General features: G+C 36.5%; 1 protein-coding gene and 1 pseudogene across 1 annotated transcript; both read left to right on the top strand.

Annotated features, from left to right (window-relative positions):
• Positions 1-70,054: 70,054 nt before the first annotated feature.
• MDFIC2 (MyoD family inhibitor domain containing 2) lies at positions 70,055-180,056 on the top strand. The gene is made up of 4 exons (XM_039477646.2): positions 70,055-70,142; positions 70,721-70,808; positions 167,602-167,823; positions 177,350-180,056. The coding sequence occupies exons 2-4, from the start codon at positions 70,721-70,723 to the stop codon at positions 177,607-177,609; spliced, it is 570 nt and encodes a 189-aa protein (XP_039333580.1). The 5' UTR covers positions 70,055-70,142; the 3' UTR covers positions 177,610-180,056.
• A 65,432-nt stretch (positions 180,057-245,488) lies between these two features.
• LOC101044458 (RNA-binding region-containing protein 3 pseudogene) lies at positions 245,489-247,042 on the top strand (annotated as a pseudogene).
• The last annotated feature ends 41,316 nt before the right edge of the window (positions 247,043-288,358 follow it).

The following is a 288,358-nucleotide window of genomic DNA, read 5'->3' as shown; positions in this document are numbered from 1 at the left end:
CCTACACATACACCCTCTCTCACTTTTTAACTTATATGTCCCTCCATGTTTTTGGAAAATTACAAGAGTAAATATTTGTTTTTAAATTTGATACCTTATTCTTTTTTGTGAAAAATAGTTTTCTTATTGACATAATTTGGATATATGTCCCTGCCAAGATCTCATGTTGAATCATAAGCCCTAATGGTTGAGGTGATGGAGGTGAGGCCTGGTGGGAGGCATATGGGTCCTGGGGATGAATCCCTCATGGCCTGGTGCTGCCTTTGTGATACTGAGTGAGTTCTCACAAGATCTGGTCATTTAAGTGTGTGGTATGTCCTCCCCCATCCTTTCTCTCTTGCTCCTGCTTTTGCCATGTGATGTGCCTGCTCTTCTTCTGCCTTTTGTCATGATTGGAAACTTTGTGGCAGCTTCATGACTGAGGCCTCCCCAGAAGCAGATGCTGCTATGCTTCCCGGACAGCCTGCATAACCATGAGCTCATTAAACCTCTTTTCTTATAAATTATGAAGTCTCAAGTATTTCTTTACAGCAATGCAAGAATGGCTAATACATTTATCAAAATCATTATTTCTCAGAATCAATTTTGATATTTTCTACCACGTTTCAAATGGAAGAATATGGAACAATAAGAACTATCAAACTAAAACCTTAAATTAAAAAATGGTTACCAGTCCAATTACTCTGTAAAGCTATTATTTTAATTCATATTACAAATGATGAAATTGAAGCACAAGGAAGATTATTTGCCAAGATATTATGTAGTGAGGATTAACCTTACTTTTAGAAATCCTGTTTTCACAACAAGTTTATACTATCTTTAATTTAAATTTTAAAGCTCAGAAGTATACTATAACATTTAGATAAGCTCATGTTGTTTCTACCATCTTGAAAAATTGCTCTTGACATTTGTTAGCACCCTCCTTCAGTCATTGCTCTGTTGTTCTTGGGTTTCTAGCAAGAGAAGAAAGTTATTTGTACTTATTGTCTCCAACTTTTTCTTCACATTTTTTTGTTAAATCTACTTCAACCAGGATTTTGTTCCAAATGTTCCACTCACACTGCTATCTATCAAATTGCAAATGACATCCACATTGCTATACCCAATGACCAGTTCCTGGTCCTCATCCTACTTGACCTGTCAGCAACATTTGATGCAGTTGATTACAACCTCCTTCTTGAATAACTTTCTTCTCTTACCATCCAGAAAAAAATACCAGCCTTTTTAAGGTGTTGACTTCAGATGTCTCAGATGTCACATCAGCTGCATTTAGTTGGTCAAAGCAAGTCCCAAAGGCCAGCCTGGATACAAGGGGATGGCAAATAGGCAGCACTCTCGAATAAACAGGGAGAGAAGAACTTGTTGGTAGCCATCTTTACAGACTGCATAGGCCTCAAAAATAAATAGGTGTTAAACAGGTTAATGAAGAAGAAGGGGTTAGGAGAATATCAAGAGAACTATGTCCCATTTAGGGAGAATAGTCATAATTTAGCACAACATGTTTATATAGAATATTCAGACCATCTATTTTTATTTTAAACTGAGTTTTTGGCAACTCTCCCTCCCCATCTTCTTCCTTGCCAAGAAAAATTTGAGATTTATAAGATTTCAAGTTACCATTTTATACTACACAGGCTTATGTTTTAGTCCATTTACTGTTGCTATAACAAAATACCTGAGACTGGGTAGTTTATAAAGAAAAGAGGTTTATTTTGCTAACAATTCTGGTGGCTGGAAAGTTCAAGGTTGAGCAGCTGCATCTAGTGAGGACCTCATGCTGCTTCAACTCATGGAAGAAACAGAAAGGGAATGGGTATGTGAAAAGAGATCACATGGCAGGAGAGGGAACAAGAGAGAAACTGAAGAAGCCAGATGTTTTCTAACAACCTGCTCTCTAAGGAACTATTTCATTTCCTTGAGAGTGAGAACTCACTCACCCCAAGGGAGGGCATTAATTTATTCATGAGAGATTTGCTCCCATTACCCAAACACCTCCCACTACATCCCACCTCTCAACACTGCCACATTAGGGATCAAATGTCAACATGTGTTTTCATGGGGACAAAGCCCCTTCTAAACCATAGAAACTTATTTGTGACTGAAAACAACAAAAATAAAACATATTAGAACTGGTATCTCTATTTCCTCAGGCATTTTTACATGATTCAAGGGAGCTGTCTCCCAACTAAAGGCATCATGTTCACATTCAAGGCAAGAAAATAATAATGGAATGCTGTTATCCTGGCTGTTTTCCATAGTTCTGCAGCCATCTATCATTCATACAGCAAAGGCTGAAACTGAGTCCTATGGATGCCCTTAACTAAAAAGGAAAGGAAATTGAGAAGTGAGCATGTAAATTTTTCCAGACTATATTGTAGAAATAGCAATGGGCAAGAGGTTTGGACTATCTTTTGGATTATAGTGAATCTATAGCATTTGTCACATTTTTTCTTAAAAGAGAAAATTCAAGAACAAAATGAAAAGAAACATGCAAAACTATTTTTTTAGAGAAGGACTGGAAAACTTTTCTATAAAAGACCAAATTATTTTTGGTTTAAATTTTTACATTGCTGTAAATATTTTAGGCTTCAAAGCCCAAATGATGTATGTGAAAATCATACAACTTTATTATTTTAGTGTAAAAGCAGATATAGATAATTCATAAACTAAGGAGCCTAAATATGCTCTAATCAAAACTTATTTACACAAACAAATGATGGGCTGGATTTGGGCTACAGGTTACAGTTTGCTCGCTCCTACTTTACTACAAAAATGTAGACAGATGTCTATATTATGCATCTCCACAGAGTCCTAACCTTCTCCTCAAATAGTATACACAACCACAAAGAGACATATTTCCTCTTTATTGACCAATGTTTCAAAAAAGTATTCATCACATCATTGCTTCAGCACTGCAGGGATGGGAGATTAACAAACAAAACAAATCAAAACAAGAAACAATAAAAAAATAGGTTCAAAAGTAGCAAATGTTAAGAAAGGATTTTATTATAGAAATAAAGTATGTTTTATAATCCATTTCAATCATGTTCTACAGCAAAATTTCAGTAGGCAATTCAAGTAACTCCTATTTGTGATGACATTAAGTCATTTGAGAGGCAGGTAGAAGCATTTAATACAGCCCCTGTAGGAGTGTTATGATGGAAATATCCATAAGAATATATCCATAAGAATTGTGTAATCAAAAACTTTTTCCTTGATAAAACAATTTCAATTGCTATTTTGAAGTTCTCTGTGTGACCTGATTGTTATATTTTTCCCCTTAGGTATTCAGAATATCTTAACTCAAATTCCACAGCATTTTCCCCAAGTATGGTATAATCATAATAGCTGAAAATGAAAACGATTCTAAAAATAATCTCAAGTTAATTGTGCAGGTGAGAAAATATATCCACCCACACATCAACCAGTGCCAAATTGTCTGAGTGAAAAAATAAAAATCTGGAAAGAGAGCAACTAAGCCTCAATTTCAAAAATATGCTTCAATATATTTAGAGAACTACTTACTATTACAAACACCATCAATGCATGCATTCTACAGGACAGAGTCCCCTTCACAAAAAAAAATGATATCAGAAAAGTTCTTTTATATAGTATACAAAGAACAAAATAATTTGTGTACTCTCTTCCATCCAATAGATTATTTCTAGGGTTTCCATATATGGTATGTGACATTGATGATTCTACCTTGTCTTATATCAACCGTCTACACTGTAACAATAACTGCTTAAATCCTTTTTAAAAGGAGTTTAAAACTTCTCATGCTAAAAGGTGTTCTTTTGGTGACATTATGAGACCAACTTCTGGCCAAGAGTTAGGTATAATCTCTAGTATTTCTTCTTGCCATGTCCCCCTACTTGTTTCCTGAAAATCTATAATATGTAATGATTTAGAATTAATACCTCAATTCCCTAGATCTTTTAATGAATTCACTTACACTTGGGGATCTGACCAAGGCATCTGTTCATGAATAGTGGAATGATTACCAAGTCCTGATGGGAAAGGCACACTGCCATCTTTTCCTGAAATACATCCCAACTGAGAAATCAACTGCCTCATGCCTGGATTTTCTTGTGTGTCATTTTTTTCATTAAATGCAAAAATCTTTTGGACATTTTCTTCCAAGCCACCTTCCTTTACCTTATTATATCTGTTAGAAGGTAAAGAAAAAGGTCTAACAAATAAAACTGCCCTCATGCACCTACCCTGGAACTTTATATGAGAAATTAGCGTTTGACTCAATTAATAACCATTACCGCTCCAAATTTCAGAAATTATTTTTTAATTACATTGGGCTTTACTGACACCTCCAAATCCTCCATCTGCCAAAACTTAACATGAGCTGTAGCACAGCCTAATCTCTGCAGTACCTCTAGTTAGAATTGTTGATAGCAGAGGGCAATATGTGATCTCTAATTCGTTGATTTCTTCCTCACTTAGCAAATATTCTATGCATTAAAGTTCAAGTGAATTTAATTTTTTTCATTTTTTATACCTAAAAACTAAGTTAAATCTCTTCATAAATGACTTACAATCTGGACAACACATTTCTGTCTCTAGTTATCTCAAATAAACCAGCTGGAAAATAATAGTTATTCCTAACCCAACTGCCCTCTTGAAATCAGAGAGCTAGGCAGAGCTGTTGACTTTGAGATGGACACTAGGGTGTGCCAGGGACCTTGATAATCAGTGGAGCTTCTGTCATTGTATGTCTGGCTTGGATTAAATGTGTTGACCTGAAAGCATAAGGCTACGATTTTCACTCATGTTTTCCAGAAGGCTTCAAAACTCTCTTGCCAATAGTATTATGCTATTCTGCTCCCAAAGCACGGAGGCGAGCAGCCAGTGTGATTCCCCACAGTGAAGAACTCGCCTAACTCTTGCAGATTTGTGATCCTGAGTTGGGATGTTTGTTCAAAAGCCTGCCTTATTTGTCCAGGGCAGTGCACTGCTAGTTCAAAACTCAGGATGGAAAAACACTGTTGGAAAGAGAATATTGATGGTGTTCTTCAAGCATTATCTGACACTTGTTAATCTTTACCACCATCCACAGGAATTTTTCAAAAATCATAACAACTTTCTACTGCTACATAAGTAAAGTTAAGATGACATATCTGTATTTTAAGAGCTTAAAATAAATAATGGACAAGATTGTAGAAAAAGGTGATACGGTGAGTTATTGCCACTAATCAGGTAATTATGAAGGGACTCTGACTCTGACATCCATCATCAAGTAGGTCATGCTATTAGTCAAAATCTTCAGTATTGACAGATTATTGCTGCAACCTCCTAACTCACCCAATCACAGACCGTCCTGGGCTACACACTATGACAACTCAAGAGTGAATAATATTCTTGGTGACTCCCAATGTCACCCCCACACAGCCTAGCAGAGTACTGTCTGCAACCTGGCATTTCAATTTATATCAAATGAATGAAAGGACTAAATCCAGCCTGTGAATAAGTTTCCACATTTTGGCTGGCTTCCCAGAAATCCACCCACACCCACAACAATGAAATCTTCTGAGGCTAATAGCTGTGCCTAATTTTGGCCTTGGTCTTCAACTTTTAACATATTTATAATGATTATGAGGAAATATTAATATCTGATGAGTACCTCTTACATGGTGGGCCTTATGATATATAAGAGCATTTTATCTGTTAATCTTCACAAAAATATAGCAAGGTAAGTATTATTGCCATTACTTTACAGAAAGAGAGAACTGGAGGATTGGAACCCAGATGCTGAAACTACAACACCACGCTCTTTCTTCTACACCACCTTGTCTATCAAAGTTCATGGGACTAGACATGCCTTAGAGAGGTGGACACATTCTGGCTTGCAGCTGGTTACCATTTTGGTTAATTCAGTCCCCCGTTGCCTAGATTATTCTATCCCGTATGTTAGCACTGGCGCACGTGGCTATTAAAATTAATTGAAATAAAATAAAATTAGAAAGTTTCTCAGTCACATTAACCACATCTCAAGTGCTAATAGCCACAGGTGGCTAGTGACTGCCTTACTGGACAGCACAGATATAGAACATTTCCATCATCATAGAACGCTCTATTGAATAACACTGGCATAGAAGAAAAAAATCCTTATTTTATAGAATTCTTATTAGAAAATCTGAGGTCTACCACATTTAGATGACAGTGAGAAGGTAATTTATAGTAAGCTTGTTATTTTTTCTGACAGGGAAAGGTATACTTTGCATCTGACCTATTGAGGAGCATATTGTGTTTTTGGTTTATAGATGTTGTGGGACTCCTGCTAGTCAGAGGTACAAGTGCTTCTACTTGCCAATGACAGTGGAAATTGATTTATAATAATTTGTGCCTCAAGCCTTTTTCTTTTCCCCTTATGTCCAAAGAAGTTTCATGTCCAGAGGAGAACAAAACTGTCTAACCCTCTTGAAGATAAAAATCAAAATACCTCAGCTAAAGACTGACTGGCCTCAAGTCATCAGACTGACTGTATTTACTTCTCTGATTCCAAGGAGGTAAGCACTAAAGTGTTCTATATTATAATAAATGTATAGGACTGCAAACACTTTTGATGCCTTCATACCATTTGATTTTCTTTTTTAGGAGTTTTTAAAAGGTGTGCTGGTTACCTTCAGATCATTTTCATTTCCCATTAAAAAAAATCCTGATGTGTTTTATTAAAATTTTTCATTAGGCACATTACACTCCAATTTCTATTTTTTAACTGAAAAGAATTGATTAAATCAGCAGGTAGCAACTGAATCATGTTTGAAACTCAGTGTGACTGGTGTAGATTATTTTTTCCAAATTTGTTTTCAGCCCCAGGCAATTTTTTTTAGCCCTTGAGCTCTGCTCCTGTATTTAGTGGCTCTCAAAGAGTGTGTCCTTAACCAATGGTTTTATTGGTCATTTCACTCCCCACCAAGGACGTCTAGAGTAGAAAAAAAACAATTCAAAATGCCTCAAGTTACTTTGCTTAATAAAAATTGACAGGTAGTGCTGATACAAGAGAAACAAATTGTTAGAGGTGAAAAACTCACAGCAGAAAGCATGTCTCGTTGCAATACTGTAGGGCAGATGTTACAGGCTCGTTGTAACTTGTAGCAAAGTTAAAATAATAATGCTTTAGTAGTAATAATACCTTACATATCTAGAGTGCTTTTCATCTACAGTTAGCCTAAGGCTTTTTACATACTATATTTAGATACTGCTTCAACCTCCACTGAAATCTAGCTAGCTTTGCAGTGGCACCAATCATCCTCTCTCTGCCAGCAATATTACACAACAGTTTTCTGGAGGGAAAATGAAGAATAATTTCTCCTGTTGAAACTCCAGGAGGAATTTCTGAGTGGGAAGAATGTAATTTCTAAGTTAGAATTGGCACTGACACTGGGACTTAAAACCCCAATTCATACAGAAAGTGGGCGTGGAAACTTCAAAGAACATGAGGGATCACGGCCATAGTTTTTGTCCTCAAATGACTAATTGTAGCATTTACGAAAATGAAAACTATTTGCTAATATGACTTCTTGCTTTTAGCTGTAGGTAAAAGGAGGACCGTAAGGTTTTTTTTTTTTTTTTTTTTTTTTTTTTTTTTTTTTTTTTTTTTTTTAAGAGAAAACAATTATAAAAATATACCTACACAATTATAAAAATATATAAACAATTATAAAGAAGAATGGTCAACAAATGTATATTAGCCCTGGTAGGAAGTGATATGTCTTTTTATATATAATTAATTATTTTACAAATTTAAATACTCTCAAAGTATAATCATTAAATGCAAAAAAATGTAGATGAAAAACTATTTTAAAACATAATAGAGATTTATACTTTGGGATGCCCCATCCAATCTCCTAGAGGAAGGAGTTATGAAGGGAAGTAACCTATGAGGGCATGAGCATGGGAAGGAGGGAGAGAGGATGAGTAGAATAAGAAAAGACAGGAAAAAAACACTTTCATTCACTCAGAGGTGAAAACAAACCAATATGCAAAACAACCTTTATCTTCCAAACTAGAGAATAATCTTTCCTCTCAAATTTTCCCTTGAACTAATCTTTCTCAAAGTCTGCAAAGGAAAAGGTTTCAATATCTATATAATATAGTCCAAGAGCTATGCGTATGAACTGTTTGAGTACCTGTTAAAAGAAATGTTAAGCCTGGTCCAAATACAAATTAAGAATAAAAATTAAAAATTTTACAGCTAAGAATCCCAGCATTTCAAACAACTTTTGACCTGTAATATAATTTTTACAACACAACACCCTTAACCTCTCAACCTCTCATTTTAAACTAAATTGCTAAACAAGTATCAGCTTACTAATGTACAGAATTGCCATCTGCTTGAAAAAAATTATAAAAATTTTTTTAAAGAGCCATTAAGGGAGAGCCATGATCCATTAAAGTTTTTCTGGTTCACTGAACCAAATTATTCTGGTTTTCATTCATTCATCCATTTATCTATTAATTCAACATTTACTAAATGCCAGTAGCATCTGCCAGTTGTGGCAACCAGAAATATCTCCAGATACTGCAAAATATCCCCTAAGAGGCAAAATTGCTCCCATTTGAGAACCACGGATATAACCTGAGTGCTTAAGAGATCAATTTTTTGATCTCTTAAAGGAAGGGGATATATGTTTGGGTAGAATTATAAAAAGAGCATCTCAAGAGAGACTACTAAGAATTAAGAGACAATATGCCAAAGTGAAAGAGAGAAGAAATATATGTATTCAAATGAAATCTCAGATAAATTTTGATTTTGATTATTTAAGTTTTACAAATACAAAACTGCTTAAATAAGAAACTGAACCTTTATATACCTATTATTAAAAATGAAGATTGCCTACATCTTCCATATATATTTCATGTATCACTTTTAAAATGACAAATCTTAAACATCATGCTATTTTACTGCTAAATATTCACTGTGTATTCCTAAAAAGTGAAGATATTTTCCCACATAATCACAATGTCAGTATTACACCTAACAAGATTAGCAATAGTTCCTAAACATCATTTCATATGGATCATGTCTATGTTTCCCCAATTGACCATAAAAAGTTCTTTTATAGTGGGTTCATGTAATTCAGGACCCAAACAATTTAAACAAATTGATTTAGTTGTTGATACCTTTTAAATCTCCTTTTTTCCTCTCTCTCTTTTCTCCCCCAAAGGTATTGACTTGAAGAAACTGTGTATAGTCTCTCCAATTTATCTTAGAATGTCCTCATTCTTGATTTGTCTGGTTTCTTCCTTGCAGTGCCATTTAACTTTTTTTTTTCTCCTCTTACTTTCTGCAATCTGATGATTACATCAATTTACTAGGTTTGACTCAGGTTTAGTTTGGTTCATGTGCAATATGTACTCTGTAGTGTCTCACATCAGGAAGCACATAAAATCTGGTTGTCTCCATGCACACGTATGTTCATTGCAGCCCTGTGTACAATAGCAAAGACCTGGAACTGACCCAAATGCTCATCAATGATAGACTGGACAAATAAATGTGGTATATATACACCATGGAATACTATGCAACCATAAAAAACGATGAGTTCGTGTCCTTTGTAGGGACTTGCATGAATCTGGAAACCATCATTCTCAGAAAACTGACAAGAACAGAAAGCCAAACACCATATGTTCTCACTCATAGATGAGTGTTGAACAACAAGAACACATGGACTCAAGGAGAGGAACATCACACACGGGGGGCATTTGGCAGGGTAGGGAAGAGACAGTGGGGGGTGGGGATGAAGGGGAGGGGTAAAATGGGGAGAAATGCCAGATAGAGTACGCACCTACAGTAAAATAAATAAATTTTTTAAAAATTTTGTTGTCTCTTTTAGTAACATGAAGATTCATCAGTAAGCACATGAGGATTCATGAAACAACAATCCAATATCGCTCTTGTAAAGTTACGGATTGCCTCTTAAATCTATCTACAGTTCTTTGGCAGCCAGCAAATACGCAGTTGTCCATTCGTCTTTCAACTCATCATTTTGGAATCTGTTGATAACCATTGCCTGGAATCAGTTCATTAAGATTGCAAAATGGCAATTTTTCTATCATTCATTCCACAATTATTAGCTGGAATTCTTTAAAAACTTTCCCTTATTAACCAGGCTTTATTTGGTTACCCTGAAATACAGCTCACTGGGCAAAGGCAGGAAATCTGCTTTGCTTCCCAACATTCAGAGTGAGGAATTGATTTCTACATCTTTTTAACACAACTACATTGGTCTATGAGAACTGCGTTGCTGTAACATACAACAAATTCTCGATAAAGCCTCAGGTACTGTTAGAAAATAATGATATTTAGAGACCACATTCTTAATACTTAGTGCACATGACAACTGTTTTGTAATTATTTCTGGGGCTTTTTTCTTGCACAAAACTAGAAAATAATTCTTTATTTAAAAAAATGAGTCATTTTGATATTTCCAATTCAAATATTATGTTATAGGATTTTTACTCAGATTCTTTGATTTTGTACCTGTATCTCTTTTTTCTTATGCTGAAATTCAGATTTTCACAATATTAAAAAATATTTTTATCCAAATATACACACTTTAATCTCAAAACAATAATATCAGTACTTGTTTCTCTTATGATTTTGTATTTGTTTTGCTTTTTCTTATGCTGAAAATTCAGATTTTTAATATTAAAACATATTTTTAGGCTACATGTACATACTTTAATCTCAAAACAATAATACCAGTAAGAACAAAATTTAAAGTGTTTTCAGGTTCTTAAATTTTTGACCTTAGAATAAATCCAGCTTAAGGTTCTACAGAGAAAATACTGTTCTAGAATGACTTGATGTAATTTTTTCTTTTAATTGTTTTGTCACCAACACTTTACGTAAATATATTTATTTTCATTTAAAGTTTTAGGGCTTCATTTTTCATTTTGGCTTTAATTTTTCTTTGGTTAACGTGAGAGTATTACACCTCAAATCAAAACTATTTAACAAAGAACATTGAGAGATGTTTTACTTCCATTGCCTTATTCCCTTTTTTAACACTGTTAATCATTTTTATTAACTTTAATATATTCTTAGTATTTATTATTTTTATAAACATAGGCAAGTGCACTGTACACTATATTTTACACCTTGAAAATCGAAGGTAGCATACATTATACCCTTTTATCGCACTTTGCTTTCTTCACTGTGAGGGACATGGAAATTCGTCACTCGGACTCCTCCTCAGTAAAGAATTTTTTTTCCAAGCTGCTGGGAAAGCCATAAGCAGATGGTCTTCAGCTGTCAGCCCCTTCAAGGGCATTGCAGCCACAGAGAGTTGCCTTGACCATATCCAATGACTGATTGAGTAGTGAAGAGGGAAGCTATCAAAGTCCAGTTATTTCAGCCCAATAGAGGAAGGACCCTCTGATAAATGAGTGTAGCTCCAGAACTCCTCATGGGTCATCTAAAGTTGTTGCTCAGGCTTTTATCACAGTGCGATTCTCCCTCTGCCCAGTCCTGCTTCCTTTTCCTGTCTTCACAGGTGTTGATAACAGGAGTGCTACTTTATCAACATTTTGCACATTAAACTCCATTTCAGAGTCTTCTACTCAAATACAAATGCAGGATACCTACTAATTCGGATTTTAGTTAAACAGCGTTTTTTAAAAAGATATAAGTATATCCCCTGCATGTTTGGGACATACTCATACTTATCCTAAAGAATATAACAACATTCACTTAATGGAATATCCTACAGATCACTCTGTGTTTATGTATGTATCATTCCTTCATTTCTCGTTGCTACTCATTATAAGAATCTACAGGTAGGTTATTTACAATTTTTGCCATTGTTTATCATATCACAATAAATAATCTTATGTGTGTGTCATTTCATACTTGTACCAACGTATTTTGAGGTAGATTCTTAGGAAAGACATGGCCGGACTAAAGTTAAATGCATAAGTAATTTTGATAGTTTATTGCCAATTTTTGTTTTCATTTATACCAAGAACCCTTCAATACTTCTGCATATATATACAACTTGTACTAAGTTATAACAAAATAGAATTAATAGTTTATATATTATGAAACATTATATCATCAAAATATTTCCATCTTGCTACTGTCTTGTTATTTATTACCTTCCTAGGTAAAGGAAAACAAAATAATCAGAAGACATGCTCTTAACGAATGGCTAATGGGGGTTTTATAAACAGAAAGGAAATGATAAGTGAAGAAATATTGGAATGTCAAGAAGTAAGAAAGACAAATGCAGTAAAACATGGGTAAAGACGATACATTTTCTCCTCTTGCATTTCTAAATTTGTTTGACAGTTGAAGTAAAAATTACAACACTTTTTGATGAAGTCCTAAATGTAGCGATAGGAAGGTTTGAAGACAATTATAAATGGATAACTATAATAGAACTTAAAAGGAGATAAGATACTTAAATTTCACTTGAACTCAAAAAAATGAGGTCAGTAGACTGAAAAGTTATGAACATAAAATACACAACTGGAGCAACTACTAGAAGACTTATACAAAGAATTATACTTAAAAATACTGCAGATAAGTCAAAGCAGATAAGTTAAAGTTCATGAAAATTTAAAACTTTTGATTTCCACAAGACCCTGATGAAGAACTAGAAAAGTTATAGGATGAGAGAAAATATTCATGAAACACTTATGCAAAAAGTACTAGCATCTAAAATATGTAAAGAGCTGTCAAAACTCAACATTAAAAAATTGGCTGGGCGTGGTGGCTCATGCCTATAATCCCAGCACTTTGGGAGGCTGGAGCTGGTGGATCCTCTGTGGTCAGGAGCTTGAGACCAGCCTGGACAACATGGTGAAACCCTGACTCTATTCATAATACAAAAATGAGCCAGGTGTCTGTAATCCCAGCTACTCAGGAGGTGGAGGCAGGAGAATCACTTGAACCTGTGAAGTGGAGGTTGCAATGAGCCAAGATTGCACCATTGCACTCCAGCCTGGGTGACAGATCAAGACTCTATCTCAAAATAATAATAATAATAATAAATTAAATAATTAAGTAATTAAATAAATACACAAAATAAAATAAAACAAATAAAGCCATTATAGTCCACTCATCAAGAGATTAAAGAATAAAAATTATGGAATCATATCAATTGATGCAGAAAAAACATTTGATAAAATTCAACACATTCATGATAAAAAAAAACTCAGCAAACTGGGAAACGAGAGAGATTCTCAAAATTTGATTTAAAAAATCAATATAATGAAGAAAAAAACTTCTGATTATCCCAATAGACACATAAAAAGAATTTTAAGAAATGCAACACTGTTTTATAATTAAAAAATAAAAAGAAACCTCTCAACAGGGTAGGCACAGAAGTAACATACCTCAACATAATAAAGGCTATAAATGAAAAACCCACAGGTAACATCATACAGAATAGGGAAAAGATGAAAGCCTTTCTTCAAAGAATTGGAACAAAACAAGAAGGCCCACTTTCACTACTCTGGAAGTCTTAGCCAGAGAAGTCAGGCAAGGAAGAGAAACAAAAGGCAACCAATATAGAAAAGAAGAAGAAGAAGTCAGATTGTCCCTCTTTGCAGATGACAACACTTATATGTAGAAAAACCAAAAGGCTCCACCAAGAAATTCATAGACTTGACATATGAATTTTTCAAATTTGCAGGATACAAATAAATATGAAAAAATCAACAACATTTCTAATCAACGGTTATTAGCTGAAAAAGAAATCAAGAAGGTAATGCATTTACAATAGCTATTAGAAAATAAAATACCTAGGAATAAATTTAACCAAGAAAGTGGAGGACCTCTACAAAAAAATAAAAAATAAAAAAGAAAGAAAGGAAGGAGAAAGAAAGAAAGAAAAAACTACAAAATACTGATAAAATAAATTGAAGAGGAAAGACATTTTGTGCTCATGGGCTGGAAGACTTACTATCAATAAAATGATCATACAACCCAAAGCAATCTGCAGATTCAAGGCAATCTCTGTCAAAATACCATTGTAATTTTTCACTGAAAAAGAAAAAAAAAATCCTAAAATTCATGTGAAACCAAAAAAGAACCTGAACAGCCAAAGCTGACAAGGACATGCATTGAGGAAAGGACATCCTCTTCAATAAATGGCTAGAAAAATTGCATAGCAACATGTAGAAAAGTAAAGTCAGAACTCACAATTTACAAAAATCAACTCTGAATGAATTAAGACTTAAGACCCAAAACTATAAGGATACTAGGAGAAAACCTAGGGAAAACTCTCCTGAGCATTGATTTAGGCAAAAAAAAAAAAAAAAAAAAAAAAAAAAAAAAAAAAAAAAAAAAAGACTAAGACCTCTAAATAATAGGCAACAGAAACAAAAATAGACAAATAGGACTATATTAAACTAAAAAGTTCCTGCACAGCAAAAGAAATTATTAATAGAGTGAAGACACAACCTGTTGAATGGAAGAAAATATTTGTAAACTATCTATTTGACAAAGGACTAATATCCAGAATATACAAGGAACTCAAACACCTCAACAAGAAAAAGCAAAACAAAAGAAATAACTTCATTAAAAAGTGGGCAAAGGACATGAATAGACATTTCTCAAAAGAAGATATACAAATGACCAACAGATATATGAAAGAATGCTCACCATCACTAATTATCAGGGAAATGCAAATCAAAATCACAATGAGATATAATCTTATCCTAGTCAGAATGGCTATTATTAAAATGACCAAAAATAACAGATGCTGGCAAGAATGTAGAGAAAAGAGTAGTCTTATATACTGTTGATGGGAATGAAAACTAGAACCCAGCATGGAAAAGCATATGGAGAGTTCTCAAAAAAACTAAAACTAGAACTACCATATGATTCAGCAAACCCACCACTGGCTATTCATCCAAAGGAAAGGAAATCAGTATATCAAAGGGATGCCTGCATCCACATGTTTATTGTAGTATTATTCACAATAGCAAAGATATGGAATCAACCTAAATGTCCATCATGGATGAATGGATAAAGAAAGTGTGCTGTATATACACAGTGGAATACTATTTGACCATGAGAAAGAATGAAATCATGTCATTAGCAGCAATATGGATGGAACTGGAGGCCATTATGTTAAGTAAAATATGTCAGGCACAGAAAGACATGTGTTCTCACTCACACATGGGGCTAAAAAAGTTTCTTTTTTGAAGGTAAAAAATAGAATGATAGATACCAGAGACTGGAAAGGTGTAGAAATGGGAGAGGAAGGATAAAGAGAGGTTGGCTAACAGGTACAAACTACAGTTCGATTGAAGAAATATGGTCTAATGTTCAAAGCAGAGTATTATAAATATAGTTTGTAAGAATGTATTATATTTTAAAATAGCTAGAAGACAGGACTTGAAATGTTCTCATCACATAGAAATGATAAATACTTGAGATGATGGGTACCCAAAACACTCTAACTGGTTTGTCATATACTCTAGTAATGTAAGAAAATATCACATGTACCCTATAAGTATGTACAAATATTATGTATCAGTTTTTTTGAATTTACAAATACTTGCAGCTGACACATACTTAATGGCAAAAAATTGAGCTCTTTTTTCCCTAGGATCAGGAACAGGGCAAAATCTCCCCTCTCATTACTCTTATTCAACATCATAGCTGATGTCCTAGATAGTGCAATATGGCAAAAAATATATATAAAAGAAATACAGATAGGGAAGGAATATTAAACTGGTTTTGTTAGCAGATGACATAATTGTCTTACAGAAAATTGCAAAGAATTATCATTAATAACAACAAGCATTTTCAGAGAATTTTAGAAGAATTATTTTTTCCTGTCATGCTTCAGAATTTTTTGGTTTTCTGACATTAAAAGTCATGAAGGGAAGAAATAAAATTGTCTTTATTCACAGATGACATGATTGCCTATCCAGAAAATCCCAAAGATTCCACTGAAATACTTCTGGAACTAAGTGAATATAGTGAAAATGTAGGATACAGCATTAATATACAAAAATCAATTGCTTTTCTATATAAAAGCAATGGCTTTTAAAATATTCAAATTAGAAATATTAAAAATTAGTTTATACTTAAAATAGACATTTATAATTGCACAAAAATATAAAATACTGAGATATAAATCTAACAAAATATGTACAAGTCTGTGTATAGAAAACTTGAATTAAAAAAAATCAAAGAAAATCTATATAAATGGAAATATGTGCTATCTTCATGGATTGGAAGATTCAATGTCAATTCTTCCCAGAAGAATCAATCTACAGTTTCAACACAATTCAATCAGAATTACATTAAGATATTTTGTAGATATTGGCACTAATTCTAAAGTTTATACTGAAATGCAAATGACCTGTGGTAGCCAATATAATATTGAAGAATAAAGTTAGAGGGCTCAAACTACCCAAATTTTGAACTTATAAAACTACAGTGATCAGGACAGTGAGGTGTTGTGAAAGAATAAACACATAAAACAACAGAACATAACAGAGAGCCCAGAATTAGACCCACACAAATACAGGCAAGCAATATTGACAAAGGCACAAAGGCAATTCGATAGACGGAGAATAATGTTTCAGCAAATGGTATTAGCAAATGGATGCCCATATGCAAAAAGAAAGTTAGATACAGACTGTAACTTTACACAAATATCAACTCGAAATATACCATACATCTAAATGCTCTGAGTTCATCTTGTCATTAAAAATTTGAAAGCTATGGAAAATTATAGATGCTAAATAAAGACCATCTATCAGTTTTTTTTTTTCACTCAGGCAAGTCACATTTTTAATGTTTTAGAATATTTCCTAACAGTCTTTCTTGGTGCATTTTAACTTAATTGGTATCATGCTGCCCATATAGTTTTATTTATTTACTATTATTTGGTTTAATATTAAATGTTTTTAATATCATTACAAACCTTCACAAGTATCCTTCTAATAACTGTATACTATTCTTGTTGGATCCTGTTGAAGTAAATAAGAAAACATTGGATGAAATCTATGTGCTTTGAATTTGATGATGAGTTTTCAGATATAATAACAAAAGCAGAATACATGAAGAAACCATTTTTAAAATAGAACTTACTATTATTGATTAAAAATTACTGCTCTGCAAAAGACACTTAAGAAAGTGAAAAGATAAATTATACACTGGGAAAAATATTTGCAGAAACCATATCTGATAGAAGACTTGTATTCAAAATATAAAAAACTCTTCAAACTCAACAATTAAAAAAAGACAATTTTAAAATGGGCAAAAATATCACCAAATAGACAAAAAAATGATACTTACAGATGGCAAGGATACAGAGAAAGGGGAACCCTAGTACACTGTTAGTGGGAATTATGAAAAACACTGAAAGCTCCTTAAATATCCAAAATTAAAACTATCAAATAAGCTAGCAATCTCACTGCAAGTTATATATCCAAAAGAAAGGAAATTGTAAGTAAAAGAAACATCTGCTCTCCCATGTTTAGCACAGCACTATCCACAATAGCCAAGCTATGGAATTCACCTACATGTTTATCAATAGATGAATGGATAAAGAAAATGTAGTATATATGCAAAATTTAATATAATTCAGCCATTTAAAAAAATGAAATCCTGTCATTTGCAGCAACATGCAAGAGCCTGGAGGACATTAGGTTGAGTGAAAAATGCCAGGAACAGAAAGACAAATATCACATGTTCTCACTCATATGTGGAAGCTAAAAATGTTGATATCTTTGTTTTAAGTTGGTGTTTTCAATTACAAATTTTTAAAAATTTTAAAAATTGATCTCATGAAGGTAGAGAGTAGAATGATAGTTGCCAGAGGCTAGAAAAGATGGGGGAAAGAATGGGTAAAAAGAGGTTTATTAATGGGCATAAAACATTCAATTAGATAGAAAGAATAAGTTCTAGTGTTGGACAGCACAGTAGGATGACTACAATTGTCAATAATTGAGTGTATATTTTAAAGTAGTTGAAAGAAAAGATTTGTGTTCTCATCACAAATAATAAATATTTGAGGTGATGAATGGATGTCTCAATTACCCTGATTTGATCATTACTTTGTATGCATATGCCAAAACACCATCAATGCTCCATAAATATATACAATTATTACATATTCATACAATTTTTTTGGAACTCAAAGGAAAAGTGAGCAAAGGACTGAACAGAAACCTCAGTAAAGAAAGTATACAGATGAAAAATAAGAATATAAAAATATGCTCAACTTCATTTGTCACTAAGAAAATACAAGTTAAAACAATGACAAGAAAACTATACATATATTAGAATGACTATAATTCAAAATATAATAAAAGCACAATTACTGAAAAGGATATGGATCAACAGAGCTCCCCTATATTACTCTCGGGAATGAAAAATGTTATAACCACTTTGAAAAACAGCTCAGCAGTTTCTTACAAAGCTAAAAACAGTCTTACCATATGATTCACCAATTGTGTTACCCAACTGATTTGAAAAGTTATGTCCATACAAAAACTTGCACATGAATTTTGATGACAGATTATTTATAATTGCTAAAATGTTGTAACTACCAAGATGTCCTTCATTGGACAATTAATAAACAAACTGTGGTGCATCAATACTGTGGGCCATTATTAAGTGATAAAAAGAAATGAGCTAGCAGGCAAACAACAACAACAAACATAAAAAAAAAAGCACAAAGTAACAAAACAAACAAAAATACCTGGCATGGAAGAATCACCAATATATGTTAATAAGTTTAATGAAGCCAATGCAAAAAGGCTACCCACCACATAATTGCAATTATATCACACTTCGGAAAAAACAAAATATAAGATCAGAGTTTGCCAGGTATTTGAAGAGAAAAGGGGATTGAAAAGGTGAAGCAAAAGGATTTTTAAGCTGGCAAAAATATTCTGTATGATACTGTAATAATCAATGTGTAAGAACCCATAGAACTTTACAGCACAAAGAAGAAACTTTAATATATGTAAATTTAAAAAAGTAGGTCAAGTAATCTCCCCCAAAATTGAAGAAAGTGACAAAACAATCAATGCATTACAAATGTATAAAACCACTTCACTGAAGAGAATGGGAGGAATGATATTGCTCAGAGTAACTTTAGAACTGAGTGGGCTCTGTAAGACCAGAGGCAAAAGAAATTGCACATAAGTGCTGCACTCTAGCTGATAAAGTTGTTTCCTGCAAGGGTACAAGTTAATGATTCTGAAACATAAATATTCATGGAATTAACAAGTAAATGGATTGCAAATAGGAGTAGTCAGGTTTCTCACTACTGGGAATAGGAATTTACAGATAAGAACTGGGGAGGCTCTGATAATATATGTGGTCATAAGAGTTGAGTACATTAAAATAAATTCATAATTCCTGTTGAGTCTAATATAAGTACAGATTGTGACATATAGAAATATTTATTGATATGTGTACATTTGAGGGGTATGTGTGTGTGTATACACACATATATATGTGTGTGCATATATATATATGTATATACACACTCCAATGGCAATGAGAAATATTAGTACTCAGATATTGGTTTTTAATACCATTTGCCAATAAAAGTATATATATATATATATATATATATATATATATATATACATATATATACATATATAAACATAAACTATACATGCTGTGCATTCTAGGAATTATAGAAATAGTATTAGCATGGAAAGGAGCAGGAAGGAATGAGAATGTCAACAAATAAGATCTCAAGAAAATTAAAAATGTATACATTTTTTAAAAGTATATAGCCAAACTAAATAGACAAAAAGCCTAGAGATGTATCTGCAGCTCATACTATATTAAATGCCCATTTAAAATAAAAAGAAAATAAATATGCAAAAGGATCATAAATAGATAATGCACACACTCATGCACACACACACGCACACAAACAAAGCAATAACACAATTGTAAAAAACAGCTTTAAAAAAGATAAATCACACATGCTAATGAGGGTTATGGAAATGGACATTCTCAAACAGTGCTAGTGACATTGCAAATTAAAATGACTCTGGAAAAGAACTGTATCAAATATCTAAGCTAACGTGTACTAAAACTTTAAAATGTTAACCCCCCAAAAATGTTCACACACACACATAGCCCTCTTCCATTTTAATAGTTATTGTAAATGGGATTGCCTCCTCAATTTCTTTTTGGTGTATAGAAATGCTACTAATTTTTGCCTGTTGATGTTGTACCCTAAAACGTAACTGAATTCATTTATCAGTTCTAAGAGGCTTTTTTTTTTTTTTTTTAGTTATGTGTGTAGTCTTTAGGATTTTCTAGGTATAAGATTATATTATCAGCAAAGGGGACCAATTTACTTTCTTTTCTTCAATTTGGATGCCTTTTCCTTCTTTCTCTTTCCTGATTCTAGGGCTAGAATTTCCAGTACTATGTTGAATAAGAGTGGTGAGAGTGGACATACTTGTATTGTTCCAGTACTTAGTGGAAAGGCTTTCAATTTTTCCCCATTCAGTATGATGTTGGCTGTGGGTTTGTTGTATACGGCCTTTGTTATTTTGAGTATACTTCTTCTCTGCCACTAGGCAATTTTTGTTGGCTTTCTGCAATTACCATATCCTTTTATTTCTCTGTTTTCTATTCTTCTTTTTCTTCCAATCTATTATTTTATTGTTTCATTCCCCTTTGTCTTCACTACGGTCTATAGGTTAGTCCAAGCCTCTTATTGACCCTTGCATCAGAGCTACCTGAAGTGCAATGTCAACCATAGAGATAGCTGGGCTCTATTCCGGATCCCATGCTATCAATATTGCTGAGATGGGCCTCGTGAACTCCATCTAACATGTCTTCTATACTCTGGGAATCACTGTTGAATCCCACTCATAACACTTGTTACTGAAGAAGTCACTGGAGGAAAGAGATCAAAGACAAACACAAAAACAAACACATGCAACAACAACAAAAAACAAACAGATATTTCCTGGGTCGCCAAAATTTTACAGATCAGAGTAAGCCTGTTGTGTTGGCCACAGTTATTTATATACAATATGTAGGTAAAAAGCAATTCAGGGACTTAGAAAAAAGATACACATTACATGCGCACATACACACTTTTTATCAAGTCCAGGGATTGTCAGAAAGTCCTATGTAGGTCTTGTTCCCCTTTATCCTATTCCTCACTTCTACCAGCCTCACTCTCTGCCTTTATCTGTTTCATACTTAGTAATCCATGAAATGTTACCTTTAATAAATTGTTCTGCTTCTCAAGAGAAAAAGTTTTAAAAACTATTGCTATGGTTCTATCATAAACCTATGAAACTGACTTGCTATACACGCAGAACACAGAAACATAAGGTCAAAGATGGACATGTTATGGGCTCTACAAGGGAAAGAAAGACAAATCATCTACTACTTCTAGTTTTCTCTAAGACTGTTGCCTGCAGAGAAATTCAAACATCTTTGACTTTATCTGTTAGATCAATTAATTTCTAATGTTTAATCTTGGACTTGATCTGTTAGGTCAACGTATTTCTGACTTTTTAAATGTCTGATACAAAAGAAAATCTAAACCACTACTTATCATCCAGGAGTCAATCCAAATGTTATTTCCCCAAGTGAAGACTTTGACTTCTTCATGTATTTTTAAATAATCCTTCCCTTTTTTCTACCATACTTTACAGGCATTTAACACAGAATTATAAATAATGGTTTGCATATCTTTATCCCCTGTATACAACAGCCAAGGTGTAAACATTCATCTCAGGAAATCCAGGCATAATATACATTCAAATAATTACATGGATCTATCTATTTATAGAGCAAAAGATTCAAAAAAGTCCTCTGCTCTAGGTAATCCTATAGTATTCTCAGAGCATCTCAGAAAAGTATTACCTATTTTAATTTTGTCTCCTATTTTTGGATTTATTTTCTTGCTCTTTGATCTTCATTTGTGGTGAAAATGTTAAAAGAATGATGTTGTCTGCAGCCGAGTTCATGTTGAAAGAGGCACTATATTGAGGTGCAGTATGAAACGTGACAGCATATGTAAATGTGTTGGTGACGCTAAAAATACATGGATAAATGATGCATGACATCCACAGAGTATGCACAACTTTGTATTTATATAGTACCTACATGTAGACATTAGGATTCTATTTATGCATTTGCCAAGAAAGGGAAAAGTGTCTACATATGTCTCGTAAATATGGATCCGGGCTCATGCCCAATGCAGATGCTGCAGCGAGATGAGAGTGGGGAAGGGGTTTGTTGCTCTGGGAGCAGGCTGTCTGTCAGATCATTTCCCCAGAATAGGTTTCTGGAAACATGAACAAAGATGATGGCCCAGAGACAACAGAAATTTATCCAAAGAGGATACAAATTCCTTTCCATAGTGGTTCAGTAGTATGTATAATTTTTTATAATTCTTTGAAAATTGGTAATCTAGAAATGTCAGATGTGATTGCTTTCAGTTAGCCAGTGTATGAAAAGAACCCAAGCCCTCCCAGTTACCAAGTACTTGAAGAGATCAGAGTTCTGCTTATGCCTTGTCTACAACCAGGATAGTGACTTATAGAGAGACTACAGCGGTTTTCAAAGAGAAAATGATGATATCATTGATGCAGTATGTCTTTAAGGGCTTTTCCCTTAAAGTCAGAAAACCTAGGATTACAGTTCCCGTTTTAGCACTTCGTGTCTCTCTGACCTTGGGCCTCTGAGGCTGAGTTTTCTTATCTGTGATATAAGGATGATTAAATACCTACCTCATATAGAGTTTTAAAAATTAAATGGTAGATAGAATGCTGGTAAAATAATCAGCACAGTGACAGGATAGCTCAAAATGCAAAACATGATAGCTATTCATTACATTTATGCTCTACTAATATTTCTCCTTTAATAAAATAGGGCTTCTTCATTAGACTAGATAATATTTTAATAATCTCACTCTGAAATTTAAATGCATAATTCCAAAAAAGCTTAGCACATACAAACTTTTCCAAAATATGATTTTTTCATTTATATTATGACATTTTATCATACCTTACTCTGAGAAGTGTTCAATTGTTATATCTCGTTCAAAACTTCAATGATGAAGCATTCATCTTATGACACTCACAATGTTAAAGCAAATTCTATGTCTACCCTCCTAGTCTGCCTTCAGATTTTCCTTTCAAATCAGTATGGGAAACACGCTAGCTGTAGGTTTGCTGGTCCGGGCCACAGTGCTGGAGTAGAGTGCATTTAGTCTGGTGAAGTAAGGAAGTTTCTACAATCTCGTTACTTTCCTCTGGTGCCCCAGTCTAAAATGTATAACTTTCATTTTTACATCAGGAAAAGTGACTTCCTTATATAGTTATCAGCTTTTACTACAAAAGAATTAATGTCCCTAACCACTTAATTAACATTGTTTCTAAGAAGGTCCTGTCCTTATTGTATACTTAAGTTGTAATGTTCGATGATGCTGAATCCGTGTCTTGAATTTGGAAAACTTGGCTTTTTACAAGTTTAACTTTACAGGTTTTAATCCATATGAGGCATAAAAATGAAACAAAATGGTGGGGCGAGATCTTTTGCTCTTCTCCTTTCTATTAAATCTTTGAGTTTTCTTTATCTTCCCCCTCCCTCCCTTCCTCTCTAATCCCCTTGTTCATTTCTTACACAGACAATGACATAAAAAGAAGATGGTGAATAAAATAAAGGTTTAGACTTTGAACAGCAAATGCACCAATGGAAGTCTGTTACATTTACTAGCTCAAATTCCTCAGATGAAGGATTTGATCTTTATAGTAAAAAATATTCCACTGTGATACTCTTCAAGTGTGAGTCTCACAGCATCAATTCGCCACCAACTCAACCTGCTTGACAATTGTTCTCTATTCTTCTAACTCCAGAGAGCCTTACAAGTATGGAGATAAGTATATGCTAACCTAGTACATTATGAAGATCTGAGATATTACAATCATTATTCCCTCTAAAATAATTTTATCTAAATAAAACAAGAAATATAATCTATTTAAGTAGGACAAAGCAGTATCTCTGTATCAGAATTGGCAAAAAATGACAAACCTAAATATTTTAAACAAGTAAATGAATAGTCTTAAATGTGATGGCTTAGCTACAGAGAAAAGGCTCACGATAGTTCAAAATAATAGTAATACAATTTTAATAAGGTTGCATTTTTTATTACGTACATTTAAGCACTATTTCTCATATTATACTCAGCAGTTAAGCAGCATTTCTGTGGAGCTTTTCTAACCACCTCATTTAACATTAGGTATAACTTTTAGTTTAATTAAAGCATTCTTCTCTTTCAGTAATAGTCAATTGTTTTCAGTTCAACCATTATGTATAATTGTTTTCTTTGATCCATTCAAAACCTGGCTATTTTTCATGGCTAATTAAATCAACACTTGACCACAGCATTTAATGCTTAACTCAGTTTTATTTCTATTCTTGAGTACCTGGGCTTCTGCACTTACTATGTCTTGAAAAGATTGCTCACATTAAGTTACATACCACCTACAACTTGTCCCTGGAAGTAGAGGCAAAGTGTATATTTCAGGAATTCCAGCAGAGGGCAGTCAAGCAAGAATAATCATTTTTGCAAGAGGAGAAATTGATGATGATGTTTTCTGATATTTTTTTTTTCAAATCAAATTAACATCAGAGTATGTGTGTGTGAGTGTATATGTGTGTTGGGGGCTGGGGGTGGGTGGAACAAATCTATCCTTGGCGAGCCAACTCATTTCTCACTTAACCTCTCTCTCAGCTGAATAAGAGCCACTGTGTGCACAAGATAAGAGACAAGATATTTGCAAAACACTCCTAGTATTAAAACCAAAGCCATAAATTCTGTTACGACAACTGACATTTTCATCACTCCCTACTTTGGCTTCTTTTACATTATATGGATTTTAAGAATAAGTTCACATCATTGAAGAAAGTAATCAAACTTTTGAAGAATAATACTTCTTGCCAGGAAAATACTGAAATAAACACATTTTAACTACAAAGCAACGCAATAAACAAAAGTAAGTTGGCTTCAGTTTTCACAAGAAAAAAACCAGAAGATGTATTTTCTATCCCCATTTAGGAGATGACAGGTGGAGTTTCTCATCCACAGAATGCTCATTTCTAACATGATTAACAACTCTTATATGCCACTTCTGGCCAATGAGCTCTCAATTACTTGCCATCTGTTTCTTTTCAGAGGCCTTCCATGAGCCGACAACTAGCGGCATTGCACTAAGGATCACCTGGCCAGAGACATGGACGCTGTGCTTCTGTAACTCTTATACCCAATCATATGCTGGTAAGTGTTCAACAGCCAGCTTTTCAGGAGGGAAAAGCACCAAATCACAGCTTTTGCCAATTTCTGTAGTGTAAATACTCATGCCATGGTAGATTTCAACTTAACAGCGTGAAGTCACTGAACATGGAGTTAGAAAGAGCTGCATGGTAGCACACCATTAGGTCATGTTCCCAACCTACAGATAGAGTAGATGTAGCCACAAAAGTTAAGATGATAGCAAAAAATGTAGTAAAATAATTAGAAAATGGTAAGTTTTGAATATGTATTACTTGCATTTTTAAGGTAATTTATGTATTATAAGTTGATATACTTCATTTTTTAAAATAATGGCTATGTTTAACAATTAGCTCACAATATCACTGTAAATTTAACAATCATTTCTTGGGAACTGTATGAACTGACTCCAGTACCCCACAAATACACCAGACCTTCTGGTGCTTGGTGCTAAGAGACATAGTACAACAAAACACATCAAGAGTCAAGATGGAGAAGGTGTCCACTGTGTTTAGAGCACTTCATCATCCTTCACACTCAGTTTTCTAGGCAGGAAAAATCATATCCCATTAATAGAAAATACCCTTTACTTTTAAAATAAAAGAAACATAATTTTGACACATTTTATCTTATTAATCATTTATGTGTCACTTTCATGCTTTTTTGCCCTATAAACATGTTGTTATTATTATTATTATTATTATTATTTTCATTCTTAAATTTTATTTTATTTTACTTTAAGCTCTAGGATACTTGTGCAGAATGTGCAGGTTTGTTCCACAGGTATACATGTGCCATGGTGGTTTGCTGCATCTATTGACTCATCTTCTAAGTTTCCCCCCCAAATCCCCCCACCCCCAACAGGCCCTGTTGTGTGTTGTTCCCCACCCTGTGTTCGTGTGTTCTCATTTGAACACGTTATTATTTAACCTTTTAAAAATCAACTCAACTTTTAAAATTTAAATAATTTTATTTAAAAACATCACATTCATAAAGGGAAGATCATTAACATATTTCATAACTAGGCATTAACCCTAAATACAAATGATAAAGCACTATGTTAGCAATTCTGTCTAGAAACCATTGCTTACTTAAAGCTTTGTATCTGAGGCCTGCTCTCTTTTTGCCAAAAAGATGCTTTCCTGAGTTTAATAAAATATTAAAAACACATTAGTACTCATTGAGACTTTTTCCTTTATGTAATCAGGAAAATGAAAGCTGAATTAAACAGAGACTCTCACTATGCGATTCAATGTTGTTTATCTTTATGTCCATGTCCTTGTACATAAAATCCATTAGAATGCATCCTAAAATCATCTTATCTACCATTGGGGGTGCATGTTCCATGTTTGTAAGAGCACCACTATCCCACCAGTTGGCTAAAACCTCCAGAATATAATTTTTCTTCTCTGGATTACAGGCTCTACCAATTCTACTTCAAAAGTAGGTGACTTACTGTGTGAATTGTGGCAAATTACTTAATCTCTGCTAATCCCGAGTTTCCTTCTCAGTTATTATGAAGAGTAAAAGTACTTATCACAGTAATTGCCTGGGATGAAGTCAGTGCTCAAAAAAAATGCCAACTACAAGTACTGCTCTGTGTGGAGTTATGGAATATCAATAAATGTAGCTATGTAGTTTCCCAGCCCATAGCAAATTAGAAACATTAAATTAGAAACAGAGACGATTTGGGATTGGTATTCTTGTGGCAGAAAGAAGCATGAGTTTAATTTCTGCTCATTCATGAAAACACAATGTACAAAAAACCGAAAGGGATTGATATTTTAAAAGTTTAAGAGTTTTCAGTACAAATGTTTTGTTTAAAAAAACAAAAGGACAAGTATTTTAAAAGTAAGACTAGTGAGAAACCATGGAAGACCAGAGCAAGGGGCTGACATCTCTCAGTAAATCTTGACAATGTCATTAAATGACTACTGGGACTTGTAACAAGGACTCAGGGTTATCAAGAAAAATTTAAAATATATTCAATTATCTGTTTGTTTATTTAGACAGGTTAGAGTATAGCACATTTTAAAAATATTTTTGTTAGTATACCTAAGTTTATTAAAGTTGGTTAAATTATATAATTTGGTGGTTTTGTTTTGTAGGCATAGAAAAATATATGCCAAATTATTAATGGTTGCCATTGCTGGATTTTGGGTAATAGGTGATTTTTATGTTATTTTGTGTGATAATTTCTAAGTTTCCTGAAAAGAATGTATATTATTTTATAATCTATAAAAAGCCAACGATTCTGTAAAAAGAAAAATTTCACTTTTCAGGAACTGAATAAAAATTAATACCTGCTTTTATGAATGTCATTGAGTCATTACCGTTAGATCTTCAGTCAAGTGTTGGGAATTCAGGATTCACATAAACGTAAGGAACAAATCATGTCAGAACTCATCCTATTGATGTACATTGCTTTAAACTTCTTTTTAATTATTATGACAAATGCATGTCTTTTTGTCTCTCCTAGTTTGCTAGGTTGTTTTCTGATAAGTTTTTTTTTTTAAGAATGTATGAAGAATCATAAATCACGTGTGATAAGAAAACCTGGATTACATGCTCAAAAGATTGTTGAAGGAACAAGTGAAATAGTTCCTTCATTTGGAATTTCACATCCATGGATGTGTCTGAGCGTGCCGTTTACCTCTCCACGTCTATCCTTATGCTGAGTGTTCAGGGGATACTTTTCATCTGTAGATTGTCTATAGGTTCTGAAAAATTATGCTTCATTATTTATTTAATAATTTCTTGTCCTCTGTTTTCTCTCTTCTCCTTTTTAAAGATAATTTTAGTGTAATTCAAAGTTTTTTTTTTCTCTCCTTTTTTCACTTCCTTCCCTTTTTTTTTGTTCCACTTTCTGGAAGGTATCCATGACTTCATCTTCCTATTTTAAAACTGATTTCTTTGTAAGCATTAAAAAAAAATTCTCTAGAGCTCTTAACACCCTGTTTTTGTTTTATGGAAGTAATGTTAGGTATGAATGAGGATTCCAATTGTTCTTTAAGGTGTTCTTTTTTTTTTTTCTCATCCTACTTTGTCTGTGTGTGTTTCAGTTGGCTCTTTGCATATATTCATTTCAATATCACTCTTCCTTGTTGGAAGATTTCTTCAACAGCTGGTGGTCCTTGATCCATTTGTATGTAAGAATGAGTGATGAGAAAACTGACTGGAAACAGTAGAGTTTGTTGATCGGTTGCATGGAATGCTGTATTCCTAACCAGATCTCCAGTGTCAGTATGTGGGGATGTTCTCTTAGCAGCTGTTCTGTTAATCCAGAGGAGACCTAAAGTCTCCTACCTGAGAGTTAGAAATCTGGTTGCTGGTGTTCTTTGCACTGGCCATGGGCAGGTGGCTTATTTTCAACTATTAAATTTCAATTTATACCTTCTTTTTAGTTTCTTATCTTTAGTGCACTGTTGTTGAGTCCTGGTAAATCTTTGAGTTAGTTTATGTTCTCCAAAAAGCAGAAATCAAAATGTGATTAAATGTCCAAGGATTGGCAAACCATGTTGGCTCACGCCTGTAATTACAGTACCTTGGGAGGCTGAGGAGGGTGGATAACGAGGTCAGGAGTTCAAGACCAGTCTGGCCAAGATGGTGAAACCCTGTCTCTACTGAAAATACAAAAATTAGCTGGGTGTCTTGGCGGGTGCCTCTGATCCCAGCTACTGGAGAGGCTGAGGCAGGAGAATTGCTTGACTTGGAAGGCAGAAGTGGCAGTAAGCTGGGATTGCATCACTGCACTTCAGCCTGGAAGACAGAGCAAGATTCCGTCTCAAAAAAAAAAAAAAAAAAAAAAGAAAGAAAAGAAAAAGAAAGAAAGTTCAAGGATTTTATTAAGAACAATACCCACGTGAGAGAAAAACAGAGAAGGACCTAGGTAAGGCTGGAAGAGCAATCAGACCACAATGCTTGTCTGACGCCCAGTGAAGGAAAGAGGGAAAGAACGCTGGGTGAAAGCATCCTAGAATGTATGCAGTCTAAAGAAGTTTGACAAAGCTGTGTTGTGGAGTCCTCAAGCCAAATTAAGAAGTCTGGACCTTCCTGCAATGCTCAGGCACTATCCAGCTAGAGGGAGCATATGGAAGCATACACTCACATAATGTAGCACTGAGTTTCCATCCCAGCAACTGAGGTTTTGGGTCAGTTACACAGTTACACTCCCTGCAGCCAGAAGTCTGAACCAGAACTCCTTGCAACTACCACCATTTTCATCGTGCTCCTCCTCATCCCTGGTTTTACTGACTAAAGTGTTGATTCCATTATTTATTGCTTCTGCTGATGATTTTAATTCTATAATCTCATTTTATTATCTTTAAACTATTTCCAGTCTTTGTGACTTGCTTCATCCAGTGTTCATTTTATTCTTCATTTGATCTCATCTTTCATTTTTTTTTCTAAAATAGCTGGTTTTCCTAAAATTTTGAGTATAGAGCCAATACTTGCTAAATTATACTTCTGTTAATGTCTAACCTTTTTGTTTTGAGGGAATTGTAGATTCACCTGCAGTTGTAAGACATACTGCAAAGATGGGTACTTTTAATGCAGCTTCCTCTAGTGATAACATCTTGCAAAACTGTAACACCATTATCAACCAGGATTTTTATATTGATACATTAAAGATGCAGAGCATTTTCAACATCACAGGGAGCCTCCACTTGGTCTTTTTACAGCTTCACTTACCTACCTACTTTCCCACTCTCTCCTTAATCCCTGGCAACCATAATCTGTTCTCCATTTGTATAATTTTGTCATTTTCAGAATCTCATATCCATGGAGTCACAGAGTAGATAACCTTCCAAATTGGCTTTTATCAGGTAGCATATATCCCTGGAAATTGATTAAGATTGTTACTTTTTATTGTTGAGTTATATTCCAGGGAATAGATGTACCACAGTTTGTTTAACCATTCACCCATTGAAGGACATCTGGGTTGTCTTCAGTTTTGGGGTTATTATGAATGAAGCTGCTATAAACATTTATGCACAGGTTTTTGTGTGAACATAAGTTTTTATTTCTCTGGGATAAATGCCCAAGAATTCCAGAGTTGTATGATAATTGCATATTTTGTGTTTAAGGAAACTACCAAACTGTTTTTCAGAGTGGCTGTACTATTTCACATTCTCATCAGCAACATATGGCTGATCTAGTTTTCCAGAACTTCTACATCATTTAGTGTTGTCACTATTTTTTTTATTTTAGCCATTCTCACACGTAGCATAGTAATATTTCATTGTGGTTTTAATTGCTATTTCACTAACTAAAGAATAAAGAACCTCTTTTCATATGATTATTTGCCATCTGTACATCCTTTTCAGTGAAATAACTTCTTTATTTCTTATACGCATTTTCTACTGAATTGTTTGTTTATTTAATGCAGAATTTTCTGAGTTCTTTATATATTCTAGTTGCTTTTCCTTTCTCAGATAAGTGATTTGCAAACATTCTCTCTTAGTAAGCAACTTGACTTTTTATTCTTTTACAGAGAAAAATTTTTTTTTCTTTTACAGAGAAAAGTTTTATTCTTCTACAGAGAAAAGTTTTTGGTTTTGATGAGGTCCAATGTATCAATTTTCTCTTTTATGAATCACGATTTTGATGTCAAGTCTAAGAATTTTTGCTCAGTTTAAAATGGGTGTTCATTTAAGTCCATTGATAAGATAAATTATAATATTAAGTGTGAAATTTAATTCTTTTGTTTGTTCCTTAACTTATGGATGTCCAGTTGCTTTAGTATCTTTTGTTGAAAGCTTATCTTTTTGTTTCATTGAATTATTTATTTATCTTTGTCCAAAGTCAGTTAAGTATATTATTGTGGATCTATTTTTGGTTTCTATTCTGTTTCATTAATCTATGTATTCCTCAACAAATACCACACAGTTTTGATTTCTATAGCTATAAAATACATCTTGAAATGGTATAAACTCATTCTTTTTCAAAATTGTCTTAGTTATCCTCCTTTTTTTCCTGTGGAAAATAATTAAAATATTCTAGTCTATTTCTACAAAATTGTGTTTATATATTTATTGAATATTTATTCTATATACATTTAAGATCAATTAGTGGTGAGATTTTTGCTCAATTCTAAAGTATAATTTTTTTTTTTTTTTTGAGACGGAGTTTCGCTCTTGTTACCCAGGCTGGAGTGCAATGGCATGATCTCGGCTCACTGCAACCTCTGCCTCCTGGGTTCAAGCAATTCTCCCGCCTCAGCCTCCTGAGTAGCTGGGATTACAGGCACGTGCCACCATGTCCAGCTAATTTTTTGTATTTTTAGTAGAGACGGGGTTTCGCCATGTTGACCAGGATGGTCTCGATCTCTCGACCTTGTGATCCACCTGCCTCAGCCTCCCAAAGTGCTGGGATTACAGGCTTGAGCCACCATGCCCGGCCTAAAGTATAATTTTTAAAACTTAAGAACAGATAAAAAGTCTATTGCATTTGCCTATATTGTTGCTTAGCATGCTTTTTCTTTCTTCCTAATGTTCCAAGGATGGAATTTTTATTGTTTTCTTTCTGTTTAGAGAACTCATTTTAGCCATTTTAGGATTAGCCTTCCTGTGCCAAATTATCTTAGTTTTCTTTCGGCTGATGATGTCATGATTTTTCCTTTGTTCCTGTAGGGTATATTGCTGGATATAAAATTCTGGGTTGCTAATTCTTTTCTTTCAGCATTGAAAAATGTTGTGTCATATCCTGCTGGCTTCCACACCTCTCTGATGAGAAATCTGCCAACATTTCAATTTTTCATTCCCCCATAAGTAAGGTTTCATTTGTTTTTCACTCCTTTCAAGGTATTTTTTCTTGCTCTGAGTTCTCAGAACACTAATCTTTTTGAAGGTTTGCTTAGCTTCTTGAATGTATATGTTCATCACATTTTTGCAAGATTGAGAAGTTGAGTCATTATTTGTTTGACTACTTTTTAAACCCTGTCGTCTTTCTTCTCTCCTTTTAGGACTCCAAACGCATGAATACTATATCCCTTTCATTATACCAAAAACCCTCAAGGACTTCTTACATTTTAAAAGCCTCTTTTTTTTCTGTTGTTCAGATGAAATCATTTCTATTGTCCTACAATTCAGTTGGGTGGCTTACTACAAGCCTAATCAGTGAGGAAGTCTGGAGCCCCCAGTGGGCCTTTGTCGGTATGGTGGAGTAGAGTCACAGGTGTCTATGCTGTTTGACTAGAGAAGAGTGATTACTGTCTAAAAGTTTTTGTCTTGCTAGGCTATCTCTTTCCTGGTTATTTGTTTAGAGAGAGGAGGCTTTCAGGGTTTTGCTGTTGTTTGTTTGTTTTCTCTGTGCTCATTAGCATTTCTGAGCAACCAACTTCTTCAGCTGTTAGTAAGGGACATATGAGGTAAAAAGAAATCCTAGGGAATTCACTACCATGTTGTTTCTCAAATCCCACAATTTCTAGCCCATCTGTCCTCTATTAGGTGTTTTAAATATATAATCTCTAGAGCATCTAGCTGTACTTAGCAGGAGAAATAGAGAAAATTACATCGACTCTATCTTCCTGGAAATGAAATTATTTTATTAATTTTAATGTATATTTTTGAAACATATTTTTATTCTCTGCCTCAAATACTATGTCCTTTATCTTTTCTGCAATAAAACCTTACAAAAATCCCATACTTCTCCCCTGCCAATTCTTATCATTAAAGAAAGCAGGCTCTAAACAGGTATTTTTTAATCCTCTAAGTATCAAATTACTTTTTCTTTGAATCCTTCTTTTTGTTTTTGAATTGGGGAACGTATAACATGAACTACACCTGACAGATTTTCCCATGCTTTTCACTTTTATATAGGGAATATTTCTTTATCTATGAAATTCAAATCTATCTCAATGATATGATTTTATAAGGTAGCCTAATGAAAAGGGACATCACAAATTACTCATAATACCTGAAATAGGATATATTTCAGGTACATGTTATGAGTACTATGGAACCATTGCTCAAGGCTTCTTTTCTACTATATAATACATTAAGTTCATTTCAAATTTAGAAGTTGTCTTAACTATTCCCTTTGTCTAAAGTGCTTTTTACCTAAATTTTGCAAGATTGGCTTTTGCTCATTATTTAAGTCTCAACTCAATATCACCAGCTTAGAAATGTTGTTTCCGACTTCCCAGTCTAAAATAAGTCATCCATAGTATGACATTTCTGATTCCATTATCTTAAATTATTTTCATCATAGCATGTCTTAATATTTGAATTTATCTTATTAACTTACTTGCATGCTTATATTCATTTTCTACCTTCTTCCTATAGAACATAAATTTAATAAGGAAGAAACTTTGAATTTGAATGAATGAATGAATGAATGGCTAGTATGACACATACTATAAAATAGTTTTATATTTATAATTTTGAAATTTTGAATATGGGTGAAGACATGATGAAAAATATTATATATGGAATTACCTTTATTGATAGTCCTTATCTAATTGTATCATCAAGGGTTCATGATGTTTCCAGAATGATAATTTATTAAATACACATCAAGAAACAAACTCAGATTTTAGATACCAATACTATACTTTAAAAAAAGGGAGTTCTGGCTGGGCACGGTGGCTCATGCCTGCATTCCCACCACTTTGAGAGACTGAGATGGGCAGATCATGAGGTCAAGAGAGCGAGACCATCCTGGTCAATATGGTGAAAACCTGTCTCTACTAAAAATACAAAAAATTCGCTGGGCATTGTGAAATGTGTCTGTCGTCCCGGCTTCTCAGGAGGCTGGGGCAGGAGAATTGCTTGAACCCAGTAGGTTGAGGTTGCAGTGAGCTGAGAGCGTGCCACTGCATTCCAGCTGGTGACAGAGCAAGACTGTCTCCAAAAAAAGGTATGTGGGGGGGGAGCTCTTGTATAATTTTAGCAGTAAATTTTAAGATAAATAATTTTACGTATTTTATTCAACATAGAAGATGCTTGTTCTTTGGAATTTCGGTGTACCTACATGGGGGAAAAAACGTTACTTTTTAACCCCAAAATGTAGCTTTGGTACAGAATATTTGGGAGATCAAAAAATGTTAGAGCAAGTCAACAGACTGTATTTTGAATCAATAATTTTGAGGAACACTTTTTGCATTCTAGAGATTTTAGTCACCCACAGAATTTCTTTCTAACTTAAAATAGATAACTTTGTTCAAGTGCCTCTGGTGTCTTTTTTAGAATTTGGACTATAGTGTGTCACCAGCATTCATGTTCAAGTGTCCAAAAGGAAGAGGTTTAAGTGGAAGTTTTTCTTCCTCTTTCATCAGTGTATCTATAGACTTTCTAATAGAGGACTGTTGTGCAAGAGCTCAGTGCAACAATCATGTTCATAAAAATAACGTATTTCACATTGACATTTATTCTCAATATCTTTCTCCTTTAGTGTTTGTTGGGGTGCATGAGTGATAGGAGGATGTGTTTGCTAAGGCAATTACCCATTATTGTTGAGTGGTCTACCAGTCTCCTGAGTATACTCATGCATAATCTGTTTGTGCATAATATACTGTCTACAGTGCTATACCTATCTCTGCTTGGGGGAGGAAACATTTGGGACTTCTTGCTCATACTGTTTCCTTCTACATTAAATGACCTGTCTTCCCAACGCTACTTTCATCTCCCTATAGCCAAATCCAAACTGTCTTTCAAGCTCAAGTGCTTTAATGACCACATAGAAAGTTATTTTTCCTCCTCTCCACAACCCCTGAGACTTTATCAACACCCCTCATTATAGTTACGTATAATACAGGTGAGAAAATATTTATGAACACCTTTTATCCTATTAGATTTTAACTGTAATGAGATGAACAACTAATGGGTTACTGGCCACCTATGTGCTCTGCCAACTGCTCTCCACATTCTGAAAGCTGTCCTTCTTTTTTTTTTTTTTTTTTTTTTTGAGACAGGGTCTCAATCTGTTGCCCACACTGGAGTACAGTGGCATGATCTTGACTCACTGCAACCTCTGCCTACTGGGTTCAAGCGATTTTCCTGCCTCAGCCTCCTGAATAGCTGGGATTACAGGAGCCTGCCACCATACCCAGAACATTTTTGTATTTTTAGTAGGGATGGGGTTTTGCTGCGTTAGCCAGGCTGGCTCAGATTTCTGACCTCAGGTGATCCACCGGTCTCAGCCTCCCAAAGTGCTGGGATTACAGGCATGAGCCACTGTGTCCAACCTATTCTTCCATTCCACTACCCCATTTCTCATGTACATGACCTGTGAAGAAGCAAGTGTGCTCCAGTAACCAGGATCACATACCAAGCCACAGCATCTTGGGAAACAATGATTGGTGCTGGGTGGATGCTTGACCTGCTTGCTCGTTAACAGGGCCTGAAAAGAAAAGGAGAGATTGATGTCTCTCTTCATATAGCTCAGACCATAAGATCTAGTGTTGAAAGTGAATCACATCGTTCATTTACTCAAAACCCTCTCAGAGCTCCCACATTCCTCAGGAAAAAAGCACAGCCTTCAAAGTCCTCTGGGACCTGTGTCCCTGTTACTTCTCACTTCTCACCTCTTGTCATATTCTCTGCTCCATGCATGCCAGCTTCCATGCTGTTCCAATACCCCTGGAATTGGAACCTGAGACCTACTATAGACTAAATGCTTGTGTCACCCTAAAAGTCATATGTTGAAACCTAGTCTCCAATGTGGTGGTAGGAGGTTGGGCCTTTGGGAAGTGATTAGGTTTTGTTAAGGCACTGCAGGTGGCGCCCCTACCATGGGATTAAGGGTCTTGTAAGGCGATGAAGAGACCAGAGCTTGCTCTCTCTCTGTCACATAAGGATGTGGTGAAGTCAGCCATCTGCAAATCAAAGAGCAGGTCTTTAGCAAGAACCCAACCATGCCGGCTCCTGGGCCTTGGAGATCCAGCCTCTGCAACTGTAAAAACTGTTGTTTAAGCTACCCAGTCTGTGTAGTTTGCTATAGCAGCCTGAATGGGCTAACACAGAACCTTTTCTCTGGTTATTCCATCTGTCCATGACCATCTTCCCCCATGCACTGGCATGATCAAATCTGACATTTATTCTTCAAGTCTTTCTGCAAGTGTTATCCTATCAATGAGGCCTGTTAAACATTCTGTTTAAAATTACAACCTTCTTCCTCTCCCCTCCCCTATTTATAGAATACTCAGTCCCCTTCAGTCTTTTCCAATCATTGATACCTTTAGCACTTACCACTTTTTAACATTTTGATTTTCTTTTTCCTTTTCAAGACAGAGTCTTGCTCTGCTGCCCAGGCTGGAGTGCAGTGGCATGATCTAGTCTCACTGCAACCTCCACCTCCTGAGTTCAATCAATTCTCATGCCTCAGTCTCCCAAGTAGCTGGGATTGTAGGCACACAACACCACGCCTGGCTAATTTTTGTATTTTGGGTAGAGATGGGGCTTTGCCATGTTGGGCAGGCCTGTCTCGATTTCCTGGCCTCAAGTGAAATGCCCGTTTGGCCTCCCAAAGTGCTGGGATAAGAGTGAGCCACTGCTCCCGGCCCTATTTTTCTTACATCTTATTTCTGAAGTCTATTGCTTGATTTCTGTTTGCACACACAAGGGTATAAGCTTGGTAAAGGCAGGTCTTTTGACTTGTCTTCACTGCTGTCTGTATTCAAGTACCTAGAACAATGTTTGGTACTATGAGCATTCATAAATATTTGTTGAATAAGTAAATATGCAGTCACATTCTAGTGTGTAATGAGAGGAGCAGAAAAAGTAGGTCTGAAACTAAAGAGAAGCATAAAGTATATGCACATATTTCCTGGGGCCCTTCTCCATCCCTACCGTGTTTGTAATATAAACTCCCTCCTCTACTTAGGCCAGCTCTGGAAAATTACTATGGCTTGAACTAAGACTCTAATACATTTATGAAGGCAAAAGCCAAGAGCCAACTTTGTTTATTTACATCTTTTAATTGCCCTCCCTTGATTTGTTGCAATGCCTTGCACACAATGCATATATTTAAGTTAAGCGAATGAACGTAGCTTTGCTTAAATAAAATCTAACTTACTAAGATATTTGCTCCACACTAAGGAATTTTTGTACTGCCACTGCTTATGGTCAGGAAATCACCCTGATGACGTATTTACTTGCCTGTGTTATCTTAGTCTGGTTTACTAATAAATTGATTTCTGTGCATTGCAGGTCAGTGTTTGTGGATCTTATTTTAGCATGTTGCAATCCACCTAATGACTCAATTCATGTGTTGGGTGGTGATCTCCATTTCTCTTCCGCTAAGATCTGTAATCTAATCAATATATCATCAGTGAGTAATCAGCACATGTTTTTGCATAATGGTTTAGAATCAGTTTCATTGCAAGATCTGCTTGTGCATTTCAGAAAAGAGTCAACAACTCAGCTAAATCATAACACATTGGAGATGGTGCTTCAATCTTGAATAAGAAATTTTCTAAGACTGGATTACAAATATACAAAACACTAACATTACATTTGTAATGCCCAGTTTTGTTCCTGAAAACAAAAACTGTAATACATCTTTTGTAAGGATTTTAGAATTAGAAATTGTATCATAAAATATAAATGTTAGTTAGTCTATCAAAGATGAGGATTTGGAAGAACCTAGACCAACTTAGAAAAAGTTAGAACATCTTCCTTAAGTTTTTATTTTCTCTTTAGGTATTTCTGTTTGAGAAGATTTTTTTCCCCTTAAATAAATATTTCAGACAAATTTTTCCTCTTCTTTCAAAGCATGTAGTATGGAGGAAAGTGTAAAAGTAGTTGTGCTGAAACAATTGGATATTTATATGCAGATAAGTAAACTTAAACCCAGACCTTAACTGCAATTAATGAAAATGGATCATACACCTAAATATAAAATGTAAAGTTGTAAAACTTCTAGGAAAGGATATAGGAGAAAATCTGTGTGACCCTGGGTTGGGTGATGGGTTTTTATATACAACACCAAAAGCAAAAAAACAATTAAAACAATAGGCAAAAGATCTGAATACATATTTCAGTATAGAAGATATACAGATGTCAAATAAACATATGAAAAGATGCGTATCACTTATCATTAGGGAAAGGAAAATTAAAACATTAATAAGGAATGACACACCTATCATAATGGCTGAAATCCATAAAAACTAAGAATATCAATTATTGGTGTTACTGAAGAGCACAAGGAACTTTTCTTCAGTCCTAGTGGGTACACATGGTGGTTCAATCACTTTTTCTTTTTTTTCAACCACTGTTTGAAACTTATTACAAAGCTAAATAATGTTTTGTCATATAATCCAGCAGTTGTGCTCCTTGGTATTTATCAAACTGATTTGAAAACACATGCCCATGTAGAAACTTGCACAGAAATATTTATTGCAACCTTATCCATAATCAACAAAACTTACATGCTCTTGAGTAGATGGATTTATAATCAAACTGTGCAACAAGCATATAATAGGCTATTATCCAGTAATAAAAAGGAATGAGCTATTAAGCCATGTGAAGATATAGATCGCCATTAAAATGCTATTATTAAATGAAAAAGAAAAACAGTCTGAAAAGGCTACATACTGTATGATTCCAATTGCATGATATTCTGGAATAGGCAAAACAATTGAAACAGTAAAGTGATTAGTGGTTACCAGGGGTTTCGGAGAGGACGGTCCTCCAAACCATGATAGTGACTATGTTACTATCTCCAAATTGTACTGTTCATGAGGGGAGGCTTCAATAACAAAACACAAAGGATTTTTTAGTGCAGTGAACCTATTCTGTATGATACTGTAATGGTGGATAGATGACACTATGCAGTAGTTAAAACCCAAAGAATTTTACAACACAAATAGTGAGCTTTAATGTAAGAAATTAAAAAAATAATTTAGGAGGTTAGAGAATCAAAGGATAAACGCAAAATGTGGCAAAACTGTCTGACTGAATTACGAATGCATGAAACAATCTCACTTAAAAGGGTTGGGAGAGAAAGATTCTGGTCTAAGTAACACTGAAAATAACTGGACTCTGTAAGACTAAGGGCAAAAGGAACTGTATGTAAGAAAAGAATCCACTTGAAAAAGTTAGTTCCTCTGGGAATATAGGCTAGCACTTCTGAAACCACTTGACATGCACACTGGAATGGAAAATGAAAATTGATGACAAATATTGGGAACCAGATTTCTCTGTTGGAGCGGGAGGTTAGAGATAAGCAAGGGAAGAAAATTAGTATGGTCTATGTAGTGATGGATTGGAGATGGACACATCAGTATAAAGTCATATTCAATTTAATATAGATGTAGATTACTACATGTAGAATGCTCATACATTTATGTTTACATGAGTTAGTATACATAATATATTTCTTTGCTCTGTCAAATAAGAAGGTCTAGAACCAATGTCATCCAAGTAATTGTGAATACAATTAACATTCAGATTTTTAAAATATTATTTTCTAATAAAAGGAAGCAGAATACAACCTTGGAGGAAGGGCTTATTTTAGGGCAGGGGCAGCAAATTTAGAAGATGAGCCTGGAGCATCTTGTAACAAAATGGGAGCGTTCTCTGGCTCTCCTTGCAGGATTTGCTACAGGGATGTGGCTCATCTGTTCACAGATGTGGCACACTCAAACCCCTTACTGGGTGGGGGGTAGCAAGCAGATGAGCAGGTGCAGGAGTTGGCCCCATGGCAACATCCAGGGGTGGGTGTCTGTGACTCCTGAAGCCCAAGTGGGCGTGTGTTAGAGTGTACTCTTTTAGACTTGTTGTCTGTTGTCTGCAGATGGCTTAAGTGTTAACCAGCTCAGTTCAGCTCAGTGCCCTCTTGGTACTCAGGTCCTTGTCCACTGTCCAGGAAGAATTAGGTTGCACACAGACTTGAAGGATGGAGAATGTGGGGGTTTTATTAAGTGGTGGAGGTGGCTGTCAGTGGGATGGATGGGGAACTGGAAGTAGGATGGTATGGGAAGATGATATTTCCCTAGAGTTTGACCATCCAGTGGCCAATCTCATCTATGACCATCCCAGGCCAAACTCCTCTTGGTGTTCAGACACTCCTTCACTTCTTCTCTGCCCTGCCATTCTTCTTTTCTTCTGTTTGTCTCTTCATGGGGCTGAGGGTTTTGGGTTTGTACAGGTACAGAATAGGGGGGCATGACAGGCCAAAAGATAACTTTGGGGTGAGAAAACAGGAATGGCTGTTCTCGTTTAGGGCCACAAGTTCCCAGGCTTGAGGTTGGGGTCTTTGCTGGGAGACCGCCGTCTTCTACTCAGTATTTTCCTGTCTCCTGTGCATATCAGTTGTGCCACAAAGCAGAGGCCATGCTCAAAACACCCCCAGTAATGGAGGTCTCTCAAAGGAACATGGGAGCCAACTGAATAAGCTCTCAATGATCAAAGACTGAATAATTTGAGCAACAAAATAAAATAGTATTGGATTATAACGTAAAATACAAAACAATATCCATGGTTTATAGGAATAAATAAATGAATACATACATATATGGGAAGAAGGAACAAATCCCATGTGCAGAAAAATTCCAAATAATTTATTTAAATACTCTACCCTCAAGGAGATAGAGTACAACTTGCCATCCCTCAATAGTAAGCTGGGCATAGTGACTTCCTTCCACAGAGTACAGTAAGAAAAGAAAGAAAATAATAATAATTTTACAGTGGAAACCTGACAAATCTCCTTTTTATCAAAGTGAATGAGGTTAACGTCAACAGTGAAATGCCGTACTACAAGTGTATACCCTTGATATAATGTGAGAAGAATCACACAGCACCTCTGTGGTCTTCCTCCCAAAACTCATAACTCCTCATGAGAAAAATTCCAGCCAAATCCCCATTGATGGATATTTTACAAAATACCTAACCAGAACTTTTTGAAATTGTCAAAGACATCAAAAGCAAGGAAAGTTTGGAAACAATCACAGTAAAGAGGAGCCAAAGGAGGCATAATTATTAACAGTAAAGGTAATGAGCTATCCTATATAAGATGCTGGAACAGAAAAAGGACATTTTGTTTGAAAACTAAAAAAATTAAATAAAGTATGAATTTTATTTAACAATACCAATATTGGTTCATTAGTTATGATAACTATACTATATTAATGTAAGAGTTTAGTTGTAGGAAAAATCGAGTGTGCGATATTTGGGAACTCTGTGCTGTCTTCCCAATTTTTCTGTAAATCTAATGCAATTCTAAAATAAAAAACTTATTTTAAAAATGTAATGAGGAATTGGCTTCAAATATAAAACTCTCTTCCTTAAAAGAGTAACGTCTCCAATTCTATCTTCCTTGGCACTTATAACTCTTCAGAGCATTTTACATCCACTACTAACTTTCAGTACCTACTACTCATGTTTGCCAATGCTGAATGACTTGAACTATAATATAGGAATGAGCCACTTCTTTACTCTTAACTTCCACAATATACAAATATTTGCCAAAGAAAAAGAGAAAGGGAGAGAAATTCAAAGATGAAAGAGATCTAAACCAAAAGAAACATAACCACATTTACATTGAAAATGCCAGAGTCCCCAATAATGACTTTATGCAATTCTGACTGGCCCTCAGCCATTGGTTGAATGTTTCTGCCTAAAGATGATGTTTCTGGAAATAAAGGGTGTATATCTTATAAACTCCCTGTTATACACTTCAGTAGAATTCCTAAAAGACACTTGGGAATCCTTTGGAAAATGTAGCTTACAGTTAGCCATTAATCAATCAATTTAGTGTTAAAAAAGAAAAGTGGCAACTAAGTTCTTCGGAAGTTAATCAGACACTAAGACAAATACTTTGAAATGAAGATAGTATTTGAAATGAAGTATTTGAAATAAGACAAATACTTTGAAATGAAGCCAACTATACTGGTGTGCACCATCAATATATCTCAATTCAAAGTTGTCATCAATTATTCATGAATTCTAAGCTAGCTAAGCAGTTATGCTAAGATACAGATACTTTCAAAATTTTCCACTTATTAACAAGCAATGTCAAATATGACAGCAGGTGTTTACTGCAGCTACTGAAGATACAAGTTTAAAGTGAGTCACCTAAAATTTCTTATTATAGACACCAGATGATGTCTCCTTAGTTTTTGCAAAGAAAAAAAACCGTGCATTCTGTCATCACTATTTAATTTCTGCCTCAAACAAAATGACCCCAAACACTCAATGGTAATAGTGTTTTACAACCAGAAATGTTATAAACAGAATAAGGCATTTCTATTAAAGGCTATATTCAGACTCTGCTTTGTTACTCTTGCTGTAAAAGGGCTCATTTTCCTTGCAGTAATCCAAGAGAATTTGAGGATTGAGAGTGCAAGGACGGTTTTACATCAAGGCTCCAATAACCATGTATGCAAATATTCACTTGGATTTTATAATTTCTTTGATTCCCAGGAATATCCATCAACAGGCTTTATATATTACTGATCTATTGTAAATATTATTGTATATATTCAGTATCGATAAACAATATTTTGAAAATTTATTTTTATTGGAGTGCCTGTCATGTGCTAGACACTGTATCTAAACAAGGAATGATTTGCTGCTTCATAATGCCATTAAGGGCAAAGTTCTTTCTGCCCTTCTGCTCTAATATCTTGTTGGCTTATGTCCTCATGGACAAAAAAATGGTCACTGCACCTCCAGGCATCACATTTATATTTTTGACAAGAGGGAGGGAATAAGCAAGTGGAAAAACGTCTTCACCTCTTGAGACTTTGTCTTCCTATATTAGAAGGAAAACACTCTCTATCAGTCTTAGTCTCCCATCTCACAAACCAAAACATTGTTACGTGCCCACTCTTAAATCATCAGTGGTCTAGGAGAATGAGATTATTTTATCATGATTTGTTTTGACCAACCAGGATTCATCCTGTGGCCTGGGGTAGTAACTTTTTCTTACTGAGGCTATGCAATCTTTCTCTCACCATGAAAAAAATCAGGGTTTTGATTGGTGGAAAAAAGAGAACTCTTGGTTGTCTTTAAAGCAGGCCAAAAAACAGGGTCTGCCTCACAGTCCTAGATGCTAATGGGAGAGAACTGGTCACTGTATGTGAAAATCCTTCTGGCTTCTTTGGTCTCTTGTGGGCCAATTACGGAACCATAGCAGAGCCAAGCTGAAGAAGGGGAGTGACTTGGATGCCTCTCCCATCCCCTTTTACTCCATCACGAAACTGTATCCCAAAGCACCACAATGGTGCAAATAGTAACAACAACAATAAACATAATGGCAATGAGTCACACTTTGCCTGATATAAAAAAAATCACATTTTATGTGATATATATGGCACTTTGCCTGATATACAAAATCACATTTTAATTTCACAGCCACCCCAAGAGACAAGTGTTTTCAGCATTATGCATATTTTACAGAAGAAGGAACAGACTCAGAAAGGCTTATTAACTCATTCAAGATCACTGTGTTGGGGTCCCCCATATGTCTCTAGCTTTGATGATTCACCAAGAGGGCTCACAGTATTCAACTATATGCTGATACAGTTGTACGCGTGGCTATGATTTTTTTTTATTGCATTTTAGGTTTTGGGGTACATGTGAAGAACGCGCAAGATTGTTGCATAGGTACACACATCTAGAGGCTATGATTTCTTATGATGAAAAGATACAAGCAAAATCAGCTAAGCAAAAGGTGCAGGGGGCAAAATGAGGAGAAGACCAGGTGCAAGCTTCCAAGAGTCCTCTACCAGTAGAATAATGCAGGATGTATTTAGTTCCCCCAATAATGAATTGTGACAACAGGTATGAAAAGTTGTCTTCCAGAGAACTCATTAGATATTCAATGTCCAGAGGTTTTATTGGGAGCTGTTTACATAAGCACCGGCTAACTAGCACACACCAAAATTCCATGTTCCCTGAAAGAAAGCAGGCATACAGCATAAATCATATTGACTGCCAAACGATTTAGGTGCAGTGAACTACTCTTATCAGTTAAGGTGGTAGGATCCCTCCAAAATTCCAAGTTCCCATATTCCAGCCAAAGGCCATCATTTCAAGCAGGGCTTTCTAAAGATAGCCTGCCGTTAGTTCTTCTGCACAATCATCTATCTAGAGCATATCAAAATTTGCACTTGAATCTGAGTCTTCTGATTCTATATTTCATTATCTCCCTGTTTGCTTTTGAATATAGTAAAGGGAATTTATAACATTAAAAAGAAAGAATAGCTATAAAGATATCTGTATCTAATTATGATTATGAGAAAATAGGGCATCAGACAGTTTACATATGTTGCCCCAAATCACAAGTAAACATTTTGAGAAAGAAAACTAGGATTCTAGCACAGGCTTGTTCAAATGCTAATGTCAAATTTCCCTCTTTTAAAACACACTGCTTTTAAAATCTATTATGTAATAAATATATTTGAAATGTATTATAAATTTTGTTCAACAAATAATAAAAACTTACGACTATAATCTTTACATATTGGAAAGTTTGCAATCAATAGAGTTTAATTCTTCAATGAGAATTTTGGTATCTGCAAATTCAAATATTTCAAATAAACTAGAGAAATAAAATGAAATATTAAATATTAATATAAAGTTTTTAAGTTTGAAACTATGGTATGCAATGTGATCAGTAGAGAAAATATAAAACCAAAAGTAATTTTTAGACAAAAGATGACTGACAAACATTATGGTATTTAATTTTATCTGCATTTTCTTTGAGTATATGAGTAGTGGATTTCATTTAGAGAATCATATTTTTATGATTAATTTATAAAATGCTCTATTATTATTTAAGTTAGCATATAAGTTCATACCCTAGGAGGATCAGAGAAAACTTCAACTATCAGTTATGGCATATGATTATGCCAAGTGATGCAAGATTTCCTTAAATAAAGCTTGAAAAATATCTATCATTGTCATTGCAAGAAATTATAATGAATCCTGGGCATGCAAGATGTTGAGCATTTATTTATTCATATTCTTTGCTTGCTGCTTTTCCCTAGAGAAAACTAACAGCTGAAATGTAGCCATTGAGTAGAATATACAACAGCGAAAACAAGCACTTAACAGGGTAGCTGTATTCCAATTTTGCCAGCCTACTCTTAAAGCAGGAAGCTTTGACTAGAATAGGAGCTGGTACTCTGTTTATGGTTCTAAATCTTGGAACACTAGAGAAATTATTTTAAAATTAACTACCTAAGAGCAAAAAAGACATAAAACTCCCTATTAAGTTAGATATTATTATTATATCATTCAAATTTTCTGCACCATGAGGGAGAGTATTTGATTCTCTGGTGGTAGTCCAGGAATAGATGAACTCCTGGTAGGAGCTCCATTCTGCCACGAAAATTTCTCCGTCTCTTTCCATACATAAAAAAATGCACATGTGCTTGCACGCATGCACACAAACACACACACACACACACACACACTTTCCATGATGTTTAACTCTTCTAACAAAAAGGAAAGATGACGATTCTCTCTAAAGAGAGGATACATTAATTATGGACATTGATGAAAATGAAATGTTGCTAGTAAACTCAACTACGGAATTCTTCTACCAAGGCCTATCTCAGGCATCAAACTACTGTGGTTTACTTATGTTTCACAAGACTAAAAGCAAAAGCTGCTCATAAGTAGGAGATGTCCTTACCAATCCAAAGAACAGAAAATGTTAGTTTCCTGACGCTTGACTTTTTCTGACTCCCACAAGTTTCTCCCACAAGCCTCCAAGATTGACAGATATGTCTTTGAGTGGGAAAGGGGAACTCTGTGTAACATGGAAATCTCAGGAAAGGAAGTAAATCTTTGTATAACTTTAGAGATACCCACCGTGACATTGATTACTCTTGTTCTACAATCACCAGTATAAAAGAGTACTTGTGAAACATACAATTTCCAAAGAAACTGTATTAAAATTGTATAATGCCCTCAAATTAGTCCTTGCCTCAAAACACCCAGGGTCTGCTTACTTGTTTTCTTTCATAGAACTTAACATGCAATTCTTAGAGATTCAAAGAAACTGCTCACAATTTTCAAGCGACAGCCATAATATGTATTACTGCATCAAAGTGGAAGTTTAAGAGATGTCCAAGCTCATAGATTTTTCTGGGTACTGAGTGCTATTTTTTACATTGATTCTTTAAAATATAAAATTGACCTTCAGTGGAAGTCTATTCATTTAGGATATGAGGTTCCTTTTTAGGAAAAGCTTTCAGTCTTGTTGCTAATGCCAATTCCTACCTTCAGCCTGAAATTGTTATATTAGCAGTGCCTGGATTGTGATTCCCTATAGTTACTGAATTATCTTTTGTTTTCCAAGATGAAGTCTCCTGGTTAGATACAGCTATATCAGCATAGTGGGAAATATTAATTTGAGATTAAGATCATATTTCAAGTCTATCCTTTGAAGAATTTGAAGACTGAGATCACTATTTTTAAATATCAGAATAAGTCGCTTTACCCTTTGTCAACGCCATAAAACTGTTTTGTTGTTGTTGGCAAATTGAATTTAACTTCTATACTTTACAGGCATGATATGAACCCAGGATATTGACTAAAAATTACTCAGACAGGAGTAGGCACAAGTTCAAGATACCTAGAGTATATAAATGCCACTAACAATTATAGCAGGACAATCACAGTGGCAAAGTAAGTAGGCTGTCTTTATTTCAAAGGCGCTACTTTAGTTATTCAGCCTCAGTGTTAAACCTCTTTCTCTCTTAGAAATGTTGTCTATGGTATTACAAAAAAAACTTAGATAAAATTTTTAAGAAAAATCTTGAAAACTATGATTGTGTGCAGATGCATTATAAAGCAACAAAACCTAAGCATATGTATTTTGTTCTGCTTAACAAAACAAACCCTCTAGCAAAACAAACCGATGGATATTTGAGGAATCTAAAAGCTAGTCATACAGTGCATGTGCTATGTACATAATATTGTGAAGAAAAGAAAATAGTAAAACATCCACACTTTGCTCTCAAGGAATTTGCAATGTGACTGAAGATGAAATATACCCACTAGATGAGAAAACAGCAATTCATTCACTGCTCACATGTTAAGCATTGTGCTACGTGTTTACTTATCTAAAGCATGTCTTTTGTACGCATTCTACATATAAAGGAACTATAAAGGTTTTTTTGTTGTTGTTTTGTTTTTTTGAGACAGAGTTTTGCTCTTGTTGCCTAGGCTGAATTTCAATGGCACGATCTCCACTCACCACAACCTCTGCCTCCCGGGTTCAAGTGATTCTCCTGCCTCAGCCTCCCAAGTAGAAGGTATTACAGGCATGCACCACCACTCCTGGCTCATTTTGTATTTTTAATAGAGACAGGGTTTCTCCATATTGGTGAGGCTGGTCTCAAACTCTCAACCTCAGGTGATCCACCCATCTTGGCTTCCCAAAGTGCTGGGATTACAGGTGTGAGCCACCATGCCCAGCATTTTTTTTTTTTAAAGTGGTAGGTTTATGGGTGAGGACCGCAATGAGATTCCAGGTCAACCTGGAACCAAATCAACTTTTTCCCATAACATTACACTGATTTTGATGAATAAAATCCGATATCCAGAAAAAAAAAGTCACCAGGAAGGATACAATTAAGCACCAAATAAAGAGTGGACATATTTATTTCTTTTGTTGGTCCATTTATTGTCAATCCTAGAGAAACGTGGGAATTGAGATGAGCTGAAAAGATAGTTCAGTATAGTAGTTAAGGTTTGAACATCACCTGAATCCCAGCTCTTTAACTCATTAGCATTGTAGCTCTGGGTAGATTTTTCAATTCTCAGATTCTTCATCTATAAAAATGGGAGAATCATATTTAGCTCACAGGGTTGTTGTGAGTATTGAACAAAATAAATGTTATCACGCACAGAGCCTAGCACAGTGTCAGGCATGCAGTTAAGCATTCAATAAAGGGAAGCACTTATTTATAATAATCATTATCATATTTAAAAAGGGGCAGAATTTCACTAGGTAGCAAGAAGGAAGATATTGTCCTATAGGTCACAGGTCTCTAATTTTCTCACTAAAATCCCTGCTAGTAAAATATAATTTTGAGCTTGCACCCCAAATATGAGTATATTTATTTATATAGCACATACATATATATATACATATATATTACATTTATATATCACATATACTTTTTATCTCAAGGAAGAAAGTGTAGGTAATGGCTATTTCTCAGTCAACATTGGAAATAAGAGGTTAAAGGATGATAACTACAGCAACAAGAGAAAAAAAAATCCTAAGAAGACAGAACATAAAGGAATGTGTGACCAAGTAAGAAAGGCTGAGTGAGACTGAGAGAAGAATAAAAATGGCTTTTTCAGGCTGAATGGCCAAGGAAATATAACAGCATTGATAAACTAGAGAATGCAGGAGACCCTATTACTTACAGTAACATCAACTAACATTTGTTAAGAACTTACCTGGTGCCAGACACTGCTAAGTGCCCCATTACCTCATTTAATTCTCACTCTAATGCTACTAATGAGCTATTTCAGGTTACTTCTTCTAATAGGTGAGCTCAGTTTCGGGCACTGGGTCTGAGATGACACCTGGACATCCACTGTAAGACTGGACAGAAAGTGCGGCTTGCAACCAGAACGAGAATGGAGGGAGGTGTCCTGGTCATTTACACGGGACTTAACCTAGAAATGACTTACTAGCTTGGAACACCAGGAGCAGGGGAGTCCTTTCAACATTGTAAATTAATTGCACCAGTCAGCCTATTTATGTGAGAGTTCTAACAAAGAAAAAACAAAACACAAATCTCAAGTTAGGTTCTGGTAATAGTCCTCATGTCCTCAAATGCATTTTTTTCTCTTTTGAATTCTGTGGGTTTGAGTTAAAGAAGAAAGTCATTCTAAAATATCTGCTTAGTTGTCTTACATTGCCATGTCTTTTGCTTTGAATATTTGTGCAATAAAAGAGAAAGCCACACTCAGAAATTCACGTTTATCTAAACAATGGCGGTTTCCATTCTTAGATCATTCGTCAGATCTATCAATTCTGAATTCACTAATGCCCTACTTCTCTTTGTCTGCACATACAGTAGTGACATAGTAATTTAATTGTGAAGTTACTGTACCAACTCTCATGAGGTTTCCCCAAAATCTTACACTAATGCCATTTTGTTCCATTAACTTTTATAATCTCCTGGCACTTGATAAATTCTGAATTGTGCCATTATCTGAATATGACAGTCTTCTGTGAATAGAATCAAATGGAACTTGATTTCTCTAATACCTCACTAATAGTCTAGATAAAGGGCAGGGGTGCAAATTACCTGACAATTTTTAGAAACAAAAACAGCTATGCTTTATTCTATCATTTATGTAAACATGCTGCTTAGAAAGGCTAAATAGATGAATTATACATTTTAACATGGTGAAAATGCACATCTCTGACAAGATTTTGTGTGTGCAGACTTTGTTGTTTTATTTTCATCAATAGTACCTTGAATTTTCTTCCTTATCTATCATAAAGTACAGTGAGATGTCAAGAGCTATGTGGAATTCTTAAGTCTAAAATAGATTGAATAAATTGGATTTGTGGGATTGGTAAAATCCAGGGTCTGATTATCAGGTGGCCCCAAGTCTTGTTCTGATAAGAAAGAAACAGAAAACACACATTTCTCCCCTTGAAGTCCCATGATGTGATAAGCTATACATAAGCCATAGTGGTACACCAGTATTAGCTCATCCACCAGTGCCAATTACTTTGCAGGATGAAGTTTTGACTGGGCCAGGTAGGTGGGTTGACATCAGCAGGAAATCATGCATTGGAGAGAAAAAATATAGAAGGAAGAGTGATGGAAATAAACATAATGTTACAGAAGCAATTTTTGAAAAATAAGATGAGATTCATGGGCACACTTAATCGTCAGAGCTCATGCTTTGAAGAATTCATGTTTTGTCTAAGAAGAGAAAAGCTTTAATTTGGGGATCTTAATCTTCTCAGGTTTCATATCACCATATGGTTGTTATACATATTGGTATCAACAGAAATAAAGTAAAATTATTGAAAAGGTGTAAAATGTTCACTTGCCCTACTTTAAAAGTAATTGCCTTCTCCTTTCACTTATAAGTATATAAAATTATATTTAATGAGTTACCTATAATTTATTTTCATTCACTTTAATCATTTATACTCTGTATAATAAATGTCTATATTATTTTGTATACAAATTTAAATGATTTGTTCAGATTCATTTGCAATGTTTTATTGAGAAGTGAGGTAATTATAACATTGAAATAACCACTCGCTATTATTTACTATTATTTTTGTATTTAATTAAAAACTAAAAACATCTTCTCCTTTGTACTTGACTTGGCTATCTTTAAATCAACAGCAATGACTCAAATAACATAATACTACAGGATATAATTATCAAGCATGGTATATAAACAACAATTTTTATGTTGGAAATATAAATGAAAGAATAGTTGAATTAATAGATAAGCAAATACTGGATTTTACTTCTCTTTCCATTATTTTCTGGTAATGTCTCTTACCTGTAAAAGACCTCAGGAAACCTAAAACCGTATTAACAGGTATTATATAAAGACAAATATAGATATACAATAAAGATAAAGATAGCTTGTCTGAATATGCCATTTAATATTAGTAGCTCATTTCACTTTTCATGTACATCAGATTACTGATATGTTCTCAAAGTTTTATAACTAATTATAGAAAAAGATATGTGGGTTTTGAAAGGTTTAGATTAACTATAAGTTCATCATTAAGATTTTAAAATATGACTTTAAAAATGAAAAAATATTTAGAGATATTAATATTACTGGCTATTTCTTTGTTCACTTTTGAAGTTTCTCTTAAAGTTTATATATTTTTTCTGAATTGGGTGTGTGATCCGTTAATATTAACTAGATAATTTATACACTTACTTAAAGATTATTTGTTCTTTTTTCTTGAGACAGAGTTAATAGTCCTTTTTTACATTGGAATCAAGTTTTCTGGCTGTCTTTTTAGACTTAGATTATTTTTCTTCCTGAATTGTTAACTCTTAACTATCTAGCAACTTTTTCTTGTAAATTATTTCAAATTCTGCCATACCAATACTTGGTGGGTATATGAAGTATATTCAGGTGTTTTTCTGATAATTTACAAAACAAAAAGATGAAAATCTTTAACCAAAATATTTCCACTTACCCAATTAGACACCTTTCATTTCAATAAAGTTTTGAAAAACATCAATTAAGCAAAACAGAGATAAAATGACTTTTTAATTCTCTAAAAATTTTAAAAAGTAAAATTTTTAAGATTTTATTATGTGATTTTTCTTTAGTCCCAGATAATATGTCTACAAGTGAATTTCATGAAATATGCCAGAATTCATATTCTCATTTTTCTCTGATAGTGTTTTCTAGTTTCTCCAGGATATTGTAATCACTTCAACATTTTCTGTTAAAACAGAAAAAGAAAAATTTCTGTGTGAAAGTTATATTTTCAGGAATTTACACCCCTGATTTTTTTCTATAATACAATATTTTTACAATAATCCTGCACAAATTCTTAGAGTTGATATACATGAGTGAGTTGCTACTAATTGATTAATGCAACCTGACATTAACTGAGCTCCAAACCTCTCTCACACTGCTCACCAATTCAAAAGTGTTTTGAAAAATGAAGTGAAATAGCAGCAAAACAGCATTGCCAATAATTGTCTCACAGATAGTATTTTAGAGTTTTTGGAATAAGAAAATTCATAAAGGCAAATGTTAATAGAGTTTTTAAAAACTAAGAAGTTATTAAAGATATGTGGTTAATCCTTCACTTTTATTCAGAAAGTTTCTCCTGTCACACTTGAGTTACAAGCTTTTTTTTTTTTTTTTCTTTTTTTTTTTTTGAGACGGAGTTTCGCTCTTGTTACCCAGGCTGGAGTGCAATGGCGCGATCTCGGCTCACCGCAACCTCTGCCTCCTGGATTCAGGCAATTCTCCTGCCTCAGCCTCCCGAGTAGCTGGGATTACAGGCACGCGCCACCATGCCCAGCTAATTTTTTGTATTTTTAGTAGAGACGGGGTTTCACCATGTTGACCAGGTTGGTCTCGATCTCTCGACCTTGTGATCCACCCGCCTCGGCCTCCCAAAGTACTGGGATTACAGGCTTGAGCCACTGCGCCCGGCCCATGCTTTTTTTTTTTTTTTTTTTTTAACCTTAATTCTAAATCCTTCAGAAAATTTACTGCTACTCTTATTTTCATATGATGAGTGACCATGATTAACTATATGATGTAATTGAATGGCTAAAATTTGGTACTGTATTGCTAGCCAGTTGATTTCTTTTCTTTCAATATTTAAAAGAGTTGCACCACTGGCTTCCAGCTTGCATGATTTCCGACGAGATGGCTACTGTGCATTGTCATTTATCTTTTTTATTCTATGTATAATGTGTCATTTTCTCTCAAGTTACTTTTAAGATTTTTCTCTTTAGTGTGAGTTTTAAGTAATTTGATATTTTGTGGTGTAGTTTTCTTTCTGCTTCTTGTGCTTGCATTTCATTGAGCTTCTTTAATCTCTGTGTTTATAATTTTCATCAAATGTGGAAAACAATTTAGCCATTATTTCTTCAAGTGGTTTTTTTCCCTGTCTGCTCACTCCATCTCTCTCTGGGCCCCAATGACTCATATGCTATACTGTTAAAAGTTGTTCACCAACTCACTGCTGCCCAATTCTTTTTTTCAGTCATTTTTAAAATTTGGATAATGTTTTATTTTGGATAATGTGTATTGCAAGGTTTTCAGGCGTTACTTATATTTTCTTCAGCCGCCCTTAATCTGTTATTTCTTAATCCAGTTCATTTTGGTTTTGCATCTCAGAAGTTGTTTGTCATCTCTACAAGTTCAAATTGGTGTTTTTATAGATCTCCCATGTTTCCCCTCATGTCCAGGCTTTCCTCTGCCTTTTGGGACGTACATAGCTCTATTTGCCGTCTTTCGATTCTTGTCTACTATCTACTAATTCTATCACCTATGTCATTTCTGTGTATGTTTCTAATCACTGATTTTTTTTTTGTCCCCTCACTTACTACAGATTGTGTTGTCTAACTTCTTTGGGTACCTGGCAATTTTTTATTGGATGTCCGACTGATATGGTTGGGCTGTGTACCCACCCAAAAAAACTTATCTTGAATTGTGGCTTCCATAATTCCCACGTGTTGTGGGAGGGTCACAGTGGGAGATATAAATCATGGGGGCAGGCCTTTCCCATGGTATTCTTGTGATAGTGAATAAGTCTCACAAGATTTGATGGTTTTATAAATGGGAGTTTCCCTGTACAAGCTGTATTCTCTTGTCTGCCACCATGTGAGACCTGCCTTTTACCTTCCACCATGATTGTGAGACCTCCCCAGCCATATGGAACTGTGAGTTTATTAAACCTCTTTCTTTTGTGAATTGCCCAGTCTCAGGTATGTCTTTATCAGCAGTATGAAAATCGACTAATGCATAGACATTGTCATTTTATATTGTCTTGTTCTGGAGGATTTTTTTATTTCTTTAAATATGTTCTACCTTTGTTCTGGGAAGTGTTATTTGGAATTTTTTTTCTCCTTTCATGGCTTGCTTCCAAACTTGGTTAGGCTGATTCAAAGGAGAATTTTCATCACATGTGGAAAACAATTCAGCCATTATTTCTTTAAGTGATTTTTTCCCTGTCTGCTCACTCCATCTCTCTACTAGAATGATACCTGAGGACTTACTCAATTCCCAGTGCATGAAGTCTTTTTATTCTGCCTGATGGGAACACAAGCTCTTCTCACCCTGTGTGAGCTCTGGCTTTGGTTCTTCCTGTTCCTTTCTGGTAGTCTTTCCAGGACTCTGAAGTTTCCTCAGTGAATGCACTGATTCATATTTAGCTGAAGACTTGATCATTTGCTCTCCTTGCAGCTTTCTCTTCAGTACACAGACATGTGAATTCTATCTGCTTCAGCTTCCCTGAATTCTGACTTCTCTCTCCTTGGCTCTGGCAAATTACCAGACTCTGTCTAGATTTCCCAATCCTGTAAAATCTCTCTGGGCAGCAAGATGGGCAATCACAGGGCTCCTCTTGCTTTTCTTCCTCAGAGATCACTGTCTTTCACAGCTTGTTGTCTAATGTCTGACTACTATGGATTAAATGTTTGTTTGTTTGTGTGTTTGTTTCCTTTGTTGATGGTGCAAAAGCAAATCTGGTTCTTCTTATTACATTGTGTCTAGAAGCAGAAGTTCCTCGTAACATATATGATAGATGTGAATGTTAGTATTAATTATCATCATCATCCAGCCAGACATGATGCCTCACTTCTGTAATCCCAGCACTCTGGGAGGCTGAGGTGGTTGGATCACTAACCTCATCTCTACTGAAATTACAAAGATTAGCTGGGTCTGGTGGCACACACCTGTAATCCCAGCTACTCAGGTGACTGAGGCCCGAGAATCACTCAAGTCCATGAGGCGGAGATTGCAGTGAACTGAGATCACACCACTGCACTCCAGCCTGATGACAAAGTGAGGCTCTGTCTAAAAAAAAAAAAGTTATCACTATCATCATCATCATCAAATATATATAATGATGCCTGAAAGGCATAAAACATTATCCATGGCAGCCTTGCTATCATGATGTAACCTATAAGTCCATAGAATATCCATTTATGGGATAATAAAATAACAAGAATAAAGGAAAGGTAATCATATATGAGAGAAAAATATATTCAAAATTTGGGAAAAGGGGAGGAAGAATGCATGGAAGAATTAAAAACTCCAGTAATACTCTTTAGCTCTTCCAAGTGTCTGCTCAGAGTATAAGAGATGGCCACTGGACTGAAATTCATGCCTAGGGCTATGGACCTCAGTGCTGTTAAGTCAAAATGAAAATTCACTTTGCCACAGATTGGGAAGGAAGGCTGCACAACAATAATAATCACCAACACTTAAAGTATTTACTTCGTCCTAGCAATTGTTCAAACAACTTAACATTTAGTACTCGTTCACTCCTACAATAATATATGAGATGGATATTATTATTAATTCCCACTTAATAGATTGGAACACTACAGCACAGAGTGGTTGAAGAACTTGACTCCAAAGTCAGACAACTAATAACTGGCATAACTGGAATGTCAAACCCATCATTTGCAGGCTGTATTAAGAATCTGAACCAATTTGCGAATGTTACACTCTTGAGAGTAAATAAGGAAGACAGAAAGAATGGCAGAAGGAAGGGAGGGAGGAAAGAAGAATGGAAGGAAGGAAGGAACTAAGAGAGCACATTAAAAACAGAATAGAAATCCTCCAAATTCAGAACTACTCTGCAGTTGTGCTGATCCCAAGATCAGGCTTTGGCTGAAATAAAATCAATTTTACTAGAGTTCTGAGAGTGGTTCTAGGAAAGAAAGAGTGAAAGATGAGATAAAACAAAGTGTAACAATCAACTGGATTGTAAATATGTGAATAAACACAGCTCAACAGAGAAAAGGTGTCTAGATCTAGAAGGGCTTTATCAGTTATGTTAGGGCTATCCAGGCTATGCTGGTGGTAGCAGTAACCTGGTAGTTCAGACAAGCCTTCCTTTATTTTAACAGAGACGTGATTTACAATCTGATATAACTACCAGTTTTCTTCAAGGACTAATCCTTTGTTTTTATAAACATCTATTTATGAGGGGTAAAGGTTGGTGTTATGCAGGTGCAGAAGCAGCCACACATATTTTATTTCTTTGAAAAAGGGTGTTGTAGGTGAGGGACAGATAGAGTAATAGTAGAATACGAAATGAGCAAATTGCAAAGGAAGTAAATGTCTCAAAATTTCTCACCATATAAGGGACTACGTTACTGTTCCAATAAAATATTTTAATATATTTTCCTCTCTCACAGCATCAATTAGAGATGCTTTTGAGTTTATTATTTCTTTTGAAATGTAAATGAACACTTGAAAGTTGAGCCTTATCCAATCGTTCTGCAGTAACTTTTGTCAGCTAATCAGATCCACACCTAGTTCAGACACACACAGCTCGCATGGGTGACTGGAACAGAAAATGAAATACAGGTACGTACTTACAGTGTGTCTCAACAGAGAAGCAACTCATTTGGCGTAAGTCAGTTCTTTATTGTGCAGGATGTTTCTTGCTTAACAGAATGGTTAATTCCCCAGGTTCCTGTCCCCAATATACCAATAATGTTTCCCAGTCACTATGCAACATAAAATACTCTTTCTGAGAATCACTGCCTGAATCACCAAGAGAAACAAAGAGCATCAAAAATCACCTTATTTTACAATTTTGCCAGAATTGGCCCTTCCACAACTAACACACCATGGAACTATCTCATCTGCAGATAAACTATCTCATCTCCAGAGCTAAGGACCATTCTAAGCCCAGTTTTCCCACATTTTACTCAAGGCGAATCTGGTTTCAGCTTTCAGTATCCAATGCCTTTTCTTCCTAATCTTATCTTTTTTTTTTTTGGCCATTCACATATTCACCTTCCAAATCATCTTGGAGAAGAAAGTAAAGGTATGGAGAGAGGAGGAGAGGAGAAATATTCCCTCTATCACCTGTTTATGTTATCATGGTGCATGACGCTGTGCTCTCCCCATGTCAGGACACAGTTTCTGCCACTGGCCTTTCTCTTGTTCAAGATCCTCTGAAAAGTACTGAAATGAATTACATTGCACAACAACAAGCATTGTTCTTTATCACATTCCTATTATCTCATCACAATAAAAGGGTTGCATTCAGTTTTGACTGGCTAAATGGGAAATTTAAGTTACATTAACTCTGTACTTTGACGGCACCTAGAAATAGTCAAACAAATTTGGAGAAAGCTGGATGGAACAGATTACTTTAATGCATAGCTTTTCAAAAGCCTTTACTATGTGAATAAGTATTAGGATCTCAGTGGAAGGGGAAGGGACAATTTCAGTGTTTCTCAAATATATTCGACCACCGAGTCAAACTTCTCATGTATGACTAGAACAACAAGAAGAAACTAAAGATTCTGGTGTTCAGGCTACTTAAGCAATGGTAATACAGACCTTCAGGGCTGCTGATCTGGTCCCCAGGCAGTGCATAACTTTTGAGAGTGGGTGGTGCCACTTGTATGAACTGCAATGTGAATGGGGCACTCTATCATACAACCACTAGGAGATATCTCTCTCCCTCTGGGTGTGTGTGTGTGTGTGTGTGTGTGTGTGTGTGTGTGTGTATAGATAGATGGATAGACAGACAGATAGATAGAGAGAGAGAGAGAGAGAGAGAGAGAGAGAGAGAGAGAGATGTGAAGGGATCTGTTACAGGGATTTGAACTTCCACAATTTGGGGAGCTGGTCAAACAGCCCCTGTGGGGCACTCATCTTTCTTTCTGACTCTGGAGCTTCAAGCTGGTAAGGAAGGGGGTGAGGAAGGGAAGAATGCATGTAAAGTGGAGGATGGCATGGACAGGCTGGAATCCATGAGCCTGAGCTAGAACCCATGAGTTTGGACTGAAGCTCTGTCAGTTCTCCTGCCTCCAGCTCTTATGAAGTGGACATCCTGCAGGAAGAGCTGGTGCCCTTCTTCCTGCAGATAAGCATATGGTGAGCTCAAGGGATGGAGAAGCTGAAGGAGGCTCCAGGAGGAAAATGGGCAAATGAACTGTGGCCTCACAATAAGATGAGCCAGCAGAAAAGGAACAAGGTGAAGGAGCTACAAAAAAGGGCTGCCCCAGTCTTCCTAGTGTAATAAAACAATACAGCAGCTACTACACTTGTCTTTCAAATGTCCCCCAGAAATCTATTTTGCAGCTCTCCCTAACTGGAAACATACAAGGAAAGATATTCTAGGAAACAGTGCAGCCCCACCAGGTTGCTTCATTTCAAAGCCATCTCACACACCTTGGAGTTCTGTAGCGCTTAGCCGGCATGACCACATGTACCAGCTTACGACATGAATCAGGCAACCACTGTGACATTCCCACTTAGGTAAGGTTTGCAAAGAGGAAGCACACAGTGATGTAAGAGAGCATCCTAGTGTCACCATGCTAATTCAGAGATGCTGACAATTCAGAGAAATGAGTTGGCAATGTAGAAAATTTTCCTTGTAATGGTATGAACTTAGGATCACTAAGGCCTGCCACTTAGTATGAAATGAACACATTAATTTTACCTTTCACAATGACAAAAAATCTTGGATTAATTTTATATTTTCCTTAACTTCAAACAAGATTAATGAGAGAAAAGACAGCTTTTCTTTTTCTTCTTCTTAGGTCCTATGCATTTTAGAGAAGATTCACAATTCAAGATACAGAGCTTTGTATTTTTTATTTATCAAAGAAGGCAAAGAAATGCCATTTTCAATTTAATTTGTGGAAGGGAAAGTTTCCTTTTATCATCTCCACTTACCTTTTCCCCATATTCAACCATCGTCTTCTTTTTCTTAATATTTGCTCCCTAAATTTTTCTCATGACTTCTCCGGAAATCTCATTTTTCCCCTTAGAGTTTGTATAATATTAACAACTGTGTATTCTTAGATTACTGTAGCATTACCTGTGTAGGTCCTATGTGGTTTTAACTTTATTAATTTTATAATTTAGGGACACACTGATATTCTTTTCTAATTAGTCTCTATGGCTCTTCAAAGAATTATTTTATCTCAGATAACATCAAATAAAACTGCTTACAATTTTTTATTTGCTTTATAGTTCTTTAAAGGATACAAAGACATCATTTGTGAATAGCTGATCAAATGTTAGAATTTCTTTTTGGATCCAAAAGTCCTGTTAAACTGAGATTATATTTGAAGTTCAATTTATTTAAATATCCTGCGTTAAGAGTGACCCACGAGAGATGGTCTAGAGAAAAGACTGATCAAGATAACATAGTTTTTTCTTTCCCTCCTGGGTTAAAAAATAAAATGTACTTTTCACTGATGTAGGTAGAAGATCAAGTACTATACGAAAGAAATCATAGTTGTCCGTCCTATCTGGTGAAGGAGATCTTGGAACTACAAAAGCAAAAACACAGTCAAGAAGATGACAAAGAACTCAACAATTAGGAAACTAAGAGGCAAATGACTACACATAGACAAACAGTGTCCCTCCCTTCAAAAGAAAAACATTTTCAAATGCTAACATGTAGGATAAATTTTACTGACATATGGTATTGATTAAAGAGCACTTTGCTTTAAGCATCATCATACCTCGATCAATAATATCTACCGGTTTACACAATTATTTCACATAATTAAAAATTTAGCAAAAGGTACTGTACTGTCAGGATCCAATAAATCAATATTTTCTTATTACTAAATAATTTTAAAGTAATTTCTAATACACACTTAGTGTAGCAAATTTTTGAAGGATAAACAATATTTTATATTGTTACAGTTACTATTATCCAAATATTCCAAAACACCTAGGTTTTTAATTAGAAAGCAATGCTTTTATTTCTGTAATTTGTTTGTAAAGTAAATTGAGCTTGCAAATGTACTAAAAGCTCAAAGTCTTTAAAAAAAATGATACTCCACATTTACAAGAAGATGATATACTCTTTCATCTCTACACTACAATTTTGAGACGGTAAGAAATAGTGTCTAGTCTACTGTCTCTAGCTTTATGAATTTTTTTCCCTTTAGAGAGTTTTCCAGCATATTTTAGTTATGCAAATGCCTTATAGTAATCAAATGCTAAGAAAAATCTATCTGGATGTCAACTAGTAGGTAAAGTTGATCCTCTGAGATAAAATTAACTTTTTAGGGTAATGAAGATTATTTTTTCTATTGCATTTTCTAATGATAGTTTTGTTTATTTTGGGAATTTTCTCAGTAAAAATTTTAATTTGAAAATACTAAAAACAAACTTATACACAAATTTGTATAACTTTATTTGTAATGGCCACAATGGGAAGCCACTCAAATATCCATTAAGAGAGGAATAGATGAAGAAATTGTGGTATATTAATACAATGGAATACAATAAAAATAAGGGGACTATTGATTCATACAACAGTGTGGTTGAATCTCCAGATCATTATGTTGAATAAAAAAAAAATAGGCAAAAAGAATACATACTGTATAATTCCATTTATATTCAATCTAAAAAATGCAAATGAATTCATAGGAAGAGACAAAAAGATTAGTGTTTGCCTGGGAATAGGGATGGAGGAAAGGATTATGAAGGGATGAGGAAACTTTAAAGTGATGCAGATGTTTATCTTGATTATAGTGATTGTTTTCTGGATGTATAGGTATGTCAAAACTAGGCACACGCCTTGTGTCATGTATTGGCCTGGATCCTGGGTTATTTCTACTTCAATTATACCTCAATAAAGTTGCAAACTCAAAACTCACTCATAATAAACATAATTACTAAGTCTTTACTGGGTGTTTCTGACTTGCCCAGGTAATTTTCCAAGCTCTTTACTTTCGTTAATTTATTTAACACTGTCTCCCTCCCCAGCAACTCTGAAGTTGATACCATTATTATCTCCAATTTACAGGTAAGGAAACGACACAATGAGGTTGCCTACTTTACTTTCTCCCACCTGCAAAATCTGTCTACTTTCTCACATCCCAAACAGGCCACCCTAGCTGACTTTAGACTCCACAGCCAGCCTAACTAGGTAAATGCTAACTGATTGCATCCTAATTCCAAATTTTGGGAAAGGATTGAATTGGCCAGCTTAAATGATCCATTTCTGACACTGTCTGTTGTTGGGAAGGAACTGGTGGCATGGTGGTGATGAATCATCTCTGTGAGTCATAATGGTTATCTTTTAAGAAGAATTCAATTCTAATTAGGATTATTTAGGTGCCGACTACATCGGCGAACTCATATTGCAGGTCTTGGAGAAAAGAGGGGACTTGAAATGAAAGTATAGAGTAAGGCTATGTGTTCAGATCAACAAAATATATGATGTTATTATTTTTCCATAACTGATTTTAATTTAGCATTTGAGCTCACATAACTGCTGATGGTAGAAAACACACTTGCAAATGCAATCTCTCAATCTCTTCTGGCTTAAAGAGAGGCTTTCGGGGCAATATAATTCCCCCTTGCTTTAATCCTGAGTAGCACACCTACTACATGGTAATCTACTGTCATTGCTGGTGGTCTTCACTTAAGTAGAGCACTTTCTGCTAGCCTTTGCGATGATCCCTTTCCTCACTGTTTCTTCTCCCAATGTCTAAAACCTTGCATTGCCTCTTGCTTATGCCATGTCTGTAGTAACCACTAATGGCATCTCTAATTATCATCAGGAGCCCTATTCCTGTTTGCTGGCCCTCAGCACTTCTCTCAAACTTGAAGGAATTTTGGGATTCTCTACATGTGTCCCTAAAATATATTGATATCAGATCTTTCCATCTAGATGCCTTCATCTGCCATTGATACTCAGACACCATGTTGGATGCAGAGATTTTCTGTATGTCTTGAAATTTACTAATGTATTTCTAGGAAACTAGACAACAGTCTATTCTGTTCTAGTATTTCCCCAGATTATCTGGGGCTTTTAATGTCCCATTTTTTTCCAGGATTATCTGAGCCAATAATACACCAAGTCTTTTTAAAAATAAACATCGAATATCTAAATGATAGTCACACATCTTTTTCAAATTTCCTTTCCACTGACTTGTAAAAATTTAATTTGGTGGGATGTTTAGCTCAAACAATACTTTTAAGCAAATTTGTATTCTTACTTATCATATGATTTATGGCTTAAATGGAATCTCAACTCTTTGGTAATTATCATAAAAAAGACCTACTTTCAAAACTACTGATCCTTCTAAAACTTAAAATACAGTGAAATTTGAATCTCAAAGCTTAGCCATTCTTTGTTCTAGGCTGTGTCTGCCTTTCACAGGAGGACAGAGAGAGAAGGCTATCTCTACTGTATGATTGATTGGAAAGATAGGGGTAAAAACATTTCAAAAATTCCTCTGCTTTTGGTCATGATGGAATAAACTGGACTTGCATTATTCATACATACTTATAAAACCAGACAAAATACATGAAGAAGCTGTTTCAAGCATAAGACTATAGGCAAAACAAGACCGTGTGATTAAGAGTAGGGAAACACAAAAGATAAGCTCCATGTTTGCTCCAATTCTTGATTTGGCTGTCCTTTTCCTAATATAGTACAGGAAGTTGGAACTCAAATTTAGTGGCATACTTGCTGAGCTAAGGCAGCAAAGACAGGAGTTTGGGTTGTTGAAGTGGCTGGAATTTGCAGTATAGGGTTATGAAGAGGAGGGAATTCTGCAAGGTGGAGAAGATGTGGAGCTCACCACAGATAGTCTTGGCTAAGGGATTAACTGTGCATACAAAGGATGAGACTTGAATAAATCTGGCAAGAAGGTAGCTTTTGTGAGACTTAGTACTGAACATAAGTATCACAGCTAATACGGTGCTAGGAGACATTCTGGCTCAACCAGAGAGGAGATATTTCCTTATGCACTTTAGGCATTTAGTTGAAACCTAAAAAAGAGCAGACTTTGGACATAATTACCAGGTTCTAAGCATGAACTAAATCCTAACACAAAAAGACTGAAAATGACCCACTATCAGAAAAAATAAAATCAAACCTGGGAGAATCAAAAACTTATACCAGTAATTTGACTACTTGCTATGACGAAATTCTATACACTCTGAAAAGAATACAGCATTGTCCAGATTCTCTACCATGTATCATTTACAATGTCTAGCATACAACTAAAAATATTAGATGTTTGAAGAATTAAGAAAATATAACCCACTACCAAGAAAATAAGCAGTCAATAGAAGACCCAGATGTTGGAATTGCCAGAAAGTGACTTTAAACTAGGTATAATAAATAAGACCAAGACATTAAAGGAAAACATAGTGATAATATATGGGAGATAGATAGTATCATCTAAGAAGTAAGAACTACACACAAATAACTGAATGTGAATTCTCACACTGAAAGTGTATTTAAAATGAAAAATATATCAGATGGCCTTAATAACAGATTGGCAACTGCAGAAGAAAGGATTAGTGATATTGAAGACAAATCTACAGAAATTATTCAGTCTGACGAACAGAGAAAAGCGACTGGGGGAAAAAATGAGCAGAGCCTCTGTGACCTGTGTGAAAATCTCACGTGCTCTAACATATATGTAATTGGAATCCTAGAGGCAGAAATACAGAGAATGGGAAAGAAAAGCAATATCTGAAGAAATGAAGGGCCAAATGTTCTAAAGTTGGTGAAAAACATTCACTTACTAAACCCAGAATTTCAGCAAAACCCAAGCAGACTAAAAATACAGAGAGAATTACATCTAAGTACATTGTAGTCACATTGCTGAAAGAAAGAAAAAGAAAAAACAGTTAAAGTGGCCAGAGAAGAAAAAAAGACACGTAAGATAGAGAGGAACAATGATAACAATGATGTTTTTTAAAAAGAGAAAGAAAGAGAGAGAGAGAGAAACCAGTCAATCAAGAATTCTATGTTCAGCATAAATATCTTTCACGAATGATAGTGAACTAAAGACGTTTTTAGACAAATAAAGGCTTAAAAGAGTTTGTCACCAGCATGCCAACATTACAAGAATTGCTGAAAAGATTATTTAGGCTAAAGAGGAATAATATCAGATGAAAGTTCAGTTCTACTAGATGTAATAAAGAAAACTAGAAATGGTAACTTTGAAGGTAACCATTGGCCTGGTGTGGTGGCTCATACCTGTAATCCCAGCACTTTGGAAGGTTGAGGCAGGTGGATTGCCTGAGGTCAAGAGTTTGAGATCACTCTGGCCAACATGGTGAAACCCAGTCTCTACTAAAAACACATAAAAATTAGCATGGTGTGGTGGCATGTGCTTGTAATCCCAGATACTCAGGAGGCTGAGCCAGTGGAATTGCTTGAACCAGGGAGCTGGAAGTTGCAGTGAGTCAAGATTGCATCACTACATTCCAGCCTGGTTGACAGAGAGAGACTCTGTCTCAAAAAAAAAAAAAAAAAAAAAAGAAAGTAAGTGTTAAACAATTTTTTTCCTCCTAATTTATTTTTTAAGATAGTTAACTGAACAGTGTGTTTGCATATGTGTGTATATATTCATATACAAACAGACAGACAGACATACCTTTAAGGTAGTGTAGGTTCAGTTCTAGACTGCTGTAATAGAGTGAATATCACAATAAAGCAAGCAAGTCACACCAATTTTTTGGTTTTTAAAAAAACCAATGTGTATAAAAGTTATGTTTACACTGTATTTTAGTCTACTAAATGTACAGTATCATTATGTCTAAAAATGTACTTGTCTTAATTAAAAATATTTTATTGGTATAAATTAGCTTGACACATGAAGTGAACACATTCTGTTGGAAAAAATGGTGCCAATAGAACTGACTAATTCAAGGTTGACACAAACCTTCAATTTGTAAAACAAACAAAAAATGCAGTGTCTGCAAAATATAATACAGCAAAATGCATTAAAAAAATTTATGCTTGTAAGCCTGTATATGTACACACACACATACAATGCTTGTGGGATTATAGCATGTGTAGATGTGAAATATATGAAAATAATAGTACAAAAAGGAGAGTATGTAAATGAAATTATATAGTTAAAAATCTGTTATCCATAATATGAAGTGGAGCAACATATATACTTTGTGAACTAGGTTAAGGATGCCTATTGTAATCCCCAGAGGAACCAAGAATATTCATAATACACCTACTAGCAAGTTTTATTCACATGTTTATCCTTAAACGATTTTCTCAATGCCAGCCAAGGTCTCAGATAAAAAAAAGCAGGTATAAAAATAATTTGGTCAAGATAAGCACTCTTTTTAATGACCTGGCATGAAACAAGGATAAAATTTAATGCATTTTATAACATTGAGTGTTATTTTTCATACCTAAACTTTTGGTGAGATCTAACATCTCATAAATCCTTGAACTGGCATGACTTGTGATGTTAGTTGTAACCTTCTCCTGGGAGAACCTATGTTACAAATATGGAATTTTCCTCTTGTTTTATTTACCATTACCTTTGATACCTTAGACCAGTGTTGATTTATACCATGTGTATTTTCATATCAACACCAAAAGTTCCAAAAAGAATTTTTTAAATGTAAAATATTTGATAGTGTATATTGGTCATTAAAATGGCTATTTAAATTTTTTAACTAAGTATAATAAGTAGTAGAGATTTTATTCTATAGCAGAAAACATACTTTTAAAGGGGTAGTACACCTTCTTATATCATTTGTATTGAATCTAATCCACAGATCTTTCAGAGAGCTCTACAAATTATAGTCCTCAAATACATTAATCTGAGTTGATGACATATCTACACATTAATTAATTTTATGTTCTTACATTATATATATATATAATTTTATTGTTTTAAAAACACTGAAAAGTAATAATATGATTTTTTAAGGCCAAAAAAACCTCATATGATAGCAACGGATTATTCGTTTGTTCAAAAGGCTTTAGATTCTGGCATTTAATTCTATTTTAACAAGAAAAACAACATGAAATGTGTGACGATCTTTCAGCTTTTCTGTTAGCAAATATTATCTTCTGCTGGATAGTTTGCCCTTAAAGATTCTATTTCTGGATCAGATTTTGATTCAGAATTAGAAATACTGAGGCTTGAGTCAAAATAAAAGAAAAAGAATTATAAAAAGAAGCGTACATTCACAGTATATCTATTTTTAAAAGAAAGCAGACCTTAAGAAGAAACCTTGAACCTTGAGAGCACATCCCTGTTTATAAATCGTTTAGTTCATTATTTTAAATGGGCACAATGAACACTCTTTGCACAGGAGATTATTTAAAGATGTATTTACTCTCCTTGGATTCTAATAAGATTTGCCTGATGTCTGAGGCTGGCCTGTCACTTTTAAGCTTTAGGTTGGACCTCTGTGGTTTCCCAGTCTGTGTTGCCTGAAGTCCCCCAGAGTTTGATTACTCTTTACTCCCAGCCATCAACTGTGGGTTCGCTTCATTCATTCCAAGGCCCAGACCAGCTCAAAAGACTCAATTTTTAGTCCAAACCAGACTCCATTACCCAGATGGGAATTCCGAGGGCCCAAGGATATCACTAGGTGGATGAATAAATGGGTTAAATATTGGTATCACTGTGGAATACCCTTAATGTCCAACAATGACAAGTGATGTAAAGTTGATCCAGGAAAAAGTACTTGCTGTCTGTTCTTACCATACTTCTAAAGAAGTGGATGACGAAAATGGAATATTATGCTAATTAATAGCTACAGCTCTCATAAGGAATGATTGCAGCAATAAAATTTAAAGTAAATTTGTCTAACTTTGAAAAATGGTGCTGTTCAGAATGAAAGAAAATTCTATATAGAAAACTTGAGAAATGTTATACTCTTTTAAGAACAAAAGCCAGTTCAAAGGGCAAAGGCAAAATCAAATGGCAGTCAGAGGCCAAACAGAGAAAAATAATAAAGAAAAACAACAGAAAGATTCCAAGAGTTAGGACCGACCACATAGTGAAAATACAACAGATATATTGGATATAATGTCCAAATTAGTCACCACACTGTCTTCATAAATCTTTCCTCCTCAGAACAAACCCTTGCACAGGGATTCTATTCTAGTACTTGAACTTAAATAATTAGATCATAGCCGGGCTCGGTGGCTCAAGCCTGTAATCCCAGCACTTTGGGAGGCCGAGGCGGGTGGATCACGAGGTCGAGAGATCGAGACCAACCTGGTCAACATGGTGAAACCCCGTCTCTACTAAAAATACAAAAAATTAGCTGGGCATGGTGGCGCGTGCCTATAATCCTAGCTACTCAGGAGGCTGAGGCAGGAGAATTGCCTGAACCCAGGAGGCGGAGGTTGCGGTGAGCCGAGATCGCGCCATTGCACTCCAGCCTGGGTAACAGGAGCGAAACTCCGTCTCAAAAAAAAAAAAAAAAAATTAGATCATAGTAATTGGAAAAGTCAGGCATGTGGAAAGCATTTATAAGTGAAGAATTATGAAAGGATAAACTGTAATCAAAGAATAATCCATAATCTTCAAAGTGAGAAATTCAGACAAGAATTTAAATAGTGGATTACTCTTGGGACAGAAAATTAAAAACTGTTTAGTTGGACATAAGTATACAAGTATATAAGAATGAATAAGAATCTTAGAAAGGCTTCAAAAGGAACCTAGAAGCATCACAGGTTTCTGGGTAGGAATGGGTCTCTGCCTTAGAAAGCACATGGAAAGAAGATATTTCATGACTTGTAACCTTTCAGAGATCCAAATCCATTTTGGAATTTTAAAATATATGTATTTCTGTTGAGAAATAATATTGATAATCATATGGTCAAATGTTAAAATAAATCTGAAAATAAATTAGGAGGGCTAGTATCTTCAGCTGAGTCCCCAGCCCTTTCTCTCCAAGTTCTTAACCGTCTTTTCTCATCTAGTTATTTTCACCTTTGGTTTTCTTTATCTCTTATGTTGTTTCTGCTCACTTAAAGATCACTGTGATTATTGTTTTTCTTTTTTTTTTTTTTTTTGAGACGGAGTTTCCCTCTTGTTACTCAGGCTGGAGTGCAATGGCACGGCCTCAGCTCACCGCAACCTTGCCTCCTGGGTTCAAGCAATTCTCTTGCCTCAGTCTCCCAAGTAGCTGGGACTACAGGCATGCGCCACTGTGCTCGGGTAATTTTTTTGTATGTTTAGTAGAGACGGGGTTACACCATGTTTTTCAAATGTCTTTCTGGCCCCACTAATATGTAAAGTTTAGATAATTTGTTTTTCCAAAGGACAGTGATTAAACTAGTAAGGGAATTAGGTTAGGTTTCCAAATGTATGAGAAAGTGACATAAAACACTATAACTATGCATGGAGAAGAGACAGATTAAGGGAATTTGGTAATTATATGTATTCTACAACTTTGAAACAAAGGAAAACACTGTGATCAGTTTTTGACTTGCTGTTTTAGTTTATTAATTATTATTAATTTGTGGGCTATCATGATAAACACTGAGACAAATACATAAAATACTGAGAGGCTGGGCCTTAGTTGGCAGGGGGTGTGGGGGGTAGTGGTGGTGGTTATAGTTTTGCCAGGAAGATAAGAAACGTTTACAGAGGATTAAAATGGAGACTGATCATATCAAAAGTCCCAAAAGTATCAGAGAAGGGCAAGATCAGCTCCAGATAAGAGAGATCAAGAAGCTTTCCATGTAGGAGTGAGATGGAAATATTTCTAGGAGTATTGATAACAGAGGCAAGACCCTTGAAGGAGCAGCCACAGTGCAATTAAGTTGAAGTAAAATGTTAGGAACCTCCAAGAAATCCTAAGTCTTTGTGAACCACAGTTTGAACATTGTGGTATAGAATCTGACCAGTTAAGGTCTGCCTTGGCCATCTAAGAAATCTGAAATTAATCTTACTGATAATGGGAGAAACAAAGTTATTTTAGTATGAGAACTGGCTGATGAAGGTAGTTTTAAAAGATTATATATAGCGGGAGCAAAATACAAAAAGAAATGAAGTTGGGGAAGGAGGTGAAATGGATACAAGGGAATCTGATAATGAACAATTGTCCGGGTAAAGACACTGGGGGACACAAGCCACCTTGGGAAAAGAAATAAATATTATTTTCCTTGATGAGAAAAACGCAACTTTTAGAAATGGTGGGCTATTTATCATCGTGTATACCCAACGGTTGTGCTTTCCATTTTTAATCTTCCATTGAAAACACTATTATCCTTGTTTCTTTTCCTTTTTTTTTTTTTTTTTCCTTTGAGACAGGGTCTTGCTCTGTTGCCCAGGCTGAAGTGCAGTAGCTCAATCATGGCTCCCTGCAGCCTCGACCTCCCAGGCTCAAGGGATTGTCCCACTTTAGCCTCTCAGGTAGCTAGGACTACAGACATACACACATGACCAGCTAATTTAAAACATTAAAAAAAAATCGTAGGCCGGGCACGGTGGCTCAAGCCTGTAATCCCAGCACTTTGGGAGGCCGAGGCGGGTAGATCACGAGGTCAAGAGATCGAGACCATCCTGGTCAACATGGTGAAATCCCGTCTCTACTAAAAATACAAAAAATTAGCTGGGCATGGTGGCGCGTGCCTGTAATCCCAGCTACTCAGGAGGCTGAGGCAGGAGAATTGCCTGAACCCAGGAGGCGGAGGTTGCGATGAGCTGAGATCGTGCCATTGCACTCCAGCCTGGGTAACAAGAGCGAAACTCCGTTTCAAAAAAAAAAAAATTGTAGAGCTGGGATCTCACTATGTTGCCCATGCTGGTCTGGAATTCATGGCCCCAAGCAATCCATTTCCTGCCTCAGCCTCCTCAATGTGCTGGGACTACAGGCGTAAGCCACAATGCCTGGCAAAATCAGTATAATCCTTACCTAAAAATTTAATGACATATTATCTCTGGAATGTTATTTCAAACTCTCTTTGGAATATCTGCAAATGATCAAAAAATTTGAAATGTTTTCTTGTTTTTTATAAACTATTAGGTGGAAAAAACACTCACTTTTCAAACTATCAACTACAGGCTGAATTTCCAGAGAGTATAGCTTTAAAGGTTTCCTTTTTTTCTCTTAACCCAAATAGCCTGTGTACACGTTTCAGTACATTTTTTTCTACATCTTTTAATATTAGCCTTAAGTAATGAATGGCGGGGATGGAAGAAACTTGGTCCAGTTGAAAAGAATTCATTATTTTTTTCCTATTTTGCAGAATATCATTTTAAATAAGTGTTAGCCTGGAGAAGGTTTTTATTGTTTTCAACCACAGGCTTTATATTACCTTAAAAAAAAAAAAAAAAAAAAAAACTCTCAGCCGCAAGTTGGATGCTTCTGGCAGCAATACAAATCTAGCACCACCCAGGGAGGGAGTGTGTTTGCTTCTTCGCTCACTTCTATCAGGATAGAGGAATGCTGGACATCCAGAGACAAGGGAGGCTGCAATTCGCTGCTCCCCAGCCCCACACCTTGGGCCTCCCTTTGGAACACACAGGTAAGTACCTTGTGGTGCTGATTCAAACAGAGTGTCCTACTTCATTTCGAGCAAGCCACGAAAGTCAAGTGCACTGTACTGAAGGTGCATAATAGGTCTCGTCAACACCTTCAGGGAGCTCAACTTGGCCTGGCTTATATCCTAAGGTTCTTCATTCCCACCCAATAAATTCCTGAAAAGATGCTTTTGTGTTTTATTGTTATTTGTCTCTTTGCATATCACTTTGCAGCAAGCTTTACTATAGGTATGCAAAATACTAAAACAGCCACTGAATGTTTGTTTGTTTGTTACAAATCCATGGCTAGTTGTTAATCTGTTATTCTTTCACTTTCAGAAACTGTAAGGTCTTACAACAATCTTTGTTGCTGGACAAGGAAACAAAGTTTAGTTTTCAATGTCAATGTTTTAAAATAACACAAATGAATAAAATGTTAAGACTTAACATTGGACAGTGAACTGAAAAACTACAGAGATAAAATTTTCCCATAATATGGCAGTAGTTTCTAAATATAAAACTCAATGTTATAAATTTGGGCTCTTAATGAATTTTTTATATCACAAATTCTGTTTCCACTTAGATGTCAGAAACTGAGCTGGAAAAGATAAAAGTAAGAACAGCTGAGCATTTTGAAAATGATAAAAATAACATTTCTTGGTTGAAAGAAGGTAAGTTTTCTTGCTCTTGATTTTCTTTTGGTGTGAAAATTTTGCTTTTGTTTTTAAGCAAGAAATAGAATGGGAGAAGGAGGAAACATGTCCTGGCAGTTCAAATAGTAGTACTTCTGATTGTCACTTTTTTTTTTTTTTTTTTTTTTTGTGAATACACACATGGGCTAAGTGGTTGTTTGAAGATCTTTATTATTAAAATGCTTCTTATGGTCCCTGTGTTGCGGGAAACATAGATTACTTTGTTAGTAAGACTTAATATGCATTTTCTACTCAGATTTATATTATCTTTGAGGTCTTTGCAGTGCTGTGGGTTTTTCTCCTTTATAGCCAAGAAAACTAAATAATTTAAGGACAAGTATTTTTAAATAATAATCACAGAAAGGAATGCTTGCTATAGGAAAATTTGTCTACAAATAGAATCGCCATTCACTGCAATTAGAGAAGCCACCTTCCCAGGGGAGAATGCTGTCGGCCATGGGTACTGCGTGGGTAAAATGGTTGCTTGAAATACACACAGAAATCAATATGTTCTCCTATGATGAGTACAGATTTGTGCACTTTTGAAAATACATCTAAACCTGTGATTATTTACTAGAAGGCATGGTTTTATAATTTTTTGATTTTTATGATCACTTTTAATGTCTCATAAAGGAAACATTTGATATTTTATCTAAATAGTTATGCTGTGTCTTTTTCGGCATTTAATGACTTTATTAAATTTTAAAGGGGCAATTCTTAAGTAGCTGACATTCTTAAAAATTGCTTTATAAGATCATAGGAAACTCTACTAAATATGCCAAGTAAATTAGACAATGTCAAAATAATGATAATAATAATATCAACATTGACAATGTTTATTGACATTTATTGATGATTTTGCTGAATCATTATGACAACCCTGTGAAGCGGCTATTATCCTTAATTTACCAATAAGAAAATAGAGCCTTAAAGAGTTCTAGTAACTTGCCTAAAATTACAAAATTAGGAAGTGCCAGAGCTGGATTCAATGCCAGGTTGTGTGATTCTACAGCATGTGAATTTAACCACCACTTCACTATGTTCCAAAGGAAAAAATGTTTAAGTTATTTGTCAGAACATGATCTGTGCTCAAAAATGTTTTCCTGCAGTGCTGAAATCAACACCTCCAACTCCATCAAACCCTCATATCCACTCTCGTCCTTAATCTCACCCTACCCCCACCCTTATTTAAAAATACACTCATGGCCAGGTGCAGTGGCTCACACCTCCAGAACTTTGGGAGGCTGAGACTGGTGGGTCACTTGAGGTCGGGGTTCGAGTCCAGCCTGGCCAACATGGTGAAGCTGTGGTCTCTACTAACAATACAAAAATCAGTCTGGTGTGGTGGCACATGCCTGTAGTCTCAGCTACTCAGGAAGCTGAGGTGGGAGAATCGCTTGAACTCCGGAGGTGAAGATTGCAGTAAGCTGAGATTGCACCACTGCCCTCCAGCCTGTGTGACAAAGCAAGCCTCTGTCTCAACAATATAATAGTAAATAAAATTTTAAAATGATAAAAATATACTTATTTAAAAGAAAAAAAAAGATAATTTTTTTTCTACCCAATTGCCCAGCAACCAATTTTAATAGTAGGACCTCATCTATTTAAGAGACTCTACTTTAGGACAAAAGTTGATACAGACATAAAGTGTTCTCAGATTCACTTCTGTTAAAGGCTTGAAAATTCTCTAACTTCTTATTTGAAAAGTTCTTATAAATAGAATCCTTTAAAAACCACGTGAAAGAAAAAAATAGAGCATGCATCAAAGATCCCCTGTGTTTTTCTTATGAATCCCAAATCTATGAAGATAGAGATGTTCCTTACTACTTATGGAGAAGTTCATATTATTTATTTTTACTTTAATTACTTCAGGCTATGGATGTCTCATACAGAAATAATAATGAAATTGATAGACCAATCAATTGTTTCCTGAAGAATTTTCCTTAAAAAAAGAATTGTGTCCATTAAGTACAACTTAGGTATTGAATTCTTATAATCTATAAAATCTAATTTCCCAGGTGACCTGTTTTATCTCATTTGGACACTTCATTTAAGCTATGCTCAAATTATATTTACTATATTTCATAAAAGGAAATTGAGCCAGATGTTAGATGACAACATCTTAATTGGGAATTATCAGGATGAGTTAGTTTTCCAACATAAATGTTGTTTTTTTTTTTTCAATGTTAAGAAAAAGTATATGGATTGGCTTATTTTTTAAAAAGGCCAAGTGGTGCAGTAAAAAGAGCATGGCATTTGGAGTCAAGCAGGCATGGTTTTTAAATCGCAGCTCAGCCATCTACTAGCTGTGTGATTGTGCCATGTTATTTACCTCCCTGAGCCTCGGTTTCCTAGCTGGTGACTGCAATACTTGCTTTATGAGATTATGAGGATGTGATTTCATTATTTCTCTCTTTTTTCCCCCTCTTAAAAGCATTACTCAGGATAATATAATTATATTTTTTGAGAGCTTAGTTCACACTTTGAACAATCAATAGCAACAACACTTTTTATAGTATTTATATAATTTTTTTCATTTAATCCCTATAACAAGGTGGTATGCAGTAGTACTGTCTCCATTTTACAAATTAAGGGATGTAGGCTAAGAAAGACTTTAGATCTTGCTCACATTTGCAGGTCTGTTAAGTGGCAAATTGAATCTCCAGCCTAGGTCTTTCAGGTCCAAATTTTGTTTTTTTCATTAAACCACTTTATTACAGTGACTTCCACAACAGTTATCAATCAGGATTTTAAATGTGTCAACCTCCACCCTCCCTCACTCCCCTTTAAAAAAATAATACAAATACTTTCAGTTGTTCAAAAAAGTGATTTTTTTTTTCATTAGTGACAAAGTGGTCACATCTCACATGACAGTGGCTCTGCTGCCTCCCTCTGGAATTCCAGCTGAATACACCTCACTGTTAAAATAAGAGTAATCACAGCAACGCCGTATTAGGGTTGGGGAAGCACTTCACTGGAGTCACTGACACAAAGCACGGAGTGCAGTGCTTGATTCCAGAGTGAACACGCAAGCAACAAGAGTTACCACCACCATCACCATTCTGAGCACTGCTATTTGTTTCTAACTTCTCAACTTCAGACATTCATGTCATTTATCCAATTCAATTCAATGTTGTCCACTGGAGTGACTAGAGACAAGGTATGAGTGTGGCAGAGAACAATACAAAAAAGAAACATGCTCCTGCACTTGAGGACCTTATTATTCCTTCATCTCATCCAATTGTCTTGCCTTTGCCAGGAAGGCAAAGAGACTCTTAATAATGCCTTTGACTCTCCCCCAGATGGGTGATGGGCCTGTTCACATCAGTGGTGGTTTCAAAGAGCTATTATCAAAAAATAGAGTAAATTTTGCTTGAGACATACCACTGACAGACCCCCCCAACACACACAAAAAAGCACTCATTTAAAACCATGCTTGGAGAAGCCCGGTTTTAAAATAATCAGAGAAACAAGGCATGATTTAAAAATATGCAGCATTGCTTGGCACAGTAACTCATGCCTATAATCCCAGCACTTTTGGAGGAGAAGATGAGTAGATCCCTTGAGCCCAGGAGTTTGAGACTAGCCTGGGCAACATGGTGAGATATTGTCTCTACAAAAAAATAAAAACGTAAAATAAAATTAGGTAGGTGTAATGGCATGCCCCTATAGTCCCAGCTACTAGACAGGCTAAGGCCATAGATTGCTTGAGCCTAGGAGGTTGAGGCTGCAGTGAGCTATGATCACACCACTGCACTACAGCCTAGGCAACAGAGCAAGACTCTGTCTCAAAAAAAAAAAAAAAAAAGAAAGAAAGAAATATAGGCACCACGCAAGATGAGTTACATCACACAAACTGTGGGCCAAACTGTTCTAGAAATTCCAGTCTTGAAGGCAATCACAGTCTCTTTGCATAGGTGGACAGAATGAGGTGATGCTGAGAGCAAAGGCATCAGAGACTGGAAGATGCCTGTTTCTGGGCTAGGGAAATGGGCATATTAGCTTATTATTCATGAATGGAATAATGCAAAATGAAGTGAGAAAACAATTGAGTGCTGAGTGTAGGTTAAGTAGTGGACATTTGTTCTGTGTTGTCACTGCAGGTCTGAGGACAACAACTAAGAAACTGGAGGAAGGCTCATGTGCTATGAGCCTGTAAATATGTAACTGGTGTGCAAAATGGGGTGGAGCTGGCAGAGGAAAGGTTAAAGGAAAGGGGTGGTGACGGCTAAGACAGACAGCTACAGTTAGCAGCCTTGAAGTGAGAAAAAATATGACCTGAATGAAAGTCATATCAAAGAGAAGGAGAAAATAGGCCCAAATGTGAAAAACTTTAAGGAGGAAAAATTGTTATAACATAAAAATTGGGGGAAAAAAATTACAGGTGGAATAGGATGTCATGTAATACCCCATTAAGCCAAGGAGCATTCTAGGTAAGCATTTCAGTGCTTGTAGCTTACACCATTTGATACGGAAGAGAAACATCAAGATGAAGGGATTGAAGGCCCTAAATTGTTGCCATTTGCAGTTTAAAATCACAGCATTGCCAGTATTTGAACAGATTCTTCAGATTTTTCAGGAAAAACTGGAAATCTGGGTTTCTTTGTGGAATCCCCTGATTGTTAAAGGTTAAGTAGTAATAACTACAACAATAAAATACCACCCAAATACCTGGGCAAATGCAACCAGACTCTTGGGTATATTTCAGCTCACAGACTGCCAATTTGCAACTTCTGTCCTAGGAGAGCGTATCTCTAAACAAAACCTAATATAATTTTCTGAAAACTGGTTTTTCACAAACATTGCTGCATTGGCACAGATCATCTCTGTATCTGTCTATCTTTCTATTTGTCTCTCTCTCTCTCTCTCTCTCTCTATATATATATATATATAAATATATACACACATACATATTTATACATATTTATTTGTATGAGCAAAGTCAAAGTCAATGTGTATATATGTACACATATATGCATATACATACATATTTATACATATGAGCAAAGTCAAGACACCAATAATATGACTAAAAATGTGAAGCTAAGAATATTGAAATAAATTTTTAGTCCTTCAGAAAACTAGCTACCTGTAATTATTTCAGAGGAGCATTCTTTTCACAGTTGTCACCAATAGGGGAAAAACAAATCATTCCAATTTCAAGTGCTCCTTTAATGCACCAAAGCAGTAGTTTTGCAAACTTCTAACCAGATGTTGGCTTTGTCCAATTACTGTTAAATTGTGTTGTACCCAAATGGGCAAATCCATGATAGAGAAAAAAAATAGGGGGTGACAAATGGGCAGTGAACAAGATTTCCTCTCTCCTTCCATACATGCCAGGAAGGAAAGTGTGGAAGATGAGAATTCTGTAGTGATTTTGAATTAAGTATAGCTTCTTATCTGTAAGCAGTCACACAATGACAGCAATCTTTGGTGATATAAAAACCATTTTTTAGGTGCATTTTGGAGGAAACACGTCTGAACTTATTTAGTGTTGACATAGAAAAGTTAAGTTACCAGTTTTGGCACCTTGAAGACACTGGTTATCACAGTTATCAGAATTAATGAATATTAGAGACTAATAATCCAAAATACTAGAAAAGAGACTAGAGGGCCAAAATATCCAGTTTCCAAAAATTCCCTTTTCAATATAGTGCAAAATCTCAAAGCCTAATAAAAAATCTCATCTCATTCCTAAACTTCCATGTTTGTTTTCAAATGAGATGAAGAAAGTGAGACTCTTTCTCACATTTATCGACATTCATAAATTCACTGGCCTTCCCTTTAATTCTAAGGGAAGACAACTTACTTCATTTGCTCAGATAATAATTTTGGATCATGAACATTAATATAATTCTGAAATATGCATTTTATTCAATTCAGCAACCATTTGATGTGGCTCCTCTTGAACTTGGAGAAACGTGTGAGACAAAGAAACAAAGATGCCAAAAAATGAAAATGTTACATTTCCTGCCCTCAAGGAACTCATGTACTTAAGTGCTTTATTATAATGACTAAATATTAATCCATGCTAATTCTCTCACTCAGATAACTCTCATTTCTAAGAGGGACATTTTTTGTGTCTAGCTTAAAAATTAAGCCATACCAATGCCTATTTAAATTGTTAATTTCCACAAATAGCATATCTTGAGACTCTTTTTACTATGTAAACACAGGAAATGGGATCATTAGCTCTTATTCCTGTAGTCTTCATTAACTTATTCAAGTGTGTTACCTAATAACCAAAATTGGAATGAAGAAAAGGTAAAAGCCAAACAGAATGTTGTTTTGTTTTTAAGCATAGCCGACAGAAAAAAATTAGATGTAAAAATAAAGGCTCAGGCCTGTAATTCTAGCACTTTGGGAAGCTGAGGCAGACGGATCACTTCAGGTCAGGAGTTTGAGACCAACCTGGCCAGCATGGTGAAACTCCACCTCTACTAAAAATACAAAAATTTAGTGGGGCATAACGGCACATGCCTGTAATTCCAGCTACTTGGGAGTCTGAGGCAAGAGAGTCTCTGAAACCTAGAAGGTGGAGGTTGCAGTGAGCCAGGATTGTATCAGTGCACTCCAGCCTGGGTGACAGAGTAAGATTCCATCTCAGAAAAATAAAATAAAATAGAACTATCAAAGGGTGGCACATTACTTTCAAAATTCAGCATTAGTAAAAGGAAGCTTTATCAGTTTTTGAGAGGAAAAAAAACCATACACTGATTCTGGCCACATTGATGAAAAAGGTAATTTACTGAAAGATGCAAGAGTAGCTCACAACCTAGAAGAAAAAAATCCATGTTCAGGAGAGTCAGGAACTAACCTAGCTCTGGTGAGCCTGGGAGCAAGATGTAATATATTCAGATCACCATTTCTGGAATAAATTATCTCTACCTAATTTTTTATTCCTCCTATTCCCCTCCCTAAGACTCCAAGTCCCAAGGAAAAGAGCTCAATTACTTTGGCCATCAGTCTAACTCCTGGGTTGGCAAGCCAAGAAACTTGACTGACAGTACCATATGGCTACACACAATGAGAGGTGGATATTTCTTCAGAGGAAATTAAGGGCTCGAGCATCAGAATAAAGGGAGAATAGTTGCTGTGTGGCCCCAACATAATGACTTCTCTACGAGCCAGTAGCAATGACCCATATGTTTCTCCACAAGGAATAATATTTTCTTAAGAACCTGATGTGTGCTGTTGATGAAGCACTGAACATTTCAGGAAGGAGAGTACTTACTTTAAATGTATTGGCCTTCTACTGAAGTTCAAATGTCAAAATCATTTTGATTCTCTGATAACTTTAATTTATATTTAGGAAGTTCAGTAAAAGATGAGATCTTCTGTGTTCTCATAGGCTAACAAATTAAATTCCAGTGTCACATCCTACTGCTGGTGGTTAAAATTTCTTTCCAACTAAGCCTATGAAGTAGTAAGTTCATTTCATATAAAATGATGATGTTGATCCCAATGGAATGGAAGGCCTACAAGATGCCATGTCAGCCTTCAGACTATGACCAGATGAATTAATCAGTGCAAAGTCCCAATAAGTTGTTAAACAGCAGATTTAAAGACTCTCGTTCAATGATGATAGGGCAGTACATCAAATCCAGAATGATCTTAGCTCACCATTATTAATTGCAGTTTTATGAACTAGGAGTGAAGCAGTCTGTAGAGACCAGGAACTAATCCCTCCTGTCTCAATAGGAAAAAGAAAATTGTAGATAACTAGAAATTTCAAAAAAGTTACACCTTTTAATAGAGATTTTCAGTAGAATCATTCATTTTCCTGTATGTCACAACAGCTATTGATGTGACACACTTAATCAACATTAGTATAAAGAGCAATCTTATATTGAGAGGAAAAAAGTCTCTTTTGTTCTATGCCTCAGGAATAAGGACATTCTATTTCTTGTAAATTCTACAAAGAGATACTTTACTTTTATATGATTATGGCCCATTTCTTTCAGCTTAGGAACCGCATTTAGAGGGAATATACTTGCTAATAAAATGCACCTACACTAGATGTTCACCAGACCATTAGTAAAAAAAAAAAGAAAAAAAAGGAATGTGAATAGAGCAAATGAAGACATCACTCTACAGGCATAAATCATTTCAACCATTTTTAGCCATTATTCAAGCCTGTGGAGAAGTAAATGTGCAGCAAAGATGAAAAGCAAGGGCAATGACAGTAGTTTTGCCAGTGTATAACTTCAAGAAAAAGTAAAGAGGACAACTCATAGAAGCGTAGTATTAAGTAAGACATCAGGCAATTCTTCTTCTTGAGCTAAATTTCCACACCAGTATGGATCTGAAATGAAATAGCTACCCTGCAGAAGGTAAAAAAAAGTGCTTCATGATTTCTAATCTCAAACAACAGACAACAGGAGAAGAAAACCTACATTTTTAACTCCTCTTTCATGTATCAGATATATTTTATTTTTTCTATTTAGAAAATGCAACATTATAGATAGAAAATTAAATTTTCCCTAGAGTTCCCAAAAGATAGATGCTAATATTTATATTCAATATATGGAATACAAATTCCATAAAAATATGAAAAGTTTGTATAAATAAATCTTCTTGAGAATTAAGAATGTATCAAAAGTCTATATTCAGGCCACAAATTAAGAAAAGATTCCACACTTTACATGTGTCTTAAAACTAATTTATTAGAACAATATGTACAAATGCAGATTGATAAGCCATTCCTACTGTAAAAAAAAAGCATTTGTTTTGCAAAATAATGTAAAATTAATTAAACCAAATCAGCAAATGTTTTTATTTCCTGCAAGAAACAGACTTACACAAGGGATACACAATGATTGTCATGCCCAATCAAGGAACTTATAACTGAGTTGGGAAAATAAAGTATCAGCAACACATCCTGTTTACCATAGGATTCAGATAAGCACAAGCTCTTCAGCTGTATTTGAAATATAATAGAACATACAGAAACAATTTGGATGGAATTTTGCAGTAAGAAATCTCATACACACCAAATCATATGAATATACCCAATTCCTTAGATGTAGATTTACCTTAAAATTAAGAGTGTTTTGGTTTGTTTTGTTTTTAATGGATTCTGTAGGTTTGGGCTAAAACAACTATGCTGAGGAGTCGCTTTAAACAACAGAATTAATTTTAAAATATTAACTTAATTTTTTTACAGCTCTGTCTCAGAAGAAAAGACCTTTTGTGTAAAAAATCTTTATCACTCAGCCTTTTTTCTTAAAGAAAGGAAAATAATTAATATCTTCTTTTTAAATGAGGAAAAACTATAACATAAAGAGACGGAGTACTTAATAGATAGTAATGAGTTCACTTTTCCAAAGGAACTTTCTAGATGAATCATTTATTTAGTAACAAAAGAAGAGGAGAAAATTGCACTAAGGGGTTTTTGACTTTTTAAAAATAGCAACGTAACTTGGAGACATAGTGCGTTTATAGGGCATGAATATGTTGGAGTATCCAAATTCAGTACATACTGTAGGCCAACATCCATTAATTAAAAAGCAACTCACTGGCCTCTGAACTCTAGGTCAAATAACCAAGTATGGGTTTTGTAATATAACTTGTTGTATGATAGAAGAAGGTATATTTTGCTTCTGTTTTACTTAAGAAATATCAGTCTCATCTTGGATTCCCCTAGATACAACTGGGAGAAATAACTAGTTCTTAGTATTTTAGAGATGAAGTAATAATGCTAATTAGGAATCAAATTTAATTTTTGAAAACACTCAACAGGGAAAAGTAACATGGTTAAAGGGATAGATAGATAGATAGATAGATAGATAAATAGATAGATATACACACACACATAAAACTACGTTGCTGGGAACAATACACATACTTTATCTGTCTCTATGGCCTTCTAACAATACATTTATCGAATATTTTCTATTTGTAGATAACATGGTAGTTTCTATGAGAGAATCAAACACAAATAGCACTCTATGTGCCTATAATCAATGTCTGTATAATGCTGTAAGACAAGGTGGTAGTTAAGGAAAGTTTACCCCCGTAAGTCAATAGACTTAAATAAAGGAGAAATGTTAAGTATTCAATTGTTGTTTACTCAAGGGCAGGGGTGTCTCTGGCTTGTTTACCTCTATATTTGAAGTACCATAGCCCCTGAGGTGAAGCAGATGCTCAAAAATGACATGATAAATGGAAGGATAAATTTCAAAGAAGATATGAGATTCAGAGGTAGGAAACAGAACATCTAGAATTCAGAAAAAAATGGGAATTTAGCTGGACTATAAATCATGAGTAGTGTTTCAATAGGCAGTAACAATACAAACTGATGGAATATGATGGCTTAATGTGTGGAGGTGGAAAAGTCTGGGGTATCTTCTCTTCAGAGAACTATAGCTATGTTTGACTGGAGAAAGAGCATGTGTGGGAGTGTAAAACAAATCTTAGCTATATTATAAAGGGCTTTTAACACTAGGATGAAGAGTGTAAACTGAAATTTATTAGATAAAGGGAAGCTGTAAGATATATGTGGGGTTGAGTTCAGGAAGGCAGAGAGGACTTAAAGATAACTGAATCAGCTCTGTGTTTTAGAAAACATTTGTGATTTGAGGATATTATAAAGATGGATTGGAAGGGTAAAGACTGAAACCAGAGTGACTAGTTAGAAGCTTGCTGTATCCACAAATGAGAAGGCATGATTTCTGAATTTGAGATACTCGTTTGGAGGGCAATTAAAACAAAGGGTTGGAACCCAAAAGAATGCTGACCCCAACGAGCCTTGGCCATGGACTAGATATTAAGGAATCAGAGGGACAGGAGTTGTCAGAGCTTATAGAAACCTCTGGATTCAATGAGAATTTTTAATATGTGTCTCTGTGGGTATGTGCTTGAGTGTGGCTTTAGGTAAGTTATCTATTTTTTAGAAAAATTAGAAAATGAAAGGGGCAAAAATTACTCTGAATCCGAACACCCACAGACAGCCACAGTACATCTTATATGCTTTATATTTGTGTATGTGTGTGTATACAAACACACACAAATTTATAATTTTAATAACATATGATTATGCAATATTTTAATAGCATGTTTTGATGATTCATGAATTAATGTGAACACCTTTCTAGAGCAATAAACATAGATTTATGGTATCATTTCAATGGCTATACATAATGTATTCTATGAAGTAACAAAATATTTGTAACCAATTACTCAAATTTGGATATTCAGGCTGTTTCAAGTTTTTCACTTTTAAATCTCAAAGGAATTCATTACAATGTGTTTTGGTATTTCTTTATAATCTGGCTAACCCAAAGCACCACGTGAGATCCTCACATCTTACTTTTGGCCTTTGGATGACACTTTACAATCTATTGCACATCAGTGCCTCAGCTTAGTTCCATAAAATATATGTGCAAAATGTTTACAAATAAGGAAAATAAAGGTCAGAGAAGTTTAAATAATTTGGTTCAAAGTCACCCGGGTAGTAGACAACAGGATCAGGTCCCAAGTCAGATATTCTCATCCTAAATCCAGTACATCTTCCATCATAGACTTTGCTTTGAAATATTGAAGATGGCTAACCAAGAGCCCCCATTTGCACTCATTTCAACAACTAAAATTAAAGGAGATTGGAAAAGTTTGGGGAAGTCCATATAGCTGGGGTATTTTTAAGTCTATTACTTATTCAGCTGGATTCCCTAAACACGTGGCCTCAGCACGGTCATGGTGATTTTAATGAGAAAGAGGACTCAGTAATGAAATTAGACAAAGATTCAGAAGCCCACTTACCTGTAGATCACATTGATTAAATAGTTCAAAATGAATTACAACTTAGTAATATTGCTGCATTCGTATTTACGAGATAAAAGTTGGAGTTCAGCTCCCATAATATCCAGTCATTTAAGACACAAAAGAATTATAATGATTAATCATTTTAATATCTTCCCATTGATGTTGGCTAACTAAACAAAAACATGGTTGATGGAGAAGAGAAGTGGAAATCTTATTTTGTTTGCTTATCTTTGTGAAAAAAGCACTTGAAAATAAAACATATCACATCAAAGTGTGGGGAAAAATAACTCCAGTGGCAGAATCAACTATGATCAGATTAAAAAACAACAATATATTTTTGCATGGTTAATAACCAGATCAAAAACCTGCAAACCTAAGGATATATCAATGCCAAATCTAACTTTAATTTTCAAATATCCTTATCTGGTCAAACCATCTTTTCAACAATAAAATTATAATGTACATAGTCTGTTTTTTCATATTTAGCAAATAGCACCCGATTGTCAACCTCAGATGTGACCTTGATTTTCCTTGTTATATTTAGAATTTTTAAAAATTTGTTCCCTAAATCTTTAAATAAGACGAATTAGCAAAGAACAAGAGATAACTCTGTAAAAACTTTCAACCATAAACAAACGTAACATTTTTCAGATAGCCTTTATGCATCAACTGTACTTTTCAATCATGAATTAAATTAAATTGTACTTTGATGGTCAGAAGTCTGTGAGTTTATGATAATAATACTTTCTAGTTTAAGTTTTTTCTTTAGATAATCAAATGATACTTTACAAATTACCTGACTTCTTAACACATGGCCTATGAAAGGAAAAAAATAATAATAACCAAATGCTCAAGGAAGGAAATATTTTAACTCCTTGTTTTACATAAGGGAAGAAACTAAGTCAAATATTTTTCCATCCTTGAAGAAAGAATTTAATGCATTTCAAAGAATTCTGATAACACAAATATACATATTACTCCATGGGGCGCCCAGACATATGCAATAATAATCCTTTATATTTCTGTCTAACCAATCGAAACTACAGAGATTATACAAATTTGTCACTAATAATCAGAGAAACTAAATAAACAACATTAGGGTTAAGCAGAAGCAGAGTCTAATTACAGCCTCTGAGTGGCTCAAATATCTAAACTCCTAATTTCCACCAAGATATCCAGTTCTTTTTGTGGTGTAGAGCAAGCATCTCACAACGTCTATCTGTTTGAACTTTCCCTAGCTTATTTAAGTAAACAGGCAGGCTCTTTGGTTCTTTTGCTTTATTTTTATAAGGACTCATTTTACAATAACTAATTACCAAGAGCTAGGCAAAATAATTTGTACATTTATTTAAATCATTCAATATTATATTTGGCAAGCAGAGTACTGTGCATAAACATAATTTTTTAAGCAAGCAAGGTTCAGAGAGAAATAGGTGTTTATCATTTCAAAAGAACATTTTGATAAGGAATAATATATTCCTTAATTCATCAATCAGCACATGTTGGTTAAGCCACTGTATGTGTGTGGGGTGCCTGGGGGGTGTAGGGATATTAGGTCAGATATTGGCAAAAAACTAGACCAGAGAGGCAGATCACACAGGGTTTATTAGCCATGTGAAAGTTTACCCTAGGGGCAATGGGAAAACATTAAATGGCACTAAGCACAGAGAGGCCATTATTAGATATGCCTTTTTAAAAGACCACTCTGAGGCCGGGCGCGGTGGCTCAAGCCTGTAATCCCAGCACTTTGAGAGGCCGAGGCGGGTGGATCACGAGGTCAAGAGATCGAGACCATCCTGGTCAACATGGTGAAACCCCGTCTCTACTAAAAATACAAAAAAATGGCTGGGCATGGTGGCACGTGCCTGTAATCCCAGCTACTCAGGAGGCTGAGGCAGGAGAATTGCCTGAACCCAGGAGGCGGAGGTTGCAGTGAGCCGAGATCGCGCCATTGCACTCCAGCCTGGGTAACAAGAGCGAAATTCCGTCTCAAAAATAAATAAATAAATAAATAAATAAATAAATAAATAAAAATAAAAAACCACTCTGGCTGCACTGTGAGCTGAAGAGTAGAAAAAGCAGATTGGTGGAAAGCTGGTAGGTAGGCTTACAGTAGCCCAAGCAGGAGTTAAACGAATGACATTGTAAATGAGGAAAAGAGAAATTTTAAGAACTTGTTGAAAGTTCAAATTGTGGACTTCTTGGTAACTGGTTGCGGGAACAGAGGAAAAGGAAGGATGAGGTCCAAGTTGCTGGCTAAATGATTATGCTTTTTATTCCACTGGAAACATGGGGAGAAATGCAGGGTAGATTCCACCTCATGTGAATTAAGGAACTAAATATTTTTTTTAGAAAATGTTTTCTTATTTGGAAAATTATGTTAAGCAATGCCATGGTGTGAGAGGTGATGGATTCTAGAAACTAGGGCTCAGTGTTTCTTGAACTTTGGTTATCTAAAATTAGGTCAGTTTTCTTGTAGGCTCTGGAAGCCATAGTTAATAGTAAGAAAGTATCCTGTTAAGAGTTTGGTTCAGTCTCTTACTTAGGGGGACAATAAACTGATTAGAAAGGGAAACAAAACATAGATAGGATTTAAATTAAATGTCACTGCATCTCATGTTTCAAACTACAACTTATTTGGGGGCTCATAGAAAAACAATGTCTATGGTTAGTGATACTGGTAAAAGACTCATTCAGCTTATTTTTGCCTTATTGAAAAGTAAAAAAAAAAATGTAGTGATAAAAAAGGCTTTCACCCTTTCCCTACCACTAAAACTGCTGCTTCTTTGAATGAAATGTAAGATACAAAACAGATTCAGAATCCTGTTGATGTCTTTAACAAGTTAAAACATGTTAGCCACAGTTTACCAAAAAAGCAGTAAGGTTAGCTAGTCATGGTTGGTTCTATTTTTACACATAATTTAGCTTTATTGTTTTCATGAAGGAATATAATGAGCAAGTATGGGAAACAAGGCAAAGATCAAGTGGGAGGCATATTTCCATTAAGCCACATTCAGTCTCATAAAAAATAAGGTATTATACTGATACCAAGATGCAACATCTTTGCCTAAGATATTCAACAGGAATCAAAAGATATAGCACTTTAAAATATTTGCATTGTAACATTTGTATATTTATTTATTATTATTTTTTGAGACAGGGTCTCATTCTGTCACCCAAGATGGAGGGCAGTGGCACAATCACAGCTCATCGCAGCCTCAACCTCTTGGGCTCAAGCCTCCCAAATACTTAGGACTAGGACTACAGGTGTGCACCATCAAGCCTGGCTAATTTTTAACTTTTTTGTAGAGATGGAGTCTCACCATGTTTCCTAAGCTGGTCTTGAACTCCTGATATCAAGTTATTCTACTACTTGGCCTCCCAAAGTGCTAGGATTACAGTAATAAGCCACCATGCCTGGGCTTCCATTATGGTAAGCCATTGGGAATAATGCAGTCAAAGGTTTGAGTCTTTGGAATCACACATACCTATATTTGAAATCTGGATCTACTACTCATTAGATATTGATCTTGGTCAATTGCTTAATACTACTGAAACTCAGTTTCCAAAGCTATAAATAAAAAATCATAATGGCTACTATGGTTGCCTCCCCATTATCCATTCCTCCATTCTTCTTAAGAAACCTCAACTTTGTTCAGGAATCCACATATCTCAGGACAGCCATGCATTTCCAGGTGGACTCCATCACCAATCTCAGAAGCTGGAAGAATTCTGACAGGTTTAACCCAATAATGGTGGTCACACTACCCTTGCCAATGATCATTTTAGGCAACAGATCATTAATGTTTTAGGCAATGAATAATTCTGGACAATGAGACATGAGAGCCCATCTGCTAGTAAAGGTTTACTAGTAAAGGGGCTTCTAGTAAAGGTTTTTGGGGTTTTTGTTTGTTTGCTTGGGGAGAGGTGAGTTGGTTGTTTTACTTTGCTTTGTTTTTGGATCATTGGCTCCTCTAAGATGGTTCACAAGCATGGTGGTGCATGCATGTAATGCCAGCTACTCAGGAGGCTGAGGCAGGAGAATTGCCTGAACCCAGGAGGCGGAGTTTGTGGTGAGCCGAGATCGCGCCATTGCACTCCAGCCTGGGTAACAAGAGCGAAACTCCGTCTCAAAAAAAAAAAAAAAAAAAAAAAAAAAAAAAGAAAGAAAGAAAAAGAAAAGAAAGAAAAGATAGTTTCGTATTTTGTATACTATCAAGTCGCTATGGAATGCGTGAAACTTGGAGAACCATCTAATAATCACAAGAGAAGCCAGACTGAGCAAGCCACATGACTAACCTAAAATGACGTGGAAAAAAGAATCTGGATTCTTAAAAGTGTTGTTGTGCCATTGATTTAGTCTATCCCGGAGCCGCTCTACCTTTAAAATTGATATGTGAGCCATAAATTACTTTGTTTTTTTAAGCCAGTTTGAGTTGAAATTTTCTGTTATTTGCAGCTGAAAGCATGCTAAGTGACCTGGCTTCCTTGCTGAATGAGCAAGAATGAATGATCACTTCACACCCAATAATGACTACTATTACTACTTTTCCTTTTTTTCTCAGTCATTTTTGGGATCTCTTTCTCCTTTTTTCTTAGTTTTGAAACTATAAGGGAATGTGTGGTTTCTCGTTCCTTCCTGTATTCTCCTACATACCTACAGCAGTGTCTGTCAGCAGTGAATGCTTATAAATATGTGTTAAATTGAAATAGAATAGAATCTAAGTATCATCTCTTCTTGTACTACAAGGTCTATTCATGACGTAGGGTGAAGAGGTTTCACTAGCAAAAAAATGGAAATATTTTATAAAGAACAGTATTTTAAAAATCAATTTAATTAATGTAATTTTTAATCTAAATGATATGTTTTTCATTTTACAGAAAACTATATATTTCTATACACTAGTTTTTAAATGCTAGGGCAGTATTATTTTGAACAACTGACATTTCTAAAACACCGAGAAAAGGAAACTTAGATGAGACAACTTAAAACATGCCAATGTCTTTATAAAGCCAAGTCATATCCTTAATAAAAATGGATGAACATTAAAAATGCACCCAGCTGTTGCCCAAAGTACACCCATACTCCTAAGTGATAGCTTGGGCTTCTGCTTGTATGCTCCCTCTGTCATCTGATAACTTTGCTCTTTTTTTCCTGGCTCCAAGAGTCTCTTTGGGCTTCAGCATGTCACACAAGCATAAACAAAGTGATGAAATTGAAAGGGGCATAGGTGATTCTACCAATTAATAAATATAACCAAGCCCCTAAGGTTTTTTTTTTTTTCCTTTCAGTAAGGTTCAGATACTCATTTTATTCCTTTTCTTAAGACTATCCAGAGGAATATTAATGTAATTTTAAAAATCCTGTTAGTTCTAGTGAAATGGAATACTTTTCTGGAAAGAGAAAATGGGAAGGAAAGGAACGGGCCTACAAAAACTGTCTTATTTGGTGACAAAAACCAAGCTAACACCATCTTATATCACTGTAGCACCCAACTAAAGCACAGATGTTTTGTTTTAACAACCTCTAACTAAAATTTAGAATTTCCTTCAATCAGAAATACAGGCAACATCACAATAGTCGGAATGGCATTGTCTGTGATTTTGTCACTAATAAAAATCAAAGATATTTTCATGTCAATTTCACATCTGTTGTTAATGATATTAAAAAGTAGCCTTGACTGTCATCCCCAAATTAGTCATTCAACTTCTGGGTCTTATTTAATGTATTGATAAGGATGCACATATACAACTATATTACAGTTTTCAAATATATTTTGATAATTGTATGTATTTTTTTCTTTGTAATACTATATACTTTACTTTATGCATTTAAGAATATTATCACAAAAGGAGTCTGTAGGCTTCACCAGACTTACAAAACAAAAAGTATTAAGAAATTGAACTGAAGGGAGCTGAATACTTCCAGAAATCTAAAAAGCTGGAGGAAGAGCAGCAGTTTAAGAACACTAAATTTTCTTTGTTCTCATCATGTAATATGCTACTTATTTTTTCTTTGTTTGTTTCAAACCATGGAAATCAAAGTACTGCATTGTACTACCTACAAATAGCTCTTATTTCTTTGGAAAAGATAAAACATTTAAATTGTTAGTAATTAATTGTATGTTTTTCTTGGTAGATAATTTTGAATCAGAAATAAATATTCTAAGGCTATTACTGAAACAATTCATTATATAGGAGTTCTATCAAGGTGATTCTACCTTCAAAGGACAATTTTTGAACAAAACTATAATTTTTTCTACAATTTCCTTGTGTAGCCATGAAAAGAAAATAATTCTTTTCTTTTTCTGTGAACCGTGTGTGTGAGTGCATGTGTGTGTGATCAAAGATACAGTTTTAAGTACGTGTACTTCATAAAAGAGAAAGCATTTGAAAATGATTTGTTTTTATCAATTATTAGAGAGTTGAAACAATTATATTTTATAGAGAAAAACTCATCCCAAAGTGAGATAGATAAAAAAATAGTTTGGCATAAAATATAATTACAAGTTTATAAACTTTCATTTTTTAATGTCTCTCAAACCAAGGCAGTCAGATCCACATGGCTTGAATTCAAGCTTCATTCAGCCTTGCCAGTATTACTAGTGATATCATGCTTAATAATAGTAAGTAACAATAATTGAGTTTACTATGTGTCAGGTGTAGTGATTTTAGCTGAAGATATCATGACCAGCAAGATATGTATAGTAATGGCTTTCAGAGGCTCCATTCTAATAGATAGATATATATTATAAATAATCAAATAAATATAATATTATCAATGAGTAAAAATCACAAGATGTATTACCTAATCAGTTAATCTGTACAACAACTCTATGAGATATTATTATCTCCAACTCATAAAAGGAAGCTTGAATTCAGAGATGGAGTAATTTGCCCAGTGCCCCACTACTATATGGGGGATGTAGAGCTACCAGTGTAACAGAAGTGACTGAAACACACAAACTATTCATAAAGCAGTAGCTTTATACAATGATCATGTTTACCTTCTTGAAGAAAGAGACTATTTATTCAGCTCTGAAACCATCATGTGTTATATATGATAAATAATGCTTAACAAATGAATGAATCTGAGAAATAAAGCAGAACCATTGTAAAATGTTGGATACAATTTAAGTAAGAGGCAAAGGATAAGAAAACAGAACATATTAGACTCCTACATTCTTCCAGGAAGCCAATGATAAGATCACCAGACAGCACATCTTGGAAGAAGAGGATTAAGAAGACAATGTATTATTCAAAATTTAGTGAGCATCTATTACATGAGGGGAAAAGACACGTCATCTTGAGCTGTCTGTTTCTAATCTGTTTCCAGTAACTCCCAGGAGTTCTGTGTTGAAGAGGATTCTGAGTGGGGAAAAAACTAGCAAATCTGTCATGAGTGAAGCCACAGGGGAAAGTGACAGCCAAGGATTTGTCGTTTGTGAATCTGATGTTCCCAGCATTGTGCTAAGCATTAATATATTGTCCCTTCTCCCGAGATCTCAGAATGTGATGAGAGATAAGGCCAAATAAACAGAAAGAGTACAGTACAATACAATGTAAGAAGTAGAAGAACAGAGCTATAAACAAAATATTAGGTCTGTCTGGAGAAGGTAGTTAGGAGTTCCACTTAGATGCATTAGTAATTCTATTTATTAGTAATAACCATAACAATAACAGTATATATATAACACTGTCCTAAGGAATTATGTGTATGCTTTCACTGAATTGTCTCAAAAAATGATATGAGTTGCCTGTTATCATTATTTCCATTTCACAGATGAGAAAATAGAGCTCTAAATAATGTAACTTGTCTGAGGTCAATACTTGGTAAATGGAGGAGCTGATTTCAAATCCCAGACAATTGGGTTCCAGGACCCTAAATGTTAAATATGCAAATATGTGAAAAATACTTTTTATGGTAAAACTGTTTTTAATGATATTCCTTTCCTTGGTAAAAAATAAAAATAAAAATAAGTAATTTGGAACTGCAGTGATTTAAGTTTAACCCACATAACATTGTCAATGAAACTTCAAAAGCACATGAATCAGCTACACCAATTCCATTTACTCTTTTTTGTTTAACTTTTATTTTAAGTTAAGTGATACATGTGCAGGTTTGTTACACAGGCAAACTTGTGTCATGGAGGTTTGTTATACAGAGTATTTCATGACCCACGTTTTAAGACTAGTATCCATTAGTTATCTTCCCTGATCCTCTGTCTCCTCCTACTCTCCACCCTCCAATAGACCCCAATGTGTGTTGTTCCCCTTCCTGAGTCCATGTGTTCTAATTATTTAGCTCCCACTTGCTAGTGAGAACATGCAGTGTTTGGTTTTCTGCTCCTGCATTGCTTTTCTAAGGAAGATGGCCTCTGGCTCCGTCCAGTCCCTGCAAAGGGCATGGTCTCATTCTTTTTTATGACTGCATAGTATTCCATGGTGTATATGTACCATATTTTCTTTATCCATTTATCATTGATGGGCATTTAGTTTGACTCCTTGTCTTTGCTATTGTGAGTAAATGGGTCCCAATCTCTTGTCATTCTTCAGAGTCAGAGGTTCTCTTTTTGTTTTTGCTTTTGTTTTTAGAAAGTTAATAGAGTCTTGCTGGAAACATATGAAAAGTCAAATACAAACTTTATTAATTTACAGTTTGGAACTAGGCTAACTTCACTCTATAAAATTGTAGAGCAGGTTATGGAAATACATTATAGGGATTAGCAAGTACATGTATCCTGGCCTTGTCCAAATTACTATTAACACATTTCTTGGTAGTTAATGTTCATTAAGTCTCTCTAATTATATAAAACCTATAAATGAAATACAACATAACCCTTGCTTTCATGTAACTTTAACTAGAATGAGGTAACAGTTTTAAAAGTTGCATTCATGAAAACCAGTCCAGCTGAGCTTTAAAAACAAGTTCATTCCAGGTTTTTATAAAGCCAATAGTCAATACTTCTCTGCTACCAGAAGGCATGGGAACTCCTTCTGTATGACAGTGGAGTGGTGGGAAAACTAGATATGAGGGATCAGAAGTAAAGCAGAGTTAATAATCTTAAGATTATTAATAGCACATATATTAACTACTTGATTCTTGACATTTTACACATTCTTTTAAAAATACATTATGTACTTACCATCCAGATTTAACAGATGTTAACATTTGGTCATATTTGCCTTCTTCTTTTCTCTCTCTCTCTTTTTTTTTTCTTTACCAAAAAAATAAGCATTGCATACCCTTTATTCTCTGTTACTCTGTGTGAAATCAGGATTCTATCTTGAAATCCTTTGAAATACAGATGTCCAAACCCAAAATATTATTGTAATAATAGTTCCAAAAGCCTGATCTCAGTATGAATCACTTTATTGTGTCCAAGAAGCAGGTAGGTGGTGGACCCACCAAGCTTATTGTATAGATGAGGTAACAGAGGCTAGGGGAGGCTGACATGTGTGATTTGAACCCAGCTCAGTCTAGTTCTGAGACTGACCTCCTCAAAGTAATGTGATGCTGCTATAAGTGGGATTCAAATCCTCTCTTCAAGGCCCTTGCTCTTTGAACCAGTCTACAGTATCCAGGAAGAATGATGGTATTCATCAGACTGAACAGTAACCATCCAGTCTCAGGTTCTGCAATGTCCATACCCTATTCATTCAGTCACTATTGGGCAGTTAATGTCTGCCAGGCACAGTGCATTGAAAAGACAGACCAAACAAAAAGCAATGAATCAGAGGACTGCATGAGTTTACAAGGCTCACAGAAATTTATTTCAATGTCTTCATTCCTGGTGAAGCTGGAATTCACAGACATCTCCTGCCACAGGACTGCTTTTGCTCCCAACCACCTAGTGCTTCTGTTGATGCCAAGATAAATGCATCTTAGTGCTTTATTATTAATATACCCAGCATCTACTGGTGGAGAGAATCATACTGAGGTTACTGGGTCACTAGCCCCAAGTCTTAATGATTGAGACACAGTCAACTGTTTTTTTCAGTCTCCTGCTCCATTTTTTTCTTATTCCAAGTGACAAGCCAGTCTGGACAGCCAATGATTTTAAGACTCATCTTTTATTCTGCCTTTTCCTATTTCATTCTGGTGAAGGAATGTTGGCAGATTCACGAATTCTACAAATATTTACAACTCTCTTTTGCAGGCACTGCTCTGGGCATCCTCTAAAAGAAATAAACAAAATAATCATAGATATTCATATTTTATCTGTCTAGTGAGGAACAGTAGGCAATAAGTAAACTAGTAAGTGCATAGTATGTCTGGTGACAAGTAAGCAGGAAGGGCATAAATAGGGTAGTTAAGGAAGGGCTCTTTAATTAGACAGCATCTTGGCAGAACCAGAATAAGATGAGGGTAAGAACCATGTTTAGATCTAGAAGGAAAGTATTTCCAGCTTAGAAAATAGCAAGTGCAAAGTCCCTGATTCTGGAGAATGCTTGATGTGTTCAAAGCCAACAAAAAGAATGAGCCAGGCTGAGTGATAAGAGCTAAGGCCAGAGGCTCAGGGCCCAATCATAGCAGGCCTTGCAGATCATGATATGACTTTAAATTTCAGTCTGAGAGATAGAGAAAATCATTAGCTTCTGTAAGTAACATCATCTGATTTACAAAATTTAAGTGGTAGGATTAAGACACAGTAGCATTTGGGAATTTGATAGGAGAACACATAAGATTCCATGTGGTGGGCGTATCTTCTTAAGTGGTGTGTCTGTTACTGAAACACCAGGGGTTTATTCTAGGTCCCATTGCTTACTGCACAGAAAGCCAATCCTTGAGACAGCAACACTGCCAGGAAAGAAAGCTCTTTTCGTTGCGGCAGCCCAGAAGATGGGAGCAATTTATTTGGTAACAGATTTTGGTTTCTGACCCATTTCCCCAGCTGAAACACCAAACTTTCTTCCATTGAAGTGCTTGTTGTCTCAGTGATTGGCTTTCTGTGCAGCAAGCAAAGGGACCTAGACAGAACCCCTGGTGTTCTGGTAACATGTCTGCCCAGGTGGGCTTCCATCCTAAGCCAGGACTGGCCTTGTGCAGTACACAGGGTGTTACTGTACAGTCAAAAACTACCCAAGATGCTTTTTTAAACTGAAGATTTCATGGGCCCCACTCAAGGTATGATGAATTAGAATTTCTGTGGCTGAGACTAAAGAATTTGCATTGTAAACAAGGTGCACTAGTGATTCATATGTGCAAGAATTTTGAACTACTGGAACAGGGAAAGCTTTGCGGAAGATGGGATTCTCTAACTGAGTTCCAAAGACAAGAAGGAGTTTACTTGAGGTGGGGCAAAAAGCATTGATGGTGAGGATTCCTCAGGGAGAAGAATCATCATGGATAAATACCAGGAAATATTAAATATCAAATATTTAGATTCCTGTGTATAATTTGACATAACTGGAGCAATTTGTTCATTGTTTTGAGCTTTCACCCTGTGGTAGACACTTACACAATCTAATTTTGTCACCTCCATTACTATTAAAGGGACTTTAAGGAAAATATAGGTCAGGGAACCAAAGAAACTAAGTGGCCTGTTCAACATTACTAGCCTAGAAAATGGTAAAGACATAAAAAACAGGGTTTAATTATGAAGCTTATGGTCTTACCCATTAGACAGAGGATAGTAAAATAATGAAGTTTGAGAGAGAATGAATTCGATCAGGAGGTTCTTGAATGACTTTCTGTAAGCCAAGAAGTTAGAGCATTGCCAAAAATCCGGGGACGTTACCTTGAATAACTTTATACAAAGGAGTAACATGATCAGACATGAACTTGAGTATGATCCTTCTGGCAACCTGACAACTACACCAAAATTGTAGGGGCCAAGGGAAAATTTCATCTTTACCCTCTGAAACGTCCTTGAAATACCAATTCACAAAAGGTTGACTAGTAGGAGAAAAGGCATACAAAATTTATTAACATGTACATGAGATCCTTCAGCATGAAAACCCAAAGATATAAAGGAAATAGTAATCTTTATACATAGGTTTAACAAATTACGTGCACTGTGTAAAAATATCACACAAAAAGCGCATAATCTGATGCTAATAGACTGAGTGGGGAAACTGAGTAAGGCCTGTCTTAGATTCTTCTTGGACTCTCTGTGCTGCATCCCTTCCTCCTGGGTGTAGAGTGGGACCTTCTCTTGGATAGGAGTTTCATGACCTACAGTCAAACAAGGTAGGTCAGATCATGTCTCTCTGGCTGGTTTTTACAGACAAAGGTGGAGGAAAAGTGAGAGCAATGTTTTTAGGTTTTATGGCTGGCTTTGGAAACATGCCTTAGGGAAGAGGGATTCCAGTTTCTATGGCTAGCCTCAGAGGCGAATGAGACTGAGAGACAGGAGGGCAGGGAAGAACCTTTGCTTCTGAGGCCTTTATTTTAGAATATCTTTTTCTGAGTCCCAACATGCACTATAGGCAAAAGTAGAGATAATGTTTCAGCTCAGCCCCTCTAGAAAGCAGGGCTTGAGACAGGGGTAAAAGTATTGATGCCTTATTTGAGAGGTACATGCCTAGGGTGGTAAGGGTGAAGAAATAAAGTAAATGTAGTAGGTTGAATAATGGCCACCCAAAATGTCAGGTCCTGATTCCTGGAACCTGTAAATATTACCTTGTAAGGAAAAAGGGTCTTTACAGATGTAATTGAGTTAAGGATCCTGACGTGGTGAGATTACATGAATCACGTGAGTGGCACCTAAATTGAATCACAAACATCTTTTTAAGGGAGAGGATGAGGGAGATTTGACACACAGTAGAGGAGATGATGATACAACCATGGGAACAGAGATTTGAGACCAGCAGTCACAAGTCAGGAAATGCTGGCAGCTCCCAGAAGCTGGAAGAGACAAAAAATGAATTCTCTGCTAGAGGCTCCAGAGGGAGTGCAGCCTTGCTGACACCTTGATTTTGTTCCAGTGAAACTGACTTCACACTTCTGGGCTTAAGACCTCGAAGAGTTTTAAGCCACTAAGGTTGTAATTTGTTACAGCAACCTTAAAAAACAAATACAGTAATGGAGCAAAGATAGGATGTCAAGCAATATGATGTCTTCCTATTCTGGTCACTGTTTGACAAAGAACCAGGACATGACACAGCAGGTGGGTTGGCAGGTGTAGTTGTGCAGCCCAGAAAACTTCTCCAGAAGATATGCAAGGAGAAGCCATTCCCCAGAACAGCCCTTGAAAGGAAAAGAGGGGAGGCATTTATGTCATCCAGCTCCTTGGCAACTACTCGGGAAGCCTGATTCCACACCTCAGGGTGTGTGTTTCATGTAAATGCAGAAATGGAGACGCTGCTTAATGCAAATAGGACTCAGTATGTGGTGCAAGAGAGCCATGCAAATCTGAGCCTTCAACCCAGATTTTGTCTGGACTGGGAGCTCACCAAGAGTGCCAGGAAAGGTGATGATGGGGTGACACATTTGGCAAAAAGAAAGTAGTCAAGGAAACCTGAGAAGGTGCACAAGATTTGTGTGCAGGACAGGGGATGAGGAGAAAATGACAATGTATTCAGAGATGTGAAGGAGATAAAGTCCAGAGATCTTTCTGACGAGTGTGATATACAGAATTGTAGTTAATCAAATGAGCACTGGAGTCGAACAGATTTGGTTTCAAATGTTAGTTGTACCACTCACTCCATATGTGATCAAGAATGATTTGTTTGATCTCTCAGAGTCTTGGTTTCCTCCCATCTGTAAAATGAAAATAATAACATGTACTTTGCAGGGTTCTTGTGAAACACTATGTGCAAAGCATTTATCACAGTGTTTGGCACATAGCACTTGCTAAATAAAAATATGGAATGGCACGTATTGTTGTCATGATTGCATGTAGTGAGTGAGATAGAGGAAAGAATCTATCTAGTATGACATTTGGAAGTCAGGCTTAGGCAAATGAGAGGATGTTAGGAAAGGGAGAAAGCTTTACCATAGAGAAAAGTAGGTACAAATAGGCATCTGTATTTAGATGGATTTTCTCAGAGCAACTTCACTTTTTTCCTTGACCACCCACACCACTATGAAGAGGTGAAAGGAACTACTCACTGAGCCCTAGATACATGTCAAACAGTAGCTCTCTATGCTAGAATCATTATTTCATTTGTTTTTACAACTACTCTTTGATTTGATTTGAGGTGGTTTGCCATCCTTTACAGAAGAATCTGAGGCATAGAAAACATAAGTGGCTTTATTAGGGCCTCCTACTTTTTACTTGGTAGAAATAGAGCACCAACCTACATGCCTCTGAGTTCAATACCTTGGTTCCCACCAGGTTGGATATGCCCCAGCATATCCATCATACAGGCTTAATTATACATAAAAAACCATATTCTAGAGCCAAGTATATTTTCTGTGAAATTAGTTTATAAAGGCATTCAAGTTTATTAAAACAACATTGCATCTGACAACACCAAATGCTGGCAACAGCACAGAGTGACTGGAACTCTCATACACTGCTGATGAATGTACAAATTGGAACCATTCTGAAAAACTGCTAGGCAGTATCCACCTAAAGCTAAAAATCTTCCCATTCTACAATCATTTCTACTTCTGAGCTTATTTCCCAGTGTTTATGTCCACCAAAAAATGTTCAGATTAGCTTTAGTCCTAATAGCCAATTGCTATGAACAGCCTAAATGTCCCTCAACAATAGGTTGGGTACATACACGTGTAGTCCTGCCATGGAGTATTACAAAGCAATTTTTAAAATGAACTACTGGCATATGCAAGAAATGTAAATGAATCTTACAGACACGATGTTGGACAAATAAAGTTGGATATAAAAGAATATGGCTGGGTGCAGTGGCTCACTCCTATAATCCCAACACTTTGGGAGGCCTAGGTGGGTGGATCACCAGGCCAAGAGATCGAGACCATCCTGGTCAGCACGGTGAAACCCTGTCTCTACTAAAAATACAAAATTTAGCTGGGCATGGTGGCGCATGCCTGTAGCCCAGCTACTCGGGAGGCTATGGCAGGAGAATTGATTGAATCCAGGAGGCGGAGGTTTCAGTGAGCCGAGATCGCACCGCTGCACTCCAGCCTGGGTAACGAGAGCGAAACTCCATCTAAAAAAAAAAAAAAAAGAAAGAAAAAAAGAATATATGCTATGATCCCATTTATAGTAAGAACAGCAAAATAATTAATAGTAATTGAAGTTAGAAGTTACTCTTGGGGCAAAAGTGCCCCTGAATGGGAGGGGGTGGGGAGCTGTCTATGGTGCTGAAATGTTTTTATTTTGATGGGTGGTGGTTAAAGAGGTGTACACACTTGTTAAAATTGATAGACGTATATACTTAAGATTTATGCACTTTATTCTATGTAAGTTGTATCTCAACACAAATTTAAAACATTGAGAGGGCTAATGAAATCTGGCCACTAGGCTCTCACTCATCCCCCTCAGATTAAGATTGAGCTCCATCTTAATCAGATTTGTCTTCCCATTTCGTCTCCTGTACCTGGCACATAGTAGATCTCAACAGGCATTCATATAACAAATGGGCACACACCTGTGACATTAGGCAAGTTACCACTCACCCTCAAGCATATTTCTCCCTGTTTTTAAAGTTAATCTTAGACTGTGATGGCATCATGCCCTGAAGCTCAGGAGGTGATGGGACCTTCCTTATACTTGGACATACTTTCATTAGAAGAAATAAACCTTAAAACCAAGTAACAGTTTTGCAGTATGACACAGCAGTATTGCTTACATTAGGCCAATTTTCCACTTATGACAGCAGTAATAGCACTAAAAGCCAATAAAAGCGGTCTGTTCGTTCAGAGATCAGCTTTTATGGCTTATTCTAAATATTATCAAGTGAATCAAGAGCCGTCATTATAGTGTCTAAAAAGCCTTCATACCTTGTAAGCAAACAGTGTGACTTTGACAAATAATCATCAGTGTGCCTGTGTGAGGCCAGTGCTGGGGGAAAAAAAGTCAAATAACAGATATTTCCATTTACGTAAGTCATTAAGGTATTGTTGGTTAGTTTCAAAATAAACAAAATGGATTTCATATGTAAAGTTATATATTATCACTTTCAACAATTCCAGCATTTTTTGTATTATATTTCCAGGCAGCTGGAGATAATGGGCTACCTTCATTTTTCCAGCCTTCTCAGTCCTTAGGAGCATATCAGGAAAGTTGACAAGAATCCTAAGGTCTCAGCTAATCACACAGACTCAACCAATGTTTCTCATGCCTCATTGAAAATAAATCTCAACAATTATGATTTCACTTATTTTAAATTTGGTAATTATCCATGCATGCCATGCTAAAAATGATGTTTGTATGAAGAGTTTCTTAAGAAATAATAAATAAATCCAGTGAAAAACCAAGACATATTTACCTTGTTATTGTGAGGAAATCTCATTGATTATGGTTGAGAACATAAATTTTCTGGAGTGTCATTTGGCAAAGCTACAAGCTAGTTTGAAGGATTTGTCCATTTTTTACTGTGTTGGGGCAGATAGTAAAATATCTTTGGCTTTGTGGGCCATGTAGTCTTTGTCACAACTACTCAATTCTGCCATTATAGTGTGATAACACAAATAATACATAAGTTAATGAGCATGGCTGTGTTCCAACAAAACTCGACTTATGGACACAAAAATGCAGTAGGCCATACTTGGACCATGGGTCACAGTTTATTAACCTCTGCATTAGATTATTAGGAGGTAAGCAAAGATAAATCCACCATGTTATACTCAAGTAGGTGTCTAACACAAAACACAGATTAGATATTTCATAAATATCTACTAAAAAGCACTGAGTGCATCATAATTCTAGAAAGTTCATATAATTCATTGGCCAGCCACTTCTAGGTATTATCCTAAAATAAAATGAGAGGCATATGCAAAAATTTGTTATAATGTTTATTCATAATCAGAAGACAATAGAATTAACATGCAATTCCAGAAGTAGGAAAGTGGATGAAGAAAAGCATATACATTCATGAGATGGAATAATATGCAGTCTTTTAAAATGACAGTATGTTAAATTGGAATAATAGTATTTAATGCTTTTAAAATAGCTTTAAATACACTGAGTAAAAAGTTTTATTAGAAGCAAGTATTTTTCACTGAACAAATATTTACTGAACATCTGCTATATACCAAGCATCATTCTAGACATTGGAATTCAGCAGGAAAAAAACTGGCCAAACTCCTGTCCACATAAGTTACATTATCATATTATCTTAATTATAATTTTATTTTTGTTTTTTAAAAAGAGTACATATACATGTCTTTTAAAAGTTTGAAATGTTCATCCTCAAAATATTTTTAAAATTTGTGGGTGAATAAATTCATGGGTAATTTTATTTATTTTAATTAAAAATATTAATCAAAGCTGATTAGTTACCATGATTTGCATCAACAACGAGCAGTCTGATTTTAGGTAATTATTGCCTAATTAGACACAGAGTAAGACATAGGTTTTAGCATATTTTAGCAGAAAAGTTCTTATTTTAAATGGAATTTATTTTATTTGCCAGGCCCTCATATAGCAATTATTATATGCTATATACTTCTCAAAGTACTTCATAATTTATTTAATTGTACTTCACAATTTATTTAATCCTTTCAACAACCCTATGAATAAGTATTACTATTGTCTCTGATGAACAGATGAGGAACCTGAGGCATGGGAGGAGTAACTGACTTGCCCAAGTCACAGAGCTGATGAGTGGCAAGGCCAGAATTTCAATCAGGCATCAGTGCAGTTCCAAAGACTGTAATCTTTTCCTTTTTTTTTTTTTTTTAAGACAGGGTCTTCTTCGTCACCTAGGGTCTGAAATGCAGTGGCATAATCACAGCTCAGTGCAGCCTTGACTGACCTCCTGGGCTCAAGTGATCCTCCTATCTCAGCCTCCCACATCGCTGGGATTGCAGGTGCATGCTACTACATCCAACTAGTTTTTTTATTTTTATTTTTTGTAGAGATGAGGTCTTACTATGCTGCCCAGGCTGGGCTCAAGTGATCCTCCTGCCTTGGCCGGATGAAGTGCTGAGGTTACAGGTTTAAGTCACTGCACCCAGCCCAAATCATGTATTCTTAATCATCGTGATTATTCAGAATCACAATATATAAAACAGGCAATAGTTTACTTTTTTATAAGCTAAAATTCTAATATTCAAATAATTATAAAGCCAGTGAGAATGATGACCACAAGAACTTCTGTTTGGAGGTTATAAATAACAGCTGCAGGCTTATATCTCCTGAAGAGGTAGTTTCCTTTGAGTTTCTATAGTTTCCTTTGAGAGACAAGGTACTGAGAATCTTCATTCTCATAGATAAATAGTTTTAAACAGTAATAAATTTTATTCCCCCTTTTAAATTACTTATTTTGCTAAACTGGTAAAGATCTTTAACAGAACAAATCCAGAGTTTACCTAAAGTATAGTAGGACATTTGGGTTTTAAAGTGACATTACTAGCAATATCCAGTAGTTTTAATAATAGTCCTTTAGATGTGTATTCAATTTGGAAGTTTCCTTTTTAAAACGTTTTTATATTTATTTTAAGTTTGAGGGTACATGTGCAGAATGTGCAGGTTATGTAGGTAAATGTGTGCCACGGTGGTTGGCTGCACCTAGGTATTGAGCCCCGCATGCATTAGTTATTTATGCTGTTGCTCTCTCCCCCACCACTTCATCACCATGAGGCTCCAGTTTGTGTTGTTTCCCTCCCTGTGTCCATGTGTTGTCATTGTTCAGCTCCCACTTATAAGTGAGAGCATGCAGTGTTTGATTTTCTGTTCATTTGGAAGTTTCTTACTAAGTTCTTCAGTCAACCTAACATTAATTATTTGGAGAAAAATACTTTTCAAATGTATCTTGTAACACTAAATTGGTGAACAATGTCATTAAAGCATTATATATCAGTTACATACTCATTCTATATTTCAAGATAATTAAGTTTATTTTGTTGAATATGATGATTCTCAACCTTGTTTCATTTCTGTAAGTGATCATTTATCTGCAGTCAAAAGCTCCAAAATATTGTAATCTGAGGTGCCTGGTTGAACTGAGATTATGGAAAAATATTAACTGCCTTTTTCTACACATACACAGACACTCACATCCCCCCTCACACACACGTATGAAAGTACAATTTCACTTTATTTTTTTAAAGGCATTTATTTAGCCCAGGCGTGCGCGAACACACACACACACACACACACACACACACACGCACAGAGGCTTAATTTATTACTTTCTTTTTTTTTTTTTGAGACGGAGCTTCGCTCTTGTTACCCAGGCTGGAGTGCAATGGCGCAATCTCGGCTCACCACAACCTCCACCTCCTGGGTTCAGGCAATTCTCCTGCCTCAGCCTCCTGAGTAGCTGGGATTACAGGCACGCGCCACCACGCCCAGCTAGTTTTTTGTATTTTAGTAGAGACGGGGTTTCACCATGTTGACCAGGATGGTCTCGATCTCTCGACCTCGTGATCCACCCGCCTCGGCCTCCCAAAGTGCTGGGATTACAGGCTTGAGCCACCGCGCCCGGCCTTAATTTATTACTTCCATTTATAATATTAATAATGACATCTTGGTTTTGAGGGGTCAGTGAATTTCATTGTCAGGAAGAAAATTCTGAGCCTGGTACTGCAGTGTGTGCCTGTGGCTGCTCTGAGGGCCAAAACAAGGGAGAATGACTTGAGCACAGGAGTATGAGGCTTCAGTAAGCTGTGATTATGCCACTGCACTCCAGCCTAGAAACCAGAGTGAGACTCTGCCTCAGGAAAAAAAAAAAAGGAAATTCTAGACCTCTTTCTACATTTGACTGCTAAACAAATCTGAAAAAGTTACTCTTTAAAAACTGTGATTGATTAGTAATGCCTACCATTGGCACAGGACCTGAGAAATGGCAGTATATGTATGCCAAGTCCATCTGTACCTTGCCTTTTTCTCCTTTGATACTGTCAAAATACTCTTTTAAACCAAACACAAGACCTGCATTTCTTTTTTTTTTTTAATGTCCTCTTAGCTCAAGTGTTTCACTAGGCTTGACCTTTTCCCAATTAGGTGATATAACTGTATTATCTGGAGTTTACTGTTTTAGGGAGGATTTTTCTGGATGATCTCCTGGGTAATGGCAATGATCCCGAAATACTGGAGAGAAACAATTCTGTGATCTCATCCTGAAGCTTTTAAGACTTCCCTTTGGATTAAAGGTCTTAGCATCTCATTTTTAAGAAGAAAAAAGAGGTGATAAGTACTATATAAACACATATTTTCTTTAGAGTAGTCTTCAGAGAAATTGTTGAGTCGACTAAGATTTACTGAACTCACTGGGCTTAGCACACTTGTTATTCCATCTCTGGGGACAAACATTCACATCTGCATGAAACCTCATGCATGCCTTTCAAGTTTCAGTGATCACTGAGGTGAATCTTAGATTTGGCAGTCCTTTTAGGATTGTATTCATCTTCCTGGTATGACCAGCCTTTCCCAGACCAAACCTGGGTCACTGGTTGAACTTCCCTTGTCAACAGGTAGGCAGGAGAGTGAGGGATATCTGGAGGTGGAGTGATATGAAAGGAAGCGATTTGACCCAGACTGAGACCGAAAGGATGCCAATTAGAATGCACAGGGCCATAAATGACTCCTCAGAGTTTTTTGCAGATTGTTAGTTGCTAGCTGTCTCCTTAGAGTTTTGTTTGAGTGATTTCTTCTGATCTCTTTTTTACTTTCTTTGCTTCCCAAAGTCTTGCCAAAAGAAAATTCTAACTTAGTGAAACAAGCAATGTTCATTTTTGCTTTCCAGTGGAACCTGGAAGAAAGCATGGGGAATTTAGAGGAATGGCACTAGGGTTTGTACATTCCAGCATTGCTATATATTCGATCTAAACTCAAAATTTAAAATGTGCTGAGCAGTTTTTTATAAAATTAAACATACACTTGCCATTCAACTGGGCAATTCTACTCCTAGATATTTACCCAAGAGAAATAAAGACATGTCCACATAAACACCCACATGGGAATGTTTATAACAGCTTTATTCATATTACCTAAAATCAGGAAACATCCAAACATCCATCACAGGAGAACAGATAAACAAATTGTGGTTTATTCATACAATGGATTATGCCCCAGCATTGCAAATGAATGAACTCAGCAACATGGATGAATCTCAAAAGCATTATGCTGAGTGAAAGAAGCCAGACACAGAGTACATAGCGTAGAAAAGGCAAATTTAATCTATAGTAGCAGAAAGTGGTTGCCTGGGGCTGGCTGGTAAGGGTGTGATGATTGCAAAGGAGCGTGAAGGAGCATCTTGGGGAGATAGAAATAATTTGCATTTTAATTGTGAGGGTGTGCACTTTTGTCAAACCCCCACTATGCATTTGGAATGGGCACATTTTATGGTATGTACATTACAAATACTTCAATGAGGTTGGACAAAATAAGTGTGCTGAGCAACTCTTGGCTTGTAATATTTAGGGATTGTTGTTATTTTCTTAAAAGTGTGTGAGCCATAGCTGGGCACCATGGCTCACACCTGTAATGCCAGCACTTCGGGAGGCCAGAGCAGGTGGATCACTTGAAGTCAGGAGTTCACAACCAGCCTGGTCAACATGGTAAAACCCGGTCTCTACAAAAATACAAAAATTAGCTGGGCATGATGGCAGATGCCTGTACTCGGGAGTTTGAGGCTGGAGAATTGCTTGAACCCTGAAGGTGGAGGTTGCAATGAGCTGAGATCGAGCTATTGCACTCTAGCCTGGGCTACAGAGCGAGAATCCGTCTCAAAAAATTGTGAGTCATAGCAATTTTGGCCACTGTGATTTAGGGCTACCTTTTCATTCTTTCAGATGCTCAGATTCAAGGCTCCACTGTGCCCCTAACTCCAGAGATCTCCTTAGATGAGTCAGTTACTTTCCTGGGTCTTGTTTTGGCTGTAAGATGAAAGTAATGGACCAATCAGAATTTGCCTACTGGCGGCCCATGAGTCAAACGTGGTCAACATTTGCAAGGTCAGGGTGATGTTTGTTAAGTAGTTAAGTAAATTAACATTTAAAGATCAGAAATTGATACAGAAATTCCAGACTTCTGATTTCTCTGGAAAAACAAATTTGATGATACTGAATCTGCATCCTAAATAGTTCCAGTGAGCTGGTGGTGTTCAGTCACAATACAGTTTATTTATGCATAATGCTCTCCAGTTTACTCTGCTTCCTTCCAGCTCCTTTTCATGATTTATATACCTGCCTAGTCCTGGTCATTTTGAGTTTGCAAATCCCAAAGTAGATCAATTATAAATTACTGAGATCCTCAAGATAATCAGGTTGGTGAAAAAGTCCTTATGTCTTCTGCCATTTAAAAGTATGGCAAAAACAGCAATGACTTTTGCATCAATTCAATACAAACAACTTCCCAGCTTTGATAAATGGCCTATGATTTAATGATTTTATTTTTAATATATATATTTTTTAATTTTACTTTAAGTTCTGGGATACATGTGCAGAATGTGCAGGTTTATTACATAGACATACAAGTGCCATGGTGGTTTGCTGCACCCATCAACCATCATTTACATTAGGTATTTCTCCTAATACTATCTCTCCCCTAGCTACCAACCTCCTGACAGGCCCTAGTATGTGATGTTTCTCCTTCCTGTGTCCATGTGTTCCCATTGTTCAACGCCTATTTATGAGTGACAACAGGCAGTGTTTGGTTTTCTGTTCCTGTGTTAGTTTGCAGAGAATGATGGTTTTCAGCTTCATCCATGTCCTTGCAAAGGACATGAACTTATCCTTTTTTATGGCTGCATAGTAATCCATGGTGTATTTTAAAAACAAAATTTTAGTATATCAAAAATCCATACCAGGAAGTCACTCACTCATGTGTATACATAGAGAAAACACTGCCCAGCTATGAAATTGCAGCCAACCTTCTGAAAACACTGAACTTAGACTAAAAAAGCAGCCATGTATATATGTACTTGAGAAAGTTTCAGTAATTAAAGTAGCCCAGTACTGACAATAATGAGAGGTAGTCATTACCAACAAATGAAAGAAATACAAAACTTAGTGCTTAAACAGATCTTGTATTTATATGTGTTTGGTCTGTACTTTTCCTTTTAAAAAATTTAATATTAGTTTAGGGATCAGGGTTATATTTTCTTTATATAACTGTTTTTGAAAACTGTTTTTATTTATTTTCTGTGCTTTGAAATATTTTATAATGTGCTGGGATTTGCTGTATCTTAGAAACTTGAAAGAACTCATTTGTAAAACCAGCTGGTCATTGAAATTTCCACAATTTTTTTCAAAGTTTTTAGTCTATTCTACTTGTCTACATAATCCAAATCTCATAATAATCAAACATTTAAATTTATGTACATAATTCTATGGCTGGCATCATTAGATTTCTAAGAACATTTTATTTTTGGTGTCCTTCACTACCTGAAGGAAAAATAAACTCATGGATTTATTTATCATTGTACTCTTGTCCAGTTCTTTGTTTTGATCTATTTTCCCTTCCTTCTCTTTATTTGATGATCATTTTCTTTTTCAAATTTCTTGAGGTAAATATTTATTTCAGTTATTGTCACTAAGAATAGTAATTTTTCTAAGTTATTATTTGACTCCTACCTTAAGTTTGGATATTTATTGTTATCACAGCCTTTGTTTTCTAAATGGGATGTGAGTTTGTTTAAATTTTGTCTTTGTCCTTTTAGAAATTTGGAGAATAATATTTAAACATTCAGTAGACTAGGCATTTTTTTAGACAGTGTTGTCATTATTTCCTAGGTTTTTTGCCACTATATTAAAATATAACTAGTACATTTTCTGCAGTAAAAATAAAAACCTTAGACAAATTAAATTCACAGAATTTAAGTGAAAAAGTCATGAATGGGGCAGCCCCTGAACCAGAATAGTTTCGGAGAGACTCCAGCCCTGCCACATGGTCAAAGAATATTTATGGACAGGAAAAAAAAGAAAGTGATATACAGATAATGGAATTGAGGTACAGAAACAGCCAGCTTGGTTACAGTTCAGCATTTACCTTATTTGAACATGGTTAGAACAGTTGACTGCTTTTGATTGGCCAAACCTTAGGGATTGGGGCAAAAGTAGGTTACAGGCTGTTTATGTATCCAGAGAAGTTACACTTCGGTGTATTCAGATGAACCTTTAGCTCTAATATAAAATATATGATGAGGTAACTTTAAGCAAAACTTAATTTAAGAATGCTTTTTGGAACTTACTGGTATATTTTTATGACATAGCCTGTAATTAATAATTAATTATTAATTTTTGTGATGATCAAATTTGGATATTCCAAATAAATATACTTCACAGATATTTAAAAATAACATGTATTTATCTGAAATGTCAACCTTGCAAATATTATTATTCCATTCTTTATTTTTATATACATATGCATATATATTTTAACTTTTAACCAGTTGATAAAGGGACAGTAATATTTCCTATTACAATAGAATTTTTCTCAATTTCTTTTTTTATTTAACGTTTGTAATATACAAGAAGGTTAAGATTTTTTCTTGTTCAAAGGAGAGCACTAAATTTTAATTACTTCCATTGTCAATTATTAATAGTGGACAATGATAGTAGAAGAATAATTGTAATCTGAGCACTTTGGGAGGCTGAGGCGGGTGGATCACGAGGTCAAGAGATTGAGACCATACTGCCAACATGGTGAAACCCCATCTCTACTAAAAATACAAAAATTAGCCAGGCGTTTGGCACGCGCCTGTAGTCCCAGCTACGTGGGAGGCTGAGGCAGAAGAATCACTTGAACCCAGGAGGCGGAGTTTGCAGTGAGCCGAGACTGTGCCACTGTGCTCCAGCCTGGCGACAGAGCAAGACTCTGTCTCAAAAAGGAAAAAAAAAATAGTAGAATAATAATATATGGTCCAGAAAAAATAATCCTCATAAACTGAGATTTTATAAATTTATTGATACAAGATATTTCGTAAGAATAGTTTGATTGTTTTGTAAATGAAGACAAAATTATGAAACTATAAATCAAATATAAAGTAGATACTTCATTGCAGTATTTATCTAAAGGAGTTGCCAAAATCAATAGATTTTAAAAAGAAGTTTTTAAAAATCAGCAGCAAAAACAAAAGAAGAGAGAATACTCAAAATTTAATGATTTGACAAAGAAATCTACATGTCAATATACATTTGTCCAAACCCATAGAAGGTACATCACCAGAGTGAACCCGAATGTGAACTACATGGCCTTGGGGTGATGATGTGTTGTCATAGGTCCATCAATTGTAACAAATGCAACATTCTGGTGGGGCAATGCTGATAATAAGGTTCTGTGTATGTGTGGGGACAGGAGTATATGGGATATCTCTGCACCTTCCATTCAGTTTTGCTGTGAACCTAAAAATGCTCTAAAAATAATGAAGCCAAGAAGAAAAAGAAGAAGAAGAAGAAGAAGAAGCAGAAGCAGAAGAAGAAGAAGAAGAAGAAGAAGAAGAAGAGGAGGAGAAAAGAAAGGAGAGGAGAAGAAAAGAGAAAGGAACGCAAGAGGAAGGGAAGAAAAGGAAAGGAAATTGGATCCTTGGCTCAAATTTTCAAATCCACTTTTCAAGAGGTAAACAAATTCTCTGGCTATCTTAGTACTCATAATAAATTCCCATTTTTTACTTAACAAAACTTGTTTCCTAAAAACAACTTAACTCTCATCCAGTGAAGATCCTTTGTCTTAAATTGCCTACTATGAAGCTGTCTTTAAAAATGCTATTTTTAAAAAATATATATATATATATATACCAGATAGTAGAGTTCATAATCCTGTAAATTTAGGTCCCATGGAAAACTTGATACCTAGATGACATTTTTTAAGAACATGATAGAAATACCTTCACAATGTTAAGATTTACCCATCAATTCTTATTTTGCATTCTGCCCTTTGTAAAAATGAGGCTTCTTTTATTGTCTAAAACATAAGGGGGAGTTAAGTATAAAATCACTGCATAATTAATCAGAGAAAATTTATAAAAATAGAAGCTTGGCACTCCCTACTCTCCTTCTGACCCCCCTCTCCAGCTCACAATTCTGGGGAGTGACCCAACTTCATTCATCAACACAACATTGCTAAGAAGGAAGCTGTGTCTGCTCATTCATGAGAACTTAACTAAGAAAACTATGACCAGAAAATATCGAGTCTCCATCCAAGCATGTCCATATGTAAAGCCTCCTCAGCCAACAAAGTTCCAGTAACCTAATCCTATTGCCAGGCCATGCCTCCTGTGGCAGGCATAGGATGTGTCAAACCAATGATTCCAAACTTCCACCTTAATGGTGTTCACTATGTCTGTGTATCTTCTTGACTGATATCTACTAATTTGCTATGAAGGTGATTCATGTTTCAAATATTTTAAGTATATATTTTAAAAGGACAGTATAGGCCAGGTGCAGTGGCCCACATCTGTAATCCCCACATTTTGGGAGGCAGAGGCAGAAGACTCTCTTGAGCCAAGGAGTTTGAGACCAGCCTGGGAAACATAGGGAGACCCTGTCTTCACTGAAAAAAAAAAATTACCCTTGTGTAGTAGTGTGTGCCTATAGTCCCAGCTACTCGGGAGGCTGAGGCAGAACTCTAGATCACTTGAGCCTAGGAGATCCAAGCTGCAGTGAGCCATGATTGTGTCACTGCTTTCCAGCCTGGTGACAGAATTGAGACCCTGTCTCTAAATAAATAAATGATAAAATAAAATAAAAATATATATCTCTATGATAAGTAGAGAAGCAAAGCAGTTACAGTTGCCCTAAAATGTTTACATTTAATAACGATTATAGCTTAATCAAAACAGTGTTCAACTATATAAATTAAAAGTTTGACCTTAGAAGTACATTATTAAATATGTCATAATAGATCAAATCAACTCACAAAAATGCATAACTAAAAATAAGTTCCTTCTTCAATAAAAAAACAGAAATGTTTGTCAATATTTTAATAAAGCAAGATTCTGCTTAAGGCTACTAAGCTGAAGATGAAGATATAGTAACCAAAATAGTATGAGAGACTGGCTCAATAAATTTTGTTCAAAAGTCAAAGAGATCTCACATTTTCTATTCTGAATAAGCAAACTTATTTGGTCATATGATTAAGCTCTGTGTCCCCACCTAAATCTCACTTTGAATTATAATCTTCACAATTTCCATGTGTCAAGGGAGAGACTAGGTGAAGGTAATTGGATCATGGGGGTGGCTAACCCCATGCTGTTCTCATGACAGTGAGTGAGTACTCACGAGATCTGATGGTTTTATAAGTGGCAGGCATTTCCCCTGCTGACATTCATTCTCTCTCTTGCCACCCTGTGAAGAGGTGCCTCCCATCATGATTGTAAGTTTCCTCAGGCTCCCCCAGCCATGCTGAACTGTGAGTCAGTTAAATCTCTTTTCTTTATATATTACCCAGTCTTGGACAGTTCTTTACAGCAGTGTGAGAACGGACTAATACATTTGGTAAGCAAAGCACATTTAGAAAATGTTCCTTATCTGCTTACCTTTGCCAGTCAGTTTGAAAAAATATTAGTGAAGCACCTTGATAACCCAACCTCACCCTAAAAGTCCTGAGATCTCTGGGTAGGTTAGTTCATGAACTCATGTGTTAGTTTATGTGTGCAGGGAGTATGGAGGTGGCTCAGAACAGAGTAAGGAGGGTTGGAGTGGTGGCCATCAAATCCCCAAATCAAGAGATGTCCTGCCTTCCCTGCAATCTCCACCTTACTTTACATTTGCTTCAAAACTGATGCCTTACCTGCATTTGCATTCCTTTAGTAGAAAGAATATTACACTTCGGAGAATATCTCACTAGCTTAGTTTTTCTCCCTTCTTCACCTGGATAATTCTTTTCAATCCCCTATATCTCAGCTTAAATATGATGTATCCAGAGAGCCTTATATGAATGCTAGCCTACTTTATATTCTCCCCATGACATGGTTTGGCTGTGTCTCTACCCAAATCCCATCTTGAATTGTAGCTCCCATAATTCCCACATGTCATGGGAGGGACCCAGTGAGAGGTAATTGAATTATGGGGGTGAGTCTTTCCTGTGCTGTTCTTGTTAGAGTGAATAAGTCTCATGAGCTCTGATGGTTTTATAAAGGGGAGTTCCCCTGCACATGCTCTCTTGCTGCCACCATGTAAGATGTGACTTTGCTCCTCATTCACCTTCCACCATGATTGTGAGGCCTCCCCAGCCATGTGAACTACGAGTTAATTAAACCTCTTTCCTTTATAAATTACTCAGTCTATGGTATATCTTTATACCCTAGACTGTGAGGTATGAGCAGTGTGAACACAGATTGATATACCCCTGATATCCCCCCACACCCAAGAGTTTCCATAGCTCCCTGTATTTTTCCTATCATGAGATTTATCACAGTGCTATTATTCCCTGTTTAATATTTGCCCAAGAATTCTGTTATGATGGGGCTGCATCTTCCATGTTCACTGTGTTTAGCAAAGTGAGTCTTTAGCAAAGTAAATGGCATGTTTTAAGTGCTTAGTAAATATTTGTTGATTAGATGAATGACTTAGCATATGGCCTGATGCCAGCAACTGTTTGATTTACCAAACTCACTTTGTTCAAAGTCCATGCTCACCAACAAGTCTTGTGGTTATTCCCTTACAGGGAGAGACTATGCTGGTCATGTGGACTCAGGCACTTTGATCCTTGTGATCTGTAAATTAACAAACTGATATTCAGTTCTTAGACATTCATTGGATGAGTGTTGTTGCTGTGTTTGCCCCCCAAAAATAAATCTACTCTTAGAAGACTAAACAAGAGCAGATTTCTAAACAGGTAAAGGTGATAAAGGCCTGCATTGTGGAAAATTGCAAAAGTGTACTTAACTAGGGAGATAGCAGACAACACCGAGGCCTTTTTAAGGTCAAGAGAGGTCAAGAGATGCTCAAGAGAATTGGCATTGCTATTGTTATTTACGCCATCTGTATATATTTTAAAATTAAGAAATGCATGCTACATTTTAAACACATATATATTTTTAGCCATTTAAAAAGTATTTTTTTCTGTAAAAGTATTAAATGCAAAGTGATTGTGGCAGCCACAAGATGATTAAAGAATTTATGAAATAGTAATAATTCATAGTAAACTTTACTGCTTCCAGCCATGACAGAGTAGGAGAGCCTGAATCATCCTTCTGCTGTTAACACCTAAAAACACTAGAAATAATGTATTCAATAACCATTTTAGATGCTGGACAACAGGAACTGCAGGATTGTGATCCCTGAAAGAAAGGAAACAAACAAAGTGAGTTCTCCCTTCTACCTCAGAGAAATTTCTGGACTGTGATATAGCAATGGGAACCCAGATGGGGCCAGGCAATGTTACTGCATTGAAAAAAAAGATAAATTGAAATTTGGGGAGGTCAGAGAGGATAGAAATTTTTAGGGCAGAGAACCCAGGAGAAAATGTAGATAAATATTTTATGAACATGTATAGGGGTCCCTTGAGTCTTTTGCTGAAGACTCTATATGTGTAGGGTGAACCCCTATGAGGCTAGGCATGACAAACTTTCTGGGAAAGAACAACTACTAGAGATCTGTCAGGAAAATGTTTTCCAGAGATCATTCAGGATTGAGAATTATTTGAATTCCTAACAGACCAAGAGGAGAAACCTCTGTGAATACGAGAGCGTTCAGGGTCACAACTTCAGAAGGATCACACCTTGGAAGGGCTAAATTAGCTCTAGAGTAAATATTGCTATAGACTTACCCTGAAAGAGGCTTTAAAATAAAATCGAAAAGAATTATATTGATCACAATTGTCCCAAGAACAAAGTCAAATACACTTAAAGGAATATTGTTTTTTAAAATCCAACACTCAATAACATAAAATTTACACTACCCAGCATACAATAAAAATTACTAAACAAAGAAAAAGCAGAAAATTGATTCATAAGCAGCAGAGAAATCAGTTGTTTAAAACAGAGCCATAAATATAGAATTTATAGGCAAGGATATCAAAACAACTACTATAAATCTGTTCTATATGCTCAAAGATGGAAGGGAAAAGACAAACATAAAGAGAGAGATTAATTACCTAGAAATAAATTAAATCACATTTTTAGAAAAATGCAATACCTAAAATTAAAAATTCTCTGGATAGTATTAACAGCAGATTAGACACTACAGATAGGAAGAGCAGTGAACATGAAAATGTAGCAACAAAAACTATCTAAAGAAAAACACAAATACATAAATACTGGGGGGAGAAAACCCAGCTTTATTGACCTTGTGGGACAATATCATGGCATCTAGCATAGCTATGAAGGAGAGGAGAGAGACGGAACATAGAAAAATATTTGAAGAAATAACAACTAAAGATTTTCCAAATTTCATGAGAACTATAAACTTACAGATCCTAGAATCTCTGATAACCCCAAGCAAGGCCTTGCAGCTCAACACACATAGAAGACAACACTATGGCACCAGCTTTTGAGAAAAGTAAAGGCTTTATTGTGAGGTTGACCAACAAGTACACAGGAGGGATGTCTCAAAACGGTCTCCTCTCTCTGGGGTTAGATCAAACTATTATGGGGAAGAAAGGACAGGCTAGTATGCAAAAGTGCTGGTGGGGCATGGTTCAAGGGCTTTAAACATGACCATTTATGGTAAGGTATGAAATGGTGGATTTCAGTCTTAGATCTTCTTGGTTAACAAAACACTTGTTTCTGAAAGGGTTCTGGCATTCAGGCTCTAGTCATGTCCTAGTCTTGGTTCCACAGGGAAGAAATCTTGGTTCCAAATGCTGCTTGAGGTTAAGGTTTTCCTCCTCTGCACATACCCAGGTTATTTGAATTGTAGTTTTGGCTTTGCTAACTTGACATTCTGCTATCAACAAAATAAGGCCAGTTTGGGCTGGTCCTAGGGATATAGTAGACATTGTTGTAAGTCAAGAAAGCCCATTCAGGGATATCAGGGAAACCACCAGGGGATAGCATGGAACCTTAGAACGAGCAATGATACAGAAGTAAATCATTACCACAGAAATTGAAATGTAATAATTAATCAGGATATAGAGAATGAAGCAAGGAAAGTGCAAACACCATCATGGAGGGAAGTTACGTCTGAAGTACTAGATGGCTGCAGCTAATATAGTGAGAGTGAAGCTGCTGAGGTTTCAGATTAAACATATGCATGTTCACATCAACTTTTTCTGAAGCATAGTTGTTAGAGTATGATGAAGGGACAAGCCAAGAGAGCAATAAGGAGAAAGCTACACAGCACTAAGTCTCTTAAAAGAAATAGCATGGCTTTGATTTCAAGAACTCAAATTGATTCTTGTGAATGATTCAAAGCTTTGACCACCAAATGTCTTTGAGTAAATTTCAAGCAATTCATAAGGGAACTAAACTGAAATACAATATTATCTGCTAATGGACATCTGATTTTTGTGCCTTTTTTTCTAAAATTAATGGAATTGAACTTTAAATAAACTTTGAAGTGCTTACATTCTTTCTGTTTGAATAATTTGTGCAAGTTCTATTTCACATCAAGGGAAATTTTTCAAGAGACCTAGGGCTCACAAGTTCTGCAAATATTATGAACTTGAGAAATCACTTCTCTTCCCTGCACGCAGTTTCTCTATCAACTAGAGGTATGTTGGTCAGGATCTCAACGGGAAAAGATGATACATTCTCTCACTGGAGGACAGTTTATACAGGCACTGCTTTTAAAAGGGTAGGCAGACATCTGGGAACCCACGAAGAGGGACAATAGTACCTTGGAACTAGCAGTAATTGAGAATTGAGTTCATTATCATCCCAAAATCTGAAAGTGAAAGGGGAGGGATAAATTATAGGTACCCCAGGTGCTGAATCTGGAGAAAACAGCTGTATAGAGAAGGTAGTCTGATAGAAGTTGTAATCTTTCAGGAAGTGATATAGCCACCAGGGAATCTGAAAGGAAAGATGAATAAATAAATACAATATGCAGACCTTCTCTTCCTTGCATCCTCTGATCTCATGATAGGGACTCCTTGCCCTTGACTTAATACAATCAGAAGATAATAGGGAATGGAGCTGTTATGAGTTGAACTGAGGTGATGCAAAAAAATGTTGAAGTCCTAACCCCTATTACCTCATAAAGAGACTTTATTTGAAAATAGGGTTATTGCAGATGTAATTAGCTAAGGTCATACTGGAGAAGAGTGGGCATGGAAATCCAATATGACAGGCATCTTTATGAGAAGTAGCAATGGGAAGACACAGACACACATGGTGGAAATGCCATACAGTAACAAAGGCAGAGACTGGAGTTAGGCAGCTGCAAACTAAGGTTAGGTTTGCTGGCAAACCACTAGAAGTTAGGAAAAGGCCAGGATGGATTTTCCTCTAGGTTTCAGAGGGAACATGCACCTGCTGATACCTTGATTTCCAGACTTTAGCCTTCAGAACTGTAAGACAATTGATATTGTTGGGCTTTGTATCCCCACCCAAATCTCATCTTGAATTATAACCTATTATCCCCATGTTGACACCTGTGGGTGGTTTACCCATGCTGTTCTCATGATAGTGAGTGAGTTCTCACGAGACCTGATGGTTTTATAAGGGCCTCTTCCCCCTTCACTTGGCACTTCTCCTTCCTATTGCCTTGTGAAGAACGTGTCTTGCTTACCCTCCATTTTCCACCATGATGTAAGTTTCCTGAGGCCTCCCCAGCCATACTGAAGTGTGAGTCAATTAAACCTCTTTCCTTTATAAATTACCTAGTCTCTGGCAGTTTTTATACCAGCATGAAAACAGACTAATACAACAATACATTTCTGTTATTTTATGCCGCCCAGTTGTGGCACTTTGTTACAGTAGCCATGGGAAACTAACATGGGATCCCATTGATGAAGTTCAGACACATCAGACTTTCAGGGTGCATAGGTGGTCAAAAGAATGTAGAAAGTGAATCTGGAGGAGTAAATTAAAAATATCCCACAGAGGGGTAATCCAGAAAGCCCTGCAAGGCTCTGATTTCTGTAACAGCCATGAATAGAGGAGACAGGCTCCCTGCTCAGCAAGTGCTTGCCTACTACTTCTAACACCTCTCAGACCTGAGTGTAAAGCTTAGTGTTTACCTTCTTTAAATGGATAAAGGTCAGTTTTCTTCCAAAGTAATGTGAAATTCCAACCCTTACCTCTTTCTTGCAGTTTTTTAGTCTAGATTATGTATAGAATGCAGTCTGGGAAATGGCTAAAGCTGAGGCCGAAACTGGAAAAAGAACCACATATGAAAAAGGGCCTTGTCTGCCATCCTGAGAAGTTCATAATATAAACTGAGAGCTGGCAGGAGCTACAGTGTAATTTTAAGTAGCAAACTGACCTAATAGGCACATCAAGTGTATCTTTTTCTAGTTAGCACTAACTTCAGTATTTTTATTAAATCTCTTGCACTCTTCTTTACCTTTTCAGCTGTTTTTCAAATCTATATTTAAATTTTAATGATAAAAATAAGATTCATTGTTAAAAAATTAAACATCTTAAAGAAAAAATTAATTTAAAACATTAAAAAAAATTCAATCGCAGGATCATCACCTGCCATCAGCATTTTTGTGTGCTTCCTTCTAGCATTATATTTTCTTGGCTAAATAGTATTTTTTGTAACGTTCCATTTCCCTATTGTTGGCCATTTTTATAATTTTTAAGTTTTCACTATTAAAAGCATGCTTCAGTTCACATTCTTATATATAAATCTTTGATTGCATAGTTTCTTTTTAGTTTCTATAAATTTCGAGTAGTGTGAGAGCTAAGTTAGAGCATATAAATATTTTAAAAGATTGTGCCAATCAGTACTCCCTATTTGCAATTGATAGAAATTCAGATCATACTAACTTGAAAAAATAAGACTCTACTGCCTCTTATGAGTGGATAGTCTAGGAATGGCTCTATTTTCAGTTATAGTTTAACCTACAGGTTATAACAATGTCAGTAAATCTCTCTCTCTCTCTCTCTCTCTCTCTGTAAATACATGTTCGTGTATTCTCAGTTGAAGTTCTTTGTCCAATAAATGAACTGTAAATATTCTCTCCATATATGGCTTATCTTTTTATTTTCTTGATGGTGTTTTTCAAAGAGCAAAGATTTATAATTTTGATGAAAGCCAATTTATTAATTTTTTATGGCTTATGCTTTTGGCGTCTAAGAAATTGTTGCCCACCCTATGGCTCAAAGTTGCAAATATTTTCTCATATGTTTTATTCTAGAAGATGATAGTTTTTGCCTTTACTTTTGGATTAATGATCCATTTCAAATTAATTTTTTGTCTATGATGTGAAATGAAAGTTGGGATTCATTTAACTTCTCCTTATGAATATCCAGATGTTCTTCTAGCATCATTTGTTGAAAAGACTCCATTTCCCCCATTTAATTACCTTGGCATCTTTGTCAAAAATCAATTGACCATAGTTACATAGGTTTATTTCTGAACTCTTCATTGAGTCTTATTGATGTACATGTCTATCCTTAAACCAATACCATGCTGTCATGATTATTATAACTTTATTGTAACTCTTGAAATCAAATAGAAAAAGGTTTTCCATTGTGCTCTGTTTCAAAATGGTTAGGGCTTACCTAGATCTATTGCATTTCTACAAATGCCTGCTGCTGGGATTTTTACTGAGATTTCGCTGAATCCATAAGTCAATTTGCAGAGGATTGTCATCTTAACAGTATTGAGTCTTCCAATGCATGAATGAAGTATGTATCTCCATTTGTTTAGGTAGTCTTTAACTTCTCTAAGCAATGTTTTATAGCTTTTGGTGTTCAGGACTCACCTATACTTCCTTAAATCTCTTCCTCGGTATTTCATGGGTTTTGATGGCATTGCAAATGGTATCTTCTTCTCATTAAATTTCCAGTTCTCTCTCCATCTCCCTTCCTCGCTTCCTCCCTTCCTCCCTTCCTCTCTCTCTCCATCTTACAGCTCTGCTCATTTATGATTCTTCTTTGCTTCTTGGCCACCATAAACAACTTCTCTACAAAATAATTGATGGCTGACATTCCTAAACTTAATTCCTTAACACCCATAATCCAAAAAGGGAAGCTTCTTCCACACTAATCTCCATTACCAAATTACCAAAGAAGTCGAATTTTGAACTTCTTTGAATGGCCAGATGTGCCAGATTTTAAGGAATGGGGAAGAGTTAGCCAAAGAAATCTGTCCCTAGTTCTGGGAAGACCAAATGTATAGTTCATAAAATTTTCTACCATAATCATGGCATGTATTATCAAATCATTTTCTAGAAAAATAGCACTGATTTTAAACAGTGTGTAAATATCTCTCCTATGCTCTAATACTGCTTTTCACTATCAGATCTCTGAATTATGATGATATTCTCTCCGCTACTGATCTTACCCTCCTCTCCTTCACTCAGTCCATAGTCCAGCTTTTCCTTGTGCTTCATTGGGTGGAGTAATTTTAATCCATTTCCCAGAGAACTGAGAACATGTGCTGAAATCCCAAGCATCCAGCTACAGAAGTTTATTTAAGCTTTTAGCTGCAGACATAGGGCAAACAGCTCATCTACTTTGAATTCCAGTATTAGTTTGTGACATATGTTTAGAGAGCTCTTAATTTGGAAGTAAATAATTAATAATAAGTAATTGACAGAATGACCTAGAAGACCAATAAGGCCGTCTGACCCTTTCCATTGCTTCCCCATACTACTAGAAAAGGAGGGACACATCTCACAGCCTAAGGATTTCCTGCATAATGCATTACTTACTGATGGAGCAGAAAGTGGTATAGTATACAGGTTTTCTAATATTGTATTAATTATTTAAAGTCACTAGGACTTCAATACATAGCACTTAAGAAGAACTAAATGAACTAAATGAGGTCCTGAGATCCTCAAAGAGTTAAATATACCTTCTTAAATTAGAATTTGGAGCATAAGCTTTTTTTTTTTTTTTTTTTTGGAGATGGAGTCTTGCACTGTCACCCAGGCTATAGTGCAGTGGCACGATCTTGGCTCACTGCAATCTCCGCCTCCTGGGTTCAAGCAATTCTCCTGCCTCAGCCCCCAGCATAGCTAGTACTACAGGTGTGTGCCACCACACCCAGCTATTTTTTTTCATATTTTTAATAGAGACGGGGTTCCACCATGTTGGCCAGGATGGTCTTGATCTCCTGACCTCATAATCCGCCTGCCTCGGCCTCCCAAAGTGCTGGGATTACAGGCGTGAGCCACCATGCCCAGCCAAGAGCAGAAGATTTTATTAATTGCAGTTTACAGTCATCATGGCATTTTAAAGGAATCTTAGAGATTAATTCATACAATGGATCATCATAGTGAAGATTGCTAAAAAGGCCAAACTATATCTTTGACGTAACAAGTACATTTTTCTCTGTCTGATTCAGAAAATCCATAACAAAGGTGTCATCATGATTCCCAGAAAGTGGCTTCATTTTTATTAGCAGCAAAAGTGTTTTCATCTGAATAAAAAGGGTCCGTCTTAAAAAGTCATTCATAACCGTGGGGAAACCAACAGATAAAATTAATTTGACCTTGTTGATTCTTGCTCCTTTACCTAAAACCCTGAATTAATTTCTTTCTTTCCTTCTTTCTTTCTTTCTTTTTTCTTTCTCTTTCTTTCTTCTCTCTCTCTCTCTCTTTCTCTCTCTCTCTCTCTCTCTCTTTCTTTCTTCTTTTTCTTTCATTCTTTTTAAAATTGTACTTTAAGTTCTGGGATACATGGGCAGAATGTGCAGGTTTGTTATGTAGGTAGACACACGTCATGGTAGTTTGCTGCACCGATCAACCTGTCATCTACATTAGGTATTTCTCCTAATGCTATCCCCACCCCAGTTCCCCACCTTCCAACAGGCCCCAGTGTGTGATGTTTCCCTCCTTGGGCCCATGTGTTCTCATTGTTGAACATGCAGTATTTGGTTTTCTGTTCTTGTGTCAGTTTGCTGAGAATGATGGTTTCCAGCTTCATCCATGTCCCTACAAAGGACATGAACTCATCCCTTTTATGGCTGCATAGTATTCCATGGTGTATATGTGCCACATTTTCTTTATACAGTCTTTATCATTGATGGGCATTTGGCTTGATCCCAAGTCTTTGCTATTGTGAACAGTGTTGCAATAAACACATGTGTACATGTGTCTTTATGGCAGAATGAGTTATAATTTTGAGGGTATATACCCAGTAATGGGATGGCTGAGTCAAATGGTATATCTGAAAACTCTGAATTTCTAAGTATACTGTTACTATGCATACTAAAAATATAATTTGGGGTGGTATTGTTACACCTATAAATTGTTTCAATGCTAGTGGAGAAAGAAAATAGGGAAGATCCTGATTTTCAATTACGTATTGTCAAAATTTTTCTTGTAAAATGCTCAGGATCCACACCATTTGCACATAATCAAGATGTTAAAGCATTTTCTAAAGTTATGGAGGCTTCCATCAATTGGTGTACATTGATCATTTCCCAATTTCTAGTGTTCAGAGAGCACATAAGCTGTAGTTGAATAATGGGCCTCCTGGCTCGGTGCAGGGGCTAATACCTGTCATTCTCCCCTTGGGAGGCCAAGACTGGGGGGAACACTTGAGTCCAAGAGTTCAAGCCCAGCCTGCACAACATGATGAAGCTCCATCTCCACAGAAAAAAAAAAAAAAAATATATATATATATATATATATATATATATATATATATATATATATAGCTGGGCTTGGTGGTGCACACCTGCAGTCCCAGCTACTCAGGAGGCTGGGATCACTTGAGCCCAGGTGGTCAAGGCTGCAGTGAGCTGTGCTTGTCCCATTGTCTGGGCAACAGAGCAAGACTGTCTCTAAAATAAAGAAGAAAATAAAAGAAAAATTCGTGAATGACTAAATCAATATGCTTATTCCATATCTGCTTATTATGAACCAAATGTCAATAACTGCCCAGCCTCTTCTGTGGTTCTTTTATTTCTGTGCTTTTACTACCTATGAAATTGCAGTATGTATGTTTTCTCATAGAAGTTTTCTTTTACAAAAATGTATCTGTCATTGGTCCACTAATCTACTATTCATCTTATAGTTTACTAATATTTAAATTTTTTTTTACTTCTTTTTGGATAACATAAATCAAATTAACATCTTTGATTCCAAAGGATGAGCGTGGTTTAAGAATTCCACTAGTTTACTGTTTTCATTAGTTGAATAATGCATATTTAATTGTTCCACAGCTTTTACCTGCATTTCTCTCTTTCTCAAGCTGATTTTCCACTCACCAAAAAATACTGTGGTAAAATTAGAACAAAAAATCTAAATGTCCACCAGTCTATTACTGGTCAAATACATTATTGCATATTCATAATAGGAATATTAGAAAACCATATATTCTCTCATTTTTTAAATATAATAATGAATTCATAAATAAAGACATGTGTGTGTAACTCTTGTATAGAAGAATGCACAAGAAATGACCAACTGTTTAGTTACTATGGAGGGGCGATAGAATGTCTCTATTGAGTAGAGTGCATTTTGACATCTACTTTTCATTTTATAATCTTGAGAAAAAGATTATCTTTTTCTACCACTGCAATAAACTTAAACAGTAAACTTCTCAGTAATCCCTGATTTCATAGAGGAAAATTGTTTTCCACTTTTTGTTTGCTGAGTATGACAAGCTCACCATTAGGGAAAATAGATTTGTATTTATTGTTCCAAAAGCTCTCTAAATGAAAACTAATTTTTCCCCAAAGTTTAGTGGAAGGAAAGCCCAGAAGAAGATCTACTTCTGCTTTTATATCCTTTGTATCTAAAATGGATTATGTTATTTTAGTTCGTGCTCACATCTGTTTATAATAATGTATAACTTGCATAAAACAAAATAATAATTGAGAATAATTGCACAGATTGAATAAAAATAAGCAATTTTAGAATGTTTTGGATTGAGTTTTTTTAAAAAAGATTCTTTTAAGTAGTCTTAAAATATGACTTTAATTTATCCATTGAATTCAACAGAATTCAAATACAGACTTCACAGCTGTTAAAATCATGCAATTGACACTAATGTTTTATCATTACTAGTTAGCATACAATTTTTTGTAATTAGAACTGGGTTTTGTTATGTACAATTACCAAAAAAATTTAATGCTCTGAAAAGAATATTACAAATATAAATATACCTACTAAATAACTATTATCTGAATCAAACTGTACAGATTCATAATTAATCTTATCTCTGTATATGTATTAACCCCTTTTTTTAATTTTGCTTAGCTTTTGAAATTGTAACCCTTGAATCATGTTTGTAACTTATTATTCTCTCTGACCCATCTTAATTGAATCACTTGACTCAATAATCCATTGACAGTTATTACTATAATAGTTTATGTCTTCAGTTATGACCACTCCCCAACATAAAATTATCTAAAAAAGTCATACATAGAAGCAAATGGGGTGACATCTATGAAAGGCTAATGGAACGATAGTATTCCATACCATACACCAATGGAAGATCACAGCATACAATACACATACTTAACTCTTAAGTCATATATTAGATAAGAATTCAGCTGAAACTGTGGGTTTGCAGAATTCCCCCATTTTGTTCAATTTTGCCAAGTAACAGGTTTGGGACCTTGATCAATTACACATGACTCATAATTTTATTAAAACTTTTCATATCTATATGAGCTGAATTCAAGTTCCAGCTTCAGAGCTAGCACAGAATCAAAAGACTTAATAATAACAGAAAACTCCTTTTGCCTCCTCACATATGCAGAATTGAAGGCACTTGTTTCGCCTTCAATGTTAGTTCCTTAGCAAGTATTTTGAAGACACTTGCTAAGGAACTAAAGTTGGTATACTGTATCAGTTAGATATTGCCATAATTACAGTGTAACAAAACATCCCAAATTTTAATGGCAAATAACAGCAAGCATTTATTTTTTGCTTGCTTATCTGTGAATTGGCTGCAGTTTGACTAATCTGAACAAGGTGCAATATGGTTTGGCTCAAAGCTGCAAGTGTGCCTAAGTCTGTTCTACATGTTTTGCAACTTCCTTAGACCAGCAACTACTTAGGTATGTTAGTAGAACAGCAACTACTTAGGTTGGTGCAAATTCTAATTGCAGCTTTGCCATTATGTTTAATGTAAACCTAATACTCTCAATGCAAAAGCAGAACCTAAATTTGCTGTTGTATTGCTGTCATCATATCCTTTATGTTGCCCAAGTCAAGCCACTAAGCCCTCCAGAAAAGAGCAGGAATGTACACTCCATCATCATGAGGCCAGAGCAAGGCTATGCCTGTAAAATACTATTTAGGGGAATGAAAAAATTTAGACCAAGTAATTGATCTAATATATATCCACTATTATGCAAGTAGACAGATACCTGATATATCTGTAATCTTAAATCTTGGGATGCATGGTCGGATTTTAAAAATCAGATAGTCCCCCTATTATGGCGTAGGTGAACAATGAACACAGAAAATGATGACTGAAGACTACAGTAAATCTCTTTACCTTCTGGACATTAAGTTCTAAGAACTCAAATGTTAGAATTGAAACTCTACAAAGCATTGGCATCTCAAAATTCTGAGACAGACTAACCACAGAACATGAGGAGTAGCTTTGTCTCCAAAGATGTGGGCAGAAACCGCCTTTTTGCAATTTCTTTAATGGAATTACAATTAACCACAGGCCTATTGTGGAATAAGGCTCCACTGGGTATTACAAGTTTGGCTTAATGAATATGATTCAACAATGTACAACATATTCTCTAAGTCTCTCTGGAAAGGCGTTTAAATGGTGATTTCACAAAATACTACTTTTAATCAAATCACTTAGGGGTATCATTATTTAATAGTTTATCTTTCTCTACATTAAATTTTATAGGAGATTTTTTTTTCAGCCAAATGTACTATATATATTTTTGATGAAGACTTCTTACTGTTTGACAATCTGCCCATTCAACCTGGCTTCCCCTGAAAAGAACTGTGTGCTGAAGAAGAAATGCATATGTTTATGTCTATAAATCCAAAGAGAACACAATATTTTCTTAGTCCCAAACTGCAAGATGCTTCCAGGACAAACAAAAGAATTGCCAGTGGAAACTCTGAATATTAGTATTCGAAGTGTTTTAGGGAAGCTGGAAATTTTTGTGAAATAAAAACACCGTAATTTGAAATTACACACATTCGCTGAGCAAACCTTTGCCAAACTGGCTTCTCAGAGACTATTTTTCCACCCAAATAGCTTAATGGTTTTTCTTTTAAGTATTAGTTGAAAATATTTACCTACAAGCTCAAAGAAACGTCCTGGAGTTGATTTAAATCTAGTTGGAAATCATTCTGAGGTTTGTGTGTGTGTGTGTGATTCATTATAAAGAAAAATACAGAATATTGTCAATAACAATGAAAACACAGGTCATGACTTCTTCTCAATTACCTAAAAAACTGTCCCTAGCAACAGAAAATTACAAGTTATAAATTATGTCCAAAGGGAGTAGAATTAATCAGTAGAATGATAGAAATTTGGTGCTTCAGCAGCATAAGATGACAAGAATTAAGAGGCCCAACTTATGAAGTTGTGAGAAAGTGTTAAAAACCCCAAATCCTTCAAAATATTGATTGAACAGAGAAGAATAACTAGCAATAGGCTGAAAAATAAGTCCCCTGGCTTAAACAACTAAATAGAAGAGGGGATGTAAAATTTGCACAATCTGACCGCACCCTTTATTTTAAAACAATAACTTAATAAACAACTCAAAACCAGAACTTCTCCCTAGATTTTACACCAAAATAGCTCAACACCAGCTATGCTGGTGAATCTAATTATGTGCTATAACAGAGGCCACTTGGAGTACCATTCCTTTTTTGCCAGAAAATTCCCTTGCCCCCTCAAGAATTTTTTTATTAGCATTAGCAAATAAAGGAATTTTAGTACTTTATTTTATGACCACTGGCATTGGTGGTTACAATTTGAAATAACCACCGTATCTTAGCAACTCTAATCTTAACAAAATAAATGCAGCAAGGAGCAAACAGGCTTCATGCCATACTAATGTCTCTTCAACATCCAAAAAAGGGGAAGGGGGAAATAAATGAAGGATGACTCTCACTGTGCTGGTACTGTGGAATTGGCAGCTCTCCCATGACCAAAAACATTACGTTTCTTTCCATTTTCACAGCAGGGGCACCTGCAATGATATATTTTAAGAAAAAAATGTATTTAGACCTAAAGGCGCAGGCCTAAACGAGAGAGGGAAAAGGATGATTAATCAGAAAGAGAAAGATGTGAGGGAAAAATTGAAATTATATCTTGCTTATTTTCTTTCCTTATGATGCAGAGGTCACAGCAATGGTAGCATCTGTTAGTTGTCTCCTAAATTCCATTCTAACCAATGCTCATATTTGCATAATTTGATAGTTCCTCCCCTTAGACACTAAAGTCTGAAGTATCTCCAAATTCAAATTATAAATACCATCAGAAAGAAGTCACTACATAAATAGTGAATGAATTAATCTGGTTCTGTCCCTTCAAACTGGTTAGTAAATATTAAGGACACAAACCTTTTTATTCACTTCATACCTCTAGATTGATTTCTTAAAGTGTTCTTAATGTAGAATTTGGTCCAGGTGCACATCCACATCGATCTGAAGTCAACTTCAGGAAGCATACCTTGAAGGAAAGATCAGGGACTTTGTTATTAGAAGGACTTGAGTAGGGACCTCCACTCCATCATTTCCTAGTGCTGAGAACTTATGATATTACATTTAATATCTCTGAGCTTCCAATTCTTCTTTAGTTGAATGAGACAGAACTCCCTAGGAAAAGAGATGACAGTGAAGTTGTCAATTGGAATATGTCTTAAAGTTTCGAAGCCCATTTTCTGGTAAGTAGATTTACCATCCACTGAGTTGATTCACTTCTCTTGATTTCCTTAATTCAATTGAGTCATGTAGGCCATGAATGGCAAACATATCACACATGGTAGCCTACTCAATACTATCTTGCTTTATACTAACCAGGTTAATCACCATTCCACAATACATTGAGCTGTTGAGTATTTTGGTTCATTAACTCTTGAATCTGTTAATCCTGTCCATTTCCATTGGCAAATTAACATCTTGTTAATTTTCATTACCTCTTGTCTTTAATATTGATTGTAAAAGCCTAAATATTGCTCTTCTAATCCAATCTTGTCCCTTCCAATCGGCTGACAGTATTCTCTTTCTAAATTTGACTATATATTTTCCCTTTTTTAAATTCTCCATTGAATAATGTATGGGCCTCCAAGTTCCGAGCTATGCCTACTTCTCAATTTCTATTCCCTGGAATTCTTTCTACCCTGAACCCTACACTCCAGTTCAAAACAGTGTGCTTCTAATGTTGCTTCATAACCCAACACTTCTTTGGCAACTTTGCTCTCAAAATAATATGCCTTTCAAACTTATTTTCCCCATTTATAAATCCTTCATAGCTGGAACATTATTTCTCCAGTGAAGACATTCCTGCAATCTACTTAGAAAATTGATAATATTCTACATAGGATCATATCTATACAATATACTTTATCTTTATGGTACATAATTACAATGCTTTGTAAATTATTTACTTGCTTGTGTGTCTGTCTCTCTCATTAGACTGTGAGTCAGAGATTTCAGGACAGAGACTAGGATTAATTATTCTCATTGTCTAGCACAGTGTCTGAATTTAATATGTACTCAATAAATGTTAGCCTATCTCCTTTACCACCCTCCTTTCTACCCTTCAAATAACACAAAGATTGATTGAATTGACCTGTTTAGACTTTGATTTTGATCATCATAACATCAAATTATACTTGTTAATGTAATGATTGATCTAATTTAAAAGAATACACATCTCTTTACCATAGAAAACAGATGGAAACTTAGAAAAAATAACTTATGATATTATTTTTGTTCTTGATTACTGTTTTTTCTTTCTTTTTTTTTTATGACCATAACCCTATTTTGTATGTTTGTAACCTTGAATCTTCCTTTAGGCTTTATCTTACTCTCTTTGTTACCTTGATCCCACTTGCTTTATATGGCACTGGCATGTACACAGTAGAAACAAAACCAATGATAGTGATCATTGGGATAGAAATAGTTGCCTTTTGCTATTATAGTCATAAATTCTGAAGATTGAAAGGTACATAATTTTATATATTAAAATTCTAATAGAATGGAATTGTGGCATTGATTTGTGATTAAAAAAATTGGTATAATATGGAAAAAATCCTGTGAGTTGAAACTCTTCTAGAAAATTTTCAACTAATTCATATAATAGATCATTGACATTACATGATAAAGAATATGTATGAAGTGCTCAAGGGCACAGTTAACTTTTTATCATACAACTTTTCTGGTGGGCTTAAAAAATTATTCACTAGCTCTCCATATCCAGGAGATTCATCTTCAACCATTCAGAACTCCTGTTTTCATCCTTGTAAGAAATACTGCCAGAAAAACACTGCATATAACTTACTAATAGGAGGGTGTCAAATTTTACCTGTATATGCTGAAGAATATCTCAAAATGTAAATAAAAACCATAGACAAAAAACTACCATTATGTCTGAAAAAAGAGGGAAGTCATCCAAAGTTAGAAAAAAGGAGAAAAATCAATCCAATGGCCAAGAATAAATTCATTCAAGCAACATGAATTGATCTTCTACCATGTGCTTGGTACTATGATTGGCATTCAGGAAAATAAACTAAAGAAAACAAAATAACTATCCTTCATGGTAGTCATGGAAACAGATAGACGACCACTCACTGATTATTATGATATGCCCTGAGCCTTGTATTGTTCAAGAATACTTCATCCAGAACCTATAATTATGAATTATTGAAAAAAGAGTCATGTCTAAATATATTATTTCTATTCTGTGAAAAAGAAAACATATTTACAAATATTTAAGATGATAAGGTTGTTTTTAGGGTGACAAAAAAATTCTGTCGGGTTTTTCCTCTAAAAATATTTTTATCCCAATGATAGTCTACTTTGTAAAGAATACACGAAGCCTTGCTTTCATAGCTTAGATTGTCAGATTAAATACAGAATGCCCATAATTTTTTTAGCATTGTGTCCCACATATTGCTATGTAAATGTAGGTTGTTGTCAACAGCCTATTAAATATGTTTCAGTATCAAATATGTTCCTCATAGTGCATGGAACATCCTTATACTAACAACTGATTCATTATTTAACTGAAATTCCAATTAAATTGGGCCTCTCGTGTTTTTATTTGATAAATCCAATAACCCTATTTATAGTGATGCCCATCAAATGATCAGACTTCCCAATTTGAGTTCACACTGTATGTTGCTTCTGTGGACCAGTGTATGGAACAATGATGAGATACCAAGCAGCCTACTTGGTCTTGTGTCTACAAAAGCAGTGTTTTTCAAGCATTTAGACTTAGACAGTTTCTTTCCAGCTTACATTCCTAAACTGCTTCTGGCATGTTGCTCAAGTAACAAAGTGTGACCTTTATCTTTTCCTCCTGGTGAACAAAACAGAAATTTTCTAAGGAGATAAAAATATCAAAAATTAAAAATGGTGATGTACTATTCCAAGAATCTTAAGGCTGTCAATACTTTATGCTTTTAAATAGTTGCTATGGTTCACCCCAAAAGCATCTGCATATGTCTGAGGGTTTTTTTTTAATGGTGTGTAGTGAACTTTGATATCTTTTGGGAATAAAAGAACTCTCTATCTGTCTATCTACATATATATATTTAACAATGCAAGTTATTGTTATATAAATGTAGGCTGTTGTCAATTTCAGTTCCCTACCATATCAAAAGAACAAAGCAGGCAGGAAAAGCAAGAGGATGATCTAATATGCCTACGCTAATAACAAAGCCAGTGTCCTAAATTGGCAATGGCAGCCCTCTTCTGCGAAGATTGTTTTTAACACCATCAGTAGACATTCAAAAAATTGGATGGTGACAGGAAGAGCACATTTTAAATTGTCAACCTTCATGATGTCCTTTTGAAGAATAGCAATTACATAACTCGGGGAGCTTTATTTTGCATTCGGGAAAATATATATATATATATATATATATATATATATATATATATATAAAGCAGTTTGCAAAAATGTTATGCAAGAATCCATATTCTGAATTCTTTGTAGAAATTAAAGTTACTTATTTTTGACTATAATCTCGTTTCCTTTTATTACCCAGTTACTAGTTAATGTTGGCATCAATATTAAGTAAGTAGTACAGAATTAAAACTGCCTTCTATTTAAGTTATTAACAAATTCATTTAAAGAGGCCGTGAATCATATGCCATTTCTGAATCAGATTCAAAGTCCAGTTTGTGATTTTCCAAGAATCATGTACTTTTTAAATCTACATAGCATCGAAACATTAAGAGTTTATTAATATTCTAATATTTTGTTAAAGTTTTAAGTTGTTTTCTCTTAGGCAATAAGAGAGGAAAATGTTATCCAAAAGTAATTTTATATCACCAAAATTTCATTTGTTTTTTTTTCTAATTCTCATCTTCTTTTGAAATAATTTTAGAAAAAAAACTCTTTTAAAAATGCAGACTTAATGCCAAGAGAAACGCATTGCAAGCACCCTAAATAGTTAATGTATTTTCTAAATGAATGATTTAAAATAGCTATTAAAGGAGAGGAAATGAGCTTAGGTTTCTAGTAATGACTTCTCCTCTTCAAAATGAAATCTGTAAATCCCTGATTGCAATTCCAAATCCCCTAAGGACCAGCAGTTCTGGGACCAGGGCTCACTGGCTTTATGTCTAATAGCACCAGATAAGTAGTATGATTTTTATATATATAATTTGGGGGAATATTCAGAATTTATAGTCCTGAAGACAATTTATGAATGAATTTCCTTTTTAAAGTACATTATTCTAAAAATCAACTTTTCCACCCAAATTGTAAGCAGAGCACATAAGAATGTGAGAAGCACGGGTATATACATAGAGACATATGTGTATGTATTTATATATGCATGCACACACATGCACAAAATATAAGTACCATTTTATTCATAAGAGCATAATGATTCAGACTGTGATTGTTAATAAAAATGCATTTCTAACCATCAAATTTGAGTCTATTATTCTAAGTTAATTGCATTTGCCCTAAAGAGACTTACAGCTGGCTGTCAGCCTGTTTGTGTCAGTTTCATTTTATTCATCAGTCAATCTTGTCTCTTCTTTTTTTTCACATCCCATATATTGATCAAATAGATTTGTTAGCCTACTCCACAGCTTTCACAGCATTAAAAAATTAAAAATAATCTTGATATTATCATCAGATGTATTTGATTACTTTGTTCATTTACATGTTATTTTAATTGATATTCAGTAGCAAATAGAATGCCCTTTTGACAGGCCCATAAGACTGCCATTAAATATAATAGATGTAGCTCACTCAAAGAGGCATTGAGAAAATGTTAAACATGAAAAAGTCTACACTGCAGTGGTCGGCAGCATTTCAGCTTTTCAGTTGGAACACAGAATACTCATCATGGTAAACATTAGTTCCTTACTGAAATGTATTACAGAGTAAGGAAGCATCTTGTTAAAATTGGTCCTCAGCAATTATTAGGTGATGAAGTGGATTAAAGAAATAATGGGCACCTTGTTCCCATTTGAGCCAAAGAAAACCAGTGGAGGAAACCGAAGAACCGGGAGGTTAGGCTAGGAAAGTAGTTAAGGTGGGAAGTCTGTGAAGAATTAGAATCTTCCATATGTGAGTCAAGTTGCGTACAGGGGAGATGAAAGGCATCACGGGGTGAGGAGATAATTAGCAGATCAGAAGCAAAGCAGTTAAAAGGTGACCCTTACCTCCTCTGTTACTCAGTCTGGGAAACTATAGGCAATTATTACAGTATTTTCTCCAGGGACGTGTGATACAGTTCCTCCACGTATCCTCCAAGACACAAAGCTCTCTCAGCATTGTCATTGCATTGCTTGAGTTCAGTGCTTTTTATGGAAATTCCTTTACATCAAGCCAGCCTTGTCTTTCAGCATTGCTTTAAATAAGTGATGCCCAACTGAGGGTGATTTCGCTCCTTAGGGGACATTAGGAATACCTGGAGACATTGGAGAAGATGCTGCTGGCATCAAGTGAGTAGAGGCCAGGGATGCAGCTACCCAACCCAGAATGCATAGCACAGCCCCTTACAACAAAGATTTCTCAGGTTCAAAATGACAATAGTGCCGAAATTAAGAAAGCTTGCTTTAGATGGATGGCTGAAATACACTTAAAGCCAAAAAACGAAAACTACATCACAGTTAAGCAGCAGCGCAGTGAGTAGGATTTAAGCAACTCTGAAAGACAGAAAGCAGTGCAGCTGCTGCACACAGAATTTCACACTAGCCTATTAAATAATGCAATTCATTACCTAGACCCCAGGAACAGTTGAGCCAAACACAACCCCAATTTTAAGGAAAACAAAGAAAAATGAAAATTATTGCTTGATAGACGACATTTCAAAGAACTCCAAGACAAACCAGCTGAAAAATCCCCAATAAAAAGACTCAGCAAGAAAATTGTGTCACAGCCCCTAATCCTCAACAGACCTTAACAAGATGTTCATGAGCCAAAGACTCTTGTCTGCACAAGACAAAAGGCACAGGAAACAATATAGTCTAGAGAAGGATTATCGTTAAGAGGCAGGAGAAAGATAAAACAGATTCCTCAACCTTACAATTAGGACTCCTAAAAAGAATTACCAGAATTGTGCTAAAAACCATGTCATAAAATGGCTATTTCTTTCTGCTCTTGGGAAATTAATATTTAGGTTAGTCCTGGGGCAATTTTTAAAGGCTTTTTTTGTGGATGCTTTTTACCCACCTGCCTAGACACCCGTGCCACCAAACCCCTCCCTGGCACAGATGGCCAAGACATTTGCTTTTTCAAATACTCCATATTTCCACAGCCACCCACCAGACAAAAATTAGATTACCAATGCTTGTGTAAACTTTCCAAGCTCTGACACAATAAGATTCCAGGAAATGTACATGCACAGCTAAAAGCAGCATTATACATAATGCACTGTAATTCCAACAGACAAGTTGCTATCTTCGATAGATATACACATTTTTCATGCCAAACACATGAACGTCAATACATTTTTCTCAAGTTAAAATGGAAACCATTTAACAGATATAATGGGCACAATGAATTTCATTTTGCATTACTAATGCAGCAGAGAAGGAGGGAAGTTTTGGAAAGGATTGCAATGAGACCAAGAACAACAGGAAACAACTTAGAAGCTATCATGCTTGTCCAAGCACTTTCCCCAAAGCATGGTCATGGGACTATGGGCCACTGAGAGTTCATAGTCTCAATTATCTAATTCCACAAAACAAATTTTCTACCAATAGGGAAAAAAGTTTAAAAACTGACAAAATCATAGCTGTGTTTTTGCAAAAAGATCAAGAGGATGTCACTATGTGTTTTTCCCACCATTTCCAAAGAGACGTTATCACAGCCAACTTGATTTTAGGGGAGATTAATTGGAGGCATATGAATAAAATGATGTGTCATGTAAAAGTGGTTAGAAAGATACTCCACAAGCCCAATCCCCAGCCTCTGCTTTTACTAGTAGAAATATATCCTCCAAAACTCCTTTTAATCCCTATATAAATATGTCACGGATAGCAGTACACATCATTGGCCCTTACCCTTACCAGGAAATTGTCTCTAGTCTTTCTGACATCAAAGATAGTGTAGCCAGCCATTGAACTGTGTTGGTGCCACCTACTAGGATTAAATAATAAACTCTAAAGGCCTAAACAAATGTTGTTATACAGTTTAGAATGAGTCTTTTGGGCACAGGTTTTCGGAATCAGACAAACCTTGGTTCTAAGCCCATCTCTATTACTTACATACTGTGTGAGCCTGAACAAATCACTTCATCAGAGTTTCAGTTTCTCCATTTGTAAAATAGGTATAATATTTTCAACGTTAACGGTTTTTAGGAAGAATTAAACTGACTCATGTGTGTAAGGCATTAGGTACCTTAATAGCTGCAATGTTTAGGAACAGCAGGATATGATTAAACACTCTGGCCCTACTTGGTTGAAGTCCTTGCTTCCACTACTTTCTGACTCTTGAACTTGGGTCAGGTACTTAGCATCATTAAATTTCAGCTTCCTTGCCTCTAAAATGAGAAAAAATACTAACAACAATACCTTTAGCAATGTTATAAGGATTCAAGTGTGATAATAAAAATAAAAGGGCTTAATAATTCATACCATATAACCCACTACTTTTTAGCCCTAGTAATTCTTTTGATCATATTTACAAATGAGATATAAACTTCTTTAGTGTTAGGCACCAAAATGACCAGTAAAAACATCTCAAAATATAAATGCATATACAAAGATAGATGTAGAAAGAAAACAATTGGAGAAGCATAGCACACTCTTCATTATGTTTATCATGAGTTCCAGCAATAATTTGCCTCTTTGATTTTATTTTTGACCCTAGTATATAAAGACATACCTCTAAAGAGTGAAGTTTTAACGTAGAAATATGACAATATTTATGAAGATCAGTTCTAGCAATTCTTCCAAAATACCCCAACTCCCAGGAACTGATAAATTTTTTGGCCCATATGTCATTTGTGGTACCACATCCGTGTACAGAAGCCAGTGTCACTGCAGTCACATCACAGGCTAAAACCACTGTGACAGCAAATTGGTTACAAGGTGTAAAAAATGGTGGACACAAAAAATGAAGGATATTCTTGACTGTGAAAGGTCAAGATGAGCTAGTAGGCTATTAACTTGGCTCATTTATCAAATGATGAATCAACTTTTATGAGAAATATTCAGTGTTTTCAAACTGCTTATCAAGTATCCTAATTCTGTCATCTTAACGGACCTGTATTATTAAAATTTTTAGAATACCATTTAATATTTTAATTATTAAATTACAGTGATGTGCCTTGGTGTGTCACAATAACTCAAACTTTTAGCTTGTTTCTGTCTTCTTGTGCAGAGTAAACTAGGGGGTTCTAAAGTGCACCATGTTTAGCCAGGTGAAAAATAAACCAGATTGGTATTATGGTCAGTAATAGGAAGAGAAGCAAATTAAGTACTTTTAATTGACGCTGGAGGAATGAAAGAATTCACACTTTCTTGGAGCTATTATTTCAGACAGTCTGGTGTCAGAATTAAAAGCCAACCAGTGCATCTGTTTATATTGCCAAGGATTTTCACAGTAAGAAGGGCTAGGAAACACATATTTTTTAATTAGGGTCCAAATTCCAAAGAACACCAAAAAATAGTGTGTCAAAAATATATATTCTTATGATTTTTATTGTCCAATGTCTAAACAAAGACGAAAAACCACATAGCTCACTTCTCCTTCACAAACACAAGTGGAGAGGTTTTTTTAAAAAAGTAATTCTGTTGCTTTGGCCACAGACTCTCTCTCTCTCTCTCTCTCTCTCTCTCTCTCTCTCTCTCTGTTATCCTGCTTGTTTCTGGCTTAGTTACTGCTTTTTTTTCCCCAGCAAGATGAAACAATATAGGAAAAGCTGATTAAGGAAAGCTTCATTAACATATAAAGTTCACCAGGATGGCTCTGTTAGTTTCCAAGCCTTAAAAGTTGAATTACAATGGCTTCTAAAATGACCATTTTACACTTTAAAAGACATCTCTTATTTTAAAAATTGGCATTAACTCCTTGCTTATCTTGAGCTTCTAGTTAAACAAATGACCTGTGTAAAATCTATACTGATGTATTGAATATTGAAGCACTCAAAACTATCATTAACCTATTTTTGCTTCTCATCAGCATAATTAGAAAATTAGGTATTTTTTTCTATTTTAAAGTTTACTCTTTTGGTCAGTGAAAGAGAAAGAAAACACACACACACACACACACACACACACACAGAGTAATATTTTGTCCACAAGAGTAAATAGACTTCATTGTCTCATTTATGTCTTCAACAAATATTTATTGGTGATCTATTTGCCAGACACTGGACCCACTACTGGGAAATAGTTGAATGAGACATCACTGTATTTAGCATATAATCATAACATAGGGTGATATGATCTCCTATAGGAAAAAACAGGCATGCTGGGAAATCACTTACAGGTAGAAAAATGATGAAACAGACTTGAGAGATGATCGACCTTCATTCCCTTTATTTGACTGAGGAGGAAACTGAGATCGAGAAAAGTTGAGCTTCAGAATCACAGAGCTCTTTAGTAAAAAATTAAACTACAATTTATGTCTCCATATTCAAATTTTATACTCTCCTTATAGCAATGTACTCCCTAGAAAATGATTGGCTTTGTTTTCCTCCAAAACAATAACGATCAAACCATGAACCTCGAGACAGTTGGCTAAAGTTGGAAATGTTCTCTTTGGGAACAGAGTCGATGTCCAACCTAATTGCATAATGTCCTGAATGGTGGAGAAGGGTTGAGAACTCAGACACAGCTGGGGTCTAATCTTGCATTTCTATACCTAAAAGCTAGACAACCTTGGGCAAGAATGAAACTCTGAAAATCATTTGATTTTTTTAAAAAAATATTTCAAATTAGGATTACAAATTACAAATTCAAATTACAGTATCTTCAAGATACAGGTAAATTTCGTGACATAGTTGAATTGAGTAAGTATTCAAGATAACATACACAAATTTCTAGCCCCACTTTTCACTACTGCAAATTAAATAGAACTGATGAAAGACCAGTTCAGCAGAAACCACATTTCAGTTTCTTTATTCCTTTCCATTCATTTTAGCATAAGATTCAGCCTCCAATTTCGAGCCATTTTTGTAGATCATTTTTGGCATACCTTCACAAAATTAAACATTTCCACTCTGTGAATATTTTGGGAGTTAGAAAGCAGAGATTAAACAATTAGATTTAGAGAATTTAATCAGCATGCATCCTCTAAAAAGAGATGGGAAGAAAATAGAGTCAGAAGAAATATATAAAATTAATTAAACCTCCTATGCAATTCTGTGAGTCTCTTTCCATTACAGGTCATAGAAACCTAACCACTTTAGATAAGAAGGAATTTGTAGACTCACATATCTAGGATGTCCAGGCAGAGACAAGCTTCAGGAGAAACTAAATATGGGCACCCAAACAATACATTTGGGATTTGTCCCTGTGGCTATAGTGCCCTGCATTTACCTTCTTTTCTTGGCCCCCTTTTGGGTCTTTATTCTAAGATAGACTTTTTTTTTTCTTTTTCTTTTTTTTCCAAGACAAATTCTCATTCTCATTCAGTCTGGAGTGCAGTGGTGTAATCATGACTCATTGCAGCCTTTATCTCCCAGGCCTAATAGATCTTCTACATCTGCTTTCCAAGTAGCTGAGACCACAGACATCCATCACCCTATCTGGTTAATTTTTCTGATTTTTTTTTTTTTTTTTTTTTGTAGAGATGAGATTTCTTCATGTTGCCAAGGCTAGTCTTGAACTCCTGGGCTCAAATGATCCTCTTGCCTTAGCCTCCTCAAAGTGCTGGAATTACAGGTGTGAGCCACCGTGCCCAGCCTCAGATAGACTTTTTACACATGGCAGAAAAGATGGCTTCTGTCCACCTGAAGCCCAAATAGTGTTTATACATCATATAGAAGGAGAGAACTGTTAATTGGTAGTATGCTAATTTCAAGCCTCATGGAACACCTGGATTGGTACGATATGAGTCTCATAATTATCCCAGAACAAGCTGCTGTGGCTAGGAGATAGAGACTCTGGCTATCATATGTCTGTGTGAGGAGCAGGAGAGGGCAAGCCGTTCCCACTCAATTTATAAGGAATAGGTTCCCCACTGTAAAGTAGAGTTTTCTTTCCTAAAAAAGGGATCCTGGACAGGCAAAAAAATAAAAATAAAAATAAAAAAGGATACCACTCAATTAGGTTATTTCCCCTTTTCTTTAAGGATTCGAAATCAATCCTCTAAGAGGATTTAAATTCTATATCCTCTTGGAGATCATGATAAGTTAATCCTCCTCTCTCTGTGGTAGCTTCCTATAGCGACTACAGGAGCATTTTCGGTGAATATTTAAGGAAAGAACTCTGCCTTTGTTCATGCCCACAATATGGCTGCCATAGCACCAGCATACAAATTATAACACATGCACATTACTCAAAGCACATTGAGGTATATTTCATCTTGGAGATGCTTATAACCTGTGTACGTATAGATGTTAGATAACAAGAGGTTAGCCATTATTTCCCTATTTAGGCAATTACGGATTCCAAGTTTACCATATGTAGGACACTAGGTTTAGCTCTGTGGGAATATAAAAGCCTTAGTCTCTGTTCTTGAATGATTGAAGAGCAAGAGTAAGAGATGTAAAACATCAATTTTAGCATAGCACAATGGACAGCACATGGATTTAATATTTGAGCTGAGTTTTAGAGGATAAGTAGAAGTTTCACTGAAAGGAATAGGAAAAGAATGGCATGCACAAAGAGGTCAGGATAGAAAAATTTGAAATTTGCTTTTACATTTGGTTAAAAGATTACACATATGTGAGGGATGGGAAATAAACACAGCAAGGTAGTGCTTAAGCATTCATTAATAGAGGTCTGTCCATATTGTGGTATATCCCCACCGGAGAATATGATGCAATAATTCTGTAGGGTAAGGAAGATCTAAATGAGCATACCTCCAGCATATACTAACAAATGGGAAAAAATAGCTTCCTATTAATAAATATAGCTTGGCCTTATTTACATTAAGTAAAAATCAAATATGCAAATATTCATGAATGTATGCAAAAGATCTCGAAAATCTTTATCCCAAACTGATAGTAGGAACCAAATAAATTTGTCAAAGAGCAATAAGAGTGGGGCAAGCAATGAAGTGGAGATGTCGCCTTGACATTGATACATCTGTATTGCTTATTATTTTTCACAATAGAAACTTTCCTACATCTTGCTTGCTTAATAAATAATTATTTTTTACATAAATAAAAGGTTTCTGCTAGGTGTGATAGCTATTACCTGGAATCCTAACACCTAGGGAGGCTAAGGCAGAGAGGATCACTTGAGGCCAGGACTTTGAGACCAGCCTGGGCAACATACAGAGACCCTGTCCCTACAAAAAAATTTTCAATTAGTCAGGCATGGTGGTATATGCCTCTGGTCCCACCTACTCAGGAGGCTGAAGCAGGAGGGTTGCTTGAACCCAGGAGGTCGAGGCTGCAGTGAGCCATGATTATGTCACTGTACTCTAGCCTGGGTGACAGAGTGGGACCCCTAAAAAAAAAGTTTTCTAGTAAAATAAAGGTCAATTTACAGGCCAGTAAAGACTGTGGACTTTAAAAAGTTAATATTATAATTATTTTTGGTTGTCAATATGGAGGTTGCTAATACATTAAGGTTTACACATTAGAAAGAATAATGTGTTACAAGTGGTAATATCTTAAGGCTAACAGGCAGAACTCCTTAGAGGCCATTCCAAATATATATATAATAAAATACATAAAATATACAATAAGCGAATATATATGAATGAATTGTATGGATTAAGGGGAGAGAATCGTTTTTTTTGTAAGTATAGGGAATTTAAGGTATCAAAGTGTTGTCTTTAGGAAAGTTCTTTTGGGAAGTGTCTAAAAGATAATACATTTGCATCTGTAGATCACAAGGGGCCAAGTCTGATTTCAGTTTGGATTTAGCAGTCATCCATACAAAGGTGATAGTTGAAGAATGAATAAGGTCAACAGGTCATTAGGGAATAAATTAGATTAGCAAGGGAAAGAGTGAAGAGAGCTAAAGCCAAGGTCTTGGGAAATATTCATTAAGAGAAGCAGAAAAATGCATTTGCTCATTCATTCACTGTTAATATTTTTCAAGCACCTTGTGACAAATCCTGTGCAGGTTTTGAAGACAGAATCACAATGGTGGAAAAGATGGCATGGTCACTTCCTGTAGGAAGCTTACATCCATTGGACCACTAATATGAACAATTAATGAGCATGTATTGTCTTTGCTACGGCATTTAAGTATCACATCAACCTTTGAAACAATGCTATAATTATTTCCTTTCTATGGGTAAAGAAATGAGGCTTAGTGAGGAGGGACAATTTGTCCTAAGTCATACAGCAATAATTTTCAAAGGCCTGATTTGAATGCCAACTTTGTCTGCCACTAGAACTTTTACACATCGTGCAACTTAACATCTTCAAGACTGACCGGCAAAGGGGTCATAGAAAAACCTCTAAAATAGGAGAAAAACCAGGATTCTACATTAAAGACAAGAAAAGAGCCATGAGCCTGACTGACCATGTGTCAAGGAATGAAACTGATTCAAGATCATTGATTTGGTGATTAGAACCATGTATTCATGTGTTTATCATTTGTTCAACCATTATTTATTAAGTGCCTAGCATGTATCATCACATGAGCTTTGGAAGCTCAGTTTAATTTTTGGGGAGATTGAAGTCAATTGTGAGGGATTAAGGACTAAGGACTACCCTGAGGGATTTGATGATGGAAAAATGAGTGCACAAAAGATTTATAGGCTCTGGTACACCTAAGCATGCATCCAGAGGGAGGAAGAAGTCAGTAGAGTAAGGCTGAAAATGCAAGGAAAGAGGATGATGGTTGATAAAGACATATCTTTTGTGTATGGTGAAATAGCCAGGGATGTAAAGCCCTCATGCAAAAGGTCACCTTTAAAAGGAGGGCTCCTTCTTCTCCAGTAGAGGATGGAAGAAAAATGTAAAGGAGCAGAGACATTCTGCTGCAAAGTGCAATCATAGGAAACCGTACCCATAAAATCTCTTTGGGACAGAGGTTCTCAACCTTGACTGCACATTAGAATCATCTTCACACTTGTTACAAATTGTGATACCCAGACTGCACTTCAGACCAAATAAATCAGGAAATTGTGAGGTTCCTTCAGGCTAAGGATGTTCAAGGTAGGGTTTAAAAAGTGACAGGCGGGCGGGGCGCGGTGGCTCACGCCTGTAATCCCAGCACTTTGGGAGGCCGAGGAGGGTGGATCACGAGGTCGAGAGATCGAGACCATCCTGGTCAACATGGTGAAACCCCGTCTCTACTAAAAATACAAAAAATTAGCTGGGCATGGTGGCGCCTGCCTGTAATCCCAGCTACTCAGGAGGCTGAGGCAGGAGAATTGCCTGAACCCAGGAGGCGGAGGTTGCGGTGAGCCGAGATCGCGCCATTGCACTCCAGCCTGGGTAACAAGAGCGAAACTCCGTCTCAAAAAAAAAAAAAAAAAAAAAAAAAAAAAAAAAAAAAAAGTGACAGGCAAGATTTGACTTAAGTGGGGAGAAGAGAAGGCATTCTATGTGATGACAACTTAAGCAAAGCCAATTAAAAAATTAAATTGCTAGAAACAAAGGAAGCAAGGAAGAAGTGAGGGAGAAAACAGAAAAGTTGGTCTGTGAGTAGATCACAAAGATTTCAAATTGCTGCAAAGTAGATGGAGGTATGTCCCATTACTTGTAACTGTAAGTGCTATTAAGCATCAGATTTTTTTTTTTTTTTTTTTTTTTTTTTTCTGCCATGGTCTCACTTTGTCATCCAGGCTGGAGTGCAGTGGCACAATCACAGCAGCTCACTGCAGCCTGGACATCCCAAACTTAAGTGATCCTCCTACCTTAGCCTCTTAAGTAGCTGTGACTACAGGTGCCTGCCACCATGCCTGGCTTATTTTTCTATTTTTTGTAGAGATGGAGTTTTGCTGTGTTACCCAGGCTAATCTCAAACTCCTGGGCTCAAGCAATACACCTACCTCAGCCTCCCAAAGTGCTAGGATTACAGGCATGAACCACTGTGCCTAGCCTAGCACTGAAATTTTATCAGTACTGTTTACTTTCGAATCCCCAGACCCCATCAGAGCACCTAGCATATACTAGATGTTCAATAAACATGAGTTGAATAAATAGTTAAATAAATAAATAAATGTAGTTTTTAGGTGTCAGCCAGTCCTTTCTTTAAGTGTTCAGAATAGTTGAAAACTGGAATTGTCTCATACCCAATCCCAAGTCATTCATTGTTAAGTCCTTGTCCACATCCCAGTGAGATATTCCTGGGTCTCATTAGATACGACTCCACTCTTTTTAATTTTAATGTGGGTATCATATTTTTATTAAAGTTTGTCAAAAATGAGAAAATAATGGGGAAGGCACACACTTACCATATGTCTTAGCATTTTACTCCTAGGCTTTTAGCCAAGAGAAATATCCACACAAAAACTTGTACAGGAATTTTCCTAGCAGGTTTATTTGTAACAGCCAGCAACCAAAAACAATACAAATATCCTTCAATTTGGGGGGGCGGAAACTGAATTAAGCACACTCGTGCAACTGAATATTACTCAGCAAAAAAAAAAAAAAAAAAGAAACAATTGTTTTTATATGCAACAATCTCAGTAACTTTTAAAATAATTATGCTGTGTGAAAGTTTGACCAAGAAAAGGTACAAACTGAATGATTCAGTTTACATGAAATTTTAGAAGTTGAGTCACTCTGTAGCAAGAGGAACGGGTCGGAGGTTGCCTACTGAAGGAAGTGTAAGGATGGCTGGATCACAAAAGGACATAGGGAAACTGGCGGAGGGTATGAGGGTATGATGGAAATGTTTGTTGTTTTGATTGTGGGGATGGCTTCACAGTGCACACACATGTCAAAAGTCATCAAGTGTTATGCTTTAAAGGCTTGTCAATTATTGTATGTAATATATCTTAAATCTATAAAAAGGTTTTAAACAGCAAACAATGAAAAGGGAGGCTTTATCATCAAAGTGCCAGCTGGCAAGTGATTTACAATGAGATATTAGATATCTGTATTGTGAACTGTGTCACTTGCTTATTGTCATTGGCCATTATTCCACGCTGAAATTTTGCTCCTGTCATCTTGCTGCACTCCTGTCTCCCTCAAACATCACCAGTACCACCCACTCCACAGATTTCAGCTTGTATCTTTTGCAGAGCAGTTGAACTATGACTCTTTCCTACACTAAGGTTTTGGGAGACCTCACTTTTAGTACACAAACTCTGAGACTCTGTTGCCCAGGCCGGAAAGCAGTGAGTGCCATCTTGACTCACTACAAACTCTGCCTCCCAGGTTCAAGCAATTCTTGTGCCTCAGCCTCCCAAGTAGCTGAGACACAGGGGCATCCCACCATGTCCGGCTTATTTTTATATTTTCAGCAGAGACTGGTTTTCCTCATGCCAGCCATGTGGTCTAGAACTTCTGGACTCAAGTGATCTACCTGCTTTGGCCTCCCAAAGTGCTGGGATTACAGGTGTGAACCCCCACACCTAGCCTAAGGCTTCAGACTTTCATAGGCACTTAGGATTTTACAAATGGTAAGATTTTTCCTTTTTTTCTGTACAAAGGAGCGAATCATCATGGGAAGGCAAGAAGATCTCCAACTCAGTAAGAAGTCAGTTTCTGTGAGGGTATAAACATCTATTATTGGTAAAAGCAATATGTATTTACATTATTATTGTGAATAATTACCTCCCTTTCAGGATTGATGTCTTCATCCTAAGAGCATCATCCTTGTGTCCAGCCACATGAGTGGAGGTGTGAATGCTGTGGGCATTCAACACATGAGCATTGATCATGAGGATAAAGGTTGAAGATGTGACACTTGCTGAGATTCTATATCTTATGCTAAGAATAGTAATAATAGCTACTTGGTGTGTCCAAAGCTCTTTAAAAGCATTGACATTTTACATGATGCACAGCCTCATAGAGCTGATCAATATGTATTCCTTCAAGTGTGTTGAGTATACTGTTGGGGCACCTCGAGGTGAAAACATCACGCTGCCAGTGTCACTGTGTCAGCCTCAGCACTTGGAAAGCACATCTCCCAGTTCATTATGTCAGAATAACAAAGTGACCCTCGGCAGTTGAATATACTCATTAATGACTAAGGGGAAGAAGGGTGGAAGGAGCAGACAATAATGCTTTGGGGGCTGCCAACATTAAACAACTGTCAAGAATACACTACTGTTATTTGGTGTAGCATCAGCTCTGGAAGGGAAAAACACAACACACATGCATGCATGCACACACGCACATGTACATATCACAGCAGACCTGTTTAGTATCTTCCAGATGAGAATTTAGTGACTCATGGTCCAAGTAATTCCATTGCCACCTAATTAGTAGGTGTAAGGGGGCAATAGCAGGACTTCCTTTTGTCCCGTTTCTTCTCTCTCGGTGTCTCTGTCTCTCTGTGCATGTCTCTATCTCTCTTTCTTCCCTTTTCTCTCTCTCCTTAGTGTGTGTGTCCCTGATTAAACAAACCAGCCTTAATTAGTAACTAACCAGGGAAGGACATCCCAGTCTGTTCTCCAAGCCCATTAAGGGGTAATCATCCAGCACAACTAACAAGTCACTCAGACCAGACTTCTGGAATTTGGCTCCTTTGTTCTGTCAATTTGAAGGGTACGGCGGCACGCGTGATGCAATTTAGAAGGGAGCTCTTTTAGAGCTTTCAGTCAGGAAGGCGTCGGGAGCTCTGGGGGTAGAGCTTAGCTCAGAAAAAGAGAAAGAATGCAAGTTTGCGTTGACAGCTTGATCCCAGAGAGAGATGGCGGGCTGCTTGTCTAGCAGGTCCTCTGGGTGCGGAAAAGGCAGGGGCAGGAGCGTCGTCTTAGGCGAACGTGTGCCGCCAATGTTAAAGGAACAATTCCCTTCCTCTTGCACGTCTAGCTGTTGGCCACTGCTGTTTGCTTCAATAAAACCTCTTTGCACTGGCTGATTGGAGCCTGTCAGGCAATAATATTTTTCATGTACGGGTACGAAAATGCCCTTGTGTGTTTTTAATACACTTACAGTTGATAACAATAGAGCTGTTTTGTCAGGAATGGTAGAAAAGTATTGGTTACAAATGCAGCGCAATGGTAAGACACGGCGCTCTAAGGTTGCTAGGCCCACAGGAGGGTCTGGGCAGCATCCGAGAGCAGGGAATCGCTGCAGAATATGTTCAGATGGTGGTCTTTTCATCCAAACTGAAAAGTGGAAGTTTGCCTTTTCAATAGAGCTGGATTTGTTAAGACTCTCTTTTCTGACTTGGGAGGAAGATAGTAACACAGCAGGTGCGGCATGGGCATGAACATCCTTAGATTTGAAGACATATTGGGACCTTGGTCTCACAATGAAGCATTACCTTTATAACTCAAGGAGGGTGAAGGCGTGAGATGAATTCTTCCACAGACAAACCACTACTTACAGAGGAATCCGCTAAAGAAACCTAGAATTGACTATCAAATCACCGTTTGCTGTCATAGCAGCTCAAGCTTTTTGCTATTGTTAAATGAAACCAGATATTAAATAATAAACAATAATAGACAACTTCTGCCAGCCAATTTCATGAGTTCCATTATTCAAACATCTATTTGGCTGGATTGAAAAACTGTGTGTGTGTGTGTGTGTGTGTGTGTGTGTGTGTGTGTGTATTATTCATCTAGAATTTGTCTAATGTAACAATAATTTCACAGAGGTTTTGAGAACCAAGTAAAAGTTCTAGTGGTCCAAAAATAAGGGTTTAACACCAGCCCACAAATATATACAGATTTTCATGAAAGGATATCGGTGAAAAGAATTTCTGCTGTTGTGCTAACAGTGAAATAAATCTCTACAGAATTAAGAGAACTGCATTGGGTGTTGTAAAACTATATTTACTTTCTTAAAAGGGCATTCGTTGTCCAGTGTAAATTATGATATCTACCAATAAGAGACAATGGGCTATTAAATGGATGGCTCTTGTATCTGAAAGTATGAATTCCAATTTTGTCCTGACCATTTTTAATTCTATAATCTTAAGTAAATGTTTCCAACTCCCTGAGCTCAATGTCTTAACCATTATAATGGGGATGGCAGCAATAGCACCTAACATATGGCATTTTTAATATGATAAAACTAGATAATAAATATACTTTGTACAAATCTTGGAATTCAACAAATATTACTTTTATCATTATAATTCCATAATAAATACCCCAAAATATTCTTAATTCACATATAAGTTATATCCCAAATTAACATGTTATTAGTTAGGTTGCTTGACAGTAGCTATTATAAATATTGACCCCTCAAATTTTAGTAGCTGAATTTAATATAAGCATGTTCTTGGCCACCAAAAGCTCAATGCAGATAGATATCCCTGGGTTGCTTTCCACCATGTGGTGACTCAGGGATCCAGGCTTTTTCGATTTTGTGGCTTTGTCTTCTTCAGGGGGCTCCTAAGAGTTGTCTGCTGTAGTTTCTGATTTTAGCTGGCCAATAAGAAGAGAACACAATGTGGAGAATCATATGATGTACTTTAGGGGCCAAACATGCAAGGGAGGCACATCATTTCTGCTCACTTCCCTTCAGCCAAAACTATTTGTATGTCTTGCTGAAATGTAAGAAAACCAGAAAAATATAGTTTAACTGTGTGCCCAGAAAGAGGAAGCAGGTATTGCTATGCAGCATCTAGCAATACCTAAAGAGAGGGTAATTCAAATGATATTTAGCCACATTTGAAGGATTGGATAGACCAGTATATGCAAATTTGGAGCATTCTGAATACAGAATATTCCTAATATATGCACTGACATGGTTGATCACTAAATTATTTCACACACTCACCCTCCTCTGCTGTCTCTGGGATTTTCTCCTACTTCCTGATCATTCCTCCTTCGACTCCTTTTCTTTTCTTACATGTGTAAGATGCTGATAACTAAAAATCATAGTAGACTTTGCAAAAAGTGTTATGCTTTTGATAAAAGAGAAGGTACATCTTTTCTACTCTTCCTCAAAATTCGGTTATTGGTTCATCTTCTCTAGGAAGACCTCTTTGGCTGTAGAGGCTAACTGGGGTGCCCTGCATTGGTATCCCATTAGCTTCTGTTGTAGGATATTCTCAGGGTTTCTTCACTGGATTCTGTCCTGGAATAGAAGCTATTTGAAAGCTAATGTATGCTTTTTAGCTGAGTTTCTCCTCAAGTACTACAGTGTCTGCCACATAATAGACACTCGGTAGCATTAGCTAAAGGAATTAAGGAATTTTGAGGTATAACCAGCTATCCATCTTAATAGTTAGAGAATCAGAGAATGCAAATGAAACTCGGCTGTTGTCAGTAAAAAAATAAATGATTCACGAAAAAATGGGAGGAATACACATTTTCCTTTATAAAATATAAAAGTTATTTTGTTTTCAATTTTTAGCACTTAGCCCCATGCTAAAAAATTTAAAAAGTAAGAAACCTTAAATGTTTCACCAGATTCCAGTAAGTTGACTCTAAAATATTTTCCTTTCATTTACTTAATCCAGAAGTTAGAAAAAAGACAAACAACCTAGAAAAATTATACCAGGGGTCCTTCTCCCAAAACTGTGCTATATTAAAATACAGAGTCTATTTCTGAATCTCTATCAGTGAAGCATTATTATTATTATTATTTTGGCAACCTAACGTCAGTCATAAGACAACGATTTCTTCTGAGAGTTAGGAAAGAATAGCTATCCTGAAGTTGAGTTACTTGTCAAATTAAACTTTGATTAAAAAGAAGATTTTCTGGTTAATATTTTCTATTCACAGTGAAATACAAAATATGGGATATAGTGCAATGCTTTCTTCAGCATCTTGGCATATTTGCAATGTTTTAGTCAATAGTATAGTGGAAATTAGCTCTCAAATGCCTTTCTTGATATCAAAACTTCTAAAAATTAAGGATAGTAAAGACAACTGTTACCACCGTTTTTAGTTCTAAATGTCGAACTATTTAGTACATGTCATTTTAACAATAGTAGGGACCTATACAATCTGATATAATTAAGATTCTCTTTCCCATATTATTTATATTGCTTATATTACTATTATAATACTACCATATTATCAATATTATTTATTATGCTATACCTACTATAAATGTTATTTACTATTTACCTATTAAGCAATGCACCATGGTAGTTAAAATCTCATGCTCTTTTCTGGAACCAGACTTCCTGTGTTCAAATCCCATCTCTGCCACTTACTACTATCTGCATTTATAATTCACAATTTGTATTACCTTTCTGTGCCTCAGCCTCCTCATTTGTAAAACATGGATGGTAATAGTGCTTATCCCATGGAGTTATTGGGAGAATTATCAGAGCTTATTCTTTGAAAGCCTCAGAACACTACCTGGCATCTCAAAAGCCTGTAGAAATAATTAACTATTATTATTATGTTGGTTCAAAAGTAATTGCGATTTCAATGGCAATAACCTAATACCTACTGAAAGAGTAATCTATGGCTGAGAGCAGTGGCTCACACCTGTAATCCAGGACTTTGAGAGGTCGAGGTGGGTAGATCACAAGGCTAGGAGATCAAGACCATTCTGGCTAACTCAATGAAAACCCGTCTCTACTAAAAATACAAAAAATTAGCCAGGCATGGTGGTGGGCACCTGTAGTCACAGCTACTCAGGAGGCCGAGGAAGGAGAATGGCTGTTGCAGTGAGCTGAGATCATGTCACTGCACTCCAGCCAGGTGACAGAGCGAGACTCTGTCTCAAACAAATAACAACAACAAAATATAAAAGAGTACTATGTTAAACTTTCATTTTCTTATTTTTGGTTTCCTTCATTCAGCCCACTCACTTTGTCTTCTAGCCTTGTCACGCCATCAAAATTGTTCTAGCAAAAGTCTCCAATGACCTCCCTACTGTCAAAATCAGTGGTCTCTTTTTTGTGCCAAAGCATACTTGCCTTCTTTGCGGCACATGATACTTTGAATCACATTGTTTTCTTAACATCTTCTCATCTCTTGATTGAGGAGAAGTGGTATGGAAAAACAAAAACAAAAACAAACCAGAGAGACTGGGATCACAATTGTCCAGAATGTTGTCCTGGAAGACATAGTAAAAGGAGGAAACTGTAATAGGTTTAGAGCAGGCGTCCCCAAACTTTTTACACAGGGGGCCAGTTCACTGTCCCTCAGACCGTTGGAGGTCCACCACATACTGTGCTCCTCTCACTGACCACCAATGAAAGAGGTGCCCCTTCCTGAAGTGTGGCGGGGGGCCAGATAAATGGCCTCACCCCGGGCCGTAGTTTGGGGATGCCTGGTTTAGAGGTTAATTTAATGGAGAACAGTGAGATAAGAACAACTAGAATCAGTCTATTTCATTTCTAATTTATCCTCCATTATGGCATTTCTAAGACAAAAATATGATCTTGTTGTGTTCCTGCTTTAACCTGTATTTCAAGTTCTTACACGGGAATTAAGGGAACTAGGATAGAATTTGTGTGCTGGGGAAAGAAGGGGTGAGAATCTATATTGTATGCCTGTATATGGTGTATTTTCTTAAGAAGAAGATCCATATATTTTTTCGAGGTCCATCCCCTGCCAATCAAGAGCCACTGCTCCAGTGCCTCTCCATTGTCGACAGGCTAAAATTAAAAATCTATGGATAAAGATCAAAATTCATCTGAATTTCCATCAGTCCCCTTTTCCTTCTCTCCCATCCCCACTTCTTACCATGATCTGCTAAGTGTTGTTTTATTCACTTCCATGTTTTACAAACTTTTCCTTCTCTTCAGAATATCCTTGCTTTTAATTGTCACCTGGAAATTGAACATTATTTCTTTTTGGAGACGGAGTCACAGTCTGTCACCCAGGCTAGAGTGCAGTAGCAGTCTTGGTTCACTGCAACCTCCGCCTCCTAGGTTCAAGCCTCCTGAGAAGGAGGCTGAACATTTGTCTAAACAAAATTCATTATAACATTATTCTCCTGCCTCAGGCTCCCGAGAAGCTGGGATTACAGGCATGCACCACCATGCCCTGGTAATTTTTGTATTTTTTGGTAGAGATGGGATTTCGCCATGTTGGTCAGGCTGTTCTCAAACACCTGACCTCATGTAATCCACACACCTTGGCCTCCCAAACTGCTGGGATTACAGGCATGAGCCACCACACCTAGCTTCAAATACTAGTTTTTAAAGATCCAGTGAAAATTTAATCTCTTCTGAGACACTCTTCTGTGTATTATATGCAACAGAATTGAAAATTCCTCGGCTTTACACATACAAAGCTGTGTGCATGCCTCTGTTACACAGCTCATCATATGCTGTTAAAATGACCTGAGTGACTCTCACCCACTGAAGAGTAAACTCTGAAGATGGGAGTCAGATCTTACTCATCTTTATTTATCTACCAGCAACTAGTATATTGCCTGGCACTTTATAAACATTCGTAAATGTTTCCTGAATGAGTGAAGGAAATGCTGATTACTGTCCTGCTTCAAATTTATCTATTAGGTGGGGATGTTGTCTATGTTTTCTGAGGGATGTAATCCACTGTTGTCTTTATTTTTTTAAGTGAATGTTGATTAATTCATCCTGGAAAATCCCTACCATACTCTTCAATATAGAGAGGAATTGAAAAATTAAGGCCAAGCCTCATCCTCTCTACATTGTTGTTAATGATGTAAGCATCATCAAAAGACCACCTGGTAGATGATGAAGGAACATTTGATAACCAAGTCCTTGGATATCAGAACTCTTTCCACTAGCAACATTTGTCTAAACAAAACTCATTATAACATTATTTCAACAATGGCACCACCATGTATCTTAAACCTACAAATGACATTTTTAAAAAGACATTAATCTTAAGTGTTTTTGTTCTTATCACCAAACTATATTTCTACTTTATTGTTTCATCTTTGGGGGTTCAAAAAACACTAAACTGCTTGTGATCTAGAAGAGAAACATAGTTTCTTGTGAATGTGTTCAAAGAACTTGGGATTAGGCATGCTTCTGGCATCTTCACTTTTACAGAGAAAAGAAGTTTGAAGCAGGGAGAATATAAACAGTATACACTGACTCTTGACACATCATTGCTTTCTTAAACTAGAATAATAAAAATTTGCAAGTGAACAAAAGAGTGGGAGGTAGATATCTGATTTACAATGTTTTTGAGATAAAGAACACTATAAAAAAAAGATCAATGTGAATAACAAAGCATTGCTAACTGAGTCATGACATTTCTATTCTAGTGACTACTTGAACGGCAACTCTGCAAATGAGCACCTTGTGCCACTTTCCAAGTGGGAGGAAGACACATAATTATAATCCTCACACTGATGAGAATTCAAGAAAATCTGGGGACAAGTTTATTGAAAAACATGTTGACATATCAGTATTATAAATTTCTCTCATTAAACCAAAAAATAAAATTTCTTTTGTGGACTAGTTCATCATGGCACAAAAGGTGTTTCATGAAAAGATGCACCTGCTTTGAAAATTCCTTTCTCATACTGAAAAAAATCTACTGTATATTTATTCTGTAACTTTCCAAAACTCAAGATATATTAGAGAAATATATTTTCCAAATAGTTTTAACCTCCATTCTCTTGAGTACACGTATCAACATTGTCATGCCACCTATCGAAAATCCTCACGAAAACCTTGTATTTAGTCAAAACTCATGAATCTGTTTCACCACACTTTGCAAAAGTAAAAGAGGATATAATATTATGTTTTCACTTAACATACATTTTCAGCCAACTCCTTTCTTTGTTGGATGGGTGAGGTGTTGGGGGGGACTGCAAAAATTACAGTGATATTATCAACCGCATTGTTTTAATAGAGTGCAGAATTGGGAATAGCAGTTTGCCGAGTGCAATGGCTAAATGAATTTAAAAAACACCGAGGGTGAATTTTCTCCTGATATTTAACTCCACTGGTTTCAGAGAGTGGATTCCCCAGTATTGCAGAAAGCTCTCTAAGTGACCCCATTACTGCCTTTGGCACTTGAGAAGCCAAAGGGGCAGTTGTAAAGTCAGACATTTAGTGAGCATTGCGGAAATTATAGTGTTGTGTTAAATGTACGCTCTGCAGGGTGCTTTCCTATCTTCAGAGAACACACTCATTAAGTGCTGCCAACAAGAGAATGAAGCACTTTTCTTTATAAAAAGGGCCACATCTGGAGCCCATCCAAAGGGCTTCTAGAACAGATATGAGAATATAATGAAATAAAACAGCTCAGCCATGGAGTTTGCACCATCCACTGCAGAATGGAGACATCTCTCCTAATGTATTGGATTTATCCACCATTGTGGTATGCTTGGAGGATTGAGGGAGAGTGCAACATGACTGGTCCATGTAGAAACCTTGACTGGGCCTTAGAATCAGCCTACTTATAAGCTGAAAAGAAAATATATTTTGGCTATTTACTGAAGTCTAGGAATCCAGTTTCATCCACATTCAACTGTTTTCCCTCTGCTTCTTAGTGATAAAGATACACACAGGGATTTGGGTTTTACACTAACCTGGTGTTTGTTACAGTATCTGCTGTGATAAAGAATAGAAATTAAGATACATGGGGAAATATATAAAGACTAGATACTGCAGTCTTGTATATTTCCAATAGAGATGGTGTATTAGGTTATAGTCAAGAAAGAAAGAAAAGCAAAAGGGTAGGGGGAGAGGAGAGTACAAAAGCTAAATTGATTAAGCAGAGTAAGAGAAAGAGCACAATAAAGGGAGGAAAAAAAGATTAAGTCTAAAAGAGTGGCTAAAAGCAAATTCACCTCTGAGAAAAACCACTGAAAGAAATCCAAAGCAGCTAACATTCATTTGCATGTGAATTATATTGATTGCATGTGACCAGCTTGGAGTTGACCTGGTCCTGTTCTAGGATGCTCTTAAAACTGGGAAATACATTGGGAAAGGAAAATTTTCAGGCTTAAGTTTTGGGAATGAACCTGGGACAGGGCACCATGAAATAGCCTGTAAGACTCATTGTGGCAGCCCAAAGGATAAGAATTTATCAATAGATTTCTCATTTTTTGGTCGGGGAGACAACTTCAGCCTTTCTGAATTGAGGCTCTGCACTAGTTTCCTTGAAATCTAGAAGAGTAACTTTTGCTCAGAAAGGAAAAAATTGAATCATTTTTAATTCTATCTCAAACATTTTCTTAAACATATGTAGGCTCAAAATACTGGAGATGAATGTTTATATCAGTGCTCTGCACTTATCTCAGTTGATTTTTAAGGAATCTGTGCAGAGATAGGTGGTGGTAAGACATAGGACTTGGGAGTCAGAAAAAAAAGTGAATTGGATCTTGAGTGTGTGATCTTAGCTTCGTCTCTCTGAGTTTCATTTGCTTCGTGGCTCACAAATAAGAGCATAATGAGGGAAAACGTAGACAAAAAGTGTCACTTCCGCATGTTGGCATCCTGTTACAAGTAGACATAAAGGGTAGTATAGAACAATAACAATCATCAGAAACAGGTGTCAGGGGGTTGGCCGTAAGACTTGCCATGTTTTCCATTACTCTTTGTTTAATGTAAGGTGTCTGAAATTTGAAGCCTGCCCTTAACTCATACTTGTAGAAACAGATATTCTGAGAGTATAACATAGCAATATGTGTTTCAACAAGCACACCAAGTGATTCTGATGCCCGCTGAAATTTGAGGATCACTGTCCTAGGCATTATAGAACAAGATCTAGGTGGATTCGTGCCAGCATTATATATAAATTATATGGGTATACCATTTGGATTCACCAAGCTGATCACCTGAAAAGGTGTTCCTCTCAGAGTGACCTTGACAATAGCAAAGGGTATTCCTTTAAAACATCAGCAGTATCTTTTAATGACTATGGAGCTCTCTTAGGGAGGAAAACTCTTTCCAGTCTACCACAACTATTGAATAGGAGTCACCTGGTATATTTATACTGGTTTCTATCACCAAGAGACAACTTCGTACAAAATATGGCTGGCTCACTTCAGGTTTGAATAGTCTGCTAGCTAAATGGTAAGGATGTTTGTATAACCTAGGAGGCCCCATAGTTTCATCTTAAATATTATTTCTTTGGAATTTCTGTTACTGTTTTCAACCTTTTCAGTCTCTTCAAATGTTTTAATTCAATTTAAGTGAGATTAGCCCAAAGCAGATCTGGCAGTAGTGAAGAATTGCTGTACTGAAAAGTCAGCTATCCAAAGTACTAACTTGTAAGCACATAGGCACAAACAAATCCATAAATGTCAATTATTAAAATGGATTTAAGATGCATAGTTTTCTATAACTCATTTGACAAAAATGAAAACGCCAAGGAGCTCTTAGCAATGAGCTAAAATGAGTAGTTTTATCTTCATGGTACCATAGAAGAATTTCCAAAGTAGAGGACCTGAAGTTTCAGAGTCTTCATCTCCAGTTGCCAAAAGCAACTCCGAATTTTACCCAAACCCACAATTCTCCAAGACTCTTTCTGTTCACCTACCTTAGCTTTTCAGAGAAAGAGACCAGCAGAATATCTTTGTCTCTGTAAGCCTGGGGAGACACGGAGAAACTGTGGAACATAAAAGCACGGGAAGAAACCTAAAGCGTAAGGGATTGGTGAGGCAATGGTTCATATTGTTGTTGTTATTTACTAAGTGGGATAGAGCCAAAGCACTCACCTACTGGCTTGAACAGTTTCTATGACAGCCTAATTGATCCAGGTTCTTAAAGGGGAAAGAGGTGACTAATCTACCCAACTGATAGGATGAGTACTAACACTCATTATCTATTAGGTTGGTACAAAAATCATTGTGATTTTTGCAATCGAAAGTAATGGCAAAAACCTCAATTACTTTTGCCCCAACCAAAAAATTTAGCAATGTCCTGTAAATGGCAAGACCACCTTAACAATGATGCTTGATGTAATCAGGGTCTCAGGGATTGAGACAACAGCCAAATTGCTTTATCATACAAGATCTACCTCATTGTCCTTCTTCCCCTTCCATTTGAACCTTGGCATCATTGACCAGTCACTAGTCATTAAGGGGAATTATATTGCTTTACAAAATCAGGTTGCAGATGACACAGAAGAGGTGCCTGCAGGCAAGCTTTTCTGTTGACGTGTGTGTCTCCTTTAAATAGGCCATAAAATTCCCGAGGGCACAACCATGCCTCAAGAGGAAGGGCTGTAGAATCCAAATGCCTAAATTCAAATTCTTCCTCATAATCTTAACTAGTTTAGGGATAAAGCAATGAGTAAGGCACAGTATCTTTCTTCTCTAAGATGTACTCTCCTCACTAGGAAAATTGAACTTATAATAACTTCCTCTTTGGGTTATTGTGAAGATTAAATGAGAATTCATTTAAAGCAGTGAGGCCAAGTTTCTCATAATGCGAAGTGAATGTTAGCTTTCATTACATTTTATTAGTATAGCAGGCACTAATGAATAAATGAATGGATAAATGGGTATGTAGGAGAAAAAACTAACTGACATCTACAGTTTATTCCACATCTAAAATTTTATACTTCTATTCAGTTACCAAGGAACTTCATGTCTGAAAACTTCTTATCTGCAAATGTTTCACTAGTGCTGGATGTTATCGTGCCTGGTTTAGAGGCAATACAATATGGGAAAAAACAAATAGACTAGCAGCCTTAGAACCAGATTTGAAACATGTCATTACCTACCACTTAGTAAGCTGATGCACAGCTACTACATTCATTCACCCTTTATACCAAGCCCTGTGCTAAGCTCAGGAATGCCAAGGCATGGTTCCCCTCTCTGATGGAGGGAAATACACACAACTGAATTTCATGGAAGCACAAAAAAGGAAATGACTTCTTTTATGCAAGTCAAGGAAAACTTCAGAGAGACTGAAATCTTCACAAGGCAAAGGATTTTATTTACCCCCATATTTTCACTGCCTGATATGGTAGCAGCAGCAAATATTTGTTGAATAAAAATTAATTATTGACGGTTTCCTTATACATTATACCCAGATGCCATTCTAAAGGGAGACCAAACATCTCAACATACTTCCTGGGTACTGACTATGTTTCCAATCAGGGTTAGTTTTATATGTTGAAATTCACATCAGTGCTTTTGTAGTAAGTTCAATTTTGTACCAGTTACAAATTGTGTACTCGCTCTTAATTTTTGCTGTCAGCAAAAATATAACTTGAAGTTATTTTTAAAGAAAGCATTTTTTAAAGAGATAAGATCTCTGTTGCCCAGTCTGTAGTGCAGTGGTGCCATCATAGCCCACTGCAGCACTGCAGCTTCAAACTCTTGGAGCCAATTTATCCTCTCACCTTGGCCTCCCAGAGCACTGGTATTACAGGCATGAGACACTGAGTCTAGCCTCAAGAAAGTTTTCTTAAGGTAGCATATTTTCTTCTGATAATACATGAGACTATTGTACTCTCATATGCAAAAGACAAACAGGATAAAATTTGTGGAATATAATCTTATTCTCTCAAAAACTCTTAATACGTAGCAACACTGTTGTATGATGCTTAGTTTTGTACAAGAACAATTTGAGACCAACTTGAGGAACAGTTCTTTCTCATTTGATCTAGTCTTCCTTGCCTGAGTACTTGAAAAATCTTTATTTTTATAATTCAAAATTTTTTTTAGGATTGTGGGTTTCTTTTTACTTAATTGTAGGCAGTGAAGCACACTCTCAAAAATGGTTTCTGCTCGGGAAATACATTGCAATATCATCTTTGATTAAAGCTATGTTTAGATGGTTTTGGTTTGTTCTATAGGAAACAGTATCTCTTAGGTGAGATCTGTATGTTCTGATCTTAGCATTTGGCATCGTTTTGCCATCATAACTTGAATTCTATGTCCCTTAGTTTTGAACTATGGGAGAGTTTTCCAGATTTGCTCTCCATCTCTATATTACTAATGATATTTTCTGCAGTGTCAATTCTGTATTTTACTGCCTCTGATGCAGATTTTAATTTTGTCATTTCAATTCTGAATTCTTCAGTGTCTCTCTTGGTTCACACATATTCCTTTGGATCCATTTTGTTGGCTTTTCATCCCAATTTGTTTGATCCTTAAGATTATTTCTCAGTATTTCTCTTTTCTTTACAAAGTTCTTTTTGCAACCTGATGAGAGCCTTGTACAATTTCTGAAAATTTTCTTCTGTTTATGGTAACAAATTGTTTCCAGATTGGTGAAGGTGACAAAGAACGATAGCTCTCTTGGTCACATCAAAAATCAACACCTCTTAAAAAAACCTAACAGCCCAGTTTTCTGGTTGACAGAAAATATGGTTGAATCAGGAGGATGCAGAAAACAACACTAATTCCATTTTACTTTCAGGAGAGCTAGCATAAGTGCTAGACTGATTTGATTATTTAGTTCAGTTCTAATGGGTTGATATTTAGTGTAAATCTTTCCCTATACTATCAAACCCAAATTTGCAGATGTGAGCATTCTTGTTTTTCTATATTTTTAAAAGCATTATAGAAGAAAGCTGGGAGAGGCTGTATAAAGGACTGTGATGCAGACAGTACCTTAAATTTGAAAGCCTTGACTATAATGACTATTTGGTGTTGAGAAATATTTTTTTAAAACTCCTTTACTAACAATTGGAACAAATGAACATTCTTTTTTAAAGGGGACTTTTTTTTCTTGAAATGGCCCAAACACTTCATAAAATTGTCCTGTTATTTTTAAGACCTGAAATTTTAAACTAACTTTGTGGTAGCTTATTTTAACACTCTAAAATATATTCAGAATAGTTCACCTCAACATGCTTGAATGCTGAATATTTTATGCTTGGACAAAGAGCAAACTGTAGGTCTTTCGCCAAGCACAGTCAATGCACTTGAGTATGGGTTACCAAAAATGCTGAAGAATTTTTTTTTTCTATTTATTGTTATAGCTCAAATCCTTGTGTCTCTTGTAGGCTTTAAGTGACATAAATATGCATTTCCATCTGCACATCCTTGTCAGGAATAGTTCTGCTGGGAGGTGTTATGCCACCCAAGTACTTCCAGAATAGAGTCTGTTAATCCTGTTACCACTATAGAAACTCAGAGGAAAAGTCTACTCAGGCCACTACTGCAGCTGCTGTGGCTGTAAATGTTCCAGCAACCACACCCTGGGTACCAAAAGGAAGCAAAAGAAAATTGAATATTTTCAGTAGAAGAGGGATGTAGAGTGCTGACCTCAGTCTATTACTCAGACCAGCATTCTTCAGACTTTTTATTGTAAAGCTTATAAACCTTTACTAGTGAAAAAAGGGAAAAATAGCAAGCCCACCTAATGCATGCATATATACATCTATATACATCCACATGCACATGCATACACAATGGAGGCATATGTCACCATATTCGCAGTACTATACATTATAAAACATGCAAAAATAATTATTATATTAGGATTTAAAAATAGAAATAAGTGTTCTAACTCCATTGGATAGACTTACGCCTTCTCCATATGCCACTTTGGAGACCACTGGGCTAAATTTTCACCAAGTGGGCTATCAAGAAAATAGATCTTAAATCCCTAGTGAGGCCTTTTGATAGATTCCATAATTCACTGGGCACACAGAGTGGGCAAAAGGAGTTATAAATAAGCATATGGTTTACTCCTTCATTCCCCCCTTCTCATGATTTCTTGTCCTTCAAAAAAATGTGGCCTGACTTCTGGCCTCTCCAAGACCTCTGTATAGACCTTATTTTTATCCTACATTTATGTAGGTACATCACATATGGATATTAACCTGCCAAGGCCTAGATGCTGATAGTGAACCTTCTGAGTCCATCCAACAGTATGTCACCTCCAAGCCTGCATAACAAAGACAGAACTAGCTAAATAAACCAAGTTCAATGATCATTCACTAAGTATTTTTCAACAAGAATTTATTGATTTATAAATACAGAATGGATGTCTTTAACTTCCCTATTCCACATAATGCAAGAGATTTCAGATTACCAATGAATCTAGTTGTGAACAAAACTTCCACAGAAAAGTAGTAGATATGAAAACAGCTGCTACCTCTTAGAGTGAAAGACTGTTTTTTCAGCTGTAGGAAAAATTGGACACTTAAATCAAGGTTCCTTTCAAATTGATAAAAATAAAAAATTTTAGTGGTAAAACCTGGAATGGTCAGAGAACCGACAAACTTCTCCCAATCCCTGTTGATACAAGTCTAAATGGACGCAATCTTTCTGGAAGGCAATTAGCAAATCACATTAAAAGTTTTAGAAATTCAACCATTAATTCAATTGGTCCTTTTCTATTAATTCAACTTAGACAAATAAATATTTAAAAATTATGACATTAAGGTTAATTTCAAGAGTATTCATGGTAGCAAAAATTAGAAACTGTTAGTTTATGATTGACCATGCAAGATATGCTAAGTATTCTTTAACTCCCCGTATATTGAGTATCTACTGTGTCCCAGATCCTCTTCTAGGATATAGCAGAAAATTGATACACATTTTCATTGGGTGGCATTTTAGTCAAGGGTGGGAAATACATGTACACCATAGCAAGTAAACAAATAAACAAAATATTTTTAAAATCACTATGAAGAAAATAAAACAGAGTGATGTGATAGAAATGGCTGGTGATTAGGGCTATGGCATTAAAGGATTTCTGAATTTTGGCACAACTGACATTTGAAGCCACATTTTTTATGGGTTTTGATGATGAGGGGAAGAAGTTCCTGTGCTTAATAGGATGTTCAGCAGCATCCCTGGCCTCTACCTATGAAATGCTAATGCACCTAGCCCAGCCATGACAATAAAAATTGTCTCTAGACATTGCCAAATTTCTCCTTGGGGAACAAAATCTACCCTGACTGGGAAGCACTGATTTAGATGTAATGTAAGGGAAGGCCTGCCTCTCCCAGGAGGTGACATTTGAACAGAGACCTGAGTATGTTTTTCAATAATCTTTAGGATGAAAGGAGATGGTTATGATGCAGTGGTAACATCTATAATACATTATATTCAACAAAATTCCACTTTAAAAAAAAATCTCTGTCTAGACAGACAGTACAGCATATTAGTTAGGAGCATGGACTCAGAACCAGGTTGCCTTAGTTAAAATTGTAGCTCCTTTGCTGGTTATGTGACTTTGAGTAAGTTATTCAATATTCCTGTGTTTTCTCTGTCCTCATGTGAAAAAATGGGAATGACACTAGTAGCACCTACCACATACGGTTGCTGGGAGTATTAAATGGGTTAATATATGCAAAGCTCTTAGAAAAGTGACTTACGTTTGGGAAGCACTATATATTTTTTATATATATATATATCAATTATAAGATATAGTATTAATTTAATTAAAATAATTTATTTATTAATTAATCTATGTTCTGACATATATTCCAATTATATATGAATTTATATATAAATTAAAATTAGAATATATGTCCTAATATGCAAACATAAAGCATAAATACAAATATGTAGATATATACATCTAAATCTATCAATATAAATATACACATATATCAGATATTTACACTTTTGTGAAACAAATATAACAATGTGTTATAAATGGTAGAATTATAGAATTTAATTTGTTTGTATCTTTTTCTATTCTTCACAGTTTTACAGATATCAATGCAAATGTTGTATTCAAGTCAAAATAAAACATAAAGATGTGTTTTAGCACAGAAGACAGAAATGTATAGACTTTTACTAGGATCAGTTGGCCTACAGAGAGTGTGGAAGGAGGACGATTGGGATGTTCTCAGAAAACCTCCCCTAGGGATAAGTCTATTGTCAACTGAAAACCAAGACACCCCACCTTTAGTCTAGCTGTCAGTTCATCAGTTGGCTGAAATTTATTTATTCCTTGCTTTCCGCTAGACACCATGTTAGATACTGAGAAACTGAGCTGAATGGCTTATGTATTTCCTGGAGGAGTTCACAACAGAAAGGAGAGGAGAAATACATCTACAATTAATCACATTACTGTAAATTAAACCTAGGGTTCTAGTGAGGATATCAACCTGGATTTCTGGGGGCTTCCAAAGGAAACAATTTCAATTGGAGTTGTGGGGGACAGTTGTAGGAGGCTTCTTACAGTGGGCTTTGAGGGATAAGCTTGGAAAAACAATTATTAGTTATCAAATAGAAATTCTGGTTTTGAACCTACATACAAAGTACTACTAATCAAATACTAGCAGGATCAATTAACCTGGAGAGGGGTAAGTCAGAAAGGACAAAGCAGTTTTATTTCAGAAAAGTATCTCAAGCTCTTGTCAGAGTTCTTGGTTTCTGAAGCAGTTTGGAAATGCAAAGTCTGACTGCTGTAGGAATTAGAAGACCTAAGTTCAAGTACTAGCTCTGCCCCTTACCATTGGGGTAATCTTGGGCAAACCACTCAAATCTCTGACCCTCTATCTGTTTCCTCATTCATGTAATAATGATAATAATACTTTGCAAAACTGTTGTGAGCTTCGAATGTGATAATGCACATAAGAGACTTTAAGTGACATTCAAATAGTTTGGATGAATAAATTGTGATGGTTTTAACATAATAGAGAATATTTAGAATAATTATGGTTTATTTTTAACATTTATATTTAAACACTGATAGTAAAAAATTGACTGTATATGTAATACAAATCACGCATGAGTTTATAGCTTGATTGGCTTCATTTATTTTTTCAGAGCTCTAAACCTATTACTAATCCAAGTGCATCAAACTGTAAAAACTACTAACCATTTTTTTCTCAGATAACATAATCTTTATTTCTTGAGACACTTTTTACAAACATTAAACTGAAGGTAACTGCATAAAAATGAAATGGAGACTCATAATTGCAAACTGCTTTCATATCTGAAGAAGATTCAACTATCTCTTAGGAGTCAATTGTTCCTTGTTACCAGCTTATGATCTAGCTATAAAAGTATATCACTTAGCCTATGTCTGTCTACAGGTGCAAAGTATAGTGGCGAGCAGAAAACTGAGGTAATTATCTGGAATAGTTAGGCCAAAAAGAGAAAAAAAAAAAGCCCACTTCAACCCCCCAAAATTAAAGTTGCTTTGCACGTGTTGGGGAAACTTGGGGAGGGGACCATGCTCAGCCTTCTTCCCTCAGTTCTTTTGTACTCTTTAATCCTTTTCACCTTGAACACTCTCTTCTGTTATTTCTGGAGGAATAATATACTTTAGCTTTTTCTCTCTTTTTAAAAAAGTTTTACTAAGGCTGATTGAAAAGGCTTAAAATGTCCTCTTGTCATACCCCTTGATAAACATTTCATCTAACGTTTCTTGAGGCAGGGTTTTAGCTGAAGTGCTACAGAAGACAAATCAAAACAATGATTTATACACCTGTGACTTTAACTTGAAAGTCTTTAAAGGACGTCCTCCAACCAGAGCTGCCATTGGAAAATTAAAGAAAAAATGTCAAATATACTTATCGTATTTATCCTCCCACCCAAATTAGATTTAATGAACCAAGGTTTTGTCTTATCCAATCTACCAGGATGTAGCAATTAAATACTCCACAAGTTACCTATTTCCATTCATTTCAAAAAGGTGAGGGAATTTTAGAAGCCTTCATTTCTAACTGGAGAAAATTATCCACTCAGCTTTCAAAGAAGAAATTATGCTTTTCTTGAAAACATAGTTTCTTTGAGAATCAATCACCTTTTATTATACTTTTCTCAATACCAAGGAATCATCATCTTCCTAATTTTGTTCTGTCTTCAGCCATAGTATGTTTTCAAATTTTACTCAATATAAAAACAATAGTGATGTACACCTCTAAAAAAAGGTGATTCTGACCCTTGCTGATACTTTTCACTATGTTTGATCATGTTGAAGGGTTTCCTATATTTTATATATTGTATTATTAGCTACAAAGCTGTGGAGAATATAATCACATATTTTAACAGCAAAAATCACATCTAACATTTTAATGAACTTTATAAAATTTTCATACAAAGGAAAAAAACTTTTTTTAATCTATACAGTGTTACTTCAGTTAACTCCTTTTACTAACCACAATAATTTGTTAATGGTTTGGTAGCTTATACCTTGAAATGTCACTTGTCTGCCATGGTCTGATTTCAGCCACCAATAATTACAGTACTAAATTCTAAGCTGGAGTATAGTTTAAAACCATGAAAAAACATAATTCACCATCATAACTTAAAAAATGGTCCATACATTTGAAATATATACTCACTTTAAATGTTTTGGTCTAGAACTAAAATTAAAGTCACCCTACCTTAAAGCCTTATCTAATAATTTTCATTTAGGCTTCTGGAGTATACTGCTCATAAGAAAAACTTAGCAACAAGCTACCTGTTTCCATAGGCAACTTGACAATAGAATGCACATAGATTAAATGAGAATAAAAATATCTGCTCAGGAAGCTGAGGTGAAAAAATCATTTGAGCCCAGGAACTCTAGTCCAGCCTGGGAACATATCAAGAACCTGTCTCCCTCTAAAAAGAAAAACAAACTAATGAGAGAGAGAGGGAGGGAGAAAGAATGGAGACTAGACGTGGTGGCTCATGCCTATAATCCTACCACTTTGGGAAGCCAAGGCAGATCAATTCCTTGAGCCCAAGAGTTTGAAACCAGCCCAAGCAGCATGGTGAAACCAGGTCTCTGTACAAAATACAAGTAATACTAATAAGCTTGGTGTGGTGGTGCATGCCTATAGTGCCACCCAGCTACTCAGGAGGCTGAGGTGGGAGGATCACCTGCATCTGGGAAGTAGAGACTGCAGTGAACTGTGATTGCACCACCATCACTGCACTCAAGCCTGGGTGACAGAGTGAGACCCTATCTTAAAAAAAAGAAAAAAGAGAGAAAATGGGAAAATATTCAGGTAATAGTAAGCCATTAATACAGTGCATAAGATATCTAAAAGAGAGTTGTCACTGTACTCAGAGCCAATGATTACTGAGAAGAGTCCAGATATGAGGGCACAGAGGATTAAACCTGAGTGGCAGTGATGGACATGAAAAAGCAGACATGGACTTGAGAGATGTTTAGAAGGAAGGATAAGAAGAACTTGTAAATGATTGGATGGAGGGATAGGGCTAGTCAAAGAAGAGTTTTAAGCCCAGGGAACTGGAAAAATGACAATGCAATAAAGAAAAACTGAATTGTGAATTATCCAAGGATAGCCAGAGTTATCTAGTTTGAGGAGAAGAATGAGGGGCTTAGTAGAAAGAGACATCATAATTAAAAGAATTTTGCTAGTTACGCACATTAAATGTCCAATAGTGTGAAACCATAATTTATGATGACTGTGAGCTTCTTGAGGACTGAAACCGTTTGTTGTTCTATGAATTCTGCAGTGGTTAGCACAATAGCAGGCATGTAGTTTATGCTTGGCAAATATTGCCTGCATCTCTGGGTGATTAGCTGCATGAAGATTTAGGATCAACTTCACAAAGAAATCAGTGACATTGTGAGTATGGACAAATACAGCCTCAAGGGTAGGGTAGGAAGAAAGAAACTAAAAGGACAAAGTCTTAAGGAGCAAATACATGGAAGGAGCTGGAGGAAAACAGAGGCTGATAATAGAGACCCGTAGGTCAGATGGGAAATTACACCAGAGAGGAAGGAGGAAAGAACAAAGGAAAGGAAATGACAAAGGGAAGGGAAGGGAAAGGAAGGGAAGGGAAAAAGGTAAAGAAGAGTGAAAGGAAGGGGAAGGAAGGGGAGGGAAGGGGAGGGAAGGAGAAAGGAAAAGGGAAAGGGAAACGGAAAAGGAAAAAGAAGAGAAAGGAAAATGGGAAAAGAATGGAAGAAAAAAGAATAGAATCAGAGGACCTAAAGAAGAAGAAGTAGTACTTATTCATTGTTTGAATGCTTTTATCTATAAAGACTCAAATGAGAAAAAAAATGGATGCAAAAATTACAGTCACATTTAGAGAGCAAAAATGAAAATCATTAAAATGTTTCCTTAATAACTTAGAGTAAATAAATTAATAGCTCCTGTCACAGTGATTCATCTATTGCATGTGGGTACTCCATAAATGTTAATTGAATTAAATTAATAACAGTTGCTCAACAGTAATAAAAACTTAATTAACTATCTTTTCTCTTAAGTTTATGTCCATTTGTTCTTGCAATTACCTGTAGCCCAAACATGAATTTTCTATTTCACTGATGTTTAAGATTCACTTTAAATTTTTTCTATGAAATACAGATCAGCTTCTATTTTTTTCATAATTTTGGTTTGTTTTTACTATTGGTAAAAGTTATTTTCTCTAAGTTAATGTCAAGAACTATGTATAACACCCCAAATATAGTTTCACAAGTTCCTTATTTAACTCTAAAATAATTTTCACTGCAGAAGATGTGATACCACTTTTTATATGTTTCTCCTTTGAGCTTATGCTACTTTATAGTACTTTGGGTGCAATGTCAAATAAGACCATAAAGGAAGGAATCTGAATCTGAGGAAATTATTGTTAGCATCATCTATAAAAGACGGAACATGTCAGTAGCATTCACCCAAAAATTGTGACTCATTTCAGATGTCACAATTCTGAGTTGAACAGACTGGGTTCTCAAATGTGTGTATGTCAGATGATTTTCTAATGAGCAACAGATAGTTCCCACTGAGGAATGAAAAAAAAATAAAAATATAAACAGAGATATAGAATTAAAATAACTTTATGAATGGCAGTTTAACTTCTCCATAAAATTCTCTCAGTACAAGCCTAGTGTGCTCCAAATGGTTGCTTAATGTAGCACACCACTTACATTCAAAATGCTATACTTAAAATTGTCACAAAATTAAAAAGAGAATCATATACCACTTGGCTGTATACTGTATTCTCCGCATGTTCTTACATTCCAGTAACCTCTATCCAACTTTTTTTTGTTACTGAATTACTTTGTGCAAAAGCAATTTAAATTACATGCAGCCTGACTACGTGTGATAATTTGAACTGATTGTTAATTAATTCTGTTAAGTAAATAGCTACTGCAATCTCCATACTCATCAAGGTCTCGTTATCTATCAGCTCTTTCTGGGCTGCTCTCTAATGTGTGAGATAAAGCAGCTGTAATGGAACAAGCAGGATTCCTTGAGTGTGCAAAGAAGGTAGTTTTGCTTTGCAAAAGCTGCTCAGGGAGAGGCGAGTGTGTAAAACTCAACTATTTGCAAGGCTCCATTTTGGGCAGGTGACATATCATAGTATTCAGGGTGAGAAGGTTTTGCTGATGTGCATTCTCAGTAGTTAGGAAGCAGAAATAAAAGCTAAGAATAAATCAGAGAAAACATTGCATAATATAAAAACGAAAATGACAAGAACAAAGCTTTTGGAATCCACCAGGCCTAGATTTGAATCTCAGTTCTACTACTGAATAAGGAGAAGGCCTTGGACAATTTACCTAAATAAACTCTCTTAGCTTTGGTTACCTTCATTCATTTGCTAACTGGGGATACCCATTCATACATTTCCCATCTGTTCAGGGAGGCTAACAATATCCACCTCCTAGAGTCTTTGTGATGCTTAAGTTCAATAAGGTATATAAGTGGTAACATAGAACTTGACATAAAATACATGCCACTCTGTGTGTGTTTGTACATGTATGTAAAGCACTGGTTTTCAACCAGGGTGATTTTGTTCCACAGGAGAAATACAGCAATGTGCACAAACATTTTTGATTGTCATGAGCTAGAGTGTCAGGTGCTGCTAGCATCTAGTTGGTAAAGGATTACAATACCACTAAACATCCTACAGTCTTTCCATGCCAAAAAATTATCTGGCCCAAAATATTGATGCTGCTGTTAGTGTTCTAAGGTATCATTTGAATGTCCATCTGTCTGCAATATTAGCTGATTACTGTATATTTTGATACTCAAGTAAGAAAAATAAACTAATTGTTATTTTTCATCATCATGATATCATTAATTTGGTGAGTCCCTCTTGGGTTAGAGGAAGCTGAATGTTTCCTTATCTGTAGAGCTGATTCTACTTAAATATTCAATAATACATTAATTTCTTTCAACAATAGATGTTTTGTTGAATCCCTATTTCTGCCAGTCTTTTTTAGGGTGGATGAAACCACAACCAAGAAATTTAAAGTCAGCACACAAAAGAAAGAGAATAGAAATTAAACATCGTTGAAAACCAAGGCTGTTTGGAAGACCAGAAAGAAACGAAAATGACCTAAGATAGTTGTATATACCAGACTGCTAATTCTGGTGCCAGCTAGGAGTCAGAGAGCAACCATCTTATAACTGGTTTCTGAAAATCACTGATGCGTCAGTCAGTGGGCTGTTCTCTGTCTTTCTCCACTCTCAAATGCTGAAGATCCCTGGCACAGTGGTTCCCAAACTTGTCTACATGTTGGAATCACCTGAGGAGCTTCAAAAATTCCCTTCTCCCACCAAGGATTGTGATTTAATTGGTCTCCAGAAAAGGAGGATACCAGAGCTTTAAAAATTTTGATTTTTAAAAGATTTCCTAGGTGATTCTATTCTTCAGAAAAGTCTAGAACTCATTGCCTTAGAAGGCAGAACCCACTAGATATTTCCATTGGCCCCAAACTAAGAAACGACATTGGAAGGAAAATGAACATGGACTTGGCAAGAATATGTTTCTTGCACTGAGCTGCATAAGCATGGTAAAATCAAACCAGGTTGCCAATAATTATGAATTCCAGTCACTCAATGAGCATTACTGAACCAACCCACCATTGTGTTAGCAATGGGAATGCAATTCGCAAGAACACCTCTTGACCACCTCCCAGTTGTGCCACCAAACAATGAGGACAGTTGCTTATTTAGGTTTTAAGTTGGTTCTGGGCATCATTACCCTGGCTGAATGTTTGAGAATACTTTCTTCTATTAACTCTCTTCTCAGTCTTAAGACTTTGCTCAGTGGCTGTAAGGAAGTAATAAATTGACTGAACCACTACCTAGTCTGGTCCTCTCTCTAACATGATTTTATGATATGCTTCTCTTTCATGTACTTCTCAATCCTGTAACTTACACAGTTATTTATTTGTTGATTTGTTTGCTGCTTATGAAGGTCAGGGCCCATGCCTGTCTTTGTCATCCCTGTATCCCCAATATACTGCCCAGTGCTTGTCACCGCGCAGACTCCCAATTATTATGCGGCATGAGAATGCATCATAATGTTGTACCTGGGTGTCTGAGGGGAACTGGTTCCAGGACTCCACGGATACCGAAATTTTCAGAGGTTCAAGTCCGTGATATAAAATGATGTAGTATTTGCATATAAGCTATGCATATCCTCCCATATACTTTACTTCACCTCTAGATTATTTATCATACCGAATACTATGTAACTATATAGTATTAGTATAGTGGTTGTTATACTGTATTTATTATTCGTACCATTTTTATTGTTATATTGTTATTTGGGGAGTTTCTTTCTGAATATTTTCTACCTGTGTATCTAGAATTTGTTCTACTGGGGATGTGAAACTCACAGATATGGAAGGCCAACTACATAGGAGATGTAAAATACTTAAGATACTTGGGGCTTCTCAGTCTTCTCTATGGCTCTCCAAACCAGAATCTCAGTCAGAAACTTTGCTAGAAATTGCCTGAACATCTTTAGCAATTGTGCCAAACAGTTACATGGAAATAAAGCATGTTCCCAAGAAGCATTCCCTCAAAGGCTTATGGGCTGTCTCCTGATTAGGAACTTAAACACCAAGTTAAAGAAAGCTACTGTGAGGTTATGAGAACAGAAGCAGGAATAAGCTTATAAACTATTCTTTTATATCCATTTTTCTTTTTACAGAGGACGAAAGTGATGTTTGTAAAAACAAAGAAATAAGGTGACTTGATTGACATCATGTGAATAACTCAGCGGTACTGCCCATCATATAAGATCCTTATCCTGCTCCTCAGACCTCAGATTAATAATACACTATGACAGGAGGCTGGAAACATACTGTGAGATTTTGTTGATCCAAGTGAATGAATTGCTTAATTTGCCCTACTCATCACCAAAAAAAACCAACCAAACAAACAAAAAAAAACAAAGAACTGAAAAACAACCAACCAAACAAAGAAACAAAGAAACAAACAAACAAAAACACAGTAGAAATAAGTGTTACAAGTGACGATGATAGGTAAAGTTTGCAATGTGTATATAATTTTATAATAATTGCACTCTTCTTATATTTTCATTCAAAATTGTCTTGATCAATAATACTTCATTCTTTTTCTTAAGACTTTAATCTTATAAAAGTCAAATGTGAAAATTTTTGCAAATGTCTATTCTTAGGTCACTAGGTCACATAAACTATAGTGGATTTCTGTATGTCTTCTTTCTTTTTTTGTCTAGATACGCAACTCACAACTGAAAAGCATGCAGATGAGAAACCCATTAATGCTATCGTTATAAATTCAGTATCTGAATTCAATATCACAGATGGACCAGCCAAGGAAAACCCCAATGAGAAAAAACTGTCAGAATCCAGCACATCACTGTCCTCCCTTGAAGAATGCCAAACAAATTTTTCCTACCTCCAAACTGATACTTCAGTTCATCACAGAGACACCGATGGTATGTTTCTCACAATTCAACCCATCTCTAAATAAAGCTCCCAACCCCCACCCCCTGTAAAATCATCACATATGCTGTTAGGGGAAAAAAAGTCTTTATGAATATTAAACAGGAAGACTTCGATTTGAAAACTCTAGTGAATGACATATGTCAAGGTCACTTCGCAGTTATGAGGTGCTTGGCAGATTGTTTGCTCTCAAAGCTGGGAATCGGAGACAGCGTGTTTTAAATAGCTGGAAGGGGACATAATCATTCTTACTATGGGGCTATGAGGTAGATAAAGAAAAATGACAAGCTTCTTTCTCTCCTCAGATATGGGACTATTTAGTCTACACTGCTGGTCAGAGAGAAGGAGAAGAAGGCAGGGAGAAATAGTATTAAAATGCTGGAAATATATTAAGATGCTAAACCAGCAATCTTTGAGAAAGGGATGGTTTCTCTGGGAGTTAGCCCTAGGCATTCTGATCAGTGCAAATCTAGACCAAACCATCCCTATATTTGACATAAAGGGTACATTTCGTTTGCAAAGCCAATTTCAAATTGATTTGGTGCTAAATAAACAATCAGCCAAATAAAGTTCAAAATTATGGACTCCACACCAAGATATGAAATTTTACTCAGATTAACTTTGCAATGACCTTTACAGGAGACAAACCATTCAGGAATTTTGTAGTGTTCAGTATCTATATTTGCATTTAACGAAACCCTGGAGTTTCTCAAAGGAAAATGTAATAAAGTATGGTTTCTGGTCTACATTTAAATTCATATTTACTTTTTGAAAATAAGAAAAAAGATTAAATAAACTTTGAATAACAGCACCTTCGGAATCACATCAGTTTCACTTCTGACTCTGAAGTCTATTAACTGTATAGTACTGGACACGTTTTTTAAATTTACCATCTCTGAATTTCAGTCTCTGGTTATATGTTAAGCTAGTTAGCATCATGGGGTATTTTGGGGATCAAATAAAATAACATGTATAAAGCACCTAGTACAAAAGTTGGTACACAGTAGGTACTCACTGTCAGCCATGATTGTGATTATGGTTTTAGAAAGTAAGGAAAGACAAGATTTCTAACAATGTTATATATGTGGTATCTTGTGCACATGTGGTCCTGAATGCTTTAGGCCAGAAACTACAGGCTAATTGCCTGTGCTTGCCTGCAGATAATATAAATACTAAGTAGGCTGGAAGTAAACAATAGGGATTGGTGAGGACTATGACAAGCTGGAGAGCAAATGGCTTATCTAAAGGTCACTACCTTGATGCAGTTCTAGTTGATTGTTGCCAGAAGAAAATACAGGTCCAGAGCTGCCAGATATTGAAGCTTTCCAAGCAAATTCAGAGACCAGGAGTGTTATGTAAAATTTCTAAGTTTTCCAGTGTTTATAATTACTTTAATTTATTTTACAAAGCTCGAGACACTCCCAACAACATATCACTGGGCCAACTTTGGCCTGCAGCTATCAGGTTATGACTCTGAATTCAGGATTATGCTCAAATCTCTAGCTTTGGTAGAGACTAATGCCAGTCGAGAAAACAAGTAATGCTGGAGAGGCCTCTGAAAAACCATCTTGATGCCACGGCATTTTATCAAATTTACCAGGAATGTGTGGATACTGTTCATCATGTGAATAACTGAATTAGGTTAATGATCCCAGAACTGGGAAATGCCATTGTACATATCCACACAGTGAAACATACTTTCCCTCCAGAACCACTATGATCTGACCGATCAGTGATACTGGAGGAATAAGAGGGGCCAAGCCACCTAGCGGGACACCTGAACTCTTGTATTTTCAGGAAAGGGCCCAAATCATTACTCCCTTGAAATGGCAACTGACACTCAAGAGCCTCATGCAAAAGACAAAACGAAAACCCCAAAAACAAAAAAACAGCTGACTGCCCTTCTTTCAAAGAGCAGAGGACATTCATGAGGATAATTAAATGAGGTAGTTTCCAGGAAATTCAGGTTGTAAGCTGACGGCATAGCTGGTAGTCCCCTTGTCCTTTTTCTCCCACGTGAAAAATCTCCCCAGTGAAGTAACAGCTTTTGGTACCTGGACAAAAGAGAACAGAAAAGAAGGCAGCCTAAGGCCCACAAAAAGTGATAAGAAACTCTCATTGTCCTAAACAGCAAACGTCAAGGAAATCAAGAGTTAAGTCAGACTCACTTAGTATTTTAGAGAATTTTGATAGTAATTAATTTAAGGATGCAGAAATTGAGAGCTGGGGTCATTGTTCGTACTGAGATAAATACAGAAATATCTTTCAGGAACAGCAGGGAAAACAGAAGGGAAAAGAGAAGATTGCATCCACTTTCATGTAGTTTGTGGTTAATTTATTTTCAAATGTATAAATGAGTGCATAGGAATAGATGCTTAATTGCTAATATCTATTATTTATATACATTGCCCCACTTAAAACAGGATGGAAAAGCCTCACACATGCAGATTTGTAAAATGTGTTACATCCATTAACACAGTTCATGGTGTGTGCTCTGATGGGAATTTAAAAGGATCTTTACCGCACATCACACACTATATGCTGAAACATTACTTTATTATTAAATTGTGGTTCATCGTGTGTGGTCCCTTTCCTGAATAAAATGGAAAAAGTCCAGAGGACTATCCTTGTCCCAGCTTCTATTTCTCCAGTCTCCTGATTGTGAAAGCTTCCCTGTGGATAAGAAAATCAGAAATACACATGGTATTAGAAAACAGGCCCCTTAAAAATAATCCTGAGACTATACCTAATTGATGTATAATTTTGAATTTGAGACATCTCATCCAGGAGGAAGAGAAAAATCATAAATACAAGATACCTCAAAAGAATAGTCTTAATTACACCATGGGCTACTGAATAAAATGATTACATTTTCTACACTGTAAATTTCATACAATTAAATGCACTAGTGTCACCTTATAAAATGTTTCAATTTTCTAATTATTTCAGTTCATTTGCTCAGAAAAAAACATAAGCACAAATTTACTTAGTATCACCCCAATCTAGTCATTCTAGTTCTAAAGAACTGACTTGAGTGTTAGTTGTGCTTGTCTGAACTTAAATAGATCTTGACATATTTAAGTAGCTATTAAAATTGATAACATCAGGGATGATACCCCAGCTAGAGAAAGGCATTCAATCACACTTTATTTATTCCCATTCTATATTACAGACAGTTTTTTAAAGAACTCAGTGTGGGGGAGTGAGAACTGATTTTTATACTTTTGGAAACTTTTAGTAATCGGTGGATTCATTGTGTCATGAATCTCATTATGATGCTGAATTCTCTATGATAGCACATTAATTGGGCTGGTATCATGTTGACTGTTTTTTTCTTTGCTTTGGGGAGGAGGAGGAAGGATTGTGATTTGTCTGGGATCACTTCTGGAAGAGTGATTCTTGCCACTTAGGATTAGGAGTCCTGGGGTATCAGGAGGTGTGTTTCCGCAGCTCAGAAATGCTTCGGGAAATACAGTGCCTGCTCTTGTTCCTCCCACCTTCTAATTGTGGGCACCAAGGTGGCAAGACCCAACGTTGGGAGGGCAGAGTCAGGAAGTGCAGGACCGTGGCCATGAGGCTGCCCTTAAGTGTGCTTGTAGAACCTTGTTGCATTGCCACCTTTTCCACTCTAATTAAACATGATGCTTTCCAGTGAGTGAGATTCTCCCTCCTAACTAACCAGTCCCCAGTTGTACATTTAGTACCTCTGGAAGCTGTGTCAATTCTTCAGTGTCATTAGGGTATCACTTTGACACCACAGCCTCCATGTCCTAAAGGTACTCTGGGGTGTATAAAGGAAATGAACCCAAAGGTATTTTTGTCATGGCTTTTTGCTCACAAAGAAACACCACTGTTGAGGATGCAGCCTGCAGGTCTCTGATCCATATTAAACCTTCTTTAATTCAGGTTTAAGGAATGGGAAAGCCAGGTGGGCCCTTTGATAGCAGTGATTAGAGCCTCTGCCAGGATTCCAGGTGTTCTATAGAGAGATTTAAAAAAACAAAGAACTTGTGACAAAGATATTAGAAGAACAGAAAAGACAAATACAGTAAACAGTAATCTACCCAGACATTAGCAACAACAAGAAGCCTCTCCCACCTCTTCCCTCTGTCTCTCCAGATCACTAGTGGACTGCTATGAGCTTGGAGACCACTAGTAGTAACTGTTGTCAGATAGACTACTAGTCATTAACCTCTATCAGTTAGACAGACCTCTAGTCACTAACCATTAGCAGATAGACCACTAGTCACTAACTGTTATCAAATAGACTACTAGTCGCTAGCCATCACCAGATAGACCACTAGTCAGTCACCAATCACTATCAGATAGACCACTAGACACTAACCATTATTAGACCACTAGTCAGTGGCATTAGCCAGAGCCACAGAGGGAAGGGCTGTTCAGAGAAAGATGAAAGCAAAGAGAAGATACAACCACTGCCTAAGACTCCACCCAAAGCAAGGAGCGGGAGGAGAAGCACCCTGAATTTTCTCTTCCTCCTGTCTTACAGGTTCCTGTTACTGCCTCCTACTGGCTGAATCTAGACAGAAGCCACTAAAAGCAACTGGAAAATGTTCTTTGCCAGTCTTGGGAATCCAACACAGAGGAGGGAATGGAGAGGGAAGTAGGCCGTCAGGAAGCTGGCAGTGGCCTGTGGCATGCTTAAGTGTGTCAGAAGGAAACTGGGAGTGGTTTATGGAAGGCAGGTTGGCTTCCTAGTTAAAAACTATGGAGGAGCCATTCTGGGTTCAAATTAAGGTGCTGAAATAGCCTATGTTTCCTGGGGCATGCCTCTTAAACTGTCATTGCCTCAATTTCCTCATCCATAAACAGGGATCATAAGAGTGCTCAACTCAGGGTTATTTGGAGGCCTGTGTAAGCTATATGTAGAGGGCTGCACAAAATTTGCAATAGCAAAGACATGGAATCAAACTAAATGTCCATCAGTGATAGATTAGTAAAAGAATATGTGGTACATATACACCATGGAGAACTATACAGCCATAACGAAGAACAAGACCATGTCTTTGAAGGAACATGGTTGGAGCTGGATGCCATCATCCTTAGCAAACCAACACAGAAACAAAATTAAATACTACATGTTCTCACCTATAGTGGAAGCTAAATGATGAGAACACATGGACACATAGAGGGGAACAACACACACTGGGGCCTACTGGAGAGTGGAGGGTAAGAGGAGGGAGAGGATCAGGAAGAATAACTCATGGGTACTAGGCTTGATACCTAGCTGATGAAATAATCTGTACAATAAACCCCCATGACATAAATTGACCTATATAGCAAATTAGCACATGTGCCCCTGAACTTAATAAATGCTTCTTTTTAAAAAGTTTAAATAAGTTAAACAAAATAATGTTACAAAACAAAGGTTCTAAATAAAGAAGGGGAAGAGAAATGAATACCCCCACAAAAAGTTAGAGAGCTGCAGAATGGCTTTTGGTTAAATATTTGACACGTATAGCAGTGGGATAGAGACCACAGGCTTCGGATACAGAGAGACTTAGATTTGAATCTGTGATTTAAAATCTTACAGTTGGGAGGATTAGGACAGTCAGAAACAACCTCTTTTTTTTTTTTTTTTTTTTACATGGAGTCTCTCTCTATAGCCCAGGCTGGAGTGCAGGGGTGCAATCGCACCTCACTACAACCTCTGCCTCCAAGGTTCAAGCAATTCTTCCTCAGTCTCTGGAGTAGCTGGGATTACAGGTGGCTGACACCATGCCCAGCTAGCTTTTTTTTTTTTTGTAATTTTTAGTAGAGAAGGGGTTTCACCATCTTGGCCAGGCTGATCTTGAACTCCTGACCTCGTGATCTGCCCATCTCAGCCTCCCAAAGAGCTGGGATTACAAGCATGAGCCACCGCGCCCAGCCTAGAAACAATCTCTGAACCTTAGTCCTTGTATCTGAAAAATGAAGATTACAATATTTACTTGTTAGATCACTCATTGATTTAGTCACTAAACCAGAGAGAGAGATGGCTTTCTTACCTCTTGCAACATAAATTCTATTAGGAGGAGGTAACACACTAATTAGTTTCATGCCATCCTATGGTCAGTGCTATGAAGAAAAAATAAAACAGGTTGCTGTGAGAGTTTCAGCAAGGATGTGATTTAGAGGGAAGGTGTTTAAAGCTAAAAAGCTAAAGGTTTGAATAGGAGTTGGGTGAAGTTGTGGGGCAGCAGGGTACGCAATGCAGGCGAAAACACATGTGCAAAGACCCTGAGCCAGATGCATTCCAAATACAGCAATTTAGTCAGTGTGGCTGGAGGGTTGTGTGTATGAAGTAAGTAAAGTAAATCCAGAAGTCAGAGAAATGGGTGGGAATCCAGTCATGCAAGGGCTAGTAGGTGAAGGCAAGGATTTGGCACTTTTCTCTACTGGGATAGTGAGTTGTTTACATTTGGAATTAAAAATATTAAAGGAGCTGATGAATTTGAAGTGGGATAGTGTGGAAGCAGAGTGTCTTTGCTGGGAGGCTACTACTGTTGACCTGCTGGTGGCTGACAGCGGCCAGAGCTAAGACAGTGGCCCTGCAGGTGGTGAGCAGCTTGTGGATTTCAAACACGAATTTGAGGTGGAATAAGCAGAACTCAGCAGTGAATGGCATGTGGGGAGGATATGACGAGGAAAAGCAAAATGACAAAGAATGACTACCAGTTTTCTGCTGAATTCATCTGGGTGTTCAGGAGCCATCCATAAAAGGAAATAGGAGGAGGAACAGGTTTGTAGGACCATGGAGAGAGAGATCCAAAATGCAAGTTGGCCTTGGTAAATGAGATGTTTTGAGGATGTTGCAGAAGAGATGTGCAGCAGGCAATGGCATATATGGCATAAACTTTTGGATGAGGTGAGAGAAGTGGGGCTAATCATGGGATATGACTTTGAATATCACATTTATTAAACATTAAAGCCCTAGGAAAATAGTGCAGGCAAAGAAAAATATACTCATTCGGGACGAGAGGAAATCCAACACTCTTTTCAATCAGTTGCAAATTTTTCCCTGAACTGCTTGTGTTACTTCTGTGCAAACAAAAATGGGCCATATGCAAAACAGTTTTACCTGCTCATGCAGAATTATTTAATATGCCTTTTAGGAAAAGTGTGGAACACACTTGAAAGTTCGGAAAAATCTGTTTTCAATTCATTAATGTTACCGTGTTGTTTTTGGGCAAGATACTCTGCCTTTTAAAACCAAATAAAAAAGACTGACTTAGAAACAGAAAAAAATGGGCTCTATTCTCAAGTGCAAAATAGGGAGGTAGAAAGAAACAAGTGCCAATTTGGCTGAAGGATTAAGCCAAAACTTTTTTTTTCTTTTGTAAATAAAATCTGCAGTATACATCAGAAGAGGAGACCTCCAGAGTCTGCCAACTTGAGGAGACATTGACATGCAACCCAAAGGTTGCATGCCCTCAGGAAATTATAAGACCAGTTTATGAACAAGTCCTTCACACTCTGATAGGAAGCACCAGCTCCTATCCTTAAGGGCACCTGCATTCCCACCCTCCTTTGCTCCAAAGCAAACTTTTAATCTTGCATGCATAAAGGACAGGATCCAGTGGACTCATGCTTATATGGTCATAGGCTTGATTAAGTCTCTTTGAGCGTTCAGCCTGAGGGATCATGGAGTACTCACTTGGAATATTATCTACTGAGAGTCTCTTGTTTGCCAGTGGCTGCTATAGTAGTGGTCTTGACATTGCTAAAACTCAATGAGGTTGTATGTCCCTCACCTTTGACCATCTTTTTCTCTTCAGAAAAGCAGAGTTGAAACAGTCTGTATACTATTTCTAACTTACTCTTGCATTTTTGTGGGCAGTCTGTGGTAACCTATAAGATAGGGATGAGTTGATCACATGCTAAAAGCTGGCTCTAAGTGAAGAAAAATACAGCAAATTTGGTAAACAGATGAGTGTGTACACTCTAGAGGTATTGTGGAATATGCTGCCTAAACTATAGATACTGAGTAATGGCCACTGCACCTTCAACAATATATGACAATTAAAGTAGTCATAACAGTCATGATGTGGTTCTTTACCACCATCTTTCTGGAAAGAAAGGAAGAGACGGTAAGAGAAAGAGGATGGAGAGAAAAAAACGAAAGAATGATTTTTGTTGACCTATATCCAAGACTCACCTTAGAAATTTATATAGTGTTTTTACAAGAAACCAAAGTGTCTTTTTAAAAAATATTTGTTCCTTTCCATAGGATGTTTCCACGTTTTTCTTTCACTTACAAACTAATAAGTATATGAACAATGAAAGAAAGGAGTTTTCTGGAAAATAGAAGGAAATGAATGGAACAATAAGATCACTTTGACTATAAGGCAAAATCTCTTCTATATGCTTATACAGTCCCCGTTGACTAACGTCTGATAACTGAAGTTATTAGCATTCTTACTGGAAAAAATATAGATCCTTATGAAAGTCAAACTTAAATCAATTGATAAGCCCATCTGGAGGAGAAATTTTTCTCCAGTTCACACTAGAATATTACTTTCAATCATCAATAATCTTCAGATTACTGATTTTAATTAATTAGATAATACATCACATGAACACTTACCTACCCCTTTATAAAACACTCACATGTTTTTAAAACTTTTTTAACTTAAAAGAAAGAAAAGTTATAATTTTAACAAGAGAACTGCTACATCTTCTAACTAATTCCCTTTATGGAAACAAAAAACATAATAATCTATAACCCATCACAGCTGTTTGGCTAGAATTACCAATTACCTTCAATGCCTTAGAGATACTTTCCAGATTTTTACAAGTCTGCATAGTAAATTTTTAAACCAATTTTCTTAAAGAGGATTGATAAGATTTAAAACCTTTTAGGCATATGATGACGTATTTCACTTAAACAACTTGAATATAAAATCAAGGCTTTACATAACTGGAGGGAAACGGAAACAGAGATTAAAAATAAAACACAACCAAAAAGCTGTGATTATTTTAAAAAGCATTTATATTAAGTTTTGAAATGTGCTTTTTGCTTGCACTGGAACATGGGTGTGGTAGATTTATGGGAAACCATGTCGAAAAATAACAAAGCCTGGTGACAAGAAACAGGACATTTGTACAGTCTCTCCTTGTCCCCAATCCTAATTGCTTCTTAAGCCCCATGCATTTGGGGAGTCCCTGCAATTTTTCAGACAGTTGCAAAGTTTCCAGAGAAGTAGCTAATTGTGTGGCTTCCCAGAGTCTTGCAGGCAAAGTAAATAAAGGAGTTTAAAAAAGTGACAGCACTTTAAATAACCAGATTATGTTGAATCAATAGGAAATGCTCAGGAAGTTAATAAAGCAATTACTTAAGTAGAGTGAGTACTGTCATGGGGGTGGGGGAGCTTGAGAGAAGAACAGTGTACATTACCCCTAATGTGGATAAATAATTAAGAGTTGACTATGTAGTTATCAAGTATCCCAGCACACGTGCCCCCCATTCATAGACGCCCCCAGATGTGCCACTATTAATTGGCCTTCTCCTTTAAACAGAGGAGTGTGCCTCCCTTATCCTCGCCTGTCTGTTTTGCCAGTTTTGGGACTGTCTCCTGATGCTCCCTGGCACGTGCGAAATGGTGTGTACCAAGGTGTGTTGCCCCTCTCACCGGTATCACCACACCTCGGATGAAAACTACTCTCGGAATGATTGCAACTGCAACTGTGACATGGACTGCAGCCTTTTTGAGTCTTGCCATGAGACCAGCGATTGTCTAGAACTGGCCATGGAGATTTCAGAAATCTGTTACCGCTAGCACGGTGAAGTAACCACGTTCCGGCAGTCCTTTTGGCCACGGTGGGAAATTCCATTACAGCAAGACTGATTTCCACGTGCTGAAATGTAAGGACTGTACACATTTCTTGGATGCTATAGGCCATTTTATTCTGCACCTGTGTAGGAAAGCTAGTATTGTCAACTTAATGGTCTTATTCCAAATTTCACAACCGCATGGCTCACTGAAAAATAAGATTCCTGATCACATGTGATGAACAAATCTTAAATACCTCTTAAATGCCATAGGTACAAGATGTTTCTTGACTATAAAATAGCATGTTAAGTCACTGTGTTATTGCACTCATCAGCTTGCATCATGGATTCAACTTCATTCACAAATTTAGGACAAATTAGTGCATTCTTTTAGAATTGATATACATTAGCTCATCTTTCTAATGGACTCATGCATAAACATTATGCATTGTTGGTTATTATTAATAATGTATTGTATAACATCATTTTGTAATTAAAAATTTATTTATACAGTCTCTTAAAATTCACTTATATGTACAGTTTAGGTAGGAAAGGGAATTAAATGAATTAGAAACCATGTTCCTGTAATTACAACAGATGTCTCTAAAGCATCTCCAGTGAATTTTGAATATGGTGTACTTGAAGAGAGTACTATAATTCTAGACCATATTATTGTATGTCTATGACTATGTCATAACAGGTTATTCATATTCTTAATTTGTTACAAAAAGTCTCCTAGTTATTCTAATAAGCATAAATGAGAATTATGTGCAAGTTTCAAGAAAATATCTCAATTAATTCTTCACTTTCTTCATTTTTATTTGTCAGGTACAATAAGCAACAGGATATTAAACAGATTCAGCTCATTTTACCAAACTATCAATTGTATTGACACCAGAAAGAAATATGCATCGTAGGTACTTATTCAGCACCAAGCTTCTTAATATAGCATGTACTTCAGAAACCATATGTTTTTCTTTGTCTGATAATTAAAGTGATCAAAATTAAGTACTTCTTTTACTTATAATTTCTTAAGAAAAAGATGTGATATAGACTGGAAAGTGATGTTCGACTCAAATAAGTTAAAACAATTTGTGGTGAAAACACATCCAGGTTAAAGTTACTTTGGAATCTACTTTCTGTAGGAAGAATTCTATCGTCCTTGGGCAAATACATTGCCCATTACTTTGTGCTAAATTTCCATGAATATATCTTAATATTTTCATTGAATATTAAAAAGCATCATGTATGAGTAATCAAACAAAGAACACAAAAGTTAAATGGAGAGTTGAGGGAATTTGTGTGTGTGTGCGTGATTTAGAGAAACAGCAACAATAAAAATCTCCAAAATACCTGTATTTTTCTGACTTAGATAACTTCAGGCAAAAGCACCATTTACTTTATTTCTGTAGCAAACTAGCACATTTTCCCAATGTGAAATAAATTCTCCCAAACACTGAAAACTATTCATCTTTTTAAAACATTTGTAAACTGCCTCTAAAAAGGCATTTAACCACTCTCAACTTGGTCCTGACAGCGCAGTGCATCCACGGTTAATGCTGGCTTCATTTCTGTTTAATGACCATGTTATTCACAAACCACAGAGCAGGAAAGTGTCCCACACCTTCTATGAAACAGTCTCTCTGCTTTTCAGAAGCTCAAAGAAACAGCTCTATACTTGATGCATAGAACATGTAGATCATCAGAAGAAAAAAAAAAGCAGATTCCTAGAACAGGAAGGGAACATATGCTGTTCTTTTGCAATCTTCTTATATTTCATAGGAGAAAACAGGGGCCCTGTGAACTGACTTATTCAACACCACACAGTGAATTATTGGCAGTGTCAGGAACTCTAACTTGGGTTCTAATTTTCTGACTACCTGCACTCTTCAGTTATTAGTCCAGCTGGTGCACAGTGGTGCAGGTGTTACAATTGTTAAAATAATAAAACACTACCAGACTAACTTATCAACAGTTATTCCCTTGCACCTCCTTAGTACTTCCTTTATGCCCCATCCCTCCTGGCTCCTATCTGGGCAAGCCCCTTACCTGTGGTCCAGTCACTAAAGGAGGAACACCTCAAGGACTCTGGAACCCTATTCCTATAATATGGTACTTAGTATCATTGGTCAGGCCATGTCATACTGGTGTTAAATATTTCAACCATCATTCCCTTATTCTTTCTACTCTACATACTCTCAAATTATGCAAAGACTGTGCATTTCAAATGTGAATGGAATGCTTGTCAATTAGAGACATAAAAATCACCAGGTCTTATGTGATAATGTGGTCAGAATATTACAAGATCTTTCTGTGGCCTTGCTTTCCACGGTTTGTTAACTTTGTTCCTCACTTTCAGAATTCACCATGCTATAACAGAAAGGGTTGGTTATACAAAGTGTGAAAATTCTTTTCTTTACAACCAATAATAAAACATCATCCTTTTTGCAAACATGAATGGCTCTTTCAATTGAATTCTTACACAGTAAAACATACGCAGCTGGGAAAATACAATTGGAGAAGTAAGGCAGATCAAAAAGGGATGTGGTTATTGATTAAATACAAATATCAGAATCTGAGAAGGCTCAGGTATTTTCTGCAATGATGAAGGCCTGTGATTACAAATAAAGATAATGTTGTTCTTTAAGGTGGGACTTCTTAGGAAAGAGTATTTTGATTCAAGGAAACACACCAGAATAAAAGAGATTTAAGAACATACAATCTTTATATAGAATGAAGAACAGACATTTTTTTTTCCTACAACGTTATAACCATATCTCTACATTGTCTTTGCTCTGCTCAATGGATTTTTTTAAATAAAACCATTGCTTCTGTAAAAGCTGACAAAATATGGAAAGCAATGAACATGTGAAGTTACATTTAACTTACTAATGAAATTTTCCCACTACATAAGCTGATAGGCCTACAGAATTAATTATCAATGCTGGACACTCAAAGTTAACAGAGCAAAAGTCACTGCAGCTTTTTTTTCCAAGGAGTAAGAAAGCATTGAGGCAGAGAAACTTTACAAATAGTAAACATCATGAGAGGGCATAGTAGCATTTTTTCAATGATAAATGTATAGATAGAATATATTTGATAGAATTCATTATCCAATGCATCTAAGTTTCTCTCTCTCAACAAAATGGAGAAAAATATTAATGTGTATACTTAAGTAAGGTTGTATGATGGTAAAAATTTTGCCCACCAAATATTAAGTTCTCTCAAGCCACACAAACCATAGACTTCGATAAAAAGTTTGTTGGGTGTTCTTTGAAGAAGATCTGAGTTAAGCTTAAACAGTTGGCACATGTATCTTCAGGTAAGCTGTGTAGAAAGGCAAAGTGAATAGAGTCAAACACATTTCTAGTGATTATAATCAACATAGGGGCTGCACGTGGTGGTTCCTAGAACTTAGGGAGGCCGGAGTGGGAGGATCACCTAAGGCCAGGAGTTTGAGACCAGCCTGAGCAACATAGTGAGACCCTCATCTCTACAAAAAATAAAAATGCAAAAATCAACTGGCATAGTGGCACATTCCTGTAGCCTCAGCTACTCGGGAGGCTAAGGTAGAAGGATGGCTTGATCCCAGGAGTTCGAGGATACAGTTAGCCATGATCATGCCACTGCACTTCAGCCTGGGTGACAGAGCAAGATCTGGCCCTCAAAGTAATTAATTAATATGTTAATATGGGACTAAAATTATACTTTGGGCCTTCTCAAACAGAGGTCTGGACAGCTCCTAATATTATAGGAAAGGAGTCAAGAATGTGGGGAGAGGGCAAGAAATGCAGATGGGGGCCAGAGTTGCATCATCATTGGATAAATGTGCCACCTTCTGGTCTACCATCTTCATATGCTTCACAGTTCTGCTTTTGCCACTGCCACTAAAGCAGTGGTTCTCAATTGCCTCCCTCCCAACTTGACAAAGTTTGGAGAGATAATTGACGTCACAATGGAGGGCAGGAGACAGCTACTAGAATCTTGTGGGTAGAAGGCAGAAGTGTTGCTAAACATCCACAAGGCACAGGACAGTCACCACTCTCCCACCCGCACCAACAAATATCTAAATGTCAACAGCATTTCACTGAGATATTCTGTCAGTCTCAATTATCCATCACCAATTCACCTTTAGAAACTCTTGGAAATAGAATTGCTAGGCAAAACTCAGGATGCTGAGTCAACTTTGAATTTCAGAAAAACAACCAACAAGCATGTCCCAAATACTGCGTGTGACCTACTTAGACTACAAACATGATTCTTCATTTATCTGAGATGCAATGTAGCTGGTGTTCCTTGTTTCTAATTGTTAAATCTGGCAACCCTAGTTCTAAAGACTCCACGTTTTGAGAAGGGGTCAACAGAAGTGATGAACCATCAGCTTTCTCCCAGCCTCCAAGAGAGTAGGGGTTGTTTATCCCTTTGGTGGAAGGCCAGTGCATTCATTGGGCCACATTTTTACAATGTGGTGTAATTTAAGACAGGTGTGGGGAGTCTGGCTTAAAGATCATCTCCATTTTCCTTCTTGTCCGCAGGTTACACAGGGCCCATGGACCTGAACTACTTGGCCAAATCTCCTTTTCTGCTTCACATCTCGATTGGTAACTGAGGAGGATCCTCACCCAAAGGGTTATCTTGATTCAAAGGGTGGGAAACAGAATCACTTAAGCCTGGAGATCTAAGACACATTTTCTGATTCAATCCTTGGCCAGAAAGACCTGTATTAGAGGTGCTTACACAGCTATAAGGGAGTATTTTCTCCTCTCCAGATATTTTCCTTCCCCTATATTTCTGTTAGGACATTTTGAGGGGAAGAGAGTAACTGGGAGGGTGAGATGGAAGATATTTTTTGGTCATGGATTGCAATACCATCTACTAAGATCCAAATTTCACCATTCACTCTTAGTATATAGTAAGGGATGGACCAGAGAGATTGATGTGTTCTCTTCTCTACATTATTCTTATTTTTATTAATTTATTTTACAGATGAGAAAAAACATATAGAAAATATTTGCTTAAGTATTTTATGTATGTTGTCACATTTTCCAAACAACCCCATAAAATAGATTTTATTATTATTTCCATTTTTTTCTTAGGGAAAGAGTCTTTTTTTTTAAATTTTTTTTATTGCATTTTAGGTTTTAGGGTACATGTGAAGAACATGCAAGATTGTTGCATAGGTACACACATGGCAGTGTGGTTTGCTGCCATCCTTCCCCTCACCTGTATCTGTCATTTCTCCCCATGCTATCTCTTCCCACCTCCCCACCCCCCCGTCCCTCCCCCATTTCCCCCCAACGGACCCCAGTGTGTAGTGCTCCCTTCCCTGTGTCCACGTGCTCTCATTGTTCAACACAGGGAAAGAGTCTTAAAGAGATTAATTACCCTAGGTCACACAGCAAATAAACATTATCAGAAGGTTTGAGCCCAAGTATGCTTATTCGAAAACCCCACCCTTTTACTCACTAAGCCTAAAAATTATATGTGTGAAAAATGACCAAACCAAGATAAAGTTCAAGTAGTCACTTTTAAAGCATTCAGAAAAATACTATAGCCATATTCAAAGAAACACATGCACTAATAGTAAATGTTTTAAGAGTTGTTATCCTGTAAAATGATTAGAATTTGGAACATCTTCAAAATGCTTTTAAGATATGTACCCAATAAGTAACAAATGCAAAGTCAATGTATTGCAATTTAATCCTTATGTCAGTAGCTTTGCCTCATTTATCTATGGTTACAAAGACTTACCTTTTAGTGTTCCATTTTAGAAAAGCAACTTTGATCTTTGCTTTAAGAGAGTCAATCGTGCACAATGCACCCAGGCCAGCCCCTCATCAGCATTCCACCAGAGGGTTCGAGGAGCATGAATTGTTTTTAATCAGTCAACAACACTATGCTCAAAAAATGCATTCTGATACTTAGACCTTTTATCTCAAAAGCTCTACAGAATCCAAGGTCACGGTAATCTCTTTCATGGCTTATTGTTCCTCAAATGTACTTAGAGTGAATTGACGAAGCCACAACTTACTTTGTGGATACAGAGCTTTCATTAAGTTCAGCACTCCCCAGCATCCTCTGTGTTTTCTCTGTCAGCACTTTCTGCATATGCTTCCTCATTTAGTATCAAGTTCCCGTAAAATTTAAAAAATTAAATAAAATAAGAATAGTGAACAATATTCTCTCAGCAGCTAAGCTCCTCATAATTTGAAGTTGAGACTTTTCAGAAAGCCGCATTAATGTTTCCAGTCACCGCAGTGTAGTTTGCAATACCAGGGGCAGGTCTCTGCACTGGGGAGTGAAGGCAAGAGGCCAGGATGGTCCCACTGTTGCCGCTCTGCCGTTGTTACGAACTTATAATTGCCAATGTGGGCATGGAAGTAAACCACCTGGCATATAAAGTGAATTTGTGAAACTACCCCCTGGGAGGGGTGATGAAGATGGTGCTCTAAATGTTGTAGAACAGCCTGAACTGTCCCCACCCCAGGAAGTGGTTTATTAGCTCACTTTGTTGATGCCTTTCGTTCTAAGCAATAAGCATGAATTCCTAGCTACATTTTTATAATACTGTATTAGCAATGTATTCTAAGTAATTCTGTGCATAAAAGTATCTGTGTGGCACCAAAATTATCCTGCATGTAACCAATGCTACTTGAATAATATTTTTGGAAAACACTAAGTCAAATCAAAGCAATAGTGAGACCAATTAGGTGGCCCGGTGGGAGGCTACTGCCCAACTTCAGGTAAGACCTGATAGTGATCTGGACTAGGATGGTGATTGTGAAGTGAGTTCACAATTTATTAAGGAACAGATGAAAAACCACTGAAGAATGGCACGAGATTACATGATTAAAGTGGCGGAGGAGGATGATCGACCAGGCGGCCGCATGCAGGACAAATTAAAGCCAGGAGAGTGGAGACTGAGAAAGGTGCAATTGCAATAAGGCATGGGGTGATAAAGGCTTGAAATAGAATGGTGACAGAGGAACAGGAGGGAAGAGATTGATGGGAAAGAAATTAGAAAAGGACCATTAGTCCTTTCTCAAACTCTTCTTATTTTAAGACTCAAATATTCCCTACTGTCTATCACACATATGAGTCATGAAGCCATTATTTTCATTAGGGAAGAAACGGGCTGGGGAGGGGAGAGTTCTATTCCAAGTGGAAAGTCAAGGTATATTTTTAGCTACATTAAGCCAGCCTTCTGCTGCTCTGCACACTGATGTAATTCCAACATAAAACATAATCTATAATATTCCAGGGGAACAAATCCAATTCCTGGTCATATAAATTTTCATATAAGTCCATCACAATTCATTCCCAAAACATCTCATTCTCTTTGAAAGCTGGAGCTGCAGCAAGTGATCAAAAAGAGTAGTTTAAAATTGCTCTGGAATTTCCAGAGATGCTAAATCTAACCTGCCTACGGTGCAGGACCAATCCCCCAAACTTTAAATCAGAGGTAAAGCATTTTACGTTTTAAAAGATATATTCCTCAAAGTTTATCATGGTGTATTAAAGTCAAATGTGAGTTATTACTTACCAAATCTGGAGCTGATGTCTATTCTTGATTACCCTAGGTAGGCGAGAATAAGTATCTTCCAACCAACATATTTTTTACCTTTTCATCTGCCTCTTGCTATTTACAATAGAGTGAAAAATAATAGGCAAGGAGTGACTTTGCTGGGTTGGATGAAATGCAAAACCTGTCTGACTATACTCTATATTGTATTCCAGGCTGCTGGAAAGTTCTGCTTCACAGAGAAAAATAATGGAAACTGACTTCTCAATAGCTGAATTGGTCCTGTAGGAATAATCAGTGAACACTCAACTGATGAACTTTCAGCACATTTGCATGGCTTAGAACTTAGTGTATCTATTAATGGTCATGCCTGAAATGTACTTCTCTCTGCCTTTACTGGGGCTTTCTGCATGAGGGAGACCGTTACCAGGATGCCCTATGAAACTCTAGAACTAGCATAAGTTTCATAACTAATACCATCTATACAAAACAGACAAACAAAAAAAAAAACAAAAAAACTCTGTCCATTCTCCTGGCTTTATCGTTTGTGAACACAGCAATTATTAGTATTCGAAGATTTCCTGTGGGGATGAGGAAAATAAGAGAATAGAGGTCATCTTTGAGTTTAAAATCATCTTAGAAGGGTTATACTTCTTTGTGCTGGTGGTAGTATATTACTTAGGCCAGGTGTCCCCAAACTTTTTACATAGGGGGCCAGTTCGCTGTCCCTCAGACCATTGGAGGGCCGCCGCCTACTGTGCTCCTCTCACTGACCACCAGTGAAAGAGGTGCCCCTTCCTGAATTGCGGCGGGGGGCTGGATAAATGGCCTCAGGGGGTCGCATGCAGCCCGCGGGCCGTAGTTTGGGGACGCCTAACTTAGGCACTCGAAATTGGAGAAACATTCTAAAAGTTCATAGTCTCAAGCACCCTTTCTTCTAATTTTTGGGGTGTTTGGACTATTAGGAGATGTCTGCTCCAGAATGCCCTGTTATAATGCAAGTATATTGCATGAAAAGTTTTCATGAGCTTTGTAACAGTCGAAAAAAAGGTTGTGGACTATAGACAGGCATCAATTTGAGTTGGTACCATCATTTACTAGTCAAATGCCTTAGGTTAGTAACTAAACCTCTCTGAGCCTCAGGTTCCTAGAGGATAAAATGTGGTTAATAGTACCAAGCCTATTGGGCCATTGTAAGGAGCAGAAGAGATAATTCAGCCATGTCTTTAGTGTAGGCTTAGTACATAAGGTGAACTGACTATATTTCAGCTATAATTATTATTAGTATCACTACCTGGTTCATTTGTTTCCATAACACATGAGAGATGTCTATTGTTTATTTCTGCATTATCTCATATCATATCAACTTTTCTGAGACGTATTCCATATACCATCCCTTTTATTATTCCCATTCACTCCTCCAGAAAATGAGCACTTCTAATTCCGCATCTTTATTTTTCCTTCTCCTAGATGCTGTAGACTTTTCTCCCGAGATTAGGATAATACATACTGTAGCAGGTAATTTTAATAAGCACTTACTACGTGCCAATGCTGTGTGAACAGCCATCAATGCATTATCTCATTGAACTACCTCAACAATCTCTGGGAAAGATATTATGACCCCTATTTTGTTGAGAAAAAGTGAGTCTTGGAGACTTGAAATAGCTTTCTAACACAAGACAACATAATGACAGAGTAGAGACTTAAACTTTGGAATTTGTCTGACTTCAAAATCCATGCTCTTCATCACTTTACTTTAAAGACAATAAAGAGAGCTGTAAGAGGGCCATGGTTGAAGGCCAGTTGGCCAACCCACCATTTTGAGGATTTAAGAAGGTAGGACAGTGGCCAACAGATGGAGATGAGTTTATGTTGTTGATTTCCTTAGAGATCCTTCTCTGTGATGCTTCCCAGGGGAAGGGTTGGGTGGTTGCCCACCTCCTTAATGTGGTAAGAGGGATATTCAAGTGAACACTCAGAGAGCTTGCTCCATGGCCTCTTTTTATGGGGAGACAAGGTGAACTGCATTGACTCTCACCCAGGAAATCAGAGGGTTGAGTTTCTTTGGCAGCAGAGTAAGGGAGAGTTGCCTTTGCCCAGAAAAAAAGCACCACGCTGCAGAGCAAGCACAGGCAGGGAATTGTGTGGTCTGATGGATTACATATGGGTGAGGTGCCTGAGACAGCGTTGGTCCCAGAGCTGTCTCATAAGGCCACCAAAAGTGTCCATTAGACTTCAGCAAAAAATAAATTAAGTGTGCAACAGCAAGCCCTGGAGAAAAAGGGTTTGTATTCTCAGGTCAAAGGAACACACGTTGAAGACCATTCTCCACGATGGGTACTCTGATGAACCCACAAAAGTCACCCTTTAATGAAATCAGCACTTTAAACATAGTAAGATCCAGAGAATATGCCCCCATGTTATAAGGGTATCAATCAAGTTAGGAGCTTTATATCCTCTTTATCCTCTTCCTAACCCCCTACTCCCTATTCAGGAACCGCAGTGCCAGTTAAGAAGAAAACATGGTAGCTAGAGAAAAAGGAAAGGCTGATGACAGACCTTTCTTCCAGCAACCAGTCCACACAGTAATCACCAGCTAGAACAGGAGAAGATACTGACTGAATGAAATTCAGAACTATAGTTCTTAGTTATGAATTGAGACTGTGTTTATGACTTAGAGGCTGTCTGTAATTGAAGTGTAAACAGACATGTCATGGGGCTTCCCTGAGTTTCCCTCCAAGAGCTAGGAAAAGACTTCCTCTGACAAATAATATAAAAGAATGGCAAGAGACAAATACAAATTTCCTTTTATAATGATACTTTATGAGCACTGATTGTTCAACACGCTGGTGATATTTGTTTCCCAGCACACAGTGAAAGCTTCTGGGGCTCCTTTTACAGCTAAGAAAGGTCCAAAGGTTTGTGTTTCTCATTCTCCTCCTAACCATCCCTCGATTTGGCACCATCAATAAAATCCCTTTCAAAATATGTAACCTTTCAAAATAAAAATTATGTAACCTTTCAAAATAAAAATTCCTGTGGTTGGGTGTGGTGGCTCACACCTGTAATCACAGAACTTTGGGAGCCAGCGGCGGGAGGGTCACTTGAGCCCAAGAGTTTAAGATCAGCTTGGGCAACAGAGTGAGACCTTGTGTCTAAAAAAATACAAAAAAAAATAAAATTAGCCAGGCATGGTGGCATGCACCTGTAGCCCCAACTGCTTGGCAGGCTGAATGAGGAAGATCCTTAAGCCCAGATGATCAAGGCTGCAGTGAGCCAAGATCATGCCACTGCACTAGACCCCAGGTGACAGAGCATAATCTCTCAAAAAAAAAAAAAAAAATTCCCATTATTGACAATGAGAAGAACACTACTGGGAATTTTTTAAATATAATGAATGAATATGTGGTCATCTGAAATAAAGAAAACTTAATTATAATAAGTCCTCCAGTTCCCAGAGTATGCAAAGCTTTGTGTGACATACATTGTGATAGGAAAGGATCTCTGTGTTTCAAGTGGGAATGATGAGGTGAAGATGGAATAAATATATCTCTGTAGGCCACATTGGAAGCTCCTAGCAAGGTCTCACTTTCTTGCCCAGGCTGGAGCGCAGAGGCATAATCATGGCTCACTGCAGCCTCAATCTCCTAAACTCAAGTGATCCTCCCTCCTCAGCTTCCCATGTAGCTTGGACTACAGGTACACACCAACATGCCCAGCTAATTTTTTAATTTTTTGTGGAGACAGGGTCTTGCTATGTTGCTTAGGCTGGTCTTGAACTCCCAGGCTCAAGCAATTCTCCCATCTTAGCCTCCTGAGTAGCTGGAAGTATAGGCATATGCCACCACACCTGGCTGGTACAACCTTTTTGAATGACCCATGGAAAAAGTTGACTTTAGGTGATACATTACGGATCTGCCAATCTTAGGGGTAATATTTTGATTCTTTTACTTATCATGAAAAAGGAATCTCTAAAAAGCAATTGTCAAAGACAAACCAAGGGTTATTCACTCTCTCTGTTGTCCTGCAAAGCTTATACGATATCTAAATATCGTATGCCAAGCTTTCAATCCTCTTTCTACAGGAGGGAGGGAAACGTCAATCATGGGACAGTTCTGGGCCCCAGAATTAGCATGGCCCCTTAATTATAGAGAAGAAAAGATGGAAGGAGCACCCAGGTACATCTGAGCACACAAATGAAACTTTCAGTGGACATTTCAACATGTGGAAGGGCTATTCTGAGTCTTTCTTATTTCCATGGGATAAAATACATGCCATGGAGGAAATTTTAATATGGTTTCGCCTTTTGTGGCAAAATCCAGTTCAGGCTTTCTTTAGTGATGGGAGTAGATCCACATTCTGTGAGGTTCAATGCTTAAAACTTCAGAGAATCTCTCTACTATCAAGACTGCAAAAATGCCTTAATTTTGCAATTTTCCAAAAACACATGGATATGTTGAAAGGGGCTCAGTGCTTCTGTTTGGGATACGATACATCAAGATTTTCTGCAATCCATTCATGGAGATCTAGACATCGAAAACATAAGTTAAGTTTACACCTAATCAGAAAGGACTGCAGCAGGGATTTTGCATATGCTGGCATTCTCCTTGGTGGAGACAGTCCTGTCTTACAGGGAAAGGTCACTGTAAACCTGGTGTACCATGCTAAAAACAGTACACAGTCCATTGGTTTCACGTGACACCTGAGAGGTAAAATATGATGTGCTAAGAGGTAACTTGCTTTCTGTTTCAGGATTCTTCCCAAAGATTCCCCAGAAAGGTGACATAACCTCATGTAGTTAGTCCAGCAAGGGCTTGCAACTAAATTATTCAATGAGAATCGAGACTCCAAATTTCAGTTCTCATTTACCTTATTGCTTTAGTCTCTTCATGTATGCCTTTAATTTCTGATTGTGTAAAAATCTAATCAGTTATCCATCATTAGGAATTATGTGCTAAGAAACATATAAGAAACCAAAGAGGACTAAAGAGGTGTGTTAACTATTAAAAATGGATTCATAATGAACTTCTATGTAAGTGGAGGCTTAGCCATAATAACCCAAAATCAGGTGGAAAAGTTAAACCCTTCTTTACCTAAGTGATAATATTTCAGTATTTTGCTAAGGTTGTTTGGCAGCACAGTAGTGCCAAGCAGACACTTCATGGAAAAAGCATTCTAAAATCAAGTGGTATAATATTATTGCTTCTCAGAGAATCACAGGGCAATAGTAAAGGCTCTGAGAAGTCCTGCGGGGTCGGGTGGCGGGGGGAACCTGTCTGTATACATTACATTCAGCATTTTCCAAACATATATTAACCAAAGTACCCTGTCTATTAATCTGGCAAATATATTTGAAACATTGGTTTCAGCATTTATTTAACGTTTTTGAAGAAGCATCATTGGATGTTATAAATTCTTTTAGCAGTTACACAAGACTGTTTTTCAGAGAAAATCAAATGACCCAAACCCCATCTTTGCAACCACACTGCTTCAAATAGGAATTTGTACCAACATGGAGCATCCATCTGCTTTAGCTCACAGAACTACGAATTGGGAATCTTTTCAACATGACATCCAAAAGAAGATTGTGATTCTGCCACGGGGAAGTAGTGACACACTCTCTCTTCTTATCTTTCCCTTTGTTTCATGGTGTGCAACTTGCTCTCTCCTCTGTCTTGCCATCCCTCTAAATAGGTATCTGTGCTCTCATTTTTTTTTTAAATTGCTCTCAGTTTGGGAACTGAGAAAGTGCTCATTTATTTATTGAATTAGTTCATAAGGATAGAAGAGAGTCACAGATTTGGGGGAGTCTTCATTCACATGATGCCACCTATGTGATGACTAGCTAATTTCAAGCTGGCGCTACTCTTCTGTCACAATTTGGACACCCCAGAGGACACTGTAGTTGCTGGCATTCAGAGAAAGCTGCTCCTCAAATAAGAAAAAAAAAACCTATAGCTTCCAAATTAATTAATTAGTTAAGTCAGAGTTTCAGTTGCATTCTCTACAATTCCTTTGTTTAGAAAAAGGACTGTGTTCAAACTCTGCTCTTTGAAGCATCAGGATTATCTTCAACTCTAAATTCCAGGGTAAATCATTCCACACGAGCCACTGAGAATAGAGAACTGGGTGTAATATTTACCCTGGGAACTGTTAACTATTTTGTTCTTCATGGTTCCTGAAAACTGAAAAGGATCAAATAAGTAAATCCATAATGCACATTCATAATCATCTTTTTGGGCCAGTCACTTAAATTTTCTAAGCCTCAGTTTCCTCTGCTGAAATGTGGATTTCATATTCATACTTCACAGTTACAGTGAAGACAAAATGACAAAGTTCATGGGAAGCACCTAGGCCTGTAGCTGGCATGTAGCGTGTGTTCAATAAAGAATAGGTATTATTTGAATCCAGAGACCTGAGGACTCAAATGCCAACTTTTCCTTAAATTGTCAGAGTAAGAAAGACTTTTTTAATGCTCAAATTTCAGCATTAACTCTCTTGTTGAAGTCTTTTCTCTTGCATCATTAATATAGAGTTACAAAAAAAAAATCTAATTAGTCATTAGTCCTTGAAATTATGAGCCATAAGCATGATAAGGCTACAAAGAAAGAGAAAGACGAATAGTTAACTATTAAATGTTCATTCATAATGAACATGCATGTAGGTGGGAACTAAGCCACAATTGCCCTAAATTAGCGAGAAATTTACATCACTAAGAGTGGTTCTGCCATCTCCATTACTTGAAACTGTTAGATTTATGTTGGAGTCAAATTGAGCCAAATTGGGCTAAAGTCACATTTGGGGGCCTCACCATAAATTAGCCCGTGAAATCATTGAGATTTAGGTAAAATTTCCAAAAGCTTCGCATTCAGGGGAGGGGGAAATGAACAGACCAACAGTTCCTTAGCATGAGCTCCACCCCGCTCCAATCTGTTACTTTTACGTCCAACGTCAAAGGCAAGCTCTCCTTATTCCAATTGTACCCTGAACACTCTCCCCCATAAAACACAGTTTAAAGGCCAGCTGCAGCGTGGAGCCTTTTCTCGGAGCCTACAGTTTCAAACAAACGACTGGGCAGAAGCCAGAATCTATATGGGCTCACGAAGACTGTAAAACATTTGGTGCCGAGTGGAAAACGACGTCTGTGAGCTCTGCCAGACGTTTTCAGCTTTCTTGCACCTGTGCCAAGTGTTTTTCAGCTCCCCCACCCCTTTCTTTCGAAGGTGGGGGCGGGGGTTGGGGAGATAAGCAAGCTTTCTGAGGGCATATGCCATAGGAATTTAAAAAAAACTCCTTAGCACCATTAGACACCTGCTTCCTACCCAGTCCCCTTCTGAAGGCAAAATGAGGACCTCCAGCCCATCTCAGGCCCGGAATTCAGAGTGCTAGAGCATCCTGGACAGTCGTTTCATTCTGCCAAGGTCTCATAGGATTCAAAACCCTATGATTCTGAAGACCACTGCTTCCCCAATGCCCCTTCCCAGTAGTCTTTGTGAAATCTCTTTCTTGAGCTTCCAGTTGACTCACCCCTGCCCATCACCGATACCAAATTGCCAATTATTTCAAGGAAATAGTTTGCACGTTGACACAGTTTGTAACATGCAAAAATATGTGTGGAAGAAAGTATATGTTTCTTAAAGGAAGAACACCCAAAATGTTTTCGGATGAAAGTGTGAAAATGTCTAAACATAGATGATGTGATACAGATCATGAGAAAGTCAATTTGAAATTACTCTGGAATCTTGTGATCATGTTTTCAAAAGAAGAATTCAGGGAAGGGGGGTCCTTTTCCCACCCCGCATGGTAGGGTTTAATATATACAGTCCCACAATGGTGTATTCATTTCCACACGTTATTCTACTCGATTCGATAACCCTATGAGGTAGGGACTCTTCCCAATTTGCAGATAAGGAAACTGTGGGTTAAGAAGATTGAGTATAAACAAGTCACCCTCGTAGGAAGCAGGGCTTGGACTTAATCCCTGGTCTGCTTGTCTCTGAGTTTCCACACATTATTAGGTCACATCCCTTTCCAAAAGAAGCCTGTTCAACTCTTGAGGTTGTTAATGCAAGAAAAATCACGCTTAGAGATTCATTTACGTAGCTTAAAACTTGAACCCCGGTTAAAATATAAATGTCCTCTCAAGACCGCATATGCAGCTTCATTGGCCACTTTGCCTTTCAAAAATGAGAAAAGTGGATCCTTTTCTTTGGACTTATTTCACACCATAAACTTGGCCATTGCAGAGAGGAAAGGACCAATGCTTCTGGGAAAATGGTCCTGAAGAAGTCTCTTTAGAATGTACACTGAAGCTTATCGCTTCCTTGCTTGATACCCTCAATGTTCACCCACTATTGCCCTCATAAGTTCCAAATTCCTCACCATGACTTGCCAGGCCAGGATGATCTGACCTTTGTGCAAGGCCTCAGCTAGCACAGCTAGTCCCCCAACCTAAGCAGCTCTTTCCTGCCTCAGCCCATTTGCTGCTGCTCTCCTTTCATCCAGCTGACTCTGCTTCGCCCTTCAGGCCTAAATCTTTGCTCTCTTTTCCCCCATGAAACCTCAATTTAAATTAGGGGGCCTTTGTTGTTCTCTGACTCATAGAACCTTTCTTTGCCTTCACGGCACTTAACTGAATTTGTAACTTCATCGGTGGGGCAGGAACAGTCTGTCTGTTGTGCACCACTGTATATGCCATGGTTGGCCCAGATTGAATATTTGTGGAAGACTGAATGGATTTGGAGCAGCACAGTCTACTTTAGTAAGCCCCGATTGTTCAGTGAGATATAGCATATCTGAAAGTTTAAAGAACTTGAACATTTGCTTGATTGGGCAGTAATGCAATTCAAGGAAACTCTGGTTTATATATGTGTATAAAAGAGATCAGGTTGTAAAAGGGTTTCAGGTCTTAGATATCTGTTTCTAAGGCCTCGGTATTAAGCATACATACATATGTGTATGTGTATCTACATAAATATATATTAGGTATCATATATGCTACATATATGTAATATATATGGGTAGTATATATAATCACACATATATGAGTAACTGTCAACATGATTATAATTGCATTATTATTGTTTTATTATTATTAGAGTAGCCTTTATTGGCCTGAAAACTTGCTGTGTGTTAGACATTGGCCAAAGCAATTTATATATATTATTTAGTTCACTCTTCACAAAAAAACCATAAAAAGATATTACTATACTCATTTTATCTATGAAGAAGAACTGCTTAGGACCATTAAGTTATCTGTCTGAGGTTTCTCAGACCCAAGACTAAAACCTAAGTTGACTCAAAATGATTTCTTCTTCAAAGACAACTGAATTTCAGTTTATTATGCCATCACTCAAAACTGAAAACAAACTCCTTCCTTTTTACCCATCTTTTCTCTACACACGCACACACACACACACACACACACACACACACACACACACACACACGAAGCATAGGTAAAATAATAAAAATCTATCCCACGATGAGAGGAAAAGAATCCCAGGACAATAAAGGCCACAGGACTGCTGACACTGTCCACTGGGCATCTTCCCCCATATAGCTACCCACTCAGGAAGCACATCTTTCTTAGCAGTTGAGCTTCTCCTTAATGTCCTTTGGACATAAGCCTGTCACTATAATCCAACAGTTCAAGCAGAGGTTCATTGACCCCATTCAGAGATAGAACAGAGGATATTCCAATGCCCGAGGCAATTAAAAAAAAAACTCTTAAGATCTCTTCCAACTCTAAGCCACAGTCAGACCTGTTTAGAAGGTCTCTACTTGTACACGAGAAAGATCCTAGTGTTAAGCCTGGCCTCTGCCGTAAAGAAACTTACTAGGTTTCAGAAAATAAGAAGGCCTCAGTAAAATGAGATCTTGAACTCTATTCGGGGTGTAGCCTGTTTGGTGCTTGGACTGCTCAACAGTACAAGGTGGAGGCCAAGGGCAGCTGAGTGAGCAGGGTGCTGGTCGTCTCTTTCCCCTCAGCCTCTGCAACTCTGCTCCCATATAAAGTCACCTAACACGCATTCAACAAACACCAGAAATATCTGTAATGAGCACCATGCTCCAAGCAGTGTTGACGTACCTAAACTTTCCACTTCTGAAAAAGAAGGAGAACAAAGGTTTAAGAAAGGAAAAGGGAAAAAGGGAAGGAAAAAGAGAGAGAGCACCCATAGAAGATAGCTCCAGGTGCCCAGAATAATTCCGAGAGCCCTTCCAGTTTGATGCTGTAAGTCTCAGAGACATTTAACTTCTTAAGTCTCAATTCCCACATCTTTAGAGTGGGACTAATTATCTTGCCTCCCTCGTGAGGTTATTGTGATGTCAGAGGCAAAAATATAAGATGAAACTGATCAGTTGTAAAGTTGTTATTATTATTATTATTATTTTGAGACAAGGTTTCGCTTTGACACCCAGGCTGGAGTGCAGGGGCACCATCATGGCTCACTGCAGCCTAGACCTCCTGGGCTCAAGCAATTTTCCCACCTCAGCCTCTAGTAGCAAGGGCTACAGGTGAACACCACTACACCCAGCTAATTATTTTGTATTTTTGGTAGAGACATGGTTTCACTATGTTCCCCCAGCTGGTCTCAAACTCCTGGGTTCAAGTGCTCCTCTCCCCTTGGCCTCCCAGAATGTTGGGATTACAGGCATGAGCTACTGTGCCACAAATTTCTTATTATTTCTCCATAAGCAATTCAAAAATCATTTTTCCTAGTGAAGTATCTAATTGTTTTTCATGGCCCAAACAAGGAGAATTTCTAAATGTCTCCCCAGTGGTATTTCCAGCCAATGACTCTTACAGTGCCATGCCCCAGTTGCAAAACATTAGCCCCTTCTCAACTTAACGCATTTTCTTGAGTTGCAGTGACTCTTCCACTAACAGACAGAGGTGCATTAGTGGGAGATTTATGCTAATATCTCAGCAGTGGAAATTATGAGGCTTGCTATATTCTCATTCGGCCCGAGACAAGCAGCCAGGGTATGTCCTTTAACAGGATTTCCAGGAAGGATACTGCAATTTAAGAAATGCTGATTTGCTGGCATTTATATATTCCAGGAAGAGGGCTGTCTTAAGTGTATCAGAGCCTAGAGCAGAAAATTATTTTAATGCCCCCTCCTTCCTCCATACATCCCCAGCACAAGAGAAAAACAGAAAATATCCATTGGCTACAGAGATGCTGGCATTAGAGAAGAGCCTAGAACTGTTTTGAAGAGCCCTCATAAGACAATAGGACAGCCCTCCTGGGGGAAGGGGGGGTGATATACAGCCTCAGAAACGGCTCCTAGGATGGCCCTGCCAGCATGTGTAACGGCCAACTGGTTCATCTTGCTAACTATAACGCTTGGCATATGGGCAGGGAGTGTTTATAGATATATACATACACCATACATTTTCACAGCAAGTACATATAGAGAACATCCAACTGTATATTTTGCAGACATACAAACACGCACATATATTGTCCATATGTTCAAACAATTTTTAAACTATATCATGAACGAATAAGGATCTCCTTACACTCAAAGTTGCTGGAGGGATCATAAGTGGACACTTAAGAAGGCTTATTTTAAAGATGGACAGAACTCAGTTTGAATTTCAGTTTTACCCTTTTCAATGGTGCAACCTCTTCTATAAAATGAGAATAATACTAGGATCTTCCTCATGGGATAACTCTCAGGACCCCATAAGATTGTGCGTGTAAACCAATTAGCATATTGTCCAGTGCAAGGTAAATTCTCAATACATTTTAGTGTTGTTAATATGAAGTGTCATACCAGACTGTGACCACCGAAAGTCTTTGGAAACAAGAGAGGTCAAAATGAATGGCAGCATATTATACATTGCCCATTTACATCCTTCGACAATTGAATGTCCCTCCTCTGCTTCTCACCACACCCCATACATGTGTCCTTAACCTGTCATATCTTTCTCCTTTCATTTGACTATGACCTTGAAATCAGGGAGAGTATATTTTTATTGTTTTTTCTACCTTTTTGAGCAGAGACCAGTTCATGGTAGGTGCTCAATAAATATTGATTGAATAGATTATTATGAATGGATGGCACACCCTATGCAGATCTTTCAGGACACAGGGAAGTGTCAGATTTGGTAAGGGAGGGGTATGTACCAGTGTAAATTGTTCCAGTAAAAGCTGATCTCTTAAACAAACAAGTGCAGATAAAGCAAAAGAACCTGAAAAAGACACCTACTTTCTTTATGTGTTTTCTTTCACTAAGAATATATAGATGTATATGTATTTTCTAGTTGTTTGGATTAACATCAAAGGATAAGTGGACATCTGATCTTCAATGCCCTGCATCATTTTTCTTGTATATACCAACTCCTTAACTCATTACGTAAAGTTTTCATCCTTAGCTCTTAAAGCAAATATCTCACAGACCTTTAATAAAAACCCTGTGTAAAGAATTCTAAATGCTTGTACCCTTCAGACTTTGATCTATTCTCCACCCAGTTGAAGAGAAATTTTAAATTTAAGCCTTTATCAAGTTTTTCCATAATATATTCACTTAGTTTTCAGAAAAAAACAATTATCTTTTATACTCTTAATCTGTTTATATGATATTTAATCATTTGTGTATATAACAAGTACATTAGGCATTAACATATTTGAAAACCTAGTCTTATCTTTTTAGTATACAAATCAACTGATAGGTGTATTAGAGTAGTTTTGTCATTGCCAGTGACCAGAGTTTGTTTTCTGGTAGAAAAAGAGAATGATTAGTCTAAAAAGTCGTGTAAGTAGGGATCAGATATGAAAACTTCTATTTAATTACCATTGTAGTAATAACAACTCATAGTAAACATCATCTTGGGGGCATTGGAAAAAGAAGAAAATTCCAAATTTCACATTACAGAAGAATATTTTGTAATCCATGTCAGGTCAAAACGTTGATGAATCTCTGATGAAGCTAAACTCTCGAATAGTGATGTCCTATCATAAACAGGATCTATGTCACTCACAGAAGTGTCTTCTGCTTTTCTTAACTCCTCTGTGTATAACAGACGTGTATGCGGTTTCGTTCAAGCACATTTCTTGGATTTTGCCTGAGCAATCAGTTCTATTAAATGGCATCTTACAAGCATAACCCTGTGAAATACAAATAAATTGAGCTCCCCTAGTCCCCAACACTACCACCATGATTTGCCTGGTCCTCAATTCCACCAAAAGAAATATATTAAAGCATGAAGACAGTGAACAAATGAGACTTTTACTTCCCACTTGTAAATATTTTGTGTCTTGATGAATTTAGTGAATTTGAATTCTGACCTTAAGTGTGTACACCTAGGGCATGAACATATTACGGGTATGCTGAATTTAAGTCTTGAAGCAGAGGCAGAACTATCTCTAGATGAAGTGTGCTCTTGAGTAGCAAACAATGAAAATGTAAGCCTAATTGCTATGTGCAAAGGTGTTTTGGTGGCCCCATGTAAAGCCAACAATGAGTGGTCAGGACATTTCATCTTCAAACTAGCTTTCTCCTAGTGAAACCCATGACCCAACATTTTACCATCATCAGAGAGAAATATTATGCTAGGAGTATATTGTTATAATGCAGTAGTTCTGAGAAGCTTACCATATTAAGTCATTGAGGCCATTATCACCTTATCAGGAATTCATTACTTAGTCATTTGGCAAAGTTTCTAAAGGAGATTGTAGGCAAGTGGGGTAAGAGAAAGGATACATCCAAATTCTTGGATAATATCTATCAAGTCTCAGAAACACTTTGTTTAAAGCACAGTAGATTTGTGGTTCTGGATCAGCTCACATAGGTCCACTTCTTGAGAGTGGACATGACGTATTATCTGTCTAGATCTCTTCCTTCTGCTTCTCTTCTAATAGAACCCTAATATGAATCCTATACTTCCTGTCTCTCATACAGTTGAAGTGATTCATGAGACTCAGGCATTTCTCCAGTAGTGCTTGATGAGAATAAACCAGTTAGTGCAAGGTATTTTCTTGGTAACTCTGATTGGTCCGAAACATCCTAAACTGACCCAATCAGACTGAAAGGAAGGACATATATATTAGACTAGCAGCAGAGATACTCTTTCTCTATTTTGTTTGGCCTGAGCAAGAAAGTAAGGTATCTTGATTGCTATCGGCAGCCAACTTATGGCCATGATTAAATCAATGCCAAGCCTATATTCATATCATTAGCAGAGAAGAGATGAAAAGAACCGAAGTCCCAATATAGTTAAACTACTGTATCAGTCAAAAAGCACACCTGTTCATCTCCATATTTTCTATTAATTGAGATGACAAATTTCATTATTACTTAAACCAATCGAATACCAGCTCTCATGATATAAAAGAAAAACCACCTTGTTAAGTGTTCATATTGATTTTAAGATGTATTTCAATTTGAAAACATTAAAATGTATGTGGGAAGGTGGAGGGATGTACTTATTAGAATTTGGGAAATAAGCTGTAACACAAAAATACGTTAGAATTGGCTTGGTTCGTGATTTTGAAATTAGATTGTCCACTTAGGATTCATGATCAATAATTAGAAGTGGTTCCAGTTCAGTGGCTGCTTTGTAGATGACAGCCAAAAAAAAAAAAAAATCTTAGACTTGTTGATACTAATTGAATGGACAATTGAAGGGATAGAAAATTAACCTTTTCTAGAATATTTTTTCATTTGAAGGCATATGAATACAATAAAACTAAATTCTGTAGAAAATAGATATCCTATCAAGAAAAGTTGAAAATTCTTCTTAGACACCATGAAGCACCTCTTATTCATGGGTTTTTTTTTTCTTATAATTAATGGCAATTTACCTAAATCTAGATATACTAAATATCTGCAACCACTTCCAGGATTCTTTATCTCTACATTAGACCTTGCTTAGGTCTACTCTTCTGCACGGTTTGTTGATGCACATCATATTTTTGCTTGACTCTGATTTTAGGCACACCTGCTTCATAAAGCAACCGACACTTTCACTCCCTATTTAACCACTTATACTCCCTTAAAGAATACTTAAAAAGATATTGAAATGTGATTAGGTTTATCATTTAGATTTTTTTTTCTGAAAGATGAAATAATAGTTTCCTAATACAAACAATTTTTATTCTCACCATGCTTTATACCATCTTAATAAACACTCAGATGTAGAGGTGCAGTTTCAACCTGAAAATGAATACAAATTAATGCAATCATCCAAAATACAAAACTCCAGTCGAAAACTAAAATCTATTTATAACCTAAGAATTATATGAGAGATTAAGTTGTGCAAGATATTTCATAAAATCAATGTTCAGATAGCCATAAGAAGGATGTAATTTAGGAGGTATGAACTTGAGTAACTCTCCTGGGAAAGTTTTTTGGTATGGTTTGCTTATTTGTTTCTAATCAGCCATTCAGATTCCTATCCATTCTACATTCCCCAGATGCAGAAATGTGGAACTTGGTAACATGTTCTCGTACATCTATATTATTTCCCTGTGACTTAAATGCATTAAGTTGTTTCTTATACTGAAAAGTAACAAAATATCACCTTGAGGAAAAAACTTCATGAGTATTAGTGCTGCTAATACTGAATTCTCTTAAAGAAAAAAATTAAATAGAGATATGATTTTTACCTGGAAAATATGATTAACAAGATTGTAAAAACTCAGTATGCAAAACTAAAAAAGGACTAATTTTTGTCATTTTGGCTCATGATCATTGTAAACAACTAATGGTTCAGGGAAAAATGTTTTTAAAGTTTTTGCAAAAATTGTCTAGTTTGAGCATACGTAAATTCTCCTACTTAAGAGAAGTATACGCAAAAGTCGTGAGAGGACAGATGAGGTGAAGCTCAAGGATAATATAATGCCTAAACAGGGGCTTTAAAGCATATAACATATATTTGCTTTTTTAGTTAAAGTAGATTTTGTTTTTACTACTGTAAAAATTTTGAACAAATTTTATATCATTATTTGAAATATCCAAAAGCTATTTTTAATGGATTTTGAAAACCCACAGAAAATAGTAGGCATTCAATAAATGTTTTTAAATTAAACTGAATTGATTAATGCAGCACCCCCCACGGGTTTTGTGACAAACAGAACAGGGGCTATTTTGAAGGAAAAATAGTCTGCTGAAAAATAGATGGTCTGAGGAAACAGTAACTTGTATTACAATCTATTAAATTCTCAATGCATTAATATGATAGGGTAATAATATCTCTATCAGTATAAATTTACACTGCTTATATTTATCCAAGAAGAAAAATGTAGTAGGCTTTTAGTGGTCAAGTATGCAAGCAATAATTTACATCTCCTCCCAATCCCTGCACAGCACTGGATCACCCTGTGTGGATGTTTTCAGAATCCTCAGTAGGAAAGAACCAATATGAGAATGCTATGAATCAAACAACTGAGAATAGAAAATTCTTAGACAATGTAAGTTCTAATAAAGAAAAAACAACAGGTGTAAAGCTGACATTTGACATGAAGTGATGTTTATTAAACACAAATAGTTCAATAACTACTATGAAGATGTATCTCTAATATCATTTCTTTCTTTTTAAAATTAAGAACTCAGATTTTGTTCAGCATAGTAAGTGTGCCCTGTTAAAATCCTGAATTTCCCAGACCGCCTTTTGGTTGTAATGGACCATGAGAAATAGTTCCGTTCCATGAGCATCCAGAAAATACATGGTTATCTTTAGAAGGGACAGATCCTGAAGTCACTTGCTTTTTGCCCTTAGTTCTTACTCTTTTGTTCATTTATGCTCCTCTTAGGTGAGTGTTCTTGCCTGCAGCTGAAAGTGACCCCTAGCCCAAACACAGATCTGACATCTTCCAAGAAATTTATTGTTATTAAACAGAATAGCTCTTCAAATAATATGAAATAAAATCAACGCTTATAAGAAAACTGGTGTAATGAACTTTTTACCCCTTTGAACAACACAGAAAGCTGGCAGTAGCAGTTTCTTAATGGTATGGAATTTCCAAGGACTTAAAACTGAATCTTTGTTTTCTCTTTCTCATGAATGCAGGTAGGACCATAAACTCTTTCTAGCATGACGCAGAGAGTACCCCATGGCCAACACGAGACTGTAACCTAAAAAAGAAGAAGAAGAAGAAAAAGAAGAAAAGATTGCTAATGAAACAAAGTAACAATTTGCGGGGAAAATCTGTTCCAATAACTAAGTAGCCTTTAAAAATATTTTACCTAGCCTGTGGTTACCAACTGGATAAAGGTAAAAGATGTAAGAAATGAAACTTAATTGAAGGAAGCTCAAGAAAGTTCTCTGTAATGGGAAAGGTATTTCTAGTGGATCAAATTAACTATCTAGATTAAATCATTGTTGTTTAGCAGATTCTTCCCAGATAGCATCTCCTTTTCAGGTTACTTTCCAGACACGAAATGACTGAATCACTGCTTACTTTTCAAATCACTTATCAGCACCAGCCAAATCACTCCACTATAGCCTCAAAATACAGAAATCTGAAACTTGAGGCTTTTTCAGCTACATTCTATACCTCTCCTAGTCTAATATGCCAGGTGTCTTCCTGAAATATGTGGCAGGGGTTGGAGATTCATTTATTTTTGAATATCCAGTGATTCTTGTTTTGATTTTCTGGGATAATGAGTATGCCCTTTGAAAAGAGTAGAGAAGGTTTAAAGGACACAAGAATAAATTCCAAAACATACGAAGTGAAATTGAAGGGTATAAACATCTTTTATGTTTTCATTAATGAAGATAATTCATATTTGAGTAAAAACTGGGTGTCAAGCTCCCCCTCCAAGACTGTGCCTTTTAAGTTACATCAATGTCCGTTTTTTCATGCATTTTCAAAATTATTTCAGCCAAAACTATACTCAGATTTTCTATTTTTTGCAGTGCTCATTTTGAAAATGTATTTTTATTTATAGCATTATACATAAAACCTATAAATTCTCTGAACAGTATGGGTTTGATATGTCTGAAGATTTTTTTTAAACTTATATTCACAATATCTTCCAGGAGAAATATATGGCAATGAAGTTAAGCTTCAGCTAACCTTCTAGACATAACTCTTAGGTGCTCCCAGATTTACTAGTGATCAATTCTCTATACTTATGAAAAACATAAGGTACCCTGTCTCTGGCACTTTGATATACAAATTCCACTTTTAAAATTTTGATGTTCATAAAGTGTCCTGGGAGAAGACAGTTCTTAATTTGTGAGAAATAGAGTCTAGGGGAAAAAAAGTAATATAAAAAACTGTTGTGTATGTGTTTTTTAAAGAGTGTTTTCTGGACAGCAGGAAAGCAGTCAGTTATTTCTGGAAGTATTTCATTGCATAAAAATATCACAGAGCCAAATTCTGCCCTCCAATGATTTTTCTTTAAGTTACTTGAGTCCATATGTTTCTAGAAGCTGAATTTGCTTCATTGCATTTCAAGGTCTAATCATGCAGTTATTACACAGGCAGAATCTCCATGAAATTGAATTTTGTTTGTGTAAGAACAGTGTATTTGAATATTTCCTAAAGCAAAATGTGGTCAAAGGCTGTGGAAAATTAGGGTTAGTGGAAAATAAATTGCAGATCACCAAAACATCTCTGCACTCACTAATTTTTCTTATTTGATTTTCCCTTGTATTTGGAAAATGCCAAGACTTCTGAGAATACAGAAAATAATATCGAGAGAATCTATATTTATATCTATCTCTTAAAAAATTAACAATGTCCTTCAAGATTTCCTTTTTAAAATTTTTCACCTCTATTTAGCCAGTGAATAAAATACAAATTTCTATTTAAAGCATCATAAAAAAAAAAGGAAAATCTAGACTGCAAGTGATTCTGTTTAAAATTGTTATTCTTGAAAGTCTGGTTGCCAATTTAATACCATATGGCCATTAATTGTGGAATATAAAGTAAAAATATTATGCGATTTTCTGCATATTAATGAATTTTAAATTCAAGAATTTAAAAGAGACAAAAAATTATTCTGCTATATTCCAGACATTCAGGAACCTCTGTATTATATCACAAATATATTTTTTTTAATTTTTAAAACATTTCTCACTTTTCCTGTAAAGCTATATTCATCTTCATAACAAAAGTACCTGTTTCATTTTTCAAATAATAAGAGAAAAAAAACCTCTCATACATCTGCACAAAATATGTCTATCCTCATTAGATCCATTTTCTCAATTAAATTCAAGTTTCTCTGTCCAAAAGGCATAAATCTGGGTATTGATTTAACTATAAAATCATAAAACTCCCGGTAGTCTTCTAAAACCATTTTACTTGGATGAGCATATGAGCTTTTAAAATATCAAGTTATTCCAGTATTTAATACACATAACTGCTTCCAGAGGGCTAAAGGCAATAAGGCACAGCTGCCCATTCCATTTGAAGAACTACAACTAGTCTGCCAGCCAGTGTCCCCCTCCTTTCTGGGGTATTTTTTCTAAAGCGTTTGCTTCTATTTTATTCAGCATGAGTTTGATACCTTCTGAACACGAACCATATCACCAGCAGCCAAAATCAATAAGCTATCTAATCAAGGGCCTATAAACTAACAACAGACCCTTGGTGCTCTGTTCCTATAAAATGTAGTTCATTCTAAGTCCTTCCTTCCAAACCAGCCTAACTCTAAATTTATTATCCTCTTCTGACAAGGTTAGAGCATTGTCTACCTAGAGTTCTAGAAAGACTCTTTTGGGGAGCAAATCAATTACCTCTAGAGAAGGAAAAAAAAAAAAAAGACCTCTCTAAACTCTCCTTGAAATCTTTTTACTTAGCTTCAATTTTCTTTTGAAAGCAAGGAATCCTCACCATGAAGCTTTCATGCAGTAACCAGCTACTTCCTTTCAAACAAAAATCGTGTGTAAATATTTCATAGACATGTCTCTAGTGTGAATTGCACAATATGAAAAGGAGATGTTAAGGAAATACCACCCTAAATCATACCAAATAAGAAATACAAACATTTTCCTACATCCATAAAGTTTTGAAGTATAAGGCACAAATTGTCCTTGCATAAAACATCGTATGCTTTTTTGATATCCTGAAAGCTGTGGCTGAATAGCCTTCACTCAATGACTTCATAGTGTATTTGATACTTATGTTTATTTTAAGCTTCTTCAAATGTTATTTTCCATCTTAAAACGGAGAAGGATTTTTGCTTTGAAAGATTATTCACAGGTAGCAATATAAGCAAAACCAAAGTTTATCCAAATATCTTTTTTTCTCTCAGATCTGTGACATTAAACATGTGTGTGCAAAACGACTTTCCATGATAGAAACTTTCCTCTTATATTTTAGTTCTTTTATGATTCCTTTTCCCCAGCTAGATACAGAACTCTTTCTGGACAGGGACCATGATGTGTCTTCACCTTGCTTCTATTATGAAAGCAGCTTTAGTGTAGTCAGCACAATTCAACACACAGCTATTTAATTGGGTGGAAACTAACAAACACAGAAACCAGTGGGAGAATTTTAATCAAGTGTCAGCAAACATGTTGGTGTGGGTTCCACATATAACACATTCTTTCTTAATAAAAAAATAACCAGTAACTCCCTTTAGAATAGTACAAGAAATTACAATGATTAGCAACATAAGCAAGATATATGCTAATAAATTGATGGACAAGCAGAAATGATGCTATCTATTGAGAACACTCCACGTAAGCCTAATGTTGACAAGCAAGGCCATAAATAAGTATTGATATGGAAACATTAGTGCTGATGTTGGCTACCAATTCTAACAGTGTTCTTATCTGCACTCATTGATCTCACTGGCTTGTGTTCTTTTAGGCTCTTCTGATAGCCCCATGTTTCAAAGAGCTAACCTTTTCTGCTGCTTTGTTGACTGGCTGCAATCCTTCTCACAGTTGGTGCCAATACACACTTTCATTGAAAATTTACCATGATCCAGTTTTTAAGCATATGACTCTGCCTGGTGGCATAAGTTCCATGTGCTGGTTTTCTTTAAAAGGCAGCACTACTGACCCATGCTCTATAGGTTATGAGTAGTTTTGCCAATAGAGGTGATAAATGGTTTTCATCTGTCACCCCTTCCTCCCTTAATTCCCTTGGGACCAACTACACACTCATTCAAGACAGCAGCTAGAAGAAGGAAGGAATCTGTGGCCAGGAAATATTGAAGTTCACTAGTCTGCATGATGATTGAACCTGTGCCCTTGACTTGTGACCCCAGCTATCTAATGCTCGAGCCAAGATACTCAAAGATGGAATAGGAAAATTGGAAAAGAACCACTCTTTTTTTTTTTTTTTTTTTTTTTTTTGAGACGGAGTTTCACTCTTGTTACCCAGGCTGGAGCGCAATGGCGCCATCTCGGCTCACCGCAACCTCCGCCTCCTGGGCTCAGGCAATTCTCCTGCCTCAGCCTCCTGAGTAGCTGGGATTACAGGCACGCACCACCATGCCCAGCTAATTTTTGTATTTTTAGTAGAGACGGGGTTTCACCATGTTGACCAGGATGGTCTCGATCTCTCGACCTTGTGATCCACCCGCCTCGGCCTCCCAAAGTGCTGGGATTACAGGCTTGAGCCACCGCGCCCGGCCAAGAACCACTCTTTGTCCTTAATTCAGAATATGCAAGTCTTTCAAGGAGACATCTTTGGTCATGGAAATAATGTTTTACCTTTCACTCCCTAAAAACTGCTTCTGTGAAGATGGTATTTTTCCCTGTGAGAGCAGTTCTCTGGGACTCAAAACCATTGCCTTTTATACATTCAGATGTAGTTCAAGATCAATACTTCAGCCACTCTTATTACAAGTTGTTCAAGTGATCCTTCAAATTCAGTGATAAGGATGGCATCAGCACCACCTGTGATGGCCACAGGTTTCTTCCAGTATGAAGTCTATCTCTGCAGTCATCTCCAGCATAGCCCATTACCATGAAAGATTTAGCAGCTAGGGTGTCATAATGCAATTGGTGCTGATGTTCATCAGGGTCTGTGATGCTGTTTGTTCCCTTAACACTCTTTGTGCTAGCAAGAAAGCTGATGCATTTAGTTGACCAGATTTCCAGGAGATTAAGATCTCCCAGGAGAAGAAAGTTTCAGGAGTTCTTAGGAGGTAGCTGAAAGGAGTACTCTGGTCATATTTTTCTCAGTTCAGCCTCTCAGCCACCATGTTCCCATAGGCATCTGACTAGATATGTATTGCTCAAAATGCAATGTGTCCAAAGGCTGTGAAAATATATACTATGTTACATTTAGAGAAATGCTGCATCTGAAGCATGGTCTTTATTTTCATGTACATATTTCACAAGAAGATAGAAGATGCTACAATTCTGCTCATTATTTAAATGCAAAAATCACTCACTATATATTCTGCACCCATTACTAGGTAGAAAACAAGCCATATGTGTTTCCACTGATATACTTATTTTTATTAGCCAACTATAGTTTAATATGCAAGGATATAGAACTTCACTCTCCAATATGATGGTCACTAGCCACATGTGACTATGAGCACTTAAAATATAGCTAGCTCAAATTGAGATGTGCTTTAAGTGTAAAATACACATTGGATTTTAAAGACTACATTTAAAAAATAGAGTATACAGATTACATGTGGAAAGAATAATATTTTGGATATATGAGTTAAATAAAATGTATTATTAAAATTAATTTTTCCTTTTTAAAAGCATTTTATTGTAACTACTAGAAAATTTTAGATTACTTGTGTAGCTTACATTTGAGGCTTATCTTTCATTTCTATTAGACAGCACTGATATAGAAAATAAGGGTAGTTTAGAGGTCAACTGAAGAGAATAATACCTATAAAATATAATTATATCTAGTCCCACCTACCTTCAGTATTCTCTTTCCTTGGAGAGCAAGGAAAGGAAAATCTGTTGACATTTATTGCACAAATCTTGGACATCAAAGATTCAAATTTACAAAATTTTTGTCCTAGGTGAGTATTTGGTGTTGATATTCTAAAGGAAAATTGTCACAGGCAATTTTAACTTGGAAAGTATGGACTCAGCATTGGTATTCAAAACCAAATAGGCTTGTGGGGTTATACACAGGAATTTAAATCTAATTCTGCTCTTCCTTAAATCACCCTCTACCTCTGTGAGAGCAGCTGGCCACTCTTGGGCAACCTGAAAGTCAGTGGCTTCTAGGAGGGCAATAATTACTAAAGAATTCCATAGAGGATATGCATGCTGTAAGTGGTTTATAAACTATTGTGTTACCTTGTTCTTTTTGGAAAAAGTTCCACTATCTTCAAGAGCACCTCTTCTAGAGATCTACATTAAAAATAGAATATGAGAAAGTAATGTTGTCTACTGCTAACTGCTATTCTTCTACATATTGGAAACAATTCTTCAACCTAGGGAAGGTAAGCCACCTTCATAGCAATAGTTACCACAGAGCTTCATCCTTTTAGAATTCCACTACATACATTTTCACTGTAAAACTCTAATAAGTTATTTATTTTACACATGCTTTAAAATAGTTTCAGAGAGGTTAAGTGACCTGCCCAATATTATAGTGCAGAGTTGGGATTCAACCCCAGGTTTGGCTGACTCTGAGGCTCACAGTCTTAATCAGTTGAACACAAAACAATGGCTCCATCAAAATTATTGCCCCTGAAATTTCTAGAAGCTTCATAAAGAAGCCATATTAGCTACAAGGAAAATTGAAACTCTTTTAGTTTAGTCTACACATCTTACAGATGAGGAAAGTGAGGCTCAGAGGAATTAAATATTCTGTCTAAATTGCCCATAATTAGTTAGTGCAAAATCTGGAACCATCACAACTCCCAGTCTTTCCACTTCAGGGTACCTCCTGGATAAAATATCCAGAGAGCTAGATGGCATATTTTCCCATGGCAATATCCTTGGGAATGAGATGCATTGAATTTTGGAGACATATCCATGGCATCAGGTCCTATAAGAAAGGTAAATCTGATGAGCAATAACTTTAAAAGAATAGACCGGGTAGCATCTTTTATATCCTTTATCCAAGAGAAACTTCTGATCCTTGGTAGAAAAGCCACGACAGAGTGTTCAGCAATGAGCTTTTCATAGTATTTCTAGACAACGACTTCCTATACATCTTAGTTCATTGGGAGTACTATGATAAAATATCATAAAATTGGTAGCTTACAAACAACATAAATTTGCTTCTCATGGTTCTGGAGGTTGGAATGTCCAAGATCAAAGCATCAGCATATTTGGTGTATAGTGCGGGCTGCTCATCTGGTTCATAGACGTGCCTTCTCTGTGTGTCTTTGTATTGTGGAAGAAATAAGACAGCTCTCTGGGGCCTCTTCTATAAGAATACAAATTTCATTTATGGGAGATTCTCCCTCATGACCTAAGCACCTCCAAAAGTCCTCATCTCTAATACCAGCACATTAGGGTTTCAACATGAATCTGGGGAGGACACAGACATTCAGACCATAATACTATATTAGTCTGTGTTATCTAATAAGTCTGCATCAAGTCTTGTTCTTTCTATATCACCTAGAAAATGGTTACATAATTGATACAAATTACATCCTAATTAAGAGATTTGTTTTTCTGTACATGTGGTAGATTGTTCATAGTAAATTCTCAAACCCCTACTCCACAAGTCCAGAGAATTCATTTCCTTGGGGCTTTCCAGTTAACATGACCATTTAGTAAAATATCTCTTGAAAAAATATCTTATATGTATCTTGAAAATATATCTATACATATCTTGAAACATATCTTGAAACTGCAGATACTAATGCACTGTTTCTTCAAAATATTATGCCACCAAATTCAATAATACAAAGAAGCAGTTTTTAAGTTTTCTTTTTTAAAGCCCCAGAGTCTTTTCTGGAGGAAATTTTATGTGAAACTCAAATAACAACCCCAAGAACAATAACAATAAGATGTACACAGAGAATGCCAAGCACTCTTCCAAGAACTTCACATGTGTTAACTCACTTAATTCTTTGTGGTAGTTTCTGTTATTAACCTCTGGATTTTATAGACAAGGAAGTATAGCCACAGAGAGGTTAAAAATCTTGTCCAAGATCACAGAGTGAGTGAGCCCAGATGGTGTGGCTCCTGAGCTCAGGGACAGAACACCATGCATACTACGTTGATTTGGAAGCCTTAGTTGTTGCATAGGTGGGAGGTCGTGAGCTACCTGGTAAAACTTTGCTGGTCCTCAAATCATCTAACCAGAAATAGTGCAGGCACAAGGTTTACAGAATTCATGCAAAAGTACAATTTACCTGAATAAATCCCTTGAAATTTATTTATATTCTCCCTTGAAAAGGAGAAAATAGATCTTTTTTTGAAGTCTTATGTTGTCCTCTGACAGGCCCTCTTTGGATAATAGCCACTATTAATTGAACAATGCCAGTCATTGTCCTAAGGTGTCTATACATATATCATGGAGAGATAAGTATTACTCCCACAAGTAGATGAGGAAACTGTGGTTCAGAAATGTTAGACAATCGTCTCAAAATGACACAGCTGGTTAGAGGCAGAACTAAAATATGAGCTTTCATCTGCCTGCATTAGAATCTCGGATTCTTTGCGCTTGTTTCCCTCTCAAATGACAAACACATGAATTGGTAATAATAAAAAGTAAGCTTTTTATGAATCCAAATCCATCAGCACAATCACTGCAAGGCCCATGAACCAGAGTCTCCAATTAATCACCTCTTATGGATAAGTTAAAGAGATTACTTTGCCAGTTACCACAAGAAATTTGCCCTTTAAAATAGGGTTCATGGGTTTATGGGGCACATGGCTAAGCTATACAAGGCAATTACTCTCGGAACTCTCATATCTGTGCTTTGAACCATTGGATCCATTCACAAGTAAACCTAGTGTTTGGTAGCTAGGAACCCTGGAAAAGCTTGAAGCAACTTTTTTCCAACTTTCTCCAGAATAACTTCAGCTTCAGTTTGGGAACTTCAGTAAAATTAAGAGGCCATTGTTTTACTAAGTCACTGTTTTTCCTTCTTGTTACCCATTTCCAATCTCTTCTTCCACTGCCATCCCCAACACAGTGTTCATGCCACTGTCTGGCTAATATTCCTAAAATGTGCTTTTTGTTAAGACTCTCTTTTGCTCAAGGCCTTTAAAATGTCTGCTTGGAGCCTATGAGAGTTAGTGAAAAACCCAATCTGGCATTTTAAAATCCTACAAACTAAGTATTTTATGTAATTTATATGATAATAACAACACAAATGAGGAGAAGAGGAAGGGAACTATAATGGATGAAAATTTCTATATACTAGTGAAAGTAAGCTAATATTAATCTAAACTAGACTGTTTAAAATTAAGATGTATATTGTAATCCTCAAAGCAACTAAAGATAACTCTCTCTCTATATATATATATATACATATATATATATATTCTACATCAATAGATAGATAATATATATATAGTTCTGATATATATGTATATCTCAAAAAATAAAGAAATTTAAATGATGCACTTAAAACTATATATTTAACACAAAAGAAGGCAGTAGTGGTGGCCCAAAGAAAACAAAAAAGACGTAAGATATATAGAAAACAATTAACAAAATAGCAATAAGTCATACCATATCAATAATTACATTGAATATGAATAGATTAAGCATCCAATCAAAAGATAGAGGTTGTCAGACTAGATAATGAAAAAGTGGTCCAATAATATAGTACCTATAAGAGATACCCTTTAAATTAAAAAATACAAATAAAGGTAAAAGTAAAAAGATAGAAATAGATAAACAGTAACCCAAAAAACAATTGGAGTAACTATACCAATATTAGACAAAATAGACTTTAAGATTAAAAAAATCTTTATAGAAACAAAGGGGAAGAGAACATTTTATAGTGACAAAATAATCAATTCAACAGGAAAATATATAATGGTTATAAACGTATGTGCATCTACCAACAGAACCTCAAAATACATTAAACAAAACCTGACAGAAATGAAAGGAGAAAGAGACAATTCAGAAATAATAGTTCATATTACACTCTCAGAAACTGATAGAACAATTAGACATAAAATCAGCAAGGCTATAAAAGACTTGGACGCTACTACCAACCAACATGATCTATCGGACTTCCAGAGGACATTCTACCCAACAACAGCAGAATATGTCTTTGCTGCAAATGCACCTGGAACATTCTCCAGGACAGATTAAATAGGCCATACTACAAATCACAACAAATTTAAAAGAATTGAAATCATACAAAGTATGTTCTTCAACCAAATGGAATTAAATTGGAAATTGGCAACAGAAAAAAAACTTGTAAAGCCCACAATCATTTGGAAATTAAACAACGTATTTCTTAATAACCCAAGGGTTAAAGAAGCAATCACAAGGGAAATTAGAAAGCATTTTGAGCAGAATGAAAACAAAAATACACATAAAAAAATTTTGGGGTTTCACCTAAACCAGCTCTTGGACAGAAATTAGTTTTAAATGCCTGTATTTAAAGAGATGAAAGATCTGAAAGCAATTATCTAATCTTACATCTTAAGATTCTTGAACAGGAAGAAGCAAATAAACCCAAGGCCCTCAAAAAAGAAAAAAAAAAGAAAAAAGAAAACAATAAAGATTAGATGGTAAACCATTGAATTAGAAAACAGAAAAATAAATAAATAAAATCAATAACACAAAAAGCTTGTTTTTTTGGAATCACTGACAAAAATGAAAACCAAAATTCGGCCAAGAGAAAAAGAAGGCTGACACAGATCACAAAAATTAAATATGAATGAGGAGACATACTACTGAATCTTTAGAAATTAAAATAATTATAAAGTACTAAGAACAACATTATGTCAACAAATTGAACAACTTAGATAAATTAAATTATTAGAAAAACACTAATTACCAAAACTGACTGGAGAACAAATAGAAAATTTGAATGCACCTATAACAAATGAAGAAAATAAATTAATTGCCAGAAAGAAGACCCCAGGTCAAGAGGGTTCACTGATGAATTCTATAAATCACTTAAAAGAGCAATAATACCAATACTCTACAAATTCCCCTGAAAATAGAGGAGGAGAAAAAATTCTGAAATCATTTTATAAGGGCTTTTTTTTTTTTTTTTTTTTTTTTTTGAGATGCAGTTTTGCTCTGTCACCCAGGCTGGAGTACAGTGGCATGATCTCAGCTTACTACAACCTCCACCTCCCAGATTTAAGCAATTCTCCAGCCTCAACCTCCTAAGTAGCTGGGATTACAGATGCACACCACCACACCTGGCTAAGTTTTGTATTTTTAGTAGGGACAGGGTTTTGTCATGTTGGTTAGGCTGGTCTTGAACTCCTGACATCATGATCTTCTTACCTCAATATCCCAAAGTGCTGAGATTATAGGCTTGAGCTACTCTGCATGGCCTATCAGGGCATTCTATGAGGGCTGATACTAACGTCCAACAAATACATCACCAAAAAAAGCAAAAAACACAAACCAATATCCCTCATGAATATAGATACAAAAATCCTCAACAAAATATTAGCAAACCAAATTGAACATATAAAAAGAATTAACACAATCAAGAGGAATTTATGTTAGGAATGCAAAGATAGTTTAATAGCTAAAAATTAATATGAAACACCATATTAACAGAGAAAGGACAAAAACCACATGATCGCTCAATCGATAATGAAAAGGCATTCAAAAAATTCTAACATCCATACATAATAGCAGCTCTTAAGCTTAAAATATGCAAGAATTTCCTTAATGTGATAAAGTGCATCTATGTAAAAGCTGCAGTGAACATCATACTTTCTCGTAAAAGACTGAAGGAAGTCCTCTAAGATTGGGAACAGAATTAGAATTCCTCCTCTCACCACTTCTTTTCAACAATGTATTGGAAGTTAAACCCAGTGCAATTAGATAGAAGAAGAAATAGAAGGTATATAAAAGAAAGGCATCTAGACTTGAAAAAAAGAAGTTAAATTGTCTTCATTTGAGGATGACATGATACCATGTGTAGAAATCTACACCCAAAACCAAAGCTTAGAACTGACCACTATAGCAAGGTCACAGAATACAAGATCAATATACAAAAATAAATTGTACTTCTACATATGGATAAAAAATCCAAAAATAAAATTAAGATTATGTTTCATAATAGCATCAAAAAGAATAAGTACTTAGGAATAAATTTTAAAATTCTAGACTTGTACACTGAAAATTATAAAACATTGCTGAAAAGATCTAAATTAATGGAGAGATATTCTATATCTATGGATTGGAAGAGTCAGTATTGCTAAGTTGGTAACTACGCTCAAATTGATCTGTGGATTCAATGAAGTCCTTTTCAAATTTCCACCAGCCTTTGTTGTTGTTGTTGTTGTTGTTATGGTTTCAGAAATTGACAAGCTGATCATTAAATCTATATGGAAAGGGAAAGACCCAGAATAGATAAAGGAGTTTGAGAAAAGAACCAAGTTAGAGGACTTTCACTTCCTCATATCAAAATTTACTATAAAGTGTAGGCCGGGCGCGGTGGCTCAAGCCTGTAATCCCAGCACTTTGGGAGGCCGAGGCGGGTGGATCACGAGGTCGAAAGATCGAGACCATCCTGGTCAACATGGTGAAACCCCGTCTCTACTAAAAATACATAAAACCTAGCTGGGCGTGGTGGCTCACGCCTGTAATCCCAGCTACTTAGGAGGCTGAGGCAGGAGAATTGCCTGAACCCAGGAGGCGGAGGTTACGGTGAGCCGAGATCGCGCCATTGCACTCCAGCCTGGGCAACAAGAGCGAAACTCCGTCTCAAAAAAAAAAAAAAATTACTATAAAGTTACAATATCATTAAGACAATATGATACTGGCATAAGGACAGTCATATGGATCACTGGAATAGAGCCAAGTCCAGAAATAAATCCTTCTATTAATGGTCAATTGTCAATTGATACTCAACAAACCTACCTTGCAAATTCATTGGAGAAACAATTTCAGTTTTAACAACTTGTACTGGCACACTAAGTTCTCTGCCTGCAAAAAACTACAAGGAAGGAAGGAAGGAAGGAAGGAAGGAAGGAAGGAAGGAAGATGGATAGAGGGAGGAAGGAAAAAAGAAAGTAAACCCTTACCTCACAACACATGCATATATTAACTCAATATGATGATAGACTTAAATGTAGGAGCTAAAACAATATAACTTACGAAGAAAACAGAAAATCTTCAAGAACTTGTATTACGCAAAATGTTTTTATATATAACATGAAACACATGATCATAAAAGAAAAAAATTAATGAATGGGACCACATCAAAATTCAAAATGCTTGCACTTCAGTAGATATCATTAAAAAAAAAACAAAAATACAAGCAACAAATTGGGATAAAATATTTGCATCATATGTATCAAACAAAAAATTTATATCCAGGACTTACAAAGAACTCCTACACTTAAATAAGACAAACAATCTAATCAAAAATGGTCAAAAGATATAAATAGACATTTCACCAAATAAGACATACAGATGTCTAAGAAGCAAATGTAAAGCTCTTTAACATTGCTAGTTATTAGAAAAATGCAAATAGAACCCACAAAGAGACAGTTTCACACTCACTAGAATGACTACAATTTAAGAAGTCAGACAATAATAAATACTAGCAAAGATTAGAGAAATTGGTACTCTCATACTCTGCTGGTGTCAATGTATAAATGGTACAAGCATTTTGGAAAACAGTTTAGAAACTTCTGAAAATGCTAAACGTAGTTAGCACATAACTCCAGCAATTCTGCTCTTAAGAATGTACTGAAAAGAGATGAAAACATGTGTCCACACAAAGACTTGAACATAAATGTTCTTAACAGTATTATCCATAATAGCCAAAACTTGGAAACATTCTAAATATTCACCAACTGGTGAATGAATACTCAAAATGTGGTACATACAATAGAACACTATTCCATGATAAAAAGGAATGAACTATAGACATATGTTAGAACACTGACAAACCTCAAAAACATTATGCTCAGTGAAAGAAGTCTAACACAAAAGACCACATATAGCATGATTCCATTTATATTAAATTCCCAGAAAAGGCAAAGATATAAATACAGAAAATAGATTAGTGGTTGCTGGAGATGAGAGCAAGGACAAGGGAGAGGGATTAACAGTAAATGCACATGAGGGATCATACCAGGATAACACAAATGTTCTAAAACTAGTTTCTAGTGATGGTTGCACAAGTTGGTAAACATTCTTAATCTGACAATTATATTGTCACTCTCTTCACCTAAAGGACTCTATCTCTCCTGCTGCCGAAACTACTTACTAAGTATTTCATTCCACTAGGGACATTTCTCTCCTAAACTCTTGCATATTACTATATCCATATCACTCATGTGACTCATAAGAACACACTCACACTATTGCCATTTACCTTATACTCAGAATATATTTTTGATTCATGTGCTACCACACTCCCCCTTGCCTGAGGGCATGAAGGTATCAAATCATGCAACGCTTGCCTGGTCAGCTCAGGTGTAACTTCTAAATCCTTCTTCACCACCGTTCTGTATAGCCAGAGTGGAAGGTGATTTGACCATTACTCTCCCTGAATCTAGATAAAATCTTTATGGGTATCTATTTGCATCAAGCAATGCTCGGCGATTGTGGAATAAATAAAAACGTTTAGGAAAAGATTAAAGTATTGAAAAATGTTAAGATACTTGTAAAGTATATGTTAGAATTCTTCTTTAGGTGCTAGACAGAGAAACCCATGACTGTATTTTTCCCCCTGCTTTCTAAAGGGTTAAGAATTCAAGACTAGTAGATATTAACTCAGTAAAAACACACAAGAAAATAAGGTTAGGTATGTTAAATATCATATCTAACTTGTAAAGAAATTCTGACCCCTCTGTTTTTGAACTCTCTCAATATACTGCAAACATTAAGTAGCACATTGGTGAATGAAGCCATGGACTACTGTCGACATAATTAATATTTCTTATTAGCAACAACTTAGAAATCTGTTTCTTAAAATAGGAGGATACTTTGTAAAAAAATTTTTCCCCTTCTTTCACTTTCTGTAATTCTTCCAAAGGAAAAAGAGTCAGACATTTTCCAGAAGTTTAGACATGAACATTTCAACCAAAAGACCTGTCTTTAACTCAGGAAATAACTGTTCTTGCTAAGGTTTTTATTCTTCAAACAATTTCTAAATTGCCCCCTTCTTTTTTTTTTAAATACATTTACAACAGATAACGACTTACATCCCTCCATTATTTGTCACTTTTGAAGGTATCTTTTACTTTTCTCATTCATTCTTTAGTCTTGTCTCTATCAAATATCAGTTACTGAAGTGGTTATCCTAGTTGGAGGCTGGGAGCAGCATTTTCCTGCCTTGCCTGAACACTGACTGTGTGTGACTGACCCTGGATAAGAGACTTTCAAATATACACCGGGCTCAAAATGCTTACTACACAGGCATGTTGAAAGAATAACAGACCATAAGTATGAAAATACTTCAGTGATTTGGAATACAAATTCAAATTCATTATTATGTTCATTGTATTTCCTTTTCAGCTCTGAATGGGTGGGGGCACCAGAAACAAATGCTCATCTGACCCCTGAAGTTTAAAGATACCACTGGGTTAGTCAATTTCATCTTTTGTGTGTGTGTGTGTGTGTGTATTTATTAAGTAGGGGAATGGACTTAGTAAATTAAACTTGAATCTTTCTGTTTGGAAGGGGGCAGGCAGGGATTCGGGGCAGAGAGTTCGTTTGAGTCTTCGCTCCCATACATAAAACTTTTGTGCAAATTGCTTGAACTCTGAAGTCAGTGTCCTCATCTGCAAAATGGGAGTGAGGATCAAAGGTTATAAAACCCTTGAGTGCTGCTCAAATGTAAATGCTTATTAAATATTTAGTAACTCTATTTCAATAAGATGCATGTTCAATATTTGAGGAGCTCTAACACCTATTAGCTGTATTATTTGTTCCATTGTGTAGTTCTCAATAAGCTCTCTCTTCTGCCCTCCACTCGGAGCAAAAACTGATTTTCAAAACAAATCAGTTTTGCAAGAACAAAGAGAAAGAGACTGATTTGCCAATATACCAAAACTAAAAGGAGATTTTAAAAAATGTCTTGTAAGTTATTATAGCAGAATCTGAAAGAAAGGGATAGAAGGAAAGCTTCATTACTGCCTAAGCCAATCTGACTTCTGCAAACCTAATTAAACGTGCCTTGAGTATATAAAATATATCATCCCCAGATAACACCCTACTGTTAAGTTCTTCATCTTATTAAGAGCTTGCATTAATGTTTCTTCAACATAAATTTTATACCCAGACAGGTACTGTTTGAGAAGGTTCACAGTAGGAATGACCTAAATTAGGGTGACAGAGGCAAAAGATGGATCACTAGTGACTGTCTCAACAAGAAGAGGAATGAGGATTCCATCTTCCATTATGGCCCAATTCTAATGTGTAACATTATCTCCTGAAAGAGCTTCCTTCCTCAGGCCTTAGGCTCCTCTGGAACTTTGCATCAGGCTGAGGGATTTTGTAATCCAGAGAAATAAACCCCAACCCCAGAGTCATAATGTCAATACCCAAAGGCCCCTAGGGACCCTTGAAACCATACTTTACAAATGAGGTAAATGGGGCCAGATAGGTGACATGACTGAGGTTGCAGATATATGTACCTATTGTAGCATTCTAAGAGAAAAGAAAGCTAGCATATGTAAGCTAATATAAGTATATGATATCTACCAGAATTATTGACTGCTAAACATACAAATAAACAAATTTTTAAAAAATAACATGGAATGCTATCAACTGATCTGATTGGTCCATACACCTCTCATATTTTCCTTGACTGTCCTAAAACATTATTCTGTTTTATGCCACGAACCCCTACCCTGTAGAAATTGTCTCCCCACGGTATTTTTTTTCTCCAGCCTATATTTAAATTTTCCCTGGAGATTCCCCTATCCATAGGATCAAAAGTAAAGCCAAATAAAGCCAAAGTCAACAGGAGCAGCATGGCCGACCATAAGATTCCACTGTAACTGACTACTAAAAACTTAATCAGATTAACCTTAAAACAAGTTATGCTTTTATAACTACCCTAAACTTCCATGGCTTCCTCCATTGCTAACTAAATCAAAGCCAAACTTCTTCAAAGAGACTGATATTCAAGACCATTCACTCAAGAACCCAGAGTCATCTTTTATTATTTTCCTAGGCTCTAGCCAAGGCACTCAATTGACTATACAACTGGAATTACTGGAGGAGCTTTAAGATCTGATGAGTGCTCAGACCCAATCTCAGACCAATTCGGGTGTGGTCTCTTGTTAGTGGGAGGGGTACCTGAGAGGCGATGTGATACAGTGCTTAAGAGCACAGCCTCTAGGACCAGACAGCCTGGCTTTACAACATGGCTATGCCACTTACTTGTATCGTCATAGGCAAGTTACCTATCCTGTGCCTCAGTTTACTCTCTATAAAATGAGAAAGATAATAGGCCACTTTTGTAAGAATATTCTGAGAATTAAGTAAACTAATACATGCAAAGTACATAGAATTATGTCTAGCACATAGAAAGCCCTATATAGTACTGCTATTATTATAATACTTGAAGATGTTGGGACACTGATTTGTAGATAGGGATTAATACATTTTTCTGATTTAAATGTAATTAAATGCTGCTTTAAATAGCCCCTAACACTGCGCTGAAAAAAAAAGTCAGTTTCAAGGAGTATTTTGGTATCACAGAAGCTCCAGCGTTTAATACTGAGAACAAACATCCTGAAGAAAATAGCAGGATAAATAAAACTTCAAGACATTATGCAAAGTGAAATAAGTCAGACACGAAAGGACAAATATTGTCTGATTCCACTTATATGAGGTATCTAGAGTATTCAAATTCAAAAAGCAGAATAAGTATTCTGGAATTGGGGGTTTTGGGAAATGGGGAGTTATTTTTCAATGGGTTTAATGGGTACAGTTTCAGTCTGAGACCATGAGAAAGCTCTGGAGATAAATGCTGGTGGTGATTGCACAGCAGTGTGAATGTGGTGGATGTCACATAACTGTACAATTAAAATGATGTGCTTTATGTTATTATATTTTACCACAGTAAAAAGAATAATAGAGTTTTTTAAAAATCACAAAAACATAGAATATATTTCATATAGTTTAGGTATAGTTAAATATGGTTTTTCCTGATGACAAGGTTACTTTTGGTTTATTAAAATCCCATGTGTATTCTTTCTTTGCTTTCATGTTCCCCAGATGAAGGCCACATTTCAACATATATATTTTTTAATTTATGATCTCACTTTTAATAGGTACAATGGGAAATTGACCCAACCACAAAAACATTCCTCAATGGTATCCATTGCAGTGAACTGCAGGTATATAGAGAATGCTCTGTGACTTGCAGGGTTCCCCAAACAGAAAATCCTCAGCATTAATAGGTAAAATTTCACTGACATTGTAAAGTTTCTGTAGCGTTGACATTTGATTGATGCTGTGACAGCTTTTTCAAACCTTATATACTGTCAGTGCAACCATATTAGAGACCACTCTTGACTTTATAAAGTCATTTAAAAAACTTAGGCGGGGCTGGGGTGAGGATTAAAAAATACTTCATTGATATCCCAAGGGCACTTATATTGACAGAATAATGCCCCTCACCTTGGGATCAATTCCTTGGGAGAAAAAAATATATATATATATATATATATATATATATTATATTATATATGTTTATACACACACACACACACACACATATATATATATATATACCTTCTAGGGACAATGTGTTGGCTCTGCAATTCCTTCAGATTCATTAAAGAGCCAATGGAATGACGACTCTGCATACATTTACACATGGTGTGAAACAGTTCTACTGAAATTCAATTGTGACTGTGAATGCTTCAGCCCAGATACAATTTTAACATTTTCTGCTACTGGACTGGGAAGGCCAAATAGCTATTTCAAATTCACATTTCCCTTTTCCAATTGATTGTGGCACTCCCCCTGGAACGCCCCCATGCTACAACAGCTCTAACTTTCCAATTCATTTTCACTGGAAAAGTCTAAACATGAAGCAATACCTTCTACTCTTACCAGTCACTGTGGTTCCCCTAAGGGTATTTTTTGTTGAAGGAAGTCACTGAGTAGCAAACTGATAGCTTTTTGTCTTCCTAAGCTCATTGACTAAGAAAATAATACACATAAAGGCAGTCTATTCCAACAATATCCCAAGGGGAAAATAGTCTATTGCCACCCACTCTTAGTGATGGTGACAGAGTGAGTTAGAGAATAAAACACCTTTGGGTCTGCAGAAAATAACAGGCCAATACTATATGTTTTGATGGAAAAAGTAAAAGAAAAATCATAAAAACCATACTTGTTTAGGACATATAGAAGAAGGTACTCACTGTCACTCTCGATTAGAAGAGTGTTTAAAAGAGATCCACTGGTAATAGGCATTTCACTCAATTTGTACATTGCTTTACTAAATGAAAATTCAAAAATGCGAGGGGCATCAAAATGATATTTTGTTATTCAGAAAATACCACCTATCCATACTTTTAGGGACTGTCAAGACTCAAGGCCATATACTTGATATGGCGACTTGAAACCCTCCCAATTGTTTGATGATATTTTTTTCTTAATGGTATTGCAAACCAAGTGTTCAATTTCAATAGAGAAATATTTTAAAATGTAAAGGATAAACATATTTCTGCAACAGGTGCCAGAACTATATCTTATTTTATAAATATTTTTACTCTAACCTGCAGAAAAGCAGCATAATTAGGAAAAAAGATCAAGGAACATGGAATTATATTTCTGTTTAGAATTTATAAACACAGCTATCCTTTCCTTTTAGCGCTGTGATCTGCAGCTGTAAAACATCCTTAACACTATTTTTAATAGTATTATTTTATTAAAAATTCCTCTATATATGTATTTCTGTAAAAAACATGTTTTAAAATTTTAGACTTATTTTAGAGAGATTGAGAAACAATTCACTTACGTACTCAAAGACAAAAATTCTAGAGCTTCAAATTTAAAAGGAAAATAAAAGCAGAAAGTAAATAAAACTGAATGATTATGTAAAAAAAGAAAAACAGAACCAATTTACATGAGATGATGGCATTATACGCAATTTTTGACTTACATTTATCTTATTTCAATATTGTATTTCGAAGTAAAGAAATGCTAAAATTTATCAGTGTTTTATCATTTACCAAGTGTTTTAACATTTCTTTATTTTCCCAAGACACCATCAAGATGGGTGATGCAAAAACTACTGGTTCTATTTTATGGTTGAGGATGATGAAGTTCTTAGAGACTGAGGCAAAGGAGGAAAACATAGCCATATAGCATCTCAACTTGAAGGATGACAAATACACATAAATCTACAGGAATCCAGACCGGACTGTAACGTAATAGAGCTCTTTATGCTGGCAGTAGCAAAGAATTTCTAGCATGCAGCTTTGTTCAGCACTCCCAGAACCAGCCTCATGGAGCAGAACCCTGAAGTACTTCCACCAGCTGAACAGCCCCACACCATCCTCAGAGGTCTGAGCTTCAGCGCCCAATCTTTCTTCCCAGCTTCCTGGTTGATCACCCCAACTTCTTTTCTTTGTCCTTCCAGTCTTAGGCATGGTAGCTGCTTCCTGTAATCATTAGTTTCATTACCTTAGTTTTCTCCTTCTGCTTTTTGAGACTTCTCATATGTGTTTAATTGGGTCCCTCTATTAAATTCAACTCTCTGTTGAAATAAAGTGGGTCTGTTTTCTTGGCTGGACCCTAACTAATGGAAACATGTTAACAATAAATTTTCAAAAATATTTATTTGTGTGTGTGGGTGTGGGTGTATATATATATATATATACACACATATATATAAAATCTCTATATATATTTACGTTAATCCAATAACTCAGAACGTCACATTTTTTAGTATAGTATGACTCAAAAATTGAATATTTATTCACACAATTCTGTGTTCCTGGTTATTTGTTATATGTAGCCTTTAAGGGGATGGCAGCTAGCCGACTGTTTTCCCTTCACCTTCCCCAGGCTCCAGTGTTAAATGGGCACATGGCTTCTCTTCTTATGTACATTTTAGAAAATGAGGTATCCTCACCACTGAAGCTAAAACAATGGCACTACATGTAGTTTATTGTCACTCATGTAATCTCACAGTTATCTCTAATAGTACTCTGCACATCATGGCATCCAGGGTACAAAAATAAATAGCTACATTTTTTTTCTAGAATAATACAATGAATCCTGCTAATCTATTACAAATTTAAACACATAGCATTTGGGACCAAGTTCAGAAACAAAGCCAACTGTGGTTCAACTCCTCTAAGCTTCAGCTTGGTCTGTGTTTTGCAATATTTTAACTAACATCCTATTTCTAAAGATTTCGAGAGGTACGTGATACTTGGATAAGAACTAGTTCTAGCAAAATAATATTCTGATGAGTTAAGTGTAAATGAATCAGAAACATACGAACTGTATTTCCCTTGAAACACACAGGGATTTAAAAGTTAATGGAAAAAAGTGCTGGCAACTCACATTTAGAGCTTTTATTGAAACCAGGATGTTTGAATAAACATTAGACATTCAACTAACTGAAACTGAAAAAGGGTTCACCAATCCTTAATTATAACAGTGCTTTAAATGATGAGGAAACATGTCACATTCAAGTTTCAGACAGAAAGCTTTACTTGGCAGACATACTTTTGGTTTGAAAAACCTCTACAGTCATATTATGGCAACCAACTGAGATATTAAAACAGACAGTGAAGTTTTAAACTCAGTCTGGCAAGCACCACGACACAATAACTACCAATTGGAAATTTAAAAAAGAAAAAAAGGAGTGGTGGGAGTGTAATTATTAAGTTTTGAAAGAAAGGGCTGGACACATAATTTAGAGGGTATGCCTTCTTAAATGGGCTAATCATGAGCTAATCATGTAAGAAGTGGAAGAGTAGTGTGGTTTTGGTTTCTTCTTTCTGATCGGGGGTTGAAATTTGGAGCTGCAAACCAAGATGGCTTGTAAGTAGAAAACGGATAGACCTGTTATGGAATTTTGATTTCTCTAATGCCTAATGTTGAATTAAGCCAGTAATGGGCCAAGTGGAACTTCTGTGACAAGACAGCTTGAGACAGCATGATGTGAATTCTCAATGCCTTAAACACCACCTCTGGGGTTGTCCAGAGCCCTGCTTGAAATAAATCAGAAGCAAAGTTAATTGCATGATGGTTGTCAAATCTTAGCATGCATCAGCCAAACATTATTTTGCATCAGAATCATCTGGAAAGCTTATTAAAACATGGATTTCTGCCCGCCCCACCTGCTACCCCCTGCCAAGTTTCTGATTCAGTATGTCTGGGGTGGGGCCTGAGAATTTGCATCTTTAATGAGCTCCCAGCTGAAACTGATGCTGCTGGTCTGGGCTGTCAACGAAGAATCACTTGTAGCCTCCAACCACATGGCTAAGGACTGTTCTAAGCCACTACTAACTGTAGAAACAGGTTTGCTTCTTTATATTAGCATACTAGAAAAGGGCTTCAGGGCTTCTACCTCTGCTGTGTCCTCTAATAGACCAGACAACCTTAAGGAATTTTCTGGAATATAAAGAGACTAACAGCTTTACATCAAAATCAACATAAATGCTTTGTAAAGTAAACACCTATTAGAAATAGCTATAAGAAAGATTTTAAAAATAAATAAACTGGGAGTCATTTTTTTCACCACATTTGACCTGTTGAGGAATAATTTTCAGAATTTCTAACTAGCCTGATAGATCAAGGTCCAAAATTGGTGTCTTTAGAATAATTTTGATGGCACTTCTTCCTTGTGAGAGACATAATTTATGAACACCAGCTGTATCTCCATTTATTTAGTTTATTTTCTATTTCTTTCATCAGTTTTTATAATTTTCAGCAAAGGGATTTTAAGGATGTTTTGTCAGATTTGTAAACAAGTATTTTGTTTTGTGACTTCTATTGCAGATAGTAATTTTTAAAATTTTGGTTTCCTATTTTTCAATGATAGTTCTAGAAATACTATTAACTTTCATGTTGACTGTGGCTCCTTGTCTTTGATAGACTCACTTATTTCTGAGAATATCTTAATATTCCTTGGAATTTTCTACATGGATAATTATATCATCTGTGAGTAGGTGACATTTTTATTTCTTCTTTTCCAATGTGAGTGCCTTTTATTTATTTTCCTAGCTTGGTTGTACTGGCTAGGATTTCCAGTATGATGCTGAATAAGAGTAAGGAAAGTAGACATCTTTGCTCTGTCCCATGTCTTAAAGGGAGAACATTCCTCTATAAGACAGCAAGTTAAGTGTGATGTTAGCTGCAGGTTTTTTAAAAAAATAGATTTTCTTTATCAGATTGAAGAAATTCCCTTACATTTCTAGTTTGCTGGGAGATTTTATTATTAATGATTTTGAAATTGGTTGAATAATTTTTCTGCATCAATTGATATATTCATGTGGATTTTCTTATTTAGGCTATTAATCTAGAGGATTACATTGATTGATTTTTAAGCATTGAACCAGCCTTGCAGTACCAGAATAAATCCCACTTGGACATGGTATATTACTTTTTATAAACTGCTGAATTTGATTAGCTAATATTTTCTGAGGATTTTTTAAATCTTTGTTCATGACAGATATTTGCCTATTTTTTTATTTTTGTACTGTCTTTGGTTTTAACATTGGAGTATTCTGGTGTCATAAAACATGTTGAGAGGTATTTTCTCCTCCTCTCAAGATTGAGTATAATTAGGATTATTTCTCCTCTAAATATTTGGTATAATTATCCAGTGAGATTATTTGGGGCTGAAGAGTTCTTTTTCAGAATATTTTTAGCTATGAATTCAGTATCTTTAATAGTAGAAGAATATTGAAATTATCACCTTTGTATTGGGTGAGCTTTGGCAGTTTATTGTTTTGGGGGAAAAGGTCGATTATTTTGCTGAATTTGTGTGCTTTGAGTTGTTTGTAGTATTCCTTTATTACCCTTTTAATGTCAATAGTGATATTCTCTCTTTTACTCCTGATGTTAAGAATTTGTGTCTTCTCTCTTTTTTTCTTTGTCAGTTTTATAAAAGGATTATCTATTTTATTGATAGTTTCAAAGAATCCACTTTTAGTTTCATTTGATATTTTTATTTCTTAATTTTATTTCTATTTTTTAAACTTCATTGATTTCTCTCATCTTTATTACTTCCTTATTCCTGCTTAAGTTAAGATTCCTTTTCTTTTAATAGTTTCTTAAGGTGGAAGCTAAGATTTCTTCTTTGAGATCTTTCTTCTTTTCTAACACAAGCAGTTAATGCTGTAAATTTTCATTTAAAGTACTGCTGTAGCTATGACCCACAAATTTTCTTATGATCTGTTTTATTTTTGTTTAGTTCAAAATATATTCCAAATTCACTGAGATTTTCTCTTTGGTCCATGAATTATTTAGAAGTAGGTTACTTAGTTTCCAAGTGTTTGGAGTTTTTTTCTGTTACCTTGCTCTTATTGGTTTCTAGTTTTGTATATTGTATTCAGAGCATTTTTTAAATGATTTCAACTATTTTAAATTTGTTAAGATTTGTTTTATGTCCCAGGATATGATCTGTCCTGAAGATGCTCTTGAATACTTTAGAAAAATGTATTATTCTATTGGTTTTGATGAGGGGTTTTAAAAAAGTCAATTTGATTCCAGTTGGTTGATAGTGTTGTTCAGTTCTGCAGTCTTACTGATTTGCTCTCTACTAGGTCTGTCAATTACTTACAGTGGAGGTTTAAAGTCTCCAGCTACTATTGCGGACTTGTCTGTTTCCTTTCATTTCTGTCAGTTTTTGCTTCAGAAATTTAGAAACTGTTGTTAGGTAAATTTAGCATGTGAGAGCATCTGGAGAATAATAGGGCACTGGGTTTTCTGTGACCTTAGATTCGCTATGGCTGCAGAAGTCCTGGGTAAGAATGAAGAAGAAGGGAGTAAAGCAGGAGGTAAGGGGAGAAAGATGGGTAACAGATTCTAAACACACTTGTGTGACCCTAAGAATTGTTGGTGGGCAATGGGGAGCAAAAGGAGACCTTTAAGCAGACAGTAACTGTATTAGTCTGTTTTCATGCTGCTGATAAAGACAGACCTGAGAGTGGGCAATTTGCAAAAGAAAGAGGTTTATTGAGTTTACACTTCCATATGGCTGGGGAGGTCTCACAATCACGGCATAGGCAAGGAGGAGCAAGTCACATCTTACATGGATGGCAGCAGGCAAAGAGAGAGCTTGTGCATAGAAACTCTCAATTTTAAAACCATTTAGATCTTGTGAGACCCATTAGTTATCACAAGAATAGCACAGGAAAGACCCACCCCCATGAATTAATCATCTCCAATGGGTCCCTCCTGCAATACGTGGGAATTATGAGAACTATGAGATGAGATTTGGGCAGGGACACAGAGTCAAACCATGTAAGTAACATAATCAGATTTTTACCTCTTAAGTATGTTTTGGAGGACATTGTAGATAAAGTACAGGATTCCACAGGGAGACATGAACTTGAAATATAAACATACATAATTCTAACAGATGGACTTGGAAATCTGATGACAGCAGCATTGGAAGGGGTGAATTTTATTAATTTATGTCAGAAAAGCATTCAGAAAGAAACAGACCTTATATATCTACATCAGTACTGGGACCTACTATGGTTTTTCTCTGTGAAGAGGGGAGAGGGAATTATTTTACATATAGCAGTTCAGCATACTCATTGCAGAGTTAGCATTAAAAGTTTAATGGAAAGGCCAATTTGCCAGTTTGCTGCCTATCCCTGTGAATGGCCTCGTTAATAAATAATGCATATTGTTTAATGAAAAAAATAATAGTCAAGGTAAAAATATAAAACATTTAAATGGAATGTCTTTACAAAAGGTCATTGCCCTTTCCAAACATTTTTTGAGGAGTTCTTCTGCCAAGGAAAGCTGTTTTTAAATGCATACTTAGCATACAATGCATACTCTAGCAGCTTAAAAATATCTAAGTGTACTTTGGTAGGAATCCAAAGTCATTGTCAAAAATGGTTACCAAGAGTCATAAAGATGGTCTGCCACTTATGTACTCATAAAGGTCCACAAATAATAGTAAACAATAACTTCTCACAAAAAGAGATGTATTATATACTGTCCTGGCAGGGCAGCAGAAAATAGTTGCCACATCAAAGGAATGTTGAGAGGAGTTGAAAAGAAATTATTTACAAAGATGTGGTCACGGTTCAGGGAAATCAACAGAGAATGGTGAGACACAACAATGTTAGCAACTGCAGGGTGCTCACTCTTTGACTTGAAGGGCTACAGGGAAGGAGTGATTTCCAAAGCAGCTGTAGTAGAAGAGAACACCCTCGACCCTCACCCAGCAAACTGATGGAGTGTTACTTCACTCTCCTTCCATCCTCTTACTCTCTGCTGGTAACTCCCATTGGCCAAACCGAACAGAATGTGATTGATTGACCCACAAAGGTGAACCTCCTGGAGCCAAGAAAAGGGTAGAGAAGAATAGAGAGTAGATTGGGAGGGCAAGGGATGGCCAGACAATTGAAAGCATTAAGAATGATTACACAAAATAAAAAATTCTTACAGGGCATTTTATAATTGAAATAATCCTACTGCCACTGGCCATTACACACACGCACACACACATTCACACATATACCCCGATTCTTCTTATGGGGAAGATAGTTCTAAGTCTCATGTGTATTGCTTTTATTTTTACTAAAATTCAAGCCTTTAGTTCTCCTAGTGCCAGTTGAAAGACTGATGTTTTACATTAGAATTCCAACCCCAGATGTTTCATCACATGGAGAAATTGCGTTACTTTCTAATATAGCACAAGAACTATACTTGCATTTGACCATTATCTTAGCTGATTGGGCTTGGAGTTGGGAAAGCAAATGGTCAAGCAACAAGTAAAAAATTCTGAAATCCCATAAATATATCTGATCATGCATCCCTGAAAGTAGCTAAATGTCTCAATGATTTAAAGTGCTTGAGGCTTTAAGTGGTTCATTCAGAAGGCAAACTGAGATCATTCTGAGTCCTTGTCTCTTTTTATCATCACTTGATCACAATCCCTCTAATGAGATGAAGGGCTTCTTCTCCATGAAATAGGGACTCAAGTATGCTTAAAGCAATTGAATTATGTTTCTTTTGTACAGGTGCTTCACAGATTTGCCACCTTTTATATCCCTCAGGATTTGGCTGGGGCAGGAACTCACTGGTCTTATTCACTACTGAATCACCAAGAATGAGCATAGTACTTCCCACATAACAGATACCAAGAAGATTTTTCTTTGACTGAGAGAATCAATAAATTTTATTTTTAATTTTTTGTCAGACTTTTTTCCATAGGTTATTGAGAAACTGGTGGTGTTTGGTTACATGAGTAAGTAATTTAGTGGTGATTTGTGAGATTTTGGTGCACCTCTCACCTGAGCAGCATATACTGCACCCAATTTGTAGTCTTTTATCCCTCACCCCTTCCCACCCTTTCCCCCTGAGTCCCCAAAGTCCATTGTGTCATTCTTATGCCTTTTCATCCTCATAGCTTAGCTCCCACTTATGAATGAGAACATCTGACATATGCTTTTCGATTCCTGAGTTACTTCACTTAGAATGATAGTCTCCAATCTCATCCAGATCACTGCAAATGCCATTAATTCATTCTTTTTTATGGCTGAGTAGTATTCCATTGTATATATATATATATATATATATATATATATATATATATATATATCACAATTTCTTTATCCACTCCTTGATTGATGGCCATTTGGGTTGGATCCACATTTTTGCAATTGTGAATTGTGCTGTCATAAACATTCACATGCAACTATCTTTTTTGTGTAATGACTTATTTTCCTCTGGGTAGATACCCAGTAGTGGGATTGCTAGATGAAATGGTCTTTCTACTTTTAATTCTTTAGGGAAATTCCACACTGTTTTCCATAGTGGTTGTACTGGTTTACATTCCCACCAGCAGTGTAGAAGTGTTTCTTGTTCACCACATCCACACCAACATGTATTTTTACTTTTTTCATTATGGCCATTCTTGCAGGTGTAAGGTGGTGTCACATTGTGGTTTTGATTTACATTTCCCTGATCATTAGTGACGTTGAACGTTCTTTTAGTATGTTTACTTTTTTAATAGATTAACAAATGAACTGGACAGGCAACATGGTACTAGGAAGGACATCTTACTCTAATGCAGAACTTATCCTGCCTCCTGGCTTTCATTTTTTAGCTGTGTAGTGTCTTCAGGGAGGTCACTTAACGTCTCTGAGTTTCAGTCTCTTCAGCTGTAAAATAGGGGGAAAAAACAAAAAAACAATCCTACATGAATTTGCCAAAACATCATGGAAAATAATATGTTTGAAACTGTTTGGGAAATGTAAGGCATTTAAAAACATACACTATTTTTACTACTGAAATTGGTTACTGTGATAGTTAACTTTATGTGTCAACTTGACTGAACTAATAAGGGATGAATGGTGGCAGGAAAATATTATTTTGAGGGGAGTCTACGAGAGTGTTTCCAGAAGAGATTAGCATTTGAATCAGTAGAATGAGTAAAGATCACTCTCATCAACATAGATGGGCATCATCCCATCTGTTGAGGGCCCAAAGAGAACAAAATGCTGGGGGAAAGGCAAATTTGCTGTCTTTGTTGGAGCTGGAACATCCATCTTCTCTTGCTCTTGGGCACTGGTACTCCTGGTTCTCAGACCCTCAGACTCAAACTGGGTTTTACACCATTGACTTCCATGGGCCTGTAGCTTGCAGATGGCAGGTCATGGGACTTCTCAGCCTCATGATTGTATAAGCTAATTTCCATAATAAATCACATATATATAGTGGTTGGGAGGACACATGCTTGTCACAGAGCTCTAGCAGCTCCTGGTCTTTACACATTTCTCCAGCTGCTTGCATTGCTCCTTTCCTGTTGTTAGGGGATCCAGTCATTCCTTCTCATGCCCTTCCTCCTCCTTGGGATCTCTGGGCCTGGTCAGCATCTTTCACTCATCTTCCAGTCCCATGTCTGGCTATGATTCTGAATTCAACACACTTGAGCAGTAACAGCAGCACCTAATCTACTTCAGAATCAAGAAGGACTTGCTGGCTAAGGAAAATTTTAAACAGTGTTGAAGGTACAATTGGCTTCTCTTGACTGCTTCTTAGAAAGTGTGAGAGGAGAAAAATGACTTGCAGAATAATTATTAATCAAAAGGGAAGCAGAACTTAAAGATTTAGAAAATTCTCAGCCTATCTATATTAGAAAAAGAAAAAAAGAGAGAAATGCTATATGGAAGAGAACATGAAGGGTGTGGCCAAATTTGATAAGGAAATTAGCATGGATTGGCTGTCTCAATGGGAGCCAGGTGCTATTATTCATCAGGAAAATGGGGAGATTAGTCAGTCACCTAAATAGACATCCAAATAAGATGTATTGCACACTCTATTGTCCAATACAAAGGGAGAATGACCCCAAAGACATTTTGAAGAACACCAAGGTTACACTTCCGATCACAGGGCAAGAATTCAAACACCTAGGGAGCAGAGCAATTTCAAATGAGGAGCCACTACTGTTCAGCACATCATATTATGGACTTCCTTCCCCCAAACTCCATAACCATGCTCCTCAGTCACTCCAGGTATGAGTCTCAAAGCTATAGAGGCATGGCTGCCTCCACCTAGAGTTCAAATTATGCCCCAAAAGCCACAGGACCCAGGCAGAAGGTTGCCCTGTGGGGAAAAGCCATTGCAAGGAGCCCCAATGAAGACAATGCCCAGCAAAGCCACGGGGGTAGGACTACCCAGAGTCATGGGCATGGAGCTGCAACCACTGTGGGTCCTGAAGACAGGACCACTGCCCCAGTGGTTCTGGAGTGCAGAGCATCAAGCCCAAGAAAATTATTCTCAAGACTTAAGGTTTGGCTGGGTGTGGTAACTCATGCCTGTAATCCCACCACCTTAGGAAACCAGGGTGGGAAAATAACTTGAGGCCAGAAGTTCAAGACCAGCCTGGACAATATAGCAAGATCCTATCTCTACAAAAAATTTAAACATTAGCTAGGGTGTGGTGTCATGTGTCTGTAGTCCTAGATACTCAGATTTTATTTTTCATACTAAATCTCTGATATACAGTGTCAATTTTATACTTATAGTGCATCTGTAACAGTCACATTTCAAGTGTGGTTAGTAATTACTGTATTGGGCAGGGCAGTTCTGTAACAAAGACATAGAAAATGTATTAATATATACAATTTCAAATAAGGCAGGAGGGTCACTTGAGCCTAGGAATTTGAGATTACAGTGAACTATGATGGCACCACGTCACTCCAGCCTGGGTGACAGAGTGAGACCTGTCTCTAAAAAAATGTTTTAATTAAAAAGACTCAAGGTTTAATGTTGTTTGTTCTCCCACCATTATATTTTGGAAGCACATAATATGTTTGATTTCACAGATTCACAGCCGAAGAGCAATATGATTCAGAATGAATCATACCTTGAGTCTCACTCATATCTAATTTAGATGATATTTAGATAAGACTTTGGACTTTAAACATTTAAGTTGATGCTAGAATGAGATACAACTTTGGGGGCTATTGACATGAACTGAATGTATCTTGTGTATGAGAAAGACAAGAATTTGAGGAACAAGAGCAGATGCAATGGACTGAATGTTTATGTCCCCCCATAATTTCATATATTAAACTTCTAGCCACCTAGGTGAGGATATTAAAAAGTAGAGCCTTTGCTAAGTGATTAGGACATAAGGGCAAAACCTTCATGGATGGGATTATAAAAACAAAACTCCAGAGATGTCCCTTACCCTTTCTGCCATGTGAAGTTATAGGGAAAAATAGCCGTCTAGGAAGTGGGCCTCTGAATCTGGCAGTGCCTTGATCTTGGACTTCCAAGCCTCCAGAACTGTGAGAAACAAATTTCTGTTGTTTATTCATTATCCAGTTTTATGTTATCTTTGTTATAGCAACCAGCACAGACCAAGTCAGTTACTAAACAAACAACAACAACAACAAAAATGGGACTCCATTTAATACATATTTTAAAGTGCTAATGAAAAATGTTGTTTCTTCTATAGAGAACACAAAACAAACAAGATTCTGTGACAGTCTATGACCAGCATGATTTTACATCTGAATCTTATTCCCAAAACAAATTTCTTGTATCTATTAAAATTAACAGTGCACATCTTTTATTGAGCAACTCCTCTTCTGGGACTCTGTATTTCTTAGAAGTAAATATTTATTAGGATAATATTTTAGCAATGCTTATAATGACAATAGCAACTCGGAACAACATGAATGTATATTAGCAAGCTATATATGAAAAAATTGTAATGTATCTGCACTTCAGAACTATGCTGCCCAATACAGTAGTTACTAGACACATCTGAAATGTGGCTATCCCAGATGTGCTGGAAGTGTAAACTCTATACTCTATATTAGAGACTTATGGTAAAAAATAAGTGTGCAAAATATTTCAATAATGTTTTATATTAAATACATGCAGAAATGATATGTTCAAGTTAACTAAAACATAAAATGTTATAATTAATTATTCCTATTTCTTTTACTTTTAAAAACTGTGGCCATTAGAAAACTTATAATTACATTTGTGGTTTGCATTGTATTTCCACTGGACAGTGCAAGTGTTGACTGGGAATTGGCAAACTTTTTCTATAAAGAGCCAGAAAGGAAATATTTTAGGTTTTGCAAGGTTCCTGTTGAAACTACTCGAATGAGTTGAGACAATATGTAAAAAAATGAACATGACTGTGTCCCAATAAGACTTTTTGTATGGACACTGTGATTTCAATTTCATATAACTTTCACATCAAGAAATACTATTTTCTCATTTTTTCCCAGTCATTCAAAAATGTAAACACCATTCTTAGCTCATAAACCATATAAAAATAGGACAAATTTAGCCCATAAGCCATAGTTTGCTAACCCCTGCTTTAAATTATCGGAGTTACTTTAAAATTAATTAGACCTATCTGTACTATACATACTTCCTCTAAACAATATATTGCAAAGTAGTATGTAGAGTATGATTTCACATTTGTAAAAAAAAAAATGAAATTATTTTGTTTATATGTTTACCTAATTCTGTATTACCAAAGGATTATGGAAGGATACATACCAAACTGTTTATCTAATCTGTTACCATTGGATATAAGATTGGAGACATAAAAGGAAAACCTGTAGCCTTTGTTTTTATGTCTATGGGTTTCCTGGATTACAGCAACTACTTATGACTCATAATATTTTGATAAAATAAAACGTACATAAATTTCAAGAAAAAGCTTTATTATATACGCATCAAGACCCTATCATTGAATTGTTGATATTATTGTGTATTTCATTTGAATATGTTTTATGTTGATCATAACTATAAAAACTAAGGAGAGGCGGGGCATGGTGGCTCATGCCTATAACCCCAGCACTTTGGGAAGCCAAGGCAGGTGGATCATGAGGTCAGGAGATCGAGACCATCCTGGCCAACATGATGAAACCCCATCTCTACTAAAAATACAAAAATTAGCTGGGCATAGTGGTGTGTACATATAGTCCTGGCTATTTGGGAGGCTGAGGCAGGAGAATAGCCTGAACTCAGGAGGTGGAGTTTGCAGTGAGCCAAGATCACACCACTGCACTTCAGCTTGGTGACAGAGCAAGACTCCATCTCAAAAAAAAAAAAAAAAAAAAAAAAAAAAAAAGAATTAAGGAGAAAAACTTACATCAAAATAAAACTTCAATGACATAAAATGTCTTAAATTAAAAATATTGTTGCCCTTCAAATTCTACACTTTGCATTAGTAAGTATAAATAGTTAAACCTTATCTAGGCTCTTGAGGAAATACAGTATTCTCTTAAGCTATTTTTATTTCAGAAAATCCCTAATAGATGTCTTCATTTTCATTTTACACCAGCTATCTATTACTGCATGGCAAATTACTACCCAAAATTTAAAGCCCTGAAGCAAAAAGTAAACATTTACTATCTCACACGGTTTCTGTACATCAAGAATTCAGGAGCAGTTCAGCTGCTGGTTCTGGCTCGCAGTTTCTCAAGAGGCGCAGACAAGCTGTCAGCCAGGGCTGCAATCATTTGAAGGCTTGACTGGGGCCAGTGGATTCATTTCCAAGTAGTTCACTCAGATGGCTATTGGCAAAGGCCTCAGTTCCTTGACACATGGGCCCCTCCATAGATCCACTCAATGTACTCATGCCATAGCAGCTGGCTTCCCGCAGGATGAGGGTACAAAAGAGAGGAAGCTAGAAGCAAGCTACAATGCCTTTCATAGCCTAGCCTTGGGAGTCACACATCCACAATAACTTGGTGAATGACTCAGTTCTATTCAGTGTGGGAGGGGACTACACAAGGGTGTGAATAATACCAGGAAGTAAGAATTACTGGGCACCATCTTGGAAGCTGACTACTACACACATTGCCCAAACATATTCACCAAGATAGCTATGGGTATGGCCTTAAATATAACAAGTAATCATGTTTTACAAGTAAAAATTTGGTTAAAATACTCCAATTTTGTGTGGAGATGTATTGCAGGAAAAAACCTTTACATTATATTGAAAGCATATTTAAACTGTGACTCAACTACAACAACTGACAAATGAGTGCAAAACAAACAAACAAACAAACAAAAACACTCAGAGAACCCAGGGTATTTTAAAAAAGCAAATTACCTAGCTGCATAAGCCACATGCTCAAGTGATTTAAATACAAGAAGGGAGGCATTAGATGGAGAAAAATTGTATAATTGTATTGTAAAAATGAACTACTTTAGCTTATTAGTTTCTTGACAAAGTGTATACATAATATAGAAAGTACAGATTTTCATTTGGTAAAATATAAGGTTATTATGTAACATAGAGAATATAGTTTTGGAAAAGGAATTGTATGTATGGAAAAAAGACTAGAAGGATATGCACTGATATTAACAGTGGGTATTTCTGGATATTTCGATGGAACAGAATTGCTTTCCTTTGGCTTATGTGTTTTTATCTTTGATGTCCACAAAAAAAAAAACATGCATCAATCACTTTAACGAGAAAAAGACTTATGCAAAAATGTCCATTGTCTGTTTTTTCTGGCTTGCATTAAGGTATTTCTGTTCCCTAAATTGCCTTTTGAAGAATTTTATTTGAGATTCATAAGTCATTCTTACAAACCCAAAAAGAATAAGTTACCCATTCTAATGTTTATTCCTGAGGCACTAAGAAGCTAATTGTAAATAGGTGAAATAAGAGATAAATTTCATTTACATTAACTTACTTTTATACTCAACAAGGTCAAAGGTGCAAATTTTGTCTCTTTCTGGTCCATAAAATATAGATTGCTATTTTCAAAGTACATCAACAGTGGTAATAGCTATCCCATTAGTCAGTCATATAATCTTATGAAATATTGACATGATAAAACAATGCAACTGAGAAAGAGCCAATAGAGTACACATTTTATTGACAAATAAATGCACAGGCTTAAATTGTCTCTCACCACCTTTATACCTGATTGACATGTTATCAGAAAAATAAAGATTTAAGCTGGCCAAGATCAAAGATTTCAAAATGATTCTTCAGTGCAGATAAAAATACAAATTCAATTCAATTCTAATTCATATTTGGGTTCATGCCACTTTGACAGTTACATTTTATGGCAAAATGTACTTTAATTTTATTCAAACCTTTTTCCAGTTTTTCTTAGAGATTCACTTTTTAATTTATGATACTTCCTTGCCCAATTCAAGCTTCATTCACTTTTAGATACTTTGGAAAGATAAATAACTGACATGCACTGCCATTCATGAGTAATGTACTGCTTGTATCCTAAGAAAATAAAATAGGTGGCCAAAGAGATGTATTTGTTTTAGAAATAAATATGTATCATATGTATAAGTAATAAAATAACAAATAATTAGAAATATGTCATAAAAATGCTTTTCTATTTTACTGAGATTAAATTATATACTGTAATATATTGTTAGGTCATATACATTTAAAGAATGAAATACCTTAGTTGTGTCTTATGCTAAATATAACTATGTTTGTATGTAAAACATGCAAGTTAATTCATATGTTTACACTTTATTCATTTGCTACTTTCATTAGATATCCATTGGGAAATATTTTATTTGGTATGATTCCAACTGTAGTCAACAAAAATACTTGAAATGCAAGGATACCTCCATGTAGTAAGTACTTAAAACTTTTCTGCAATTTGTAGGTCATAATGAGTACTTTTTATTTAAAAATACAGCAAAAATAGTCATTTATTGAGTACTTTCTACGTATCAGGCACACTATTGGGCACACACTTCTTCACATACATCATTTCATTAATTATTGTTTTCTTTCTTTTTTTTTTTGAAATGGAGTCTCGCCCTGTTGTCCAGGCTGGAATGCAATGGTGTGATCTCATCTTAGCTCTCTGCAACCTCCGCCACCTGGGTTCAAACGATTCTCCTGCCTCAGCCTCCTGAGTAGCTGGGATTCCAGATGCCCACCACCAACCCAGCTAATTTTTTTTTTTGACTTTTCAGTAGAGACAGGGTTTCACCATGTTGGGCAGGCTGGTCTCAAACTCCTGACCTCGTGATCTGCCAACCTCAGCCTCCCAAAGTGCTGGGATTATAGGTGTAGCCACTGTGCCTGGCCCATTTCATTTAATCTTACAACCACCTAGCAAGGTCGAAAATATCATCTTCACTTTACAGATGAGGAACCTCACCTTGGTCTGAACCCGAAGCTTAGATTCTTACCTGCTATACCTCAGAAAATTAATTAACATGTGGATTATATATTTATGACTGAGTAAAGAAAAAAACAACTGTTTTTCCTCTTTTTACTCACCTTCACCCAGTACACATCAATTCTTTGACAGACACCGACTGCCTAAAACTTAACTCAGTTGTGCCCTACAATTTAAGTCAATTTGACACTATCTATGTGGAGATGGTATCAGACCCCACAGGTCAAGAGCTCAGCCCAGAAGACTGCCCGCCCTTCAGATACCAATCACAAGCCCCAGAATGTGACCTGTGCTTCTAACTGGCCAGCTATAAATTGAAGGATCCTATAACCTCCCTGTGGGTTCAGTCATTTGTTATTTGAACTCCAGGAAATACGTTACTTACATTTATGATCTATTATAAAAGGATAAGGATGCAACTCAGAAACAGCCAAACAGAAGAGATGCTTAGGGCAAGACATGGGGGATGAGGCGGAGTGCCCATGCCTTTTCCGGCAGGTCATCCTGCGTGTGTTCAGCAGATTAGAAGCTCTCTGAACCCTGTCCTTTTGGGTTTTTATGAAGGCTTCCTTACACAGCCTTGATTGATTAAATCATTAGCCATTGGTCATCAACTCCACCTTCAGTCAGGAAGTGGGGCTGAGAGTTACAACTCTCTAATCACAAGATTGGTTCCCTAGAAACCAGCCTCCACCCTGAGACTATCTAGGGGCCACCAGCCATCAGTCTTCTCACTAGCATGTAAAAAGACATATTACTTCAGAGATTCCAGGGGTTTTAGAAGCTGTGTGCCAGAAAATGGGGATTGCAAGGATATATTTCTTATCATATCATATTATAATCACAATATCACAGTGCCCTATATACTTGTTTCTCTCAGTTACTCAAGGTGAGACCATTAACAGACATCATCCACTTGGTAGCAAATGCTCATGTCAAAGTCAGAGATGGGAATGTACATTTGCCTTTATAAGACCTGCCTTACAAAGCTCATCTTTAAAGAAATTTCTTCAGTTGCACATTGTCAACTGAAGAACGACAAGGTTCATAAATTGTTGGGTTTTGTTGTTTTTTGTCTTTTTAGAAACAGGGTCTCACCATGTTGCCCAGGCTGATCTTGAACTCCTGAGCTCAAGAGATCCACCTGCCTCAGCCTCCCAAAGTGCTGGGATTTTAGGCATGAAACCACTGCACCCAGCCCAAGGTTAATACATTTGGAAAGGAGTGTTTTATTTACCATAAAGGGTTGTAGATGGCAGGATGGCCATTCTGACAGGCTAGAAAATGTAGCCTCCTGCCAGAAGCTAAAAACAGGCACCTTGAGGTTGGGAAGACTATGACAAGGATATATGTTGAAAGGTGTGGCCAAATATACATACCCCACAGGTTACAGGAGGAGCTGTGAACATTCGTGAAGGGGAGGCATGGGCATATGTAGTAGGCTAACATGTACACAACATGTATCTCATGTTCACTTTGGGATGGAGACTTAACATTTAAACGTATTGCAATTAGGCTCTATACATCCAAATGTGAAGCAGAGGATACATACGCCCTCTTCAAAGACTGTCCAAAACTACCCCATGGGCGACGGTCTCTTAACAGGAAGAAATGCTGGTTGGCTGCTGTGTTGAAGTCACAAAAGGGAGGGGCAGCACCAGGCAGCTGATATCAGTGGAGGACCCAGTCTTTCAAAAGGACTGGTTTTGTTTAACTCTTAGGGAAGAAAGCCTAATGTTGCTTGGCTAGGGTGGGGATATAATGAGGTGTGTCTGATTTCCCACCCTTTCATGGCTAAAAACTCAGTTTTTAAGGTTTCTCTGGGGTCCGCTGGGCCAAGAGGGGGTCCTTTCAGTCAGTTGAGGAGCTCAGAATTTTATTTTTATTTATCAATATCATCTCCTATTTATTCTCTAGATCTGATTATAAGGAGACTACTTGTAAGCATGGTCAAGAATTGCAATTCCTAACCACACATAGCATCTCAAGACTGTAATTCCAAAACTTTGGGAGGCTGGGATGGGTGGATCAATTGGGCTCAGGAGTTCAAGAGCACCAATTTAGCACGATCCTGTCTCTACTGAAAAATCAAAAAATTAGCTGGGTTTCATGGGGCATGCCTATAGTCCCAGCTCCTCAGGAGGCTGAGGTGGAAAAATCATTTGAGTTCAGGAGGTTGAGGCTGCAATGAGCCATAATCATGCCACTGCACTCTAGCAACAGAGCAAGACCCTCTTTCTATTTTTTTTTTTTTTTTTTTTTTGAGACAGAGTTTCGCTCTTGTTACCCAGGCTGGAGTGCAATGGCGCGATCTCGGCTCACCGCAACCTCCGCCTCCTGGGCTCAGGCAATTCTCCTGCCTCAGCCTCCTGAGTAGCTGGGATTACAGGCATGCGCCACCATGCCCAGCCAGTTTTTTTTTTTTTTTTTTTTTTTTTTTTTTTTGTATTTTTAGTAGAGACGGGGTTTCACCATGTTGACCAGGATGGTCTCGATCTCTCGACCTCGTGATCCACCCACCTCAGCCTCCCAAAGTGCTGGGATTACGGGCTTGAGCCACCGTGCCCGGCCTCTATTTTTTAAATTGCAAATTCTATTACCTTGCACTACCCGAACTCTGTTCTTCCTATTCATGATGGGAATAAGATAAATAAAGAAGGAAATAATGAACGTGAAGGTAACTTCCCAGTATTCACCCTGCCCCAGACAACTGGCTGAGCCAATCATGATTATTTCATAGCCTAGTAAACAAGAATTTTCAGCTGACAATAAGATAGCAGGGAAAACCTCATGAGGTGGGGGGTTGCTTCTAAGCAGATTTCCTACTCCTAAGAGAGAATCACAGAAGCCTCTTGTTCTAGACATAATTGTGACTATATAGGAAACTTGCAACTTTCAAAAGCATCCTGCTTTTAGATTGAAATAATGCTATCCTGAGAATGCTCTATGAATTCAGACTCTGAGTTCCTCAATGATATCACTAAGCCATTTAGAATACCAGATTTAAAGCTTGCCCGGTCTGGGCTCTGTTAAGTGAGATAATACATCTTCTATTTTTAAAACTGTCTTGAGTCAAGTTTCTGCTACCTGCAGTCAAAAGCACCCTACTCTATACCAGTGGTAACCAAACAATGGTTACATACTTGTTTGGGCATTCAAGATCATTCTTCTGACCAGAGTTTTATTTAATATAGTTGAGTAATAAACTATCCCAAAACATAGTGGCATAAAGCAACCAGTTATTGTACTCACAGATTCTGTAAGTCAGGAACTTGGACAGAGCACAGAGAGAATAGCATGTTTATGCTCCATGATATCTGAGGCCTCAGATCGGGTCCTTAAAATCTTGGAAGTCTTTAGAGTCCTTGAAGACTGAGGGCTTGATCTCATCTAAAAGTTCATCCACTCACAGTTTTGTTAGCTATTGGCTGAGAATCTAGTTGAAGCTATTGGCTAGAACATGTTCATCTGCCTTCCTCAAAACATGATAACTGGGTTCCACAGGTGTGCATCCCAAGAGGGAGTGAGAGCCAAGCAAAGCCACAACACCTTTGATGTACTAACTTCAGAAGTCACCCAGTATTACCTCCATTGCATTCTATAGCTCAGGACAGTTACCAAGATACATCCAGTTTCAAGCAGAGGGAACAAAGAAATGTCATTATCACGTTGTAAGAATAGCATGCAGCATGGGATGTATATTTGTATGGCCAACTTTGGAAATGCCATCTGCCACAGTTTGCTTCTGGCCACAATAATTCACAACCCTAGCACATGCAAAATATACCATTCCTCTCTTGAAACCTTCAAGTCTTATTGCAGAATCAGCTCAAAGTCCACTATCTTGTCACCACAGCCAGCTCAGGTCCAGGTACATTTGTAGCTCCTCAGTTGCAATTCTTCGACTTATAAGTGCTCAACTATATTCCTCTCCATCATAAGACTGTTAATCAATGAGATAAGTTATATATTCTGGAAACATTCAACATTCAATGGTGGGACAGGCATAGACTCCCTGCTAAGAACAGCCCTATTCATAAAGAGGGAGCATGGGAGACAGACTGTCATCACTGTTTCACCACAGTTCAAAAATTCAAACAGGTGTACATTACCATTCCATTGATTAGAGGAGCTGTTACCAGACACACACAACACACACACACACACACACACACACACACACACACACACACGCACACAAAGGGTTACTCTCTGACATAACGGATGTGTCAATTTGCTCAAGTATGGTAATCATTTCAGTATGTATATAAAGTATATTGAAACATCATGTTGTACAGCTTAAATATATAACATTAAGTAAATAATGTTTTAAAGTAAAACAAAATAAAGTCTAACCATTTTCAAAGTGGGAGAACAAAGACCCCATCTCTTGATGGAACAGTGTCCACATCATATTTTAAAAAGAGAATGTGGGATGGAATATATAGCTATAGATATAGATTCATTCATTATGGAAAATACAATCTGCTGCAACTAGCTCAGAGATATGTTTAATTAGGGTTAGTTTCATATCTATAATCTATAAGCAGTCCTAGGATCATTGAATAAAATGTACATGCCGGATGAAAAGTCTGAGTCTGACTACCAGCTGGGTCATCAAGAATAAGATTCAATCCCTTTGTAGGCCTCATTACTCTTATTTACGAACGATATAGTTAAAATAGGCCATCCCTAATGTTGTTTCCATATCAAAAGTATACTGTCACTCATTCATTTTAAAAGATGCTCAAATGTTTTCTACCCATTGCTGTTTATCTGATGTTTACTGATTTTGCTTAAACATCAGTGTCCTCATCTGGGAAATGAGTACAACCATAACAATGTTTATCTTTTAAGGTTTGTTATGAATTGAAATAATATATGTCAAAAAGCTTAAAGTAAAATCTGAAACACAGTAATTACTTAATAAATGTTGTCCATTATTTAACGGAAAATTCAATCACATTAGACAACCACACTAGTTTGACCACTTGGAAAGCATATCAGTTAAAAAAGAAGTTATTTTTATCAAAATGTTAAATCAGTAGATACAGACACAGGCCAGATACATATAATCTCAGTCTCAAACGTGAAAAGAAATTGCTCTTTTCTGTTATTTTTAATAGAAAATATTTACTGGTACCAGACCGGGTTTTAAAGATTTATATGCATTTGATGCTTACATAAACCTTATAAGGCAGTTTTTAGAATTGAAAATTACTATATTTACCTACCTTGTGAAATATTACTTTCTACACTGCTATAAATTCTCTACATTTTTAATACTTTCCTGCACTACCAGATATACCAGGCGAAAATGTTTAAGGGAGATACTGAGGGTTATTAATAGACATCATTAGTAATAAACCATAATGTTAATTTCATGCCCCAAATGCTTCTTATCTTGCTTCTAATTGAAAAGAATTCCTTGTCTGGACCTCTCAGCCTCATGTCACCCCCAAAGCATAGCCAAGGATTGGTTCCCTTTCTTAAAGAGTTAGACAATAAAAGGATGACTAGGAAAGGGCAACCTTTCAAATAAGAGTTTCTAAAATAAGAGAAAAAAAAAATCTGAAAGAGAATAGATAGGGAAATCTCCCCTAATCATATAATGTCTTTATTCCAATCATGAGAGTCCCTATTTCAATCATTGTCTTTTGAATTATCAGGCTACCTTTTAAAATATAAAACAGTTTAAGATATTAAACTGAATTCTTGCCCTTGGACTTTTCAGAGCTAATATTTGTTGGGAATCTCCAAGAAGGGTCTGTGAAGTATATATTTAACCTTGAAACTCATTTTTATTTTTCTTGTTGGACTAGTATTCATTGGAACATTCAGGGACTGTCAGGGTGAACTTATCAGTAATATACACATTCTTGGCAGCTATTCAGATGGTGAAATGGTAGTTTTGGTTCAGGAAGGATGTAAGGGGAATTGAGGCACTTCTTGGGTATACAGTCATAGATGGAGTGACACACTGCAGCACCCCAAATATCAGGATCAGCAGGAAGGCAAGAATGCCGGAAAAATGGAGACAGGAAGAAGGATGCTCCCCCAGATACGTTTAAATCACTTTACAATATTTCGTTTGATCCTACAAACTTCTGTGGGCTATTCCTTCCATTCAACATGTGAACCATAAAATGCCTGATCCAGGGACCTTATCATGCTGGTCCTTACTAATCCTTGTACTCCAGAGCATGAACTATCATCTATAAAATGTGGGACATGGCCGGGCATGGTGGCTTATGCAGTTATCCCAGCAATTTGGAAGGCCAAGGCAGGCGGATTACTTGAGGTCAGGAGTTAGAGATCAGCCTGGTCAACATGGTGAAACCTTATCTCTAGTAAAAATACAAAAATTAGCCAGGCATGGCAGCGCATGCCTGTAGTCCCAGCTACTTGGGAGGCTGAGGCACAAGAATAGCTTTAACCTAGGAGGCAGAGGTTGCAGTGAGCCAAGATTGCACCACTGCACTCCAACCTGGGCAACAGAGCAAGATTTTGTCTCAAAAAAATAAAATAAAATGTGGGGCATGGACTAATTTAGTTATGGCAAACTAAACTGGTGAACCTGGTGAACCAAACAGCAGAATCATTCCACTTGCTGATGCTGATCAATTCCAGTAACTTCTATCTATTTTTATTAATAAAAAAATTTTTAGAGACATGAGATCCTATTTCTCATTGGTAATATGATAGGAAACGGAGCCATGATCAACTTCCCTGGTCTGCCTAGAGTTTAGGTGTGGAGAATGAAAACATATGGCCTCTTGTCTGCCATCCAGCACCAAGGACTCATTAAGTTCTGATAGTTTATGATCCCGACCCTGATAAGCAACCCATGGGCTGCTGTTTGCTGTGGATTGTACCACTGTCTTCCCTAGAAGGAGGAATGTAGTAAGAGGAGCCTGATAGTTGAAAATAATAATAGTGGTGATAAAGTATGGATATAAACATCATATTCTTCCTTTTGGAATAAAAATAAATGACACCTTATACCATTATTTGGGAAGCTTTGGATTAAGTACCAACTCCTCACAAACATAGAAGCCCACACTCTCAAGTGGTACAGCCTTTGTCATAATTTAAAACATTCATTCACATAAGTACGATATATGCTATCCGTCTTGGACAGTTCAAAGTATTCCACTTAATTTTATTGATTAAAAACTGAATTTTGGCCAGGCGCAGTAGCTAACTCCTATAAATCCTAACACTTTGGGAGGCTGAAGCAAGAGGATCAGGTGAAGTCAGGAGTTCGAGACCAGCCTGGCCAACATGATAAAACCCCTTCTATTAAAAATACAAAAATTAGCCAGTGTAGTGGTGCATATTTGTAATCCCAGCTACTTAGGAGGCTGAGACAGGAGGATCACTTGAACCCAGGAGGTGGAGGTTGCAATGAGCAGGGACTGTGCCACTGCACCACTCCAGCCTGGGTAACAGAGTGAGATTCAAAAAAAAAAAAAAAAAAAAAAAAAACTAACTTTTTAGCCTTGCCCAGCTTTTAACAATTAAACAGCGAGTCCCACACATCTCTGGGCCAATTTTTGTTTGAAAATGGCAGCTCCCAAGCAGCCACTGGTGATGTCAAGGGCATGCACAAACTCCTCCTCACTTTCCCCACCTTGGGGCAACCAAACCCTTCTGGTGAGGAATTTGCCAGCTAAGCTGACCGCTGAGAAGAAAGAGGACTTGCTTAAGTACTTCCGTGCGCAGCTGGTACACATCCTGTCAGTTAAGGGGCAACTGAAACATACAGCTTTTGCCACGTTCCCTAATGAAAAAGCAGCTATAAAGTATTGACAAGACTACATCAGCTGAAACTTTGGGTCATACTTTAGTCCTCAAATTTGCAAAGAGCAAGATTGAGTTCACTCCCTATGTCCCACTTCAGGCTCTGGAAAAAAAAAAAAAAAGTCTGATTACCCTATAGAATATGATAAAGAAAAGAAAAAACTTGGTTATTCAACAGTAGAAAATTGAATTGCACCAAACCATGGGCTGACTTTTCCTTTAAATTCATGCCTCAAGTTTGTACCCACCACCTTCCAGCACAATCCTAGCAAACGTCGTGAATGCTTTGGCAAGTGTGCCTAAGTTCTATGTTCAGATCCTTCATCTTATGAATAAAATGAATTTGCCCACACCTTTTGGACCAATTACTGTACAACCCTTCATGTTTGAAGACTATATGGCATTTCGTGCACCTTTTCCACCCACATCTCCTCAGCCACCTGAGGAACCTCCTTTGCCAGATGAGGATGAGGAGTTATCTAGTGAAGAATCAGAATATGAAAGCAGTGATGATGACGACTGACAGAGAATGAACAAACTAATGGAACTAGCAAATCTTCAGCCCAAAAGACCCCAAACAACAAAGCAGCGCTATGTGAGGGAAAAAAAAAAGAGAAAAATAACGGATTTGTTGCATATACCTTCATGTCCTTCACACAGCAGCTTACATCCAGTGATGTTACCTTCAGATGTGTTTGACCAATCTCAATCTGTAGGCAATAAAAGAATTGAATAACATATATCTACTTACATGCCAGCTGCATTTAAGAAAGATTTAGAGAAGGAACAAAATTGTGAGGGAAAAAAAAATCATGATTTACCTGCTACTGAAGTTGATGGATCCAATATAGGATTTGGAAAAATCTTCCCCAAACCTAATTTGAACATCACAGAGGAGATTAAAGAAGACTCTGATGAAATGCCACCAGAATGTATTTCTAGAAGGGAGTTGGAAAAGGGCAGAATTTCTAGAGAAGAAATGGAAACTCAGTTTTCGGAAGTTATGAACCTGGTGAACCAAACTGTAGAATTTATGTAAAGAATTTAGCTAAGCATGTCCAAGAAAAAGACCTTCAGTGTATTTTTGAAAGATATGTTGACTTTTCATCAGAAACAGCAGATCATGTTTGATATATGTTTGATGAAAGAAAGTCATATGAAAGGACAAGCTTTCGTTGGACTTCCTAATGAAAAAACAGTAGCAAAAGCCTTAAAGGAAGGTAATAGATATGTGTTTTTGGAAAACCCATGGTGGTTCAGTTTGCTTGATCTGCTAGACCAAAACAAGATCCTAAGGAAGGAAAATGAAAGTGTTAAAAAATTAATAAAATAAAGGTTTCTTTTAAATCCCGTATCTTTCAAGTGCTTTCCAACTTTGAGGGGAAGAAATTGACCACTTGGACTATGGATCTGTGCATGACAGCTTTGAAAGTGTATTTTAAAATTAGATCTATATGCATTTAAATCAGTGTATTGGAACTATATTATATGTATTTTAGTGACTTTTCTAAAATATAATAAATTACTTTCTTTGTAATAAAAAGTGAGTCCATATAACAAAGAAATCCTTCAAGTGTTTATATTCAAAAAATTGTATGAAACTTTCTTTTAATCAGCACTTTCTTATGGTAAAATGCACATGCAACATGTCTACTGTACTGGCTTTTAGGCAAATTTCATGGTGAATTGGACTCTCAGTTTAGGCAGGTACAGTATTTTAAGTCCAATAATGAAAGAATGCTTACATGTCAGGTAAAAAATGTTATCAACTAACATTAGAACACTTGGAAATTTTTTGCATATGTGATTCCCCAGTACCTAATTACTGGACAAGCTTTTTAAAAATATACATTTCTCCCCCAAATGTAAAAACCTATGATTAGTCATACCCGTGACTTATAGGTTTATTTATCAGTTCCTTTGGTAGCTATTTATAGAATAACTACTCTGAGCCAAGTACTCCGATAGAAGGTTGAAGAGAAACATATTCATTAACTTCCCTCATGAATCTAGTAAGTTCTGTGAAGTAGACCCTGTGCTATACGCTAGAGATATGGAAATGAATAAGACAAAGTAAAACCTGGAAGGCAATCAAATAATCACAGTGACCACTCCAAGAGGCAAGAGAATGTTCAGGGAACAAGACCAGGAGAGACTGTGACTTTCCCAGGGTACCCAGTGAGTCAGTGAGGAAGCTGGACCTAGAATCTGTCTCCCGGGCATCCTCCCATCCTGTTCAGGGACGACATTGAAAATGGCTCTCACTCCCTGCATTCTGCTATGCTACTTGCTGCACTGGATGCTCATTTATCCTCACACATGATGATTCCATTTCATTCCGATACCTTAAAATGATTCTGGAAAGTGAATCCTCAGAGGTCCTCCAAAAGCCTGAAGGCTTTATCATCCTGCACTCTCCCTGCCCCCAACACATCTGTACGTCTCTGAGAGGGGGATCTGCTCTTCTCTACAAACTTGAAGGCACCTTAAATGCTTTCTACTCCCTGGCTCAGTTCCCTGCCCAGGTGACATGTGAGCAGTGAGAATAGTCATGGAAGGTATTCCCAGAACACTGGTTTCCACGCCTGGCTGAACACCATAATCACCTGGTCAGGGCTGGGGGAGTGAGGGAGTGTGCTTTAAATCAGCTTACCAGGTGGCTCAGGCCTGTAATACCAACACTTTGGGATGCTGAGGCAAGTAGATTACTTGAGCTCAGGAGTTCAAGACCAGCCCGGTCAACATGGCAAAATCTCGTTTCTACAAAAATTAGCCAGGAGCGGTGGCAGGCATCTGTAATCCTAGATGCTCAGGAGACTGAGGCACAAGAATCGCTTGAGCTTGGGAGGTAGAGGTTGCAGTGAGCTCCACTCTAGGCAACAGAGTGAGACTCCATCTCTAAAAACACAAAACAAAACAAACTAGCTTACCAGCAAGGCATGATCCAGTATAGAGGTTACCAAAGTATGCCCCCAGTCCAGCAGCATCAGTAGAATCTTTGAACTTGGTAGAAATGCAGAGTCTTCGGCCCCCTCCCCAGCCCCACTGGGGGTGAATGAGAAGTCTGTAGATAACCCAGTCATCTGTGCTCTAACAAGCCCTGGGAATGGTTCTGGGGCTGTAACCATTTATCTAGAAGTTATAAGGTAAGGGCTGGGGACTATTGTTAAGTATTTCGGGTAATTATGAAGACCAGAGAGTTGGGAACCACAGGAGAGCATTCCTCACTGCGAAAACCACAATTTGGAATGGCCTAAGATGGTGAGGTAAATGCTGTACAAAAGAAGACATTAGAGAAAACATTCGAGAAGAGTAAGGTTGGAAAAATTTGGCAGACAATTTAAAAATTGAAAAGCATTGCTATTAATTACATTACATGCAAAAGTTACACTATAGGATAAAAACCTTATTTTGCAAAACAATTCTATTTTGAGACGTAGAAAAGTAATCTTTCGTAGTTATCTATAATTTAAGTAATACATGCCTGAAACAGAAAAATGTTCTGTTTCACAGCTCTTTATTTTGAATTAAAAAAAAATAGCATTTCCCCCATTTGCTTTCTTATTGACAGTTAATGTTAGTTTAAATTATTACTGTTTTAAATGTTCATGTTATTTTATATTTGTTAGTAAGCATGTCTATATTCTTTATGTTCTTTAATAATTAAAAATTAGGCTGAGTGCAATAGCTCATGTCTGTAATCCTAACAATTGGGAGGATGAGGCAGGTGTATTTCTAGAGCCCAGGAGTTTGAGACCAGCCTGGGCAACATGGTGAAACCCCAAGCCCTGTCTCCACAAAAAAAAATGTATAATAATTATCTGGGTATGGTGGTCATGTCTGTAGTCCCAGGTACTCAGGAGGTTGAGGTAGGAGGATTGTTTGAGACCAGGAGGTAAAGGCTTCAGTGAGCCAGGCTCATACCACTACACTCCAGCCTGAGTGACAGACAGCCTTTGTCTTACAAAAAAAAAAAAAAAAAAAAGCAAAATTAATAGGAAAGAGTTATAAAGACCATCACATTCCTGACTGTAGACAGCATATTATTAGTGAAAATAAAATCCTCAATGACTAAAACTTTTTACCTCTTACTATTAATTCCAAAGTAAACATCCCACTGAAACACTGCAGTAGGATAATTTTTGGCACCAAATAGATAGTTGTCACTACATCCCAGGTGTGTGGAGACCCTGGTCAGTGGTGTTGTACCTCTGCGTCTCTTATGTGATTCATGCGAAGTGCCTGGACTGTGCCAATGGTTTCACATGCATAACACCCCCCTTCAAACACAACACCACATTGTGCTTATGGGATCCTTAGAATCCGCACTGTCAAATGGGAGAACGGGAGCTTAAAGCTACGTAGCTGGCTCCGGGCAGTCTGCCACCAGTCTTTGTCCCTGCCCTGCCACTATTCTGTCTCCTCCGTGCCTAAGGCAGCACCAGAAACACAGTGGATGCTCAGGAAACGCAGCACTGTTTTGTCTGTTTGCTGTGTGTATTGGCTTTTGCTTGGGCGGGGTTAAGACTTTCAAAGCCCCCCAAGTTTCTAAAAAGGTTACAGAATTCAAATTTTAAAACCATGCTCAGCTATAAAGGAAGCTAAATAATGTTCAACGAAGTCTTTATTTTTCTTATGGTGACTCTTCTGATTCTTTATTAAAAGATAAAATGTAAAAATTATTTAAAGTAAATGTGTATTTTTTTTTTTTGCCTTGCTTGGTGCACTACAAACACATGTGATATAGTACAGTGAGGGCCAATTTCAACTGACGGAGGGTTCTTTCTAGACATTCCCCTACTCAGGGCTTATGCTAGGTATGACTGAAGAGAGGAAATGAAATGCTGCCTTCTACATCAGGGCTCCCCAACTCCTGGGCCAGGGACCAGTATTGATCTGTGACATATCAGAAACCAGGCCACACAGCATAGGGTGAGCTGGCAAGTGAATCTTCAGCTGTATTTACAGCTGCTCCCCATGGCTTGCATTATCGCCTGAGCTCTGCCTCCTATCAGATCAGCGGTGGCATTAGATTCTCATAGGAGTGCGAACCCTATCGTGAGTTGCACAGGAGAGGAATCTAGATTGTGTGCTCCTTATGAGAATCTAATGCCTGATGATCTGTCACTGTCTCCCATCACCCCCAGATGGAGCTGACCATTTAGTTGCAGGAAGACAAGCTCAGAGTACCCTCTGATACTATATAATGGCGAGTTGCATAATTATTTCATTATGTTTTAATATAATCATAATAGAAACGAAGTGCACAATAAATGTAATGCTCTTGAATCATCCCAAAACCATCCCTTCACACCGCTGGCCCACGGAAAAATTGTCTTTTATAAAACTAGTCCCTGGTGCAAGAGAGGTTGGGGATCACTGTTCTACATGGTCATTGCCTCAGTGCATCCTGACTCAGCAAACACTTGAGAGCTGCAAGAGAAGACTAGGTGCTAGAGGGTACTCTCCTGAGGTTTTAATATTCACTACCAATTCAGGTTTAGTTGCCTCAGTCAAAAACAATCTTGGAGCCTCAACTACAAGGGTATTTGCTTGAGCACAGAGGCATGGCTGACTTCAGTTCTCACATGAGTGCAAGAGCTCCTCCTGCTGGCAGAGGTGAGAGCAACATCTCCAGAGTACATGCATGAAGCAGGCCGTTTCTGTTACCATGGCAGGTCATCGTGGTATGGCAAGAAGAAACCAACCTTCGACATGAATTGAATATAAAAGCCTGCATCCAATCAAATGCATGGCTTGACTGTCGTGAAAAAAAATCAAATTCTTCATCCTAGATTAGCTCTCACTAATTTGGGGTTCTCTCAGCGCATTGGCTGACCAACTCGCCTTCTAAAATGCTAATCACCAGATGCCACACATCCCTGGGCCCCATTCTGAACTCCTCACCTTGTTCCAAAGCCCCCATATGAAACGTCTTTTGTGACAAGTGTGGGGAAAATGTGGTGAAGAGTTAAAAGTGAATCTCTTACCTCTTTGAACTGTTTTCTTCGTACTTCGTGTACACAGATACACTTTTGATGTGTTAACTAGAAAATCTGACTAGAAAAGAACAAAGCAGCTGTCACTGGAAGGAAGACACTGACAAAAAAAACCACACAGCCCTTTATTGAAGAACTGTCAAGCCCATCCTACAGTTCTGGGGTTGTCTGTGGTATTTATCAAAGACCTAGATCTGATGCAGGAAATTAAAAATAATAATAATAATAAATCTATCCACTGGCATTTATTAAAGGAATCTAAAATTATATTACATTTAAAATAACCAAAATGGATATTTTAACAATTCAGATACAAGGTTGTTTTTATTAGTAACATATATACACATGTATATTTGTATATTCATGTGCATGCTTTCCTAACCACAAAAATACACATGTATATATAGAGAATAAAGATATACACATAGATAATGTGTTTACACACAAATTAAAAACAGTTTTCTCACTATGAGGAGAATCTTTTAACGCATTTAAACTTTTTTCTCAATACAATCTTTATTTTAATATTACGTATAAAATTGAAGCTTTTAAATATTTCTGAAATTTGCTTAATTGGGTCAGTCCAGACAAACGGATTCCTCTCATGTTGCTCAATGGACTCACAATATTTTTCTGAATGTCATTCCCAGCTCTGAGGTAATGTACATGTGTTTCTTGCCTCTATGCCATATATTTATTATAAAATTTTCTGTTCTATGTGCTATTTCAGCCCAGTCCTAATTATTATATTACATGGAATTCAATTACCTTTTTCTAAGGAAATATACTGTATGTAATAAGAGTAGTTTTCTTGTAAAACCCCAATGACGTGAACATAAGGAGACAAGAAATCTAAGCAAGAATGCACAGAAAAGAAGAATAGATACAATTGTTAAGCATAGTTGGAAGTAGTCCATATATTCAAACAAATCTATCTCCTCATATTTTCTGGTCACAGTGCCAGATTATAGGATAGGCTTCAGACTTGAGGCCTCAAATCTTAACTGTGTCACTTAAGAGTTATATGTCTTTCGGCAGGTTAATTAACTTCTGAGCCTCAGCTTCTTCACCTGTAAACAGGTAACAGCTACCTCACAAAGGCTGCTTAACTGATAAATATTTACCACAGCAAGCTCCCCACCACATTAGTTTGGAAGAAAGCAAGTGGATGTTAGATGCCAAATAAGGGCTTGGGGTGCTATGGTTAAATCAGTTTGTGAAGTAAGACATTGACCAACACAGAACAGATTTCTGTTTTACAGAACAGAATGCAGGGCTTCTCAGAGCCTTTCCCGTGCTCACAGATCTGTTTAATCACAAATATAATTCAGTATTCATATTTCCACAGAATTATTTGACCTGAAGCTCTTTTATGATGAGTGTTTCTGGGGATTAATGTTCCCCAGAACACATTTTGCGTGGAAAATAAAAGGTTGGGGGGAAAAAAAAGATTCTAACGAACGTCTCAGGTCAACAGAAACTTTTTAATGGTACACTTGAACTTGTTGGCATAAAGACAATGTAACAGCAACGGAGAAGCTATCTGGCAATACAGATCAGTATTGCCTCAGTTGCAAAGTGATTTTCATGTTCTAAATTGGCAACCAAGTGTTTTTGTCCTGTGCATATTAAAAAAATTCTCTAGAGGAAAATTTATTAGGTAAATAACTTGCTAGAAATATTTTTCATAGAATTTGTTAATAGTTTAAATTAGATTTGTTTATAAATGGTTTAAATGCATTTGTGTATCTAAACATTTAACAAGTTGCATTGTGGACCAAGCAGGTATCTAAACTGAGATCAGGACAAGGCCTGGGTAAGATATTTATAGTCTTTCTCACTAGACCAACTCAAAGGAAGATTTGCAGGGGGTTATAGTTGAGGCCCATGATCCCTTGTTTATTTTCAACTCTTAAAAACCAAAATACTGCATGGAACAAGGGCTCTATAAATATCTCTGTATAATTTACTTTTCAATCAGTTGAAGGCAAGAAGAATTGATGATTCATTTCTCTCCTTTTTAAAATTCTCTCCTTCTCTGAAAATTACAACATTTTCAAAGGATCTGATAAATAATATCAAGTTCATTGGCATTTCAAACAGACAAGACATTTATCTATTTTAAACTATGATGAATGTCATATTTCCATTCAAATTTGGGAAGATCACATTTTCAGCTACCAACCAACTATGGAAAAATCTTTCAGACAACAATAACCTCTTAATTGAAGATTTCTCTTAAAATTTTTAATAGAATAATGTGGGTGTTATCCTTCTGAAAAACAAAATTACTTTTAATGAAGCAGTTCAAAATCAGGGCAGAGAAAGAGCAAAGAGTTTCCTTGAGGTTCTGGTGACAGTTTACATAAAAAGATGTTTTATTTTCTCTTCCCGGGGTGTACACCATCATTTTCTCTTATTATTCTTGACATTCAGTTCATCATATTAGCATCTTTGTGGGAAACAAGAAAGCAATTAAGGTTTTTGCTCTTTACTCTTTTGGGAGACAGAAAGTTTGCGTTTCTTCAAAACTCTTAATGGTGAGGCAGACCTGGTCAAACACCGAATGCACGAGTTTTAAAATGCAATAAAGATGGAGCTTTAATAATTTTCAATTACAGTTATTCTGCAATAATGTTAGTGGATCTCATCTAAAAAGTAAATTATTCATTGAATAGGACATAAGAAAGCTTAGGGATTGTATGAATCTCCCATTTAAAGTTTCACTAAGATTCTCCTTGATAAGGTCCTTTTAAAAGATTACATATTTTATACTTTGTTTCTATCCCTTTTCTTCATTCATGATGCTGTTTCTACTTTTTAATATACTTTTCTAACAAAACACGGTAGTTATAGAGTGGCCATTCAGAGGGGTCTATTCAGAATAAGTATTCATTCACTTGCAGCCAGAAATACTGATAATATGATATTTTTTTATTTAGTTTTAAGAATACATTTTCATTTTAAGCAAATGAAACTTAGAACCAAATAAAAAAAAAACTGTCACTGGTTTTCATTAGAAAATTGGTAGGAAAAAGTATCTCGTGTTGCCTTTGCATTGTGGAATCTTGCCTTTCATATAAATAAATAGATCATTTATTGGAAAGTGCACAAAATACAGCAAAACTATAGAACCCCAGGAAATATTTTAAATCAAAATAAAATATGACAAGATGAAAGAGGGCAATGCAGACTATTTCCTTAAAAAAAGAAAGAAAGAAAGCATCACCCTTCTCCTAGAACTTGAAAACAAGTCATTAACATAGTCATTTTCTATATCCCCTTTGCAATAATTTCCAGCATTTGTGCTCAGATACATGCTAGATTCTTTGTATCTCCCTGCTCTCTTTTCTATTGCCATGAATTTAGTTACTTTTGTTAAATCTTCCCATCTTAAAATTGAATAGGGTTTCACAAATTTAACCCGGTGATTAGATTTGTGCAAAACTTTTGCAGTGAAACTTTTGACTGGAAGACTTCACAGGCTGAATTCTGATACATATTCCGAACTTACATAAAACTTACGGGATCTGCTCCTGAGTTCAATAACATAGAAACTGGAAGTTCTCCAATAAATAACACCAACTTAACTCACAAATCCAAGCCGACATGGTTGAGATGTCAACACTGTGGGCAACTTGGCCCTCTCAGGGGTCAAATTCAGTGATTTATTTTGAATACTATTCTAGAGTTAATGTGCCTTTTTGTTTGTTAGTTTTTCACATGTTGTTTAAGAAAGTATTGGTTTATCCATTCAGTGGGAAACTAGGTTGGGACAAGAATAAGGGAATAAATTCCTATGTCTGTAGACTCATAGAACAGAGGAGAGAAGAAAATTTTTACAAATGCCTTCATCTACTAATTTCCCAAAGTACTTTACAAAGTACTTTGAGTTTGTTACAATGACAAAGATTCTGATGACAAAACGAAAGAAAGAGATTCGACATTGGCTCTTAATCAGCATCTCTGACTTCTACATCTCTAAACAAGATGTGGATGCTTGTATCCTAATTAGCTTAATTTAAGCTATATATGTAAGTATGTCTAAGACACGAATACTGGGGAAATAATCTTTTCCATAAAAAATACTCATTAAACGTCTTTGAAGAGGTAACTTTTATTTCAAAACCTTTTTTGAAAATATCTTCGGTGAGAAAATTAAAGTAGACCTAATATAGTGATTACACACAAGGTCCTTAAGATTCAAGAGGCATAGGTTCAAATTCTGATTCAATCAATTACTAGAAAGCTTTAACTTAACCTCTCTAGTCTTCTGCTTTTTCTTCTTTTGTTTATTTATTTTGGAAAATGGAGATAATAATAATAGCTACCTCATGGATTATTGAGATGACTAAAGGAAATAAACATCAAGATTTTCAGACCAGGCTCTTAATAAATATGTGTTGATGAATAGTGAATTATTCTAATGAGTAATCAGAAATAATAAAGCATCTTCTGTGATCTTGTCAAAGTTTACCTAAGTAAAGAGAAATTGTGATCTGTTGTAAAATTTGGTCCCTTTTAAATCCAACATTATGTACTTGATTCTACAGTTTCCCCGAGTAACTATAAAATGTTCAGTAAAAACATGAAACTAAAGTACTTCCTGCAATGCCAAAAGAACATCCCAAAGGAAACCATATCTTACATAAAACTTGAATTTGTTTAGAAATCTCACTTGACTAAGTGATATTTTCATATATAGTAATTCTTTGAATGTCATATTATAATTGAATCATTATAGGATATTTTTCTCACAGAGATTCACTGTGTATTATCTCTACTCAGCCTTTGTTGAAGATGTTTTCTTTAAAATCTTTCCTGAATGTCTTCATTTCTCAAAAATTCTACTTTTCCATGATTTCATTTTTTGGTCCAGAGATCATGAGAATGGACTAAACAGAGACATGAAGGTGCAATAAAATATAAGCACTGTTGTGTGAAAATAAATGGTTTTTACCTACTTTAGCATAAATGAGTCTTCCGACAAATACTGTAAATAGAAAACTTACCAAAAAAGCTTTTGAGTGGTGTGTTTTATTGTCTGTTTGCGTAAACAACTTATGTGTGTCTACTTCACTTACAATGTTGATTTATATTTTACTCTGTCGACAAACAGATTTCACTGAGAAACTTATCAAATATTTTCTACCAGAAGCCAAAAGAAACATCAGCAAGAATACAAGATCTAGATGTCTTGCACACACAAGGTAACCTGCTCATCGAAATACTCCACAAAATATAAAGTAAGATTTGGTTTTAAACGTTCTCATTATAAAGACACACAAGGAAACAAGCACACACAAGAGATTTAGGCTCATGTGATTCAGAGGCTATTCAAGGTCCAGACTCCTTTCTGACCTGCTCCTCTGGAGAGCACAAAACTGAGACAAATCAATCAGTGCCTCCAATTTGACCCACTTGTCAATTTCATCCTTGTCAGGGAACCCTACTGCATTAGTCAGCTCAGGCTCCTACCACAAAATACCACAGATTGAATGGCTTAAACAACAGATAATTATTCTCACAGTTCTGGAGGCTGGAAGTCCAAGATCAAGGTGCCGTCTAATCTGGTTCCTAATGAGGGCTCTCTTCCTGGCTTGCAGACAGCTGCCTCTTCCCTGTGTACTCATATGGCTAAGAGAGAGAGAGAGCCCTGGTCTTGTCCTCTTCTTAAAATGACAGGAATCCCATCATGGGGCCCACACCCTCATGACCTCATCTAAACCTAAGTATTTCCCAAAGGCCCCACCTCCAAATACCATTAACTGAAGTTAGGGCTTCAATACATGAATTTGGGGTGGGGATCAGGGGGACATAAAAATACAGTCCATAACACTTGTTTCAATGTGTCAGTGTACCAAATATGTCTTCCAGAACTCATAGCAGGAGATAAACTTGTATACATCACTTTACGAGTGTGCCAGACTAAAACCCTTAAGGCAACCTCTCCCTTCACTATTTAAATCAGTGGTCATGTAAAATATAAATAATAATGTCTTTAGACAAATATGTAGTGAGTTTGATTATCTAAATTTTTAAAAGCCGTCTAATTTTCCCTTAGTAAATAAATTGCTTTTATATAATTATTTGTGACATTGGTTTATATGCAGTTATACGAATATGACCTAGCTCATTATTTACTCTGGCTTTTAAAAACTATGTGCATGATCATAATATCAATAGCTTAATAACATGGAAACACTGATTTAGGGAAAATAAGAAAGAAAGATTTCAATTATAGCCCTTCAGCAATAAATTAATGCTTTCATATCTTTTAAATTTCTATTTTATCATTAATTATGGTGTGATAAAACTTCATAATTAAAATAACTATACCATATGTTGTTATATGTGTCCATTTTATTCTGAAACGAGATATATATATGTCCTTTCATATGTTTTGTTCTCAACCATCTGTGAAAACTAATCCTGTGGCAAACATGGATCAGCAGTTCTTCAATTTGATGTTATAAAGCGTTAAAATACTTGGGATTCTAGATCCAGGCATGTTCTATTGCTATTATATCATGTTCATAGAAAGCACTCAATACTCCAAAATATGTTCCTGTGCGTTTTGGCATCTACTGTGAGAAAGGAGTTTTCATGACCTCATTTGAAGCACTCTCTGGGTACTCAAGAGATTAAAAGAAAACCAAGTCTGCTATATCAGCTAGTGTCTTTGTGTTTAAAGTCAGTCTTTTGAAAGAATATGTAAGTGGATTTTGAAAAACAATTTAAACATCAGATTTCTAAGTGGCAAGTTTATTCATTCATATTTACAGTGATTATTTAAATATTTCAATTTATTTTGCATTTTTAATTGATTTTTACTGTGCTTTCTCCACAAAGTAGAGAAAAATTCTAGATGTAATCAAGAGCACTTGCATCCTCTACATCCATGGCTCTTCGGTGGACTATTTCTATTTTATCCTATTTTCTACCCTCTACTGCATTAATCTTTTCTCCCCTATCAATATCCTTTCAGGTTAACTTACATAATTTCCAATTTCTTGACTCAAAATTGCTTCTTCTGTCCCACTCTTTCTTTCTAGGGCTTCCGTTTTTCTCTTTCCCTGAAGCCTATCCTTTAGCAGTTACTTTAGCAGGGTTCTATGACAGAAACATGCTCTCTGGCTTCACCTTTTATCTTACATAGTAAATGTATAAGGTACATAATTGTCGGTCGATAGTTCTTTCTCCCAGCACTGTGCAGATATTCCGTTGTCTTCTGACACCTGCTATTACTAACGAGGAATTCTCTCTCCTTTTTAAGTAATCTGTCTTTTCTCTCTAGCTGTCTTTAGGTTTTCACTTTATCTTTGGTGTTCTGTAGTTTATTTGTGGTATTTCTAGTTGTTTGCTTATTTTTGCTTACCCTGCTTAGGAGTCAATGTAATTCTTTGAGCTGAAGATTCATATATTTCATTAATAGTTTACATTAGCAACCATAATATAGCTTTTCTCTCATTCAGTCTATTCTATCCTTCAGGAAAAATCTAGTAAGCTATTTAGACCTTCCGATTCTATCTTCCAAGACTTTTAATGCTCCTTTCTTATTTTCCAATTCTCTATGACACGGGGCAGCAATCGATATTATTTCTTTAGATTTGTCTCTCTTTCTCTTTCTCTCCCTTCCCCCTCCCCTCTATACAGCTAATCTGCTATTTGAGCTATCCATTGGGGTTATATTACAACATTTTTTTGTTTCTGGAACTCCTGATTTTAAAACCAAAATTGCCAGTTCTTTCATTTATACTCTCCTCATTTATGAAGTCTTTAGTAAATTTAAACCTACCTATATAATGTCTTCTTTATAAGCTCAAATTCATTTCAGTATCAGTCCTCTTATTTATCGACTTAGCTGATTCTCCCTAATAGTGAATCACTTCCTCATGTGATTTGTAATTTTCTTTTTATTGTGGACACATCATCATCAGGGGTTATTTTTTTCATATGGGAGTCTTATGCATTATGAATTGCGGAAACAATTCTATTTTCAGTTTTTATTTGGTCTGATAGGTGGTCTATGCCATGTCTTAAGTTCCCATGGCAGTGTCAAGAATTCAGTCTTTGGTCTAAAAACTATGTGTAAGTCTGCTATTCTGATAATCACTCTGGATATGATTCCCTATATTTATAAATCACTTGAGTATTTATTTTTTATTTATTTTGAACCCAACCATGAATTAGCTTTAAAAAGTATTATTTGTTTCTTTCTTATCTAGTCTATCATGTGTTCTTGTGCAGGGTCAGAAAGCACCTTCACTAACTGTTTATTCTATTGCAAGAGATAGACATCTGACCACCGTGTCATTATGTAAAAGTTTAAGAACAATATAGCACACAAGTCTTAGGGAAGAAGCATCATTTACCAATGGATTTGGACATTTATTTTTAATGGACCAAGAGAAGTGTCTTTATTGATGATTTGACATTCCTCTCATTTGTCTAATAACTGACCTAATGAGGATCAGAGGCCCCTAGGCAAGCCTGGAGCATTGTGAGCAAATGGCTTTAGACAGAAGGTCTTAAATTTGATCAGAGAAATATTTCTTCCTGGTTACTAATTTCTTGTGTCTCCTGGGAGAAGTATCTTGCCACATTTAAGGTCATCCTAGGATTGTTTTCTCAGCTTTTCAAGTAGGTGGCGTACCTTCAGGTGTCTACCCACTTCACAATAATTCCCCCTTTCTCTGGAAACTGTTTTTTACCACCCCCTCTCATCTCCACAACAATGGGTCACCCATAGCCACTGGGCCAATCTCATATTCCCTTCAGGGTATTTAGAATTCAGACAGGTAAGAGTTGTGGCTGAACCTATAGTATATAAACCTGTGAGGTATAAGGTGACTGGATTCCACACCACGGAGAGGGATAAGGTTATAGCAGCTCTGCAAGAAATAGGGATGAAAAACAGAATTCTGACATTGGATCAATTTCTGATTCTTGTTTTCTCCTGAGGACCAGCTGCATTTCTACACTGATTTCCACGCTACATCCCTATATCCTTATAATAAATCAACTCTCTTCACTTGAGTTAGATCAGATTGGCTGCCGTGTCTTACAACCAGAAAAATCCTAAGACATTAATTCCGGGGATACAAACAGAGTCTGGGTCAGATAGCAGGGGAAGTACTCTGAGCTCTGGGACAACCAGCATTTGTCTAGCACTGACAATGTGCCAAACAGTAGCTGGTGCTGAAAAATCAAATAGGAAAAAGACAGTTCCAGCCCTAGAGTGTCTTACACAGTATAAGAGTAGAAAGAAAGAAACACGAACGTATGATGCCATACAAAATAATTCACCGCCTCAGAGAAAGTTTTCTGTGTTTTCCCACTTCGACACCACCAGCCAGACTAGGTTGCGTGCCTCTCCTGCAGCGCCCTGTGGTTATCACAGTCACTAACGTATGAGAGACTGTGTTATAGTTATCTATTCACTGGCTTACCTCTTTTATAAACTGTGAGCTCTTTAGAATCAGAAATGCTGCTTTTCACCATAGTATCCCAAATAACTTGTAAAGTTTCTATGAAATAGTTGCACAATAAATAATCGCTAAACAAATGACTACATAAAAAAACAAAGATATCTGTACACAAGTAGGACAGAAGAAAGAATAAGTAATTAATTTTATCTGGAAAAAAACTTAGAGGAACGTTCAAGGAGGCAATATAATGTACTAGGTAAGAGCACTGATTTTGGAGCCAGAGACGCCTGAAATCAAAGAGTGGATTCTGCACATATTGGCGGCACGATCTTTTCTTCATCTGAAATGTGGACAAGAGCTTGATCGATGTCTCACAAAGCTATCATGAATATGATGTGTGGGAGGGTGCCCAAATGGACACACACTCATACCAGTTAAAGTCTGGCTTTCAGGGAAAGAAAATAGGACGGAACTGCAGAACCTCAGAGGCCAAGTTCTTCTGCATGTTTTCTGTGCTCCATTGTTAAATTGGCTGATGGGATTAAGAGGGTAGCTTTAAGCACCTCTGTATCTGCTATTTACCAGCTTTTGCATGCAGAATTCAGGGACTTGTGGCCAGGATAAAAGTGAGCTCCACAAAACTGCGGGCTTAGGGGTAATGACTGAGAGAAGAGGAGAGCTCTGGGAACGGCAGGAGTCCAGTCTAGGAGAGTGACTAAAGGGTCAATCAACTACCAGGACAAGTTATTTTGGTGACACAGGTAGATTTGTGTTTAATGTGAGTGGGCACTAAAGGGACGTCTGATTTCAATAGCAGATGTCTCAGTAAGTGACTCTGACAAATCTCTGGTTGATAGAAGTGTGATTCTAGAGAATTCAGTTTAGAACTGCTACAGGGGTATGAGAATAAGATTTTACCCTAAGAGAAATAGAGGCTGCAAAACTCTTGTTCATGCATCATCAGTGGGGAGCAATATCGCTCCAAGGGGACAAATATTGTTCCTTCAGGGTTTAAAATCTTAGATACTATAATGATTATTAGCCATCCAATCGGCCACAGAACACAGTAGAGACATAGTATACCTGTGGTATGTTACTCAGTTCAGCCTGCCATAACAAAATTCCATAGCCTGGGTAGCTTAAACAGCAAAAAGTTGGAAGCTGAAAGGTCTGGAAGCAGAAAAGTTGAAGATAAAGATGCCAGCAAGGTAGGTTTCATGCTGGACCCTCTTCTCTTGGCTTGTTGGCAGCCATCATGGTCTCACTGCGTGCTCACAGGACCTCTTCTTTGCGTGCCTGCAGGAAGTGGGAGAGCAAGCTCTCTGGGGCCGCTTCTTACAAAAGCGCTCATCTCACCATGAAAGCCTCACCCTCAAGCCCTCATCTAACCCTAATTATCTCCCAAAGGCTCCATCTCCAAATATCATCACATTGGAACTTCAACATATGAATTTGGGTGGTGGAGGGGAACACAGATATTCAGCCTGTACGATGTGGTTTTAAAATGTAATAGGTGAGAAGTAGCGATTAAGAGGGAAAAAAAAAGTCTAAATCAGCTCCTTAGGTGAATCATGATTTTTAAAAAAAGAAGAAAAAAAGAACTGCATGAGTCGAGAAACACTAACATGGATAAGCTTGCTACAGCTCCTTCCACATTCATCCTTTTCCCCATGTTCTTGTACCTGCAATTCCAAAGCCGGCCACCAGGGTGCCTCGTTATTAGAGCCATGTGACGCACAGCTGTACTTCCATTAACAGATTATTTTTAAATTTCATTATAGCTCTTTAAAACAAAACGGAGGAAGAGCTTTTCAAGAAACCAGTCTTACACAATCAGCACTGGTTAAACTTTCCAACTTAAAGAACAAGAGGAAAACATATCTAAATCCAAAGTGGCACCTCTGGCTAACTTTAGATGATTATTAATGACTGTATAAATTAACTTGAAGATAAACATAATTGTTTCTAATTATATTTTTAAAGACTTTAAATTATATAACATAGAGCGAAACTATGATCGAATGAAACTGATGATCCAGGAAGATGTACCAAGGTACCACGTGCATCCTTCCCATCTCACCTAACACATTGTAGGATGTCTTCAACTTAAGAAGCATGCATCCAAATACATAGTAGCTAAAATTCTCCATGCATCTGAGTCCCTTCATTGCAATTTGTTAAGACAGAATCATCTTTCAGAGGTTGATATGTAGGGATTGTTAATACTATTTCTGTTATAAAATTCAAAGGCAATCTTAACCAAAACATATATATCCCAGACAAGTGTACCTGTTGAATATTATGTAGCATCGTCCTTCCTCCTCATTCTCTATATCCTATTAATTCATATGACAAATCTACTTTCCTTTTATGATCTCTTTTATAGACTACCAAAGAAATCTGAGAAGAATTAAAATGTCAATTCACACACAAATAATTCAATTTAAAAAAAAACTAAGGAAGGAATTCTGAAAGTAGAACAGAGAACAAGAGGGTTGAGTAAAGAACAGCTCCCTGCTGTCTACTAAATTAAGTCCAAACATCTTTCCCCAGCTCTTGAGGTCATTCCTGTTGTAATCCCAACTTTCTCTTCTAGGGTTATTGGCAACCATTTCCCTGCATGAAATCATATCAGCCAAACCGAAACCATCCCCAATTTATGACACATAAGCTAGTTTTCCTATTTCATATATTTTCTCAAACCTTCCCTCCCTTTTATATTTTGTTACCTCATTCCATACCCTACAGCCTCACTTCTATGTGCCCAATCCTGGTAACTCAAAGCCTAATTCAAATGCTACCTTTTCTGTGAGGACTCTTTTTGGGCTCTGCCGTCAAGTGAGCTTTCCCTCCCTTTCTTTTGAATCCAAGTAACATTCAATTTGAGTCTGTCTTTTATCACTTTAGTCTCCATCTTACCCTGTCCCCCTTTATGTAGTTTAAACTTCTTGATGGTGTATCTGTGCCTTATTCAACATTCTATTTCCACATAGCTCTCAAGATAATGTGTTACATACATTGGGTGTCCAATACTTGCAGTAGCTGCTCTGTCCCAGGCTCCAGCAATGTGAGAGAGCTGTGGATGTCACTTAGACTGGAAGTAGTATTTGCAATTCAATGTGAGCTCTTTGGAAAATAGCTCTTATTAGGCAGGAGCTTTTATGAATCATTAATAGGCAGCAGCAGTGCTGGGGATTAATTTTAATAATATTTCTGTTATAAAATTCAAAGGTGATCTTAACCAAAACATGTATATCCCAGACAAGCGCACCTGTTGATGATTGCGATGACCATAGCTGAATTTTAAGAATTGTCCCTTAGTTTAAAAGCTTTGTAAAGCCTTGCCTTTCCACCTTTGGTCCAGAGACTGTCAGCGTGGGTCCATCTGGGAGCTTGTTAGAAATGCAAAATCTGGCCAGGCACCGTGGCTCACACTTGTAATTTCAACACTTTGGGAGGCTGAGGTAGGAGGATAGCTTGAGGCCAGTAGTTTGAGACCAGCCTGGGTAACGTACCAATACCCTGTCTCAAGGAAAAAAAAAAAAAAAAAACCAGCCAGGCATGATGGCGTGTGCCTGTGGTTCCAGCTACTTGGGAGGCTGGGTTAAGAGGATTGCTTGAGCCCAGGAGTTTGAGACTGCAATGTACTATGATCATGCCACTGCACTCCAGCCTGGGAAACAGAGCTATACCCTGTGTCTTTATTTAAAAAAAAAAAAAAAAAAGCAGACTCTCAAGCTGCCCTCCAGATGTATGGGACTGGGTCGGCATTTTAACAAACACACAAAATTAATTTAGAAGCTCTGGTTTAAATGTTTAAATGGAAATTTTTTGGTGTCCATTTATTTGGACATATATTTAGGTCTAAATATATTATACCCATATGTTTTATTCAGTAAACATATCATAAAATCTTGTTCGGTATATTTAGTAGAATTTAAAGTCAAGAAGTTAATCGCACATAATATGAAAACAGGAATTAAAAGGAATGAAAATACCATCTCAAATCACTGTTTCTTGCATTTTATCCTCAGAGTTCCAAAAAGCAGCCAAGAGAAAGTGTTAAGGAGTAGGGAGCGGAGCACCAACGATATCGTTGTTTCTGAAATTTCTCTTTTCATGAAAGAAATGAAAAACACTAAATATCAACATGACAGGGTTGGAATGAAGCAGAGGTTTCCCAGGTGGGGCTCATGAAATCCAAATTGTTTGATTCGAGTCTTCAAGGAGAAACAGAGCTTCTCTCACCTCTAAGGAGAGACCCAAAAGACCCCTGAGAAGAGTAGAAATATAGTCTCCCTGCCATGCTGACACCCTTAATTATGGCTTTTGAGCTTTTGATGTTCTGACATATAAATAGCTAAAAATTTGCTTTTTCATTTTGTGCACTTGCAAGTTGGAAATGTCATCAAGTTTCATCAAGATTGAAATGGGGTCCAATTTGCTAAAAATGCCTCATGCATAAGGAAGTTTTGTGCTCTCTTCCACATGGGAGTCAGCCTGCACAATACATTATGCACCTCGTGCTGGAAAGATCTCGACATGCCACTCAAATACTGAAACGGAGGGAGCAGTCACGCTTCAGGGTCTTTGCACTTTCAGAGGGAGGGGGCCCCTAGCCCTCAAATATTCAATTCCCAAATAAAACTGTTCTATGTACTCACTGTAAAAGTACTGATGTATAAACTCCACCTCCATTTTCTCCCTGCTCATTATTTCTGAAACACAGATGGTTATTGTGTGGTGGTATGCCCCAAACACAAAGAAAGGCAGACTAATGGTGAAAAATAATTGCTATTTTATGTCTCTTTTGCTTTTAGCAAAGTATAAAACCAACAACTTTTTCTTTAACAATAGGAAACCAAAGTGGATTAGTCAACGGAAAGACTACTTTTCTATAATTTCAGTCTGTCTTTTAAAATTGGGATTATATTTCTCTTGATACTGTCTGGACACTGTGGAAGGAGAAAAAAAAATCTCTCCCTGAGTAAGGTTCTATATCTGACGACAGTCCTTGAGAAAGGTGCTTGGGTTAGGCATGCTTCTGTTTCCTTTCCTAATGTTGACTTTTTTGTTTCCTGATTTTCCCCAGAATTTATACATAATTATTACTTTAAATAGAATAGTTGAGGCTACTGAGAACCTACACTAGAATGAGTCTTTCTGTTCAGAAGTTCACATTGAAGGGAACAGAATCCTAAAATTTGTCAGATTATTTCCCATGGGAAATCCATATGTGAAAAGACAAAAGTCTGGAAGTAATTGAGCTGCTAACTTTCCAACACACCCACACATAGAGATACACACACCAGGCCTTGACACCCAGCTTAAATGGACTGCCACAAAAGAAACATTTCTGTGGAATCTCTTGAGGTGTCCTAAAAATAGGACACCTTTATAACAGTTTTGCATGTTCATTTTAAAGATATTTTAAAATAGTTTTATGCTCCTGGTACTCTATAAAGGTCCAACATGGTTTGGGGTACACCTTGACCCAGTTCCTTTTCCCCTTGGGGGTGTTCACATCCTCCTCTCCATGTTCAGAATTAAGGGTTCCAAGTGACCATAATAGTTTTAAACTTTACATATTATCTAGGGCTTTTACTTCTCTTAGCATCATCAAATAGCAAACATTAATTGCATATCTACTGCTCATCAGGCACTCTGAGAATCCCTTACATGCAGGATTTCACTCACTGGTTAAAATACTCCTGGAAGCAGGAACTGGTAGCTCCATTTTACAGATGTGGAATCTGAGACTTAGAGAAGTTAAATAACTAGTTCACAGTATCGCAGCATAGGAAAAAAGTGAGATTTTGCTGATTGCTACACTAAACTGCCTATTCATATTTGTTTTTCACAAATATAAAAGTCCTGTGAAGACTTTATTGGACTCTCACATTCAGAAGAGGAAACCAAGACTCCTTGGTTTCCTTAACATCATACAGTTAATAAACAACAGAAAAATCAATCCAGGATCTTCTCACTCTAACACTGTTGGGTTTTCCACTCTACCACAGAAGCTTAGATCATTTCCAATTCTACATTTCTAGAAATCTATGATAGAAAAAAAGCTTAAGTGAATCAACAGAACATGCTGAAACTTGGAGACTTTATTTTCATGCAAATAGTCTCAGGATGAAGGGCAAGACATAAAGATTCAATGACCTTAATTGTAAAAGAATTAGAAATTCCATTAGTAACTATCACAATTTAATAACGCTCATTTTTTGCAAGAATGGGTGATAGTTACAGGAAATTATAGCAACCTCTTAATTTCTAAGATGATTATTTCAAGTGCATTTTCCTAGTTAAAGATTAGATGCCTTTTTTAGCTACCAATAACAAAAAAGTTGAGTAAGAATTTTCTCCAATAAGAAGTTTTCTATCTTCAGAGCTGTCTTAATCAGGAGTGGGCTATCTTGTGCAGTAGTAAGTTTCCTGCTCCCAGGAGAATTCAAGCAAAAACTAGATGACAACTTGTCAAGGATGTAACCGAAGAGATTCACAATCTCTTAGGGTGACATACTTTTTGAGAACCTAATAAAAGCCATTGACATTTTCTCCATAAAAATGTATAGATGTGCAAAATTTTGCGTACACTGGGATAAGAAATTTGCCCTGCCATGTCTATATGGCAGGACACCATTTGACTTGGGATTAACCCCATACATCTAGATGCAGGTAACTTGTGTAAACTTGGGAGCATTGCCCTAGCCTTTGTATCTCTCTCCCTCAATCTGCTCTCCAAATTCCCATGAAAATACTGGTTGCAATCTGGCATATTTTGTTTGGCCTACATGATAGTTTGCTTTAAGTTTTTAAATTTGTTAACTTAAGAGATTTCACATAAAAATTCATATTTGGGGGTTGAAGAAGCTCAGATACTCAGGTAACCACGGGCCTGCATTCCAACACAATACCAATTTATTGAAGCTTAGTGAAAACCACTTTTTTATGTGGGGAATGCCAGTTTGCCACAGTCCACACCCCTCAAGAGCCAGCCCTGGCCTACTTTACTCATTTACATGACCTACTTCACTGTACATTTGAGTTTGCAATCCCCAAAATAGAAAAATGATGATTTTTGGTAGAAAGTTTTCCAAATTGGCTATCAAAGCAGCTGGTCTGCTTCCCTTTAATCACACCGTTCTTCTCAATAGAGAGGAACAGTACCTAAGGGAGGAGAAGAGGAAAGAGGTTGGGCCAAAGCAAAGAGCAAAGCAGAGCAATCAAAGCCCAAGGAACAACCAAATACATCCATTAACTTTCACTCTCTGTGTTCATTCACTCCTGATGATCACAGAGATACCCAGTCTGCATGTATTTAGAGACCAGGGACAAGATGCTATCCTTTGAACCAGGAGCTGACTCTCTAAGATCATTGACTGTGAGCTTGAACTAGGAGCTGTTGGTTCAAGATCGGTGTTGAATTCTCCCGCCTTTACCCAGTTTACCTTGTAGAAGAGACATGATATCACCCCTGCCACCCAGCTCATTGGTGAAAGAGGAATGAAAAATCTGGGAAAGAAGGGGCCTGAACTGGAGACTAGAGAGCTCCTCTAATGGTCTTTCCATTCAACTACAAAGTGGGATTCTCAGAAAAATCCCAGATGTCCCTAGAAAAATTACTACAGATGGTCTTCAAATTTGATAAGAATCATACTTCAGTATGTTATACGTTCACAGTTAAAACAGTTTTTGATGCCAAATTGAAGTATTTTTTGCAATCAGCTGATGAACAGATATTTCCCACAGTTTCATGATGGCTTTGTTATATTTCATCTGGGTAACAGCTTATGGGAATTTGTTTGAAAGTTGTATTATTATTGCTAAGAATAGAGCAGAGGAGAAAAAGATGAAATTGCTGATTTTAGTAAAAAAAAAATGTGTAGAGCTTATAAACTTAATTCAGATAAGACTAAGATGGAATCACTAAATATCCTGAAAATGGCAAGCATGTTTTCTCAGTTGAATGCTCACTGGACTTTTGCTATATGTTAACTATGAAGGAAAAGACCAAAGTCAAGAACACAAAGGAAACCTTAAAAATATATTAAAGACAGAAACCAGTGGATATAACTATGGAACTGATCATTTGTTTCCAATATTGTAAATCCACCAAATCTTCATGACTTGTATTATAAAACCTCATAACTTATAATAATTGTCCAATCTTCTATATTTTGTCTCTGTTTGCAAGAAGCCATTATCTATGAAGTTAGGGCATTATAATTTTAGTTTTGTTATTAATTGATTTTACAGCTTTATTTAAGGCACTTAAATCTTTTTGGTCTGTTTCCTTATGAGTCAAATGAGGAATTCTATCATTCCAGGGATACTGGAAGGACAAAATACATTCATGGATATAAATATGCTTGCAAGAGGTAAAAGGCTCCCCAGATGTAAGATATTTTAAATATATTAGCATGTAGTGTGGATAATGCTTATTGACGCGTGTAAAATCATAACTCACAAATAAAGTTAATTTTTTTCTTAAAAACATTAAAAAATTAAAAGATGTTAATTTTCTCACTCTAAAATGCATACAATTAATGCACTTGGGATGGCTTCATGCAGCGTCAGCATAAACCTGTATGTAAACATATAGGAAAATTATCAAGTAATGATTATGTCTCTTATAATGCAATTCTTCTAAGTTTTTTTTAAAGAATGTCCCCAATATTTTTCCAGGTAAAATAATCAATATAAAATTTAGAAAAGAAGTAATTATAAGTACATAAATATGTGTTTACTTCTTCCATCCTGTCATTTGTACGGTTTTAAATATTAGACACATCTTATTTATAACAGCATTGGATAGCACTATTCATTTATCTATTGAAGAAAGGCAATTTGGAGGAGGTGGTAGCTACAGTGATGGCAATTTGTCATTAACAGCAGTTGTAATTATATAGCCTCATCTAGACATTACTGCACCATCTTGTGCATTTTCCCTGTCTAAGACTAAATATCTTCTAAACCATAATAACCCACCAGATCAAAAATTCAGCTGCTTATGAAAGTGAGAAAATAGTGATTTACATGTTACACTTTAAAAGCTTCATCAAAGCTGTAATAATTTTGTTGGATAAACAATGTGATTCTCGAGATTAATAAGAATTTCTAAATATGAACAATATGTACCCTGAGGAGAATATTATCTAACAAGGAACTGATAAATTACGTTGGGCAAATAATCTGCATACTAAAATATGTGTAATGGAGACAGGAAATTAAATATTGAAATGTGTAAATAATACACAGTTTGGTATGTTGATTTTTTTTTCCCTTTTAGTTGGGTTAGATCCCAGCTTGAAAATAATAGATGTCCCAATACATGTCCTTGTCACTCACACAAGAGAACAGAGTAAATTAACATATCTCTCAGATTCACATTCACTCTAGGCAGGAAATTGGAAGTTCTTCGATGAGTTCCATTTGGAAGAGATTCTCGGGAAAGAATTAGGGTAAATGTTCTATGAAATTTTTTTCTAGACTTCAGAAAACTACATTTGGTGCTTTTTTTTTTTTTTTTTTTCACTCTCTCAAGTGGATAACTGTCTTTGAAAACTGGAATAAAGTGCTGCTGGTTTGAAAGAACTATAATGGGCCAGGTGTGGTGGCTCATGCCTGCAATCCCAGCACTTTGAGAGGCCAAGGTGAGCAGACCACTTGAGCTCAAGAGTTCGCAACCAGCCTGAGCAACAAGGTTTCAACCTGTGAAACCTTGTCTCTACAAAAAAAACACACAAATTAGCTGGGCGTTATGGCACGTATCTGTAGTTCCAGTTACTCAGACGGCTGAGGTGGGAGGACTGCTTAAGCCAAGGAGATCGAGGCTGCAGTGAGCTATGATGGTGCCACTGCACACCAGCCTAAGTGATAGAGCAAGACACTGTCTCAAAAAAAAAAAAAAAAAAAAAAAGTATGACAATATGCACCCCAATGAAAATACAGCCAAAACTAAATTAATCAGAGTATTAATACAGTACCTGAACTCTGCAGCAGAGCTTTGGCTGAAAATTTCTTCAGAAAGCCATTTCACCAGACACACATGTGCAGTTTGGCAAAACTCATGTGGCATTACATTCTTCTTCAGGACAGTTACTACTGGGAGGAGACAAGCTGAGAGGTCTTTATAGGTCTGCACAGAGAGCATGCAAGAGACAGGGACAGCGTGGGGTAGCAAAACTTCCCAGAAGATTGTGTTGTGAAAGAGTAATAAATGTTAACCAGGCAAAGAGCAGGTAACTGCAGAGGGGACCATGTGAGCAAGAACTTGGAGGACTGAGACATATTTGCCAGAACTTAAGTAGGAGAAGGAGAATGTTTAGAAACAAGACTGCAGGAGAAATCAAGGCCAAATTGAAGGCAACAAAGAACAAGCTTGAAGAGAATATTATTAATTTTAGCAAAACATATAATTGACAAACAATTGGTATCCAGAATATATAAAGAACAAGTATAAATCAATAAAAAGACTATTCAGTTGAAAAATTCATAAAAATTTTAGACAAATAATTTTCAGAACACAAACCCTAAATGACCGTACAAACATCTTAGAAGATGTTTGTTTGTGGTAGGAATGGGAAAAATGAAAATTAAAACAAAATGAGGTGTCATTTAAAACCCATCAGATATACAAATTTGACAATACTGAGTGCAATCAAAATGTGGAACAACCAGAACTTTTATACCCTGTTAATGGGAGAGTAATTTGTATAATGACTTAAGAGAAACATGTGACAATGGTCAATAAAAGTTTAAAATGTCAATACCTTTCATCCAACAATTCACCTTTTTGTAATAGACCTTAGAAATAAGTATGTCTGTGCAAACATACGTGTGCAAGAATCTTAATAGAAGTAGTGTTTATATTTGAAATATATAAAAATAACTTAAATGAATAGCAACAGGAAATGGCACAAAAAAGTGTGATCTGTTTATACAATGAACCATTAAATTGCATTAAAAATAAACTAGAGCCACACATTATCAAAGATGAATCTCCTAAATTTAATATTAAGCAACAAAGAGAAAAAACTAAGTGCAGAAAGACATAAACCTTATCATGCCAGTCATATAAAGTCTGAAAACATGCGGTGTAATAATCTATATTGCTTCAAGACACACATAGATATAAAAAAATGTAAAGAAAAGCAGGGTTAATTTAAATGATAATCACCACACAGAGGGTTTTTTTTTTTTTACTACAGAGGCACAAAACCCCTGGGAGTTTCTCCTTATTCTGATAATATTTTATTTTTTAAGCAGGGTGATAGGAATACATGGTAACATCCTTTATAACTTCTTATACACTTTCCACTTCAAAGTAAAATTTTAGAAATGAAAAAGAGGCTGGATGTAGTGGCTCAGGCCTGTAATCCCAGCACTTTGGGTGACCAAGGTGGGCGGATCACAGGGTCAGAAGTTCGAGACCAGCTTGGCCAATATAGTGAAACCTCAGGTCTACTAAACATATAAAAATTAGCTGGGTATGGTGGTGGGTACCTGTAGTCCCAGCTACACAGGTGGCTGAGGCAGGAGAATAGCTTGAACCCAGGAGATGGAGGTTGCAGTGAGCCAAGATCACGCCACTGTACTCCAGCCTGGGCGACAGAGCAAGACTCCATCTCCACAGTAATAAAAGAGAAATGAAAAAGAAAGCACACTCAGATGGCAGTAGGAAGAACGGAACAGGATGGGAGAGGCAAGATTTGCGAGATCAATTTAAATTTGCAAGGATTCCTGCCATTGATGAAACGGCACACAAACCCTACATTTTCCAAGAAAATATGGACAAGATGCCAACTTTATCTGGACTCTACTCTCAAAAAAACCTGGATTCTGCAATAATTTTCAAATGTTTCAAAAACATTGACCCTGCAATAATTTCTATATCCCCAAAAAATCCGCAAATGGGTGAATTTGGCAAAAGCAGCACAAACTTAAAGCTGGAGAACACAAATGACTTAATTCTAATTCAAAAGTTATATCAAGTTCTCTGATGAGGGGGAAAAGCTAATTTAACCTTTCAACTTCTTGCTCCCTATTTATTATGTGGTGAGAATAATATGAAGAATGTTGTAAGGATTAATACATTCATTTCTCAAGCTTTGTAGATAAAAATGTGCTCCATAAGTGCTTATTTTAAGAACTATGAAATGATTTGTTTATTCCAGTATCCCATTCAGCCATTTCTCAAACCTTATCTCCCAGTTCTGGGTTTTGAGATGAATATAGGGTCTTTTAAATGATTGCGAGTAACCTTTGAGGATTATACCTTTTAAGCACTGGTTCACAATGAATATGTGACCAGATATATGTCACATAGGAGAAAGTCAAAAATATAATCCCTAAGAGGTTAATGACACAAATTGTATTTGGAGTTTCAATTTGCCATAATAATTCTGAGCTCTTTAGAATGAGTGACTTCAGTCTTAGCACCCAGTGTCTGCCAATACAAAGACATCCTGATTTGGGGTCTATTAGGCATAAACTATGGTTTGAGCTAGAAAGCAACAAATCAAGTTATAAAATTTAATGAAAAGGTGTAGACCATATGCTTTATAAAAATAGTAAAAGAGGTTTATTCAAATAGTTCTCCTAATAGCAGGTAATGGTTTATACCGACTCATCCACAATTTCGTGTCTACCATCCTTTGGAGAAAGAACCAACACTCAGAATAAGGCTGTCCTGCTTTCAAAGGACAGTAGGCCTCATGGCCAAGAAACAAGAATCATGAGTGCCATCTAGGGCCCACATCTCTCCTGACCTTGGCTTTATTTCTCTGTTTGAACAACAATTCTGACTATTTTGTGTAAACTCCAAATTCATTCATTCATCCTACAATTATCTACCAGAGGTATGACTTTCACAATTCTCTTTTATCAGCGATGTTAAAAACCAGTGTTTGGGGTGGCACCCTGTAGTCATTCATGCATGGATCAGCATTTCCCAGATTATGTAATGAGATGCTTACATGTGATCTTCAAGGGGAGAAAAACAACTTTTATGATTCATTAGCCGTATGACCATGTCTTCTTTCAGGAAGATCACAGGTTGTATTTGTATTTTCAGTTCAGAAAATGTCACAAGCTAGTTTTACATGGTTCAATCCAGTGTTTCTCAAACTCATCAATCCATAGACATCTCTCAACATCTCACAGTGCAGTAGGGTTACACAGAACAGGGTTTGATCAATACTTTTCTAGAAATACATTCTGTGACCTCGTTACCAGAATGAGGAGCTACATGGGCAATAACAACATGTTGCTGTTAATTAACTAATTGACTCTGTAGTCAGCTTCTAAGGTGACCCCCAATGGTCCCCATCTCTTGGTATTTATGGCCTTGCATAGTCTCCTTCCTTTGAGTATAAATAGGACCTGTAACCTACTTGTAACCAAAAGGTCATAGTATGTCACTTTTAGGATTAGTCATAGATGTGACTTTTGTCTTGTTAGCAGACTCTCTCTCTCTTTGAGAGAAGGGCTCACTCTGTGGCCCAGGCTAGAGTGCAGTGGTGCAATCATAACTCACTGAAGCTTCAACTTCTAGGGCTCAAGCAATCCTCTCACCTCAGCCTCCCGTGTAGCTGGAATTACAAGTATATGCCACCACACTGAGCTAATTTTCGTATTTTTTGTAAGGACTCAAACTCCTGGCCTGAAGCTCTCCTCCCACCTTGGCCTCCCAAAGTGCTGTGACTACAGGCATGAGCCACTGTACCTGCCAATACTGTCTCTCTTGCTAACTTAGATGAAGCAAGTGACCACGTAAAAGAGGCCCACTGGGCAAGGAACTGGTGGCAGCCTGTGTCCAGCAGCCAGCAAGAAACTGTGGCTCTCAGTTCAATGACCCACAAGGAACTAAATCCTGCCAATAACCATGTGAGGTTAGAAGAGCCTTCCCCAGTAAAACCTTCAAACGAGACCTTATCCTTGGCCAATACCTTGACTGTGGACTTGTCAGAGACCCTGAGGCAGAAAACTCAGCTCAGTCACACTGGACTTGTGATCACAGAAACTGTGGAATAATAAACATGTGTTGGATTCAGACTCTAAGTTTGTGGCAAAACAGCAATGGATAACTAGTGCAATTCATTAGTTGATTATTGATGAATAATTTTATATGTGTCAGTGATATGCACTGAGATGCAACCATAAGTCAAATTAGTTACTTTCTCAGACCCCACAGAACTTCTGGTGGAGTGGGGTAGATAAAAGTTTTGACGTATTAGAGTTAACAATAATATTATAGTTAACACTTACATAGCACTTATCTGTGGCACATATTAAATAGTCTAAGCGCTTTCCATATTTTTTTTTATTTAATCCTCAAAACAAGTCCTAAGAACCATTATCATTTATATTTTATAGGGGAGAAAAATGAGGCCAAGAGAAATTGAGTGCTCATGTTCCCCTTCCTGGCAATTAGCAGAGCTGGGTGTTGAGCCCACTTTTTAATCACAGTTCTAAAACCACACTGACAAATATGAAATATACACTGTGATGAGTCCTACAAAGAAAATGTATGTGATTCCACAAGAGTCTCTTACAGAGGATTTGAGATGGAGCAGGGACCTCTCTTAGGAACCTGCTGGGCACCTCCCTCCCCCACCAAGCATGGAAATAAAGGAAAATCTTGAGTTTCTTCAAGGAAATTCCAGGCACCTAGCTAGCCCTGAGAAGTAACTGAGCAATTTGATAAGCAAGAAGGTAAGAGTAGCTTAAAACCATAGCCAAGAAAGTTAGAGTCAAGAGATGGTTTGTTCCCTATAGAAACTAAAGATAACGTCTTAACATATGTCCTTGTGTGGTTTTTCAGAAACCTGGATCTCCACCAAATGCATGCACTGGCACATAGACCTCAGATAAGAGAAAACTGAGGACTGAACCCTGACCTTCATTCTTCATTTTAAATGTCTCCCTGAGGGTCCTGGAGGAGATGATGCTTACCAGCCAGCATTAACATTGTTTTTTGCTGACTCCAAATTTTCAGACAAAATTTCATCTCTTTAACCAATTACAAATTAGAACATCTTTGAATCTACCGATGACTCCTCTGGGCTCCTGCTTTGAGATGCACTGGCTTTTCAGGCGAAGTCAATGCACAGCCTTCATGTATTGATTTGTGACTTTGCCTGTAACCTCTCCCCTCCCACCTTTAAAAACCCTTACCTGAAACGGGTCAGGAAGCTCAAGACTTGAGCATCAGCTGCCTGGTTCTCCTTGTTTGGCGCCCTGCAATAAATGCTTCACTCTTGCTCTCGCTGGCGTCTCAGTGTCAGTGTTTGGCTTTGCTGCACAGGATGGGTGGACCCACATTCAGTTCAGTAACATTTAGCCAACTAGGGTGTAAGGGCCGCTCACTTACAAGTGAGTTCAGAATAGATGTTCTGAGGCTATTTGATGAGATCCTGGTGGTGGCCTAAACTGTGGAGTTGGTGGAGATGACGGCAGCAGCCGTGATCAAGAGAGATTTTGGAGATGAAAAGTGATCGGGTGAGGGAAGATGAGGGGAGAGACCAAGGAGGATTCATAAGTTTTATCTGTACACAATCTGAATTTTCCATAATTTGCACCAATTGCAGCCTTATGGCTCCCAATTTCTAAAGTCAAAAGTAGCGCCTCAGGGAAGTTGGCCTCCCAGAGTCAGATTTGTGTTTTCTCCATATATCACAACATGAAATATTGAAACTTTGCTACAGAGGGTTAGGGGTTGCAAAACATCCCCCAAAGACACCTAAGGGCTTTGCCTAAAGACTTCAATCACTGATTTAAGAATCAAAAAACTTTGGTTTTAGAAAACAGATTTTTTTTTTTTAATGAATGGGCCGATGTGGTTTTGCTCCAGGCATCATTTCAAACACTTTCTTCAGAAGTATTTCTGAGTCTCAGTTTGCATCTCTAAACTAAAGGACCAAAGAGATCTGCCCACTCTACCCCACCACATGGGATACATGGAATTTCACAATCGCAAATCCTTCTTTGCGTAGCTATTCAGGGCTCCTCTGTGCCCCATATTCAAACCCCACCCTTGCATCCAGCTGGAAGGACTTTTCTAAATGTTACCCAAAAGAGGAACCCTTTGTGCTCCATGTAAATAAGAAATTATCTTAAAGACAGTTTCTTTATTTCAAAAGAGGGTTATGGCAGAGGTCTAACACAGAGCAAGTCATTTAATCATCTACAAACAGCCAAGTTGTCTTTTCTTGAGGCAGAAAGATCGACAATCGAAGCCACTGACAATCTAAGATAGCACCATCCTCAAAAATCTTAACAGCTGCTTCAGATCATTTCTCCAGCTCCTGTTTAGTTTTTGGTAGCCTCGATTTTCTTATCTACAAAACGGGCAAGACAACAGTTGCCTATAAAGGTGCTGCGGGAATTAAGTGAAGTCATCCGTGAAAGATGTTTGACACCTTGCCTGACATAGTGTGCTCTCTGTCAGTGCTCATTATTCTGATTATGCCCTGTCCTGTGCTGTTCAGAGAAGAAGGCAAGAACATTGAAGGCAGGAAAAAAAAAAAAAGAAAGAAAAGAAAGAAAGAAAAGACAGCCCTTTGGCTATGGAAGCTCACATTGTTGTGGAAGAGACATGAAGCAAGCAAGGGCTTGTAATATGAGAATCAGCAAAGATACAGAGCTGTGCCTCAGATTGCTTCACACCCTTGCTCCTCCCACGGTTCTCACTGCTCCCATCCCAGGAAAGCTCTGGCACCAATCCGCAGAAGAAAATTTTAAGAATATTTATCCGGTGGGAAAAAAAAAACTACTGGGCCACACATCCAGAGACCCTCCCTTAGAACTTTATCAAGTGAATCACTGAACTTGCCTGTCTCAGGTACCTCTTCTACAAATCAAAGGAGTCACGGTCACATCTATAAACAAAAGTACATTTGCATTTAGGACAGGATAAGATGAGATGCCAAGTGAACAGGTAATTAAAAAATTAAGCATCCAGTGTTTATAAAGCTCCGACTATGTGCTCAGCAATGTAATGAGTGTTGAACAGAATACAGAACAAGTTTATGCAGGGCCCCAGCTTGGGAACAAGGAATGAAGATTCTTCTTTGGGTGGAGCAAAGAAGAGCAGTTTTTTTAACTTAAACAGTATAAAGCAGGATATAATAAAATGATATATGATGTAGGAGAGACGATCATGTCATGTGATTCTAGAATGATGAGAAAACAATGAGAGGAAAGCTTTATTAAAAAAAAAAAGAGAGAGAGAGCATGAGTTTGCTCAAGAAAGATGATGAAGTAGAACGTACAAGTTATTCCATGTGAAAAAATGATGCAACTGATAACCCAAAGGTGGAAATGAGTAAGGCATATTTGAAGGAAACAAGTGTCTATCATGTTTATTCTCATGTACCCCATAAATAAATACATATACCTACTATGTGCCCATGAAACTTAAAAATAAAAAAAATAAAACAAACTATATATAGATTCAGGAGCATAATCTTTGAAAACCTCATCTAATTCCACCCTCATTTCATTGCTTAACTTCAAAGCAAGTATTACTTTGCATACAGACAAACTGAGACCAGAAAAGTTCATTTCCAAATCAAAGTTAACCAGCACAGTGGAGAACCAGACCTAGAGCCTAGATCTTCCTTTTTTTATTCCTAGATGCCTCCCGTATATTAGTAATTTTAGGCTCAATGAGGAGGAAGTAAAAAATAAAAGAAAATATAACAAACAAAAAATCCTTTATTTTACTTCATGTATAAACTAAAACAAGGCACACAGGGGTTCTAACATGTAGGCAAGTGGGGTTCAACTGAATATTTGAGACTATAATATTATTCCTCCTGAGAATGCTGCCTGTCCACTATCATTAGCTATCTTTGAGTTCATGCCTCTTGACTTTTAGAAGAATACAGTTTAAAAGGATGAAGGCTCCTCCAGCATCTATTGTGTGCCTGTCCACTGAGTCTCTAGTTTCTGGAGACATCACCAAATACTTGCCTGTGGCTCCCAGCTTATGATGTTGCCAGACTTGCTTATCAGGCTGTCCATATATGTCAGAATTCTTGGATATTGAAGTGGTTACTTTCAATATGCCTTATCAACAGATTTGGAAGGGAATTGCTCAAGGTGACTGCTAGCAGGATTTCATAAAATCAGTGAACAATAGGAAGTCAATCCCTATTGATAAAGTTTTACTTTGAATTCTCAATGTGCCATAAAGTTGACAAAAATTATTTTGGCTGTAGCAGGCAAATGTGCCCAGATAGTCCCCAGTCTCAGGACAGAGCCTGAAAACCACAGGAAACCCACCAGCCCAAAGCCGTTGTGAGCTTGTTTCAGTGGAAAGCTCTATAGCTGAGCCAAGAGAGATCCGGGAAATACAAATGCATTAGTGTGAAAGGCGGCTGCGACCTATGCCTGAGGGCTTCGCACACACAATCATTTAGGATCCTCATCTCCCAAGTGCCTTGAAAGGGTTGGAAATTATGCAGACTGTGCCATGTTGCAGGCTAATCAAAAATAGACTTGTGCATTTTTCCCCCTTGGGTCACGTGTTAGGTCACCCAACACAAAGTACAATTCGCTAAGCTATCCAAAGTGTCGATTCACCCCATTTGTATGTGGTCTATGATGGATGGATGAGCAGAGATTAAATGAGACCCCTTTCTCAGAGGCTGACATAAGTTACAGTCCCACTTACATGTCAAGCCTATGTATAATATTAACATATACATTGATCCTGCGTTTTTAGAAGAAGGAGGAAGAAAGGATTTCTAATAATATGCTACCGAATACAAAATTTATCTAAGTAAATAATTATTTTTAAGCCTAAGATTCAGGCAGCTTTAGTATTCCACATTATGCTAATGTTTGACAATTACTAAGTGTGGGTATCAGCCAATAGTTTTTTTTTTTTTTTTTTTTAAGTTTAATTTAAAGCAATTTGACATGGAAAGGTTATTACTTTAGTTGCCAATAAAAGCTGTACTTTTAACATAAGTGTACAGTAGGCCCTAGGGTATGTGACTATTATCTTTTCTGCAATTATGTGGTGTTCTACATAAATGTTTTATAAAAAACTTGGAAATATCAAAAGTACTAACTTAGATACAATATGAAAGTTGAATAGAGAAAACGAAAACCCGATTATTTTAGACACAACATGGGTTGAGGTTTCCTCCTAGAGGTTATACTGGGAACAACACCAGCTGGCTTTGAATAAATTAATTCAAACTATATCTTAAAAACACACACTTAGCAACCAGAATATCGATTTTATGAACATTCTGTCTTGAGATACAGTTGTTCAATTTCACAAGCTAAATGCCATTAACAGTAAGAGCAAGTCTCTGAACCAATTAACCTATTTTCTGGAGTTGCTGTGCTACCAAAATAAAAAGAACATTTCTAAGATGGTATTTGCCATTCTAAGATTTCATATGTCCCAGAGAAAAGAAAATAATTTATTATCAGTAATTGGGTGATCTAAACTTTTTCTCTTTCCTTGATCTTTTAGGAAGATTGGACTTTAACAAAACAAAATACTATTCTGTTCTTAAAAAGAAAGAAAGCAGCCCTATCCCAGCTAACCTCCCTTCACCTTTATACATTTATCTCTGAGGTGTTCATATTTAACGAATGGGGGAAAGTCAAGGAAAAGGGGGTAGGAAAGAATTTAATCAATAGCTACTGCCAATTTTTCATTATTATGGGATACTCCCTTCCTATAATAGGAAATCACTCAAGAAAAGTAAGGCCAGCAAAATGGGGACATTTACCCAGCCATCTGCTTAATAGGAGCATTTAATCCATCAAAGGAGAGAGATGCTATGCTGGAAAAGCAGAGTCCCAATCTCTGCCTATAAAGACTGACCCTTGGGAGTCAAAGTTGCTCCTGGACAAATACTTTTTTAAAATCTTGCAAAAATCATCATCATTATTATTAACAAAAATAACTTTATATTGTTCGAAAACATCCAAAAACGGCCCCTACCTAAACACCTTGAAAGCATCACCTTATTATTCCTCAAAATAACCCAAAGAGGTAGATGCTGCTCTGACATGCATTTTCCCAATGGAGAAACACAAGCTATCACTCGTGATAGTGGTGTTTGGTTATGCTGGGAGTCCAATACCCATCACCCTCACCCTCATCCCCACCCCCAACCCCCACCTGTCTGCCTACAAAATGCACCGTGTTATGACAGTGAAGCAGTTAGCAGCACAGTCTTTCTGAGTTTGAATCTGAAATTCATCTTTCCAAGCTGAATAACCTTGGCTAATTTCCTTCTCTGTTTGACTCAGTTTTCCTGTGCATTAATTGTTGATAATAATTGTACTCACCTCATAAAGCTACTGTGAAGATTGTATGTGTCGATGCATATTAAGCACAGAGTACCTGTACTCATAGTGTACATTCATTAATAAATGTTAACTAGTATATTATGGTTGCTTTTCAGTACACATGTATTAGCTTACTTTAGTAAAACGCTCCTATTCTTGTCTGGGCATTTAGAGAGATCCTCAAATAAACACATCCTCTCGAAAAAAGTTGGAATACAACAAATTATAGCAAGCAATATAACAAGCAGTTTGTTTTTTCAAGCATTCTCTTTTATTGCCCCATTTTAGTGCATAGGAAACACATTTTTAAATTTAGCAACTTCTATTTTGACTCTCAGTGACCCTGAAAAGACCCTGGTCTGCTCATCATTTTGCTGAGGCACAAACTTGGAATGAAACAGAAATTATCTGAGTGAAAATACACAATGTGCCTAGTCACTTGCCCAGTACCCCTCTCACAGTTCATTTTTTATCAACATAAGTCTCATCTGAGAGCTTAAGGGATAACATATGTTCTTATTATCTCTACTTTATTGCATAGAGAGGATCATATGCAATAGAGAGGCTTGCAAGTTTCTGAATGCAAGGAACTACTATAATACCTTTGACTTGTTTAATCTCTATCCCTTGAATTATCTCTTTTGATAATTTCCAACAAAACTATTGTAGAAATATCATCACACAGTTTCAAAAAAGAAGAAACTGAGGCTCATTAACTGAACAACAATAGCTCATCCATATCAAATATACATCTCGGCTACTGTCTCACCTTCTCTACAAAGTATCACAAATTTAACAGGGAAGGGCTTAGCGAATTCATATATCAGGCTTTCTCCAATTTTGCTCTTATCCATATGCCTTTCCTTCCATCCCTAGCTACTTTCTCACTTCCATTGTGGATGCACCACGGTGAACATCTGTTATTTCCGCCTTCTTCCTCTTCCTTGCAATACCATCATGGTTTTCCCTTGAAACTATCCCTTAATCCATTCCCTATCCATGTGACTTACTTAGTACGACTAATCTAGCCCCTGCTCCATGGTTGGGCTTAGGCAACAGGTTTAATCAATCAGAACACATATATCCTGACCTAAGAGACCAACTCAGGGATTGGCATGCAACTTAAGCCTGACATTGCTGAATGTCTGTTGGAAGCATTAGAGAAGAGAAGCTACCTTTTAATGGATGAGAGGGTTTTGTTGTTGTCGTTGTTGTTGTTTTGTTCTTGTTTTTGTTTTTATTTTTATGTTTGTTTGTTTTATGTTGCCCAGGCTGGCCTCGAACCCGTAGCCTCGCCTCGTCAAATGCCAGGACAACAGGCCTGAGCCGCCGCGACTCCAAGAGAAGATATGTTTATCCTAAGGTTGCATGAATTCTCGACTGTAACCCTAGAGCATTTGGAGACCCTACATGAAGAAAATCTACCTGGGAATAAAACAATCACAGAGGAAGGCAGAACCAGAGTATAGAAAGAAAGCAAATGTTTGTCTCATTAGTTAAATCCCTGGATTCAACCACGCCTTAAGCAATGCTCTCCCCTAGACTTTTTAGTTATGCCAGCCAATAAAGCATCAGTTTAATTTACTAAAAAATGGGCTAGGTTTCTGATATTTGTCCCTCTTTTTAATACACGCATCCATATATCCCTTAAACAAGCATAAATTAGTATGCTTATTTATATTTATTGATAAATAAGCATACTGCATTCTTTTAGAGCTGTGACTACCTCAGGGTGTGTCGGCTGTAGACAGTGAAGTTCTGGAGAACTAAAGTGCCCATGGTTCTCTTTTGATTATTCTTGGCACATTTCTCCGAATCCCGTTTTGATGATAAATAACAAGGAAAATGCCTTTCCCAGCCCACTCCGTTTCTTAAATGGGAAAGCTTTCCTTGTCTTCTCTCATGTTTTCTGCTGAGTGAGAAAATAACTCTAGCATCGTCTCTGCTAATGAGAACATGCGTGGCTATACCACTTGGATATCAGAAGAAGGATATTCCTTCCTCCCTGTGGAAGAAATCCACAAAATTTTTGAGTCAATAGAGCTGTTTCATTTCAAAGATGGAATCTAATTTTGGTCATATGTGCATAGAGAGAAAAGGTCTCAGGCTGAGATCCCTAAGTTGACAAGAATATGCATCTAAAGTGCATGGTACTGGCTACTCCTCCTAAAATAAGTATTTGTATCTTTCAGGAAACATTTTAAGTTGATTTTCCATCAAATTAAATAAGCTAATGTTTATTTGTAGATAGGATTCTGGGATGAGATTTGGTCAAAATAGAAGACAATTTATGGGCCAAAGCTACAAAGTCAGCGTCAAATAAGGAGAGCATCGTTTAACCGTGGGCCACTGTGAATATTTCAGAGAAACAACGTTGCAGAGATACAGGGCAAGAGGAAAACTTCAACGTAGTGAATCTTCAGTGTCCTCCTGGAGAAAGAAAAAGCCAGTTAAAAGTTGTCTGAAGCTTAGAGATAGCATCTCTCAGGTTCAGAAAGGGGTTATGTGGTGCTTCAACTTAGTCAAACAGCTGTGAGCTTGATTTGGGGCTCAGCCAGGAGCTCTGCAACCTTGGGCAAGTTGCTTTACTTTTTCTATACCTCAGTTTTTCCTCTAAGCTAAATGAAACTAATAATGCCTTGTGGGATTGTCATGGGGATTAAATGAATAAGCCCATGGATGTATAAATTACTGAGGACACTACATTGCATGGGGAATGTGGTGCATGTTAACTCTGCTGCTGGAACTAATCATAATCACTATAAGAACCCATTACATACAAAGACTTCTCCAGCAAGGACATTTGAAAGAATTCAAGAACACTGTAGTCCGACTTAGGGGACTGAATTTACAGAATTTGAAGAAGCCAATTCTAGAAGAGATAGAAAAATCTTACCAGGCCGGGGAGGACTTGTAACCAAAATCTGCTTCAAGTTGGAAGTCTGAGGCTCTTGCTTTAGTATCCAACCCAGACAGAACTCAGCATGGTGAAAGAAACCAGGACAGGCTGCCCAGTAAGCTTTACCAGACAAGCCAATGGGTTTTATCCTAGCTCAACCATGCCAGGGTAAAATTATGGGCAGAAAAAGCTCAGATCTCTATCTTCGCATGTATTTTCTTTTACTTTCATTACTAAGTAATAGATCCTTTTGAAAATACCCAAATTCATCTTGGTTAAAATGAGGGAAAAGAATTTTCACACTTGAGATAGAAGATAAAGAGATTGATACACCCACAGAGGATAACTATGAGTCCACAAAATAGAGCTATCTGGTATAACCTGGACATATGGTGATGTGAGAAGAGAGAAGGCAAGCCATGGCCCCTGAGCCAGCCTCAGGAGAGATTTTTGTCAGCACCAAAGATAAAACTTGCCTCCTTCAGTGGTTTTTTTTAGTAAAACAGACTGACCCTTTGTTGAAATAACTTGCCACATCCAATAGAAATTTTTTAGAAGGATTTGGAAATAATACAGCGACCATGATAAATGCCTACTTGCAAAGCAATGCTTTTAAGAAACCCATAGTCAACCATTAGATGTTCTTAAGCAGTCTAGATCTCTTAGTATTGTTTTATTCCTTAAAATCGAAACAGAAGCCCTAGAGCCATAGGCTGTGATTGTGGTTTCATTCATTGATCAGCTTATGACTTCTTTAAGAGTATCTCACTGCAAGAAAACTTGTCCTGTTGTTTTACATCTCACACTAGTCGATCCTGTATTCGGGAGGAACTAGATTGTGATATTGATAGGAACTGCCATGTAGACTTGTAAGAAGCTGATGCTAAATAATTCTTTGTGTTTAGATTGGGTCTGCTAACAACAATCATATTATGCTTACTAATATCTTAACAAAATCAGGAAGAAACTTAAACCTATTTATAAAATTCGGGAAAGATAGGAGTTTGGGAGGAGGAGTGACTTCCTCCAATACAACAAGAAGAGGTTCCAAAAGTAAATTTAATGTGAACTTGATAATGGAAGACTCATTCAAATTAGGAAACCTACCCTAACAAAAGTAGTTCCACTGAGCACCCCCAGATGGAGGGAATTTGGCAAATGAAGGGTGTCTTAAAACCTACAAATGTTTGAGCCTTACTGAACTGGCTCCCCTACATTTGGCTCAATGTGGTGAGTGGCAATAAAATATCTCGGCTAGCAATCAAGTCATTAAGGTGATAATGAAAAAGGGGGAATCCAAAAAGACTTCTCATGGTTATTCAGTGACTCAGCCCTTACCAACAAGAAGGATAGAAAGGAGGAAGGAAAATAATCTCTTCAAATTTCATTAAATGGTTCACAGGCCACTTTTCTTTCTCTTCTAAGTAGAAGCAGGCTGCATGATTTAGACGCTCCTAATGAAAGATTTTCTCAGCTCTGTTAATTAGTGTCAATTGCAATGGTTTCTGTTTCAAATCCATTCTTGTTCGCCACTTTACCCTTACACGATTCTAGAAACGGCTGCAGCAGGCTAGAGGTAACCCCTAAGAAACAGTCTCCAGGCAAAATGGTTTGGATGAGTTCCTGAGGGTGCTCCCACTGAAGTTTGTTTACGAATCTCATACTGAAGACTAACACGCACAAAAAGTGAGAAACAGGTGTGTGATGAGCACCCTGATGTGGAAGTATCAAGGTAGAATAGTGAGATGGGGAATGGAAATTCATTTAAAGTGAGTGTGGTGGGATATTCCATAGGAAATCTGAAGGTCTCTGGTTGAAATTCCAATTATGCCTGAATTATGAAAATAGCAAATGCTAGGAATAATAGCTATGTAAATGCTACTCATCTCCACTCATTCATTCATTCTTTCATTCATTCCACCCTTATTTATGGAGCTCCTACTTGGGATGCAGCTTGCAGTTTCACTAGAAAGACAGATATCAAAATGAATCATGCGAAAATACATATACAGAGAGAGATACTGTGTTAAGGTTAAGTAAGGGTGAGATGACAGCTCATAATAAGAGGTCAAGTTTCTTACAATGCAGGGAAGGAAGTCAAGGAAGCCTGGCTATATTCTAAAATGACATGCAGAACTGAGACTTGAGGGTCTGCAGGAGTTTGCCAAAGCTTTAAAAAAGAAGGGAAGGCAGCAAAAAGAGTATGAATCACTACTAAATTGACGCAGACCTCCACCTGATGCTCTCAACACCCAGAGGCATTCAAAGAAATCCAGCAGTTGTTGGAGAACAGCTCATAAAATAAAGTCCTGACACTGTCTTTGAACACAAGGCATGGCCAAAATTTGGTGGCTTATAAAGATGGGATAAGGTAGAACCACTTCAGCCCTTCCCTTAGTTGCTAGAAGTTGGGGCTAAAGTCAACATGGAAACCTGTGCATGAGAATGATTTTCCAGAGTTCCCAGCTTGAGCAAGAGAGATGACCTAAAGCAGTTGCTATAAAGACAGGGAGCTGACATGTAAACTTTAAACTTCAGAGTAATGATATTCCCCATAAGTATTTACATTACAGTCACATGTGGCCTCAGAATGAAAACCAAATGGCAAGCGATACAATCCTTTCAAGACAGCCAGTTCTGGCAAATGATCACAATCCTCAGCTCTTAAATAAAAGTGAGTGCTTTTGCTTCTAATTAGCAAGCCCTGTGCCCCTGAGGAGTCCTGCAGATCAACAAAAGTCCTTGGAATCTGAGCTTCACCAATAGCCAAAGAAATGGGACTGAAGATTGTTTCTGCTTGCTTTCCTGGGGGCCACTTTACAGATCAAGAATTAGTAGTAAAACACAAGAGACCTTAGAGCCAGGCTGTCTGGATTTGAATCCTAGTTCCATCATTTACCAGTTAGTGTCATCTTGGGCAAATTATTTAATCTCTTGCGTCAGTTCTACATCTGAAAAGTGGGGACAGCAACCGCATCCATCTCTTGGGCTGTTAGGAAGATTAAATGAGTTACTTTATTTATTTTAATTTTTATTTCTGAGACAGAGTCTCACTCTGTTGCCCAGGCTGGAGTGCAGTGGTGCAATCTCGGCTCACTGCAACCTCCGCCTCCCAGGTTCAAGCGATTCTCCTGCCTCAGCTTCCCGAGTAGCTGAGATTACAGGCACATACCACCACACTCAGCTAGTTTTTATATTTTTGGTATAGACGGGTCAGGCTGTTCTTGAACTCCTGACCTCATGATCCACCTGCCTCTGCTTCCCAAAGTGGTAGAATTACAGGCGAGAGTCACTGTGCCTGGCCATTACTTTAAAACCAGTACATGGCAGCATTTGCCATTAGGAGAGTAATTGTTAATCCTCCCTACACTTCATGGAGAGTCCTGTTTTACAGATAAGGCTCAGAGAAAACAAGAAAGCTGCTACACAGGAACGCACAGCTCAGTAAACAGCAGAGCTGGGGTTCAAACACCTGTCGTACCACTCACCTGTTTTTCCACTGACTGCATTGTGTTCCCCCTATGCACTGGCAAGTAAGTACATGTGAAAGCAAGAAAAGGACCAGAAATCAAGGTGATTTGAGGGTTCATTTTCCTAAGGAAAAAAAGGCAAAGAATTTACCAGCAGCGATTCCTCTCTAAACCACCTTCCCCACCAACATGTAGCCCAATTCCTGTTTATCCTTCAATTCTCAGATTAAATATCATTTTTGCAGAGACACTCCCATACATTGCCCTGAAACTCTGGCCTGGGTTAGCTCCTTCTGGGAAATACTCTTAAAGGTATTGGACTTTTTATTAACTAATATTAATCCAACCATATCGACATTATTTGCTATATGGATAATTTGTTTAGACTCTGTCTCTGCCATTGTGTTACCAGACAGAAGCAGCACTGTTCTCATCTCCTAATATCCATGGGCCTTGTTCATTCCACGATCTCCAAACAAGCCTACTACAGGGGTTCTGAGGGA

The sequence above is a fragment of the Saimiri boliviensis genome, chromosome 8 (genome assembly GCF_048565385.1).
Source record: "Saimiri boliviensis isolate mSaiBol1 chromosome 8, mSaiBol1.pri, whole genome shotgun sequence".
NCBI classification, from domain to species: domain Eukaryota; kingdom Metazoa; phylum Chordata; class Mammalia; order Primates; family Cebidae; genus Saimiri; species Saimiri boliviensis.
This window is presented reverse-complemented; position numbering and strand designations above follow the sequence as displayed.

Bases quoted from the DNA above. Each gene is read 5' to 3' on its own strand.
- MDFIC2 (XM_039477646.2), top strand. From the start codon at position 70,721: ATGTCAGAAACTGAGCTGGAAAAGATAAAAGTAAGAACAGCTGAGCAT. The intron at 70,809-167,601 runs GTAAGTTTTCTT...TTTTTTGTCTAG, and splicing joins CATTTCTTGGTTGAAAGAAG to ATACGCAACTCACAACTGAA. The intron at 167,824-177,349 runs GTATGTTTCTCA...TCCTTTAAACAG, and splicing joins TCATCACAGAGACACCGATG to AGGAGTGTGCCTCCCTTATC.